The following is a 264,898-nucleotide window of genomic DNA, read 5'->3' on the forward strand; positions in this document are numbered from 1 at the left end:
AGCTAACACTGCAAATGGTCCTGAATAAAGATCTAATTTCATAGTTAACCCCCTTTCAGAGACCTGCTTCCATAAATAGTGGCTGCTGAAGATCATCCCGGCACCAAGCAATGAATTCCATTCTGTTCTTGACCTTCATGCTGAAACCTCCAGCTCAAAAAGAAGATGGCTATTTGAACACTAATCATGGGGCAATTATTTATCTCCCTCACATTTCCTAACTATTATGTCACCCATAGGAACAATATATAGAAAATCAGTGAAGAGTATTTGTGATCTTTTAAAAAAAATCTAAGTATGGGAGGCCTGTCAAAAGCATTCAGTGTCAGGCCAAGACCCACTTAATCCCCACAGAAAGGGTGTTAAGTGGGGTTTTTAAGTGGGGCAGAGGGCTGTATGTGGGTTCTTTTGCCATTGCATGAATTTCACCTAATAAGATAACATATTATGATAATGGGTCCTTGGAGGATTCTGAAATAGGCAATAAAGTGATCAGAGACACTCTTACATTCATTTTTTTATTCTTCTCTCACCCTACCCCAACCAAAAAACCCCACAGCTAATAAATCAAATTGGGAAAATGCAAGATTTTAATTTTAAATATTTTGCTGATGAAGCCTAGTATGCTATTGACGATCAGGCATCTCCAAGTTCCAGAAAATAACCTCCAAGCATTTTTCATTAAAGACTAAATTGTCCACTGATTTCAATGAACTAAATTCAGCTAATTTAGTTTGGATTAGGGGTGAAATTTAATTTAGTTCCCATTTAAAGACAAATCTACCTAATTCACACTTTGTGAAACAGTAAGCAAACGAAAATTGCCATCCTTAAAATTTGCCCTTCTCCAAATTTTGCAAAGCAGTTCTTTGGCCAAGTCATTGGCTATCACTATACCAGAATTATATGTTTGTGATCTAATATCATCTGACATACATGAGAAAATCAAAGCACACAGAGAAAATCAGCATGCAAATTTATGAATCTTTCATTAAAAGCAAAAGGTGTCTTTATGTATTTTGTTATCTAAGGTAAAGGTAAAGGGACCCCTGACCATTAGGTCCAGTTGTGTCCGACTCTGGGGTTGCGGCGCTCATCTCGCGTTACTGGCCGAGGGAGCCGGTGTACAGCTTCTGGGTCATGTGGCCAGCATGACTAAGCTGCTTCTGGTGAACCAGAGCAGTGCACAGAAACACCGTTTACCTTCCTGCTGGAGCACTTTGCACTTTGACGTGCTTTCAAACTGCTAGGTGGGCAGGAGCTGGGACCGAGCAACAGGAGCTCACCCCATCGCGGGGATTCGAACCGCCAACCTTCTGATCAGCAAGCCCTAGGCTCTGTGGTTTAACCCACAGTGCCACCCGTGTTGTTATCTACTGGCCCACAAAAGCTGTTGTTGACAAGTTTGGGTTTAGTAGTTGCTAGTGTTCCAAAATATGCAGAATCCCTTGTGCAAAGCTATTCAAAAGACTGCTTCTCATCACCATGAGCCACCTTGGAGGTTTTTGAAAGCAGAATGGTAGGGTACCAGATTTAATTAACAAACACCAGGAATAGGTATAGCTCAGCAGCTGCCTTGCATGCAGTAGGTCCCAGATCCAATCCCCAGCATCTCCAGGTAGGCATCTTCCAAAATCCTGGAGAGCTACTGCCACTTAGTATAGACAATACTGACAACTTCCTTTATACTGTAATCTTAACTGCTGCTCTTCTATCTTTTCAGAGGGTTAAAAAAAAATCCACACAGATTCCTAAGTAAGGTTGATCATTTTCTACACAGCAGCTCTTCCCCTTGTTACACTTCCTTGGCCACTGAGGAGCCTACCCCTACAGGCCATGCTCAGAAAATTAACCATTGCATGAGCAAAGTCATCACCACCTCCTATGTTTAGCCACCCTTTCATTTAGATTGCTACCCCTTGCTGCCATTAGCACGATGCCAATCTTAACAGTAGGCTCAGAGCTTTTGGAGTAGGTATGGAGTTATATCTCCACTGACAACCGTGAAGCCTATAAGGCTTGGCTTGGGAGAATAGCTGACAACCATGAAGTTCATCCAGCCAGTGAATTGTTACAGTGGAAATTTTATGAAGCATCAGCAGGCTGTGAAAAATCTTGGCTGATATGGTCAACAACTGCACAACAAAAGGGGGACGCTTGGGGGCGGGGATAGAATAAAAAAGCCCACAGGGGAGCAAATCCAGCAGTTGATAACCTTATAATAAAACATTTTTGCCATGCATCTTTCAAAACTTGTGAAAGGGGCATTGGTTCCCCTCAAGGAATTGCAACTATTTGATTGCCCCAAGCAATCCCTTGGATTATTGTATATGACTCTGTCCAGGTGCAACCTTCTTAAGAAGGTTTTAAGAAAAGAAGGAAAACAAGAACCAGATCATATACAGCATGTATATGCTTAAATCATGTCCCTTAAAACTGGTGATATTATTATATGCACTGCTAGCTGGGTTCCGAAATACTATTACTCCAGATATTAAGCTGCTTCTCTATAGGAAATATCATTTTAAAATGGCATTAACAAATAATAATAGAGATTTGTATCTGTAATCCTTGTAAGGTGGGACATTGCAGTCCCTCTAAAACAGATGAGAAGGAGGGTTTAAACTGGGGGTGGGAATGTGAGTGACCTAACTAGTCAGTTCATGGCTAAGTAATGATATAGTATGGGAATTCCTGATTTATGTTCCAGTCACTATAGTACATTACACAATCTCTGTCTAGTAAAGTTATTGGCTATTTCAAGATCTTTAGGGATAATAATTAACTCTACAATCCTATCAGTGCTCTGCAATCCCACCTGTTGTTGAACACAATAGGACTCTTCTGATTAAATGGACATAGAATTGGGCTATGTCTGTCCTGAAGACCACCACATTTTGGGCCCGGTCTACACGCTTTCTGCATTTATCAAAATTCACTGTAACATATATACCCCTGATTTTCCTCTTGACTTATGGTTCGTATGGCTAGTCATGCATTGCCAAAAAAGAGGATCTGCATCATGAAGAAAGAGGGCACAAATTTGCCTATTTTAATTTATATGTATGGACACAAATTTAGAAATGATTGTCATACTTTAAATAGAAATATAGTACATCTCACCAGAGTGGGGAAGACCTGTGTACTGTTCTGTCTGCTGATCAGGTGCTGAGAAATCCTGTTCCCCCAGCTCGTGGTTCCTTATCTTTAAACTGGATGGGTCTCAAATTGAGGACACCCCTCTAATTTGAAGGACAGTCAAAGGACACATGACCACCTTACTTATGGTTCGTTTGAGTTCTGTGCTTCAGAACTGAGCGTACATTGCTTATATTGCAAGGTTACCTATGAGATTATCTACTCTCAGCTTGTTGTGCATGAAGCTTATGTAAGGAAGAATATGTCGTTCGTTCTGAAAAATGTTTAAATATGGCGTCTTTTGAGGAAAGTACCACCTTGGAATATTTAAGGCAGCTTTACAACCCTAAAGTCTAACAATCATCTGTGCTACATGTCTGTAGGAAACCTATGTTAGACTTTCCCCTGTGGTTCAAATCTGCTGGGCTAACATATATACTTTGTAAAAAAAATAGGGAGAGCTTTTTTTTTACAGCCAGGGTAGAAAAGCCAGAGTATTAGACTTTATCTCATGTAACAAGATCATTAATTGGCAATGAAGGAGATGTATCTCAACAAGTACTCACAACCCTTTCTTTATTAGAGTTTGGATTGTTTTTAGTAGCAATCACAATGGAAGGGTTAGAAAGGAGGATGCTGGCAATTCTGTCCGCCTTCCCATCTGGGTTAGCTACATGCTTGCAAAAAGGGAGAAAGTGAGAAACAAGGGGAAGGGGGGTGGAAGGCTTCACCACACTAAATGAAAAGCAAACAATATGCATATCAGCATCCTAAGGAGATGTACCACTCTGCTGGGAAAAAACAAGACAAAAGAATTATCTGACACAACAGTTCAAAGCATATTGCACCTGTCAAAACGTCTGTCATCTTCTATAGAAATGTGCCATTCCAAAAGGGGAGGGGGTGGTGGAAAGGGAAACTCGACCAAAGTCACGCAGAAACAACAGACCACTTTGTCTCCTTCCTGCAGCCAACTCTTCCATCTGAAAGCCATTTGACTCAATGCTAAAGAGTGCCTGGAAGGACCAGACAATAGGAAGGTCTCTTTCATTGTCAAGGACAGTTACACTTTGAAGATGATGCTCAAAAGGGGTTAAAATGGGTCAACAAGCAATTGTTGGCCCCATCCAAGGAAATTTGAACAGAACATTGTTAAAGCCACACACACAAAATCCTTCTAAAAGGATGCATCTTTTAAGCAAAGGGCAGTGTGGGAAGGGGAAGATCAACACACCATACTGATTTAGTCACAAGGAATAAATTAAGGCCACCATTACAACCCCCACTGTAGATAGATTGATGAGGTGTTTTCAGTCTAGATGTGATTGCACTTAACAGTAGGCATTTGCACTGCAGGAGAAATAGGGTCACCATCCATTAAAAAGAGGAGACACACTTTCAGAATTTGGCCCAAGGTGGCCTTAACTTTTTCACTCCTTTTATTCTTTTAATTGCATGTTGGTGTTGCAATGGTCTGGTTCTTTTAAGACCTATGATGAACAATGAAAATGCACCATCCCTGTTTATAAATGCTAGTTCATTAAAAAGGATTTCCTGTCTGTAGCTAAGTTTAGAAAGGGTTCAATGTTAACAAAGCATTTATAAAAATAAAAAAAACAAAGATTTCCGTGCAATCAGGCAAACTATTTTGGTGACTTCTTTGGAGAACCCCATTAATTTTATCTCTGCTCAGTACTGAGAACAACAAAGGTGATCTGCTGAGTGGATAATATGCTGTAGTCATGCTCAGCTCTAATTCATTTCATAGGGGTTACACAGGAGAATGTCCCAGTGGACTGAGCCCTAATGTAAGGTGGTCATCAGCAGAAAAGAAAACACAGTTACAGATATTTAACCACAATGACATTAACATTTTCATGGTGTTTTTTTTATTAAATGCAAGATAAGATCTATAAATATATAAGTGGATAATTATAAGTGGCATCGACCACCCAGGGAGTCAGTATAGTGAGGGAGATTGAACATACATTGGACTAGATCTGGACAGGTATGGATTCAAATCCTCTCACACCGAGGCAGCTTTTGGATGTTTCACTCTCCATGAATTGAAATTAACACAAAGGGTTACTGTGAGGATAACTCAGTTAAGGGCCTGCTTTCCTCAGTTCCATAGACAAAGGGTGGAATAAACATACCCAAATCCCTTTTGTAATGTACAAATGTAATGGAATGGACATCTATTTTCATCTGGGATCATTATTAGTACTCCACATCCTTGTACATGTTTCTATGTATCTTTGGTTAGTTCATGACAACTTAAATATCCAAAAAGTAAAGGTAGCTGTGTTGGCCCTTGAGAAAATTCCAAAATCCATTTAACGGCAATGCCTTTGTTAGAACAACCAAAATAGCACAGAATTGCTTGCAAGTTCTTCAGAAAGCTTCAGAAAGCTAGATGGTAAATTGAGCAATTGTTTTTGGGAGGGAGGGATGCTGTGGAGTCTGTGCTGTACCCTGTCCTCTTTGCTTTATTTATTATCTAGCTAGCCTGATGAAGAATTCTGGACAATTCAAAAGTTTGTGCACTATATTGTGATACTTTGCTTCAAAAATGTTTTGCCCTAATGCCTATTTTTAATATCCAGTGCATCTTACATACACAGCCTTGACCCCATGTCGCCTCATAGCCTCTTAAGTATACCATCTATGCACTAACTTAATAAAAAAAAGAAAATACCTCTGTTTTCTGTAATGTTTTTTGGTTGCCCAAAGCACTTTACACCACACACAATCGCAACAAACCTCACAAAATAATAGAAGTCAGTAATATTACCCCCATATTGCAGATGGAAAACCAAGGCTGATGTTCAAGAGCTTGGGGGGGTTGTGTCAGAAACAGAAATTTCTCTTACCACAAGCTATACTATGTGCATTTTTGCACTCTTTAACTTGTCAATTCCCAGTGACTGATCTGTCATTTTTTTCACTGTGAGTAGTATTTTAGTGAAGTGCAATTTTCATCGCACTATGGGTCTATACACCATGCTGCGGTGGAGCTGTGCATTCTATTCTTTTCTTTTTAACATAAAGAAGGTATAGAAATGAGCGTAAGAAAATGCCAAATTGTCCAAAAATATTTATGACATTATGTCCAGGTGAATTAATTTCAGTGCCTAGACACTTACAAATCATGGATAATGTCTCACCTAGTGCTAAATTATCTGCTCCATTCAGGAACTTAATGTTTGCTTTAGTTTGTGTGTTTTTTGCTGATAACATAGAGAGTGGCCCCATGCCACAGCACATTAGAAAGCTCTTTTTTTCTGAGGTGGCCATAAAAGGCATTCATTTCCCTATCTTCAGTACAAAACAGGCACATGCTAATTTTCTGAGAGTGAAATGATGGTTTGAAAAGTAGCTAAAGACTTAAGCATCAAGTGACCTCAACCCATAACGCTGAAGTTATCTGGAGTCCAGTCCAGCCAGTGAGAAACCACTCTTAAGTCCCACCAATTTCAAGGGGGTGAACTGAGCAGGTGCTTAAATCCCTCCTATTGAAATTGCAGGAATTTAAAAGTCCTTAATTTAAGATGGATTGTGCCTGCAATGTTTTCCAGTTTGCCATGTTATCTGAAAACGCTAATACACCCAGAGAAACAAATCAAGGCTGGTTGCTTGGTGTGTTATTTATAGAATGCCATGTGCTGCAAGGCCTGAGAAAGCTAAGATGAGCTCACAGGAGCTAGAAGGCCTCAGAACATATAGGAAGCTGCCTTATGCAGAGTCAGACCACTGGTCCACGTAGCTCAGAACTGAACACAATGACTAGCACAACTCCCCAGCATTTCAGGCGCAGTGCTTTCACAGTCCTATGTGGATATGCCAATGGACCAAATAGGGAACGTCTGCATGTTCACTTAGTATTAGGAATTTTAACATACAATCATTTGACAATGTAACAGGGATCCTGCTTGCTGGGCTTTAAACCCAAATTATTAATCTGACTTCCTTAGAAATGAATTTAAGTTTGTAACTATTAAAAACAGTGGAAATATAAAATATGCAATGACTTGTGATATAGATGATATAGATATAGATAAGATATAGAAATATCCTTGTCCGGTTAGCTAGGATTTGTTTCATAATAAACTGCCATCAAATTCTCTCAATGTATAATGCCCAAGTTTAAATCTTACAACCACCACAATCACACTCTAATTAAAACAAAATAAAATAAAAAATTCCTTCCAGTAGCACCTTAGAGGCCAACTAAGTTTGTTCTTGGTATGAGCTCATACCAAGAACAAACTTAGTTGGTCTCTAAGGTGATGCTGGAAGGAATTTTTTATTTTATTTTGTTTTGACTATGGCAGACCAACACGGCTACCTACCTGTAACTGGAACTCTAATTAAAGTCATTTAAAAAAAAATCTATTTCTTCACTTCAGCTCTTGATTATATTTAATCCCATTTGAAACAGTTACACCCTGAAAGCACCTCTCAATTTGAGAACATGTTAAAGAAATAGGGATTTCCATCTAGTGACAACACTTCAGCATTTTTTTTAAAATCCATATTGCAACATGGCACGCGATACATCAAATTACCATTGTAAAGTGCAAATTCTTTGCAACACTGGAAGCCATCACTGAACAAAAATGCTACTAGAAGAGTTTTCAAAAGGAACATTTTTGGCTAGGAAAGAGACTTTTGACATTATTTATTAGGTTCAAAAATGCTTAACAAAAGCCCAACAATAGTCCTGTGGAAACCACTACATCTGAGGCACTTTCTCTTGTTAGAGGCCGGCATTGATTTGAGGATGGCCAGCATGAGTGGAACAATTCCCTCACACCAGTCAATGCAAGTGGGCATTCAGACACAAACAAGCACAAGCCTGTGAACAAGCCATATGGAAACATTGGGGGGAGGGGGGGCAAGGGGAGGGGGGCGAAGTAAACATTTATTAACCTCTTTGTGCCGAGATCGGCGGAAGGACAGGCCAGGAGTGAAGGAGACGGTCATGCCAAATTTCCACGAAAGACGGGGGTTTGCCCCGAGCATTTTTTTCATAGAATATGGTGAAGCATGGAGAATGTCCGCAGTGCCATGGTAACTGAAGCTGTCCGGATCGTGGTTTGGAAGACCGCTGGAGAAGCACCTTCCTTCCCAGAGAAAGGCTTTAGAGAAGGGTTGGTAGGAAGTTTGCTTCAAGCTTGGCTCTTGAAGAAATTCTTGCAGGCGTGGGAGATGAGCCCAAGTTGGAAAAAGAATAATTCCTCGTGACCAGTGCTTTTGTTCTAAAAAAATATTTAGCGGTACTCTCATTTTCCTACTCATATTGAAATACTGCCCCTCAATGAAGCCCAACTTAGATTCGCAAAATGTTTAGGGGTATGCGTACCCCTGCATCTCCCCAGAAAAAAAGCACTGCTTGTGACTGAGGAAAGCACTAGAGAAGCTTAAAAAAAAACACCCTAGAGATAATGTACTCTGCACATGAATTTCTATATCTGAAAGAACATACACATACTAATAACGAGGGAACATGTGGGATTTTTATGCACACAAGTCTGTTTAAAAATACTGTTAAGGAAATGATGTAGTTATGGAGCTGTGTATGACAAAATTAAGAAATGCTTGGAGCAGGTGTTAGGGGGTCGTCAGCTGGCAATCGTTAGTGGACCTTCAGCCTTAAATGTTTAGGTAGAGGCTACATCCTCCTGGCTCACAGAAAACCCCTTAAAGTGAGAGTTCCCATTCCTTGGACAAAAATTCTGATCTGAGTCTGAAGCAGAACTAGAATTTAGGAACATAGTAAGCTGCCATATGCAGTCAGATCATTGGTCCATCTAGCTGAATACTGCCTACATTGACTGGCAATGGCTATCTAGTGTTCTAGTTTTGTATTAAAAACCCATATAAAAGCAGCTCACCTTATATGGTATTTTAGCCTACACACTTTATGCTTGGTAGTGCAACCTTTTGTGATTATCTGCCCTCTGGCTCTTGCTATAAGGGGATATATTAGCCCCCTAGTCAGTGATGAACACAGAAGCACACTTGTATCTGCATTGATAGTGACCAATGGAGCACACTGGGATGACACTGTTTACCTGGCTTACCAAAACAGAGGTAGCTGCCAGTAACTGAGAGGGGTATGGCAGTGGGGAGGTCAGTACAGTTTCAGCACAGCATTAGGGGTGTCAGCTTGACTCTGCCACTACACCTGCACCATGCCAATCTCCTTGCCACCTTGACTCCCCATCTCAGTTATTGGCAGCGACTTCCACATTGGGAAACTGGGAAAGTAATGCCACCCCACCCCACCAGCAGGTGCTGATATGTGTGCCAATATGTGTACCTGTAGGATGGACAGTAAGCTGTGTGTCTATGTTGTACCAAAATTCATGGGGCTTCCTTCTACGTGACTGGACTTGGCAATGAGGCATAAGAACACAATACATCAATGTAAGTTATATACCTGGCCAATCAATGGTTTTGTATTTTAGCTGTTTCTGTTCTATCTGCAAGCTGCCTTGCTCCCCGATCTGGGAAAAAGGCTTGTTGTTGTTGTTGTTTAGTCGTTTAATATTCTTACAACAATCTGTTTCCCTCTCAAAGGTGACTGGCTAATTACAGTTGAGGATGGCCTACAGAAATTTTCTGAATGGCTTCAGCCTCTGAAAATAATGAAGTTGTACTGCTTTGTATCTTGGCTGAATCGAGACATTCTACATTTCTGTCTGTGTTTAGTCTATAGCAGTTTCATAGTCTTCTGCTTTCTCCTTAATGTGCACACAGGTGGTCTCCAGGTTGATAGGTAGGTGAGGATATGCCAGAGCTCCCATTCCAACCATATCTTCCCCACTGGAGACAGAACTTGGTGGTGGCATTTTTGGAACATCATATTCACAATGTGCAAGTAGATTGGTTCTCACTGGCTGCACCTATCCTCTTCTAAAATTGGCTGAAGAACACAAATAAACAGAAGCAAAATTAGAAGAACACCAGATGCTTTGCTAAGCCCTACCTGTTGCATCTGGACTTTTAAGTCTCCAATATATAATTCCAAACTTGAATGCACATACAAAATCAGACCTAAAGAAAGAAAGAGAGTTGCTAGAGCAATTAAAGCAAAGGCTGCCCATAGTATTTTTCACTGAGATATTCAGTGATACAAAAGTACATGTATGATAATTTGGTAAAGACTTAATAGAACTGGAGTGATCATTCCACTGTAAAATAATAAAACTTAATAAAATAATAATCTGCCTCCTTTTATTAATCTGTTTATTCAGAAAGTCCTTTGCTGCACTCTAGATCCAAGTAAAACATATCCTACAAGAAAGCAGAAAAGAAGAAAAAGCTTCAAAAGCCTTGTTGATCAGGAAGGCTACACAATTTTAATGAAAATTTGCACAATATAATTGAGGCCTACCTACAACTCTCAGCTGCTGTTTTATAATTTTCTGTATCATGATTTGGTGATTATTAATGTGCCTTAATGCACAGTATTGTGTTTTGACTATGTCCTAAAAGGCAATGCAAAATACCATAAATAAATCAATAAATATTGTGGACTTTCATAAAGATGTGTACCAAATGTATTCTGCCTTAATCTCAAATTTTGGCTAGGATTCAGACTTAGTCATGCTTACAGTACACCCAGTGAAATAAATAGGACTATGAGAAGGATGCCATACATCCGGAATTTATTGGCCATATCCAGAATACTGCAGTGGGAAGCAGTGTCCAAGGGGAAATTGCTAAAATATCCTGGGAAATCTGGAATTTGGCCAAAAAAACCTACCATTTTTCTGTCCGGATTTTCACTGTTTGAAGTTTGGCAACCCTAGACTATGACCAACTTCAGTAGGTCTACTTTAAGCAGGGCAAGCAAAGCAATCCTATTGGGAACTTGAAGTAGCAGGATGGAGTGGAATGGCAGAGCTACTGCCATATCCAAAGTCCTGCCATTCAGGCTGCCCAGGGTGAAAAGTGGTGGTAAGATTTCCCCTCTCTCCTTCTTCTGTGTTGCACCAGCTCAAGGAAGCACAGAAATCCTAAATGGGACTGGGGAGGAGTACTGTACATCCAAATCCCTGATATGCATGACAACCAGGAAAGAAAGTGGGCAGATTTTTCGTTGTTGTTGTTGTTGTTGTGCCAGGTCAAAGCTGGACTCCTCCCAGGGAAATGCAGCAGCTTTGTATCTGGTGGGACCATGCTGACTCTGATCCACTTCCACTTGTGTACTGATCCATTTCAGCACCCTGTGCTCCCTTACTGCCCAGAAGCTTCTCAAGAGCCTGTCACCATCAGGTGACATAGGGATGTCTGCAGAGGAGTCGCCTCCATTGGCAGCGCCCAGCAGAGGGACACCTCCGCCTTATGCTAACCCTCTCCAACAGATTGTGGTGTATATCTGGCTCCAGTTCATTAACAAAACAATTATACTAGTTCCTGCAATAAATAAATAAGAATATTTTCCCTATGAATTTTGCCAAATCCACGTAATGGTGATCCTATGCACATTTATGTGGAAGCAAATAGGCTGCACAGAGGACAGGGGGCTTTGAAAATGCTGTCATAGTTGAACTGTTATATTCAGAGAGTTTTTAAACAATATTTATTAATGCCACCGCATATATAATTCACATTATCACCACCAGAAGCTGTGGAGCATACTTTAGAAGCACTATAATACTTGCTAGATAGGACTGGCTTAAGCTGAAAATATTACCGTAGCTTATTTGCACTTAATGCTAACATAGATCTATAGTAGTGAACTAACTGTAGAACGCATTATCATTGTTAATAATTATGTCACTTATCTGATTACTCTGCGCAGATGGAGCTGCAATCTCAACTGCCCGTTAGAAGTAGTAGTTTGCCTAAACAGTAAAGCCTTTCAAAATACATCTGAGAGTGCTATTCTTGAAGTCAAATAATACACTGTGTAAAGAGAGACCAGGAGCATCTATGCTTGATTAATTAGGTTTGTAAGTATTGTTCAAGTACTAAACAATATTTCTAAAGATTTCAATAGTTCAAAGATTGCCCTATGGCAGTCTGGCCAATACATCTTCCAGCACAAACTGTTCACAAGCATTTTTCTTCCCAATATGTTGTCTTTGGTTGGTGCGACATTGTTTGAGTACACTTCTATTTGGGTCAAAGTGGTTTTCTTCATGTCACAGCAGTGGTGCTGCATACAGCACTTCGACCATACATCTTCCATGTCATTTCAGTCAAAGGCACTTGATGCTTCCTGGTGACCAATCTGGAATGGTCCAGCATTCTAACAGAGGGTCATATTGGCAAATCAAGCTTTTTTTAAAAAAAAAAGAAAGAAAGAAAGAAAAAAGACAGGCATTGTTCGAAACTAACAAAAGGACCATTCTGAATATTAACATGTGGCCTTGGGTAAAGGTCACCTGTATGGCACATTCATCATATCTCAGGCCCAGGGTGAGGAAAAGCATCTTACAAATTCTGTCAAAAACAACCATTGTCAAAATAAGTGCTGAAAGCTGACAGCTGACGAGAGCATAATACACTACTCTGAGTAATGATTTTCTTTCCTCTCTTTTAAAAATCCTCTCTGGCACCCTTTGAAACTGCAACGAATTGTTCCGAGGGTGAACTTTAAGACAAAGGAGCTATTCCTTGCTTTTTGCTGGTGGGGAATTCTTTTAATTACGGTATGCTGTCCAATTATCAAATTAATTTAATAATCTGCCATAATTAAGCCAAGCAGTTTTGCCCTATCCAGAGGGAAGGACTCCAGCAAATCTAACCTCAGCAATGCAGTCAACTATGTGCAAACACACACAGAGAATGTCATGCCAGTTTGAGTAGTAAATGAAAAGCGCAAAACAAGGGCATTCAACTAAGTTTTATTCAGAGTACACCCAGTTTAATGGACCTAACTTAGTCATTTCATTCATTTCAGTGGGTCTAGTCTGAGTAGAATTTAGTTGCATATCGCCCACAGAGTATGAGCATGAGTAACCATTCCTTGGTGTGAACAAGACAGCTGCCTCTGTTAAAGGTGCAGAAAGGACAAAATACATACAAAATAGATCCAGCTTTTAAGGAAAGCAATAATGTAGTTAAATCACCCTCACTTGCAACACATTTGTGTGTATCTGAAGAAGTGTGCATGCACACGAAAGCTCATACCATGAACAAACTTAGTTGGTCTCTAAGGTGCTACTGGAAGGATTTTTTATTTTTTATTTTGTTTTGCAACACATTTGTATAAAACTTAAATATCCCCACTCAGCGACAAAGACAGGAAGTATATTGGGCGACCTTGGTCTGATCATTAAATCTCAAACTAATAGACCCCGTAATGTTGTCGTGAGGACAAAATGGGGTTAGGAGCCGTGTCCTCAGTTCATCGGATGAAGAATGGGATAAATTAATAAATACAGTGGTGCCCTGCTAAACGAAAATAATTCGTTCTGCGAATATTTTCGTCTAGCGGTTTTTTCGTCTAGCGAAGCGGCAATGTAAACCGCGGTTTTCGCTAGATGGAAAAAAAAACGAAAAAAAATCATCTTGCGAGGCAGCCCCATAGACTTTTTCGTCTTGCGGGGCAGCCTCCCGCTAGACAAATGCCTTCGTCTAGCGAGTTTTTCGTCTAGCGAGGCATTCGTCTAGCGGGGCACCACTGTACAGAAATATGACAAGGACACTGATTGTTATTGCAAATCAATGTTGTTGTTTGTATTCCTGGGCATAGGAGATGGGATGTAAAGATATGGCTCAAACTGGCTATACAAAGACATTTCAATAGTCACATTATTTACAAGGGAAACAATTAATGCTATTGGAATGGAAAAGTCACTGTAAAGTTTACAAAAATGTACTCTTATCTGGCCTTTGGAACATGCCTCAGGCCACACCTCTCACTGGTTCTGCTTTGTACCATTCAAAGGTCATTCAAAGAAGGTTCAGCAGAGATTATGAGAGAGGAGGTATCAGTGAATCTAACAGCCCCTAGCAGAGATATTCCAGTGGGCCTCACAAAAGGGGTTTGCGAATTTTGATAGCATTAGCAACAGATTTATTTGTCAGAATCAGGTCATTGGCAGTTTCCTATAACAGGGAGATGGCATTGGCAATTTTTAAAAAAGTAGTTTGGGAACTAGAAGTTATGGCAGTATGATCTCCCCACACCCCGGAATGTAGTGGGGTGGGACTGCAGAGAAATCAAAATGCAGGTAGGTGCAAGACAGTTCCCCATCACACTTCTTCCTAGACATTTTTCCCTCAGTGTTGCTCCAATATCAGAAGTAACTCCCATGGTGAGGGAGCAGGCAATGGCTGAAATCTCAGAAGAATAAATGCAGGTGGAGGAACAGCTGAGCACCTACTGCTGTCAGGCTTCAGCCCCACCCATACCTGGAACCTGGGATCTCCTTGAAGGTCCAGAGAGAGCTGTCAGAAGAAGCAGACATTGCCCCCCCAGGACCAGATGTTTTTACCACTGGTCAGCTAGGTTCTGTATTCCTTCTTCATTACCTCCAGAGTCACAGGAATCAAGGATGGCCCAAAATCTTTTGGCACCTGAAGTGAACCACAAAATGGTGGGGCCCCCCACCAAGGAACAAGGGTGACATTGTCAAAGCACCACACTAGGTTTGGGACACAGGGAGTGTGAGTAAACGCCTGCTCAGATCAAGGCCTGGCTGCCAGCCAGGAACAGGCAGAGCCTCCAGCTCCTGTACAATTTCACTTTCTTCACTCTCAATCACAGCCTTCCCGAACTGGGGCAATGGACACCTGCTCATGGTGCATTTAAAATTGCACCACACACACCATTTTCCCAGTCCTTCCCTTATAGAAAATGTATGCAACCAGAATTCTGACCAGGGATGCTCAGACAACCCTGTGTTCACCTCAGAAAGTGTTTGTGTGTGCTCCACATGAGCTTACAGACTTCCTCAGGGCAGGAGAAGGAAAGACAGTAACAGCAGGGTGGTGGGTGCTTGCACCACCCATTCCTGCACGGGGAAGGGACTGGGAGCACATATCCTGTATCCCCTGGTGAGAAATGAATGTGAATAGTGTAAATAGCCACTTCCACTTTCTTCCAAGAGCACAAAAAGAACCCAGGAACCCCACAACCTGAACGCAACAGCACTCTCCCCACCTGTGATTCCCAGCAGCTGGTATTCAGAGGAATACTGCCTCTGACGGCGGAGGTAGAACACAGCCGTGCTGGTGACTAGTAGCCACTGATAGCTTCATGAGTTTGTCGTCCAATCCTCTTTTAAAGCCATCCACATTGGTGGCAGTCACTACTTTTGATGTGAATTCCATTGTCTAGCTTTTGTTTGTCTTGAATCTTCCAATGTTCGGTGTCACTGGATTTCCCAAAGTTCTAGTATTCTTAGTGAGGGAGAAAAAACTTTTCTATAGTTTCTTTCTCCAAACCATGTATAATTCTGTATACCTCTATCCTATTCCTTCTTACTCATCTTTTCTCCAAACTAAACTGCCCCAGGGAAAGTCTACAGGACCTGGAGTGGGCAGGTGAAAGGAATGGTGGTGGAGGAGGCAGGTGCTTGAAGACACAAACCTACTTGCAAGAAGTCAAATTGGGCATCTGTTGTTGCTTTTTTTTTTCAATTTCTCATGACATCTCTGATATTGACACACGGTTCATATCACCATATCTACTTGTCCTTCTTTCTTCTTCCTTGGAGATCACTCGTAGCCAAGTAAGATTGTCTTCCATAAACACGGTTTTAACAATGAGTCCGTAGGTGACTGTGGAGGCCAATTCTGGATCCACATGTCCTTCCACAGTGGGGACATTGGTTTCCGGGTGGGAGTTGATCACGGTGTGGATCATACTACACTTAACATGGAAAAAAGGATGCTTGTTTTCCTTTGATGAATATCTATATTTTTGCTCAAGATAGTCTGGAAAGGGTGGAACTTAAAATCTTTTCACCCATATTACCACTGTCAACCGTGCTTAATTAAAATTTCATTCGCTTTCCATGAATAGCCTGAATTAATCTGATTCACTTTTACAGAAACAAGAAGTCCAGAAAAAGATCTTCCTTGCAGTTTTCTCCTTCTTCCACACTTGTCAGTCTTGAGAACAACGTTAAATCCAGATAGCATACAAGTTGCAAGTGCAGATGATGTTCTGGTCCTATGATTGTTACCCTTCCTTCTTAAACTCTATTGTGAGTGGTGGGAGGGGAAAACAGGAAGAGGGGTACACTCCCCCCCCCAGCTTGAATATTCTGAATCTAAAACAGCTCTTATCTTAACTTGCCTATGTGCAATTTACAAACGGGAAGAGAACAAATAGCAAGTAATTTAAATTTAAATTTAAAACCTCCTCTGTTTTCTTATCCCTTATCAAACTGCCAGCATTTTCCCCTATAACAATGAGCTGAGTGTCACTGGTATAGCACAACCCCCCCCCCCACACACACATCCAACACACACACACACCAACCACAAACCAAGTAATCTCTTTCATCTAAAACCCCTGATCCCTTTAATAAACAAAATACGAAAAAGGCAGTCAAAATTACACCCTGCTTTATGAAAGAAGCAGGGAAATCCTGGGAGTACAATCCCCTGCTTGTTATTTTTCACAGGCCATGTGACCCAAAGTCATTCTGAAGGATAAAAAGGCAAGGGCAGCCACCAGATCCCTGCCATGATTTTTCCACAATTCCCAGCCTTAGTCCATCTGTTATTCAGAAGCCAAATGAATGGCATGTGTCAAGAGAGTCATCGCTGTGCAAACTGCTCAAAGAGCAGCCAGCCAACTTCCTTTTGCTTCCATGGCTTCAGCAATTGTTGCTGAGCCGGCCACCATATGGTGAATAATTAGTTTTTCGACCCCACTCTAGAAAAACGCTCATTCCATTGCCAGGCCTATGTGCATTAATGAACAGCAGATGACGAATGCCTGTACATTAACAAAAGTTTGTTTTTTTAAAAAAATCAGCAGCAGCTCGTAGCCTAATCAAGTGACTGAGAGTACCAAAATAATTGTATTTTTGAGATTGGGGGGGGGAGATACTAAAGCCACCCCTATTATATCTTTTTTTTAAAGCCTGGCTCTGTTGATGTGCCTGCATCATTCTCTAGCCTAGAAATGTTGAAACCAGTATCCACCAAAGGACTGACAACATAAAGTTCAGAAACCAATTATTTCTGGGTTTGAGGTTTGTTTAGCTGCACTGTGTAGACACGGTATGTAAGCATAAGGAGAGTCCTGCTGGTTCAGACCAAAGCTCCATGAATCCAGCGTCTTCATTCACACTTCCTCTGGGAAGTCCGCTAGCAAAGCATGGACAGCCCTTCCTCATTGTTGCTCACCAACAACAACCAACAACTGGCAATCAGTGGCACTGCTCAGCCAAAATCTTCAACGCTCCTCATCACAGCAGCACTACATCATCATATAATGTCGTTCTGTGAAACTGAGGATCCTGGAAAACGGCATAGGTGGTTGGCTGGCAGAGTGAACAGGAACACATTCTGCACTGCAATACTGTGCTGCAGGTCCCACTTGTCAATACTATTATCCTTCATCATTATTGTATGTTATACAGTCTAGCAAGTTCTAGAGGTTCTCCTGGCCCTCCAGAGCAGAACTGGGGGCACAACCCAATGAGTTTATATTTCAGACTGAAACCACTGTTGTGGAATCTACTAAATACAAATGACAGCATACAAAAATTAATGTATATGTCTTCAGAGGACACGTATTCTGTTGTCTTTGAAGAAAAATAGTGAAACTTGCTGTGTTTTGTGAACAGTGGGGTCTTTACATCATCAATGTCCCAGGCTCCACTTTATGAGCTTGTTACTGGTGGTTTGCACACCACATTTCCCAACATAGAGGCAATTCTTGAACATTTTTAAACATTGCTCATATCAAATAATTTTATTAACCACAAAATTTGGGATCCCCTCTGAACTCGTGCCAAGGTTTTGTATTGGTTTTGTACCATTTTGTACCACAAACCCCGTATTTTGTACCGCCCTAATAAAGCTATGATGCAACTGGTGAAAGTTCATTCAACAGCCTTAAAAGAATAAAAAATTAGTTGCATTCTACCATATGTGGTCAAGAGAATTTAGCGAGTTCAGCAACTTAGGGATTGAAGGTTTGCATTGCGAGATGTACATAAATTATGACACATTAATCAACAATTGTGTCTAAAGGAAATGCCAAAAATACAGGCCATTTTCAGACATACTAATGTTCTATATAGGTGAATGGTTAGGGGGGGAAGGGTTGTGGCCAATGCACCATAAATCCACCACTGGTTAGAAGACAGAGTTCTATATATATTTCACATAGTCTCTAGCCTGTGGCCCTAAACCAGTCAGCAGCTTCAGGTGCAATGAAGGATGCTATCCTGCCACTAGTGCTGAAATAAGATTCAACTGCCATTCCATTTAGCTTCTATGTGTGAAGCAGGGAGGAGCTGCATCTTGCCTTCCACTAGCAAATATAATTGGCCAGCCCTGGATGAGGCTACGCTGTATTATTCAGCCCTCCCACCACTCTACAAATTACTTTTCAACATTTGCTTCTGGAGAATATAAAAAACGGGGAGTTTTGAAATGAAATTAATTTTAGAAAACATGTGTCAGGAAAAACGTCTTCTAAATACCCACTGTGTGCTATCTAGTCAATACACAATGCCATTCAAATGTAAAAAAAAAATCTCATCAAGTAAATGTAGTAAACAAAAAAGATCTCTACAAAGCATGATATTAAGACATTCCTAAGGCCTTTCTTGAATAGCTATCGATATCTTTTTAAAAGATGCAAAAAGGTTTTTCATTTTCCATTTCAAAAAGAATATATTTCAAAGTCATTATGTAGTTGAGTGATTTTTAAAAGGCCTCATAGAGACAGGCATACAATAATTCATGACCTGCATGTTAATAGCATTTGTGAAGCCATAACGATACATTGAGAGCAACAGGAATATCTTACATTATTTTATTTGTAGTTTATTATAGCTTGGCTGAGTGCTTGCTGTAGGTACCCAAACTACCGGTATGATTTTGTTTATAAAATAAGTCTTTAAAAACACACACACACACACACACATCAAAGGGCCAAGTTCTGCCTTGGTTAAAGTCAATGCAAGTTTAGACCTGCCTCCAATACAAATCAAGATCTCATCTTTCTCTGTAAAATGCTGGACCCGTTTGATTAATGGAAAGGGGTCTTTGATGGAGAAAAGGGCTGAAGTGAAACTGTTGCCAGAGAAGGCAACCCTGGCATTCCGCCAGGGATTTTAGGACTGATGCTAATTTGCATGTAAGGGAGGAAATTGCAACTGCCATCCTCTTCTATATGAAGGTATTGTTGGCTCTAATCTAGACAGGACATCACATGTGAGATTTCAATAAACGATATGTCACATTTCCTTTTTAAAACTGAAGTCAAGTTACAGGAATGCATCCCATGCTGGCTATCACCAGAGAGTTTTAAAAAAGCTTTATAGACAATCACATCAAATCCTCTGCAATGCCAAGATTCTCATATCAAGCCATTATCAGCTGGCGGGGGGGGGGGGGTCATTTACCTCCTCCATTTGTTTTCATTCTTAAAAGTGTCGTTTATTTTGTTACTTATTCGTTTGCATTTCATTCATATTCATAAATGATTCCTAGCTAGTACATTCATTTTATTGATTGCCATCTGATTCTGTGATTCTCCTCCTTCTTTGTAACCCTTCGCCGATGTGTTCTAGCAGGGCTCTAACTAGACCAAATTGGGGGCGGGGGGAAGGATTCTCATTCAGAATCAGAAGTCATTCATTTGAATTCCCATCCGTTTCTATAACTAAAACAAAACAAGCAAAGTTTGCTTGTGTTGTTTTGTTTAATTTTTGTTTTCAAAATGAACACACCATCTCTAAAGGAGAAATCGGAAAAGCTTCAGTGGCAAGTTGATCTTTCCCCTATTATATACACCTGCAATTCATTCTTTCATGGATGTTAATAATTTGTCCCAATCTAGTTTATGTAGAGGCAGAAGAAAAATGGCAGAAAGCAGGCAGGGGGCTGTAGCTAATGATGATGATGCATTAAGTCACGCCAGGGTTTCCCCAACTTGGGTCTCCAGCTGTTGTTGAACTAAAATTCCCATCATCCCTGACCACTGGCCCTGCTAGCTAGGGATGATGGGCGTTGTAGTCCAACTACAGCTGGCAACCCAATTTGGGAAACCCTGAGTCAGGCTATACTACAGACTGCATATAGGACTGCATGACCCACTCCATCAGCTCCGCTGAAAGACCAGCTTCAACAGACACCTTTATGCTATGTCTATAGCAGATGGAAAGAGACCAGGTCTATTTTGCTCCTCCTCTCCCTGAACTGTTTCCTGTCAAGCTGGTCATTTATAAGAACTCTGCAACTTTAAGAGTAGGAGTTTGCTTATTTTCCTTTTTCCTTTGGTGTCCTACCTAAGTGCAGGCACTCCCTTCTTCATTACTGATCTTATGTAAGCTGCTCTGGAAACCTTTTGGCCTGAAGAGTGAGGCAAAGATGCTTTAAATGAATAAATACAGCTTCCATATTATAAATTTCAGCTAAATGTGTACTGCCCTTTAATGGCACCTCATAATGTCTTGCCACATCCTGTAAAATTCTTTGGCGATCACTCGTAACCGAGTAGGATTGTTTTCCATGAACACAGTATTAACAGTGAGTCCGTAAGTGACTGTGGAAGCCAATTCTGGATCCACATGTCCTTCCACAGTGGGTTTTTGGGCAGGAGTTGATCACGGTAAGGGTTTGCCAAGTGTGCCTTCCTGTTAGCACATTTCTCCGTATTGTCCAGAATTCGAGCGTCTTCAAAGTCCATGACACCTTTGGTAAAGGCTGTTCTGGAACTGGAGCACTCGCAGGCCAGTGTTTCCCAGTTGTCAGTGTTTATACTACATTTTAGATTTTCCTTGAGAGAGTTTTTAAACCTCTTTTGCTGACCACCAGCATTACGCTTTCAATTTTTAAGTTCGGAATAGTTGCTTTGGAAGACCTGCCATCCGCACAACATGACCAGTCCAACAAAGTTGATGTTGAAGAATAACTGCTTCAACACTGGTGACCTTTGCTTCTTTCAGTACACTGACATTAGTTCGTCTGTCTTGCCAAGTGATGTGTCAATTTTTTTGGAGGCACTGTTGATGGAATCTTTCGAGGAATTGGAGATGGCGTTTATAAGGGGTCCATGTTTCACAGGCATACAGTAAGGATCCTGTAAAATACTAGGAGGCCGACATGCACATTGCTGTCACTTATAATATGGATTGTGTTACTATACTGCTATAAGGAAAATTCCAAGAGAAGAAGGATGGACATAAGGAAATGCTGTAAAGAAAGAAAAACATTGCAAAGATAACAAAAGGTTCTAGATTGTATTTTATTTTAAACGAAGCACATGTCCACCTTGGGTATCCAGAGTGCTGCTATTGTCTATATGGACACCATCTCCTTGACCTCAGAATGAATTATATGGTCTGCACATGGTGTTGGGTCAAAGAGAAAGATCAGGGATGTTGCTGATCTACTGACCATCCCATTGCCTGGCAGCATCCCTTATCAGGCTGACCAAGGTGATCTCTGAAGCATTGTTAGAAGACCCTAAAATTATAATCCTTGGTGACTTCAATATCGATGCGGAGGCTGCTGACAGGCCAGCTCAAGACTTCATGGCCTTCATGACAACCACAGGCCTCTCTCAGATGGTCATTGGTCCAACATATCAGGCAGGGCACAGTCTTGATGTGCTCTTTGCCCCAGGTGATATGATGGATGGACTGAAGATAGGGGGATGGGTTGCACTTCCCTTTAAGGAGCAGAGTTTTAGTTTGGGGGTGCTTCTGGATCCAGCTCTGTTACTACAGCAATTCCTGGAGTGGGAAGGCCTTGCCACAGTAGTTCCTACATTGGTTACTTCAGTACTAGATTACTGCAATACACTCTATGTAGGGATTCCCTCGTGCTTGATCAGGAAGCTGCAGTTAGTGCATAATGCTGCAGCACAATTGCTGACAGGAAGTGGGGCCTTGTCAGCATATAACACCTGTGCTCAGAGATCTGCACTGCTTGCCGATTTGTTCAAAGTTTTACTATTAGTATATAAAGCCTTTACCAACTTGGGACCAGTTTACCTACAACATCACTTTACCCCTCATGTGCACAATCGACTGCTTCGATCAGTGGAATTGGCAGAACTACAGGTGTCACATAATACCTGTTTTGCATTTGTAAGAACTCAGTCATTTAGTGTGGCAGCGCCTACACTTTGGAACTCCCTGCCTATTGAGATCAAGCAAGGACCTTCACTGCACTCTTTATGGTGCCTGCTAAAAATATTCTTGTTTAAACAAATCTACCCAGATGCTTAGAAGTTTGATGTTTTAGTATTTAAACCTGTGTATGTTTTAAAGTATGGTTGTGATTTTTTCTTGATTTAACTTGTTTATCTTTTGTAAACCACTTGGAGGTTTCTTTTAACAATCAAGTGGTATATACATTTTATGAAACAAATAAATAATAAATCAGTAATGATGACTAGAATCCAAGTATATTCTTAGCTGTAGAATTCTGCGCAGTCTTTGAAGGAATCATTGCAAATACTTGAAACGACGTGAAACCTTTTACCACAGTCTAAATAAAAGTCTAACTGACTCGAAAATGCCGTAAAATGCAGGAAGCATAACTTACCGGAGGAGATTTCTAAGTCTCTGTGCCTACGATACTCATATAAATGCCCTCTCTTTTATTCAAGTACAGCTCCAAAGCATAACAATAAAAGAAAAATACAAAGCAGGGGAGCCACCAGGGAGTGAATGCAACAGTGTTTTATTAATCCATGTGATTAATCCAGCATGCTGAGGAAGATTCTTTACAGAATCAAAACGTTAATGTTTTTGATCCACATGGATTAAGGAAATACTGTTGCATTCACTCCTCGGTGCCTCCTCTGCTTTGTGCTTTGTGGCTTTTTTTTATTCTTTAGAAACTTGCAGGGACAAAAGAGGGACCATTTATAGGAATACAGCAGCGTGGGGACTTTGATAACCGCCCTACTTCCCTCCCCACATAGATACGATGCGTCCAGAATTTTATTTCAGAGGTTCAAGCCTGCCGTTTGAATTTTGCATCATTCACCGAGAACTAAACTATGAGAAAACAAAAGGATTAAGAGAAATGGCTGCACCTTCTCTGAGCATGCAGACTTCACAAATCAGATGCTGTGCAGTAATCAAGCAATAATTGTGTACAATAATTAGTTGCTGCTTTTAAATTTCAGAGAATTAGTACCTTCTAATAATTAAAGAGATAAAAACTGGGTTGTTCTAACAGGACAGTATTCACACATGTAATGCTAGCAGGTCCACTTCACTTAATCCAAAACTGGACCTCTTTTAATTCATTTTGAATTCAATTTTTGACCTAAATGTCTTGCATCACTCATCCTGGCCCAAAACCAGGATGCAATATTCCAGGGCAACACTCCTGTGCAAGTTATGTGACCCGTGTGAGATTAAGGCCCCCCCCCAAAAAAAACGCTTTTGGGTGGCATTGCATGGAAAATCACATGTTTTGCAGCACCACACAAGTTTGCTGCCCCAAAATTGTGTGAGATTGCAGAGGCTATTTTGGCCACTGTCCTCTCGTAAGAAAAAACGGGATGTTCCTTTTTCCTAGTGCAGTTGACAGGCATTATCACTGTGACTGAGCCTTGATCTCCACATTAAACTAAAGACCCTTCTAACTGTCCCTGAAAACCAAGTGGGCTTTTTAACTGAATGCTCATAAACCTAACTTGCTCTTTCCAATCCAGTTCACCTCCCCCAAGCAACAACAACAAAAAGTTTTAGCTTCGAGAAAGGTGAGGTGGGAACAGGCAGTGGAGAAAGGTGAGGTGGGGGAGGCCCCAAGATGAAAAGGCCTGGTGGGATTATCTATCATAATCACTCTGTTGGTGCTCATTGGCCATTCAAGAGCAGAATATAACTTTTAGAATACATTTATAAATAACCATGTCTTCCTTGCCTGGCCAACTCTGTTTAGCAAAAGGCTCCCATAATGATGTTGGAAAAAATATTGAATCTCACTTAACCCTGCATTGCAGCTGTACTGTAAAGTATAGCATCCTATTCAGGTAAAAATGCTATAGCATAAACTAGTTTTCAAAGCATGAACTGAGCATCAGAAGGGGACAATAGTATCTAAACCTACTGCTGAATAGTGCATAAGGATGCAATAGAAGTAAACTAATTAATGCTCAAGTAACCATGGAAGTAAGGACAAAGAAAGAAAAAGGTGCATATGAATGTACCCACGAAATGTGTCTTTGGCAGGAAAAAGTCAGGAGTCAGGCATAGCATTGTTTTCACTAGTCTATCACACAACAAAGCCCTTAAAGATGAATACCACTTTAAGAGCACAATTAAGTGATCCCTATTGGGGGGGGGGGAATGGGACAGGGGTAGCGCTGTGGTGTAAACCACTGAGCCTTGGGCTTGCCAGTCGGAAGGTCGGTGGTTCAAATTTCCGCAGCGGGGTGAGCTCCCGCTGTTCGGTCCCTGCTCCTGCCAACCTAGCAGTTCAAAAGCATGTCAAAGTGCAAGTAGATAAATAGGTACCGCTCTGACAGGAAGGTAAACAGCGTTTCCATGTGCTGCTCTGGTTTTGCCAGAAATGGCTTAGTCATGCTGGCCACATGACCCAGAAAAACTGTCTGCGGACAAACGTCGGCTCCCTTGGCCAGTAAAGCGAGATGAGCACCGCAACCCCAGAGTCGTTCGCGACTGGACTTAACTGTCAGGTCAGGGGTCCTTTACGATTTTTTAATGAGAAAAATGCAAAGTACCCACTTAGCTATAACACTGGAATGGTCAGTCTTCTTGATTTCAGCAGGAATAGAGAGCATATTACTACATATTATTCACAAAGTGGCTTCTAAACATCAAAAGACAGCCTGCCCACAAGGCACATACAATCTAATTTGCAATGCAGGATGAGTGCTGAGGAATCAGAGATGGAGAACCTGTAACCTTCCAGAAGTTGTTGGATCCCAGCTTCCATCGTTCCTGACCATTGGCCATGCTGACTAGAGCTGGAGCCCAGCCACACCTACAGGTTTCCCACCCAGCCCTTGTAAAGATGTTGCTAAGTTTTGAACATGAACAAATATGAGAAGTTGCCTTATTCAGAGTCAGGGCATTGGTCCATCTAGCCTAGCAGCCCTCTAAGTACTCACAAAGCTCTCCAAGCTCTACTACCCAATATCTTTTTCTAGGAGATGTGGGAACTGATCTTAGGTCTTTCTGCATGCAGAGCATACCCTCTACAACTGTGCTACAGCTTGTCCTCAAAGTGCAACTCACATGGTAAATGACCACTCAAGACCACTAATGTTTGATGTACTATTCTTATAACTGATTTCAGAAATCTAGCTCAATCATAATGACTAGATACATGATCTATCTACCCCTAATATACAGCACTACACACACAGGAAGATAGCTGTTCCCTACCACTACCACCATTAACACCAACACCACCATTCTTACACATTGTGCTAAGTATACTGAACATAAGAAGTTCCAGAGGCTCACCTAGTCCAGCATCCTGTTCTCTGGCCACCCAGATGCCTATGGGAAACGTGCGAGCAGGACCCAAGCACAAAATCACTAACCCCTCCTGAGTTTTCCAAAAACTGGTATTCAGAAGCACTACTTCCTCCAGCCATGGGAGCAGAGCATAGCCACCATGGTTAGTGTCTTAGCTGTTCCTGAAAATTTGGGGGGGGGGGTGTCCCAAACTCAAACAGTGTGGTATTCAACAATCCAGCTCTTCTCTGATTCTCATGGTGTACAGACCACATAAGTTTCTGATGCTTTACAGTTGTTACCGATAGCAGATTTTATTATGTTTAGGGTACACACCATATATTTTTTCAGTCACGTGTAAAGTTGCATTATTGTCACGGTGTGAAATATGTGTAAGCTTTCCTAAATGTAAGCCTCTTACACAGAAAGGGCTTCCCACTATGAACCAGAGCCTCTTCTCAGCAATCACTCTGAGATAAACTATAGCCCTTAGTATATAGAGAAAAATTCCCATTGTACTTTCCTTTTGGCCTGGCACTGATCCTCCTTTGAAGCTGAAGACAGCAGAGAAAATGTCTTACTCCTTGCTGAGTAAATATTTGACCCCATATTGGAAGCAATGAACAACTGGACCTTCTGCTTTTCAGAGACCGTTAATAGCTCAGTGGTAGAGCAAATGCTTTGCATGCGAAAGGTCCCAGGTTCAATCCTTGGCATCTCCAGGTAGGGCACAGAAAGAATCCTTCTGAAACCCTGCAGAGCTACTGCCAGTCAGTGTAGACAATACTGAGCATGATGGACCAACAGTCAGATTCCATTTAAGGCAGCTCACTATAACACCTCCTGCTGAGTTCTAACAACCCAAAGATATTGTCATGGCCCTGCATGTCAAGCTGCAGCATTCAGGAAGTTCTGCATAACTTGTTTGTTAGCCAAAGAAACATTTATGTATCAAATACACAAAGAAGAACAATCCCAATAATGCACATTAAACCAATCAGCACCGATTATTCCAAATATAATGCAAAATATTTTGAACAGTGTGTTAAGGCCTTGGAAAATGCTATATATATATGGGTGATATTATATTAAATGTGCTATTAAAAACATATATGGGAAAAACCTATTTGGGGCATAGCCCTAATATATTTTATCTGCCACCTAACTTAACTTGATTGAGTCTTGGAAGATCTGTTTCCTGCTTTGCAGACCTTTTTTCACCTGGCCTGAGAAGGTGGGGCTGACTGACTGACTCCTGCTACAAAAGCTATGGTTGCTGAACAGATGTTTGGGCTGGAGTATTGGGAGGTGGGGGGGTTCTTGGAGGGGAGTTGTTGTTGCTGTTATTGATATTAATATTTATCTTTATTTTAGATCTTATGATCTATGTGGAAATTGTTCAATTTGGGTTGTGTATTTTTTGATGTTTCATTTATTGTTTTTGACTACTTTTGTAATGTTGTAGAGTAACTATGTGTTAGCAATGTACAAAAATAAATAAAAAATGGGTGTGATTCAACTAATGAGTCCCAGCTGTGGAAGCCCATCCAAGGACTTTTGCTTGCACCATGGGACTTTCCCTCCTCTCCTCCCAAGCACCCCAGAACCCTCTGCAATTGGTACAGAAGTGTCCAAAGATCCCTCAAAACAGCATACAAGGGAAGGAGAAGGAAGATTCTTCTGTCTGACAAGCTGAAATGCTTGCCCTGTCAGAACAATGGACACAGTGCGACATTTAATTCCTCCCATTATATCTTAAAAGGTGAGTTTTTTATTTTAAAAAATCATTGTAATGAGAGGTGCCTTTAATTATTCTTTTTCCATTATAGATGAAATAAAAACAAGGCTTTACATGCTACTCATCAACCTCTTTCAACAAGGCAGACTTCCTCACCACCAGAACAGTAAATATTGATCTTCTTGGCCAACAGTATACTGTACCTCATACTGCATGGACAACTCAAGCATCTGCTTGTTACCACAAGCTACCTCCTTTTGTCAGAAAATAAAGCCAAGTGGCATTATATGCTATCAGTTTCACATAGCAAATATTGAAGAGAAATAAATTTCTCAGCATGAAAGATGCCATCTTTAGATTTCCTTTCTGAAGTAGTGTTTGCTTTGGGCCTACGCACACTCCAGGCACCTGTACTGTTCAGTTTTACATTTGCCAAGATCACTGTGGCTTCCTGGATTGTTTTTTTTTTTTTTTTGTACACACACACACACACACACACACACACACACACACACTCTATTAATTATCAATGTAGGTTGAAGAGGTAGAGTTTTTTCATTTTGTTTAAAGGAGACAATGGCATTCACCAGCCTACACACATATGTACACATGTGTAGCCACCTCCTGGAAGCTTCCAGGACTGCAAGGTTCCAGCAGCCAGAGATATCCTAACGAAGTGAGAGATGAAGTAGTTGTGACTTCTCCCTCACTCTCTTTCCCCTGTTCCTGTTCTTCCATCCCTCAGCTGTGTGATATGACAAGCAGAACACTGTGGGGAAGCCATGTCTGCCTCTACAGCTGGCGTAAGCAGGCAATGCATCACAGAATCATAGAACTGTAGAGTTGAAAATGGCCACAAGGATTAAATAGTTCAACCCCTTACAATGCAGGAATATTTCACTCAACATGGGACTCAAGCCCACAACCCTGAGATTAAGAGTAGCATGCTCTACCAACTGAGCTATTCCTCAGGATGCCATCGACCATGATATCCTTCTGGAGCGGCTGTCTGAGTTGCGGGTGAGTATCTTAGGAAACTGCGAAATTCCCACTACTGCCAATGCCAGTCATCTGGGCCTCCTTTACTCATGCTTCAGTGAACACCAAATGGTTGACAGAAGGCATCCCCAAACTTGGCCCTCCAGACGTTTTAGGACTACAATTCCCATCATCCCTGACCAATGGTCCTGTTAGCTAGGGATGATGGGAGCTGTAGTCCAAAAACAGCTGGAGGGCCGAGTTTGGGAATGCCTGGTTGACAGTGTAATTGAATATAATGCCCTGGAGGCATTGAATACAATTCCGCAAGGGATCATGGGGAATTGCAGTGCTAGTCACCCAGCACTCATAGGAGGAGTGCCACTTCCTCTACTACCACTGTCCTCCTCCCTGTATGTCCAGTTACCCAGACCACATTACTGGATGAATGGGCACTTAAATGGCAAATGCAATTCAATGTAAGAAGAAAGCAAATTTAACTTGTAAGCGAGTTAATGTGAGCAAGATTATCTTTCTTCTACTGAGTAACTTGTGAACCACTTCAAGACAATGGAAATTAAGCAGAATAGAAATTGATTTAATAAATAAATCTAGTGATGCACATTGGGGTAAAAAAATCTTAAGTTCGCATATATGCTTATTGGGTCTTAACTAGAGGTGACAAAGACCTTTAGGTTGTAGTGGTTGGCTTGCTGAAGATGTGCAGCAGCTGTGAAAATGGTGAATTCATTGGCAGGGCTCAATAGGCAAGGGATTGAAAATAAAACTGACAATATCATAATGCCATTTATACAAATCTGTGGTACGACCACACTCTGAATAGTGCACATATTTCTAACACATCTCAAAAATGGTATTGTACAACTGGGAAAGACTTTTAAAAAGCAACCAAATGATCAAGGGGCTGGAACAACGCCCCATAAGGAAAGGTTATAAGTAGGAACTTATGCACATCATGGAGAAAGTGGGCAGGGAAAACTTTTTTTTTTCATTTCTCATGAAATTAAGATTTAGGGACATCCAATGAAACTGAACGTTGGAAGATTCAGGATAGAAAGCAATAACTTCTATACCCAGTGCATAAACTGAATGAATGACCATCAACTTGGATGGCCTTAAAAAGAGGGTTAGGATATCAGTGGCTACTAGACATGGCGGCTATGTTTTACCTCTGCTTGTCAGAGGCTCTATGCCTCTGAACACCAATTGCTGGAAATTGTAGGTGGGGAGAGCACTGCTGCACTCAGGTCTACCATAGGCATATGACTGGTAACTGTAAAAAGCAGGATGTTGGACCAGATGGACCTTTGGCGTGATCCAGCAAGGCTTTTCTTATGGTGGAAGTATTAGAAAGGGAGGGGCTGGGGCTCCTCAAGACCCCATGCCGAGGGCTGGTGAGAGCCTCCACAAACCTGGAGCCAGCCCTGGCAACCTCATCTCATGCTGCCGTGTAGAATTTAAAAGTTCAGCACAGGACCTTCCACTTGCAACCTGGTAATACTCACTGTAAAAGAAAGAAGAAGAAGAGTTTGGATTTGATATCCCGCTTTATCACTACCCAAAGGAGTCTCAAAGCAGCTAAAATTCTCCTTACCCTTCCTCCCCCACAACAATCACTCTGTGAGGTGAGTGGGGCTGAGAGACTTCAAAGAAGTGTGACTAGCCCAAGGTCACCCAGCAGCTGCATGTGGAGGAGTGGAGACACGAACCCGGTTCACCAGATTACGAGTCTACTACTCTTAACCACTACACCACACTGGCTCTCAGGTCTTGCAAAGAAACAAAAAAGCTAGAACCAGATTCAAAAGGATGGGGGCCATTAAAAAATACATATCAATTGCCTTTATTGTTTTGGATGCCCCTGGCTCAAGCCATCTTTATCTAAAGAAAGTGAGAGGGAAACAAGAAAAACTGAGTAATCACGAAAGGTAACCACCCTGACTAAAGTAAAAATGAAAAGGTTATTATATACGCAAAATACTTTTAAAACAGTTGCATTAAGATGATCGCTCCTTGAGTACCCTCTGTGGTAAAACAGTGGCTGCTATCCCAGAGATCTTATTCCATACAAAAATCAATCTCAATTATATATGTATATATATAATTAAATTGCTTTATTACTCTCTCTCCCTTTCTCAAAAAGAGTACTTACAATTGAACTGAAAACTGCTAGTTAGCCAACGTCGACTGCACTCTCATTTAAGAGTTATTATGTTAACTCTATGTGAAGGGTGCACACAGAATTTCAATTTAGTTTTCATGAAACATCACGTGGCAAGGTAAGAAATCAATATGTACCTGGAAAATATCCTAGGTAATGTATTGGTTCATTAACAAGAATATCGGTTAGTGCTGAAGTCCTGAAATTAGAATCAGAGAACAATGGCCCTGGATGAAAGCAGAAGGCCAAGGCCCTAAGGCAGTGTTGCCATTCAGAAGCACATCAGCTCTCGTAGATTAACCAGCAATCTGGGCCAGACTGCAGCAAGTAGAACTTGGAAGTGAACAAGGTGCTTCAGAGTAGATAAGTAAGTTAACCCACAGGCTATTGGGGGGGGGGGCTGGACAACAGTCCACAGACAGTGTGGACGTCAATTCTGTTCAACTCCTGTGAGATCACTTGTGCTTCTGAGCGAAGAAGAAGAAGAAGAAGAAGAAGAAGAAGAAGAAGAAGAAGAAGAAGAAGAAGAAGAAGAAGAAGAAATGTAAGAGGCAGCTCCTGGATCTGGAAAAGATGGGAGAGGGACATACTTCCTGGGCCATAGGAAAAGGTGGGAGGTATTTTCTGTTCCTTGTTGCCAAACTGGCCCTACCTTCTTAAACAACATGGTCAGACTAATTTTTTTTTTTTGGGGGGGGGGGGAAACTACCTATCCTACAAGGATGTCTCAGGTCTTGCAAGGAAACAAGGACCTTATTTGTGCATTGCTTTAAACCGAGTTTAGCTTTACTATAATTTGAAGCAAAATAAAAATAAAATAAAAAAATTCCTTCCAGTAGCACCTTGGAGACCAACTAAGTTTGTTCTTGGTATGAGCTTGTTCTTGGTTTGCTCTTGGTATAAGAAGTGTGCAAGCACACAAAAGCTCATACCAAGAACAAACTTAGTTGGTCTCTAAGGTGCTACTGGAAGGATTTTTTTTATTTTTTATTTTTTTTTAACTTGACTTGTTTTGGAAACTGCTATGCCAGCATCACAAATGCATGTTGATGTTTTGGATAGAAGGCTTCTGCCTCCCTGGGATGGGATCCTAACCCCTGAGAGGACTCATTGGGGCATGCCACCTGGCAACAATAGGAGCAGGTGTGGAGGAAATCAGCCACAATTTAAGCAAGTCCTGTGCACCAGCATGCTGCACATTCACCTATAAACCATAGCTAAGCTTATGGTCCAGGGCTTTTTTAAAGCCAGAACTTACTGGAACTCAGTTCCAAACCTCTTAGGTGGGTACCATGACCATTATAGGAGAACAAGGGAGGCGTTCATGGTGAGTTCCAGCACCTCTTTTGCCTAGAAAAACAGCACCAAGCTTACCTAAGGTTTAAAATGATATGTAAACTAGCTGTTACTGACTTTAAGCCTGCTAGGACTTCCAGAAGGTTTCTTCTGCCCTGATTCAGAATTGGCCCTTTTGTGATTTGCCAGGCAGAAGAACCAGCTTGCTGGTATAACCAGTAAAAATTAAAAACATCTGAAATCAGACACATCAAAACATTTAACAATGGGGAAAGTGGCTATCATAGAAGCACCATGGATATATGCAAGACACTTGACCCTGTGATAGTACCTTAAAATGAATGAAAAACCTTGTAATCGTGATAACAATGCTGATAATATCCTATTACATTTAAAGTTTAACCTAAAGTATGGTAGCCTAGTTTTACAGTTTCTGATCATTCTTGTATCCTTCTGTTTATATGGGGCTTGGGGTAAGCAATCATAAATCAATTACTTATTTATTGCAAAACACTTTGCCCATACTAGATAGTTTACTGGGTAAACGCGATTCTGGTACTGTAGCATCTATATTTTCTCTAGCATTTCAGATTTCATTAGTCTATAAAACCAGGTTTATTTGTAATAAAGTTAAACCCATCAAACCATGGACCATGGAAACCAGATTTTGAAATAATTCAGATTTGTGTTTCTGTTCTTTCTAATTAAGGGTAATATCGGGAAGGACAGACAGTGGGTAGCATTGTTCAAGCACCGTGGATTTAAGCAAGAAAATCTGATTATCAGCTCATGTCAGAAGCCAAACGATAATGCAGTTTAGCATTTGTTTGGGCTTTCTCTTTCGCCAAAAGATAATTACTGTTCGTTAAGTCTTACGTAAGTATATCTAGTATCTATGGCCCTCAACACTATGAATAGCAAAAGAAGAACACAATGGCCAAAGAAGAATTACAGGATTTTCTTATTTACACGGGGTTGTTCCCTCCTGGTAATTTCATTAGCCACAAAAAGTAAAACTTAATGTCAGAGTATAATTTCAAGAAAGGCCAAGAAGTTAAACATGTCAAGTTCACATGCAAAGTTGCATTTTTTGTCAGTGCACAAAAGCTACACTCTGAATCCCATATTGTCATATGGACTGGAACAACACAACTCTTATTGGACTAGAACGATAGCTGTAGCTGAGTGGAAACTGCCTTTCAGAAAGAAAATTCTGTATGATGCTGAACTCCTTCTCAGTTCCTGTTGACTTCATCATGGTTAGAATTTAATAGCAATTTTGGTACTAGGTCAGAAAAATATAATAAATCATCTACTTGTTCATTTCCATGGTTCATACAGAATAGTAAGTCTATCAACCACTCCTAACCACAACAGCTGAATGAATCTTCCTTGTTCAGAGATAGTATACCCCTGGATGCCAATATGAAGGACATGCTAAAAGAGATGAGTCTAGTCTTTTTGTCCTGCTTTTAAGCTTCTCATGAGCATCAAGCCAATTAATATGGAGGGGAGTGTTCTTTGGCTCCAGAATTTGGAGAATAGTGATGGCATTATTGCTGCTCTACCAACTGAGCTATCTAAGTTTCTGGCCATCCAGAAAACATCAGGTAAATCTATTTCCAGAGCGTATGGAGACGCAGTTCCACCCATTCCTGCTAGAAGGTACTCCTGCCACATTATGAGACACACTGGCCCACCCAGTTCAGACATAACACAAGCCTTGTGCCCATCTACATTGGTGTGCCATGATAAAAACCTTCAATAGTTATGTGCCATGATGACTATGTTCTGTCATAGGCTGAATGCCTCTGAATAGCAATTCCTGAGAATTACCAGTGCAAAGAGAGCTGTGTCACTTAGGTCTGACTTTCAGGCTTACCAAGGGCATCTAGTTGGCCACTGGAAGAGCAGGATGATGGACTAGATGGGCCTTTTGCCTAACCAATCAGGGCTCTTCTCAGGTTCTTATCTTAATTCCCTGTTACATCAGAACCAGGAAACCTTAGCTACCACATTCAGAACAAATCAGGTTCTGACATAATGATCAGAAGTTTGTTTCGGATCCTGATAGCCATAGTTACCTGAATCAAATGTAATGGGCAACTATGTTTGATTAAACCAGCTGTAGCATGTGAAACAAGGAAGGAAGGGGCAACAAACAAACACAAAGCATGTGCATATCTCTATTGAGTTGATAGATGCTCTATCTGAACTAGGCCATTTTTATATATCTCGAACACCATGTTTTTCTCTCTGTGTTTGTGCGTGTGTGGAAAGGTGAAAAGGTGGCAATGTTATTTCCCCTACCCCAGATCAACTTTAAAGATGTCTAGCAAAAAAAATCAAATCACTGTATTCCTCTGTCTAAAATGTGGCAGGGGGGATGGAGTCTAATACAGTGGTACCTCGGGTTAAGAACTTAATTCGTTCTGGAGGTCCATTCTTAACCTGAAAATGTTCTTAACCTGAAGTACCACTTTAGCTAATGGGGCCTCCCACTGCTGCTGCGCCACCAGAGCACGATTTCTGTTCTTATCCTGAAGCAAAGTTCTTAACCTGAAGCATTATTTCTGGGTTAGCGGAGTATGTAACCTGAAGCGTATGTAACCTGAGGTACCACTGTATTCTGGGTTTGTTTTTTTAATTTGTTAAGATAAAATGAGGAGTGGGGAGAGGACCATTTACAACAGGAACAGTGGGATATAAATGTAATAATAACAATGTGTTCATACATTGGTGCTTCACATGAGTGTAGCCCCTGTTAGGTCAGGAATACCACTGGCATGGAGCCCCTGTGTGTGCACAGCTCTGCGTAAGTAGGTGCCAGGTTGCAGATGTTGTGCTGAACATGCATACATTCAGTCCACTCTCCTGGATCTCCATGCATTTAGTGCACCCATGGAGAAGTCTGCTTCAAATGCATAAGTACTATACTTCTGGGGTGCTTTGCAGCAGTAGAAACAAAGTTCACTTCTTTAAGCAAATATTACAATATTGTTGAAACAAAGAACCAAAGAAAGATCAAACATGTTTTCTTATCTAAGAAATCTACCGTTTAGCATAAACTTTGTAATCTCCCTCATACCGCAATGATTTTATACATTTCAGTTGCCCTTTTAAACAAAAGAGAAGGTTTTTTTTAAGTGGAAGGATCTAACCCTAGATGAAAGAGGCAATGCTGGGCACTGGCATGTTTGAAGACAGAAGCTTTTGGCACAATTATCATCAATAGTTTTCTGAGTAAAACCAGCTTCCTTAGTAATTCAACAATAAACCATGATCTAAAAATGCATTAATGTTCCCATATGTTTTTATCAAACACATCCTATTGTTGTAGGGTTTATTGTTTGCACTTCTTCAACTGTGGTCTTTAAAAAGTACAAATAAAGGGAATTAAATGCTGTGTCAAGGATACTTTCCCTGCATGTTTGAACACCTGCTCCTTTTCATCAGTAATTATGCTTACTGATGAGTAATGCATCAAAAATACTGTAATCTGTCTCAGAAAGTATTTGTGCTAATGTCACAAGTGAGCTGCAGGAGATGTGGCCTTCCCTTTTGAGAGAGAATATAAATTTCACGGAAATGTTTCAAGTAATATATCATGGCATGAATGAGTACCAGGCAACCTAAGAACTTTGGCACAGATCTCTCTCTCTCAAACATACACATACACACAGAAAGTATTCCTGGCCTATACCTTGGCACTGCCATGCTTGTACAACTATGACAGGCTCTAACTTCAAAGCCACTACAGCAGGGTTCAGCAAACCTTTTCAGCAGGGGGCCGCTCCACTGTCCCTCAGACCTTGTGGGGGGCCGGACTATATTTTGGAGAGAAAAAAAGAATGAATTCCTATGCCCCACAAATAACCCAGAGGTGCATTTTAAATAAAAGGACACATTCTACTCATGTAAAAACACGCTGATACCCAGACCGTCCACAAGCCAGAATGAGAAGGCGATTGAGCCGGATCTGGCCCCCGGGCCTTAGTTTGCCTACTCATGCACTACAGCCTACGGAAAGGATGGTAACAGGAGCAATATTAGAATGAGCAAAGGCCCCTTCTCTACATTCTCATACCAGGCTTGGAAATATTAATTTGCCTACTTGACTTTGATGAGTCGTAAGAACATAAGAAGAGAAAGTACTTCTTCATACAATCAAACTATGGAACGCACTTCCACAGAAAGGAGTGATGGCCATTAACCAAATGGTTTTTTAAAAGGACTAGAACATTCATAGAGGAGAAGGTTATCATGGCTACTACTGCCTCCATAGTCAGAAGTAGTAATGCTTCTGAATACAGTGGTACCTCGGGTTACAAACTTAATTCATTCCAGAGTTCCGTTCTTAACCTGAGGCGCGCTTTCGCTAATGGGGCCTCCTACTGCTGCCAGTGCGCGATTTTCGTTCTCATCCCGGGGCAAAGTTCTCAACCCGAGGTACTACTTCCAGGTTAGTGGAGTTTGTAACCTGAAGTGTTTGTAACCTGAAGCGTTTGTAACCTCAGGTACCACTGTACTACTTGCTGGGAACCACAGGAGGGTAGAGTGTTCTTGTGCTTGGTTCCTGCTTGCGGCATCTGGATAAGATGGGCCACTGGCCTGATCATTGCAGGGGGGGAGAAGCTGCTCTCCTCTCCCCACTCTTTATATCACTTATATCACTGCTATTAGATTGTGAGCCCATCTAATAGAGATGCCAAAGATTGAACCTGGGGCCATGCAACTCTCACACTGAGCTATTTGACACAATAAAACTTCCTCATGGGAACAACAGTTCTTCATGATAAGTACAGTACAGCTGTAGATATCAACTACCGGGTAGGTGCTTGATATCAATATAAACTCAAAGTGATTTAAGTTTGCTTTGGGGTTTGTAAAAGAGCATTTTGGTTCCTGTGATTTTTGTACAAAAGTTCAAATTGTTCAAATTGTTGGTCGGTTAAATGGTGCTTGAAACAGTGCAGCATATTGCAAAACTGATCAGCTAATTTTGCAGGTGAGGCTGAAGGCTGTGGAACTACAAGTGAGTGACATCTGCTGGCTGGCTGCAGAGCACATTTAGATGCACTGTAAATAATCCACTAAGTATCATGAACTGGATATACTAGGTCACAAAGCCTTAAGAATCTGAAGAAGTGTGCGTGCACATGAAAGCTTATACCCAGAACAAACTTAGTTGGTCTCTAAGGTGCTACTGGACAATTTTAAAATTAATTTTCTGCGCAATAAAAACAAAATTGATTGAGGGGGAAAATATGTATGTACAATGTGTATGATGGCATATAAGAAGTTATGTAAAATTACAAAGCTGGGTGTATTGTTTTGCTTTTAAAGTGATCCATTAAAAGTAACTGACTAATGCATTTACTGTATAGGAAATCATCTCCCATCATTAGAACATTAATACCATAGATTGATGCTGACTGTTAGCCAGTATATGAGTAGGTGGCCCATCTAGTTTAGTGTCAGGAACTTCTTGTGATCTGAGATTACTGGACAAACTGGATAGTCTTGGTGTCATTCCTTCAGAATGGTTTAATCATGACCTGGTCCAATACAGCTCTTCTCTTTTCTATTTATGTATCTTGAACATGTTAAGCTTTACCAGCTAACACTCAAATACTTTGTTCATTAGTTTAGGACCATTCACTTTCACATCTACACCATGCATTTAAAGTGTATGGCTTCCCACAAAGCATCATGGGAACGGTAGTTTAAAGGTGCTGGGAACTGTACCTTTGTGAAAGGTAAACTAAAGTTCTTAGGATTCTTTGGGGAAAACAATGTGAATGGAATGTATGAAATCAAATGTTAAGGTGTGAGCCAGTTCTAAGGCAATTTGTGAATCAAGCAACTGTAGTTTCACTAAGGTAAAGGTAAAGGACCAGAACCCCTGGACGGTTAACTCCAGTCACTAAACATATAGCCATCCCTTGTGGCAAGCCCAAACCAGGATTAACTGATACTTTTGAGACTATGGTAACATAAAACAGAACAGTGATAGCCTTTTTTCCACAAAGGTACAATTCAGTGCTCCTGTGATGCCAACCACACCAATCATTGTATCAAGTACACATGGCTTGAATTAAAAACCCAGTCTAGACTTTTCTTCCTGGCATTGTAGTTTTCATGTGCAGGATGGGGATAGGAGAGAAATTTCATAGAATCTTTCCTAGAATTGTAGAGTTAGAAGGGGTCACAAGGGTCATCTAGTCCAACCCCCTGCAATGCGGTAATCTTTTGCCCAAAGTGAAGCTGGAACCTATGACCCTGATATTAAGAGTCTCATGCTCTGCCTTGCTGAGCTATTTAGGCTGTTTGGCTCAGTTCGCATTTAAAGGAAAGCCTACCTAATTTGTACTTTCCTAAACAACTTGAAAACCAAAAAGCAGCAATCCTTCCAAATGTGCATGCTTTCAAATTTTGCAGTGAAGTTCTCCAGTAATGTGTATAAAAATGCATATACTGGGTTAAAGTGTGCGTAAGAAATTCATACATTAATGAAAATGCAGGGGAGAAATTGTTTCTCAAGCATGTGAGTATTAGGCAAAAGTATGAGGCAGGAATTCACACTAAAATGCTGATGAATTTTCATGAGAACAGTAAGAGCAGTTTGACAATAGAATCAATTATCTAGATGAGTGTTGCAAAGGCTGGACAGCCATCCGTTAGGGGTACTCTTAACTATAATTTCTTACATTATGCAGGGGTTGAACAAGATGGCCTACAAAGTATGCATAGAGTGGTGGGGAGATGCATATGGGGATATTGTAATTATCTCTTTTAGAAATATTTTCATAGAATCATAGAATTTTAGAGTTGGAAGGGACCCTGAGGATCATCTAGTCCCCTGCAATGCAGACATATGCAGCTGTTCCATACAGGGATCAAACTTGCATTATCAGCACCATGCTCCAACCGAGCTTTTTTGAGTGTATATATTACATATTTTAGCCTGTTATGTAGTGTGCTAGATAGGGTGTAAACTTAATTGAACACAGCATTGCACTGCTAAATATCATTATAACCCATTTTTTTCCAGCTAGCATAAAGTGGGAAAGGAGGGAGGGGAAAGCCTACTCTCTTCTTCTTTGAATTGTATTGGGTAGGAAACCCCATAAGGATCCACAGGTCTAAATGGCTTAGTTGTAGGGGCTGAAGTCTAAGGAATCTGACTGAGCAGTACTGGATGTTCATATTGCATCCAGCCCTGTAAAAAAAATGGCCATAAACTGCTCATTCTCCCGAACCTGGGCTGCCTGGCTGAGATGAAAATGCTTTACATGAGAATGAACCGTGTAGGAAGCACCGCTCCTTACCTTCTTGTTACATAAATGAATTTGATCCACTTATACCTGGAGGGAAGATTATGCTCTATTTTGCCTTGTATCTTATTCCCTGTTGTCAATTTTGCTTGAATCATATGATATGAAGTAACCTTATTTAACCTGATACTATAATTTTCTCTCTCTCTCTCTCTTTTTCAGTATGTATGTATTTTGTGCCTTGGAGAACATCATTTCCTAAACAATGAACAAATGGTTGGTAGAGTTTCTTCCCCATTCCACCCCAGTAATTTCCCTTTCATCCTTTACAGTGTATATATAATATATAATCCTAGTTCTCAAATCACAGCTTGGTGGGTGGATGAAAGTGACAAGAAAAGAGTGGCCAGATTGTTTGTACTGTATTTCAGTTTTGATTATAGTTTGGTCGAGAGTTCTCAGAATTTGTCACACTGTGTCTCCTGAACCCAAGGGAATAATACATTCATACACATATAAAGCAAACAAGAGGATTCAGCTCTGGGAGCTATTTGAGATTTCAGTAAGCAATGGGCAGAAAATTTAGCACCACAAGGCTGTACTTTTTCCATAGTACAATCCTATACATGTCTAACTGGAAGTAAGCCCTATTGAGATCAACAGAACTTGTATTCAGACAAATGTGTATAAGAGGACTATCTGCACACAAAGGTTGAATTCCTGATCACACAGAAAGAACCCTCTGCATTTCAAATCACACGTTATGTTATGATTTATATACTGTTTTTTGACCCAAATGACCTCAAAGCAGTGAATAGCATATGAATACAAAAATGATCAAAGCAATTTAAAATAGCAAAATGACACTGGATAGGCAATCCTGGGCTGCATTCATGCTCTCACCACAGAAACAGCTTATCAGCACTCCGACTCTCACTTGGAAGCCAAGTTAACTCCCTCCTGCCTCCCCAGGTTGCTCCAAACTCTCACCTAGGAGCAAGCCCATCTACAATATCAGTCACTGAGGAGCACAAGTGGAAGAGTGCTGTTGCACTCAGCTTATGGGCTTCCCATGGTTATCTTGTTGGCTGCTGTGGGAACAGAACACTTTTCTTAATGGCAAAAATGATAGACTAGAAGTGCTCCAGGCCCGTATTTCCACTGAGCTAGCCACCACCTTCAGATCTTTTTCCTGGTCAGTCAGTCACCATGTACCCTGCAAAGGGGGAGACAGATGGAGCTAGACCCATGCTAAGATTGGCCTGGGATGATCAGGCAAAAAAGAGAACTGCTAGCACAGTTATACTTTGAGCAAGCATGATATTGAATATGATAGCCAATAAAGTTATTATTTGACATCCTGACCATCTTGAAACACACACACCCCAATACACACACCACAACACACTTCTGGGTTTCCTGGATACTACTGGCTCAGACTTTATCTATGAATACATGATGTTAGGTTAAGAGATTTTTTGTCCAAATGTGAATCACTTTTCAATTACCATACCACATGCTGCTGCCAATTCATCCTGTTTGAAGAGATCCTTTAAGCGTTCTATGCAATCTGATTTGCTTCATGTTGCCTTAAAGAATTTGGTGCCATCAGCAGACTTGGCTACCTCACTGCTCACACCTAAGTCAAGATCATTTACACTGGGTTTGCCTTTGTGTAGTGTGCAAAATACCCTTTAGACATCCCTGCAATCTTCATACGTGAGCATTTACACCAGTGTATGCCTGCTACTGCCTACACTAATGTGAAGTTACACCTGTGTAATTCTTCATGCTTTAGCAGAATCTGGACTTCATTCTCATCTGTCACCAAAAGGTGACACCAGAGAAAGTAGGAAAGCACATCTAGCATATTTAACAGTCTTTGTCAGGTTTTTGAGTCCTTACATAAAAATATTTTCTAAAAAAAGGACTCTGAACATTAACCACCCTCTTATTCTGCAAAGTATTTGCTAATCATAAATTACTGCTGCTGGTGCATGTCTTCTTTTTCTTCTTCTTAAGCACCTGCAGCAGGGAAGCATTTGTAGGGTTTGGAACAAAGGCTTCACTCCCAATTTTTTAAAGTTAGGCTGCATGAGAATAAGAGACAGGTAAATCATCAGAAAGAAAATAAGGCATTGTACCCAGCAAAGGGAGAAAACATACTTGAAGCTACCAAGGACTTCAGATATTCATTGCTAACCATTAACCCAATTTTCTAATGAATATGGCATTAGGCATTCATTAACAATCATTTGTGTTTATATAGAACTGTGGCTGTACAATAGGGACTGATAAATGAAAGCAATGAAATGAGGGAATTTTGGACACTTATAAAGCAATTTAACTAGTTTGCCAGTAATTATATATTGTCACCTCATCAAGCACATTTGGGAAAAGCATGAGGAGTGAGGCAGAAAACTAAAGGTACACCGGTTCTAAAAAGAACACAAGGAGTTTTGTGTCCTCTTTGAATACAGAGAATAGCAGACACAACTCACACAAGTATGGTATTAATGGCAGAGCGAGAGGGAGAGAGAGAGAGTACGTTTCTGGTTTGGTTTTGTGTGTGTATGTTTTTTAAAAGGGAACACAGTTCCAGCCTGTGTCTTCATAAAGAATGAAGTCAATGAAAAAATAGCTAAACAACTTTGGATATAAAAAGAGAGACCTTTGAGTTAACAATGGAGTGCAAACAGGTGGTGTACTAGAGGGTTAATGTTTTTGTTTCATGAAGAAGGCCCAGTACCAGGGCCTGCCTGCTTGAATCTAGTAATAAATGAAACCACATAGCAAATTAAATGTGCAAAATGGGAGGGGGGCAGAATGAAATGGGTGAGGTTCGTTTTACAGTTATCAGGACACATTCACTCTAATGAGCTGGTAACATGATCTATTTTGGTTTAGTGGTGTGTGTGCATGTGTGTGTGTGTGTGTGTGTGTGTGTGTGTTTTACAAATTGCTTCCACCAAACATGGGCATCAAATCCCCTGCAGGGCACAGAATGAACATGTGTTTTTTAAGACCCGATACAGCCACACAGGTTTTCCTCCAGTACATCCGATTGATTGATAAGGAACACTGTGTAGAATCATATAACCTTAGAAGAAGTAAAAAAAACCTTTATCTGTAAAGTAGAATCACACATATGTCTGTGCCCTCCCAGTGGCAGACCTTGGGGTGACCTTAAATTTCAGTGGCGCCCTTTGTAACACCAAAATTCTTTGTGTGCCTCCAAGCCTATTTCTCACGTTCCATTCTAAATAATAGTTGTGGCATTCCCTGTGGCACACAGTGCAAATGAACTGGTTGCACGCCCCTAAATATATCTCTGGCCCTCTCTACCTTCCATGCACAAAATCTACACAGTCCAAGATTGGGTGACAAGGGCAGGGATAAGCCTAAAGAAAACAGTCAGATAATATAAGCCCTGCTGAATCAGGCCAAAGTGCCATCCAGTTGAATATTCAGGTTGCAAGCCCTAGCCAACCAGAAGCTTCTGGGAAGCACACAGCAGAACAGCCCTCTTCTGCTGTTGTCCTCCTAAGTAGTCTTCAGTGGCATATTCAGATCCTTACTGGAGGTTTAGCCTTGAGAAGACTGAAGGGCACACAGTAAGCGCTCTTCAAATACCTGAAGGGCTGTCACACAAGTTCATTGCATACCATCATACAAACTCATGTTGTGCATGTGCGCACTATACCCAATCTATATATACTATGCTTTCCAGGAGTTCTTTCCCAGGCTGGCTTTCTACTTTCAGAGAACTGTCATGTCCATTTATTCCTACTTTCTGCTTCCAGTGACTTACCCAATTCCTGATCCACAATAGGACCCCTTCTCTTATTCCATGGCTGCTAAATTTACTCAGGAGTCTTTGGTGAAGACCTTGTCAAAAGCTTTTTGAGAGTAGTCAACTTAACGTCTATCTATATGCTTGTTACAAAAATGGTAGATTCCTGCTGAAGAAGAAGAAGAGTTTGGATTTGATATCCCGCTTTTCACTACCTGAAGGAGTCTCAAAGCGGCTAACATTCTCCTTTCCCTTCCTCCCCCACAACAAACACTCTGTGAGGTGAGTGGGGCTGAGAGACTTCAAAGAAGTGTGACTAGCCCAAGATCACCCAGCAGCTGCATGTGGAGGAGTGGAGACACGAACCCGGTTCCCCAGATTACGAGTCTACCGCTCTTAACCACTACACCACATTAAGAGAAATTTTTTGATGTTAAGAGCGGTTTGGCAAGGGCACCAATTACAGAAGGAGGGAAGTGGTGGGAGATCCCCAAGCAGAACCCAGGAAGCCATCTGTTGGGGATGCTCCACCTCTGGATTTTCTACCTCCATTAGTGGGTTGGACAAGAGGGCCTGTGATTTTAGCTTCCATTTAGCTCTATGACTTTAGCTTCCATTTAGCTAGCATCAACAGATAAACCTGTCCTCCGTAAATCTGTCCCATTTCAAAGCCATCTAATGCAATGGCTATAATCACATCTTGCAGCAGTGATTTCCATAAATTTATTAGGCATTGTATGAAGTATTTTCTTTTGTACATACTAATTCTTCTGAGTAAATGTGTCTAGTCTTGGACTGAACACTTGCCATCCTATGCCTAGCCCCTTTGAACTCGGTGGGACTTGCTTCTGGATAGCTGCACTAGTTGCATGACAGTCACACATTGGTATGGGGTGTTCTTCTAAACTGTGGGTCTGCTGTTTAAAAGGCTGAGAAGTCCGCTTACTTTAAATGCTCAGTCGGTATTGTGGCCTGGCCACAGATTGGCTAGTTGGGGAAGAGTGCCTGCCTGCAGATTGGCCAATAGCAGCCAGGCCTGGGTCTGGGGATTCTCAACCAGCCAATGGGCTTTGCTAGGGTCTGCCCCTGGGGAATAATTGACACTGACCCAGGAAGCAACTGGGTCATGGGGCCTTGGCACACAACTGATGAGATAGTCAGAAATGTGTTACTACAAGTAAGTGTTTGCATATGTGCTATGTCTGAGTTGGGGCCACCATGCAAATAGGAATTAACCCAAAACACACATGCAAAATCACCCTTTTAAAAAGCCTCACTCCATGTAGGTTTATTTGTCAGCTACATTTTAAGGTATTTTAAAGTTATGTTTTTAGCAGTTAGCATAGGGCAGCCTGTCCAAATAGATTGACCCAATTATTTAGGCAATTGTGGAGAAAGAAAAAAGAAACAAAACAAGCCACACACTATCTCCAAGTATAAGAATTCATCTTTCGTTTTCTAGTTAATACAACAATAAATCGTTATTTCCCCCCTTTTCTTATCCTGCAATATTTTCCTCTGCCTGCAGTGTTTGAGAACCAGTGAGAAATGTAAAGAAAACCATGAATCCTGAACTAACATATGCTAACTTTTCTTTTGGGAACAAAAGCAGCATCTTGGTTTTCTTCTAACCAGCAAACACCAAGCAATCAAAGAGCAAGCTTTTCAGCTACAAATGTTAGCAAGGAAATTCAATTGTGTTTAATTAAGTTCTTCCAGGGAGAAGCTGCATGCTGTTCCAGCAAAGGGGGTTATCGGAGGTCAGATCCCTGCAATGACTTTGTGACCTCCAAAAGGCCAAATAAAAGGTAGTGGCACTCCTGCTGGTAAGATGGGCTTTCCCATTTGTTTCTCACTCTTTCTGCTTTAATTTAATAGCAATCAGCACAATATGGCTGCTTTTCTTTTAACAATGGGATGGGCAGAAGTTAGATTTACAGCACCGCAAGAGGGAAGTCAGAAAACAAGAGAGGCTTCCCATGACTTTCCATCTACAATGGGGACATCACTTTGATAACCATAAATAACTCGCAAATCTACTTAAGATTCATTGTTGTCAAAAGCTGACAGATGTGCACAATTTAAAATTTAGGAGGTACCTTCTAGATTGTCTCATGTGTATGACTTGGTCTTTACAATTCAAAAAAGAAAACATCTCTACATCCAGGTAGCACAAATAATGTTTTGAACATAATATTTAAACAGCTTTGCATTTACTAATGAAAATGAATATATGCTCTAAAAGTACCATTAGTCATCACCTTCAACTCAAAGAATGTGTAGCACAAAAGTTGCCACCCCCCCCTCCCAAATCACACATTTAGGACAGTTGATAAAAGTGCCGTAGCAAATGATGGCTCAGCAACCACATTCAAAACTATTTCTAAATGAAGATCAAGGTTGGCAAGATTTCTTGCAGCAAAATCAGCAAGGAGCCCAATGCTGCCTTTAATACTAGCACATTTGTTGTGGCACCTGTTTATGAGCACTAGAGTCCACTTTCCTCGATGCTTCTTTACTACCTAATTCATTACAGTGGTACCTCGGGTTAAGTACTTAATTCGTTCTGGAGGTCCGTTCTTAACCTGAAACTGTTCTTAACCTGAAGCACCACTTTAGCTAATGGGGCCTCCCGCTGCCGCCGCACGATTTCTGTTCTTATCCTGAAGCAAAGTTCTTAACCTGAAGCGTATGTAACCCAAGGTACCACTGTACATGCATTTGGTAAAGTGTGTTCTGCCAGCACATGCCAGATTAAATGTTTCCATCTTTAAGATGCCACAACAGTCCTTGCTATATAAAACAGTATTTTAATAATCTATGTATATGTTCACCTATACATTAATGCAGTACTAATATAACCCCATTCTTAACCTTGATTTAAATTCCAGAGAAATTCAAAGCAGTTTGCAGTGTTGATGTTAGGGGAAAGACCTTCAGGTAGAGGCCTCCCTGTGTGTGACAGGAGTTCCTAAACCATGGTCTATATTTGCTGTCCATCTCTATTAACTTATATATATAGCATTTGTTTCAGCAACACATTGGAACTATATTACTGTATTATTATTATTATTATTATTAAGACTTGTTAGTTGCTTGCCACCTGAAGGTCTCTAAGTGACTTGCAACACATTAAAAACTTAAATATAAACACATTACACCATAAAAAGAAAGCAAAGGAAACAACCCTCCATAACAGCAACATGATGCTTTGGCAGAATACTAACAGCATAATAGTATCATCTTAGTCTATCAAAAGCCTGGGGAAAAGGTAAGTTATAAAGATAACTACATGGGATCCCACAATAGGTAGCAAATATGCATTTACTTCTGACGATCACTTTAGTGCAAACCCAGTTCTGTGGAAAGTTGTTCATATTTGTGATGGTTACCCTTTGTTAAGAGTTTCATCCAGGATTATCATCAGATTCTGAAGCTTACCTAACTTTACAAAGATGGAATATGAAGAGAAGAAGTCTTTAATTTTGCTTAGATACTCCAACAGTGTAATCCTGTGCAGACCTAATCAGAAGAAAATCGTCCAATTGAGTTCAGTGACTTACTAGCAGGGACGTATAAATAGGATTGCAGCCACAGCCCACAGGTATCTAAAATTATGTAGCCACAAACTCCCCACCCTACCCTATTCATCCATTTGTTTCCCTTACCCTTCCTTCTCACCCACACATTGCGAAAAACAGAGTAAAAGGCACATCACTATTGGGACAGTACCCAGAGGCAACTGACACCAGCCGTTCACCAGCCCCATGTTTGACATAGCAACCCCATGCCACCACTGTGTCCATGTAGTGTCCACCTCTCCCTCAGTCACCCACTCAATGACAGAAGCATTTTTCTTCCACCGCATCACCTCACAAGCTGCAATGGAACTCTGACTCTTATGCATGCAAAGCATTACATTCCAATTCTACAGGCAATATAGTGATAAAACGCCAGGTCCTTGCGGGCAAAAGTGGGATTCCTCTCAATCTTTTCATGATGGATTATTAATGTATGCCAACTGTTTTTGCTGATTTGCATACAGCACTGGAGATACTATTGAAGCACCCTTCTCTAACCTGGTCTGCTCTACAGCTTCCATTGGCTCCAGCCAGCACACCCATGTGAAGGGTACCAGGTTAGGGAAGGCTGTATTAAAGAATAAGACCTGTGTGCAGTTGCAAAAACTCCCTAGTATATTAACATAAGCTTTAAATGAATGTAAGAGAATGATAGTCTGATTTATAGCCAACTGTATATTTTATTTTATTCAATTTCTGAGTCGCCTCATTACAAAAAATATCCCCTACTTCAGCTTCTTCTTTCCTCCTATGATAAAATCCTTAAGATAAAATCAATACAAAGAGCACTTGCTTTCCACAGCTGGACAATCTTAGGTCAACTAAGAAGAAAGATAATTATACAGTATAGCCTCTCCATAAATATCCAAAGGTCATGCTTCTGGCTTCACTTCCAGCCAAACTAACCGGCATGAAGGAGCGCATTATTTTCTCCCCGTTAACATGCTGGGACACAGGCAGCATTTGACTGCGTTTACTCTAATCTAGTTCCATGATATTCAGGAAAGTGCATGAACACACATCCTCAATCTGCACAGGTTACATCGTCAGCAGCAATCAATGTAGCCTCCAGAGCCACAATGCACAGTTTGAAAGTTTAGTTGAAGGGATATACTATTGACTCCTTGCCTGTGACCTGGAATACCTGAGAAGGATTTGTCTTCATTTTAATTAATAGCAAGAGATCACCGAACTGCAATGGCTGTCAGACATATGCAAGCCTGTCACCTGTCATCACATTCATTAAATAGTAAATGTGCATGTGTGAGCTGTTTATTCCCATATCTGAACAACTGAAGATTTCCTAGTATGTCCAACTTGAAATTATTTAGTCGCCTTACTCATGGAATCAAACCAACTTACAGACGCAACGGAAATACTAAAAGACAGATCTTACAGATCCTGTCCCAAGAAGCCACAAATACTTTAAATATTTTCAAATTAAGGAACAAAAGCCTGGGTAAAAAGGAGTTTTTGCATGTAAAAATGAATAAAGATGTTGCCAGATGAGCCTCCTTGAGAGAGCATTCCACAAATGTTAAGCCACTTGTGTCCATCACTTAGAGCTACATGTGGCCCTCACCCTAAATGGCCATTCAGCCTGATTTCATTATTTTTAAGGGAATTCAGCATAACTGTCTTATTTCATAGGAAATCATAGGATCATCAAGTTGGAAGGGACCACAAGGGTCATCTACTCCAATCCCCTGCAATGAAGGAGTCTTTTGTCCAAAGTGGGGGTCAAACCCACGACCCTGAGATTAAGAGAGTCATGTGCTACCAAAGGTTGCCTTTCGGGGTAAATAGTAAATAGCTTCACAAGGTAATACCTAAGAATAGACAACATAAAGTAAAATTATTTAGATTTGGGTCAATATATGGTATGGAAGTGTATATATAACTGATCATATGATATACACACACACACACACACATAAATCTTGAAAGCATAAATCATTAATGGCTAGTCGGGAATCAAAAAGAACATTCAACAAATCAGTGTAATATGTGTGATTAGAATTCTAAATATTTACTTGTACTTATATTCATAATGTTTATTTACTTATAATCTATGCCACATTGTTTTTCCAGAAAGACTAAAGCAGACATTAAATAAAGCACCTAGAAGCTTTACCCCACCCGTCTTCATTTCTGAATGCATGAACTTTTCAAGACAATCATAGATTATACTTCCCTTATCCAAAGTTAATTTCTTTAGCTTTATTGGCATCATAACATCTTCCTGAGCAAGAAGCAGCTAAGTCTCCCAGTCACCCACCCTACTATATATTTTTTTTGTTTTCTTTAGGAGAATATATTTGATTTCAACAGCTCTTTGCAGTAGGTTGACTGATCAAGTTCCTGAAGAAAAAGATGGAAAGTGCCTTTGCCTTTGCTTCTTTCGCATCTCAGTTAGGATGTGCTACATTTATCACACATGCCTTTTTAAAAAAAAAAAATGACGGGATAGCAGAATTGCAAATCTTGGAACAAAAGCACTGAATTCAAGGGAAGTGCTGGTCTCAATATTTGTTCACACAGTGTCTATGGTAGCCAAGAGTTATTCCGAAGGAATTTCCAACAAGTGTATGAGGTCATGACAAAACTACAGCAGGAATGCACAGCTTTGAGGCTTGAGTCAAGGAAAGAAGTGAAATGCATGAGAACAAATAGTATGATGGCTAACTAACATTCCAAAAGGAGCATAACTACAAGTTCCAGTTGCTGCACAAAATAACATTATACCACAGCAAAGACATGAAGTGCAAATGTCACACATACCGGTACATGTGCACATAGCTTCGGGCATCTGTGTAGATGCAAATGGGGACCGTGGCCTAATCAGGGTTCTCAGATGCATGGAAAGGGATGGATGACTGCTATGGGAAAGCTGCAGTTGTGGAATGACTGCCCAACAGAAGAACAAAATAATAGCATGCTGAATCAGGCGAATGAGCCATCTAGTCCAGCATCCTGTTCTCACAGTGGCCAACCAGCCGCCTGTGTGAAACCAGGGAGCACAACATAAGCACAAGAGCACAGTGTCCCTTCCCCTGGTTTCCTGCAAATGGTATTCAATTGTCATGCACAAATGAGCCATGCACCCAAGATCAGAACTCAGCCTGCATACATGTAGACCAGGCATGGCCAAACTTGGCCCTCCAGCTGTTTTGGGACTACAATTCCCATCATCCCTGCCCACTGGTCCTGTTAGCTTGGGGTGATGGGAGTTGTAGTCCCAAAACAGCTGGAGGGCCACGTTTGGCCATGCCTGATGTAGACAAACTTCCCCCAAAGAGCAAATCAGGTGGTTTGTGTGTTTCTGGAATACACCATCGTCAGACAGCAGGTGGAGGGCTACATGAATGGATACCCCTCCACAGAAAGAATTCCAGGCACATAGAAAACTAGATTTGAGAAAGAGCTCTAGCCTAGCTTCCCCTCCGATATGCTAGTTTTTATGTGGTGGATTTTATTTTATGTATGGAGGATATATAATTCAATCACCTGCAGTCTGAGGTGGTGCAGCCCAGAAATAGGTTTGGCTTCTTACCTGATGTTTGTGAGAACTGGGCCTCAGTTGCAGCAGCTTTCTGTGGGGCAAATGGGTGGATCATGGAGCAATCATATAATGCAGTCTTGGCCAACCTGGAGCCCTTCAGGTGTTTTGGACGACATCCCCATCAGCTGGTCGGGCCTGATGGGAGTTGCAGTCCAAAACACCATCCAACAGCAACCACTTCCACTTCTGCCTAAATTCTACTCAGACTTGTTCAGGACACATCCTCAGAGTACCACTTCAGCCGTATAAACCAGCTCACAAAACCTTACAAAAAGACTGATATGGGAACAGCTCTACCAGCAATTACTGAAGGACTTAAAAATAAATAAACAGAAGAAATCAAATCATATTTAGCAGAACTCAACAAGACTATTTAATGAGGGCATATGGCAGACAAGTAACATTTGCATCTCCTGAGCTGTAAGAAGATGGTGGAGGCAATATTTTTGAGAAACACAGTATGTTCATGTTCTGTTAGCATTTTTAATTGAAGACAGGCACACAACAAGCTGTATTTCTTTTTCTGTAAATGTAATCTACTTTTTTAAGCCAATATTTTTAACAAGAGGGATCCTTAGTCTGTGTTTAGCAGGTGTGGGGGCGATGGGAAACAGAAACTAATAGCACAAATATTGCACTCTTTATTCTTACACAAATTCATGGCTGGAGAATTAAAATTTTATACTCTGAGTTGTAACAAAGAAAAGAGACTATGTTATAATATTCCAAACTGATTTACAGATTCTGGGAACATGGGATAGGGGAACCTTCTAAAGAAAAATAAAACAATGTTGCTAAAATAGGCCCAATTATCTGGGTCACTAAGTACTGTGTATTTCCCCTGTAGCATTTCATAGCAGTTACTGTTGCCAAGGGAGGGTTGATCTTCTCATTATGTATGTTTGTCTTTCACATCAGAGCTAGGCTAGCTGCTTTCTTTCTGTATCCTAGAACTGTAACAGAATTTAAATTTTTTTAAAAAAGAATGAAGCCCCCCCCCTCACCATTATTACACAAATACCTACAAAGCAGAGGGAGGGACTCTGGCAGGTCATGGGGTCAGTCCTCTAATCATTGATGCACTTGCTCCAGCAGACCCCTGTCTTTTGTAACTGGGTCAAAGCCAAGACCTCTGCTGAGTATCCTCAGTGAAGAATTAACAAGTGTGACAATTTGCGATCCCTCCCCCCTAAGGCCCCTGGTCCCGTCTGTTTGAATGCTGTAAATAGAGACATCTGGATGGAGGCCTTTCAGTGCAGTAATTGAAAATGAACATGGATCAAGTTCTGGCCTCTTGTATTCATAAATCTTGAGGCTTAATTACATTAAAGGGGAATCTAGGGCCTGGCTCTATGGAGACGGCAGATTCTATCGGGCGCTCCAATCATGAATCTTTAAAATAAGCCGTTTTGCCAGCTCCCCACTCGGCATAGCTGGATGAGGCATTTTTCAGGCAGCGTTGGAAAGCTAGATAAAACTTTTTATTCTCTTTGTGTGTGTGCATTCGCTTAACATATCTATTAGCTGAAAGTCACAGGCATAAGAAATGAAGCTGGTTAGTTACTTTATGATTCGTTCTAAAAGGCCACACAGAAGTTGAAAATTATTAGATAAATAGCCACATTTGCCTTTCTATTAAGAAATTAACTAGGATGCTGCTTATCTTCCAACTACCCTCATCCTCAAAACAAACACACCTACATGTAATATGGTTGGCTCCCTCCATTTTTTGTTTGTTTGCCTATAGCACCTAAAATGAAACTGGAACACAGACATTATACATTTAACATCTAGCAAGCTGGTGTATGTAATAGTCTGTACTTTGGATACTTGGGCTGCATACATGCCATTCATTTAAAGCACACACATACCCCAAGAATCCTTGGAACTTTAGTTTACGCCTCACAGAGCTATAATTCCTAACACTCTTAACTACACTTCCCAATATTATTGGGGTTGGAAAAGGTACTTCCAATGTATGCTGTGCAAGTACACAGCCCAAGTTTAGGTTATGCAGATAGAAAGGGGTAAAATATACTTCTCGCATAATTCGTAGTTCTGTGATCTGAGGCAAAAAAAGCTGGTGCAATATAGTATTCTAAATGCACTCACTGATACCCCCCCCAAAAAAAACCATTCCATGTAAAAGCCTTTGAGTTTCATGCAAATTATATCTATTTACTATTAGCTGCTTCCCTCTTCGTTCAATCCCAATGGCTGGGAACTGCAACTAAAGTTTGAAAAGAGGAGTGGGGAAGAAAGGCAGGAAGATCTCCCTATATTAGGGGGGGAGGGAACTTCCACAGCCTTCTACACCCACATGCTAATGCATTAATAAGCATCAAGATGTATATTATAAAAACAACTACTACTACCCGCTGCTAGTAAGTTAATCAGTCATCCATCCATTTGGCTGCCAGAATATAAATAGTGGAGGGAGGGAGAAGAGAAAACCAGGTGTCTATTCATTTATTACATGCATGCATAGGTGTCTATTTATTTATTACATTTTAATACTGCCAATATAACTGAGTTCCCTGGATGCATGCTTATTAAAAACATAAAACAAAATGCAAACAATTGAAAACCATTGAAACATATGATAAATAAATCCAAACAGTGAACACCAACACAAACACAGCAACTAAAAACAATCTAAAGCCAGCAAAGGTTTGTGAAAAGTGCTAAAATAGAAGCAGCCATTATACTTTAAAGATCTGAGAGAATAAAAAGACATTCACCTGGGATCTAAAAGACCATAGTGCAGGCACCCAGCAAGCATCTCAGGGAAGGCTACTGGTCTCTTCATCATGCCATGGTGATGAAGATGGTTACCTTTCCCCACCTCTTGAAATGTACATAGAGCTGAAAGAGGAAGTTGGAACAGCAACACACTTTCACAATTCTTCCTCAATTCCATGTGCTTTTCAAGGCTCAGATTGGAACCTGAGCAGCTGAAGGTGGAGTAACTGAAAAAATGAGAAGGAAATGGGAGACAAGGTGGGTGAAAATGAAGAAACCCGAGTGAGGCAAGGGAGGGAAAGTGGACTGCTGCTGGGGTCAGAGAGAGAGAAATTGGAGTACCACCTTTAAGCCTGGACTATTTTGACCCACCACCAGTGCCTTTTTTCCCTGGAAAAATAGGTGCCAGTACTCACCATGAAGTTGTTACAGTAAGTGTCACACTTTTTAACAACAAACAAGAGGAGTGCCGGTACTGCATACCCTTGAGTACTCCCTGGAAAAAAGGACTGTCCACCACCATCACCCAGGCCATGGCACTGGGCTGCTAGGTTCTGAGTGTCCCTTTTTTCAATTGTGTAACGCATGATGGAATTTGTAACAAAGTTATGGTCCTAACCAGAGTCAATAGTGAAGGAAGAGCAGAAACAAGGTCACAGGTAAGTGCCCTTCAGATTAGCAGCAGACCTTGGGGTCTCAAATTTAAGCGCCACCCTATGGGACACCAAAATTCAGCACCCCGCCCATCTCTCTCGCTCCAATCTAAATAATACTTGTGGCATCCTCTGCAGCACCCATGAGGCTCTGTGCCCAGTGCAGCCAAACCACTTGCACTCTCCTAAACCCGCCTCTGTTCAGACGTTGCTAGACTTCCACTGCCATCAGCCCCAGTTAACATAGTCAATGATCAGAGATGTCAACTGCAGGAGTGCATCATGTTGGCTAACACTGTGCCTCAGATATGAAAGCCTTGGAAAGGATGGAGCTACGGGCAACAGCAGCTGAACCAAAGCAAAGCAAAAGAAATGTAAGCCAAGGCTACATCTCATGTTTCTGTTCTGCACTGCCTAAGACTGTTGAAGTATCTGTTAGCAGAAGCAAAGGAATCGCAGGAAGTAGTCAACCAATGAAAGAGACAATCTCTTTCTAGCCACTTACTATGCAAAGCACACAATATCCAGGGGAACCTCACTGTTTTTTGCAAAAGTGCTTGACAAGTGGCCTCTAGACCAGGCTTAAGTCGATGGGGCCAGGGCAAAGAGTCCTCTGCTGGTCCCATTCCTCTGCCAGGGGACTCTGCTGGGCTTACTTTGCTGGAGTGACAGTAGTCCAAGCTGTGTTGGGCAGCTGAGTCCTGGACTCCTAGCTACGACTTTATGCCTTGGAAGATTCAGGAGAGATAAAAGAAGTACTTCTTCACACACTCTAGAACTCACTCTCATAGGAGGCAGTGATGGTCATCAACCTGGATGACCTTAATTAGATGGATTAGACCAGGGGTCCCCAAACTAAGGCCCGGGGGCCGGATGCGGCCCAATCGCCTTCTAAATCCGGCCCGCGGACGGTCCGGGCATCAGCATGTTTTTACATGAATAGAATGTGTCCTTTTATTTAAAATGCATCTCTGGGTTATTTGTTGGGCCTTCCTGGTGTTTTTACATGAGTAGAATGTGTCCTTTTATTTAAAATGCATCTCTGGGTTATTTGTGGGGCATAGGAATTCATTCTTTCCCCAAAAAATATAGTCCAGCCCCCCACAAGGTCTGAGGGGCAGTGGACTGGGCCCCAGCTGAAAAAGTTTGCTGACCCCTGGATTAGACAAATTCATGAAGGAGAAGGTTATCAATGGCTACTAGCCATGATAGCTATACATAATGCTTCTGAATACCAGTTGCTGGACACCACAGGAGGGGAGAGTGCTCTTGTGCTTAGGTCTCAGTTACCCAGGAGAAAGCCCTATCCCGCATATTTCTCTTTTTTTCTTCCTGTTTTTTTAAAAGACACAGGTAGGCACTGTTCATAGGTTTGGATGAACATATGGAGGACAGCATCCAGAAAGTGCAGGCACAGTTCCACTATACAAACACACATCCATGCTATACAAACAAATGTGTGAAAATAAGTTATGTGTTTAAAACTTAACGTGATTTGGTTTAAAAGCTTAATTTTGCTAATGACATTAACCAGGAAGATAGTCACTACAGTAGTACTTCTTACACTAAGTTCCTATGGGGAAACATGCTTTTAGACTGCTTTAGAAAGGTGTATGGAACGAAGAAAGTTTATACCATGACACAAATAGGCATGAAAAGAAACAGCCGCCACCACCAAGGATGTCCAGAGTAAGGAAGAAGACAATTTTCAGAAGTCCTACAGGGAAAGTCCTATAGCAATAATCATTAGATTATCTGATGCTTCAAGTAGAAAAATTTGTAAAAATAATTTTCCAGATACACCACCCCCCAAATTTTGCATGGCATTCAGTAGTTTCTAAAGCTTTCTAAAGCTTTTGTGTACATCCATGTCTTTATACTCCTGTGGAAGCAAACTTGCTTCCTCTCCTGTGGAACCACATCATTTCGGAAAGCCGTCTTCCATTGAGGGGACAATTGTTTTCTATAGAGATGAGAAACAAATACCAATGACCTGGGTCACTTTGCCCCAGCAGGCTTTTGCTGCAGCTTCCTCTGTGCTGCTACAACAAAGTCTGGCAGCAGTCAGCCTTGCCAGCCCACACTGAGCCACCACGGAGAGGCCTGCTATTTACCCTTCCTATTAATCTGTCAGGGTCCTAGTCAAACACGTAAAACAATATGGTGTGTGCATATCTTGATTAGCCATTGCTAAGTAACTGAGGGGAAACATCAGAGAGCGGAGAACCATCCCACATTCTACAACACAGCTTTCTGAGGTATGAAATGTTTGTTCACTTACTTGTCAAATTAGGGTTGGAAGACACCAGTGGGTTTGCTCTCATGGAACCAGCAGCCCAAAATGTCAGCTGCTGTGTCCATGATAGGATATCATTGCATACCCTCCAACATTTCATATGGGGAGATAGAGACAGGCTTGTAACACCCCCAAATCTTTTACCAGCACATGCCCCTCACTATCACACACTGCTGGAGGCTCTTCTTTTCTGCCTGCTGCAAGTTTTATTCATTTACTCTACAGCAGCCTGGGCTCCACTGATTTCAGAGCATGTTGGTTCTGCTGGTTAATGACATATTTGGAAAAACTTAATTCAGAATATACCTCGGCAGATGCAATATAGAACTTTAGGAAGCTACATTATGCTTCAGTTCACCTAGCTAACTGACAGTGTCTCTCCAGGGTTTCAAGCAAGGGTGATTCCCAGCCCTATAACCTAGCTTCAGTTGTCTATCCTCTGATAACCTATAGGTTAGATTACTGTAAGGCGTTACACACGGGGCTGCTTTTGAAGATAGTTAAAAAAAAACTACAACTAGTGCAGAATTCAGCAGCCAGATTGTTGACTGGGATGAGAAGGTCTGAACACAGCACACTGATTTTATCACAACCACTGATTAACTTCACGGCTCAATTCAAAGAGCTGGTATTGACCTCTGAAGCCCTATGATGCTCAAAACTATAATACCTCAAGGACTGCCTCTCCCCATATGAACCAGCCGAAACCTTGTGAATAGTGTGATAGAAGACGGCTTCCTATGAGCTGTGTCTCAGATTAAGCTCTCATTTCTGTACAGACTTCACAAGCCATAGCTTGAACAAAAGAGCTAGTAATCTGGTACCCTACTCCCTAATATCTTACTCAACTCAACATTTAAAGACTAAGGGATACTATTTTATCCTTCATTCATAAAGATGAGGAATGGTCAAAATCTGCACTTCAATGCTTTTGGACTAAAGCTTCCAACACCCCTGACCACTGCTGATGCTAGCTGGGGCTGAAGGGGAGTGTTATAGTTCAATTTCTGGAGGGCACCACATTGCCCATCTCAAGCACACTCTCCCAAATCTGCATGTAATTTCTTATTACTAAGTTTCCTCTTCCACCTTCTGTAGATTTGTCACCCTGGCAACATTTATCCTACTCTCCTTAAGAATTCAGGGTGGTATGCAATACACCTCTCCTTTTATGCTCATAGTAACCATGTAAAGTAGAATGCCTAGACCAAGATCACCAAGTATGCTTTGTGGGGATTTGAACCCAGGGCTCTTTAGCTTATGTCCCACACACTAACCACTTCCCCACAAGGTCTCTCACTTAGGCTTTGCTTCAATTTATTTTATTATTATTGATTGCATTTAGTTGGGATTGTGGCAGATATATGCTGTATATAATAAGTATATTTCCATCTCTTGTTTGGACATCATTGAATTCTACTTCAGCTTCTCAAGTAAACATATTTTATGTTTCCTGCAATCTTGAAAGAGCTTGAGATGCCCCCTGGTTAAAACATCTGATTTGCTAACAGTCTGATTCAGAACAGTATACTTTAATATAAATAATGCATTGGGGGTTCAATTCATTATTTGTTTAAAGCTGGAGTTAAAAACTCCTGCTGATATTTTGTGAAAACCTATCTGTATAATCCCTTCCTTTATGACCTTCATAAATTGAGGATTCTCCTTCAAGACAATTCTAAACAGCATGATTTTACTCTGGGAACTAGTGCCCTGAATCACAGCTTTTAAAACCCATATAATAATCCAAACTGGACCCCATACCATGCTAAATTACAACACCTGTTTCCATGCTAAATTTCCCTTTATTTTCCCTTTATTTCTAATGCTACCAACCTCAATGACATGATATAAAACCTTACCCTGCCCCAGAAGGGTGAAAAAAAAAACTGATCTCAATAGAAAGCATTCTAGCTGTGCAAATTGTAAAGAAGATTAGGTGTGCTTTCCTGAATAGTTATATATGAAGCAGGATCAAATCATATTTCTTTATTACAATTATTTAACCATTTCTCACAATCTAATAATATGTTTGAAATATATGAAATTATTACATTGAAACCTGATATTTATCCTTATGTATCTACCTTCTGAAACAATAGTAGTTCAACCCATTTTGGTCTAGATAGAGGTGGGAAAACTGTGACATTCAAAATGCTGCTGGCTGGACTGCAACTCCCATCACCCCTGACTTCTGAATCATAGAATTGTAGAGTTGGAAGGGACCCCAATGGTCTTCTAGTCCAACCCCCTGCAATGCAGGAATCTCAACCAAAGCATCCATGACAGATGGCCACCCAACCTCTGCTTTAAAACCTCCAGTGAAGGGAGTCTGTTCCACTGTCGAACAGTTCTTGCTATCAGAAAGTTCTTCCTGGTGTTTATTTGGACTCTCCTTTCTTGTAACTTGCAGCCATTGGTTCAAGTCCTACCCTCCAGAGCAGGAGAAAACAAGCTTGCTCCATCTTCCATGTGACAGACTTTAAGATATTTGAAGATGCCTATATCTCCTCTCAGTCTTCTCTTTTTCCAGGCTAAACATACCTGTCAGGAAACCCCACGACAGGTAGCATCCCGGGAGCGCTTGGAGTACAGGGAACCACCCCCTCTGTTCACCAGTTCGTCGTCCCCCTCCTCAGGAGACAGCAACCATTCCTCCAGTGGGGAGGGGGAGTCAGGGGCAGGAAGTCAGCGCAGGGGCTGTGAGGAGATCGCAGAGCCTGAGCACCAAGGGGGAAGCGGGGAACAGGGACAGTTTCCTGCGCCCCGAGTTCGCAGACAGGAAAGACGTGGAAGGGGGAGACGGGGGTTCAGGATCCCGTGCCTCTTTTGCTGGACCAAGAACCGGAAGGGTTCATTCCCGGACTCTGCAGAGGGATGAGATGGACGTTTGAAGTTTTGCTCCACTGTAAATATCTGCTCAATAAAGAACTTAGTTTTTAGAAGTGCTACGTTCGACTGCTTTCTCATGAGCAACCACTGAACGTCCTTACAATACCCATAAAGCTTGGTTGCTAGTACTAGTCATACTGGCTGGGGCTGATGGGAGCTGGAGTCCAACAATATGTGGAGGGTCATAGTTTTCCCACCCTGGCATTAGAACAAAGGAAATCCCTTGCAGATTACTGCAGTGAGTGGAGACCAACTATCAGGTCATGCACCCATGGAAGTGACCAGAGGAGGAATGACTGCTGTGAGGAGCGCAGAGAGAAGAAACACCATGGTGCACCTGCAGCAGCACAACCGGACACATTCCTCTGACCCAGCTGCAGCAAAACATCTCTCTCCTATGTGTTTCTCCCCTTTATTCCCCACCAGCAGCAGCACTGGGCAGGGAAGTGGGTAGCAGTACAGATTCGGCACTGGGTGGACACCAGAATTAAGTTGGTGATACTTTACAAAACTAAAGATGTGATACTGCTCTAACTTTGCATATTAGTTGTGCAACTACACTACATCTATCTGAATCTGGATTTTCTGTATTCCTAACTTTATCTGTCCAAAAAGAACTTATTATAGCAATATGTTCTTTTTAAAAAATTACAGAAATATATTTATGCTCTGTTCTCCATGCTTACTTTGAGGTGTGCCTCACTCATTTTTTCAAGTGAATATACTTCTAGATATACATACATAGAAGTAAGCACCACTGAGTACACTTATTGACAGATATGTTTATTACACCCAAACATGCTACGCATGTTTATTCAGAAGCACCACTGAGATCAATGAAGTTTCCTTCCTTTCTTTTACAAACCAGTCTTTTCCATGCAATAGTCTAGTGTTTGTGGTTTATGCTGCAAAATTCTTCAGTCTACAAATACTGCTAGGCACTTGTGGCTAGGCCTGGTTGTAAATAATAAAACAAAGAACAACACAGAGAAAATGTTTTCAAATGGCATGAAAGCATCCTATCTTTTGAAATACCTTTGCAGAACAAAACTTTTGCCATCACTTTAAATTACCCTCTGCTTCTTGTGCTGCTGTCCATTACTGAAGTTCATAAAAGACTAACTTAAGGAGCATTTTAAAGCTAAAAGCTCTGTTGTGCTCAGAAGTGAGGGGCTGCATACACCGAAACAATCTCTTGTTCCCTCTATTTATTTATTTACGTTTGTCTCACCCAGCTCCTTCTTTGTCAACCACAGGTGTTTGGGAGCACATAATGCTCCAAATGCATCAGAAAAGAGGTTATTGTGAAAGACCTTTTCTTTTCCACTTGTCCTAAAACTACTCGCAAAGTGTTACATGCGTTATACCGATCACCATAAACATCAAGAAACAAGCAGTCCTCTGTAAGCTGGCCCAGCAGCTTCACTATGACATTAGTTGAGACAGCTTTGTGACCCTGCATTGTCTGGCCTTTATTCACAGAACCTGTTTCTTTTCATTTCTTTCTTGCATGTGTGTATGGGGAGGGGGTGCGCACGCACACACACATTTCACCCTTTTAGGGGAATAAAAGGCCTTTGGGGCATTTTTATTTACTGTAAAATGGACTGGGGGAGAGTAAATTTATCTTAAAAGCTATACAGCAACTACTTGTGAAAACACTAAAAGCAGCTACTGTAGTTATGGTTTCCAGAACCACCTGCAAACAAGTGCAGACACCGTAGCAAACTGTGCCCTTGGGTTTTGTCACTGTTGTTTTCAGACTATTTCTTTTTTTAAAAAAAATTCTTCTCTCTTGTCTTAGCGCAAGGCTTGCGGTGAATTTATGTGACAGCTATGAAAGTAGGACGCAAAATTGTGAATAAGAGCTAACCATTTTTCAAGCTTTCCTTGTTGGTATCATCACAATTTGCTACACGGCAGTGAATACTGAGTCAGTCCTGATAAATGGTTGAAAAGGAGGGAAAGATTGTACAGTTGGAGAGCCTCCAAATATCCCTCATCCAGACTTGAATAAAGTTATTGGGGGCAGGAAGATAATCTATAGGGCCATTTTCCTTTCCTTTCTTCTATCTCAAGGAGGGCATGTTTTAACAAAGAAATATTTGGTTCAATGGATTGGGTCTGAGGGCCAAAACAGATGAGACAGATCTGTGTGAATGCATCTCGCTCTTTAGCTTTTTGCAAACTGAAGCAATGTGGGGTTCCCATATGGATTGGGACTATGGTGCACATAGAGAGGGCTTAACACATTCCCCTGTGCCATTTTCCCAATGAAAATCCCAAACATACACACTATCTAGTGTTATGAAAACCCAATAACAGGGCAAATAACAAGAAAATGCAACAGAGGAAAAGGAATAGCCCTCCTTCCATCATGCCCCCACCAGAGGCTGCAATTTGCAGCAGTTTGAAGACTTGCAATTTGCCGACACACAGGCACACAGCCTCCCATTGGAATCAAACTACCTGGAATAACTCAGGAATGTCTACACAGGAAGTTGCCTTGAATATTTGTCTTAACAATAGAATATCAATTTGCATAATAAATGAAATACACAGAGCTATGCCAGTTTTGCTCCCGATCTTGTGTCCCTAAGAACCCTGTGCCACACTCTGTGATGCTGCAAAGGATCCTGGGACACTGTACTCAAATTCTGCCATGATGCCACTCATGGTGGCAAAATGTCTTGAGTCAGTCATGAGAAAGAGGGTTTCATAGAATGCCAAAGCAGCAGCATTAAAGAGTAATATGGGGTGAAAGAAAAGCTAACACCAGATGAGGAAAAAGCTGGGTCAACACTATTATTAGACACAGACCTGTTAAGTCAGACAATGGTTCATCAGAAACAAACAGGCATGTGGGTTCCTAGAGAAATGTGGCTGCTTTGCACCCCTCCTAGTCCTCTTACTGTTGTGCTGCTATGAGCTTAGCGCTTAAAGATTAGAAGACCCGAACTGTGCTCTAAGAGTGTTTCATTCAGGTGGTCCATGGCCTGTCTGTAAAAATACAATTTAAAATTGTATAGCACCTTTCGCAGCACATTATAGTTGGTACAAAAGGCAGAAAAATCATTAAGAGCCAAAGCCATCAGCAATTTTCAAGCGGTCTATGGCAAAAAAAAAGTTGGGGGACTTAGGGCTTGTACACACTTCTGCTTGTCCTGTGTCTATAGAAAGCATGGATCCTAGTGGTTTTCTGTTTGTCCCATTCTTTCTAGGCATGTGTCTGAGCAGTTTTGCCTTTGCTCCATTTCCCCCTGGAAAACATGCTCTTTAGCACTAAACTGGAACAAATGGCAATCCGCAGAAAATGTGATGTACATTTCCAAAATATAAGATAAAAAATAAATAAAACAAAACCTACACACCGCAACAGTGTTTTGTGTTGTGTAGACTCCTGTGATGTAAGTAATGGGCCCCGCCTGCTAGTCTGCTCCCTAAAATATCACTGGTTTGCTCATTTCTATACTGTATAAGGTGCCTACATTCTGCATGGACTGGTTGCATGGCAACATGTGCAAATGGCTTTAGATACCTATTAGGTCCATAAATTACCATATAGCATATATTCAACACAAAAAAACAGTGACAATTTGTTGCTGACAAAGGACAGCTGGACATGTAAAGAGGCCCATTACCTTCAGTAGCTTAGGGCCTCATCAAACCTAAATCCGGCCATCACTGATGGTGTGTCGACAGTTGGTTTTGGGGTGCTATGCAAGGACAGCGCCTTGCCATTGAACCGTTATAGCGTTTTCCCCCTGTCAGGATGGGGAATAAGTATTTTGTGGGGCGTTTTGCCTCAGGAGCCTAAAGTACTTGGCCGGCTTCAGGCTGTAGGCGCCCTAGGCAAAGAGGAGGGAAGGAAAGATGCGCGCCATTTGCAGCTCCGCTTGAGGTAGCCCTTCAAGGCCTTGCTTGGTTCTCCGCTGCCCAAAGGGGAGGCGGAGCAGCGTCGCCCTGTGTGTGAGAGGGAGATGCAGGCAGGCCCGGCAGCAGTGCGGCGGGAAGGACATAGCTGTCAAGTCTCCCTTTTTTGTGGGAAACTCCCTTATTCCAAGCCGTTTCCCGCTGCTATCCCTGATTTTTTATATCCTTTAAATTTCCTTTATTTCAAAGGGAATATTGCTCTCCCCGGGCACATCTCTACCCTATGGCGCCAGTGGCACGGGGAACCAGGGCCAGGCGGCAATCTGAGTGTCCGGGAAGGAGAGTTGGAGTCCAGGGAAAGCAGAGTTGCTCCCCTTCTGCAATCCTAGAGCGCCGCTGAGGGAGGAGGAGGAGCCAGAGGAGGAGGAGAGTCCACCACCCACCCACCTCCCCGCCCGCGCAGCTGGAGGACCATGCTAGGGAAAGAGGCTACGCTTCCCAAACTTCCTGCCCCACGTTCCTCAACATCCGGCTGCCGAGCGCGCGCGAAGTGTGAGGAGCGAGGAGAGAGCCGCATCAGAGACCCTTAAAAGTTCTCCGGGATCTGAAAGCGAGCTATCGTGCAGTGCAGGAGAAAAACACCGAGAGGTGGGCTCTGTGGGTTGCCCGTGAAGCCGCCTGGACCTTTAACTCCCACCCCACCCCACCCGAGTGCACCTCTTTCTCGCTCCATCACCCCCCATCATCTTCGCAGGGACAGCAAGAGCCGCGTGGCTCATCCGGGGAAGGAGGGGGGGGCAAAGCAGGCAGAGACAGGAGGAGACGGTGAGGGAGGCCTTTTTTGATGGGGTGACGTAGAGAGCTTTCTCTCCTTCCTCTGGTGGGTCTCTAACCCCCACCCCCAACCCTAGATTTGTTCCTGGTGAGTTCTGGCACCTCTTTCTCTAGGAAAATAGCACTGGGAGGACATTAAGCATCATATTGTTTGGTCTACGTAGTAGGCAGAAGACCAGAGGCCTGCCTTAAAAGGAGTGGTGAGGGACTTTGTTGTCCCAGAGTGGTTGCAACTCAATGTTCTTCTCTGAGGGGTTGTCCACACTGGAGTTTAGTGGGAATTTAAAGTTGCTTATGTCTCTGTTTATTTAGCAATGCCCTCATGATGCTCTTCCCCACTCAGCCCTCTCACACATTCAGGCCCAGCAACTATTAGACTCAGGGCTACTCAGTGGGACCCAATTTGAAGCAGTGGGGCGTAACTTGATTTTTTCTTCTTCTAGCACCTCAGTTCACACCCAAAGTCTGCAAAATCTTATAGATATAAAATCCATCTAGATTGCCTTGGTGCAGGGGGCCCCTTAGGAGGGGCCCGCGGGGCCCAAGTTGGCCCAATTGCTCCAATTGCCTTAAGGTCAGCCCTGATGAGACTGTGTAGGGGTTGGACTGACAAGCCCTACACCTTCTAGGTCCCTGATGTCACCATTCAGAGTACAGACTCAAGGACGTGTTATGGAAATAAAGGGAGGCACTTATTGGAAATCAGTTCTGTCACCTCTTCCCGTCAAACCCTGGGACAATGAGCCCAGCCACCTTTTATTCACAGTCGCATAAGCACTACACTACAGCATGGCCTGCATCCAATGTTGTTTTTGTACAATCTTGTTTGTCCTCAGTAACCAAAATTACATTATCAATGTATACAAGCAGAAAAGTTGTTTTCCTTCATTTGCAAGGAATCATACAAAACAAAGTGGCACTAATAAAGAAACGTTCCAGCGTGGCAACAGAAAGCAAACTAAAAATGCTTTTGCAGTTGATCAAAACTATCCAGCAATATCAAGTTATAGGAAAACTGGTGCTATTAACAGTAATCCTTCTGGTTGGTTAATTGGTTTGGCAACTTCCAGGCACATGATGTGTGATGCTAATTATTTTCCCCAAGAGTTAAATGATAATTGATCAGAGGCAGCTACCGGAGAGCTATGAGATTCAGGTGAGGGTGAGGATCAGATGACTTGTCAATCCCAGCAGGTATATAAGAGGACGAGCTATGAGATTCAGGTGAGGGTCAGATGACTTGTCAATCCCAGTAGGTATGTAAGAGGACGACCAGGCCTGCCCAGGCCTAGCCCATCTCTTTCTATTCCCGTACGTTGTCGCCCACGGAGCACAACTATGCTCAAATTGACAAAGAGGCATGCAGATCTGAATATATATATATATATATATAGTGGAGGGTGGGGGGTGGGGGGGGTTGCACATGTGCCCATCAAGCTGTGTGGGGGAATTATCCCTCTGTGTGTGGTGCTGTCAGGAGGAGGTCGTGCAAATGCTGCGCATTGTGCAGAATGGAAATATTTAGGTGCGATGTTCTATCCATGGATGCAGCTTGCAGAGGGGAAATTCGAGAGGGCGAGGGAGCATGGGTCCGCTGTGGGGAGCGGAGTGCATTTCTTGCGCACGGGTGCCTGCCTGCAGAAGGGATTTGTGCTGCGTAGCTGTTGTGGAAAATGCCTATGTGTGGTTGTGTTGACAGGTGTTCAAAGGAGGGGTGCAGAAGCTAAAGGTATCTAAAGGTTGTGCAGTCAGCTGGGGCCTGTAAAAAGCCAGGCCGGGAGCCACCTTAAGTTGAGGCTGCATAGGCCTTGTGGTGCATGTGATTCAGATTCTATTCAGTTGAACCTCTGGTTAAAAAGTTGATTTTTTTTTTTTTAGCAATGCCCCCCCCCTTGTGAGCCTTCTTTTGTTCACTTCTTTTTATTTTGAGGCATCGCACACCTATGTTTGTGGAATTGCAAACCTTTCCAGTCATGTGTTACTCCATGTGATCCCTTATTTTCAAATCCGAAACTTGACAGCTATGCGGGAAGGAGGGAACTCGAGTGAGAAAACGTCCCGAGCCCTGACGCTGCATCCGAAGAATAGGAAAGGAGCAATATGATCAATATGGTTTTCTTTGTTGGGCCTCGCTTACCTCGACGGGAGACCATCTGCTCCCTGTCAATGGATCACCTGCTTGTCTGGCTTGTTGGCCGGGCAACCGGTGGGTGGAGGGAGATTAAGCAGGAGCGGCCGGGGAAGGGCCTGGGGTTGGTTTTTTTTTGTTCCCTCTCGCGCTGTGAGGAGAGCAGGGAGGGGAAACATGGAGCGGGCGGAGAGAAGGCCGGCCTCGGCTGGAAGCAGAAGCCGGCTGCGTTCGCCTTGCTCCTGCCTCGCCGTCAAAGGCCGCGAGGCTCGCAGGGGCGCGCGAGGGATCCTTTTGCACATTTCTCAGGGTGAAGATGCCGAGGGTCAGCCCCGCACACCCCTCGCCTCGCGGCGGAGCTTCTTCTGCTGAAATGCTGAAAGGAGAGGAGGGGGGCGGTCGAAGAAAGGGCCTACTATATTGCACCACCGCACAATAAACCGATAGTCCAAAAAACTGTAGTTGCTCCTCCAGGGGTCTCGCTTGGAGGGGTGGCGTGGTGAGGAAGGGGTTTGACAAAGGGGATCGCATCTCTCCTGCCTTCAGAGATGTGTGTGTGTGTCGTTTTACATACCAAGGCACTTTAAAAAATGTTTAAGGGGGTGGGGGAGGAAGGAGACAACAGCCTCAGTGAACCGTGCAATTGGAAAACATGCATCAAAACAGATTCTGAGATGTAAGCATGCTTAAGCAAATGTAGACACACTGGTCGTCGTCCCCCCACTCAGAACTGAGCCCCACTGATTTCAAGAGGGTTTACTACCAAGTGCAATAGTTACCCAGTTATAATAAATAAGTACCTCTGCATAGGATTGTGCCTGAGCTTGTAAAGTACTTGCCAGGATATGAGCCCAATGAATTCACAATGCCACCCCTTTATTTCTTTTTTCGACATAAAAATGTAAGATGGAAGAAATGCTAGCTATAGTTTGGGAGATATTGGATAAGGATATGTTTACTTTGCTTTTTTGGGTAAATTTGTTTATTTAAAAAGCAATGCATATAAGCAAACTTTTCGGATCCAACCCTTAAGAAACTGAGCCATTGCAATCCTGACTATATCTACTCAGAAGTAAGGCCTATTGAATTCAGCTGGGCTTACTCCCAAGTAAGTGGAGTTAGGGTTGCAGTCTTAACTCTGGATAATATCAACATGGAAAGTGTAATATTTAAACTGTGAAGAACCAAATCCTATCCCAGCGCTAAATCATATTCAACACTAGCCTTATGCTGTATTAAGAAAACATTGCAGCCATTTCTGTAGATGCTGGTGTTGAATTTAGGGACATAGAGATGCAAATCTTGTGCTCTATTACTGAGCTGCTCAAGAACAACTAACTTTAGTTGGTTGGTGTGTGTGTGTGTGTGTTCTGCTCTTCATCTATGAACAATCCCAGAGCAGGCACAATTTATGGAAGTGATGCTCAGTGCAGCTCCGTTGTGTCTTGTAAATTTATTATTATTACTCATCAATAAACCACCCCTTTCTGACACATGCATCCTATTCATCCCATTGAATGAAACACAGGTGCTGTAATCTAGCCCTACAGTTAGTCACTGCATCATTCATTTTATGCATATTTTCATGGTAGATATATTTCAAATGGTAAAAAAATGAAAAGTAATTAGGCATCAGTTTAGATTGTTACAAGGATTGCATCTTTAAACCAGAGGCGTGTGACAAGATGGCTTGGCACACTCTCCTGTTTGCTCTGAATCAAATCATATCCTGTTCTAGTTGAAGGTATATACAGACTACAATGTCCTCGTTACTTTCATTTGAGCTACAACACTTAAGCCCAGCAGTGAATACTCAGGCTAGGCAAGGACCTACGGTATGTCAAAAGTAGGCAGCACCAGAAAAGCATTTCACCCCAAATTTGAAGGGGCCTTTAATGAGTCTTCAAATGAGATCTGTGGTTATGAAGGTAAGAGCAGGAATTTGCATACACGTCAATCTTGCTCCTTCCCTCTAATTCCAGAGTTTTCATATTGACAATACAGTACATGACTGAATGTGCTCACTGGCCACAAGTCGAATGTTTCACTTCCAACTTGGGGGGCCTCAGTTCTGCAGTCCCTGCAATGGGCAACATCCCCAGCAACTCACCACCAGGGGCTGTAGGGCAAAACAGAGTTGTAGTATTTGCTGGAGATAATGGGGAGAACAGTGGGAGCTGATAGAGTCAGATCGCCTGAAGGCATCCTGAGTTTTGAACAGGGGCATTCTTGCTTAGCTCTTTCCAATCCAAAACTAAATTTGAGCATGTGTGACTGCCATTGCATATATCCACCCTTATTACTCTGGTCTTTTCTTTTCCTCCCACCCTTTCATCCGTTACATCCTATTCTGTCAACATTTGGACTGTAGGCTTCTAGGGAAAGAGTATTGTTTTGTTGCTTATATTATCCCCCATAAAGCAGCATGTACATTGACGGTACATCGATGTCCATCTCCCTGTTCCCTTCGTTGTGTTAGCTCATGTCCTGAAGGGCAGATAATTGTCCTCTTATACCGGTCAAATTGATGGTGCTATGTAAATGATTACAGTAATAAACGGTAACAGTGCTGTGGAAATGGTAAACAACAAGCTAAAACTGCATCAAAAAGTAGATGAAAACGATGGGTTGTTATTTATTTATTTGTTTGTTTGTTATTGTTGTGAAGGCATTTCTGCTTCAGAACCCAGTAGCTTGGCTTGTTTTCCATGCATGATATGTCTTGTAAGCTAAAACAATGTCCACGAATCAAGCAAAGAGTTTGCAGAATTATTTGTTTCAGACAGGAAAATCTGTCAACACAGGTAAATAGAATTATCTGGCTCAAACCTGGAGATGGAGAAAAGGGCCTTCTGAATGCACTTTCAAGGATAATTAAGTGGCAGCGCTGAATGTTGTTATCCTTTCCAGCACACTGGAGCTCCGTTTAAGGATGATGATGTGAAGCTCCGAACTTTATGTGGCGTCTGCCATGCATCACTGAAAAGACAAAGCATGGCTTCCAGTTAATGGTTGCTTATTTCCCAAGAGGCTGTCAGAACATGTAAAGTGCCAGGAGGAGATATCATTTTAATATGAGAAACCTCATTTTTAAGTGGTACTTTTATACATTAAAAAGGCATGCTTCGGAACGGTTCTTTTCGCATGAGTAGCAGAAGGCACGGAACGAATATTCAGGGCTCGCAACTGCTAAGGGCCCACATCCCAGCAAGCAGAGGGGCCACTGACAAGAGCCCCCCTGGACCTGCACTTACTCTTTACCATTGCAGCCTGCTTTTGCTTGATCACCCATGTGGAGAGTTGTGGAGAGAAGGAGATGCCAGCCTGCTTGTTGGCTTTCTGCCTGGCAAGCAAATAGGTGGTAGCAGTGATGGGAAAGAGGAAGAGCAATTGGTGGTAGAATCATAGAATCGTGGAGTTGGAAGGAACCACGGGGGTCATCCCTTCTGACACCCTGCAATGCAAGAATCTTGAACCCACAACCCTGAGATTAAGAGTCTCATGCTCTACTGACTGAGCTACAGAAATGGAGGTAGACTCACTGAGAGAAGTGTGTTGCCCAAAAGCTTTTCCGAAGCAAGAGCTCATGCAGCAAGGCCTCTTTAAAATATGGCCCCATCTGCACTGTACATATAAAGCAGTATCATATCACTTTAAATATGGATGGCTTAACCCAAAGGATCCTGGAAACTGTAGTTGGTTAAATATGCTGAGTGTTGTTAGAAAACCCCTATTCTCCTTAGAAAACTACAGTTTCCAGAGTTCCCTGGGGGAGACGGGCCGGTTGTTTAACCACTCTGGAAATTGTGGCTCTGTGAGGGGGCCTCCTAACAACTCCCTACATCCTTAAACTAATCCTGAGGATTCTTTGCCTTGTCTGCTCTAAAAGGATAGTGCAGACATGGCCTCTGTATATCCGTGGATGAACACTCCTTGGAATCTCTCACTTCGTTCTCAGTTAAGCAAAATCGCCCATAAAGCAGGCCTGCCAAGGGTTTGGAATCGTGAAATGTCCTCATGCCACAGGCAGATGTACAATATCAAAACGTTCAACTAGGGACTCCTTTGTTCCGTCGAGGAAAGACACCGTTTGTCTGTGCTGAGGAGTTCGGAATCCTGCGAGCCTTTTATTCCATTGAAATGTCTCCTCTGTCCCACCCCAGTCGCTGCTTGAGTCCCAGGAGAGGTTAACGTGCACAGCAGCCATTGCTTGCAAGGAGTGGGAAAATGCCACGTGCAGCCACAGCTTCTTTTCACTGCACTCAAGGCTTTTTAAACACTCTGTAAGCGTCAGGGTTCCCCTAAGAATGCTGGCACCTCCCTCTTGAGAATGGATGGTGCCTCTCTGGCTACGTAAGCAATTGTCCTCCTGTCCAGAAAGTAAGAAATAAAGGGAAAGATAATACTGTACATACAGGCTCAGATTCAGCTAAAGTTCAGTTGCACAGCTTTAAAGCACATGGCTTCTACCAAAGCATCCTGAGAACTGTGGTTTGCTAAGAGTGCTGGGAATTGTAGCTCTGTGAGGGGTAAACTACAATTCTATGGGTTCTTTGAGGAAAGAATACGTTGTGGAGTCTGGTACACCTGAAAAAAATTTCTCTTAAAAAAAAAATCGGTCTCAAGTTTAATCTAATTTTCTTTGTAGCTTCCTGTCACTGAATAAGTTGGTTCTTTTCTATATAATAAGTTCCATAGCTCTTCCAATATACAGTACATTTTTTATCCCTCATAATCTGAAAGCTAGTTTCCACACACACACACAGCACAGCCTCTCTGCTTTCAGAAATCAGCATTGCAAAGACTTGCTTTTATTCAAATGGAGATGATGAAGGCATCTGAGCAGTCAAAGAAAGGAAGGGAAAGGGGGGGGCGCTACGCTGGGGATCTGTTAATTAATTATTGTAGAGATGGGCAACAGAAATGTGTCAGCAGAAACAACATATGTGTTCCTCCTCTCATTCCTCCCAGGAACAATTTGGGTTTCCCCTCTTCCTGTCACTAGGCTTCCATAAGCTTCCGAATTATCATCTGAAATAATAAAAGTTTCCCACACACACAAATACACCTTAAAGTTTTGCCATTGCTCCATGTAAAGTTGATAGCAACGGCAGCAACTCAGTTTGCCTGCTCCTTGCAACAAGCTGAAGGCTATGCTTTGGGAATTGCTTACATTGGACCTAAAATGCATATCATAAGGACAAAGGGCTAGGAAGGGTTGTCAAGAACAGGGACCTGCACTGTATGAGCTGAGATGACACATGATATCATGAGTAGCTCTTTACAAGTCTGCTGGGTAAGAAACGCCTGCCCCTTTTCAGACCCTCAGCACTTAACAAAAGATTTGCAGGAGCGGGTGGATGGGGTAACAAAAAATTGTGCAGGCCAGAATTTTTTGTGGGCTTCTTTGAATGCTCTGATCACATATGTCCAAAGGTGTAACTAGAGATGGGCAAGATTCAGTGGGTTCAATTTGGAATGGACTCACTCAAAATGAGCTTGATATGGAACCAGTCTGAATTAACAACAACAAAAAAGGGGGGAAAGAAGAAGAGATACCCACGAAGGAAATTTGACAGAACAAATTAATAGAATAGAACTAGTAACCATAACCGCAAAACTAAGGAATAAGGATGAATTAAAGATAAGTGCAGAGTGGAGGTGTTTTGGAGATTATTTTACAGCAGGCATAGGCAAACTTGGCCCTCCAGATGTTTGGGGACTACAACTCCCACCATCCCTAGCTAACAGGACCAGTGGTCAGGGATGATGGGAATTGTAGTCTCAAAACATCTGGAAGGCCGAGTTTGCCTATGCCTGTCTTAGAGGGTACAATTTGCAATTTAACCTACAAGTAGGAGTTAACATATAAGCAGCAGATCACATAAAAAAAGGAAGATGTGAAATGATAATGGATGAAATATCAGGATATGCAGCAGATCAAGAATTCCCTAGAATGCCACAGAGAGCTGGATTGGGAGGTCTTAGGAAAATAATGAGTGATGGATACTGTACTATGTGTGTATAAAAGCTGTTAAAATTTCATAAATAAAAGTTGTTTTTTAAAAAAAATAGCTTGGTTTCAACTGAGGCCCATTCTGAGCTCTATGTCTCATGGGGCATCTGATGATATAATCAGGAACATGGCAATGCCTCAAACCCTTCAGTGTCCCTATTTTCCAGGGACAGTCCTGGATTTACAGCTTCTGGGTTGATTCTGGAATGTCCCACTTTTCTTAAGACATCCCTATTTTCATTGGAGAAATGTTGGAGGGTGTGATGCCTTGTTATGAACCAAGAAGCCCTGGGAGGATACACGTAAAACTTATTCAGGTTTACGTTGCCACCAGCTGGGGAGCTGGTCCATGCTGCCAGCCCTGAACATGATGCAGGTGATCTGGGGAACGTTAAACTGGAGACTGGCAGACAAGGGCCATCTGACCCGAATCTCACAGCCCCAGGGCCTCCTAGGGTCCTTCCTCTCGCCCCAAGGAATTGAGTATCTTTCATACCTCCTTCACCTTACAATGGTAGATGAAGCACACGAAGAAGGAGTCAATGGAAATCAGGAGAGAAAGCTCTCCCACCTGCAGTTGTTCAAAAGGATGGATTAGAGGCAGAGGCTGATAAGTTTACCTCCAGCCTTTGAGCAGTTCTGCTCACTAGGAGCTATCCTTAATCGTGTGACAAGAGACCAGCCTTCCTTGTTTTCTCTTTGAAAACAAAACATTTGGTGGCATATAGTGTGGTCCAGTGGTTAGAGTGTTACACAAGGACCTGGGAGAGCAGGGATTCAAATCCCCACTCAGGCACAAAGGTCAGTCACTATCCCTTGGCCTAACTTACCTCACAGAGTTATTTTGAGGTTAAAATGTGTGGGAGAAGAACCATATGCCACCCCCTTCAGCTTTGTGGAGGAAAGGTGAGGTGCTATATACATATATATATACACACACACATACATACACATATATAGTAATAACAGTAACAATAATAATAAATAGCAGAATATGTTGACCAGGTTTTTCAGTTCACTTTTTTTTATCACCATGGTGTCACATTAAGCCCAACCTGTGTATCAGTCTTGGTGAGCTTTGCACAGTGCACTAATTATATTACTCTTAAAATCTTCTGACCTGCTAGCTATGAGCCAGAAATAGAGAGGAAATCAGGATAACTGTGGCAGTCATTCAAGTTGCCAGAATTTCCCGGCTTCCTATTATGACAGGGTGTGTATCTAGGGGCATAGAGACATATACTTTGGCCTTCAAAGAGGTCACATAAAAACCTCTTTTCAGCCCACAGGGAAGGTGAAAATGCAGCATGCATACAAAGGGGAACTGTGTTTCAGCTGCCAGGACCGGAACTAATGACAGTCAAACAAAAGTTCATAGCTCAGTTCAATCAACGAGCTTGACAGGCAATGGTTCCTCTCAGTACATTTGTGTTGGCAAAGTGCAAGCAGTTCCTTAGAAAGATTGTCTTCTATGGGCTTCAATGAGCAGCTAAGAGTTGTGTCGTGTGATTCTCCACCTCCCATTTTATCCTCACAACAACCCTGTGAAGTAGTGAGAAAGTGACAGCGCAAGGTCACCCAGTGAATTTCTTGGCAGACTGGAGATTTGAACATAGGTCTCCCCGTTCCTAGTGTGACATCTTGAAAATTACACCCTGCTGGATTATGCAGGACTGGAATACAGTTTTCTGATTGAGCAGAGAATGTTCAGTTGTTACTGCAAACAATTCAATTCAAAAGCAGTAACAGCGGGTACCCATTGGGTGGAGGGCAAGGAGACCGACAGTAGGTGGCGCCAGAGCCAAAGACAGGCAGAGCTAACTACAACTCCTGCATCCACTGTGTTCCTGCTGCTACAGCAATAAAATGGCAGTTCGCTCCTGCTATCCTGACGCTGAATATATTTCCTTGGGCACATAAGCACCATTTTGCTGTAGAAATGGATTTGTAATGTGCAAATAATAAAATGAGCATCAGTAACCATGTTCATGCCCAGTCAGCCACACGCTGACTATAAAACATTTTTAAAAATAAGAAAGGAAGGATGCTGTGGTGATCTGATTCATCACTGGGGGGCTCATGCTGGCCAAGGTGCTGGTGCAGAGCCTGTTAGCTCCTTCCACTGTCATCTATTGCAGGAGGCAGACATTATATACTAGAATCTTAGAATTCTAGTAGAGTTGTAGAGTTGGAAGGGACCACGAAGGCCATGTAGACCAACCTCCTGCTATGAAGGAATGTTTTGTCCCATGTAGGGCTCGAACCCACGACCCTGAGATCAAGAGTCTCATGCTCTACCAACTGAGCTATCTCAGGCCCTTTAAGTAGTGGTACAGAAATTGTAAGAGAAAGTCGCCCCAAACTTTCCTGTCTTTTTAGGCCATGGTGGCAGGAGGTACCCTGCAAAGATTTCCCATACTGAATTTTTTTGTTGAGATCCTACACAAAGGATTGTCCGAAGCAATAAAAATAAAATGAAGATGTTAACATTTTGAGTAACACAGACACATGCAATATGTCTCTGAATACTAGTTGCTGGGAAAAGAGACAGGAATTGTGAGTTTCTCATAGGCATCTGAAAGGCTGCTGTGTGAACAAGGCTGCTGGACTAGATGTATTTTTGGCCTGATCCAGCAGGCCTCTTCATAACGTGCATTTTTAACTAACGTAACGTCAGTATGTAACCTTGGAAGCAAAAGTCTACACCTCTACAAGGAAACATGATATGAATGTGTTCAGGAGCCACCAATTCCAGAACGGTAGCTGTTAGATTTCTAAAAGCTGGGGGGGGGGGGGGATAAAGGTAGTTGAAATGGCAGCTATTTCAACCGGCTACAATCTACTGCAATTGCTTTTATTCTGCTGCCACCTGGTGGAAATAACATTATTTTTGCTTTGAGCAATAGCACATGCAACCGATACTTGGAATCCAGGGATTCTGGGTCACATAGGTCACAAGTTGTTCTCCTGAAACTGATCTTAGGTCTTGCAGTGCTCTTAAAGCTGGTCTCTCCCATACAGAAGTTTATAACCATTGCACTTCATGATGATGATGATGATTTATTAAATTTGTATACTGTATTAAAAAAATAAAATACGTAATAAAAATAGGAACAAAACAAAAATCCTTCCTCCCACAATACTTTTAAAAGGGCATGGGGTGTCAATCAGCCAAAGGCCTGGTTGAAGTGGAACGTTTTCACCTAGTGCCTAAAGCTGCTGTTAGAGGTGGCCCAGAGGCTCCTAAATTTTCATAGTGGGTCCTGATCTCCTCCCCACCCTTTCTTAAAACCCTCCCCCCTTCAAAAAACACTTTGCTTATATGGATGAGGCCCCTTGATGTTGTTGGGCTCTGACTCCCCAAATCCCTGACCATTAGCCAGGCTGCCTGAGGCTGAAGGCATTAGTGTAGTTCAACAGCATCTGGATGGCCACATGTTCCCCACTACTGGCTTACAAGGTAGTTGGATTCGCTGCAAAGTGCACTGCTAGTAGAACTCAACAGGAAGTAGGAGAGAGGAGAAATTCTGCCTGCTATTGTCTGTGGCGCCATCTACAGTTGGGCTCCAAACTTTCCACCCTACCAGTCCCTATACGCACCAGCTGCCACTGCTTTTAAATACCTAGCAGCACCTTAGTTGAGAAAAAAGCCTCTTATTGGCAACAGCAGGCCTGGCCAACTTTGCTTCTGGTTACCTCACAAATGACTTCTCTATCATCCATCTGTGATGGGCTGGTTGGATGCAGAAGAACGGTGGGAGGAACCAGCTGAGGAACCACCAAGGGAAGAAGGTGCAGAGCCTGGGGAGCGGTGGTGGGACAATGATGAGTGGTCACAGGGAGAAGACGGGGAAGAGGTGGGGTCAGCAGCTGAAGAGGTAGCAGGGCTTAGTGAGCTGGGAGAGCGTGTGGCAGAAAGAAGTCCAGAATCAGAGGCAGAAGTTGAAACAGGAGGGAGGCCAAGAGGCAGAGATGAGTCAGGCTGGTGAAGAGTCCTGGGCATCTCACCCTCCTGCTATGACAAGCTCCACACTCCACTGACTGCCAGAACCAGAAGAGGCATAAAACAGGAGGAGCAAAGAGAGGCACACAGGCACAGTCTCTGAATGCTTGGGAAAAGCCCTCAAGATGGCTTGGGGCGGGGGGGGGGAGGAACCTTTAGTCTTGGCAACTGATTTCATGGAGTAGGACCTACCGGGGATGAGCTGCTGTGCTCCACTAGGCCTGCACTCACTCAAGTCTGTGAAGATCAACTTTTTGCTAATAATGAGTTAACTCCAACTTTTAACTGTGTGATTCACTGACCAGTTTGCTCTCTGACACCGTAGGTGGTGGTGGTGGAGAGAATCACTTAATCTCACATCATTTTATAATAGTTTGATAGTGTGATAGTTCAGGTCTTGGTCCATTTAAAATTGTTGTGTAAATAAAAATGGGGTGGCTGTGGTGGGGACTTGTATGCTATCCTGTACTCCTTCTAGAAATGGGTGGGACAGCAATGTGACTAATCATGGCACTGAGAAGTATGATGTGTCGTTGGGGATATGCAACATTGGGTGTTGCAGTCTTTAAGCAACGGGTGAGAATGCGCGAACAGGGCCTTTTTTCTCTACAGCCTTTTATGTGGAAGGAAAGTGACGGGGCCTCTAAGAGTAATTACCAGACTCCCTCGAGGTCTCATGCAATGCCGTCGGTGGTCCCCTGCATTGTCCGAGCGCCGCTTGTCTCGCTGATACGGCTTCCCTTAATGTTCCTCCTCAGTGAAGGCTTCTGCACTGTTGCTTCGGATAGAGCTGCCTTTTGTTTGCAATTTCACCAGCTGAGAGAGTCTTTTAAGAACAAAGGGAGCGAGCAAGCTGCAGAGGCCACTGGAAAGATCTAATCTGTGGCTAAGACCACCCCTTGACTGACAGCGTGCACCACCATCAGCTGTATGCCCCATGAACACTTTCTCATTTCAGTCAGCTGTCTTTGCCTTCTCCCTCATTAGCCCTGATGAAAAGCGACAGGCTGCAGCAGACACAGAGCATTCCTCAGCATACCATCTGCAGCTCAGGCCGAAGGCTTCCAATGGGATTTCTCATAATTTATTAGTTCTGTCAGTCTCTGCCCCTCAGACACCCATACAAAGATGGCCGCCATCATGACAGAAACCAAGATTTGTAATGACACAACTCCTGCAAGGAGTTTCAGAGCAGTGCCCTGACGCTGAAGTATTCCATAATTTGCTGTGCTCAACTATACTTTAGCTTTCTCATTCTTAATGCCAAATGAAATTATTTCCCCTTTGCTGCAATCCAGGGAGGGGAGCCGTAGGAAATGTTACAGGCTCCCAGAAGCAATGTTTATGGTACCGAATACGAAACGGAAGCCAATAACCTATATCAATTTCACAAGAAATATTCCATGCTTTTATTGAAAGATTGACATTTCAGGTTTTCCTCCTCTCAAATCCACTTTCTCCCATAACAAAACAAACCAACAAACCACTTTCTCACTACCCACTAACCAGGGGTGTAGCAAGGGGGGCGGGGGGCGGGCTGCCCCGGGTTCCATAATGGAGGGGGTGACAAATTATCAAGAAACAACATTTTTTGATATTTTTTTTAATGCCTGCTCCGAAGGTCTTATCTTACTATACTAGGGATTATATAGCTATATATGAAATTTCATGCATATCGGTTAATATCTTGACCCTCCTCCACCAAAATAGCTGTTCACTTGGCTGTTTTCCTATGTCATGAAGGCTGAAATTTCAGTTCAGAGAACACTTACTGTTCCCAACCCTAACCCTGTGGAAAGCCATCTAATTAGACTTTAATTTGATTTTGAGATGTTTTTAGGAGATAATTTATTTATTGTTTGATTTTATACCAATGTTATGTATCTGATGTCAGCCACCCTGAGCCCGACTTTGGCCGGGGAGGGTGGGATATAAATAAAAGTTTATTATTATTATTATTACTTGTTATTATTCCTTTGTAAGAAAATATGAAATAACGCAAAACCATTTTTGCGGGGGGGATCAATGGGGGGGGGTTGACAAGAAATTTTTCGCACCGGGTACCACCTGACCTTCTCATGCCTGGGGGGGGGGCGACAAAAAATTTTTGCCCCCGGGTACCAATTTACCTTGCTACGCCCCTGCCACTAACAATATGAAAACTTTTGAAAATTGAAGGGATGACTGCTTCTCTGAATGATGGGAGGTTGTATAGCCCACTTTTCCCCATCTCAGAACTCCTCCAACGTGCCCTTGCCCCTTCCTACACTCCCCACCTGCATCCATCCTAGATTTGATCTGCCTCATTTCTTTTTCTTTGTTGCTCATATCCGTTGCCAAGAAGAGACCTCTTGAAGCACTTCATGGCTTTATGGGCCGTTACTGTTTCCCTTCACGTGTTGGTGTGTTGCTGGTTTCTGCCGCTTGTTTCGCCTAGCTCCGTAACTCTGTAGATCTGTTATTATAATTTTATTTTTTAGCGTAGACGTGAACAACTGTAAATATTATGTATTTAAGTTCTCACCCTAGGCCACTAGGGGTGTTGTGTATATAGTTTCACTCTGCCTACTGTGGCTGCAATTCTCACTCAGGTCCACACATGCAAATGAAGGATTGAGAGTGCCGCTCACGGATTGAGTAGCTAGAGAGAGAGTCGTTACTGTTGCATGTTACTGAATACTATATAAGCAGGCTGGCTCGGCCCTTCAGTCCAGTTCTGTTCCAGCCTGAGAATCACTGTGCCATCTGCTATGTCCACCCACTATTTAATAGTAAATATAGGTGCTGGGTTCCATCATACCATTGTGTTCCACAGCCTCTTTTCCCCAGCTGCTGATGTGGCTGCCAGACATAGGAGCCAACTCCTAGGGGCTGTGGGGGATTCAGCCCCCACAATAAAAATTTTTTGATGGGACCGGGCCCCCACAAAGTTGATGGGCATCATGTGATCAATTATGCAGGGCGGGGCTTACCTGGACCCCCCACAGTATTTTATTTAAGTTGGCACCCCTACTGCCATAGAAACATTTTTACTACCTATGCCATGCAATAACTACCAGCCCTTGCCATGATAACCCCTTCCTTCTTCCCAGGGCCTGTAAAGAAAGGAAAAAGCCTATGCAGAACCAAAATGTATTCTGGTTTTCTGGAAATGCAGCACTGGAGTGTTGTTGAGGGAAGGATTGAAGGAAATGTGGTGCCTGCTCTGTCTTCCTCTCTTCCACTAATGCACATGCACCGGAAAATATGCAAGGGAAGGTGGATTCAGGGGCCGTCTACAGGCGGACCATGGGAGGGCTAAGCAAAATGTAGCACATGAAACAAAATGCACTATATAAAACAAAGGAAGCGTGGACCTGGTTAATTGACAAACACAGAGTTATGTGAATCATTAACGAATCAGATAGGCATGGGAGTACAGAGGTTTGGGAAATGGATTTTCCGTTGTGGTGTGGGTGAGCCACAGAATGCTCTCAGTAAGTCTGTGAGATACGCAGAACTCTTCTGTCTTCTTCAGTGAACTCTTATTAGTAGTGTTCAGTAGAGGAACTAAAACACTAGATATAAGAAAAAAGAGACAGGTTCTCAAAGTGCCCAGTGAAAGTTTACTGTGGTTAATTGCACAGTGCATTTGTGACTCCTCTTGCAAGATGCCACAAGACATATAAGTAAGGTATACATTTCCATAATATGCACAAACATATACACAAGCAGTCTGGGAATATTTGTACATAACACATAATAAGCAATGCACTAGCAGAAGCATCCTGGTAGTACAACCGACTCCATACCCCAGGACAACACAGAGAGGGGAGATTGTTCTGTCTGAAAGCAGAAATGCTGGCACTGATGAAACGATCTCCTTAGCGTGACATTGAATTCCACCCCAAAAGTCTAATATGTTCTGATGCACATATTGCACTAAGCTTTACTCAGAGTCAGCCCATTGAAATTAATGGACCTAACTTGTGTTCATTAATTTCAGTGGGTCTGCTATGACTAATGCTCCATTGAATACCACCCATAATCTGGGAAAAGCATGTTGGGTTGCAGAAATCTAATTCTGAAAACATCCCTAGTGAGACCTTAAAAAAAATCCACACAGGAGCATATTTTTGTGCTCTGGTATTTGCAGGCAGTGGGGAAGAAGCAAGTCTCATGGGAATGAAAGGGTGCCCCACCCCCATCCTGGTGATGGATAAAGAATGTTTGGCTTTGTCTTGATCATAGCACAGGAAAGGGAAATGTCTGATTTCTAGCCTTTCTGAAAGCTGTTCTGGACCCCTGGTTGACACAGGATAACAGGAAAGAAGCCACATTGACCCCCCCAGTTGCTGCAGGACCCTTTGAGTTGCAAAACAGGAACATAGATATAAGAAAAACAAACAAATTATGCTTAATGTGAGTTACTAGGTTTTTGTTCTCTGGGTGCTTAATTTGAGTTACAGATAGGTAGCCGTGTTGGTCTGCCATAGTTGAAACAAAATTTAAAAAAATTCCTTCCAGTAGCACCTTAGAGACCAACTAAGTTTGTTATTGGTATGAGCTAAGAAGTGTGCATGCACACGAAAGCTCATACCAATAACAAACTTAGTTGGTCTCTAAGGTGCTACTGGAAGGAATTTTTTTAAAATTTTGCTTAATTTGAGTTCTTCTCTTTCCTTCTTTGTAGTGCAACTCGGGAACTACTAGGAATCACAGTCATACAAATCTTCCAATCTCTCAAATGTTAATGGATCTATGCAGCTCCCCTGGCCCTCATCCTGCTAACCTCCTATCCTGCTTTCTCTCCACTTGTGGCATGGTGGAAAAACATCGTCAGAGGCAACATGGTGCTCCTTCCAGTGCATTTGCACTGTGCTGACCTCCATGCACCCCTCCCACTAAACAACAGCCAACCACCTGCTAGGATGCTAGCATAGCAGTTCTGCCTCACCTGGGAAGCCACTTTTGTTTATGTCCAAAGAGAAACATTTTGACAAAGCTACTAAGTGACACGAAGGAAGAGAGAACATCCGGCTTCTTCTCTGCTCCTGCTGCTCTGTGTTCCAATGACCAGTCTCTGCAGCCTTACACCAGGGTAACATTCCCACTAATAGCAGGCTCAGGTTGTATAGGCTGAGAAGAACGGAACCCCAACAGGACCACTGAAAAACAAGAGGGAGGTATCAGCATGTTCAGGGAAGTCGCGCCCCCCCCCTCGAAAAACCCTTTTCAAATAAACTTAAGAGAACAACCCTAGAATAAATATAAAAGCATAGCCCCTTGAAGAATGAGCATGCTCAGTAGCCACAAAATGCCAAGTGTCAATCAAGGAGGAGAATGGAGAACCAGAAAGGGGTGCAAAAATGGAATGGGCAGCTAGAGAAAGACATGATGGCTGGATGGCTGGTTACTTTAAGGTGAGGACTCCTGCTAGGAGGAGAGACTATACTGCACCATTTTGTTGCAGGGCCATCTTGGAATCTTGGATCTGCATTGGAATTGTTATGAACACCAGTTTGTATCTGAGGATCCCAGAAGCTGCACCAGAACCAGCAGTGATTTCTGCAAGCTGGCACACATGGAGCGGGGGGCACATGTGCACCTCCATACAGTAATGAAGCCTTCTTGAGTGGATCAGGCTGCCCATGAATCACATACAGTCAACAAAAGTCAAAGTGCATAGATAGACCTGTTGAAATAAAGGTCAAAACAAAACAATGGCCCACAAGATGACTTGGCTGTATAGGCTTTCAGTATACACAGTCAACTGTAATGTATACATTGTAAACCCTGGAGAAACGATTGACTTCCCCTGTACATAATAGATCTGATGAGTGTGCAGGAAATCTCTCCGCCTTGTCCTTTCCTATGTTACAATTTTTAGAATTTTAATCTTTTTTTCTTTTCTTTTTTAGCAGAACATTCTCAAAAAGAACAATACATGGCCACAGTGACAGGTTGGAGGTTTATTCGTTTGGTGCTTATGATTAATGTTTTCCAATGAGATAAAAGTCTATTCAGAGAGGCTGTGATTGAACTTATCTAGTAGTGGCATGGGAATATTTAAATGAATAGCACTGGTCAGTCTTGTACACAGACGAAACCTTCTGGGCTCTATGCAAAGGAAACAAGAAGAATTTGCACGTGGGAAAGAAAATATTCTAGTTTAACCACATGCAATTTAAGAAGATTCATTTCCTGGTAACTAATTAGGAACATGCACAGCTGCATCATATCAACTCAGACTATTTCCCTGTCTTGAACAGCATTGTCACATCCAACACACACACACACACATGCACACAAACAAACAAACACAAACACGTTTTTACCTGGCTAGACTGACTGTCTACACATGGAGGACATGCCTACTGTACCCCTCCCATCCGTCAGTATTCCATGGAAACTGAGCATGCTCAGACTACATTGTGCTGGGGTTTTTTAGGAGGAACCTCTTAGGATATATGTATGATCCCTCCCTCGTTTACCTCTGTACTAGATTATAAGATGTAATACACACACGTGGCCAGTAGAGGGAACCTGATCAGTAGCGGATGCTTCACTGCATTCAACGGAGATTTGAGTATAAACTGAAATTAGAGAACCTGAAAGGGCCAATTGTGCCTGGGGCAAGGAAGAATTTCAACATCCATTTTCCCCGGAGGATATCCCAGGGCATACCGGAAACAGCTGGTTCAGTCCATATCTGGCCTTTGGTGGTATTCCTGATTAGAACATCTCTGGTTTTGCCCTGGAAAAGTCAGTAGTACAGAAGGCCTGCAACTTATTGTGGGGGTTACGTTCCAGGGAATCACACCTAAAGCCAAAATCGCATCTTGTCAAGACTATATGTGATTTTAAAACTATATGTGATTTTAAATGGTGGGTGAGATTATCAAAGTCATTTCCCCCAGAACCTTGACCCTTTCCCACCCGCTTCTAATTTTTTGTTTGAAACTTCCATGTGTGTAAAGCTAATGTGCACAAGTTGTGGACTTGCTGTATCTCATCACCAATATCATTTGGGTCTCAAAACTCTTGCAAAGCCAGTTTACACAAAATTAATTAATTACGTGCAACCATCCACAATAAAGAAAAAGTACAAATCTGTCATTCCAAAAAAGCTAAAAAACTAAAACAAAACCTTAGCTTTCCCATAAATAATCCATTCAGCATTTTGCATCCCTCTGATTCCTAAAAAAAAGGTTATCATGGATATAACAGCAATGTGCCATATCTTCAAATACTATTCTGAAACTGGGGACTTGATGCCATTGGAATTCTTTTTTTTATAGAAATCTTCCTTTGATACTACTTGAGCATATCTGAAGAAGTGTGCATGCACACGAAAGCTCATACCAAGAACAAACTTAGTTGGTCTCTAAGGTGCTACTGGAAGGATTTTTTTATTTTTTATTTTTTATTTTGTTTTGATACTACTGACAACAATTGGGAGAGGACACTCCTTCAGATCCAAGCCCAGTCCTCCTCTAGGACAGATCGACCAATTTAATTGCCCAATTTCTCTAGAAAATGAAAGTTTTCTTCTGGATTTGTTCAGCCAGAGCAACAGAGCACTTCAATCCACTTTAATTGTGCAAACTTATATGTCTGGTATACAAATGAATCCCTCCTGCAAAATACAGACAGTCTGGAGGCACCCTCAAATGTTTGTTTGCACTGTGGGGCATGCAGGTAGGTAATTAGGACTGCTTTACAAAAACATGTGTCCCCCATCCTAGCCTTCTTAAAACAATCGATAAGATATTGCAACATGAAGTAAGCACTTGCTACAGCTAACTGGAAGCTTAGAGATGCTCTTTTGCCCACCTCTGATAAGCCTTTTATTGAGCTCTGTTACGCTCACATCTTTGCAAAAACATAAAATAAAACCAAGTTCTGTCTCATTTCATTTAAGACAGGTTAGTGGATGACATATTGACTCACGGCCAGAGCTTTATCTTCTGTCACCAGTGCTCAGTGTCCTTGGAAATCTGCTGTCAACAACTCTAGAAATTGGGGAGGGGGCCGGGGAAGGAGAATTTGCACAGTAAAGTCTGGCAGGATGCCAGTTAGGAAGTGTTAAACGAGTTTGCTGTGAGCACTTTCTGCAACCACATGCATTTGGGTAGCCTTTGCTATCTAAGGTCAGGTTTCACATGCTCTCCATTCATTGCCTGCTTTGGGAGAAGGTAAAAAGGATATATTTTGAATGGCACCCGCTTTTGTCTAATAATGTGGATGAACTGAGCACAGCAGAATTTTGTAAAATTGTGTTGCTACAACATCAGCATTTATGAGCAACTATTTTTCATCATGGTGAAACACTTGGCATTTTTATTTCTCATATCGTCTTTAATTACAAATACCACCACTTTAATGAAAACAGCTGAACAGGTAAGTAGTGTGCTTTGTTTTTAGATGATGATACCAGAGATTCGCATAAGGATCCATACTGAATTCCTATAGAGGAGGGAAGAGAAGCTATGGATAAATCTATTGGCTGGTATTCAACTAACTTTTACTCACAGTAGGCTCTCTGAAATTAATGAAAATGATGAAGTTAGGTCCATTAATTTCAATAGGTTTTCTCTGCTCAGTTGACTATCTCCCATAAACACACCTACAGGTGAGAAACTGAGTTTTAACACAGCAGAGCAAAACAGGCAGAGGACTTGAGCCTGATCTCTGAGATAGATTTTAGAGTTAATCTTGGAATCTCTTGGCTATCAAGCTCTGAAATGTTGGTGTATCCTTGTTGTCTCCATGAAAGAGATTTGGGTAACTAAGGCTACACACTTATTTTGAAGTAAGTGCTGTTGTACATAATGGGGATTACCTCTGCGTGGACATGCATAGGATTTACTGAGAAGCAGTGCTTTTGGGGGTGGGGGTACACAGATTTTGTGAATCTGTTTGGTCTCATTGAGGGGGAATATGAGTAGGAAAATGAGAGTATCCCTAAACATTTTTTTTTTTTAAGAAAAAAAAGCACTGCTGAGAAATAAGGTGTCCCAAGGAGCTGGGGTGGAAGGCACTATGTCAATTTGGGTTCTTTCGGCTTCTTCTTTTTCCAGTCTTAAATCCAGCTCTCCACATTTCTGCAGCAATTTGCCATTTTAAAAAAATAAATCATCATGAAAATTCCTTTGCAGATTTCTCCTAACGGACACATTTTTGCATGCAGTTTTGACTAAAGTACACATTTTGCAAGTTTCACAGTCTTCCCATGAGCATCTGGTTGGCCACTGTGAGGAAAAGATGCTGGACTAAGTGGGCCTGTGGCCTCATCCAGCACAGGGCTCTTTCTCAGGTTCTTAGTTTTCCTTCTGGACCCAGTGGCTTCATGGGCACATTTTTTTTATTTATTTAGTCAGGAAAGCAGCACAGAAAGATTGTTAGAACCTCTCCTCCCCTGCACCACATTCCCAGTCCAAGGTCTATTCTTTAGCCAATGCTATTCTTTTTGTGAAAAAATTAAAAGGCACAGAAATGTAACCATGCATTTAACATGCCATTTAGTTTGGCTCTCAGAGGCCTTAGGGCACAATGGGAGGGTAAAGGGCTGCTGTTCTATTAAGCTCAGCATTTAAGGCATTGTTATTACTCTACCTCCTCCACTTACTGTAAACTTCTATGACTTCATACATATTGTTTGACTCTCTCCACTAACCCTGCGCCACTACTAAATGATTGCCTGGAATAGGCCAGGACCACTGTTAAGGTCAACACACCCAACTGCTGCTAAAAGCTCTATTATGACAATAGGTGCGAATGTGGGCAGCTCTAATTGCATTAATTCTGTTTTCCCTCACTTCCACTCTCAGGCAAAGAACAGATGTGACGAGAAGGCACTTGTTACCACAAAAACCAAATGCAGGTCTTGTTCCCTCAACTATGAAATCAGTTGTCCTGAAGGTTATACCAAAATCACCAATAGCTCTGGGATACGTGACTGCAGGTAATTCTTTTGTTAACTACCTATTGATATTGCCAATCAGTGTAAGCCCCATTTGCACAGTAGATCTATGGATACTATATGTATGGGATGTAAAAGGCGCTGTATTCTAAACCACTGAGCTTCTTGGGCTTGCCAGTCAGAAGGTCGGCGGTTCGAATCCCCACAACGGGGTGACCTCCTGTTGCTCTGTCCCAGCCTCTGCCTACCTAGCAGTTTGAAAGCACGTCAGTGCAAGTAGATAAATAGGTACCGCTGAGGTGGGAAGGTAAACGGCGTTTCCGTGCGCTGCTCTGGTTTCCGTCACGGTGTTCTGTTGTGCCAGAAGTGGTTTAGTCATGCTGGCCACATGACCCGGAAAGCTGTCTGTGGGCAAACGCCGGCTCCCTTGGCTTGAAAGCAAGATGAGCGCCGCAGCCCCATAGTCACCCTTGACTGGACTTAGCAGTCCAGGGGTTCTTTACCTTTTACCTTTACTATATGGGATGGCATCTGCTCTCCCTGCTCCTCAGCTTCAAATCTGGAGAGGCCCTAAAGCTGTTTCTCTTTAGGTGTTTTCTGCATATACAACAAAGGCATGTGTCACAGACTGGGGCACCACAATGGCAGGATCTGCCTGTGTTGGTTGCACAGATTGAAAGATCCTCATGCATACAACTTCATTCACAGACCAGGTCTCCAATATGCAATAGGGAACATTCGTATGTGCTTTTCAAGGCTTTGGAAGGTGTAGAGAAGAGGCCCTGCTACACCGGTGCAGCTGAGTGCAGGAAGTTTTGTGTGTGTGTGTGTGTGTGTGTGTGCGTGCATTCAAACATCATAATGAAAAAACCTATGTTGATGGCTGAGACAGTCATGATGCCCTCCTGCATGGTCGTTGCATAAATGCAAAACATTAAAAGAGCCCCTGAAAATGTAGTTAGCTAAAGTATGGAATGTCTCAAGGATGGTTAAGCTATTAAGAGATGTTAAGGAAAAGACAGGATGTTTCTATAAGAATTGCAGGCCCTTTATTAAATTATTGGGAGCAGGGTCTGCCTGTGTGGCATTGTGAGGCAGTCATCTCAGGGTAGCAGGTTCTGGACAGGACTGCTGCCCATTTACTGTGTTTCCACTGCCCGCCCCTGCCGCCTGCCCCCGTTCACGCCTTCAAGGCTTCTTTTACTTCCCGGGCCCCTTCCAGATAGTGCCTGCTAAGTAGGTGGAGGAGGAGGCAAGGCAAGGGGCGACATTTTCAGTTTCATCTGGAGCAACACCCTGGCTTTATTTTTTTTCTTTGCCATTAGCGCTTTGAGGGGGATGACCACAAGTTCCATGGTTGCAATTTCTCCCATCAACGTGATGGGGAAAAGTGCACCTGCCAAATATTGCACTAAAATCTCACGGTCACAGATTTTAAATGGCCAAAAGGCCAGGCATCTTACACAACACCAATGGCCGCCTTGTATAGGAGTGAGAACCTATACAGCGAGAAAGAAAGGCTGAAAGGGGGTTAAGACAAGACTCAAGACAAGCCCTAAACGGCCTTGGCCCAGCACTGTATACCTGAAGGAGCATCTCCAGGCTCATTCAGCCTGGACACTAAAGTCCAGCTCCGAGGGCCTTCTTGCGGTTCACTCACTGTGAGAAATGAGGTTACAAGGAACCAGGCAGAGGGCCTTCTCGGTAGTGGCGCCCGCCCTGTGGAACGCCCTCCCACCAGATGTCAAGGAAATAAACAACTATCTGACTTTTAGAAGATATCTGAAGGCAGCCCTGTTTAGGGAAGTTTTTAATGTTTGATGTTTTATTGTGTTTTTAATATCCTGTTGGAAGCTGCCCAGAGTGACTGGGGAGGCCCAGCCAGATGGGCGGGGGTATAAGTATTAATAATAATAATAATAATAATAGACTTTGAAAATAAGGGCAGAGAGTTTGTGTAAAGAGGCCAGTGAAGGGATTTGAGTGGCAGCTTAATAGTGGCATGTAGGCAACTAACTTTTACCCAGAGTAGGCGTTTGAAAGAAGGCAGGGGTGAGTCCTGCCAAACCTGTACAGACAGGGAGTTCCACAGGGCAGGGCTGCCATGCTAAAGGCTCGGTCTCTAGTGAAGGCTGACAAAACCTCAGGAATGTGGGAAACCAGCAGAAGCAGCCCATGAGAGGCACTTTTAAAAGGCGGAAGCCTTTTTAGGGATTCAGCTGTTAACTGTGTAACTTTAACAAAACCCCAAATCCTTTTCTTCCAGGTACTACCTTGAAATCAGGAGTTTTACTCTCTCCCTCCCTGGATGCCGGCACTTATGCATGAGGGAATTCCAGCAGCCTCAATGTTGCCAAGGATATTGGGGGCCCGAATGCCTAGGTAAAAACATCTTATCGGCATACATCTGCCTTCTCCAACCTGTAGTCCTCCAGATGTTCTTGGGCTGCAGTTCCCATCAGCCCCAGTCAGACTGGCTACTGGTCAGGTCCACATTCCTGTTGTTAGTGGTAGATGATAATAGCACTTTAATGGAACGTAAATAAAAAGAGGAAGTCCTTTTCTTGCCAAGGTCCAGCTGTAGAAAAAATAATGATAATAATGGTAGTTCTGTGAACTGATACAGAGGACTGGCTACCCCTCTGTTGTAGCTTCAAAACAGGAGGCAGCCAGGAAATGGAATAAAGTTGTCAGCAGTTTTCAGGTGACTGCTTCACGTGCACACACACTTCCTTCATTGAGAACAGTCCCAGTGCATGATGAGCCTAAGCACTTTTCTAGTTCTTGCTCTCAGAGTCTGAATGCCATTTGGTTAGCCTATTGCAGGCATAGGCAAACTCGGCCCTCCAGATGCTTTGGGACTACAACTCCCATCATCCCTAGCTAACAGGACCAGTGGTCAGGGATGATGGGAATTGTAGTCTCAAAACATCTGGATGTTTGGGGTTTGGGGATGCCTGGCCTATCGCTTCAGGCCAACCTGAAACATTTTGCTGTTTTAGGGAGATCATCACCTGCTATCCGATCCTTTTAACTACAGACACCAGGAGTTGAATCTGGTGCATTCTTCTTACAGAGTTCTTGGACTAATGTCAATGGTCTTCTGTAGCCCATTCTGCAGTATGGCACTCCATATTGTCTCTCCAGCAGCGAAAGGTTATTTATTACTATTGCATTATTTTTTTAATTTCCTGGATTGCTTCCCATGAGTCACCCCAAACCAGTGTACAATGACATATATAAAACACAGACACACATAAAAGTATTTTTTTATAAAAAAATATTTTAAAAATAGCAGCAGCACATACACAAAATCTGTTCAAAATCAGAGACAGGTACCAAGGGGAATAAAGATTTTAGAAGGCTTGTTGAAAGGTGACTATACTGTATTCAACAGGCACCCAAACGATGAAGAGATAAGCAGTGAGTAGGTGCCTCCACACTAAAGGCCCAATTCCGACAGTGTGGAGTAGACCTCCCAAGGGGATGATCTTCCAAGAGGCCATATTTTGGGTGTCCTGGTCCCAAGCACTGTACTAAAACCAGCCTCTTGAACTTCGCCCATTGGCTAATTGGCAAGCAATGCAATTCTTGCAGCAGCAGAGTAATATGATGGCAGTGAGCCACCCCAGTGAGCAGTCAAGCCACTGCATTTTGCATTAGCTTCAGATTCCAGATCAGTCTCAAGGGCAGCACTACATGGAGCGCATCACAGCAGTCCAATCTTCAGGTTTCTAGCACGGGTTATGAACTATTGTCCTTTTCCACCTTTTTGTGATTTCCTTTCCATTTTCACTTCTGGTGGCCCTCCAGATGTTGCCTGACTGCAGCTGCTATGATTCCTGACCACTGGCTATGGTGGATGGGAGTTGGAGTTGAACAACACCTGGAGGGACACAGGTTCTCCACCCCATATCTAGGGTGTGCAGCGGTGGTGATGGGGGTGGAGAATTAACCTTGACACTTGCTCTCCCTTTTTGCCAACTGGAAAAAAACACCTGTCTGGGTATAGTGTTTTATATGGTCAGCTGGCAAGCACAACTCCCGTACTGACCCAAAATGCCTATCTGAACAGATTTTAACAAGCTCACTGCTCTACTGTAAAACTCGTCACCATTAAACTGAGTTTTGTTGATGGCTTGTTTTCAGAATGTCCTGGTGGGGCGACATTGCCCTGTAATAACAAGGGGCGTTGTTTTCAAGGTGTTATCGGAAACGGGACCTGCACCTGCAAGGTATGTGCTTTTTGTTATTACAGCTGAGAAATGGCACAGAATTAATGACTACAGTGTGGCTTCTTAATAATTTTTAGGAAAACCCTGAGTTATGAACTCTGAAGTCTCTGTTTAAATCTCACTTCTGATGACTTCCAATCATCATGGGAAAAAGAGACTTTAAACGAAGTGCAGACCTGCAGACTGTCACATCTCTTCCTGCAGTCTATGACATTCAGTCAAGCTAAAGTTGTGATCTCTCAAAGACTGAGGGACATTGCTAGGCAAGAGGATATTGCCCTTGTGAAACCTGGGATGTTTTTGGGGATCAGATATTCCAGATTTCACCAGCCCCTTATCTGGCGGAAATCCACTATGTGGAATACTGCAGACTCCTCACAGCTGCTAGGTTAAATGTTCTGGATTCCGCGGTTATGTGGGGAAGATACAGGGGAGTTCCATATGCCCAGAGATCCTGTCCCTGTGCCCAGGGAGCGGCTGAGTCAACTGAAGATATCCTTTTGACCTGCCCATTTTATACAGATCTTAAACAAAAACTTATAGCTCCACTCCTAGGCCAATTTAGCCTAGTAGACAGAGAAAGACAAGTTTTGTATTTGTTGAATAATTTCACTGGTACCACAACTTTCTTGGTGGCCAAATTTCTTTTTTTGGCCCTTAAACGCCATAAGGTTAAAATCGACAGTATTGACATGGGTCTAAATGTATAATCTACTTCTCATTGTATGTTTTAGTGTTAAGCTCCTTGAGATGTTTAGACGTTTAAATCTTTGTATGGATAATGATTGTGTACTGACTGACGGTCGAATAAATTTTATTGATTGATTTAAAAAAAATCTCACTTCTGCCATATGCTTGCCCTGCCCAGTTACACTATGGTCACATTTGCACATCACAATAAACCACACAGCTGGGAGGTGGGTTAGGAAACAGCTGCTTTTGATTATTCAGAGCTTGCTATATCAGCTTGGACCCAGCTTGGAAAAGCAAAGAAGAAGAAGAAGAAGAAGAAGAAGAAGAAGAAGAAGAAGAAGAAGAAGAAGAAGAAGAAGGCTCTTAAGTAAACACACACACATATGAGAATGGTAGCAAACAAATGAGATGGTTCGCTTTATCAGTTTACCAGTGATTAATCTTAGCTGTGGTTTGTTTAAACAAGCCAGCTTCATCAGTTATAGAAGTTGGCTCGTTTGGTGCTAATCATAATTAACGTTCTCCACACTTTGTTGGACTGTGGTTAAGTAAAAGCAGGAGAACAAGGTTCTGAACATGTGGGAGGAGGAGGAGAAAGGGGGGAGAGTGCAAAGCTGGAGACTTGCTGTGCCTTGTTCCTGCATGTTCACATCACACTAAACCATAGTTTAGCATGGCTTGCAAACGCAGTCATAATTTAGTTATGTTATGAGTTTGCAGCCTGAGTCTTGTATCAGCTGTTATACTTTTGTAACCACCCTTATTTTTAAATGCTGCTTCTTGTAGAAAGGCTTTGGTGGAACCGCCTGTGAAAAATGTGCAGAAGACAATCTCTATGGACCTAATTGTACCTCAGGTATGTCTAGTTTGGGTAGGGTGTTAGGCTCCTTTAAAAATAGAATGTACAATTTTTCATGAAAGTTCCATTACCACACAATAGGTTGCAGAGATAATGTCCTGTTTTGGCATTAGGAAAATGTAATCCTTCACTCAAAGCAAATGTTTTGTTCCTATCAAAGTATGCTTCTTAAATGCCACTGGCAAATCCTCTGTGCTATCCAAAGGGTTTATCTTGGTATGTAAGGCAGGCCACCATGCTGTTCCTGGGTTGTTGTTTTTTGCAAGAAGATATACCTGAGAAATATATCTATGCAACCAGATTATCCCCAAATTCATGTTCATCTGCAGGTACATGTGTGAAATTGCAGTCATGTAGCCATGTTATTCCCCATGTTCCCAGGTTTTTTATTTGTGTCACCAAGCAGTTGCCATGCTTAAAGCAGTTGCATGTGATTATAGATTCTCTCTGCACAATTAGATTGTTCAAATTACTATTTTGTGCAGCAAAATTGTTATCGTGGAGCAGCCAGGATCTTCCTTGTTGAGTGAGGATGAAGATGTTGTTACTTGGTTAATGTTGTAACCAGCCCTGGGACCCTTCTTAAGAACAAGAATGGAAAATAATTCTCAGGCACTAACCACTCTATGCAGAAACAATAAATTGCAGGTGTCTGCACTCCGTCACCCCACCTAACCCCACTGCCAATGCCCCCTAAGCCTTTGTGCAACTCTGCGGAAGCCCAAACTCCATCTTCCTTCTGTGAGAGATTGCAACACTTCAATAATTAGCATCCAGGGAGTTTTTACTGAACTTTGAGTGAGGGATTTTAAGCTGGTTCTCCTCAATTCCAGCCCAGTGCTTTATCCCCTATTGCACACTGGCTCGCTACTGGCTACCTGGAGAGGCCAAGGAGTGTACTGTACCTGACACCTTCTGCATGCAAAGCATGTGCTCGACCACTGAGGTGCAGCTCCATCTAACCAAACGAGAAGGTTTTGCAGGAATTGAGCTACTGCAGTCTTGTACACTAGCCTTTTCTCAGACAGGAATGTTTCCTGTAGATAGCTTCTGTTGTAAGTATAGAGGGAAACTGCAGCAATCAGGATATAGGTTAGTAGGTGCTGACATGCTGAGAATGTATTGAAGACATTTCCTATGGATATTTCCTATGCAGCACAGCTGAGTTGTTCTGCAAGGCACTTCTAACTAGAAAACAAGTATATGGAACACACTGAAGGTCAGGGGACGAAATGAAATGGGGGAGGGGGATCCACTTTTGCCCAGAGGTCTTGGACAAATGGCTATCTCTTAATTCTTCAATGTCTTCACCTGTGTAAAAGTAACCTACCTCCCAGAGTTGCTCTGAGGATAAATTATATAAGCATTCTGGGAAAGCAATGATGTCAAAATTATTCATAACAATGATCTAGGAGTGTTGCTGACACCGCTGAAAAGTATATAATGAACAGTAGAACGTTCAGGATATGCCTTTGTGCTCCTTTCTGGCAGCCTCTGCTTCCTGCCATGGGGCGTGAAGGTTTCTAGGGACATTGCCAAAGAATTTTAACAATGGGCAAGCAGTTGCGTATTTAACCACTATCTGGACAATGGCGGGCCTTCACACAACCTGTGTACCATGAGCAAATCATAGTGAGGCTGAGGTGGGAAGTAGCGAGCCGTATTCTGTGGTCATGCAAATTGGGTCCTCCACACGGAGCCCCATGATCCTATTAACTTTTGCGTTTAAATATCTGTAGTCCTAACTGTGTAGCTAAAATGTTGCTGGCTGCTCTAAAGACTTCATTCCTGCTCCTAGTATGCAGCTGCATTCACGGAATATGCAACAGTGGGATAACTGGAGATGGAAAATGCACGTGTTTGTCTGGATACAAAGGTCCTAGCTGTGACCAACGTAAGTGACACACTTCTGTTCCTGAGCATATGAGATGTGCATACGTAGATGGCAGTCTAATTACGGCAGCGGGGGTGGCCCAAATTAATGAACAGTTCGATTTGTATAGCATCAGGCTTCGGGGAATCGGATCCCTCCCCCAGTGGGCAGCCAAGAAGTACACATAGATAACAAGAAGAGTTCTTACCAAGTCTTGTAATGAATATTCACAGAGAGAGGCTTTGAAAAGTGCCTCTCCGTTCCAATAATGGTGTTGCTCCAAGTAAAGTCCCACCCCCTCCATCTCTCCTATCATACACCATCCCTGTGTTGGCTGTCCTTTCTGCCTCTGAGCCTTCTGTTCTCCTACTCCCTGGGGGGGGGGTGGGTCTGGTATGCTTTCCAAAGACACTGAGTCTTCCAGCTGTCTCTCTCCTGGTGCTTCTTCTTCCTCCTGCTCCTCTCCCTATATTTCCCAGCTTCTCCCCTCTGTAGCCGCTGAACTGTTACCTTCTGCAAACCACTGTTCTAAATCTATACTGTCTCCCTCTTCTCTGGGAAGTGCAGGAGGAAGAGGGGCGGCCCCCACCATTCCTCCTCAGTCTAGCCCCTGACATATAGTGGCATCGACTGGTAAGCCATCCAAAGGATCAGATTACAACAAGTGCATCATGAGCTTTTGTGGCAAGTGGGCTGTGCTTCTCGAAGGTCTGTACATGCCAGCAGTTTTTTGCCACTAGTGCCACTAGTATGACAATTTTAGCAGCAGCATATGGCAGGTGAGAAAGTTACGGAGTAGGTAGAGATGTTACACAGGGCAGAGCGCACTATATCAGTTGTGCGTTGTCTCGCTTCCTGGCTTTTGCCACAGCGTAATTAACACTTCTGTATATAACTTGAGAAGATGTTTGGACCCATATAATTAACGGGCCTCTTTCTGTCCTAGCAATCCCTGAATGCCAAGCCTTGCGCTGCCCAGAAAACTCCAGGTGCTCCGTCTCTAGTCCAGATGAAAGCCAAATGGAATGCAAATGCCTTCCCAACTATGAAGGAGAGGGCAAACAGTGTGAACGTAAGTAACTGAGCAGGTTTGAAACATGGCAAACGCAGGCAGGTGAGGTCATTTTAATTTCGGCGCATATGAAGCTGCGTTTTCATACATTTTAGTAATGCATGTTGTTTCATGGCGTTGGTGAATCAGCCAACTCCTGCGTAATTTTAAGAGGAAAGAGAATGAATATGGATGACGGCCAGTTACCAAATGATAACTCCTTGTGTTGTGAGTGTAGCCTGCAGTGGCTGATGGGGAGGTGTATCATCCAGTTTGTCTTGTCAGACAATCAAGGGGGGAAAGAGAAACTTCTTTCCCCCCTTACTGGTAATGGTTAAGAGAGAGTGGTAGAGTATGGTGCATCTCAGTCAAAACTGAGTAAGTAATTGGGTATTGACTGCTTACATCACTTGGGGCAGGCTTCCTCAAACTCGGCCCTCCAGATGTTTTGAGACTACAATTCCCATCATCCCTGACCACTGGTCCTGCTAGCTAGGGATCGTGGGATTTGTAGGCCAAAAACCTTTGGAGGGCCGAGTTTGAGGAAGCCTGACTTTGGGTTTCTAGCCAGTCAGCAACAGTGCTGAATGAGATGGCTCCGTGGCCAACCTCTGTTGTTCTGTGGCAAGGGGGGAGCCTTTGCTCTCCACCCTCAATTGCCCCCCACCCAAAACTGAGATCATCCATCCTTTTTGGTAGGTCATTGCCGGTATCTTCCAATCAAGTGGCAAAGAAACTCCTATCGTTCACTTCCTTTCCAGGTCTTTTGTTGAGGGGGGGAAATGAAAACAATCCGTGTTTGTTTCTTATTCATTTCTGGTCTTTATTTACTTCACTGTTTCCCCCACCCACCAAGCCATCAACCCATGCTCAAAGCAGGTTTGTGATCCTCATGCCGATTGCCTCTACCTTGGACCCAATCGTCACAGATGTACATGCCAATATGGTTACACGGGAGATGGTGAAGTTTGCATACCAATAGATCCTTGCCAGACAAACTTTGGGGATTGCCCTACCAAGTCTACTATCTGCAAATATGATGGCCCTGGAAAGGTAAGTGCAACTCTGAAATAAATGTTGACCAAATTGTAGGGGAAAGGGTTAAGTATAGACACACTTCACTGAGCTGGTTCTCAAAATACTGGTAGTCTCTTATGGCTGCTTTTCATTTTTTATAAATGTGATTTCTCTCCACTGAGGTTCCGTTCTACCACTACAGTATTCTACCACCTCATGCCCACATCATTCTGCTTTATTTATTCCATATATTTATATACTGCTTATAAGACAGTCTCTAGGCGGTTTACAGAATAATTCAATATGTGTACATATATACTGATGAAAATGAAAAACTGCAATGAAATATAAAACAATAAGATCCCAGAAAAATGGCAAACATAGCAGCACATTATGAAAAGACTTTAAGCACCATGAAAGGACTTTAAGCATTCTGTTTCAGTCTCCCTCTCGCAAAGACTTATTTCCACAAAATTTTCATAGGGTCAGGTTTTTTGACTGGACCACAACCTTCACAGTTCATTGCAGCAATGCCATTTAGGTTTTGCACACATAACATTTTACTCTCAAATCAATGGAGAACAAGTACTTGTTTTTCCTATGTAGTCTAAATATATTGTATAATTTTTTTGCCCCTGAAAAGTGCATCTTGAGAAACTCGTTTAACCCAAAATCATTGTGATATTGCCTGAAATTGGCACTGGTGTTGGCGCTGCTTCTCTGGCAGCAGCAGCAAGTAGGGTGCTGGCAGGAAAGGCAAGGTGCAAGTTCACATTTTGCCTCAGGTGTCGAAATTGGATGCACTGCCCCTGTGAAGCTGAGTCCTCAGAATCTGGTGGTAACAGTAACTTCCATCAGTTCAGGTCAGCGGAGAGGCTGCAGGTTCCAGGGCAGGGGCCTGTTCTTCAGAAGTACTGAGGAGCAAGAATGAATCCTCCTTGGAATAGTTGCTGCCTGAGAACTTTTCTCCAAAGCCTCCCAGTCCAGACAGTGAGAAGCTTGCCGTTTGCAATTCAATACGGGCAGCACCATGGATGTAGGAGAGGAAATAGCAACAAAGAACAAAAGAGGAGGGATGGGAAAGGCAGTGGTAACAAGAGAGATAATGAAAAAGAAATGCTTTTTAAAAAGAAAAGACTGGTAAAACATTCTTTGTTTCTCCCAATTTAGTCCCACTGCGAATGCAAAGAACATTTCAGAAAGTTCGTACCTGGTCTTGGGTGCAGTATAACGGATATCTGTGCAACTCGCAACCCCTGCCATAAATATGCTGAATGCACAATGGCTGCACCAGGACAAACTCAGTAAGTCGTTTATCTTCTGGTGTCTTCCTGAGATACATCTGCTGTTCTCTCATTGGGCTGTTTATCAAGATTGAAACTGCAAAAGTGAGGTTTTATGCAAAAATAAATTCCAGGTGGAATGGATGGGAGAGCAAGATGTTTATACCCTTCGTGTGGCAAAGTGTTCTGTGTCTGCATTTCCCCTGTATTATTTACATACCAAACAACAATCTAGCCAAAGCTCGGTATTTATTTTTATTAGTAGTAGTAGTAGCAGTAGTAGCACATTACTTGGATTGTCCTACCTCTTAGCAGGGCTGTCACCTGCTCAGGGCAGACACTGATCTGATCCTGATACGTTAGTTGGTAAACCACCTTTAAGTTCCTTGTTCATTCCATATACTATGGTTAACAGAGCTAGAAATGTTACATGCAAACTGACTCACTGCTTTTTGGTGTTGATGTGCCTTTTATTTCAAAGACTGTTGAGACCCATCTGTTGAACCGCATTGTGTGTCTGCTGCTTTGTGTTGCCAGATTCAACTTAGAATGATTTTCTGTGCCTTTTAGACTTTCTGAAGCAGGTAGATTGCTGACAAGAGTTTCTCTTCCAATGAAAGTCTCGTGCTGCATGACAAAAGACCTTTGAAACCGAAGAGAGGAGCAAAACCAGTTTGTGATTGCGTACGCACCATACATTTAAAGCACATTACTTCACCCACAGAATTCTGGGAACTATTGTTTAGCTCTCATAGACCTACAACTTCCAGCATCCATAACAAACTACAGTTCCCAGAATTATTTGGGGGAAGTCATTTGCTTTCAATATGCTTTACATGTATGGTGCATATGCAACCTGTGATGTTTTATGGGTCTGTTAGAAAAATCAGCAACCCCCCTGTGTTTGCACAATCCATTACACTGGCCCCAAACAGCTCTTTTTGCATCAGGACCTATGTAAACAATAATAATAATTCAGTATGATATTGTTTAGTTAAAAACACTGTTACTCATAACAAAACAAAAAATAAAGAAATTCCTTCCAGTAGCACCTTAGAGACCAACTAAGTTTGTTCTTGGTATGAGCTTTCATGTGCACAAACTTAGTTGGTCTCTAAGGTGCCACTGGAAGGAATTTCTTTATTTTTTATTTTGTTTGGACTATGGCAGACCAACACAGCTACCTACCTGTAACTGTTAGTCATGTTTGTTTCTTCTTCTGCTAAACGGCAATACCTGTTGCTTCTTTTGCTCAGATGTACATGCCGAAAGGGTTATGAAGGTGATGGATATATTTGCCACGGAAACATCATGGACCAGATTAGAGACATGAACACCAAACCTGGAGGGCAGTGGCAAGGAAAACTAATATCTGCTATAGAACTCTTTGGTATGTAGATACATTCAACCAAGAAGGTTGGATTTCAAAACTTAGCTAGTAGGGGTGTGTTGCAACTGTCCGAAGACTCACAAATGAGAAATATTTGAGACCCAGATAGGCTCAAGTGATCTTGAAGAGTTCTCCCTAGCTATTCCCTCCTGGTCTTTTGAAAGAACACCAGTTCTAAATCAAGATACATGTGATACAAGGATCTTATCCTTATATTTGTCTCCAGATCCATAAAATTGGGGTGGATCCTTCAACACCCATCTACTCTGTGGGCCTATCCATCAGCCCCTCAACCTATGAAATCCAGAGATACAACCACACCATCTATTTAAAGCACACCCAGTGCACATTTAAAACATATTACTTCTCCCAAAGAGTCCTGAGAATTGTAGTTTCCCTCCCCATGCCAGGGAATGCAAGACATACATACATTCTACCACTGAGTAGCTGAACAGAAAGTACCTGAATGGGATGCTTAGAGTTTGCATCATCATGCCACTGCTGGGAAGTACATGCATTATCTTAGCATAAAGGACTGTTAACTTCACACACACACACACACACACACACACACGGAATGGGAGGAAGAAGATTGTAAACTTGTGGAGGAAACAGGATGGATAAGGACAGTAGAGGAAACTGCTGATGGGAGATAGCAAGGAATCCATCCCCTATAATTACCTGTTGTGTTTACACAGTCTCCAAAGCTGTAGTATCAGCTCCTCCAAAATTCAGATGGTCAAAAATGAACATTTTAACTGTTTCAGAATAAACACAATTAGCTCTTTGGAGGCCCATGAGCAAATTTTGCCTCAGGTGGCAAAACAGGATGAGCCGACCCTGGCTATAGGTCTCTGTTTTTTTAATGTTAATAATTGGTTGTACTCTTCTGATGCATTACTTAAAGTTGTCTCTGTTTATTCTGTGCAATTTTTTAAAATTCATAAAAAATACTTACACAGCATTCGTTTTACAGTATTCATTCTTTTGTTCCATTTTTTTTATGTCCCTCTTAAGAAAATGCCTATGAATGGCCACTAAATACTTTGGGACCATTTACAGTTCTTGTTCCAACAAACAAGGGATTCAAAGGAGTAAACGTAAGTGCCATGCTCAAAAATTGCATATTTTAAAAATGATAAATATTTGTTTAGTTATACAGCACCTTTCATCAGCCTCAGCCACTGTTGCCATGTCAGCTGGACTTGATGGAAGGTGTAATCCAAAATGCCTGGAGGGCACCAGGTTGGTGAATAAATGATATGGCATAATATTTTAAGTTCTGTGCATATCCACAATAAAATACAATTTGTTCTTGGCCCTATTGGGTAGCAATTATATGCAGCCTTATACTTATTCACTGTGTTACTTAATAGTTGTAGTCAAGCCAAAGGGTTGTGCTCAACTTAGTTATATTTGGAATAGGCCTGCTGAAATTAATGTACCTAAATTAGTCATGTCCTTTAATTTTCATGGGTCTTCTCTGAGTATGATTAATATTATGGCTGCAATCCAAAATCTGTTGCTCAGCTTGCATATCCTTTTGGGTGAAGCACATCGTTTTGTGGTTGGGCAGCACAATTTTCTAGCTAGCTTGAACTATAGTTCTTGTTATTGTGGTCTGTATTATACTCACCGAATGGTTAGTGCCAATGACATCCCTGCTAACCTGTCAGCTTTGTTCATTTAACATTCTGAAAGCTTTTAGATTTTATTTTTTTACTACTGTAGAACAGAATGCTTTTCTGTTTTGTACAAAAACCGAGGAATAGAAGAATGCTTCCTTGGGCCTCTGTCATTAGGAAAAAGATATTACCTTTTAATTTTTTTCTGTTTTCACTGCTTTGGGCCCAGACTAAGACTGCAAGCCTAATCATTCAATGGGGCTTACTCCCAGGCAAGCTATGATTGCAGCCTAAATTCATTACTTTTGGTCCTGTTGAAATCAGTAGGACTTGGAAATCCTGTCAACATGACTAACTTTTCACACTGATTTCAATTGGCCTATGTGTTACTAACCCCATAGTTTGGTCTCTCCAACACTTGGAAAACACATGTTCTCTAGATGCAGTCTTTTACCTCCCTTTCAATTTTTTAGGGTGTCTTTCCCACATTATTGAGAATTCTTTGTATTAGAAGCCTATATAATATCATTTCCCTTCATTTTGCTAATCTTCCAGATTAAAGACATTCTTTCTAATAAAGAGAGTGCCCAGTATTTTGTGAAGCTCCACATACTTGCTGGTCAGCTGGATCTGAATGGGTTGAATAGTACAAGTACAGTTTATACTCTCACTGGAAAACCAGGGGTCATATTAAATGATGAAAAGGTAAGGCATGGTTTTCCCTTTATTACCGCTATTTCACTAGCAAGTGCAAAATTGACATTGGGTTTGTTTGGCAGAGTTTTAACTGTTTTGTGTGCGACCTACTTTGGCTCATTGCTGTTGTTTTTTAAAAATTGTGCTTTAATCTTTTATTTTAGTTTCACTGTGTTCTTACTAGAAGATACTTTGTGAACATTGCAGTGGAAAACAGGATCTACAACTGATACATATAAATTTTATACCCCGTTTTTCTGCTACTATTGCCCCCAAAATGGTTTGCAGCAAGCCCTTAATACAGCAACAGCAAAACCAGTATCGAATGCAAATAAAAATCCATTTAAAAGGGTGAAACAACAGATTTAGAATACAGCAATGTTTTATAAGACAGTTAAAGCTAGTTATTCAGCTCCCAGAGGTGCTAGCTTTTCTGCATTAATACATGGCCTATCAAAAAGAGGTTTCTTGTATTATTATTATTATTTATTTCATTTCTATACCACCCCATACCCGAAGGTCTCAGGGCAGTTCTTTTGCTCATTGTGTAAGTTTATTAAATGTTCTCAAAGGTCTGGGTGTTGTTGGGGTTTTTTTAAGGATCAAAAAGAGAGGGCATACCACGCCAACCCCGACCTCTCTCACTACCAAAGGAGCACAAGCGAACAACAGAGAACCTGCACAGACAACGCTGATACCAAACCCTACACATATTAAGTAAAACAGAAACATCACCACCCTACCCCACCCATCTCCCCATCCCACCCACCTCTCTCCCCCTTCTCTCCCTAATGTCTCAACAACAACAACCGACTTGTAAAAAGGTTATATGGAAAAATACGAGAGAGACATTGCATTACCTATGCAAATCAAGAAAATCTTTAATAAAAGAATTTTTTTAAGAAAAAAGAGGGCATAGAACCATGGCAACAATCCAAAGTCATGTCATGTTGAACTGATGCTATAACACAGTATGAGGCAAATGCAGGGTAGGTTTCAGGTATAATATAGGAAGCTGCCTTATACCAAGTCAGACCAATGGTCTAGCTAGCTCAGTATTGTCTACCCCAACCGACAGTAGCCTCTCCAGTGTTTCAGAAGTTTTACATGCAAAGCAGATGCTCTACTGCTGAGCCACAGTCCTTGCCATAAAGGGGCCTTGGGCAAAGTGTCCTCTGGTGGGCTTTCCTGGCTGCAGTGACAGTGACGCATGCAGTGCTGGGGAGCTGAGTCCATCTGCCCTTCTAATTTCTCACAATTTCTAGTCCACTGGCAGCTGCCCAAGGATGTCTAGTGCTGACACCAGCCCTGCACAAATACAGTAGTCCAAAGTCATCTGAAGCCCAGTTCCTATGGGTCGTACAACTAGTATATTGACTGTACCTCTTCTTGAACACTGTGTGCTTGGACCTGGTAAGCCAATGTGGTGCTCTCCTGATGTTGGCAGACTACAGCTTCCATCATTGTTGACCACCGGCCATATTGGCTGGGGCTGATGGGGCTTGCAGTCCACCAGCATGTTGGCTACCCTATTCTAGATTTTATGTCAGATGCCTGCCTGATGTCGAATGAGATTTGAGTGCTGAATATCATACAATTTATACAGCAGCTCATGTTTTTTTATTACTACTACTACTACTACTACTACTACTACTACTATTACATAAACAGTGTGTGCATTGTTAGATAAAATAATCCTATATTTATTTCCTGGGCCTTTCTAGGACAATCTACTTAGAATAAGATTACAGGGAGGGAAGAAGAAAGTGAAAATCTTACAAGCAGATATTGTCGCTTCCAATGGAATTGTGCACATTGTTGATAGAGCCCTGGACAATACGGAACCGAGTTTTGAAAGTGATGAAGAGGTGAGGTCAAATACAGGCACTTATAAGAGTTTAGAACCATGATTTTACATGTGAGTTTAAACATTTCTTGCGACAGTTGCCTACCGTGCAATAAAGCTGGAGAATAATGGTAGTATTTATATAGTACTTTAAATGCTCTGAGAGATTTTTTTTCATGCATAAAACTTTGAAACAACCCTATAAAACTAGGCCTCTGGTGAGGTCAGACTGAAGGGTTTCTTGTCCAGCTTGAACTTTTTGGTGCCAACATCCACCACTAGCCTTGCAAAGGTCTCCACGTTTCTTTTAATACAAATAATAATTTGTATTATATACAATAATAATTGATACACTCAATTACCGTTGGTATTCAAAGTAGGATGAATCTTTTTCTGTCTTCTTAGAGATCTATAATGGCATTGCTTCAGGGCAAAGTGAGATACAGCAGATTTAGATCCATACTAGAGGTAATACTTAAACAAATCCTCCCCATCCCACAAATTTACAGATTTTCTTTTTGCAAAAAAAAAAAAAAAATGCATATAAACTGCTGTTCCCTTCTGCTCACTCTTTCTAAATTAGAACAGCATTGTGGGACCAATGTTAGATATACACCCAGGACCTAATACAATTTTCATTCCAACCAACGATGCTTGGAAGAGCTTGGAAGATGGAGAACTGGACTACCTGTTGTCAAGTAAGGTATAAGTCTTTAAATAACACATATGGGCATTCGTTCTTGTGTAGTAACAGTATCCAGTAGGACACAACCAATGGTCAGCTTGAATATAGAAAATGTATACATCCCCCACCCAGAATGACGCACAGCATTACTGGCTATTTGCATGCCATTGTTCATTCAGCTGCTGGATCTTTCCTTACCACTAGCATAACTTGTCTGCCACAAGTTGATTTAATCAGGAAAAGGATAGCCAATGTGGTACTCTCCAGATGTTGTTGGACACCAACTCACAGCAGCTCCAGATTGCATAGTAAGGGGTGGTGGGAACTGGTGGGAAGTTCAACAACTTATGGGGGGGGTGCCACAATAGCTGTATAGAACACCTTATATTTAGTTGTAATAACTACATCTGTAAGGATGTGACTAGGACTCAAGAGGCCATGAAAAACCTATTGAATATCTTGATTAAAAGCAAACATCCAGGTTGTCTTAATAAAAGCTAATTTTCAGAAGAATCCTAAGCATATTTACTTAGAGGGATATTTACTCTCTGGTCAGTTGCTTTTTTTTGCCACAAAATATCAGACAAAAATGTACTTTTTTCTCCTTTTTTTCATAATTACCCTTTTACTTATTTGAATGGTCTTGGCCTAATATACTTACTGGTTTGGATTTCTGTGGTGGATCCCATGCCAGGCTTTGTGGGGTCACCAGGCAAGTGTACCTACCCCAGCACCAAACCGGTGGTGGGCTTTGGGCTCTCAAATTTCAGTGGCACCCTGTGTGACGTTAAAATTTGGTGCCCTCCTCGACCTCTTGGGCTCCGTTTTTTAATATTGTTTCGGCTCCCCCTGCAGCCTTGTGCGACCTTAAGGGTCACACCACCCTAAAGCCGCCTCTGACCAAACTGAGCCAGTGAAGAGTGGCTGCTCTTTCTCTTCTCTGGAAGCTGCGGCGCCTCCACTGGGGTCAGAGGGGGGGAGAGCAAAGGAGCAAAGAAGCCCAGTGGCTTGAGAATGCCATTGTGCTTTGCATCTTCTCACAGCTCAAATTAGATTTCGCTTCTTTGGTCCGCATGAAAAAGAAAATCTTGCATGATGCCATGGGTGTAGCCAAGGGGGGCAGGGGACAGCTGCTCCCTCCCCTTCATCAAGTAAAACAATAGAAATACTTAACTAACTGACCAATCATGTTGCTTACCCCCCCCCCCTGCAACAAATGTCCTGACCCCACCAACAAAAGTCCTGGCTATGCCCATGCAGGATGCTTATTCAGATAAATGTGGCTCATTCTTTATTTGTACAGGGTTCACGAAAGCTTCGCGAGCTAGTTCAGTATCACATTGTTCCTCACACCCAGGTTAGTGCAATTGAAGTCTGTGCTAGATTTGATATTACCTTATTATAGTACACTTATTACTTCTCACTACTGAAATCTATGATGCCTCTCATAACTTACTGAAATCCCTATGCCCCAGTACCCACAAAAGAAGGGTGTGGGGGGTTGTTCTTTTAATGATTTGGAGCAGGGCTGGCCCACTCATGAGGCAAGGTGAGGTGACTGCCTCGGGTAGCAGAATCCACAGGGGTGGCAGATCCCGATGTAGATCTTTATTTCCCACCTAGTTCCTGGTGTAGAGCTTCACTCACCCCTTCTTCCTCATTGGGGAGGGGAGGCACCATTTTGTGGTTCACTTCAGGCACCAAAATGTCTTGTGCTAGTGAGTGCACCCCTTTAAGTGTCATTATACTTTCATGGACTCCTTTTTGAACACTATTCGCTAATTATTTTCTATTCAATTAAAAAAAAGACTCCTATTGTAATATTTGGCTTTGAAAAAATACCGAATTATTTATTCTTTCCTATAGCTGGAGGTAGCCAGCCTTATCTCAATAGGGCACATCAAGACTATGGCTCAACAGTTCATCTATTTTAACGTCACCAATAGTGTAAGTACAAGAAAGGCCAATTCTTATTTATTCATTTTGCTTTCCTGTTTAATCCAGTCAAATTTTATTTTCTGAATTCTGAAAGGTGTGGACTTTTAAACACACAGTTAACAACAGCTAACTCCTGCTTTCCAGAGTAAAGCCTCCAATTGTCAAATTTCACGCCTCCAACTGTCAAATCTCTACTGTCTTCCTCACTGACAACTAACTCCCAGCTGACTAAAACCTCAGAGTCTGCTGCCATTCAAACCAATAACAGAAGTAACCTCTCAAGTCACTTGCTGAATGATCTCTGCTGTTGTACTTCTAGCAACAAGACCTGTTCGCTCATCCTTTCACATTGCTTCTTCAGCTCACGAGTTGAACCCATTTGCCTGATTCTGTTGAAAATGGTTGTGTTTAAGAGGATGTGAGATGATATTAAAATTCTGTCTGTGGTGTTTGATGTCAGATGGTTTATTTACACATGCAATTAATCACTTGATAACTGCAGCCATCAAGTGTACAAGCCAAAACAGATTTTACAGTCTTTACATAAAACTGAAACATCAAAGAATATTGCTCTAGTATAGGTAATAGGGCCTTTTCTGTTGACCTTGCAATGCTATTAAACCAGAGGAGGAGTCTACTTGGCCGCTCGTTATCTGAACATGAAGTTGTATCCTTGGCCATAAATACATTGTTCTTTGGTGTGGCTTTGGCTAAGGAAACTCACTTTGTCTGCACATGAAATGCTCACTCAGAAGCACACTCTCTATAGACATACTGCAAGGATAATTAAATATATATGAAAAATAAATTCCCACTTAAAAAAAACGATTCTGGACTGGAGCACTGCCGAGTTCTGGCTCAGATTAAACCTTTACACAGATTTGCAAATTAAGCCTTTTTATTCTACTTATTCATGTAACTGCTTTGAAATACCAAGAAACTGTGTAGTTGGATTAAAAAAACAACAGCTGTAAGAGGTCCTGATTATGAAGAATGCAAACAAATACAGAAGCAGGGATGCAAGATATTGTCAAATAATACAATGAAAACATTTTTTAAGTACTGGCATCTAATTTCAAAATAAATAACTCTTATTTATGCAGGGACAAATCCTGGCGAATGGCAAACCTATAGAAGAAGCAGACATTACTGCAAAAAATGGCCGAATTTACACACTTTCTGGCGTTCTTATACCACCTTCCATAATCCCAATTCTGCCACACAGATGTGATGAAGAGAGAATTGAGATTAAGATGGTAAGGCTCTTCATAACAAAACAGTAAATGGCAGTATCCAATAACTGCTCTAGCAGAGCTAGTCAACAGATGTTGTTGCACTCCATCTCCCATCAGCCCCAGCCAGCATAACCAACGGAGAGGGATGATGGGAGTTATAGTCCAGCAATATATGGAGGGCACCATGTTGACTACCCCTGATTTATAGAATTCCTTTGCACCTAATTCCCAGTCCATGCCAGCCCAACAGAGGGAGCTAATTGGCCTACACATTCCTTTCTGCAAACAACAGGAGCCCTTTGTGATCATTAGAACTCGCATAAAAACCTAATTGTGCTTGACACTATGTATGTGAGGCAAAGCTGTACCTTCATAAACTATAATTGTTCGGTTTGTTTCAGGGTACCTGTGGAAAATGCCCAGCACTACACAGGAATAGTTGTCCAGAAAATTCAAAACCTGTTGTAAGTAAACTTATTATCTGTCCAATCACCAAATAAATTGATAAACGACAAGAGATATCCTTCTACATGCATTTCGGTAAAATGTATTAACAGCATTTGTGTTACAATAAAATCAAGCAGCATTGTTTGCTTTCCATAGAGCACAGTGTTGGTTATGAGTGGTTTGTTTTAATGTGTGGATTTTTTTTTTTTAATACTCAAGGCTTTCACAAGGAATCGATGCATTTACCACGAACAGACCTTTCTCAGATATGGGTGTGCTAAATACTGCAATGTAACCAAAAAGGTGAGAGATGCAAATTACATTTCTGTTGTTAAAAAGGTAAAGGTACCCCTGATTGTAAGGTCCAGTCGTGGACGACTCTGGGGTTGCGGCGCTCATCTCGCTCTATAGGCCGAGGGAGCTGGCATTTGTCCGCAGACAGCTTCCACGTCATGTGGCCAGCATGACTAAGCCATTTCTGGCGAACCAGAGCAGTGCATGAAAACGCTGTTTACCTTCCCGCCGGAGCGGTACCTATTTATCTACTTGCACTTTGACGTGCTTTCGAACTGCTAGGTGGGCAGGAGCTGGGACCGAGCAACGGGAGCTCACCCCATTGCGGGGATTCGAACCACTAACCTTCTGATAGGCTGAGTGATTTAGACCACAGCGCCACCCGCATCCCATTTCTGCTCCCCACCCCCACCCCCAATCTGCATGGGCCTGCTCTTAACAAATTTGTGTGCTGCTCCTTTTTCTTTTGTCATGAGGAAATGTTTGCTTATTTTGCAGGAGCCAAAGTGTTGCAAAGGATTCTTTGGCCCAGATTGCAATCAGTGCCCTGGTGGCTTTTCCAATCCCTGCTCAGGAAATGGACAGGTAAAAGAAACAAATATTTTCAGTGTCAATCGGTCTCCATTTCCTTTGCTGAAGTCTAGTAAATAGGCATATGAAACCTTTTGCTTTTGTTGAGATGCCATTTGACTTTGGCATTTTTCAGCATACCTGCTTGATTCATGACCGGGTCAGTTTTCCTGTAGGGCATGAGGTGTAATTTGCTGCCAAGGAGTATGGTGGAGTCTCCTTCTTTGGAGATCTTTAAGCAAAGGCTTGACAGCCATGTGTCAGGAATGCTTTGATGGTGTTTCCTGCTTGGCAGGGGGTTGGACTGGATGACCCTTGTGGTCTCTTCCAACTCTATGATTCTATGAAAAAAAATGTCCACACCTCCTTGAACACCAAAAGGAAAACTGAATGCGTAGTAGAGATGCTTCACCATCTGCATCATGCACCAAAGTAAATTTATATCACTTCATGTATCACAAGCCGAGGACTGTAAATAAGCTCACATTCTTAGCATCATAGAGTAGGCTATGTTGTGGACCCTGGACCACTGTTCAAAATGTCTAGCTTTTAAACCTCAGGTTAATGGGGTGAGAGGTTGGATCACCCAGTGAGAGCTAATGGGGCACTGCCCCACCAACCTCAGTCTGCCCCTAGTCAGACCCCATCTGTCTGATTCTTACTAACAAATAGTCAGAGGCATTGAAAGTAAAACATCAGGGATCATTCAGTTTGTAACTTAAGCAATAATTCTGTTAGTGGTATATTAAAAACCAAGTGGGAGATGGGTAGAGGTGTTGCTTACTAACCAGGAAGAATGGCATGATGTTTGCTGAGGTGGCAAGTATTCTGATTGGCTGTGTAATCCTGAGAGAGTTTCTCCTCTGTATGTTTGGTTGACTGTCTCCCTGCTATGTGCAAGGCATGAACTGAGAAATAAAAAGCATCTCTGTTCCTTTCTTCTCAAATGATACACTATTTTGTTTTGTTTTTATCAGTAAAGATTGCTTTTCTCTTTGGACTCCATCTGGGTGTTTAAGGTTGCTCTGGAAATGACAGAGGGAACTGGTGTCTTGTAGGAAGGTGTAAGACGCATTTTCCCAGCAGAAATACCATTCTGATATATTTACATGTGAATTTCAATGTATAATTTCAAGTATGTTTGTTCCACTTTGCAGTGTATGGATGGCATGAAAGGGAATGGAACTTGTGTTTGTGATAGGAAATTTGAAGGATCACATTGCCAGTTCTGTTCAAACCCAGACAAATTTGGACCACACTGTGACAAAAGTAAGCACCACAGTTTCTCTCTTCCCTGGATATTTTAAGCCTTAGTCAAATTTCATGGCAAAGAAAGCCTCTGACATGAAGACGAGCACTTCTCCTGAGTTCCATAAACTGTTGCCTGATGTGCTCCCTGTGCAGCTGAACTGGGAGGTCCTTAGTTCTTTGTGCCTAGGGGAAAGCATCAGTGAGAGTCCTGGCTCAGTTTCTATGGGTCTGGTGCTGTGGGATCTTGTTCAGTGGGCTCTTGCCTGCCAGCCTCTAGTTCACAGATAGGGATGAATGGATCAGTCATTTTCATTTCTCTCAGTTTCTCATTTTTCCAATCTTAGATTCAGTTGTCCATTAAAAAAAAGATTCTCATGACAGTTCATCAGCATTTTAGTGTGATTTTCTGCTGTTAAACAATTTTTTGTATGCAGTTTTCCCTAATGTACACATTTTTTGCAAACCAATTTTCCTTAATACAGTGGTACCTCAGGTTATGTACTTAATTAGTTCCGGGTCGCTGTACGTAACCCGAAAAGTACGTAACCTGAAAAATTCTTCTGCGCATGTGCAGACAGCAAAAACACTTCTGCGCATGCATGAATTGTGCGCGCTTCGGGTTGCGCTTCCGGGTTAGTGGAGTCTGTAACCCGAAAAGTACGCAACCCAAAGCGTACGTAACCCGAGGTACAACTGTATAATACATTTTTGTCTGCTATCTTCATTAATATATGCATTTCATGCACGCTTTAGTATGTGCATTTTTGTGCACATTACTTGGCTGGAAAACGGCATCACAAAGTTCAAAGAAGTGTGAGTTTTGAAGGACACCTGAGTTTCAGTTTGCATGTGGTTTTAGAAAGTGTGTATTTGTAGATTCACCTTTAAATGTTAACAATCTAATTTTTGCTCCATCACTGCCCACGATCACCAGCGTCAGAGCCAGGTCCAGGTACCCAGTCCAGCTTCTTAACTGATAACACAGTAGCCTCTGACTTGGTGTCCTGGTCACTCCTGGCATCTGGGGTTGTGACAATTACTGGTAGAATATTCTAACAGTCTCTTATAATTTGTATTTCATTGTTTATTGCTAAAAAAAGAGAAAGAAAAATGAAAAAATGAAAGAGCAGCAGAGATTTTATTTGCAACAAAAACACATATATTACCTTTTTTTAATGTGCACGATCTCTCTCTCTCGATCTCTCTCTCTCTCTCTCTCTCTCTCTCTATATATATATATATATATATATATTCCTCTCATTGACATTTATTTTCCCCATCCTTCCACAGAATGTCTGTGTGTTTATGGTAAGTGTGACAACCAAATAGACAGTGATGGGATCTGCCTTGCTGGTTCATGCAAAAGTGGATATGCTGGGAAATTATGTGACACACAGGTGTTTCCATGCGGGACTTTTCTTCAGTTCTGCCATGCACATGCCGATTGCCAGTTTACCAATGGTGCTATGAGGTAGGCCCATTATACTGATCATTTTTATACCACTTGGGGAACTACAGGTGAAACTCGAAAAATTAGAATATCATGGAAAGGTTCATTTCTTTCAGTAATTCAACTTAAAAGGTGAAACTAATATATGAGATAGACTCATGACATGCAAAGCGAGATATGTCAAGCCTTTGTTTGTTATAATTGTGATGATTATGGCATACAGCTGACGAGAACCCTAAATTAACAATTTCAACTTTGGGGTTTTCATCAGCTGCACGCCATAATCATCACAATTATAACAAACAAAGGCTTGACATATCTCGCTTTGCATGTAATGAGTCTATCTCATATATTAAACTCCAGTAGCTAATGAAAACAATTGCTTACATAAATGGACTTTTCCACAATATTCTAATTTTTCGAGTTTCACCTGTTTAAGGAGTATGTGTCGGCACACATCTCCCCACCTCTCATCCTCTGTGTGAGTGAATGTGGTGCATTCTGCATCCTCTTGACCTCAACTGTGCCAATTGTTTTGCCCATTCATTTTTATAAATGCTCCGAGTAAAACGAATTTGAATACCACCTGCCCCTTCCCAGTTGTGCTACTTAAGATTTTTAGCTGGAGAATCGAGCAAGGGCCGTCGTTGGTGACAGAGCATGTGTTTCACGCATACAGACAGGTCAGGATTAAACTGGAACCTGCAGTTAAAGAATCTTCGGCAGCAGTGGCAAAGCATTTGCCTTGCATGCAGAAGGTACCAGGTTCAATCCCTGGCATATCCAGTCTGCAACTTTAGAGATACCTGAAGAAGCATCTCCACCCCCATCATTCAGCCCAGACACTGATGTCCAGCTCCGAGGGCCTTCTGGTGGTTCCCTCCCTGCAAGAAGTGAGGTTACAGGGAGCCAGGCAGAGGGCCTTCTCAGTAGTGGCACCCACCCTGTGGAACGCCCTCCCATCAGATGTCAAGGAAATAAACAATTATCTGACTTTTAGAAGACATCTGAAGTCAACCTTGTTTAGGGAAGTTTTTAATGTTTGATGTTTTATCATGTTTTTAATATTCTGTTGGGAGCCACCCAGAGTGGCTGGGGAAACCCAACCATATGGACGGGGTATAAATAAATATTTGTTGTTGTTGTTGTTGTTGTTGTTGTTGTTGTTAGAGAGCCACTGCCTGTCAGTGTAGGCAAGATGGACCACTGCTCTGACTCGATATAAGGCAGCTTCCAGTGTTTCTAGGGTTAGGAAAGATCTCTGCCCGTGGTCATACAGATCTGCTGTCCGTTGTGATAGAAACATAATTTTGGCTTCGTTTTACAACTGTCATGACTATTAATTTCACGTGCTTTGACGCAAATTTTAGCTGCATTTGTAAGCCGGGATATGAAGGAGATGGAATAATTTGCAGCGAAGTCGATCCTTGTGCTAATTTAATTCCACACAGCTGCAATGCTAATGTAAGTACAAAATTCCTTGGCATATCTTGATAGACACATATTTAAATTCTGAGTTTAATTATCCAAATTAAGGACACCTCTGATAAGTAAATATCTTTCCCAGTTAAAATGGTTGGTCCATTGTTCCATTGGCCAAACACGTTTCATATTATGTTCTAAAAATAATTGTGCTAAATCGTAAGTGAAATGTTGATGAAGTCTTTGCATTTATCACTGCAGAAATAATTAGATTTAGGCCACAGAAATTGTGGGTGAAATATTCAGCTGTCCACATTGGTCTACATTACTAAAATAAGCATGCAGAATCTTCCCCTGACTCTGTCCTTCCCACATTACAATGCACAGGCTGTAACTCTGGTATGTCCTTTCCATATGCCTGCAGGCAGAATGTGTTAAGACTGGCCCTGGGACCCATGAGTGTGTGTGCCAGCCAGGATGGACAGGAAATGGCAAAGACTGTTCAGAAATCAACAATTGCCTGTTGCCAAATTTTGGGGGGTGTCATAGTAATGCTACTTGCCTATATATAGGTCCTGGTCAGGTGAGTTAAAACTGCCTCTTCCTTAACTTCTGCACTATACGAATCTTCTGTAATCTTTCTCTATGTGGTAGCAGCAGCAATGGCAGCCAATGAGCTCAATAGTTAATAAACTGGTTCTTGAGTTTTGTGATAATAATGCAATTCATTGACATGCAGTTATTAGCTCATTCATTAGCGCATATATTCAATGCCGTCCTGCCACTGTGGCCAGCGCTGCCGCCACCACCCCACCTGCCACTGCTGTCACCACTGCTGCCTCCACTACTCACTCTGCTGCTGCTGCCATGCCCCCTGCTACATCTGGTGCTGACGGAGAAGCAGTGACGCTATCGGCACCAGTTTCAGGCAAGATTGCACCAATTTGGAGGGAGATCTTGCACAGACCTCGCCCCAAATCGGGGCGAATGTTAGTGCCACTTCTCCAGCACTAGAGGAAGTGGTGGGGCAGGTGGGGCACCCGCAGGGTGCTGCCTATGGGGCTTCTGCTACCTAAGGCAGAGGCCTCACCCTGCCTAATGGCTAGGTTGGCCCTGATATTTTTATTACAGTGGAATCTTGGTTTTCAAATGTAATCCATTTTGGAAGTCCATTTGACTTCCAAAATGTTCAAAAACCAATGATCAAAGGGCTGTCAGCAAGTTTGATGAGGGAAATTGAGAAACGCGCCTTGGAAGCCGTTTGACTTCTGAGGCATGTTCGAAAACATAAACACTTCTGGGTTTTCAGTGTTCGGCTTCCAAAATGTTCTGCAGCCGAGACATTCGAAAACCAAGGTTTGACCGAATAGGGGACTCGTGGCTATTATACTTCATTCTGATTCCCCAAGCTTCCAGTTGTCAAATTGTTTACTGAGCCTGTCTTTAACATCAGATTTGTTAAGTTGTTAAAAACAATCTTAAACCACCAAGAGTTTTTTAGACACACAATCCAGAAATCAACCAAGGCCATAGATTCATTGACAGTAAATAATTTGAAAACACCATAATCAAGAGGAATCAATTGGGGAAGGATGTTCCAGAATTGGTGAGTTACTATGCCCTGATTCTCACATACCCACCAACCTGGCATCTGACAGTGGCCAAACAGAGACAAGGAGCTGCCCTGGTGGCCTGAGTGCACAGAAGGTTCACGGGGGATGTGGTGGTTGTTTAGGTACCCTCGTTCTAAACTGTCTAGGGTTTTAAAGATGATGCCCAGAGTTGACTCCCAGCATCATCCATTGAACAGGCGCTATTGCACTTTATGTTAGGTTAGGTTAATTATTAAATTTATATCCCACCCTTCCACCCAAAGGAGCCTAGCATGGCTTCATTTTAAACTTTTATTGGCAGAGGTTGCAACCCATAGGAGTGAACAGTTCAGGTGAATAATTTTATTTCATGTTCCCCCTACAATACAGAATGATTGTGAATGTAAGGAAGGATTTCGAGGAAATGGATATGAATGTGAACTGATAAACTCTTGTTCAGAACAAAATGGGAAGTGCCATCCACTGGTGAGTTACTCACTTTACAAAATATTGCAAGCTCTGCAAATGTTTTTTATAATAAAGATATGCTGTATCATATTACCGGTATGTTTCAGAGAATCACTAACATTTTACTCTCAATGGGTCTAACTTGGAGGCTCTCTAGTCCTTACAACTTAAGTAAATTTTCTGTTTTAGCATCAGTATAATAGATTTTGGGGTGCTAATTATTGCCAAGCAATTCACTCTCAGCTCCAGCCGATTAGTAATATGGTGCTGTATCCTCAAGAACACGCTTACTTTGTCCTGTGGGATCACAGTGATGAGGTCCCCATCCTGAAAGGCTGCCAGTGGCTGTCACTTTACCCCCTGGAGAGCTTACATTGGTAAAATTTACACCTTAATTGAAATTATGCATGTTTGTAATTGTGGGAGGTTGTTTACAGCCAGAATGGGGACCCTGTATGCCTTCAGATGTTGTTGGACTCCAGCTTCCAGCAGCACAGTCAGCATGGCTACCAGCCAGGGATGATGGGAGTTGTAGTCCAGCAACTTACGTAGGGCCACAGATTCCCCACCACTGGTTTAGAGTAAAAATTTAAGGACCAACAATGCACTCTGTTGAAGACCTCATTGCTTCTAATTCTTTTTAGAGTGGCATACTTTTTCAAGCATTCTACACCTGCCATTTAACATGATAGATTCATATCTCAGTCTCACATGACTGACAAAGAAGCCTGTTCAGATGCTGCTTGAGAATAAGCCTCGTGTGATACAACGGAGCTGAACAGGGAAAGGGGAGAAATTCAAGTCAGTTTGCATTTAAAGTCAAACCTATCACATTTGCATGTTCTGGAGAACTGAAACAAGAAACCCTTCAACATTTACAAAATTCAGATATTTTACAATGCCTATGTTTACAAAAGTGCACACACATATATAGGGGTAAAATGTGCATTAAATGTGAATTAAAACGTGCATATTAATGAAGATATGATACAAGAATGCATTGTATTAGGAAAAATGCTTACAAAAATGTAACATTAGTCAAAACTACATACAAACATATGTTTATTAGGAGAAATTTGCATTAAAATGCTGAAGGATGAGGAGTTAAAGAAAATGAGCGTTCCCCACATCAAACGGGGTGCGCATGTTGCGAGGAGGCCCATTGAATCACGGTGGCAGCTCCTGGCAGTTGGTCTGGCTTCACCTTCCCAGGTTGGGATACCTGTGGACTCCACCTACACTAGCAGCCGCCCAATCCTGGCTGGGGAGGTGTTCCCAAGGGGATTGGCCAGGTAGAGGGAGGGATTAGGCAGTACACACAATAGAACTTGAGTCATACCTGGGAAGCGGCCGCTGGATAACCCTGAAGGTACCCAGAACCCCGGCTGGGGGGCTGGGAAGGATAAACGCCCAATGCCTGAGCCAAGGTCTTCCTACATCTGAAATATTAATAAAGCTGTGGCCAATTTAATCCCATAGAACGTTGTCATGAGTCTTTATTTCCCTCAGGGGCTGTCCCGGGGTACGGGGGGACTTCACCTGGCCACGCAACTAAATTTCAAATTGCTGCAAAAATGTGGAGAACTAGATAAATAAGCAACGGAGAGAACAGAAACTGACAGATCTTTCCACCTTTAAAGCTGCACTTGCACTGGAGAGACGTGGCATCGATTTAGGACTAACAAATTCTCCATGGTTTAATATCAAATTGGGCTTGGTCAAAGCAAGCTGTATTCTAAACAAAAACATTCAGGAGCAGGATGTGGTCTAGATGCCTCCCGCCAACTCTGCAAACCACACAAGTCCTTGAACTCAACCTCACCACCTTCCCTTCTTGTTTATCAAGTGGCAATAGAAAAGTCTCACTTAAAATTTATCTGACAGGTCACCTCCCTCTCTGGCACTTTGTACAGAGGTATTACCAATATATGATGAATGCCACATTTGCAGTAGCCCTAAATTAACAACTGTTATCCAAAGAGCAGGCCAAACAAATAATAATTCACTGAGTACTTCTGTGCAGACTCTGTTGAGACAAAACGGAACAGTGGCTTTCACAACAGAGGCTGATTATTCCTCCCCTCCCAATCTTATAATAGAGCTCTAAGCGTTAGCTGAATAATTCTTGCAACTAAAACCTTAATTAGTGTATTTGAATTAAAAGGATTTACTTTACAGTGGCTTTGCTTCCCATGTGGATAACTGTACACTAGATGTTAATTAGTTGATTTCACTGGCACTTAAAAAAAAAACGTAACCAGCTGATAAATTAGTCTCAATATTGCATAATTTTTACATATAAAACACACCAAACATGTACATAACTACAACAGAATATACAATATAATATATGAATGGAATACAAATATACAAGGATACACAAACATTCTACCGAAAATCTTTAACGTCAAGAGTCAGCAAGTCCCGTGCAACCTGCATAATTCAGATGAAGGTCCCAAAGAACGAAAAAATGAGACGTGGAAATCATTAATGTCGTCTTGCCAGTCTGCAATGTAAGAGTGTAGTAGCCACAAGGAGTATGATAGATATTGTGGGGTCTGGCAATGGTACTGTAGTCTCGCCCATCACAGAGATAAAGGTAATGTTGCCACGAAGAAGCAAAACAAACCAAAGGAGGACAAGGTTATCCAGATTATATTCCTTGTTTCGCCAATTGGCTTCATCAGCAAAGCATATACTATATGTTATAAAAAAAATGTGAAATCAGTTTTATAACCCATATACATATATTCAACCAGCAAGAGAAAAATATGTTTTTGTGTGTGGTTGGTATATCACTGTACGTGCCTGGTTTTTTGGGTGTTATTCACTAGCACTTAAGCAAAGGTCACCTCCAATTTTTTTTAATTTTTTTTAGTATTCATCTTGCTTTTCTTGCACAAAGCTTATGCAGAGGTTATAATGTTTACTGAACATTTGTTCCAACTTGTTTGTGGGCAGTTGCACAACAATGAATATTAGTTTGCATTTATTCTGATTTGTTTGTTGGGTGTTGGTCTTCCTGGTATTAGTTTGTCACACACTTTTCAATGCATTTCCTCGTCACTTTCCAAACTGCAAAATGCCAGGTTCTTCTTTAAAGTGAATCTGTTGCATTAGGGTGACAGAATCGTTTTAGCCCACTGTAACAATGCAAAACTAAGGTTCCAGTATGCACTTGAATCCTTACTGCAAAACAGTCAACTGTCTGGAAGCACCCAAAAGTGGACTTGAAGTATTCGTTCAGAAGAAATATGTTCAGCGATTAGGGCCCCACCTGTATGTAAGTGCACAAGCCTTTTATGCTACAAAACCATGTTGCATTGGGAGGAATGCATAGGTGGCTAGGTGTCTGATTATTTTTTTCCTGTTCTAACAGGCGGTTTGTCAGTTCACATCTTCTGGAGTCTGGGAATGTGTGTGTTCGAAGGGCTATGAGGGAGATGGCAGCATGTGCTATGGAAATGCAGCAGAGGTGCGTAGGAACCTCACACTTGCCTTAATGATTGTGACCAATATCTCAGCTTCTACATTACAAATGCCACCATGTAACAGAGGCACCTGGCACAAATACCCCTTCTTAGAGGAAGTTTATACTCACTGTTTTTATGCTTTATTTGGCAGGAAACAGTATCATGTCAATTAAGAGCAAGGTGATAATTTATCAGACCTAAAATACATGCAGTGTAAAATACATGCAATGTAAAAATGAATACAACCAACACCACAATATGTATAGCTATTTTCAACAACTACCATGTTACTCACATATACATAAAATATGGGGGGAAGAACTAAAAAATGAATTACAGTACTAATAGGGTTCTAACTACATCACAATATGTTTGTATGCATGAAACTTGAGGGTATGGCTCAGGTTAGTTCACAGCAACTATTAACTATAGAAAAGCATATTGCCGATGAAGCATTATCACTATACCAGCTGTCATCTTACATCTTCATACAAATGAGATTCAAAAGTATTCCATTGTTGCAAAACAAGAGATGCCAGGGACTTGAAACTGAGACTATGTGCTTGGAAAGCATGGGCTCATCCACTAAAACTGTGGGCCATCTGTACGTGTCATTTATCTTTCTTTCTCTCTCTGCTCAGGAATTGTCTTCTCTGTCGGAAGCAGCTGGATTTAATGAGTGGGTTGGTGTGAGTACCTCTTCTAAAAATATATCAAAAGACATGACCAGTGCAATTCCTGTGGAGGGTGGGCGGGGGGGGGGAGAATCTGTGGCACAGCTGCTGCCACTTCCTATACCCTTCTGGCATGTGATGCAGTCAGGACAGGAGGGGGTCGCTTCACCCCCCCCCTCCCCCGGGCAAACATTCATTTATCCATTTGGCCCCTATTAACACCAGTGGGAGGGAAATTGACTATGCCAGCTGCAGGGCCATGTCAGGGAAACAAGGAGACTTCGCATCTTAGAGATACAAATGTTGTCCTCCCATTACGTGTAGTACATCTGCATCAGCAGAGCTTACCTCAATGCTGTCCCACCGACGGGACAGCAATTATGCACATTTCAAAGGCCATCTCAGCCAGCTTCTGGGTTGCAACATGTTTGTTTGCTCATGAACAAAGGAAGAGCCTTATGGATCAGGCCAAAAGCCCATCTAGTTCAGCATCCTGTTCTCAGAGTGTCCAAGCAGATGCCTATGGGAAGCCTGAAATCTTGACCTGAGCACAACCAGGGCCGGCGCGTCCATTTAGGCGAACTAGGCAATTGCCTAGGGCGCAAAAATGGAGGGGGCGCTGGCCAGGCTTGGGCGGGACCGGCTAGCAGCAGCGTCTCCGCTGTAGCAGAGAGGTGCTGCTTGCCCCCTACACTACCCCCCGGCTCCCGCTAAAGCAGGGTTTGGCGGGGCGGGCAGCGGGACGGACGAGCAGCAGCTCTCCACTACAGCGGAGAAACTGCTGCTTGCCTCTCCACCCCCCCACCTCCCACTAAAGCAGGCTTTGGTGGGGGGTGGGCGGCGCCAGAAGGTGGTTCGCCTAGGGCGCAAGAAGCCCTAGCACCGGTCCTGAGCACAACAGCCCTCTCCCCACTTGTGGTTCCCAGCAACTGGCTTTCAGAGGCCTACTGCCTCAGACAGGGCAGTAGATCATTGCCCGGTAGCAACTGATAGCCTTATTTTCCATGAATCTTGTTTAATCCTCTTTAGAAGCCGTCCAAGTTGGTGGCCATCACTACTTTTTGTGGGAGTGAAGGAGCTCTTACTTTTGCTTGTCCTCTTGATTCTTCCAACATTCAGCTTAGCTGGATGTCCATGAGTTCTAGTTTCATAAAAGAGGAAGAAAAATGTATTTCTGCTTTCTCCACGCACCATGCATAATTTTATACACCTCGATCATGTCCCCTCTTACCTTTTTACAGAATTAAAACAAAAAAAACCAACATTCCTCATAGAGAAGTTACTCCATCCCACAGATGATTTTGCTTGCCCTTTTCTGAACCTGATAACTAGACTACTTTTCAGAAGATGAAGTCCTTCCACTGTTGGCAACTGCCAAAGACTGATGCTGGTCTAAAGAAGAGCTTACAATATTAACAAATTAATGGCAATGTGTTTTGTCTTGTGATTTAGGCAGCTGCAGTGAAGACATTACTGGCAGATACGGCAAATCTAACCCTCCTTGTGCCTTCTCAGCAAGCAATTCAAAACATGGACCAAGAGGAGAGAAATTTCTGGATGTCAAAAAACAACATCCAAACTCTAATAAAGTATGTCAAACATTTTTCATCCTTGCCATTCCATTTAAATGCTTTTATAAAGTACTTTATCCTTTACCAGAATCGTCTCCTTAATTATTGTGATAGCCTTTTGTACCAAGGGGCATGATCAGAGCTGAGGTTTACACGTTAAGAGCGAGTGCTAAAAAATATTAACTCACCTAAGAAAACTAGCCAAGATACCCACAACCCCTTCTGCACCAGCCTTCCAGCCCCTAATACTTGCCCTGCATCCTGTGGTTTTTTTTGTGGCTGGGGCAGGGGCCTCCTTCATCAAATGAGTTTTCCCTGGTGTCTTGATTTGAATCTAGGACACAACTTCTACATCCATAATGACAATGCAACTGCCATATATCCACTGGTTATGCAATAGCTGCTCCATCTATTCCACAATCAGAGAATTGATTCTGGTTTCCAATGCTGAAATAAACATAGCAACTATCTTCTACACAACTATGAAAGCTGGAGGAGTATTGTTCAGCTTTGCATGTTAGCCACCTGACTGAAAAGCAATCAATATATTGAAAGCAATGGCAAGGAAGCCACTCACCTGCATTGTTTATACCAGGGATGAGGCCCTGCTGATGGAGTTGGACTCCATTTCCCATCAGCCCCAGCCAATGTAGCCAATAGGCAGGTGAGAGTTACTGAACTCCCAACGGCATGTGGAGGACCAGCAGATTCTCCACCACTCAGGTGTCATGGAGGAAGATTAGGAACTATGTAATTGGCCCCTCCCAAATAGTTCCAGGAAACAACTTGCCCAGCAGCTGTGTAGGGAAGGGAAGCACCTCCTAACCTATTAACATATTATTTGCTCCTGGCTCAAATGGTGTTTGAAAGAGAATCGTGTTTCTGTTGTAAGAAAATCTGAACAGCCATAACTTTCACGTCATTTGAACCTAACTTGCATTTCTGTTAGGCACCACGTATTACAGGGAGCATACACAGTTTCTGACCTCCAGACCTTGTCGTCATCCGATGGACTGGCAACATCTCTGCTTGGAAACTTCCTGGCTTTGTCCAAAGAAAGTGGAGTAAGTTCACCAGTACTCTCATCACAGGCCAAGAGAAATATGCTAATCAGATATCATCTTGTGTTTAAATATGCCCCTGTTTTGAGCAAGGGAATAAGAACTCGCTAGTATGGGCCTCAAACACTATGAGTGTACAGTGGTACCTCGGGTTACATACGCTTCAGGTTACATACTCCGCTAACCCAGAAATAACGCCTCAGGTTAAGAACTTTGCTTCAGGATAAGAACAGAAACCATGCTCTGGCGGCGCAGAGGCAGCGGGAGGCCCCATTAGCTAAAGTGGTGCTTCAGGTTAAGAACAGTTTCAGGTTAGGAGCAGACCTCCAGAACGAATTAAGTACGTAACCAGAGGTACCACTGTAATTTTTATCTAGTAGTAGGTATGGAAGGGGCTGTCAGTTCCTGTTCTCTGTTTCTCATTTTTCCAATCTGAATTTCAGTTCTCCACATGTCTGCAGCAATCTGTTGTTTTTTTAAAAAAAGAAAAAAGAATCTTCATTGAAGAATTTCAATGTGAATTTTTCCCCAATAAACACATTTTTGTATGTAATTCTGACTAGTCACACATTTTTGCAGGCAGTTTCTCCTAGTACAATGCATTTCTGCACGTTATTTTCACTATGTCTATTCATCTGAGTGCACACTTTCCCCTAATATGTGAATGTAAACACTGATTGGAGAACTACATCACAAAATCTGGAGACGTGTGAATTTCAAATGTGTTTCAGCTCTCATGTTGTTTTGGAAAATGCTTGGCAAAGGCTCTGGGGGCGGGGGGGGGTGTAAATCCGGGGAGTCTTCCAAGAGCCACACAGAGAGACCTTGAAGGCTGCATTTGGCTTTTGGGCCTGCGAGATCACAGGTCCTAAGCCAGCTGTGATCTGAAAGCTGGCTTCTGTTTCAGTGTATCTGAAGAAGTGTGCATGCACACGAAAGCTCATACCAAGAACAAACTCAGTTGGTCTCTAAGGTGCTACTGGAAAGAATTTTCTATTTTGTTTTGAAAGCTGGTAGTTTTGTTTAAATGGTTCCACCCCCCTTTGCTTTCCAGAATTTTTCTGTTGATGGAGCCAACATCGTAGCAGGTGATATTGCAGCAACAAATGGGATTATACATGTAATTGATAAGGTATTTGCTTCCTTATTATTAATAGTTAGGAAACGGAGGTAAAATACTGAGTTGGTGTTTCTCTCCCTCTCTCCCACCCTCCCTCTAGACTGGCCACTTAACATCACGTAAAACAGGGAAAAAAATAGTTTCTCAAAATTATTTTGTTTTTATATTGTTGATATTGTTTTAAATGCTTTGCATTCCTGTGCCTGCTGTTTAAAATTGTCCTCGTGTTTTTGTTTGCAGGTTCTGACACCCCTTCGGGGAGTCAGTGGCACATTGCCCAAACTGCTTACCCGCTTAGAACAGATGCCAGATTACTCCATTTTCAGGGGTTACATTATTGTAAGTATTCATGCCTTTTTGGGAAGTGCCATGCATTGCTGTATGTATCCATGCTTTTATTTGAACTGCCATGCAGATAATAATAGGTAACAGCCCATTTTAAAACAACAACAACAATGCATTTCTCTCTTTACAACAGCAATATAATCTGGCAAGTGAAATAGAAGCTGCTACCTCTTATACCATTTTTGCCCCAAGCAACAGTGCCATTGAAACCTACCTCAAGAATAAACAGTTAACCTCCCTGGTATGTATTGGTTTCCAAACTTTTTATGGGGGCGTATCTGCAACCTTTTCTCTTGCTGCGTGGTTGGTGCTTTTAAGAAAAAACTGAAAATGCAAAAAGGCTGCTCGCTTAAAGGAAGTGCTGTGGTGTGATATACAACATTCTTCTATGATGTGAACCTTTGCTGATTCTTTGACACTTTTATCTCTGCATAGCAAGGGCTGTGAGCAGAGCCTGCATTATGCCATTATTAGTTTTTATTTACTTATTTACTTATTTATTATCCATTGTGTGCACACTCATTCCCCTAGTGCATTCCCCTAAGAAGCAGAATGAAGCCCTACAACTTTAATTTACCATACAGTGATGGGATGCACATTCATTACCATGCAAAATGATACCTGTTTCATGCCACTGTTAATAATTTTAATAATAATAGCATTTTTTTTATTTATACCCCGCCCATCTGGCTGGGTTTCCCCAGCCACTCTGGGCAGCTTACAACATACCTAAAAACATAATAAAAACATCAAGCATTAAAAACCTCCCGATACAGGGCTGACTTCTTCTAAAAGTCAGATAGTTGTTTATTTCCTTGACATCTAAAGGGAGGGCGCCACTACCGAGAAAGCTCTCTGCCTGATTCACTGTAACTTCGCTTCCCTCACTGAGGGAACCAGCAGAAGACTCTCGGAGGAGGACCTCAGTGAACGATGGGGGTGGAGATGCTCCTTCAGGTATACGGGACTGGGGACGTCTAGGGCTTTAAAGGTCAGCACAAACACTTTGAATTGTGCTCGGAAACGTACCGGGAGCTAGAGAAGATCCTTTAGGACCAGAGTTATATGGTCCCGGCAGCCACTCTCTAAAATATATGTTGTCTGGCTCCAACCTACAGCTAATTGATAATAAAGTCCTTTGTCTACTGGTTGCTTCTCGCATCTGTTTTTGTCACAGAAAGCTTGGAACTCCACACCTTGCTCAAGTATGTAACATAAATTATCAATTTAATCTGCAGGATGAAAACCAGATCCGATACCATGTTATTTTAGAGGAGAAGCTGCTGAAGAATGAAATGCATAATGGGATGTTCAAGGAAACCATGCTTGGGTTGTCCTATAAAGTGGGATTCATCATTCATGATAGCCAGGTACTTTGTATAAACCCTGTTTATAATTATGATGGCTTTTGGTACTGCCTGCTTATCTGAATACCTCATCTGGAAAAAGATTTACATCTGGGTAACTGAATGTAGAAGCTCCATTGCTTTCAATGATCTGGATCATAAATTTACATTAGTGAGGCTTACACATTGGTATAATGGTATTTACATTCCTAGCTAATGAGGCCATTCACCATATGTAAACATTAATCATATGCATTAAGTGCTGAACTAAGAACTTAAGTTAAAGTTCAGAAATTGGGATTAAGAGCAAATGAATCAACATTAACTTCCACCGTTGACTAGAGTCAACTGTTTTAAGGTCCCTGTTGTTGCAAGCAGGACCGGTGCTAGGGCTTCTTGCGCCCTAGGCGAGACCACCTTTTTATTCATTTTATAAGATATAAAACATATACCAAAAAAAAAAACACAACACGAACAACTCTTTTATCAACATCACATTGTTCCTTTAACATCTTGGGGTGACTTCCTCCGACCTCTCCTTTCTGGGTTTCAATTTCATTCTTCTTTTAGCAGTTCCATAAATTAAATCTTAAATTCATTATCATATTTAAATACATAATAATTTACTATCTAATCATAATTTAAATCATTTATACCCAACTTTATGCCAGAAACCTCTAGTTGCTTTCCTAGGATTTCAAGAGATTTAAACATTACAATATTTTTTCATATAAATTTTAAATTTCTTCCAATCTTCCTGCACCGTCTCCAGCAGCAGCTCTCCAGATTTCTGACATGGGTCTCTTCCTGCCCCATTTGGAGATGTTGCGGACTGGTCCTGGGGCCCTCTGCATGCTCTCGCTGAGCTGCAGCCCTTAATGTAAAACATGAGACCTTTTTCAACTGCACACTTCAAGTTCAATTCTTTACTCTGCAGTGCCTTTTATTACAGTTACTGGAATAGCAAGATAATATTTGCTGTGTAAAAGTTAATGCAACAAATGATCCTTTAAGTATGTCCGCCTGGTGTGTACTAAACTGGTAACCTATTGTGTGCAGCTCTACATAAATGAGGCGCCCTTAATTTATCCAAATGTTGCAACTGATAAAGGAATAATTCATGGACTGGAAAGGGTAATGGAAATCCAGAAGAACAGATGTGATACCAACAATACTGTGCTAGTACTTGTAAGTGTCTTTCTGTGTATATATTATGTGTTTGTGTACATTAGACATTAGATACGTTTATATACATTAAATGTGTTTGCATTTTTTTAAAAAGAAAAATAATTAATATATAGAACATAGCTTTATTCAACGAGTCCTCCGGGAAAATAAGTCTTCATTTTGCCGTTTGATAGAATGCAATACAATCCATTAACATACATTGGCTAATTTAACCCTACAACCTTTGATCTGGTTTTATACATCTTTAGTGATCTGACAAGTAGAAATATCTATATGGTACGATGTGAAGCTGGCTTTTGCTAAATCAGGCCATTGATCAATCCATCCCAGTGTTGTCCAGGGTCTTGGACAAAGATCTTCCCTAAAAAGGTAAAGGTAAAGGACCCCTGACAGTTAAGTCCAGTCGCAGACGACTGGGGTTGCAGCGCTCATCTCACTTTACAGGCTGAGGGAGCCAGTGTTTGTCCGCAGACAGTTTTTCCTGGTCATGTGGCCAGGATGACTAAGCCGCTTCTGGCACAACAGAACACCGAAACCAGAGCCGTGCACAAAAATGCCGTTTACCTTCCCACCAGAGCTGTACCTATTTATCTACCGGTACTTGCACTTTTTGGTGTGCTTTCTAACAGCTAGGTTGGGACCGAGCAATGGGAGCTCACCCCGTCACAGGGATTCAAACCACTGACCTTTTGATCAGCAAGCCCAAGAGGCTCAGTGGCTCCACAGTGCCACCTGCGTCTCTAAGATCTTCCCTACTTTCTCCCTATTTCTACTGGATGTAGGAGATGGTGCCTAGGCATAGATACTTGCTTTTACTAGTAGTTGTGGCTGCTGCAGCAGGGTTTGAACATAGAAGGCTGCTTCCAACATAAACTCAAGATGGCATACAAAAGATATGTTTTGCCCCCTTCAAGTTTGCAAGTTAAAAGTCAAGCTAGTATAGTTACTTGCAAGTATGGTCTCTAGTTTGCCATTTCAAACTACTTGCAAGTGAATCAATCAATGAGTCAATTTAATTGCAAGTAAACTCCCAAGCTTGCATATTTGCTATGACACTTTTATTCCACCCTTTTTTGCAAGGTGCTCAGGGCAGCTTATATGACTCCTGCCTCCCTAGCTAATCCTCAGAACAACCCTGTGAGGAATGTTAGGTTTATAGGCAGTGCACCAGGTGAGTTTCATGGCCGATCAAGGATTGAAATGGCACATTTGTTCTCTCAATCTCCTTCATTTTCCCTCTTCTGGTTTTTGCACAAATGATCGATGAGCAGAGATGAATAAATTAAATGGTGTCAGGCTACTGTTGTTAAAACATGTAACATGTAACTGCAGGGAACAAATGTGGGAAGCACTAATGAAACGGGGGGGCCACTTAAGGCATTTGTGACACAATTATATATCATGGCCCCTTCCTCTGAGAAAAAAAATGTGTTTGCTTTGTTTTGAAGGGAAAGTGTTTGTCGTGCTTGGCCATACCTAGCTGTCCTAGTGGAACTACACCACTGGTAAATATTTTAGAATTAAATTGCTATAAATACCGGTAAGTAGTAAGGAACTTATTGTCCTCCAGATGTTGGTAGATTACAATCAGCAATGGATGACGGCACTTGCCTGATGTCCCATCACTGTTGCCACTACGGCTTCCCAGGAGGGAGAGATGAGTGGAGGTGAGATTAGCACAGCACAAATGCAGTGGCAAAGCCAATCTGGCACTTGACCTTGCTGCCACCTCACCCCTCTCCCTCACAGTAAGCCACAATCAGTGACAGGACGTCGGCTGAGTGCCCCCACCCCACGAACTGTTACTGACTACAACACTTGTGGCCTTGTCAATTCGTTCATGCTAAGACTAACAGGAATCTGGCAGCATATAGAGGGTACACATTTCCTACCCCTGCTGTGTGTGGGGGTCCTACTCCTGAGTATGACTAGGATAGGATATAACCCGTAGAACACAATCCACCCCCTCCTGCGGTTGCAGAATCCATAGGACATAATAAACTTCACTGTGACCTCTGAATTTACAGGAGGAGCTGGATTTTCTCCCAAGTTTCTAAACTTAGTATATTTATTCAGTTCAAGAGAAATAACTCCAACATTCATTTGTTAGTGCCTTATTGTGAGTCAGGTTATTTTGCCCATTTGTGCTAATTGACCGTTAATTTTGAATAGGATTTGGGCACTTTCAATTAGCGTTTTCCATTGAAAAATATTTCAGGGGATCTTCACTAGCTGAATTTGATGCAATGTTTTAAGTGTAAAACTGTCCACTTCTTTTGTACAGGAACACCAGAAAGTGAGCTGCTTGTATCTCCATTCCACTAGATTGTCCCTTCGCTACGGATGCCAGCCAAAATGCAGTAAAACCACAATTGTGGGTATTCTTTACCATCCAAAGTATATCTGTCATACTATCACGACACTGATAGAATGTAAGGGGGTTGGGGTGTGGCAGAGAAATACAACATTGAGAACCGACTATCGTATCTATAGGGAGAAATTGTTTTATTAAAGTGATTTCTTAGGAGCATGGTCCTTTCAAAGAAGCTTGGTATGAAAAAACGAAACAAAGACAAAGTGCCAATGTGAAACCCTCCAAGGGTTGTTGAAAAAATAATACCCAACAATATCTGCAGGGCATTGTATTGGCTGCTTGTTTCATAAAGCAACAACATCACCAATCCAATTATTAAAACCACATACAAATTAGACATTTTACAAATCTAAAAGCCACCAGAGCTGCAAAAAACAAACAAAACAAATATGTATCATCATCAAAACTAGCTTGCATCATCAGATTAACAATAAGAATGCAGGTTGTTTGGTTGCCCTAACCAAAGGGGGAGGGGAGTTGTTAGGTTTGGTCCATTTTCTATTTTCTTCTAGGCAGGACCTATCTCCTTGGGGAGGGAGTTCCATACGCAAGGGGCCACCACTGAAAAAGCCCTGTCTCATATTACCACCTGTCTCATATTACCATACTTTTCCGTCTGCACACCCCCATGTATAAGATGACACACACACACCCAAATTTTTTGGAACACAATTTTAAGAAAATGAGTGGAGATGGCCCAAAGTTGTTGAGGCTCTCCCCCCACGCAGCTGCAGAAGGAAACACTCCCTAGATTGTTTCCCGCATGCAGCTGCATCATGGGAAGTTGCGCTCCCACCAGCCATCCAGTGGGTGGGAGTGCAACCTCCCCTGATGCTGGTGGGTGCGGGGAACGACCCAGGGAGTGCCCCCTGCATGCAGCGACATCGGGGGAAGTTGCGCTCCCGCCAACGAGCTGGCTGGCAGCATGCAGCTGTCTCCCCCCCCCATGCAGCTGCAGGCAGGAAACAGCACCCAGATCGCTCCCCGCTCACTGTGGCATCAAGGGAAGCCGCGCTCCCGCCAAACGGCTGGCTGGCAGTGCCCCGCTTCTCCCCCTGCCCCCATGGCACTATGTGTGTATTGGACAACCCCAGTTTTTTGACGTGATTTTTGAGTCAAAAAACATCCAGTACACAGAAAAAATATGGCACCCACTTGTGGGTATGTGAGGAGGGCCTCTGTGGCTGACTGTAGCACACTATAAATAAGGCAGCTCAAGAGTTCCAGCCTTAATTCATAGTCCTTTTATGGCACCTCTTCTCTTTTATTCTGCTATACGCAATTGCATTTGCCTTACCTTGTTTGTTCCTTTTCCAGTTCAGGGAGTGTTGTGCGGGCTTCTATGGCCCTCAGTGCGAGCCTTGTCCAGGACTGGCTGGAAACACTTGCTTTGGAAATGGGATTTGCTTAGATGGCCTCAATGGCAATGGCACTTGTGAGTGTGAAGCAGGATTCGAGGGAGTAGCCTGTGAAAAGTGTATCAAGGGCAAATATGGCACCGCCTGTGATCAAGGTACTTCAGGTTTCAGACCACTGAGACAACTAGTTAAGTTGCTTGGCTCTCTTTGACTTGGAAGAGACAGATTTAGGTCCGTTTAGTTGTTGTTCCAAGAACCATGTCCCAAAATTCAAGAGTAGTATGAAACCCGAGTGATCATTACATTCCAAGCTGCATGTTACCCTGGGGACTTCAGATCAGGTCACTTTGCATCAGAGTCCACTGAAATTCAAATAGTGGACCTGTGTAACTGGCCATAATGCAAACTTCTGTGGTTCTTCAAAGCTTACTGTGGCTTTGAAGAAAAGGGGCAGCCCTTGCTTACACAAATCTTAATGTGGTACACTTGAGATGCTATATTGCTACAGTAGTGTTTTCTGCTTTATGGGAAAGACTCTTGCATCTGCAAAATATAATATATGAGCCACGCTTTAAGTCAAATAAGCCTGTTTGAGTATGTTAAGGCAAGGAAGGAAGTCAGAATAATACGTTAAGGCAGACCTCCCTTCATAGTCCAGTTGTTGTTACTGCTGGAGCAGTCCTTACAACATCACCTCTCTGCACTTAGAGTGTCCTTGCATCCATGGAAAATGCAACGATGATATTAAAGGCGATGGCTCTTGCGAATGCGATGTTGGCTGGAGAGGTGTGAAATGCGACGAAGGTAAGAGTGATTGCTTCTCCATCGCTCTGAGCTAGCATTTGGGGCTGCAAATTTAAAACTCAGAGCTCAAGGCAGTGAAGGCACCATCACTGAAGCTGCACAGGTCCACTTTTCTTTCAGACCAGCTGAATGTGACCCTGAAATTAGGCCTTCGCTCTTTCTGGTCCCATTGTCTGCAGTTCATCAAAATTCCTTCCAAGACACTGTCTACAAGTTTAGACCTTCAGCCCTCCAAGTGCTTTAGTTCTCTAGTTGGGTAGATAATTTTTGATTGTGGTTTTTTTTTAAATGAAATATACACTGTCCTCAAGAAAACAGTGCAGTTCTGAGAAAGAGCACGGCATGTGTTCTGAATTGATCTGCGCATCAGGCCACTGCTGTGGTCTGTGCATCAGCCATTCTGCAAGCATAGATCAACTCTTTGATGAGCAGGGTAAATTGGGATCGTATACTGTTGACTAACAAAGTCGTTTTCCTCCTGCAGAAATCAAAGGTGATAAATGCAACAGGACGTGCCACACCAGTGCCAAGTATGTATGACAGCAATTTATCTAATAATATTTAGGCTGCATTCAGACAACACCTTTCTCCAGCAACTATAGCACGAACATTGAAACAGAGGGTGAGGGCTTGGCAAAAATAGGCACCAACCAGCATGGGAGTTTTGCAGTAGTCATTCACAGGAACAGTATCCAAATTTATGCTGTTAATGCATATGGGCTAGCAACAATTGGCATAGAAATTGTCATAATTGCCCTGCAACGGTTTCAGGCAATCTAATTTGACATACGCAACACTTTAAAAAACTCAACTAGAAATTGATTGTCCTAGTTCTCTAAGAGGTTAGATTACATAAAATTTCAAGCTACTGGCCTGCTTATAATTTAACTCACCACTTAGAGATTTTTGAAATATTAAGCAGTATATAAATGCTTTTAAACAAAACAAAACAAATAAAATGATATGCTTGGTATGTGTTGGAGAATATTGTACCAAAAATGGTGTAAAACATCCTACAATGTGTATGAAGTTGGGATTGGATTTTTGGCCCCACGTACTACGTTTTTATAAAAATACAGCTTTCTAAAGATTGACGTAGAGATTTTAGATCTGCTTTCATGGGTCTGTCAACCTTTTGGGGGGAAAATATTGTATGAAATAAGCAGTGGTGATGCTGCAAAATAAGTGCTTTTGTTTTACTTTCCTTTTTCCATCTTAGCTGCCTTCTCAATTCCTATGGCAGAGCATACTGCAAGTGTGCAGCAGGGTTTAAAGGGAACGGGACATATTGTACAGGCAAGTGGACTTTGTCCTTTTCCATTGGACATACCATATTCACTGTGCCTCCCATTCACAAGAAACTGGTGGGGCAGGAGGCTGGGAAAATACCAGAACCTCTGGATCCCACCACCATTTGTTTCAATGAACAGGACTGTTCTGCTCACAAGTGGTCATGTGTGGTGTCTGCTCCTCCCCACTCCCTTGAGGAGTGAGGAGTTTCTGAAGCAGCATGGCATGACTCATGATACTCCCTTCAGAGGGGAGAGCGCTGAAGGTTACAGGTTTTTTTTAAAGTATATTCTTTATTAGCAAATATGCAAATAGTTTTGATATATAAGGGTCTATGCATGCAGAGGAAAAAAGACAGGAAAGGGTTAAGTTGGGTGTGCTGGCTAATTTGTCTTGCACCTGAAACTAGTTAAGCATGTGGGAGAAACTCAGCACAATCTAAAGTATAAATCCACTTGTGTTGGAAGCAAGTTTGCTCTTGGCCAGAGCCTAGTCTGTGCTGGAACACTGGAAGGAGGCTGTATGCTGCTGGAAGGACTGTATACTACAACTGTACGTAACCTTAAAGCTGTGGGAACTGCGTTATACTGTCAGTAAAGGGACTGACCCTACCTAAAACTGGTGCTTTTTGGTTCCATTTACACACTCTGCTGGTGTGTTGAATGAGCACTCTGCACACTCCCCGACAAACAGTAGGACATCAGTAGAGGCAAACAGCAAGGCAGCTAATGTTCTATCCAACATCAGGTTCCCACAGAGAGGGCCTGCACCCAACGGTGCTTCTCTCTTTCTCAGTATCTGGCCCAAACTGCAATCACAGCATACATCAACCCTCTGCCCCCATTGTATGGTTGTATTTTTCTGGCAAACCCGTGTGTGCTACTGCATGCTATTTGAAATCACCCAAAGTGTCTTGAGGATCGCAGCCATACCTTATATTCTTTGTTCTTTTACAGCTATCAATGCATGTGAAGCCAGCAATGGAGGTTGTTCTCTCAAAGCAGAATGCAGACGCACCACTCCAGGAAACAGAGTGTGCATTTGCAATGCAGGTTATACTGGAGATGGGATAGTCTGCTTTGGTAAGTGCTTGTTTTATGGCATATAGCTCTTAAGAGATTGATAAATAGGCAGCATGACTACATAATGTATGTATTGATACAATCTCATGTAAATCAGTTAGCTGCATGGAGATTAGGGCAATGGCTGATTTTCTGAGCCGGGCCTAGGAGTCACGAGTCACAACCTTACCTCTTGGGGATATTTTTTGTATATTCATGATTTCACATGTTCAGAGAGTGAAGGTGTTAACAGGGCAGAACCATTTCATAATTCACATGCAGGGTGGTTTGATTCAAAGTAGCCCCAGGTAAAAATAAAAATAGAATCTCCATGCATAAGAAAATCTTTACACATTTGACAAAACTTGTAGACTTTTGATTTTACTGCAAGTTGTTTAGCACTTTCAAGGAAAGGCATATAGCTGCATTGCCATCACAAACTGCTACAAATACCATAATTTTATTTTACACTTGTAGCCAAACCAAAGGGGGGTCCCAGTGGGCAACAGCAAGCAAGAATTATTGGAAAGTAGTAACTTTCATTTGGCAGTGCCCCTCGTAATCAGAACAGTACTCACTTTTTTCCTCTGTTGTGTTTGTCACATAAAGAAATCAATCCCTGCGTGGAGAATAATGGTGGGTGTGATAAAAATGCAGAGTGCACTCACACTGGACCCAATCAGGTAAGTAATGCTCCTATCTCATTTTGATGCACATTGCAGGCATTAATTTGTTGCTGCTGCTGTTATACAGATTGATTACTAGCATTTACAATGCACCTAAAATTTCCTGAGCACTAAGTGCATGTATTAGAAAATAAGCCAATTCCTGCTCATAGGCTCGCAATCTAATACATGTGATACAAAAGAAATGGGAATGATGAAGAAAGTATAAAGCAAGTACTGGAATAGTTGGGTGAGGGGATGGGGCCAAGCTGATCTCTACCCATGCCAATATGTTCTTCCTGGAAGGCAAAAGGTAGCATCTGGCTGTGGCCCTCCGGAGTCTCTTGGCCAGTGTTGGAGGCCGGAGAACACTTCCCTTCAGCTCTTCAGTCCAACTGGCAGCTGGAGATATTTGTGGCATGGAAGCAAGAAGGAAGCTCTCTGCACCCGGCTTCTTCTCCTACCAATGGATGGGGTCAGGCTCACCTCCCATGAAATGGCAACATATGATCCTATGAAGGTGCCTTAAACTGAGACAGGTCATTGATCCATTTACAGTGGTTCTTTGGCATCTTGGGCAGGGTGAGGAACCTCAGGCCCAGAGGTCAAATTTGGCCCCCCGGGCCCCTCTGGCCAAACCTAAGACTCCCCTCAGGCCACACACCCTTCTCCCCAGGTAACACCCCTTACAGGCCTTCCTTGAGTGCTTTTGCCTGACTAGAATATGTCCTTGAAGTGTGTAGAAACTTCAGATTTTTGGTTGTGACTGTAATGTAGCCTACTGAACAATGGTAAGATCACCTTTGTTCATCACCTTTTGGCTCCCCCTCAGCGCTCCCACTGGCACGTGGTCCCAGAATGTGGTCCTCTGGCTGAAAAAGATTCCCACCAGTATTTCCCACCATGTGCTGCCTGAGATAATTTTTAACTAAAAATGCCAGGGATTGAAACTTAAGATCTCTTTGTACCCAAAGTTCTCGTTCTGTTGCTGACTGTGGTGTGGGAATGGGAGGGGGGGCTGTCCTTTCCCATATCCTGTTTTAACTGCAACAGTTTAGTGGAGTAGATGTCAGTTCACACCTTGGCTCAGCAACCAATTAACTCAGTGCCCTTAAGGAAGTCTGAACCTCACTTCATATCTGTAATATGGGGATAATAATAATGCGGTCCTCCCTTGCAAGGATTATTGAAATAATGGGCTCAGCTACATTAGTAAAGAAAAAGCTTTTTGTATGTCAGCTCCCCCTTTTGGGAGGGGCGGCTTTGCGGGTGGGAATCCAGGTCCTTGCAGCGACCCGGGAGTGGGCGGAGGATCAGCAGGATCCCCAGTCGCGTCACACCCCCGGCCAGCCATTCGGGTTTGCCTAGGAGCGTGGCTATGCCTGTTTAAATTGTTGCGCGGCCAGGGAAGCAGCTTCCATTTGCTTCCATTTGTGGGATCTTTTTATATGCGTTATAACACTAGATGGCGCTGTGGAGTCCCGTAATGAAGTTTACAACGTGTTTTCCTGAAATGTCTTTTTGATGTATCTAGATCCAGCAAATGTGTGTGCTGAGTGCCGTACTTTGAGCACAGAATTATGAAGTCCAAAATATTAGGTTTTGGTGTTTTTTTGTTTTGTTTTGTTTTAAAAAAACCCTCATATTTTGAGGATTCTAGCAAACAACTTTACGGACTAAATAAAAGTAAGTTGCCTAGGTAACGAGGTCTCTGGCTATTTTTATTCCATTGAGCTATGTAAGATAAATTGGAGTGACAAAGACCTAACTTGTTATACACCAATTGCAACATTTCCCCCACCCCTTTTCTTCTAAAAAATATTAAGGCTCAAATAGCTTATCATATTGGGCTCTTTCAACTGATGAAATGCATTGGCAGAAATGAGAAAACGTACCTTAGGCTATATGCTTTGCCTATGAAAAAAGGAATGTTAGAAAAGAGATGTGAGCCCAGAACAGGATATATTATTCTGTGCCTTATTTATTTTCCATGCACATAAGCAGAGCCAATTATATTCTCCTTGCAGAACTTGACATGGTTTCCTCCCCACCCCCCTTTCTTCTGGCAGGCAGCGTGTAATTGTTTAAAGGGATATTCTGGCAATGGCAAATCATGCAGCTACATCAGTCTCTGTTCAGTTGTGAGTACATTTCATATCAGCCTGGTTTTTCATTGACATTGTGCTTTGAGGTGTGTCTCTTACCAAACAGACAAAGGTCCATTCAAAGCAGGAATCCCAAACAAGAACTTTTTAACATCTCCTGCAGATTGATGAGAAACTGGCATCTACTGGCCCTGCACATGGCTGCCATTTGCTTGCATTTCAGCTACACATGAAAGTGCAACCAGCCTGCTTTGTTTGCTCTGAACTTAAACCTGAGACAGGAGTGAACTCACCAGGATCAGCCTGGTGCATTTCTTCTGCCACTGGGTCGCTACGGCCCGTGCAAGATAGGACAAGGGAGGAAAACTTTCAAGGAAGACTTGAGACTCAGCGCTTCCTTTTAAAAGTCAGTCCACAGGATTCACATTCCAGACTTGCTTCACCATCTCAGGATGCTTAGTTACTGTAAGGTCCATGTGATGGTTGCTCGCAAGTTACGAGGCAAAAGTCCAGCCTGTCTTTTAACAGGTTTATTGTGCATACTATGTACAGTGCAGAGCTACAATTCCATGTCTGTATTAGTCGCTTGCAGAATCCGGGAGTGGCCCCTTCCGGTTGCAAACCCAACATAAGAATTTTGGCACCCCCAGTCTCCACCTCCCCTCCTTGCGTTTCACCCCTCTGTGCGGTTCGGGCGACGGAAATGGCATGCCTCCCTCCTCGCCTTTTGGGCAAGGGGAGTGCAGGGTCTCTACAGCAGTGTTTTTCAACCACTGTTCCGCGGCACACTAGTGTGACGCGAGATGTTGCCTGGTGTGCCGTGGGAAAAATTGAAAAATTACTTTATATATAGTCAATATAGGCACAGAGTTAAATTTTTTAACATTTTCTAATGGTGGTGTGCCTCGTGATTTTTTTCATGAAACAAGTGTGCCTTTGCCCAAAAAAGGTTGAAAAACACTGCTCTACAGCATCCCCAGAGCCCCTTCACTCATGGCCCCTGGTCTCCTGCCCTTCCCCACTGAAGACTTCGCTGTTTGCTGCTTCTTAAATCCTTATGATCATGAATCTCTATGCCACTGAGTGGGCAGTGTTGACTATGGAAGGGCCATGTCCCATTGAAACGAGCGAAATGTAAAAGCCATTCACTTTATTCATAGATTTATTCTTTTTCTTAAACTAGAACTGAGATGTATCTTCACGGGGGAGATTTTGTTTAATGTTGGGTTCCCTTCCTAACAGAATAATGGTGGCTGTTCGCAAAATGCCGTCTGCAATGATACTGAATACTCAGAAAGGACCTGCGTCTGTCGACCCAGTTACGTTGGAGATGGATTTACTTGCAGAGGCAGTATATTTGTGGTAAAACTTCCTTTTTTATTGTAGAATGTTCTGCTACAGCTTTCATTATCCCTGGCCATAGGGCATTCTTGCTGGGCCTGATGGGAGTTGTAGCTCATCAACATCTGAAAGGCCAAAGGTTCCCCACACCTGGCCTACATAGTTTCTATTTTGTCATTGCTGCCTTCTGTAATCTATTTATTTATTTATTTATTTTTATAGGAACTTGCAGCAGATTACAACACTACTCGGTTTAAGGGATATCTAACGGTAAGATAGACTTGCCCTCCCAAGTCCTGATCTCTATCAGTGATCATTTTCACTCACACATTTTGAAAGCTTTGCCAAAGTTGTTATTTATAGGCAAAGCACACATGATAAACATGGCCAGCCATATTGTGGATGAGCCCTCAGTTACTTGTTTTTCCAGACTTAAGTTCAGCTTGCTACGTTTCTGCATTGGTTTGTGATCTTTTTTTTTTAATGTCCTCATGTAAATTCATCAGCACTTTAGCGCACATTTTTCCTGACGAACACCTTTGTATGCACTTTTTCTAATACACGTATTTTGCAAGCTATTTTGTTGTTGTTGTTGTTGTTATTTGCACCTATAAGGAGAAGGGGACGACAGAGGATGAGATGGTTGGACAGTGTTCTCGAAACGACTAGCATGAGTTTGGCCAAACTGTGGGAGGCAGTGAAAGATAGGCATGCCTGGCGTGCTCTGGTCCATGGGGTCACGAAGAGTCGGACACGACTGAACGACTGAACAACAAAATGCATTTTATAACACTTTACCCCAATATACATTTTTAGCCTAAAATGTTTAACATTTTCCTTCCTTTCTTGTAGGACTCTGACATCAATGACATTGTCGGAGCAGGCCCATTCACTGTTTTTGCACCAATCAACCAAGCATATCTAAACTTACCAAAAGTAAGCAAATCAATCTTAATAATGCAAATCGGCCTTATACTTAAGCACTAGCCTGGTAGACATAGCCAACAATGAACTATATGCCAGGGAGCATCTGACATTCCTTACAGGTGGGTGAGACGGGTGGAGATGGAGGGATAAAGAGTTCTGTTCTTTCTCTGTGCCGAGCATAGAAATGCAGGAAGTCCACCTCTGCCAGCCCCCAGTAAACATTTATTCAGTCTAGTAACTTACATGCATGGTGGCAAGAAGTTCTAGGGACAGGGCTGCTGAGCTTAATTTCATTTAGATAACAGAGCCCTAGAGCCTTATGTTATCTCGGCGGCTTGTGCTTTATTTGGGAATATACAACAGAGCATCAGTGGAAGCAAACAGACTCTCCTAACAAGGCAGCAGATCCATTACCCTGGATTAGATCCCCTAGAGTGAGGTGACTCCTCCCTCCCAAAGTAGTGCTGTAGGAAAGCATTGTTACACCAACCCAAACTCAGAGCGGTGCCAGATTCCAGCGGTGCCAGGCACTCACCCAGGGGTTTGTGTTACCTTTGGAATGCAGTACAGCAGATACACTGCCGTCTTTATGATATATGGTTTACTTACACAAATATACAACCTGAGCCTACAATGGACAGGTTCACAGCATTGACGCCCCAAAAGGGTCTTGCTTCTCCAATAGCCATAGTCTTGGATTCCAGCAGAAATAAGGCATGGCTTTGACTCTCTGCCTTGTTTCCAGCTCACATAACTCCAGTTTCCCCTCTGGCCTTTGTCTAACTACCAGCAAGTTGAGGAAGGCAGCCCCCCAGCCATTTTCTCCCTGGCGCAGAACCACTTCCTTTGTTACCTTAACTCATATTTAGGGCCATTACCTCACCGGGAAACCAGTCTGGCTATTCCAGGAATTGGATCCGTGCAGGATCCATGAATTCGAAGGGTATCGGCATACAGCCCTCCCCACCCTCAACTCATAACAGTATATTAATATTTCCAGCCCTTGGCACACTGTGGAGTAAACCCCACTGAACACAGTTGACTTGCTTCCAAGTAAACGTGTACCAGAGTAGGCTGCACCAATTATGTGCCTCCGATCCCAGACTCCCACCTAGACAGGCCTGTTCATGGTAATGAGGCAGCAAAATCAACAGCAGTATTTTGGGTGCATTTGCAGCAGTACCATTTGCTCCCCCTCCTTAACTATTACGTTTTCTGACTCTTACCTAAGGTTCATGACTGGAATCTCAAAGGCTGGATGCCCCAGGTGCTTCGCTATCATATAGTAGGCTGTGCAGGGCTGCTCTATAGTGATATGACATCTGATAAAACTGTCACCACTCTCCACGGAGATCAGCTTAAGATCACATTCTCACAGGTAACTAAGCCTTAGGCAGCACATGTGTAATGTCACCTCCTTAGAAATCAGAGATGCAGTCTTCTTAAGGTGTTGGGATGGATCAGCATTAGCAGTGAGGCTCAAAGGAATGCTAATCTAATGGGTCGATGGTTGCAACCCACCAGATGAGCTCTTCTGCAGCATTGCATTAACAAGTTGCTGGGTCACCACAGGTGACAGGGAATGCTTTGCAGGTGAGTAGGTGAACCAATGGGCAGATCCCACTACACTTGGCTTCCATGCCAGCTATGGATGAAAAAAAGCCCATTCCTCCTCTCCCAACCCACTTGGTGTGGGATAAATAAGCCTCATATAACCAACATGCTTAACTCTAATTGATGCATGAAGGGGTTAAGACCATAGAGTAAGCTGTCCTGCCAGGCTTAGCTAGGTCACATCCCCTCACATTGGGAGGAAGGGATACCAAACTCTTCATTCTCTCTCTCTTCCACCATGTAACCCTACCAGGAAAGACATCTGGTCTGGTTGTTCCCAGCTCAGAACATGTGGCTTTAGCAAGCCATCTCTGTGTTTCTATACAAATACCGTAATTTAGAAACTCTTATCAATTTATAGCCTAAGTTTAACTGGCTGTGTTTTGTTGCTACTATATGGAAAAACACTTGAATCTGACCTTTGAAGAGTTTGTAAATAAACAATTTTTAATTTACCAAACTATGCTAAGTGGAAGTGGGAAACTTTGGAAAGGACTTGGAAGGGAATGTTTTAAAGGTGTAGCAGCCTATATTTCCATGCTTTACTGCATGTTTTTTAATTTTAAATCTCTATGGCCATGGGGATTCAATGGCCTCTCATAGGAACATAGGAGTCTGCATTATACTGAGTCAGATCAACACAGTATTGTCTGCATTGACAGTTAACTCTCCAGGGTTTTAAGCAGGGAGTAACTTCCAGATTACCACCTGGAAATGCCAGAGTTTGAAGATGGAGCCTTCTGCATGTAATGTAGTTTGCTCTCCCACTGAGCTATGGCCAGTCTGGTTGGGCAGAGTCATTCCAGTTTGGAGGTACTTCATTCAGAAACTTCCACCTGAGATTTGATGGCTCAACGGAGAGGGAAGCTGTATGCAGATCCAGCTACTGCTGACATGCATTTAAGTCCCTGGAGCTTTATCCCATTGCCTAATTTCCTGGTACATTTATTCTATTTTAAAACATATGTGAGACCACGCACTTGTAGAATCCATACCTTGTTTTTTTGTGTTTGTTTTCAGAATTCAGTTTTTTTGAATGGAGACGCTAAGATTTTAACCAGTGATTTAATCAGCACAAATGGGGTAATACATCTCATAGACAAGGCCTTGTTTCCACAGAGGATTCAAGATTTCCCTCCTACCCAACCAAAAACTCTGAGGGTGTGTAAAATTTATATTGGTATTTTCAACTAATTAAAAGTTGTTCAGTCACATTTTACTACTTCGCTTTCAGCTGATTAGTTGCTTAATTAGTTGAAATAAATATTACTGTGTGTCACTTAGGTGATATGTTTACCATAATTAATTGTCATAGTTATTTGTTCTTACCATAATTAATTGTCATAGTTATTTGTTCTTACTAAAACATGGATAAATCACAATTGTTGCAAAAAAAAAGACCGCATTGTTTTGTTAAGTAATTCAATTAGATCATTTGCATCAATACTTTCAACAGTAACTACACTTTGCTAACCTGTACTTCTGGCATGATTTTATTGATTTAATTAATTTGCTACATTTCTATCCCACCTTTCCGCCAAGGAAAGCACACTTGGTTCTCCTCCCCATTTTTATCCTCAGAACCCTGTGAGGTTGGTCATGCTGGGAGGCTGTGGCCGGCTCAAGGTCACTCCGTGAGCTTGATAGCTGAGTGAGGATTTGCACCCTGCTCTCCCAAGTCCTAGTCCAGCTCTCTAACCACTAGATGTCACTGTCTCTTGCTTTTCTTATGTTTAAAAAGCACGTTGAAGAAGTCTTTTTAAAAAGAGGCTGAAAAGTAGAAGGGAGAGCCTGTAACTCTTCTAGCTGCTGTCACTATAGAGCAGGGGTAGGCAAACTAAGGCCCGTGGGCCGGATGTGGCCCAATCGCCTTCTCAATCCAGCCCACGGATGGTCCGGGAATCAGTGTGTTTTTACATGAGTAGAATGTGTCCTTTTATTTAAAATGCATCTCTGGGTTATTTGTGGGGCATAGGAATTCGTTCATTATTTTTTCCAACATATAGTCCGGCCCACCACAAGGTCTGAGGGACGGTGGACCAGCCCATGGCTGAAAAAGGTTGCTGACCCCTGCTATAGAGCAGCCTTGGAAAACCTGGGGCCCTCCCAATGTTTTGCACCAGAACTCCCATCAGCTGACTGGGTGTAGTCCATGTTGTGTGTCTTCTCCTCCGAGAGAGAACAAGAAAAGCAAAAGCCATACAGAGCGGAAACAGCGTATCTCCCTTTCCACTCACAAGTCTTCAACAATCAGTGCTGGAATGTAAACAGACATGCGACATGCAACAATCCCACACACATCTGCAGCACGGGAGGAATGGAATTCTCAACAGTCCAAAACACCTGGAGGGTTCCAGGTTGGTGAAGGCTGCCCTACAGAGCAACGTGGGGCTTAGCCCAGTGCTTCTCTTCTCTTAGGACCAAACTAGATCATGGTGCTAAATGTGCCACTTGGGTCCTAGGGTTCTATTTTCGATTGTTAATAGCCACCAAAGGTGAGGGAGAGACAATTTTCATCAGAACCGTGGGGAGGCATGGTTAACCCTTCCTCTTTTAATATTTCCCAGACAAAAATGGGGGCAAAGCAGTTTTTAAAAACGGAACCACAGCACTGGACATGTTTCGTGTCATGCCTAGTTTGGTTGTAATTTGTGAATTAGACTACAGCTAATTGGAACTAGCAAAGCACTTGTGAAATGAAAGGGCTGCAAAGACCATAGGCAGGTATTCAGTGCTAGTCCTACTCAGAGTAGAGCCTCTATCTCTTGTTTTGCTGCCCTGGACTGCTTTGGGAGGAATGGCAGGATGCACATTTAATAAATAAAGGACATTACTAACTTAGGTTCATTTATTTCAATGGGTTTACTCTGAGTAGGACTTAGTTGACTTAAATTCATATTTCCACCACCACCACCAGTGTCACGTGGATGCTATGCCGGCACTGAAAATACTTAGTAAACAGACTATTGATTCATTAGCAGCAGTAGTTGGGTATTAGCACCTTTTGTGGTCACACTTACCATAGTTACAAGGATTAGGGTAAATAGGCTTCTGCTATGCAGAAACTTCTGTTAAGAGAATTCGCAGAAAGCAGCAACCACTTTCATATATTGTATGTAAAAATAACAAACAGTATGTTATTGCTTTTTTAAAAACACCCTGATGTTACATTTACTAAATGAGCAAATAAGATGGCAAATAATTTATCTTCCTAGGAAAACCTCAAAGTGGTTGCAGCAAAAAATGGGTACATCATGTTCTACAATTTGCTAGAGGTAAGAGTACTTGATTTTGTAACCCATTTTGTAAGGCCTTTTGGATGCAGGGTTTTTTAGCATTTTTTTGTGCACTCCTGTGTCAGAGGAAATCCCATTTACTTGGAGACCTCTTGCATCTTACAGGTGAAGGAAGACATCTGAAGGCAGCCCTGTTTAGGGAAGCTTTTAATATTTAATATATTATTGCATTTAATATTTAATATTCTGTTGGAAGCCGCCCAGAGTGGCTGGGGAAACCCAGCCAGATGGGTGGGGTATTTATTAATAATAATAATAATAATAATAATAATAATTTATTTACCGTGAATGGTATTTCACTGTGGCTCCAAGACCCACCCTGCTAGTTTCCTATGATGATTAAATTTGCATCAAGGGGCATGGGACAATAATACATACTCAGTGTTTTTTTTTCCTTATTCCTTGTGGGTTTTGCTTATTTCCAGGATGGTTTTCCTTCCACTCCTTGTGGTGGTTTTCCTATTTTGTCTATATTTTATGTATAACTTTTTGCCCTGTTGAATTCCAGTTTCTCCTAAGCCGTTCCAAGAAATGGGATTGAGACTCAACAGGAAGAGAGCCGAAAAGTCTTCTGTATAAGTTTTGGGCATTTCTTGTCTCTGAGCTGCAGAGTAGGCAACAGAACCTGCCTGGAGCCCTCTTTACATCCACAGTGAAATATCATTTATAGTTAAATAAATAAATAAATGTGTCTTTTTTCCCTTTTACTTTATTTCAGAGTTCAGGACTGATGGGTCTCATTAACGATCCTCTTCATCAACCAGTCACCTTGTTTTGGCCCTCTGACAAAGTAATCAGGGATCTGCCAAAGGACCAGCAGGATTCATTGTTTAAAATGTCAAACAAGGAGAAACTGCTTCAGTATTTGAAATTTCACATTATTGGAAGTGCTAAGGTAGGAGCGTACAACATTTCTAGATGATTTATATATATATATTTTTTTAAAAAACCAGCACCAATGCAGTCTCTTCCTTTTTCTCTTGTTTTCCCTAATCTCTTCCACAGATTTTAGCCTATGCCCTCCCTAGCTCTACTTCACTGAAGACTCTTCAAGGTTCTGATCTCAGTGTGATATGTGGCAATGATGACAGCAATACTGTGAGTGTTTGGCTAATCCATGGTGTTTTGACCATTCCAGCCCTATAATCCCACCATCATACTTTGGGGGAAGGGACATAGCTCTGTGGCAGAACATATGGCTTCACATACAATAAGTCCTAGGTTCAATCCCTGGCATCTCTAGGTGGAGCTGGGAAAGACTCCACTCTGAAACTTAGAAGGCAGCTTGCCAAACAGTGGGGAAGAGCCCTGCAGAATACTGTAGGGCAACTTCCATAGGGAGGGAACGATAGTCTTCAATCTTCAAACTGTGGAAAAGTGAAGCTTTCCACAGGAATGGAATGGTGAAAGGAATGGAACCACTGTACAGCCCCCAGAAGGCAGACCAGAAGAACAACCAAGATCAATCAATCAATCTCTTTGAAATCCACTGAGAGGTTCAGAGAATCAACAGAGTTACATTGCCCCTATCTCTTCATCAGCACAGACTGTCAAATCAGGTGACCAAGAGGATGCCCAAACTCCCATCAGAAATCAGATTGAGATGGATCAGGGGTATCTAATGTGGTGCCTTCCAGATGTTGTTGGGTTCCATCCCCCATCAGCCCTGGTCAGCGTTCAGTGATGAGCAACATCTCATCACTGACTCCAGCAACACCTGCATTGCCTACCCCAGATCTAGATCATACTAGACTTTCTCCAAAAGCACCCATAGTTGTTTTGCATTAATGAAACAACTAATTCCATAAAAATAGTGCCTTTTAAGGATTTTATGCTGCTCAATATCAGTGTTCTCTGGGCAGCTTAAAGCAACAAAACATTAAAATACAATGTCCATAAAACAATAAAAAAGCAAAATTAAAATGTCAGTGGCAGCAAACGAAACGGTATAATAAGATACATAGCATCTCTGAAAGCATTGGTATTGAACCATGTTGTCATATAAATAGATAAGCAGATATTACACAAGAGGTGTTGGCTTTAGGATTCTTTGTAAATATGTTTGGTATGCTCTTACTTTAAAAAACAAACCGACAATCATGACTCCAATTTATATTTATTCTTCCTGTTTTCACTACCAAACAGGCCTCTTGCTGAAGCAGTGATAACTTTATTATAACTGTCTCCTTCAGGGTGACCTGTTCCTCAATGAAAGAAGGTGTAAGATTGTACAAAGGAATATTGAGTTTGACGGTGGCATCGCTTATGGTATTGACTGCATGTTAACAGATCCTATCCTTGGAGGTCGATGTGACACCTTTATCTCTTCTGATATTCCGGTCAGTCCTCCTATGGATTTTTGTTGCCTTCTGAATTTCAGAACTAATCCAGTGCCCTTACATCTGTGAGTGCTCCAATATGTATACACATCTCCTGCATGTACAAGGGAATCCTGCATATGCAGGACCTTTTGCTGTACACTGGAGCTCTAGATCAGAGCCTAAATAATGCAGCTTGGTATGTGCATACTCAGAAGTCTTATTCAGTTCAAGTGGATTTAGTTCAATTAAACTCAGTGGATTTAATCTGCTTCTTACTGCCTACTTTTGAATGTTGCTTAATTTAGATAGTGAAATGCATTTGCTGTTTTGCCGTTTTGAATATCTTTAGTTATTGTCCTTGACTAGGAATAATAATAGAGAGATGTTTAAGAATTTTCTCTGCCTACTTCTCCATTTTATTGCCCAGTTCTACTGGGCTAGATTTCATTTCTCAGTTATTCCCTGTTCTATATTTCCAGGATTTTATAAATGTTTAGGTATTTGGGGGAAACCAATATGGTGCATATGGGATTTTTTTCTCTGTTCTGTCATTTAAGGTGTTCTCAAGGAATGTCTGTGCCTGGGAGGAAAGTGGCAATACACTGATACTTATTTATTAAATTTCTATACCATTCCAGCTGAGGATCACAGAGTAGTTTACCACACACGCACACACTCCAAAGTAACAAATAAAACAAGACTCGCATCCCACAGTTTAAAAGTCCATAGATTGTTTAATAATGTTTTTGCCTGGCACCCCCATCCCAGTGACCTATACACAGGCCCTACCCTTAGGCAGAATGATACAGCCACCGCAAGCCAGAATGCCTGTGAGTGGACAGCAAAGAGGTACTAGTGGGATTCTCTGCCTGTGGTGCCAAAATACCTTGACTGGCTTTGAGTACTATGCACATTGACTTGGTCCATCTGGTCTATTTGCTGGTCCACCTCAGACTGCAAAAAGTCTTGAACCATCTTATTCATTGAGTTGCCTGAAGACAGACGCAAACATGCATACAACTGTACATGCACAGGCTCTGTGCATTTCAGTGGGAGCATGAATGCCACGCCAAAAGGAAACATGCAGGAACTTGGACAGTTCTATGGAGCTGTACCAAAGGTGGACTCCCTGCAGCTTTGTGTAGATTGACCAGGCTTAGAATGTAGCATGCTCCTCTAACCTGAAGAAGCTGGTTAAAGTGTCTTCACCTTGTTTTGTAGTCTTTGGCTTCTGTGAGGCTTAGGAGACAGACGTACCCCTCTGAGTCTCTAAGAATGGTGGCAGGATTGTGTCCTTTTGCAGAGAAGGCTCTGTATGAGGTACTGGCAGTTCTACCACCAAGGAAGAAGCCTGAACCTCATCAGAGTACTCAGTTGCACACTGCAAAGTCCTCAGGTTGTGGGCCACAACACTGGCATTCAAATTAATGTGTGCAGCTTGTGGGCAACGTCTTACCACTGCAATGACAATCTTCTCTCCCTCCACTCCCATGCACTACTGAACAGGACTTGAATCAGAAATGTATTTTCTTTTACCGAAGTGACTGAAAAAATGTTAATTGAGAAGCTGTGTTTTAGGCCTCTAAAACACTATTGTACAAATAGGGGCGCGGGTGGTGCTGTGGTCTAAACCACTGAGCCTCTTGGACTTTCCAATCAGGTCAGTGGTTCAAATCCCCACAATGGGGTAAGCTCCTGTTGCTCTGTCCCAGCTCCTACCAACCTAGCAGTTTGAAAGCACGGCAGTGCAAGTACATAAATAAGTAACGCTGCGGTGGGAAGGTAAACGGCATTTATGTGTGCTCTGGTTTCCATCATGGTATTCCATTGCGCCAGAAGCAGTTTAATCATGCTGGCCACATGACCCAGAAAGATCTCTTTAGACAAACACCGGCTCCCTTGGCCTGAAAAGCTAGATGAGCGCTGCACCCCATAGTCGCCTTTGACTGGACTTAACCATCCAGGGGTCCTTTACCTTTTTTTTTTTTACCTATTCACTAATGCTTGATTTATTGGGCTTGCTTTTTGCTTGGTTCTGATTGTGCACATATAAACTTTGTGCATATAAGCTCTGTGAGCATAGGCTCTGCATAGAGGCTCAACTGAATTCATGGGGACCCTTCAGCTGTGTAACCTACTGATTCACTCACTCATTCACTCAGGTATATATTAGTAAATACAGTGGTACCTCAGGTTACAAATGCTTCAGCTTACAGACGCTTCAGGTTACAGACTCCGCTAACCCAGAAATAGTACCGTGGGTTAAGAACTTTGCTTCAGGATGAGAACAGAAATTGTGCTCTGGTGGCGCAGCAGCAGCGGGAGGCCCCATTAGCTAAAGTGGTGCCTCAGGTTAAGAACGGTTTCAGGTTAAGAACGGACCTCCAGAACAAATTAAGTTCTTAACCTGAGGTGCCACTGTATTACCTTTGGTAAGAGACCTGTTTTTTAAAAATGTAGGAAACGGTGTTTACAATGTCAGGTCATAGTGCTAGTTTTATTATATATTGCATTTGCATAAATATTTTAATAATTAAGTGTGATTTTTTTTTTAATCCTAGCAAGCTTTGGGGGTTTTCAGACTTCTGGTAGAAAAAGTGCATTTCTCTTTCTTTTCAGGGAGACTGCACTGCTTGTTACATTGTTCCTCGGTGCCCTGCTGGAGCTAAAGTGACGGTAATTGCAGTTCTGCACTTATGAGTGAACATCTGACCGACAAGTTGTAATAAAATATTTTGGAAAATACTTAAACAAACCAGCTTATACAGCAAAGGAAGTATCAAAAGGACTTGGAAGCTCTGTAGCCTGCATATGAATTATAAAGTAGTTTGGTGGTTCCTTTCTCACTCCCTCAATCATAAGATTTCAAAGCTACTTACACACCATACATTTGAAGCACATTTGCCCACAGCACAGAATCCTGGGAACTGTAGTTTGTTATGAGTGCTGGTAACTATAGTTTATGGGGTCACGAAGAGTCGGACATGACTGAACGACTGAACAACAACAACAACAATAACTATAGTTCTGTAAGGGGTAAACTACAGTTAGCAGGATTCCTTTCGGAAGGCAAAATGTGCTTTCACATTTCAGGGAGTTGGATTTAGATGCATAGCTGTCAACGTTTCACCCTTTTTAAGGGAAATTCCCTTATTCCGAATAGGATTCCTCGCAAGAAAAGGGAAAAGTTGACAGCTATGTTTAGATGACCTTTGAGATTCCTTTCAACACTATGATTCTAAGCCATTCTGAACATGGGGGCTGGTGGGGGCATTATGAATACCTTGTCCTATGGTGCATTTGTTGAATTTCCTGATTCCTTTGTTTTGTCCATTCTCTTTCCCCACCCCCACCCCCATTTCTAAATATGAAACCGTAAGGGAGAGGTGAAGAGATGTTCTTACACTCTCAACCACAGGATCTTGAAAGGCTGTCAGAAGGATTGCTCTATGATGATCAGGATACCACAGTGCTGCAAGGGCTACTTTGGGAATGAATGCCAAGGTAATATTTCCTAGCATCAAACACTTGAGAAGCTTCTGAGAAGGGCTGTTGGAGGTCCCTGTGCTTATATATCTTTCTCAGTGATGCTATTAGCAGTGTGGGAAGGGGGAGCAATTTAGGTCTAGATAACAACACGAGGGGGGGAGATTAAACATCCCCTTTCCCAGCAGAACTTTTACAGTCAACATTGGATCCCTTTTTGGCAGGGGTAGGCAACCTAAGGCCTGTGGGCCGGATGAGGCCCAATCGCCTTCTCAATCCGGCCCACTGATGGTCTGGGAATCAGCATGTTTTTACATGAGTAGAATGTGTCCTTTTACTTAAAATGCATCTCTGGGTTTTTTGTGGGGCATAGGAATTCATTCATTCCCCCCCCAAAAAAAATATAGTCTGGCCCACCACATGGTCTGAGGGATGGTGGACCGGCCCACAGCTGAAAAAGGTTGCTGACCTCTGCTTTACGGCTGCCTAAAAAAGAAAACGGGGGCAAGCTTCCTACATATCGTCTGTTCTGACTCTTGAACAGGAGAGTTGGCTTAGCAACCACCAGGCAGCATGTGGCAGAAACAGATGGCAGGGGGGGCGGTCCAGAGTGTTTAAAGTGATATGGAAAAGTTTTTCACAGAATCATAGAATTACAGAGTGGGAAGGTATCCTGAGGGTCTTGTTGTCCAACCAACTGCAATGCAGGAATCTCACTTAAAGCATCCATGACGGATGGCCCTCCAAACTCTGCTTAAACACCTGCAATGAAGGAAAGTCAACCACCTTCTGAGGGAGTCTGTTCTACTGTTGAACAGCTCTTACGGTCCGAAAGTTTTTCCTGGTGTTTAGTTGCAATGGCCTTTCTTGTAACTTTGAATCCATTGGTTTGGGTCTTCCCCTCCAGAGCAGGAGAAAACAAGTTTGCTCCGTCTTCCATATGACAGCCCTTAAGATATTTAAAGATGACTATCATATCAGTCTCCTCTTCCTATTCAAGCTAAGCATACCCAACTCCCTCAACCGCTCCTCATAAGGCTTAGTTTCCAGACCCTTGATCATTTTGGTTGCCCTCCTCTGCACATGTTCCAGCTTGCCCATATTCTTCTTAAACGGTGGTGCCCAGAGCTGGACACAATATTCCGAGTGTGGTCTGACCAAGGCAGACCTTGAACGGGGCATTAAACCTCTTCTGATGCAACCTAGAATAACTGCTACTGGTGGTATACTTTTCTCATTATTGCCTCTTGTAAATAGATTTTAAAGGGTTTTGTTACCAAAACCCTTCTGTACAGTTAAATTACAGGTCTATTACAATATCTGAAGAAGTGTGCATTAAATTACAGTATCTGAAGAAGTGTGCATGCACACGAAAGCTCATACCAGGAACAAACTCAGTTGGTCTCTAAGGTGCTACTAGAAAGAATTTTCGATTTTGTTAGGTCTATTAAAATCACCACAACCATCAAACAGTACTGATGCAAAGGTGCATAGGAGACAAAACTTCAGACAAAAGCCTGGGGGGGTGAAATAAGTTTTAAGTTGGTGTCATAAACTATAAAGAGGAAGGACAATTTCCATAACTTTAGTGCTTACATTGAGAATGCTCTCTCGTGGCTTGCCGAAATAAATGCAACACTACCAAGAGGACGTGCCCATGTATTCTTAACACCCACCCTATTATTTTGAATGTAAATTGTTATAATTTATTTTAATTTTGCATTGTTGCATGAGGAAGGGTAGTAAGAGATTGAATAATAATGATGAATTAATTAATATATTTGGAACCTAAGCCATAATATTCTTTCAGGGAAGATACGGGCAAGCTGGAACACACCTTAGCTCTGTGTGCCTAAATAGATCTTTCTCTTTGAGCTGTGGGGTCCTAACCCAATAAGTAATAAAATAGTCGCCTTGGGGAAAGTTCTTACAAGGACTGACTTGTTGCCATTTTCTGCTTCCCAGCCTGCCCAGGAGGGTCAGAAACTCCATGTAATAACCGTGGTTCATGTGATGATGAATATGCTGGCACGGGAGAATGTAAATGCAATGCTGGCTTCAATGGGACTTCGTGTGAGCTCTGTATGCCGGGAAGATACGGCTTGGATTGCAAATGTAGGTTTCACATGGTTGTCGTTCTATTAAGTTCTTTACTTGTGTAACCTTTTGTCAGGCTATAAGGGATAATGTGGCTTAGTTTCAGGGGTGGAGAACCTGCCACCCTCCAGAAACTGTTGGACTACAACTCCCATCATCCTTCACTGTTGGCCATGCTGGCTGGAGCTGATAGAAGATGGAGTGCAACAACATCTGCAGGGTCAGAGGTCCCCATCCTCTGTTAGTGGTTGCAGAGTATGTCTTAGCTGAACTTGGGAGACCTGACTTCAAACCTTCTAGGCTCAGCCTAACCTAGGCTGCTTATTTGTGCAGGAGTGAAAAATGCAGTATGGACCCCTTTCACATGCCCCATCTTCAAGGGCTGCAACTTCTCTAATTATAAGGGACAGTGGGAAAACACTTTTGCTAGGGCCAGCTAGTGTTAATAACATAGGTTTTTGGGTTGCATCAAGCTCCTCCTTATGATCAGTCTCCTAATCATCCAACAACTTTCTGTTTACAGCCTGTGAGTGCACATCACACGGACAGTGCGATGAAGGAATTTATGGATCAGGACAGTGCTTCTGTGAAACTGGATGGACCGGGCAGCTCTGTGAAACCAAAATCGGTCTGACTCTTTAACAGTAGGAGAACGTTGTAGCCTGCAGAGTAGATTTTCATCTCGCCATTACTTTTTAGAGCTGTCGGCTAATTAAAATAGTCTTCACCATATTTTCCATATGAATAATTGATAAACTTAAAGAAATCAATATTCTTTGCATACTCTCATTCATGATGTGGTTCTATAAGAGAGGTAGCCCAGTCAGAATTAATTCCCTCATTTCAGTGGCTCTTGGTTTCTGGTAAATATGCTTGAGATGTTATAACCAACATTTAATGGAGTAAAATAATTACTCCTCATCAACCATTTAGGGTACCTTTACCCTGTGAATGGTTATTAGTTGAAGGACCTGCCTCATAGGCCTGTTGTGAAGGCAAGGGAAATGCAACAAAAGTTATAAAACAAATAGAACAACTAAAGCTGATATATACCGGTAAATATAAACAATGTTAGCAACACATTTGCTATCATCACTCCTCTATCATCACCCTCAAAACAATTGTAGATTTGTTTAAGAGGGATAACTGTAATGTTGACATCTGAAATAGTCAGTCTTTTTTATTATTTAACCATAACATTCATTGCAATGCATTAATCAAGGATTAAAATGGGAGTGAAAGAGAAAATAGAAGTGGGGAACCTGTGCCAGATATTGCTGGATAATGGCTCCCATCACCCCTGACCAATAGGTTATGCCAGCTGGGGCTGATGCCCCTCCAGATATTGTTGGCCTCCATGGATTTCCCTGTCCCTGAACTAAAACAGTTTACTGCAAGCGTATCTGAGGTATTTACAGTACATTGATTCAGCGCACAGGGATGCAATTCAGGCCACACCTCCAGTTTCTTTATTTAGGATTTTTCTTCAGTCTTGAGACAATAAGAAAAGTTTTAATATGGGTAATGGTTCTAATTTTCTTCACAGCCTTAGCTCCCGTATGTTCACCCAACTGTTCCATTAATGCTGTTTGCCAAGAGCAAAACACCTGCCAGTGCAAACCATACTATAATGGAGATGGAATCACGTGTACAGGTAAAATCACATTGAGAGTCAACTAGAAAGATCAGCCGCTAATAAAATTGAAGGAATGTGTTTTAATTGAAATCTTCCACCATGTTTTCTTACGCACCCCTATTTTCCAGCCCTCATGCAGTTCCTATGTAATGTAATAAAATATGAAAGTATCCGTGAACTCCACAAATACATGTATTGTAGTGTGGCATTAAGGGGGCCTGGATCCACTCTGCACAAAGCAAGCCAATATTTTGTGCTTACAACAAATTATTCATAATGACAGCCTACTTAAAGGTAAAGGTAAAGGGACCCCTGTCCGACTCTGGGGTTGCGGCGCTCATCTCGCATTACTGGCCCAAGGGAGCCAGTGTACAGCTTCTGGGTCATGTGGCCAGCATGACTAAGCCGCTTCTGGTGAACCAGAGCAGTGCATGGAAACGCCGTTTACCTTGCTGCTGGAGCGGTACCTATTTATCTACTTGCACTTTTATGTGCTTTCGAACTGCTAGGTGGGCAGGAGCTGGGACCAAGCAATGGGAGCTCGCCCCGTCACAGGGATTCAAACCGCCAACCTTCTGATCAGCAAGCCCTAGGCTCTGTGGTTTAACCCACAGCGCCACCCGCCTACTTACTTTATCCTAATTGTCCATGATATTCTGAGGCTGGTCTCCACAGCCAAAACGTCATGTTATACTTATAGATCCCCTGTTCTTGGAATATTAAAGGGGAGGTGGACCCACTTCTGTGCTTCTGGGTGTTCCAGTTAGGTGATTATTAGCTCTGAGGCACTGATCACCTGTTAGGGAAGAGTGTTTAGTCTCTCTCGCACACCTACCTGATGATCATGACTGTCAGATCTGGCAGCCCAGGTCATCTGTTTGGGAGTGGAAGGGAAAGGAAAGGGAGAGAATCTTCGAGCACAAACTTCAAGCACAAACTGGCAGACTTCTCTAGCATTTGAAGGGATTTCCCTCTTTTTAAGTTTGTTTCTGGCTGCAAGCTTTGATGTGGTATTTAACTCAACAAATTCAGCCAAGTTCAGCGGTTTCTTTTAGCTCTGTCCTTTCCTTCCTAGCCTTTAACTTTTAGAGAGGCACCTGACCACTAAAGTTCTTCCCATTCCAAAGCTGGTCCAATAAGAGCAGGAGAAGAGCACACCAAGGGCATAGATCCACCCCATTGTAGAGGACAGACTGAACACTTGCTTCTCCCTAGGGTAAATCCAGGCATTTGGTGTCACGATTGTAGGCACGAGGTATCATAACATTCGGATACTGCCAGAAATACTCTGTATTTTCTCATTCTTTGGGGGGGGCCAAAAAATCTCACTTCATCAATATAAAGGAATAGAATAATGCCTGGAGGACTGCTCTATCAGTAAATTGCAATAATAGCTAACACATAGAACTTCCATTTTCAATAGCTATATATATGTGTGTGTGTGTGTTTTGCTTTGCTTTGCAGCTGAGGACCTTTGTAAGAAAACCAACGGTGGCTGTCATAAGAATGCAAAATGTGTACAAACTGATGTGAAAGTCAATTGCACATGTCAGAGAGGATACAAAGGGGATGGCTACACCTGCATGGCTATCAACCCTTGCACCGATGGGTTTAATGGTGGTTGCCATGAACATGCAACTTGCACCAAGACAGGACCTGTAAGTGTTACGAGTCTTTCACCTTGTCCTAGGCAATATATGACCTTCCAAACGTTGCTGGACTCCCATCACTGTTGACCATGCTGTCTTGGGGATGATGGGAGTGAAACAACACCTGGAAGGCCACAGATTCCAAACCCCTGTCCGAGAGGCTGTTTCTCTCATTGGTATTCAGGGAACTGTTCAGATAGCATCATTTGCCCACATTTGCAATTGTGCACTCTTAGCCCCTAACAAAACTCTGGAAGTGTCCCAGGAAAAGCTAAATGTATCCCCCACCCTCCTAGCTATTCTGGTCAGTCATACATACTGCAGATTGTAAACCACATTTTAGCCCATCAGGTCTGCAAAGTAGCTTACAGAATGTAATCATAAAATAATCATAACATGCAATAAACCACAGCCAGCATTTCCCTGTGCTCTAGATTGGGGCAAGGGGAGATAGAAGCAGTGTGTGCATGAAATGAAAACTCTGCGGATGTGCCTTTAAGTCTGCAGTAGTGCAATTAGGTAGTTTTAGATCTGGACTGAATGGTCTTATGGAGCGAGTGCTTTTTAGATGGCAGTGTGTGAGCCTGCCCTCTTGTGTCTGAGGACCCTCCTGCCTATTCTGCAGAGTGGGGCACTAGACCTCTGCTCCAAAGGTCTATAGTGGCAGCAGCACTATGAGTATTTTTACCCTGAAAGAGAACTGCATGGTTGGTCTGAAAATATCATGTTCAGTTCCAGCTGCTGAGGGGACCTAATACAGTCTGCAAAACATTAGTCCGTTTCCCTCCTGTACTGTTATATTGGAACTTTGGTTTTCAACGCAATCCGTTCTGGAAGACTGTTCGACTTTCAAAACGTTCGAAAACTGAGGCACAAAGGGTGGTCTGCAAATTTCATTGAGAAAATTGAGAAATATGCAGCGGAAGCTGTTCTACTTCCGAGGCGCATTTGAAAACAGAAGCAATTACTTCTGGGTTTTCAGCATTCGAAAACCGAAATGTTCAGCTTCCGAGATGCTCAAAAACAGTGGTAGGTACAAAGGATCTTACACACACATTTCCCCATTCTTCTTGAATAGACAGTATGCCATAATATCTGTGCTGAAGTGTTTACAATCTAGGGGGAAAGGCTATAGCTCAGTGGTAGAGCATCCGCCTTGCATGCAGTCCTAAGTTCAGTCCCCAGCGGCATCTCCAAGTAGGGCTGGGAATGTCCTCTGCCGGAAACCCTGGAGAGCTGATGTCAGTCAATGTAGGCAATACTGATTTAGATGGACCCAGTGGTCTGACTCTTGTAAGGCATCTTCCAATGTTTATGCAGTTTCATTGCAAATTTCTCTCCCAGGATAAGCGCAAGTGTGAATGCAAAGATAATTACATTGGTGATGGAATTGATTGTGAGGTGAAACAGCTACCGGTAGACAGATGTTTGCAAGATAATGGGCAATGCCATGCTGATGCTAACTGTGCCGATCTCCATTTCCAAGGTCAGTACACCACAAGCAGGCACACAATTATAGTGATTGTGATTTTTTTTTAAAAAAAAACAAGACTGTTCCATGACTCTCATGGGCCTAGACTTATCAGAATTACATAGTCCTATAATTCTTTTAAATCCTGTCATAGCTACCCAAAGCAACTTAAATGGGAAATTTGCTACATTATAGATGGTCAGTTTCTGTAGTCTTGGTGAATGTGCTTTTCTCTAGATCAGAGGAAAGGAACTATGGTCCTTCATGCAACTGTTAGTCTGCAACTCCTATCAGGCAGCAAGACCAAATGGTGAGAGTTTCAGTCCAATAACAGCTGGAAGGTACCAGCTAAGAGAAGACATCTCTAGACCAGCTTTGGTTCCACAGATGTTATTGGACTACATTGTCCTATTTTAGATATAAAAAGCTAGAAGTTATGTTCTTGTTTGGATTATGTATTGACTGATTTATTGCATACAATCAATATTGTATCAGTATTAAATGTATTTTAATATTTGATGGAAGCTGCCCAGAGTGGCTGGGGAGACCCAGCCAGATGGGCGGGGTACAAATAAATTATTATTATTATTATTATTATTATTATTATTATTATTATTATTATTATTATTCCTTGCCTAACTAACAATAAGATTGACTTGACAAAAGAGGGGTGCGTCTTTGGAGCACTGAATTTCCTTATTGCTACTTGAAAGCATTTTTGGTAGGACCATGAGGGGCCAGTTCATGATCCAAGATATAATTATCCACAAGACGTCTAGAAAACCAAACCCTACATATTCAGGATACACTGTGAAATGGAAACGTGGGATATAAAACTGTATAATGGAAAGGGTTGATTTTGAGGTTTGCTCCATTCTTCCTTCCAGATACTACTGTTGGAGTTTTTCATGTACGTTCTCCAAAGGGTCAGTATAAAATGACTTACGACACAGCAAATAAGACCTGTGCAGACGAAGGAGCAACAATAGCTACTTACACTCAGCTTGTCTATTCACAACAGGTAACAATGCTTATTTCCACTTGCAGGCAAAGCAGATAACTAACATATGCTTGAACTGAACAGTGAGACTTAGCTGCCAGGAGAATAAGTTGTAAAGGACAAGTGCCATCAGGAATACATGTAGTTTCTTTTAAAGAAAAAGAAGTACGTAGGAAAACTTTCAAATAAATACAATATTGACTGTTGCTGCAACCTGTTTCTTTAAAGCACCAGAGGCTGGTTCACACAAAAAACTCCCTTTCATATTTTGGTTTCTTTGTTCAAATAACAAACACGAGTCCTGTGCATACCCAAGTCAGTGCTATAATAAACACACTGCATTTTTACCAATCCAGATCAGAACTGGGTCAGTACAGTGGTACCTCTTTTCCCAAACGCCTCTGTTGTCGTACGTTTCCGTTCTTGAACACCGAAAAACCGAAAGTAAATGCTTCTGTTTTCGAACGTTTTTGGGAACCCGAACATGCGATGTGGCTTCCGCTGAGTGCAAGAAGCTGTTGCAACCAATGGGAAGCTGTGCCTCGGTTTTTGAACATTTCGGAAGCTGAACAGGCTTCCGGAACAGATTACGTTCAAGAACCGAGCTACCACTGTAGTATCCTGCGCAAGGGGAATGCATGAGCCTGTTTTGACAGAACTTGTACGTGAATAGGTCCTTGAGCCTTCCGGGATGTAGTAAGTCTTAGCTGGCTGTGTGCAAACACCTGTACTGATGCACAGAGACTGGTAGCGAGTATGTGCTATCCTAATTGCCATGGGACCATTTGCTTGGCAAACGAGGCATAGTATAGCAAGCCTGCCTCTCAGACTGCATGTGAAACTCTCCACGTTACCTCTCTCTCCCAACTCAGGCTGAAAGAACGTACATATGATTCTAGAAAGGCCAGAGATCTCTGTCCTAGGTGGCAAGTTTCCTTATGCAGCATCACAGTGCCAAATCTGGAGCGAGAGGCATCAACCAGCTCCGTGATACAATGCCAGCTACTTTGCTGGGATTGCCCTCCAGTTGCAGTTCTGTCCCAGCACGGAAATGTTTAAAGCCCACCCAGTCTTAAGCTTCTTGGCAATGGAATGCCCAGTCATGTGACTGGGCCATGAGAGATAGAACCAATGCTTAAGTCGCAGCCCTCAAAGCAAGGCTTCATTGTGCTTTGACAGTGGGTGGTGTCCGCTCCTACTAGCCACACATTGCATAAAGCCCGTCATAACATTACGTTAACATCATTTCCCATTTTTCCTTTGTTTCATGATTATTGCTAACGGCAGGCAAAGTATCACCTATGTGCTGCTGGCTGGCTGGCAAATGGAAGAGTAGCCTATCCGACTGCCTACTCTGCCCCCAAATGTGGTGGAGGAGTGGTTGGGATTATCGACTACGGGTACAGAGTCAACACGAGTGAAACATGGGATGTCTACTGTTACAGAGTCAAAGGTAAAAAAAAAAAAGTGTATTTGCCTAATGTCGTTTGCCAGAAATATAGTTCATTTCCAGAACTACTAACAAGTTTGAATTGTCATTGTATATTAACTTGGCAGCAGAAACAAAGCCATTTCTGAGGTACTGTGGAGAGTTTTTAACCATGGGTAGGCAACCTAAGGCCCAGGGGCTGGATGCGGCCCAATCGCCGCCTCAATCCGGCCCGGGAATCAGGGTGTTTTTACATGAGTAGAATGTGTCCTTTTATTTAAAATGCATCTCTGGGTTATTTGTGGGGCATAGGAATTCGTTCATTTCCCCCCTCAAAATATAGTCCAGCCCACCACATGGTCTGAAGGACGGTGGACCGGCCCACAGCTGAAAAAGGTTGCTGACCCCTGGTTTTTAACACTGCAGATAGTGTTCCAGGGTGGGGGGGGGGAGCGAGACCTCGTGGTTTTCTACAATTTGACACATTCATAATGTCTACAGACAATGAAGCAGCTGTTGAGGGTGAGGTATCATGAAGAAGGGCTCCCTAATTGTCTACATTGCCACTAGTAGCTGATTTGGGGGGGGGGGGGCGGAATTCGTTTGTTTTACATTTTAATGCAAATTTACCTAATCTGCACTTTCTGAAGCCATACAGGAACCAAAACGCACCTATCCAAATTTTGTGATGCAGCTCTCCAACCATAAAACGCATACTAAAATGTATATATTAGGGGAACATGCAAAGAAACATGCATGTATTAATCCGAATAATGTACAAATATATATAACAATTTTTTACCAACAACTGCTTGTAAAAATGAATGTATAAGGCAGAATTGCATGCAAATATTGTGTAGTGGGATGGATAGGGATCTCATTATCTATATAAATAAAAATGTAAATGTTCGTTTGTTCAATACCTCAAATCTCAGAAAGTCCTTGACCGATTGATTTGAAATTTTGACACAACATTGCGTTCCAATCCAGGAGTGTCTTTATGTAAAAATATTGCATAAATGTCACACCTGTGACAGGTAAAAACTTGATTTTTGGCAAAAACAGCACCATCTACTGGATGCAAAAGCAGCACACAGTAATTTCATTGGTCGTGTGCATGGGGGGCAGAGCCAGCAGTTTTGATCAAAGAGCCATTTATGAGGGAGGAAGACCATGGAGCCTCTCTGCTGGGAGAGGAGGCAGGCGGGAATTCAACGGGAGAAGCTGTGGGGAGGCAGGCGAAAATGCGAGGAAAGGCAGAAAGGAGGCAGGCAGGCAGGAGTTCAATGGGAGAAGCTGTGGGGAGGAAAGCGGGGTTGTGTTGCGGGGGCGGAGCCAGCATTTTTAATGGAGGCAGGCGGGTGTTCAACGGGAGAAGCTGTGGGGGAGACAGGTGAAAATGGGGTCTCCTTTCACTACAGCGGAGGAAAGAAGGAAAGGAGACAGGCAAGAGTTCAACGGGAGAAGCTGTGGGGAGGCAGGCAATATCTCCACAGAATTACAAACGTGCGCTTTCTCTTTTCTATCCTCCTTTTCCATTGAAGCAAATGAGCCACTGCAATGCATGGCCGGGTACAGCTAGTATATATATAAAATCCCCTTCCTTTCTTTTTGCAATTGTAGATAGTTCTCTAGATATGGAAGCCTCATTTCTGCTTGCTGTCTAAAATTGTGTTGTTTTGTGTTTTATAGATGTCAACTGCAGCTGTAAAATTGGTTATGTGGGTGATGGATTTACATGTAGTGGGAATCTGCTTCAAGTCCTCATTTCTTTGTCAAAATTTACAAACTTCGTCTCAGTAAGTAACAGAAACAGACCACTTCGCCCCAAAAAGTGAAATTAAATAAAATATGCCTCAAAATTTCAAAAATGAACCAACATCTTTATTCCTGTTTAGTAAATCACATTAGCTTAAAGGGGAACAATAAACAGGCTATAAGCAGACAATGAATAAATTTTAAAATGTTATGGCTATCAGATGTGATCATTTGGCAATTAAGGTCAAGAAGCAATTGTTTGCAATCCCAGGCTTCTTGTGTTTGTTTTTCTTTGTTCTCATAAGTATGAAAATTGTCTAAGAACATCTATAAGATGTCATCACATCAGAAATAACGCTTTCTCTTGAGAAGGCATAGCAAAGTTGTTTTACTTTGGTCAAATATTCACTATTGTTCAGCCTAATCTCTTAGACAGTTGTATGTATAAAGGAAATATTATATTGTAGGATCATTTGCATATGTTTGCCAGACTCATATTACAAAAGAAAATATGTTCCATTTGTTTTGTGAGTTACATTACTCGAATTATTACTTTTTCTTTCATCTCAATAAAATTATTCATAAAACTATATTCTATTTGAGGATTTCGTCTCACCAGAATAAATTCTGTCTCTTCACAGAAAATACTGACTTACTCAAACACATCAAAGCAAGGCCAAGAGTTCCTGAAATACATCACAAATTTATCCACTCATGCAACACTGTTTGTACCAGGCAATGACGGGTTGAAGGAAAATGAGGTAAATGACTTAATTCTACTGTTATTATATGCCAGCTCTGGGAGTTAAAATGCCAACATACGCTGATCCAAGAAAGTGCCTCTTTCAACTGACAGCAAGTCCTACAATCTAGAAGTGAATGGCTGCCATTCACTCCTATGGGGAAAACTTGTGCTGCACTTATGGATAGTTTTGTGTCCTCCATCCCTAAGTAGTCAGACCTCTTGCATAGGGGTGCAATACATCCCTCCTTGCTAACCCATAAGTCCTTATGTGTGCTCTCTCTTCAAGACCTGACCATTTCTAATGAGCAGGGGTAGTCAACATGATACCCTCCCCATGCTCTTGGGCAGGCTTCCTCAAACTCGGCCCTCCAGATGTTTTTGGCCTACAACTCCCATGATCCCTAGCTAGCAGGACCAGTGGTGAGGGATGGTGGGAACTATAGTCTCAAAACATCTGGAGGGGCCAAGTTTGAGGAAGCCTGCTCTTGGGCTACAGCTCCCATCATCCCTGATCATTGGCCATGCTAGCTGGGACTGATGGGAGTTGGAGTCCAGTAACCTCTGTAGGGAACTGCAGTGGCTACCCCTGCATTAGGTTGTTTTAGAGCTAAAGATTTTTAGATATAGATTGCCTACATACCATCTCCAAACTACAAATGCCATATTCTTCATTTCTCATTCCCAACACCTTATTTATTAAGTTGCATGGTGGTAAGGTTTAGGCAAGCCTTTTCACTTACCAGATTTAATGCCCTTCCACTAGATTAAAGGTAGAGGGACCCCTGACCATTAAGTCCAGTCATGGACGACTCTGGGGTTGCGGCGCTCATCTCGCTTTACTGCCAAGGGAGTCGGCGTACAGCTTCTGGGTCATGTGGCCAGCATGACTAAGCTGCTTCTGGCGAACCAGAGAAGTGCACGGAAACTGCATTTACCTTCCCGCCAGAGCGGTACCTATTTATCTACTTGCACTTTGACGTGCTTTTGAACTGCTAGGTGGGCAGGAGCTGGGACTGAACAACCGGAGCTCACCCCGTCGCGAGGATTCGAACCACTGACCTTCTGATCAGCAAGCCCTAGGCTCAATGGTTTAGACCACAGCGCCACCCGCGTCCCTTTTTCCACTAGATTAGGCATGTCCAACAACTAGATTCCACTAGATTAGGCATGAAGCTCAACAACTTCAATCCTAAAAAAAGCTCAGCAACTTTGGTTGGCCCTCACACATGTTCACTTCATCTGGCCCTCTTTGAAACAAGTTTGGACATCTCTGCACTAGATCTACTGATGGACCATAGGACAGAACATAAATACTTGTGTGGGTCTGAGGAAATAGAAAATCTGATTCATTTTTTAAATGCATTATTTACATTTTTACCCGTGCAAGTCTCTCGGTTTTTATGTTGGTTTTCTATTAACAGATAGCAGGTCTTACATCACAGAAAAAGCAACTACGTTTTTGGCTGCCATTGTTAAAACACATAGCAAACTGACAGAGTGCTATATCTGTATCTACATATATTATCCTGAGTCAATAGCAAATTATCTAAAGCATGAATGTCGCTCTGGTTAACTCTGAAGACTTTGTGTAATTGCTCTGCTATGTACTATATAAAAACAATGAAGTTGAATTGAAAATGTCTCTGTGAACAAAAAACCCATTCCTTGCTGCACACATCACCCATGAGAATGATGGGAATGGGTCAGGATTTTCCATGGTGGCCATTCTCCTAGTTTTAAGTAATAGGCATTCCAGGGTAGGCTTTTATTTTCTTTAGGCTAAGGCAGGGATGATAAACCTGTGGCCCTCCAGACACAGTTGGACTCCAAGCTCCCATCAGCCCCAGCCAGCATGATCAGTTGTTAAGGATGTCCCAACAACATCTAGAGGACGACAGCTTCTTCATTTGTGGACTAGGCGATGGTGGTTCTCGTTTAAGAATAGTAGCAATTTATTTTTGTTTTGTTTGCATTTTGATGCAATTGTATTCTATGGAACATCCTGGCATCAAACAACTCTTTAATGTTTAAAAGCTGGGTCATGTCGTGTGAATTAGGCAAGTTCTAGAAAATCCATTGAGTGTTTCTGTTCATTGATATTACTGTATGTTGGGTTGCTGCCTTCAGACACTTTCTGGAAGAGACATTGAATATCATTTATCCAACACTGGTGCATTTTATTATGAAGATTTGACCAATGGAAGTACCCTTCAAACCAGAATAGGGAAAAAACTGTTAATTACACACAATGGAGGCCAGATTTCTGCAGCTAAAAAGGTGGGTGCTTTGTACGTGTGTGTGTGTGTGTGTGTGTGTGTGTATGTTGTGTTCATAGGAGCATGTCTGGTTCATACTTTTCCTTTACCGTGTTTGTTTTAATGGAATTGTTCTGTGGGATGTTTTAATTATCCATGTTTATATTTTAATTTTTATACCCTGTAAACCTGCCTAGAAGCCTATTTTGGCTGTAAGCAATATATTTAATTACTCAATAAATTAATGTACTTAAATATTAATAAACTGCACTTTCATAAAAATTCAATGTTCCGGGAAAACATCAGAAAAAAATCCATAAATTCTGCTTGTTTGTGGGTTTTTCTTTTTTTTAAAACACATTTCAAAGCCTTGTCTAAATAATACTGTTTCTAGGCAATGTCTAAAACAGGTGTCCCCAGACTTACCGGACCTCGAGCCGCTTCCTCCAGCACCGATTGCGCGGAGGGCAGGGGAGCGCGTGCCCACACGCTATTTCCAGCGTACTTTCGGGTCAACGGAGCACCAGAAATAGCTTGTGCACGTGCGCCGGAAATTACACTTGCGCATGCACACAAGCTATTTCCATCGCTCTGCTGACCCAAAAGTGGGCAGCCGTGCCGGTAAGAGCTGGTGGCGGGGGGTCACCTAAATGAGCCCCTTGGGCCTTAGTCTGGGGACCCCTGGTCTAAAAGAAGGCAGGGGTGATTCCTGCCAAACTTAAAATTAATATTATTTTCCCCAGGGCTGGAACTCTGTGAGGTATAGAAGTGCTGCAGCCCTCTTCCTTCCACCTACATGAATATCTCAGCCTATTTTGATTTGAGTGGGGAGGATGATGTGAATAAAGCACTGTTGATTATCATAGACAGGGAACTACAAAGGCCAGGAATGGCTAATTGTTCACAAGTAGGTGGGTTGTAGGTCAGGGGTCATTTCCAGACCCTACTACTTTCAAATCTCCTTGTTATGTGTGAACCAGGTTACGGATGCACAACATGTAGGTTGAACAAAAGAATACACCCTTGGCTACTACGAAATCCATGTCATAGGGTGAAATGCCTCCAGGCCAGATTTTGGGAGAACGGTTTTGAAGAGTGGGATGACCCTGCCGTAAGCGCAGAAGCAGGTGCTGCTTGTGCATGGACTGTACGGTGGTACCTCTGGTTAAGTACTTAATTCATTCTGGAGGTCCGTTCTTAACCTGAAACTGTTCTTAACCTGAAGCACCACTTTAGCTAATGGGACCTCCCACTGCCGCTGTGCCGCCAGAGCACGATTTCTGTTCTTATCCTGAAGCAGTTATTAACCTGAAGCCAGGGGCGTCACTGGGGAGGGGCGGTAGGGGCGGTACGCCCCCAGTGACAGGGTGAGCAGCGGCGGGTGGGGGTGACAAGCGGCGGCCCCCCCGCCACTCCCACGCGCTGTCGCTTCCTCCGTCACCCTGGGAGCAGCAGCGCTGCATGGACAGGGTGCTCGCTCGGCCAAGCGAGCACCCCGTCCGTGCAGCGCTGCTCCTCCCCGGGTGACCGGTGGCGCGTGGCGAGTGGTGGGAGGGGCCGCCGCATGTCACCCCCACGCACCGCCGCTTGCTCCTTCGCCGAATCGGGAGTCTTGGCAGCCCGCCAAGACTCCTGAATCCGCCGCCCGGCACCCCTTCTTGCAGCGGCTGCTCACGCAGGCACGAGCAGCCGCAGCAAGAAGGGGTGCTGCTGCCGGGCGGAGGCTTCTTCGGGAGTCTTTGCGGGCTGCAAAGACTCCTGAATCCGCCGCCCAGCACCCCCGGGGGCGGGGCGTCGCGTGCGTCATGACGTAATGACGCACGCACGCACCGCGATGCCCCGCCCCCAGGGGTGCCTCTTGGCTTCCCGCCCCCGGCAGCCAAGGGGCTAAGAACGCCCCTGCCTGAAGCGTTATTTCTGGGTTATCGGAGTTTGTAACCTGAAGCGTATGTAACCCGAGGTACCACTGTACTGGATATCACCCATACTTTTAGCAATACATTGATTAGAATCAGAATATTATTTCAGAATTTTTTTTTTTTGCCTGGAAATATATATGAAATCAATCAAAAGGTGGTGGCTTCAGTCTTCGGTAGTATCTAGTGTTGGGTAGACATGAAGGGAGCCAAAGGTTAACACATTCCTAGGAAACTTGGTAATTACTATCTAGTAAGTACCATGGTTGTCATAATGTAATAATAAACATACCATATCAGGATTGAGCAAGTAAAGTTACCCAGTGAGATGGAAAGAATGTGACATTAGTTCAGCAAGAGATTATATCTGCGTAAAACTAAAATGTAGCTGAAGCAAATTCCCTGTTAAGAGAGGCTAGATTCCACCTCCTCCAGCCAGCTGCTTCCAGTAACTCCTGCCAGAGAAGAATTGAAGTTTCCTTGGGCTGATGTCCAATAACACACTAAAATAAGGGGCTGAGTTCTTCAACCATGAGCAGGATAATATGAGAAGGATCTAAGCACTAAGAAATAAGCTCCAGCTGTGTTTTGAAGAAACTTAGAAAGGTCAGTTAAGCATTTGTCAAGCTGCCGTTTGGTTTGCTTTTGCTTTTTAGGTGGAAAAAAGGTATGTGGCTGGGCAAGCTATCCTCGAATGGGACATCGTTGCTTCCAATGGGGTCATCCATGTCATCACAGCACCTCTGAAGGCTCCTCCTGCGCCCCATGTAAGTCTTGTGCAACTGGTCTCTTTTGATAACTCACTTGCTGGTCAACTGGAAAACTGAACAAATAGTTCCACGTCTTCTTTGGAAACAGATATGAGCTTTGATAAGTGCATACAGATGTCCGTAGCTTCAGCAGGGAGCCTGCTACGAAAGTGCACTCACTTTATTTGGTGCACGTAATGGTTTCTCTCCCAGACGCATCTCAGAGAAAATGGTCCCGCACCCTGCAAATCGCCTGGGTAAATTTGCAGCAGAATATGGATTTCCACGGCACTTTGGCTGGCCGTCGTATCATTCACAGAGCGATTCCTCATCCTTTTTGAATCAGGACAGCTTCTTATGGTCTTGACCCCTTCATGCATTCATTAGACTTAAGCATGTTGGCTGTACCCACTGATAATGCAGCCCCCCCAAGTACCTGCACATTGCCTCATGTGGCCTTGGGGGAGGAAGGAAGGTTGCCCACCTCAAAAAGCATAAATGCACCAATTGAGGATACTATTTATTGAATCTGGCAAAGTGGGCTCTAGCTTATAAAAGCTTATGCCACAATAAATTTGGGAAACTCTGAAGTACCGCAATACATGCTGTTGTGTTCTTTACAACTAACAGGATTATCCATATTCCAATACTTTTAAATGTAACAAGATTACTTAAACAACATGTAGCATCCAATAACAGGGAGTTTCACCTTAGTCCTAGAAGCAGCTTCTTATCAGGCTTCCAAGGGGAGGGTAGCTGGAAACCCCCTTCCTAAAGCATTGGTTTTCCTTTGCTGTCTTAATTTAGGCCTCTCTACATCCTGGAATTGGAATATTCTTTGCAGTCCTCCTGGTCATAGGAATCATTGCTCTAATCGGATATTCATACTTCAGATTTAAGCAGGGAACCATTAGTTTCCCATATTTCAAGGTAAGAAACCAATGCAAATGTAAGTTGACCTTCATAGCTACTGCCTTTTCCTGAATTTTGACACAAGTTTTTAATTAGTGGCAATTGAAAATGAAGAAATTGTCCCTTGCCCAAACATAATTGCTGTAAATGCTACACCTTTGATCATGAAAGAGAATCATGACTAGTTTGCTTCCCTTTAATGTAACTATTTTCAGAAAGGGAAGACACAAAAGCAGAGTTCTTCCGCTATTTCTCATTATGAACAGAACTTGAGTGTCTTCGTTTTGTTACCACCTTGGCCTGGTTCAGACATTATAGGCAAGCCATTGTTATGAACATTATGAGCAGGCTTTGGGGTTTACCTAATCTACTTCCCTTCACTAGTCCCGCTTCACCATATTTTGTCCAAACTGGGGAAAGAATGCTTAATGCCAAACTGCAATTTGCCTCAAAACCAGAACTGGAAATGGTATCAACTAGGTTTCCGGTTCTGATTTGGAGGAACGCTATGCTTTGTGATAAGCATGGCTAGCCAAATTTCAGAAGATATGGCAAAATAGTGTTATCAAGAAGAGAGAGGCTAGAAAAAAAGCAGATGAGCCAAACATCCATTAACGATGGCCAAACCATGTTTGGCCATAATGTTTGCTAGAAGCACTTGTAAAAAATATCTTATGACTTCTGAATTCATTAGTTTATCTGTGAAAAATAAACTTGTTTACTTACTTATTTAAAACAGCAAAAGGATGAGATTGATGTAACCACACTGGACAGAGCACCATCTTCTAACATCTCAAACCCTAACTATGAAAGCTCCACAACCTCAGCACCAGACTCTTCTTATGATCCATTTTCTGTAAGTTTTCATTTTGATTTTGATAAGATAATCAGCAGAACTATGTGCTTGAGCTTTTTCTGAAAAAGCGAGAGCATGTAATACGTTGCAGCACCAGTTTGGGTGACAAAGGGAGCTGTGTCAATTTACCATGATTTATTTTTAATGTCTCTTGCTGCATCAGTGTCTCTGTATGCATGCATGTAAGTCTTAGCTGAACGAAGGGCTTGTTCAGACCAGGGAGTATGTGAAGCAGGGATTCCACTTCCTCTCCGGGAACACAGACTTCCCCAATGTGATTCCCTCCAGGAGCAGGCCTTTTTTCAGCTGGAATTGATTTTGCATAAATGAGATACTACTGCACAGCCAGTCTCCACTCACTGGATAACCAAACACTATCTCTCTGCCTAATCCTACCTCACAAGATTGTTGTGAGCTGGAGAGCAATGTATGCCACCACAAGCTCTTTGGAGAAGTCACAAAATAAAAAAATGACATTCATAAACAAATGCTTTGTTGTACTTATTTTACAGGATGTCAGTAGGAAAGTTTATGCCAAAATGAACACTGTATTATATATAGTGAATTACTTTGTAAATTAATATTAAATTCGTATATAACTATAGCATATAAATTGTAGGTTGTTTTTTCAGGTTTCTGATGAACAACAACTGGTGAGCAGTGGTCCCCAGGATGAGATCTGATGCCTGAATGTGGAGATAAAATACGCAACTTTTCAGCTGAAGCAATGTGAGGAGACAAGGAAATGCCAAGAATTGTCTGGCTTTAGGGAGGGATATTTGAAGACTATGGTAAATTCTCAGGAAAGTTGCTGAAGGCAGTTCAGTTCCTTTAAATGCTGTTTTACTATTACATTGTACAGTTCCTGCTTTGTTCTTCAGGGTTTTCTACTGTTCTGCTTTCAACTCATAATTTTCATGGGGAAAGGAGTGCTCCTTATCATGTGCTGCAGATATACATTTAAAAAACAAAATAATGCATAATAAACTATAACTAAGAGTGAACATGGGATTGCTGACTTTGCTTGACTGAAATTTGCTCTTGTAGGGGGGGGGCCTTTCATAAGAATTTTCTCCTTTTAAAAAAGTTTATTCAGATACATTTCATTGCAAAAAGTGGCTTCTCATTTCAGCACCATTCTGTCTGGGCAAAGAGTTACTGAGGGCTTATGTACCTTTTATTTAACATAATTTGGGGGGGGGGGAGGCAGGTTTTGGTAATTTTAATATTTCCTGATGGATCAGTGAATTAATAGTCAGATTGCTCCACTGTCAGTTTCCCCCCCCCCCATGGAAGTGGGCTTTAATTAAGCTTCCTTTTCCCAAGAAGCACTATTTTGTTATAAAAGTAAATAATTAAGACCTCTACAGAAACAGATATTGTGGTAACAGAGATAGGACACTGGTGCCTTCTCCCTTTGCAACCCATGCTCAGGAGGCAGCAATACAGGCTAAACTTTTAATTAAGATTGTTGCAAAGGCTTCATGAATGGGAGGCCCATGTACATGAGAGATTTTCCCTACGGTTAAAGCAATTGCTGGATAATGTAGAGCAACAGCAAGTGCAGAACCTCTCTAACTGTAGAGAAGCAATACGAGGGTAGAAGTAACCACACTAACTATCCTAATAAGTTTGGAATGAAAGGATTGACTTACCTATGGTTGTTGAGAGTGGGACATTTATATGAACAGAATTCATTCTCTTTTGAAGTCACAAATGACTGAGGAAGGCTACTGAAAATGTGAACGCTAGCATTCTATTTGCAAGACTGCACAGTAAATCCAAAGCTCAGCAAGAGCAACACTACTTCCCCTTTTGTTCAGATCCCACCCAATTATGAAGCTTACTGAATGAGATTCTGTGACTCTGCTATCTCATAAGAGCTGTTGGGAAGCTTAAAAAGAGGAATGAAGAACCTTGTACTCCTTGAAAGAAGTTAGGGTATATAATTGCAATAAATAAATTGTAAAATACTGTACATTGTGTCTGCTATTAAGTGACTAATGCCTCTGATTTCGGGGGGAAAATTCAGGTGAAGCTTTCTGCTAGTGGAAAGCAGTGCCATAAAAAGAAGAATACAGGCATCTCCCCACTTAACATGCATTTGACTCATGTGCGGCACCAGGAAATAATTCGAACTAAACTTCAAAAACAGCCTGGAAAACAGTGGGTAAATGGCTAGTGGTCTACCTCTGAATTACAGCCACTTCAGGGTATGGGTCTACCCCATCTTTGTTTCCACATCGTCCTCCAGTGATGAAGAAAACCAAGAGCCACTGTTGCCACCATTCATGCCAGTCTGGTAAGTACTGCTGGTGTTTTAAAGGTTTTTTCAAGGGTTTCCAGAAGATGTTTACAGGCTTTTTAGATGGTGCTCCTCACTATGTGATTTCATGTATACATGTGACACCTGTACTGAGCAGGGTGGATAAGGATCTTAAGCAGGTTCCCTGTGGATGTAATATCACATCTTGTAGACTTCTAGTCTAAAATTCAGAGGGTTGTGTGTACACTCGTAATCTCTCCAAAAGTAACAATTGCCACCATTTCTCTTCAAATACAGTTTCATGCTGCTGGAGGCTTTTCTATTTCAGATAAATCTTTGAAACCAGCAATTACGACTTCCAGACTAATTATAATCTTAATGAATGTGACAAGACATTTATTGCATGATGTTGTACTAAAGACATTTTGGAATACAAAAAAGAAAAATTAGCTCACAATTTCTATTTTTGGGGAAGTCAGTTTGTCAAGAAGCAAACTACTGACTTCCTTTTTGGTACAGTATTCAGATACTGACAAAATTCCACATGGCTACAATAAGTGATTACAATGCTTTTAAATAACAGCAGTTAACAGAAATGAGCAAATGTTAGTTTGCAGCTGGTTAGGCCCCAATCACTTCACATGCAAGAACATTTTACAATATATGACATTATGTAGCAGCAAATCAGCACCAGTTAATATACTTTGTATACAAAGAAATAAAAGTAATCTGCAATAGTAGTTTTCTACAAAGTGATTTTGTACAAAAATTCTGTGTGGAGAAGGAGTATACAACACTGGATAGTGTTCTCATAAACCCTTAAAGGGCTTTACTTTATGCCATAATTTTCTAGAATACAAACTAATTCCATTCTTTAACATCTTATACAAATACAGTCTTTTAATGGGGCTTTGGAAGCCTAGAATATTAGATGCATTTCAAGTAACACCAAGTCTTGGTTATGCTTTAACAATCAAGTCCAATCCATTGGATTTTCCGTTTAAAGGGCTTTTCCCCTCTTTTTTTAAAAGCAATAAAACAGAGGTAACTGTTCTGATAAAGCTTGACCAATGACTCAGCAGTGTTTCATCCACTCTAGCACAGAGCATTAAGGTGGTCAGTGGCAGTTATGCATACCAAGTGTAAAATTTTATAGGCAGAAAAACATCCCCACCAGCATTCACCAAAGGACAAGCTCAAGCCCCTCCGCATAAGATGCCAATTGGGCTACATGGCCAGCACATCAGAGGAACACAGGAAATTGCCTAATACCAAGTCTGATCAGTGGTGTTGACAGTGGCTCTCCAGTGTCCCTTTCTCGAACCCCTAACTGGGATTGGCAGGGCTTCAACCTGGGGGCTGTACGCCTGCACACAAAGTAGATGCTCTGCCACCAAGCCACAGCCTCTCTACTCCTCAGAAAACTAAGTCAGTCTGTGTCGATGCAAAAACAATTATAAAAAGTAGGGGAAATACTTAATGCCAGAAAGGGAGTGGTTTGGTGGATCACTGCGAAGAGACACCAAAAACAAAGTTTGATACCTGAACACGTCTATAGGATCGTCCATGTGAACATAGTTCTCACACAAAATGGGCTTCATTTGCCCTTCAAGATATCATCCAATCCAATTGGTTAAATTTGCATTGCACTGCATTCACGTGATCCAGCCATTCAGGGATCATGTGAATGCAACTGAAAATGGGGAAATGGTGCCAAAGCAATAAAGGGAGGAGAAGAGACCCCCACCCCCAAACCACAGCTTTCAAGGCAAAGAGGGAAATTAAAAACTTCATCTCGGCATTGCTTAGAAGTTATTTCAATGAACTGAAATCCCGGACCATATTGAGTCATGCAAGCAGGCAGTTCTTAATCAACACACAGAATTAGAACAATGCAATTAAAAGCCTCTCACGTACATATAAAATGTATACAAACTAGTAACACACAAACTTTACCTGACCAGCACTGGGGGGACCAAATTATTTCCTAAAAATAAAGAGAACAATTCTATCTATATTTTGAAGAACATCAGCAAACAAAATACATGACTTCTACAAATAAAAAGGAAAATTGTTTCAAGGCACCCTTCCACCTGGCGCTCTAGAATCCAGATGGTGATGGACCTCAAACTCCTATCATCCTTGACCACCTGCTCTGCTAATGGAAGTTGGGAGTAAAACAATGTCTGGAGGGCACCAGGATGGGGAAGGCTGTTTTAAGCTGCCAGCATGGCCAATGGTCAAGGATTATTGGAGTTGCATTCCAATGATAGCACTTTGGAAGGGAACTGTACATTTGGACTCCAATCTAACTTGCACACAATTGGTTACATAGCAACTACTGGCTCCAGGTAGAGAGGGTTTGTCCTCTGTCTGAATCAACCCAGCCAAGTCCAGTAGGGCTCAGATGAGCATTCAGATGCACATCTGCATTCAGATGATCTCTACAAACACATTCTGAAAGTTGTAAATTAAATTTAGGTTTGTAAGTATGTCACACGTTAGTATGTCACTTCTCCCCTGCTTGGAAGCAGCTGTAGGGAGAACACAAGATTTCTTACCCCCACATAGAAATATAAAATTTCAGTAAGTTTTGAAGCTTTCTCCAACTAGAAGAAAACTAGCTACAATTTAAGATAAATCCAGATTCAAAACACGTCCAGAATCCAAGGTGATGCTCATCTGGTTAAAGTACACCAGAGTAATATATCAGGCTGCATGTCATACAACTAGAACTATCTTAAATTGTTGTTTTATGTGCAAATAATTTTCTTTTCCAGCAAATATTCAGCTGGGGAAAGGGATCTATTTTCTATCAGTGCAACATGACCTATCAGCTCTCACCAAAGTCAAGAAAGGAGGCCTAAATAGAAATATTTGCTCTATAACCATATACACGAATAGTTACTACAGCTATTAAAGATACATTCATGTTACGATAAATATACTTTGCTCTACTGAGACAGGGGAGGAGGGTGGTAAAGGTTTGTCATTATAAAAACCAAGGGAGAGAAAAGAAAACTTATTTGATTTGAATCATCTCTTGCAGAAATGGTATTCTGAATGTACCAGTGCACAGTTGGTCTGACCATGTCGGGAGTTCATGCTGCAAAGGAGTCCTCCTTGGATAAAATGTGTAGTCGTGGTCATAGTTCAAAAGGCAACTCAATGATGCCATGTAAATATCAGCAAAGCGAGACAAGCGTCTTAAAAAATAGGTTGGGTTCTGGTCAGTCCTGAACAAGCTTCCAAACTGAGAATTGAAGAAGTTCCTGGTTGTTTCTCTGGGAGTGGTAAAAAAAGATATGCATTCATAGAATTGTCAACCCCTTAAGGGAAACCAAGCCTTCCAAAGTGCTTAACAGTTAAACCAAAGATACTTTCTTTCCCCAGTTAAAACCAGTTTATTTATATATTTAAACAAGATACCATGCTATTTTGTTAATTGAAAGTCACCTTCAGAAAGCATCAGTTTCATCTTGCTTCACGTATACCAAAGAATCACAGAGTTGGAATGGATCCTGTGGGTCATCTTGTCCAACCCTTGCAATGCAGGAGGAATATGCAGCTGTCCCATATGGGGGTTGAACCTGCAACCTTGGCATTATCAGCACCATGCTCTAACCAACTGAGCTGACTTCTAAGACAGAAAATCCAGGGGAGGGAACTTTGTCAACTCTTCCCCCTCTGCTTTTTGCAATGTCTTTAAAATGTGCTCCTGACAAAGATTGCAGACAGCATGGATACATGTTGCATTTACAGTGGAACCTCTACTAACAGACATAATCCGTTCCGGAGGTCCGCCCACTGGTCAAAACAGTACGCTAGAAGAGGAGACTTGTGCACATGCGCATTCAGCAGTAGTGCACTTCTGCGCATGCACAGACAGCGGCAGCCGCTTCTGTGCATGCGCAAATCATGGCAAACCCAGTGTTTACTTCCGGGTTTGCTGCGGACGCAACTTGAAACATCCGCGAGACAAGGCATATGTAAGATGAGGTTCCACTGTATTTGTTAGTTTAACTTAAGTACTGCCCATTCAGTACAGCTCTCAAGATGGTTTGCAAACCCATTTCCAATAATAAAAGAACATTCAAATAATTAAGCCGACTATAAATAATGCAAAGAGCTAAAAAAAACAAAACCCTAAACCAACACAGTCATAGCTAATAAAACTATCTGAAACCAACAGGGAGATAATTTGGTGCAAGTATCTAAAAGCACCCATCATAATGAAAAGCAAAGTAAAATAGGAGGTGGGGAGATCAGGGAAAACTACAAATGGCTCAATGTCATATATAATTTGGCCCCTGGAATCATGGTCACAGGGATAAGAAGAAACATCAAAGGCTCAAGTTCATCAATTCACAGCAAGACCTCAAAGACATATGCAGTGTCCTGATATTGTACCTCTGACCCACATACTTCTCTTGTAACCCATATGAATTTGGTCATTCCTTCTGCTTCTCCCACTCCTAGTTACATCTCTGCTGACAGTGTCCGTCAATGCTGGGGGGTTTAAGTTAGTGCCAGTTTTAAGTGCTGCCAGATTATTATTATTTTTTTAAAAGGTCTTAAGTTTCAAGGTCCGTGTTCTGAGAAATAATTATTTCCATTATGCTTAAGTTCTGATGGCCTGAGATGACAAATAATCCTTTCATATAAAGAACATCCAAGGCAAAAGTTTAGATCAGTTTTCACCTCAAGTGGTTGGAGGAGAAAAAGGGAAGTATTTGGTGGAAATATTTTGTGAAAAGACAACAAAGAACTCAAAGTGTGTGCTACAATATTGCGTCAGGGCACCTGTGACTTCCCAGAGCAAGCATGTGATTGTTGTGGGGAGGAGAGAAGCAGCAATAGGTGCATTCTCTAGTTTTGTGTTATGCCACACCCCATGGCAGCCATTTTGTGATTGGTACCTACAGGTATAGCACTCTCTCAAAATTCGGTATGTGCCCACTGGTTCAAAATGGCTACCAATCACATCCTGCAGGGTTGCATTTGGACATATTCAGCTAATTAGAGGATTAAAGCCATCCATGAGTCCCATGTCACCTACTGCTTCATAACCTTGATCACAAAATAATGCTCCTGATTATATTTTGCAGTACAAAAAAGGAAACCCTCAGCCAATTAAATTGTTTCCCCAACAGCCAGATTTGGTATCCAATGGTGCTGAATACTCTGCTGTATCTATTACTATTAAGAAAGGTAATGGGAAAAGACAGCAAACTGGGCATTGTCGTACACTGCTAAAAGCTTGTATCTGGATTTGCATTTTCAAATCTTGAAACACATTCCCAATGTTAATGCTTACCTCATTTCCTTTCTTTCTTTTTTCCACTCGTGTAAAATCAGCTGAGAGTCTGGATCCTTGTGAACCTGAAATGATAACAGGCAACCTTGTATGTTCTTAACACAGCCTCCTTAACAGGAAAAGGACATGAGTATATTGTAGTGTAATGGTGTCTGCAAACCATTAAGAAATTTGACACAGAGGGAGAAACGTGAACAAGATAAGAGCTGTGGCTTTTTAACTTGTCAGCACAAAGCTAATGTACTATGAAGGAGCAGGGGATTGTATCCATCAGTGGAACAGGGAGGAAAGCAGTTTTCAACCAGCATCCCCTAAACCTGCTCTGCAAGGTCCCTCAACCCTGGGGGTCGGGGGGAAGAATTGTCAAAAATTGTTTCCCTCATCCGACTGTTGGAAGCCTTGCTGTAAGCTGTGTGACACCAATTGATGAAACCCATGACTTAATGCTTTTAACAATGCCACAGAATTTTTACAGGGGTGTAGAGGAAGAATACAATTGCTTTGAATGCAAGAATATTTGTATGAAGAGGTCCATGTGTCTATAAGAGATGGCAGGTGAAACAGACTTAAACACAAAAACAGCTTTTCATCAGATATATTTAAGTTCTGATGGCACATATTTCTGCCCATTTTTAAATTACATTGGCAATACCGGAAACCCTAGAGGAATTTGTAAGAAAGGGCCGAAGGCGGCTAGAATGAACACAACAAACCTGCATGTGTTCCAGTAATCCAGTGAGAGTCTGAAGCCAGGTCATGGTCTGAATGTATTGCTCTGTGTTCATGATCTTAATCTCCGTCCGTAACTCCGGAATAATTGCACCTGTTCGCCAGCCGTGCTTTAAGGTCAAATCCTATTTTGCCAGCCAGGATTACAAGACACAAAAGTGTTAGTGTTAAAATGATTCAATGTGTACTTTCTACTCTTTTCACCCATTTGTAAGATAATTCTTGCTTATACATAAGCAGCAATTACAAGCTAAGTGGGTCAGCTGGGCCACTGTACAAATAATTAAGAGGAACAAACTAAGAGGGAAACCATCTGATACCAGGTAGCCAGGCTGGAGAGCCCATGGGGTAAACAACACAAAGCTGACCAGGAAGAACATTTGTGTCAGGAGAACAGGGAGGCAAACCAATTAGGGGGGGGGGGAGTATTGTAACATGTGGAAATGGTAAAATATTAACAGAACCTGCATTAAGCTGCTTAAACAGGATAGGAAAACTTCTCTTCCTGTTGTAATAAGGAGCCTGGGGCCAAAAGAAGAAAAAAGACCGGCTGCAAACTTGGAATTAATCCCCATAGAGCAAGCATGCAAAGGATCTAGCTCAGTATTGCCAACAATGACTGGAAGTGGTTCTCCAGGGTTAATCTCAGTTCTAATGTTGATGTTTTATCCTATATATTATGCACAACACACCCTGGTGTCTGCTAGTGCTGCATGGCAGGATAAAAGTGAGATGAGCAGCACTCAGTCATTGCATTTTTACACACATGATATCCAAGGGACCATACAGACTCTCTCACTGTCACTGCAGAGGAATAAGCCTGTCTTAAAAAATAAACCCAGTGAGAGACTGGCATTTTTATACTTCGCTATTACAGAACAATCTGCTTTATTTTAAAGTTACTCTGAAATACATTTAATTATCCCAGCCCTCTGTATACAGTGTCAATTTTGGGTTAGCCCTGATGTGATAAGCATCCTTCCCAGACAGAAAAAGGGAGGCTTCGGTAATTAAAAATTCAGTGCTAAAACAGCACTTGCAACAGCAAGTCCCTTACTAGCATCTGTGCAGCTTCTTCCATCATTAGAATGAAGTACTCAGATCACTGGGCTCCGGTTCTACTATCAATGGATGTAAAAGCTTCAATGCGTACCGGTAGTTTAGCTGTAGCCTGATGAAACACATTGCATGGGTCCTCCAGACAAGTCATTGGTCACATTCCTGGGAACTGCTGGGGCTGGCAGGGAGATTTCCTATGCAACCAGGCCCTTCTGGGCATTACAGCAGATTTCATAAGTTACAACTACCAAGAAAAGTGGTTTTTCTTTCCCCTTCTGCACCTTCCATGTGATTGGCAGGTGGAAGGATAACTTAACTGCTGGATGTCAGCCCAACGACTGTGATGAAGTAGTCACAAGGTGTTTCAATTAATCCCTGTTTTAGCACAAACCATGACGGGTCTCTTTGCAACAGGCACAGTCCTCCATCCATGTGTCAATAACAGGCACACTCAAGGACTTTACCAATTGCAGCTGCAAAGCTACCACTCTGTATATCACCTTGACTACCTTGTGGATAAGTGAGTTAAAATGAACTCACATAAAAATATCAAACAGTCTGGTGCTGAGGTTCTTATAGAGGCCCACCACACATGGTCAGCTGCTAAAATGTGGAGTTCTCAAAGCTGGGAACATCCCCAAACCTAAATCCAATTTCTATTGCACAAACTGCTTTGTAATTCCTAACCCATCATCTTATTTATTGCTATTTTTGGCCTGAGCATTAATCTGCAAAGCTGTCCTTATCTCTTCCTCAGCCTCATTATTGAGATACATTAAGTAATATTTTACCCAGCTTACATCTATACACATGCAAAAGATGTTGTCCTGTTAAGTTTTGAAGTTAAGAGCGAGCGAGCACATAAGAGTCCACTGCAAAGTGTAAGAGATTTGAGGTACTCAAAAGGTGAAGTAAAATTCTCCACTTAAATATAACAGTAACTCATTTGAACTGCAATTATTCCTGTTTTAGGCCACTGTGCAGAGCCAAACGGTATGAATGTCCCAGAAGACCTGTAAACGCCATCTTGGTAGTCATGATAACCCCAGGACTAATTGGTATTTACTGTGAGAATGAACTCATATGTGCTTATCTGCTTGCACTGAAGCTTGGAAGCCTTAGCTTTTTTGTTAAGCTAGTTGGGAAAGGCTGCCTGTCAGCTGCCCCCTTATCCGAGCGATGGATGGGAGTGGGGAATGGACTTCTATCCAGGGGTGGCTATAACTGGGTTACTGCTGCCAGCTTACGTAGCTTGCTTTTTGTTGAAGTAACCCATACACGATTAGCCCCTCACAGACAAAACCATTATGCTTGCCACTTCGGCATGTGTCCCGAGGTGTAGCGGCAAGGAATCCTGCATTGCACTGCTGTATCTAAGTCTCTTGATAAATCTCTATGATAAGGCACTAGAACCGATCACTCTGGATTTTTTTACATCTTCCTTTGGGATCCCTGCAACTGGGTCCTTCAGAACATCAGTCACTCCTTCGCCCCGGTCTGTATTTGGACCCACAGGAAATGACAGCCATCCTTATCTAGCCTTTCCATACAGCCCAAAAAATGAGCCAAGTGCCCTGCAGCCTTGCTCCCAACCGTTAAATAAAACTCAGAACTACGTGGAAGGTGCAATAAGAAGCTTATGTTTCCCCGAACAGAAACAAGTAATCCCATCAGTGCTTTACTCACTTTTATGGCAGAAACTTGGCGCATTGGTCTACCTTTTTCCTAAGTCTCCCTGTTTTACAAAATTATTTTCACAGTACGCAGGTCGTTTCTGTAGACATGACCAGCTTTTATCAAACAAACAAGTAGGGGAGCAAGTTACTTACTGCTAAATCGCTATAAATGTGATCGCCGAAATACAAGACTTTGGAGCCTCTCCAGCCAGTCAGCTTTAGAAACTCATATAAGTTGCCCTACGAGAGAAGGAAGGAAAAGACAAAGTTATGAGTCATAAACAGAACCTGGTGAATGTCATGCTGGCAGCTTGCCCTCTCTGAGGAAGAGTAAAATCTTTGCTTTTCACATGAAAAACAGACGCTAATATTGTCAAGAAGAAACACAAATGGCCTGATACCGAGTTAGATGGAGCAATGGTCTGAATCTGTATTGTTTACAATGACTGGCAGAAGTTCTGTCAGCCTTCCTTGGAAGATGCCAGGGATGGAACCCGGAATGTTCTATATGCAAAGCAAGCATCTTCCCACCAGGCTATGGTCGTTTCCCTAGAATAAAATGCATTTTTGCTCTCACATAGCAGCCCCGTGACAAGCTAGGAGGTTTATGCTCACAACCGTTGCCTATGCTGAAGACTGTCTTGCTCACCTCTTTCTAAAGAAATTACCGAAATCTACAGGGGAAAAATGGCTGCCCACTAGGGAGCTCCCTAGTGGGGTCAGTCCCCACAGGGCTGACGATCAGTTGATACAGACAGTGAGTACACACACACACTTTTCAATGCTGCTGACTAAGGTTGCTCTGGATTTTGTGTATGTTCACCATGATTGTCAGGAAGGTCCAGTTTGATGCGAAAAGGTGAGGGGTATAAATATTTAAACCTAACAAAAAACATACCTGTTTGTATATCTGGCCTTTCTGCAGTTGATGGATTTTGTCCCAAAGCAAAACACCTCTCTCATTCACCTTACGGAAAGGTCTGTTTAAAAAAAAGAGAGAGGGAGGGCACAAAGATCAATGACCCAATAGTACCACTTCCGTCACCACTCAATGGAAACAGATACGACCAGAATATTAGAAGAAATTATACTCTCCTGCAGAGTATCCCTGCCCCTCCCCCCCCCCCAAAAGCAGCTTCAGAAGAGTAGGAATAGTCCTCATTCAGTAAATCCTGTTGAGGCACAACAACTTACATGTGAATGATCCTGGAAGTCCCTTCCAGTTTTAAATACTGATCATCACTGAGGGAACTGGGTGACCAACCCTTTCGGTAAAAACCAGCTGTAGCCCTGGTGAAGGACTTCAGAAATCCTAGTTCACTGAATCCCTGGGCTGCTCGCACAGTGTGACCATAGTAAATTATAAAGCAGCCTAATTTGCAAAGAGGTCAGCTCTTAATCAGATGCCATCAGCCTTTATTACCTGAGTCTTTAAGATAAACTCTCAACCTTTTTTGGATATTAACCACCCATTACATTTTTGGATATTAACCACCTGGCCTCCTGCATCAGCACAGTTCTGTTTGTTTTTATCTACTACTACTTCTTTTTTAAAAGTAGACCAGAAGTCCAAAGCATGAGATTAATGCACATTCTAGTGCAACTTTTCTCAAATGGTGGGAAAGTAACCAGCCATGGACCTCCACCCACTTTTAGGTGGGCCTCAGTGCTACAGCCCACCCGGGACCTTCTCACTTGCTTACCCTGCCCTTTGGCCCTTCCATGGCCTTTGGGTTTGACCAATGTCACCAACCACTGCTCCTTGCAATGCATATTGTGTAGGAACATGCAGGAGATGGTTAGAGAGAAGTTCACAGGGTTGGAAGGTGAGGGAGGAGAAAGACAGGAAAACATGATGGGTAGACATAGGGACTGGCTGACTGTGAGAAAGAGAAAAGGGGAAGGGGAGGAGGCGAAAGTGGTGGTCTGAGGGAGAGGAAAAGGAGAAGAAGTGTCCAAGACCACTCTTGCATCCTCTGTCACCTTTGCTACACACATGCATGTACACACATATCCCCACTCCACCCGAATTCCTGTCAAGCCAGAAAGCCTCTCTTGGCTAATTCTACAATGATGCCCACCTGGCTCTGCCTCAGAACCACAAATCTGGCCTCAGGCATCAGGAACTGAAGAGCCAGCTATGTGTCTGCAGGGGGTTGAAGGGGCGAAGAAAGGGCTCCCTCCGCTGAGGGGGGAAAAGCCAGCAAAGGTATTAGGAAACCGTGAGAAAGAGGTTAAAAGGTTAACGGTTTTAATCATCATAATCATCATCATCATCATAACTGAGGAAGATGAGGGCGAGGGATTTGTTAAAGAAGTGAATGTAAAAGGAGAGGATGCACTCACCTTCTCTTGTCATTGAAAAAGTTTGGCTTGTCAGCCTGGACAATGACAACATCGAAAAGTTCCCTCCAGTCTTTCCCAACAATGTACTTCATGCCCCTGTCCCTGCGAGGAGCAAACCAACTTTTACTGACACAAATATTACTAGCCTGCTTTAAAAAAAGATAAAAAAGCAACTACCGACACCCATTGTTTTAGATAAACACTTTTGGTTTTGTACGTATGAAGAAATCACCTACACGAAACTGCTAGGGCTGTTTGTGATGAGGAACATCTTCTTGCCTTGATCTGCCAGCTTTGCAAGCACTGCACGCGTTTGCTCTGCGTAACAAATGTATTTCTCTACAGAGAGAAAGGGGTGGGGAGAGAAGGGGGAGAAGTTACAAAACCCCAGATTGCATTATGTATATATCAAAGGAATGTCTTCAATCTTGTGTAAATTCTAAGCCTACTCATGTTCCCTCCGTTAACACTGTTTTTTGGTTCAGTACAAGCCACCTGAGAAACACAACATAAAAAGATTTGCAATGTAAAGAGCAACAAGAATCCACAGGGTAAATCGGGGATGTGGAACCTTTGGCCATACACACATGCCCCATATGAAGGTGCCCCCATTTCACAAAGAAGGCAACATGATTTGTGTCTCTACTCCTGTGAATGTCCTGTTCTGTTTTTTAAAAAGAGCAAAGGTTAAAATTCTTAAGAAGAGAAACTGCAGCTTGAGCTAATCATCTGGAATCCATGCCCTGTAATTTGAATGCACTTCCCACAATTCCAGTGTATATGCTATGGCCAACGGTTGCTGGAAAATGTTGTTGACATAAAAGTGTTTCTAGGGACCCGCCAAAAGTTCCAAGGATTTGACCTGGCATGAAAAGCTACTTCCAAGAAAAAGCCCTCACTCAAACCCTAAGCTCCTAAATTTGTGAAGAAGTGTTATCCCTAGAAACCAAAGGTTTATAGCTACACCAGACTGGAAATCCAGACTCCCAAACAACCTGGCATTTTGAAGCCTTTAAAAGGCGCATAACATTTCTGAATTGTCTAAACATTTTTAGGAACATCTCGTGCACCAAGACTTTAAAACTCTAAAGCATCTAAAAGAATATTCCTCATTAAATAAATCTAGCTACTGTGCAAGCCTGATGAATTGTCCTGGTTTGCCACATTTGCATCTTGAGGGGTGGCAATTTGTTCTGGCTCCTGCCTACATCATGAGGAAAATACGGAGTCTTGCAGAAATCAAGTGCAACTCACGACTCTGGGTGCAAGAGGTCTTACAGCCAGCATGCTCTGGAGAAACAGCACAATCTAGCTTGCTTAGAACAGCAGTAGGCACAGAATCCCTACAAAATTCAAGGAGTCCAGACAACCAGTTTTACTGAACCCTGTTTCTCCTCTTAGATTTGGAGAGGGAAGAGGTAGAAAATGACAGAAGTAGCAAAAAGCTGGTGCAAGGGCAAGTTGTGTGTCCTTATTTTATACTTCCAATTCAAAATCTCAGTGCAATATCCAAAGTGGCAACATCTGTACTTTAACCCCATTTTCTTGTCACTCAAGAACACTGTTCTCTGGTGGCTTACAGGATCTGTAAAATAAATAAATAAAAGACAACTGCAGCCAGAGATTCACATCTCTTGCTGGGGCAACTTCGAGGAAAGATGCACGAGGCCTTCAGAAACTTGCACTTTTCCTCGTGAGGCAGGTGTAAATTACAAAAAGGCAAGCTCTGCAGCAAAAGTGTGAAAAGATATACAAGTGACTGAAATAACTTCTTTGAGGCTTTCTGGAACATCCAAACAAGCTCTTAGAAGCCACACACCATTACAATGCCCACATCCTTGCACACACAGCCACCTTGCCTCACTGAAGTTATGGTTCCCAGAACACCTGTTGCAGTTCATGTCCAGATAAAGGTAGTTGCCATTACCCCTGCCTAATACAGGAATGAGCAGTGTGTGTTTGGGAAGAATGTCCTTACATGATGGATGTGGAACCTGTAGCCCTCCAGATCATAGCTGTCAACCTTCCTTTTTTTTGCATTGGGAAACGGCCATAGCTGTCAACCTTCCCTTTTTTGCAGTGGGAAACGGCGCTGGAATAAGTGAATTTCCCGCAAAAAAAGGGAAAGTTGACATGTATGCTCCAGATGTTGCTGGACCTCCCTGACCACACACCATGTTGGCCAGAGCTGATGGAACTTGCATCCCAACAACACCTGGAAGGGACCATGGCTTTGCCACCGCTGCTCTACATTACTTCAACAATTCACACACCAGGTGTTCGCAAAAGCACGAAGAACACCATCTGTTAGAACAAAGAACTGTAAAACATTGACAGTAAGAGGAAAACATGTTGTTCCTTCATAAAAGCTCTCTTAATACTTACCAATATCTGCTTCAATTGCACTGTACATTATTCCTTTGATGTGGACATCTCTGATTGAGTCCTGTCAAGGAAATTAATGTAAATGAACAGTGAGATCTTTCTCCAAATGGAAGATGAAAATGGAATATTAGTGATTGGGATACCTTTCACCCCCAACTTATCGAGCACAGCCTTTATTAAGTATTTTGGCTGACTGCTAGACTACCAAAAGCAGGTGTCAGGAAGTAAGATATCCAGACACTAGGAATGGGGGTATCAGGAAAAACAAGGAAATATTTGTTTATTGAATTTATATACCGCCCTATATACCACCCTATATCTCAGGATAGTTCACAGAATAAAATCAAAATATAAAACCACAAAATACATAATCAAAATAAAACAACAATCCAGTAGCCCCCCCAAAAAAACCCACTTGATATAGGATCCCACTTGAAAATTTCCTCAAATAGTAAAGCTACACACTTTGACACTGGTGTCATCAGGTAGAACTCCTAACTTTGTCTAAGACAAGCCAAATTTTGTATAGAGGGAAGCTGGATTATGTAGTATAAGGTTTTGCAAACTGTATAAATCGCGCAATTTATTTAATTCCATTTGTGAATCGCTTCTCATAAAATATCTCAAAGTAATTTCACAACAGCATATAGCTGTATAGCTGGCTCTCTATCCAGAATCACTCTCCTAATCACAGGGAACAGTCAAAGCGTGGAATGTGGGAAGGCTGGGTGGACCCCGGCACTGATACTAAGAAATCCTACTTGCTACCTTTCCACCGCTCCTCAGTTTTTAAGATTTCAGGTGTTTGCAACAGGAAAAAGAAAAGTTGAATTTGGCACTTCAATCCACACTTTTAAAAAAAAAAGAGAGAGAGAGAGAGCTTCTCATATATATTGGGCCTGCTTTTTTCAATGAGTCTACGTGGAGTATGACCTCATCGCCAATTAAATCCAATATCAATCAATCAATAGCCGGAGAACATTTATAGAAGACTATAAATTGTTTTGTGGCCTGTATAGTTTAGCATAGTGTGCAATACCCTCCTCATTTAGCCTGGAGAAGAGAAGGTTAAGGGAAGATATGATAGCCATGTTCAAATATATAAAAGGATGTCATATAGAGGAGGGTGAAAGGTTGTTTTCTGCTGCTCCAGAGAAGCGGACACGGGGCAATGGATTCAAACTACAAGAAAGAAGATTCCACCTAAACATTAGGAAGAACTTCCTCACAGTGAGAGCTGTTCGGCAGTGGAATTTGCTACCAAGGAGTGTGGTGGAGTCTCCTTCTTTGGAGGTCTTTAAGCAGAGGCTTGACAGCCATCTGTCAGGAATGCTTTGATGGTGTTTCCTGCTTGGCAGGGGGTTGGACTGGATGGCCCTTGTGGTCTCTTCCAACTCTATGATTCTATGAATTTACTGTTTTGGAACTGAAGGAATTTGGTAGTTGGCAAAGAAGGAAATCGGCATATGCATCTGGCGGCATGAGGAAATACTCTAAAACAGAAGTGCAAAAGTCACACGGGTGGCTGTTAAAATGGGACAACGCAATACCTTTACATCTTTGTAGAGATGAACTGGCTCATAGTCTATATTGTTTTTCAAAAAATACTCATTCACATAAGACAGGAGCGTCATTTCTGGCAAGGAGAAGATATCCATGAACTGCTTCATGGCGTTACCTTGTGAACTCTGCAAACAAGCATACATGTTAGAAACCAGTTACAGGTAGGTAGCCATGTTGGTCTGCCATAGTCAAAACAAAATTAAAAATTAAAAAAAAATCCTTCCAGGAAAGTTCATACCAAGAACAAACTTAGTTGGTCTCTAAGGTGCTACTGGAAGGATTTTTTATTTTTTATTTTGTTTTGTTATAAACCAGTTTTGTAAAGCTTTAGTTTTTGCTACTTGCATAAAGTCTACAGGAAACAGAGGACAGACACAACAAGACTGCCTCTTAGCTTGGAACGAGTCACATGAGAACATCAGAGAATGGTTTTGCAACATGCCATGTGTGCGTTTTCAGTGTCTTGTGAAAACAGGTTCTGTGCTAGAAAATAAACAATTCTTAAACAATTTCAGCTTAGTGACAGAACGCTGGTGAGGATACAATAAAATATCCTTTTTCGTATCAATTTATAGACAGCACAAACTAACCTGTTCACCATCCGGCACTACATTAGCGAACAAAATCCTTATACATACATGGAATCTAGATATCCACAAGCATTAAAGTTCAGTACAAAAATAAACTTTGGAAGTCTTGAAATGCATTGCAATTTTTGGAATTTCTGGGCCTGTCAGAATATGTATCTCCACTACCATTTAGTTACCGCCTTATTAGCTTGGAGATACTCCACTGAACTACCCTCTAAAGATGTAGCCAGAAAAAATGGAAGGGTGTGTGTGTCCTAATCGCAGGTTACCTACCCATGACATAGTGAGTGATGAGCCCTAAACAAACAAACAAAAAGCCATCCTAAATTGGCTACATTTCAAGTAATCTTCTATGTTTCTATTTTACATTGGCATTCCCACGAACCATCTATATGTTAAGGAGGATGTGGCTCGCACCATAAGATTGTATTTTGAAAGCAGCATCCAATTTCATAAACAACACATTTCAGAATGAGCATTTGACTACATGCAATGGGTTTTAAAAATATTGTTTCTCCACTCTTGATTTCTGCATGAAAAATAATAAAAAGCAGCAGCCATCTCAATAGAGGAAAACACCAGTTCAAAAGAGGCAGGCCACTCTTTCCATCGGTTTCCATAACTTCATGACGTAAGTTATGAACTCTCGGCTGACAAGAAATGATCTGTTAGTTATAATAAAGCTACTGAGACATCGTTATATATGTCATGGTAATAAGAAGACGTGATTCTATTATGCCATCATATGGAATTTTTAGTTAAGAGATGTAGTGGCTTGTACTTTTACCTTTCCATAGAAGTCGCTCATTTGTTCCAAGGGGACATGGGACCCATCGTACATGGCAATGACTTCCTCATCCGGGACAACGCTCATTCCTCTGGCAACAGCAAGAATAGCTTTAGTGCCAAAGCCAACCGGGTTTCATATGGCAGTACAGTGGTACCTTGGCTTACGAACTTAAATCTGTTCCGGAAGTCCGTTCTTAAACCAAAGCGTTCTTAAACCAAGGCATGCTTTCCCACAGTAGTGGGGGACTCCATTTACAAATGGAACACACTCAACAGGAAGCAGAACATGTTCTGCTTCCAAGGCAAAGCTCACAAACCAAAACACATAGTTCTGGATTTGCAGCATTCTTAATCCAAGTTGTTCATAAACTAAGCTGTTCTTAAACCAAGGTACCACTATATCGATATTCTACACAGAAAACCCACATCTTCTCTAGTCTCACATAAGCAATGGGTCAGCCTTAACCATTATGAATACTTCTTGCCTTATGTGATGTCACAGATTCTGCAAGGAACACCATGCACTGCCAACTGAGACAGACCGACAGTCTTGTTAAATCAACAAAGGAAGCCAAGTTTTACCATACTGACACATTGTGGATATTAAGCTCTCATTTCTTTCCTAAAAGTTAATTAGACTCTAATTCTTTAAGGCCCTAAGGACAACGTTAAAAGAAGGCATTGCCCCCCCTCCTTTTAAACATTATTACATGAAGCACAGATTAGAAGATGGTATTTTTAAAAAAGGATTATAGTCAATTCATTTCTAATCTTAACGCAGCTCAGCCTCCATGACTTTCAAAGTACAGCAGAAGTGCGTGTTACAATTAAAGGCTGCCATGTTTCAAGCAAAGCAGGTACTATCTGTGCAGCTTTTCCCAGATGAGTTCAGTTAGAAAGGATGGGTTTCAATTAGTATCACAATAGACAAAATGAACTTTCCCAAGAATATTGCAACCTGCAGGGTGCAAAGCAAAGGGTGGTTACACCCACACTCTCCTCTGCATTCTGTTTTAATGATTCCTTATATTCGAATCCTTGCTAGAGTAGATGAGTCATTAGCAGAAGCCTAAATACCATGCAATCCTGCACAGTCTTCTAGTACCATTTGGCAGCTGAAAACAAGGACATTAGTCAGCGGCACGTGGTCGGCCAACCCTCCCCAGACCACACAAGCTAAAGAACAGACTATTTCACTCAGCCATTTCTTCAAGCAGAGAACACCACAACACAGGGGCTCATTTCATTCTGTATAGTAGGGACATCCAACTCCCAAGAGACTGCGATCTACTCACAGAACAAAAAAACTGGCAGTGATCTACCCCTGGGGGAGGGGTTTCAGGTCAAAGTTGTTGAGCTTTTTTTAGGCAGGAAAGTCAAATCTGTTGACCATTTTGGGGGTTCAGGTAAAAAATGTTGACCTTTCTCTAGGGGAAAAAGGAAAATGTCGCTCACCAAAGATCGCTCAGGAAACAATCAGCCTCATAGCGAAAATTTCGCCTTCCATTCTTGCGATCATGCATGAATGGAGGATGGGGCGAGGCCAGGTGCTCTTTTTTTCTCCCACAAAGGAAAAAGAGCCCTCAATCAACCGAAACCTCCCAGGGATTGACCACTTGATTGCAGTTGACTGCTGGACATCCCTGCTATATAGTAATAGCGAACGCATTCTTCACAAGACAATTCTTAAGTAGCCAAAACAACGCTAATGAGGAACAGGAGGGAGATCTCAGCCAGATTGTGGGGGGGCCCAAATATCTGAAGAAATAATGATTTTTAAAACCTTCTTTTTTAAGCCAGGGAGGGGGGAGAATGTGAAGGGAGTTTGGTCCACAAAACAGCCCAATGAGGACTGAGTACCGTATGCTCCCTGGCCATGAAATTCCGAATGGATTGGGCAGAAACAGGATGGAGTATCCTGAAAGCTGTCATGGTTGGCTGGCTGACTAAACAGAACCACCACCTGCTGCAATGCATCACTACATGTCCCGCTTGCTGTATTTGAATGTTTAGACTTTTAGAGTCCCCTGGGGAAAAACAACAACAACCTCACAACAACATTTTGCTGTGAACTATTCAGGTTAAGACTTACCTGTACACTGTTCCCAACTGAATATAATGAAAAGCATCGATCTTCATCAATAATGCCTTTTAAAAAAAGAGAAAGGTTTTACATGAAACCTATCAAGTCTGCACAGCAGTATTTTGATGAAGTTACAGGCAAATACAGTTGTCCATGATTACTACAAGATTTAGAGCAGGCTTCCTCAAACTCGGCCCTCCAGATGTTTTGAGACTACAATTCCCATCATCCCTGACCACTGGTCCTGCTAGCTAGGGATCATGGGAGTTGTAGGACAAAAACATCTGGAGGGCCGAGTTTGGGAAAGCCTGATTTAGAGTTATATTAGAACTTAAGAAGAATCCTGTTGGTTCTAGCCAAAGGCCCATCTAGTCCAGAACTCTGTTCTAATGATGGCTAGCCCACAAGCAGAAACATAGCACATTTCCCAATGAATGAGCATCTCCAGTTATTTATCCTAAACAAAGGTTTTATTAGAAGAGCAACAAAGCGGGACCTACATAGATGGGCAAGATACAGCCACTGTGGCCAAAACTTCATTTACTTCCAGCTGAGTCCAAAAGGTGCGTTGCACAAGTTACAGAGAAGCAGAACTCAAGTTTCCCCAATAATACAAGATCTGACAACATTCGATCAAGTGCTAGGGAATAGATCTCACAGAACGATGATATCAATGGAATAATGTATACCTACCCGATGTACATCATAATGAAGACCTCTTATTGCAAAATTTGGATCGTAGTCATACTTCCGGATTTCTGCAGGATACTAGCAGGATAAGGAAGGGGAAAAAACTATTTTAACACAACCCATTTAAGCAACGTGATCTATCCCCTTTATTCAGAGAAGACAACCAGCTCTCTTTTATTTCCTAGTTTACAGCAGCTTGCCCACTAAGGCTATGCAAGTGGAGAAATTCTTTTCAGAAATTCCCTGTTAAAATCCCCCTTTCTGATAAGACCTCTCAGAGCCCATTTAGCATTTCTGCGATCCCTCCGTGAAAAAGCTGCCACAGATGCCAAAGCTTTCATTATGTCCACTCCCTAGCTCAGTGAAATCTGCGTTATAACTCTGTAGTGTCCCCCACTCCTTGGGAAACACAGGTATTTGTCACTCCATGGAGTTCTGCTCTTCGCTGCTTCCCCCCCCCCCCGCTCTTGAGTCCTACATTGGTTATCAAGCGCCTGCTGTGGATTAGGCAAACTGCTCATCCCTGGTGCCTTGCCAACACCCATTTCCAGAATGCAGGGATTATGTTCCAATGAAACAACATCAGGACCAAGCCCTCCCCAGACTCCAGCCTTGCAACATCCCTTCCAGGGCCAAATAAATGCCAGTATTGGTAAGCGTCTAGCTAAGGATCCATGATTCACACTCTAGAGCAGTGTTTTTCAACCACTGTTCCGCGGCACACTAGTGTGCCGCGAGATGTTGCCTGGTGTGCCGTGGGAAAAATTGAAAAATTCAAGAGAATTACTTTATATATAGTCAATATAGGCACAGAGTTAATTTTTTTAACATTTTCTAATGGTGGTGTGCCTCGTGATTTTTTTCATGAAACAAGTGTGCCTTTGCCCAAAAAAGGTTGAAAAACACTGCTCTAGAGCAACTGGATATTCCCAAGGATGGCAACAGACAAACTCCCCACTTGTTTATCATTTGCCTTTAGAGATAAAATAGTAATCTCTGGGCGTATTACTGTGACTCCTGAAAGTGGAATATAAGCAGCTAAAAGGTTGGCTCCAGTTAGATCATGTGCATGAGTGTAATGACTTCCACTCACTACAACCCCCGAGCACTGCACCAATATCTGCTCTGGAGGGCTTGGGGGAACCCCAGATATCTGGGAGGGGGTGCAAGAAGAAGTTCCATTGAGCTCATGGGAGGTGTTCCACTTACACAATGATTCAAACCCGATGGCTCTGCAGTAACCTCATAAATTTGCATGACTCGTATCCAAAAGAAAATCTCAAGGCTCCTCCCCTCCTCAACATTGGCAACTCTTATTTAGGAAGGTGCAAGGACAGTGCCACAAACTCTATAGTTCTAGGCTTCTCCTTCTCACTTTAGTGTCAAGGGATGTGGGTCCCAAGCTGATCCCTCTACTGAAATCATGGATGAAGTCCTTGTATGGATACAATAATTCGGTGTACATGGACTCGCAAAGATCATGGCCAATGGAAGGTTCAACACTGATAAGGGCAAACAGTATGAGTATGTGTTCAGAAAACAGAGCTTCTGTCCTCAGCCTGGCTACCTCTTCAATGTCTAGCTTTGTTTCCCTACAACTGAAAATTGTACATGTTAATTAAAAACAACACTTCTATATAGTCTGTATAATTTAATACAAAAAGGTGTTCTCTGAGCAGAGAATGAACCCTGCAAATATCTTTTCCACACTTTTTTCAAAACACTACAACAGTGGCAGAACTCTCAGGGAAATTGATCTGCTTATTATTTTGCTAGGGAAGTTTAATTTACAGTGCTCAAACATTTCTCATGTATTTGGAGAGGTGTGTGTGCGTCATTTTACTTGAATGTACTTCTGAGTCAGGATCATCTGTTGCCAAATTATAGCCTCCAACTGAAAACAACCATGACATTTTTACAGAAAACTATGGCTTAAACCAGCCTTTCTCAACCTTGGGTCCCCTGCTGAAATTAATGGGCCTAACTTTGTCACGTTCATCCATTTCAATTGATCATTTCAATTGATCAACTCCACGTAAAATTTAGCTGAATACCACCTTTCAAGCTCGAGAATAGGACTAGCTTTGTTCTACACCTGAGCTAAACATTGCCACCAATACTTTGCAGAATTGCAATACTGTATATACGATAGATTTAGATATATAGTGATCAAATTTCTTATTTACTTCTACAGGGATATTTATAGATGTATATATTTAGCCACTGACCTTTGGACTGAAATGCAGAATTGGAAGTGTCTAATGCATTCATTTGGGAGCTCAATTCAGACAGTGGAAATGAATAATCCAGATGCAGCAGCACAGAGAGGGTTAAACGTGGGCATTTCTACCAGTGCAGTAAAGCAACTCTGACTCAGAGGACATTATAAACAGCAGGGCTCCTACCTTCAAAGATAATTTTGTGCTTTGCCGCAAGCAGTATGTTAACTGAGATAGTGTTAAAAGCCAATTTCCCCTTCTCGTCTTCTTTCAACCAGATAAGGAACAAGACAGGACTTTCATAATTCCACAGAGGCCTAAGCACCTTTTCAAGAAGCTGCAAATTTTAATTTTACTCATAATTTTACTCCTTTAGTTAATTGTAATTCCCCTTCATTGTATTATTTATTGCTACAATGAAAAATCTTAATAAACCAACTGAAAAAAGAAGCTGCTTTCGTTTGTGAGCCACAAGTGAAAAAACTCGGTTTCTGAGCCAAGTGCCACTGTAATGTATTCATTTCTGTGAGCTCCCTACTAGATCCAGGATAAATCACAAAGGTGCCAGAACCCAGGAGCTACTCTTATATACCATAGAAGCACAGAAAGCTCCCTTAGCCTTATATTGAGTCAGACCATTGAACCATCACTAAGTATTGTGCCAAGGTTTCCCAAACTTGGGTCTCCAGCTGTTTGGACCAAAATTCCCACCATCACTTACCACTGGTCCTGCTAGATAGGGATGATGGGAGTTGTAGTCCAAAAACAGTCAGAGACATTTGTCTGGCAGTGGTGGCTCCAGGATTTCAGGCAGGTGCTTTCGCAACCCTGCACATGCAGGAGCATGAAACTGGGAGCTTCTGTGCGCAAAGCACATGCCCTACCACATCAGCATCACCAACAGAGACCATGTGTAAGATCTTATTTATTGCAAAAGACACACCCCACCTTTCAGAAAGGTGTTTGTCTTTCTGTTTTATGCCTTCCAACTACCTGAGCTCTATAATGTCTTCAATTCCTGAATTATTTTTTATTTTTTATTTTTTTAGTAACCAATAGCATAAAATTTCCCTCTCAAGGAGAAACATTGTTTTGCCCCACAATGACTAGCTTTTTTGCTTGTGGAAAGTTCTGGACCCTGACAGCCCAATCCTACGCATGTTTACTCAAAAGCAAACCCCACTTGGCTCAATGAGATTTACTTCCAAATTAGTGCGTCTGAGATTGCAGCATTTGCATTCAAGTAGATTAGGGTGGGGAACTTCTTCCAGGCAAAGGCCACATTCCCTCCAGGGGGCAAAAGTGGGTGGAGCGAGTGTAAATTTGGCCTTCGTGCTATAGGGCTAGTTTCTACACACATACACTCCTCTCTATCCTCCATCTAGGCAAAGAATACATTCAACAATACATTCTAGTCAGGCAAAAACCCTCAAGGAGGCAGAACCAGCGAGGAGTGCAGTTCGAGAGGGTGTACGGACTGAGGTGAGTCCTGAGGGCCAGATACAATGAGTCATTTGGCCCAGAGGCTTAGGTTCCCCACTCCTGAAGCAGAGGATTACACACATGAACTGATACTGATACTGTATACATAATTCAGTAGTGTTGAAAGACAAGGGAGTTGTATTACCAAACATTTCAGACTGAGTTGCAAGGGTTGCATCAAGACTCTATTTTAGCTGTAAATGGATATTGTTTTAATTGCTATAGCTACCAACTGATATGCAAGCTTGTTCATGAAATATATGCATTTCAGAAATGGGCAACCTGATTTACAACTGGATCTCATGCCCACAGACAAACTTTGGGCATGTGGGAAGCCCCATTAACAGGCGAGGTTTGGAAGCAAACCACACACGTAACTTACAAAGTGGGGGTTGCCAACAGCACCAATCAGCTTCAACAACAAGCCCCCTTGCCTGCACTCGGGGGTTCCTGTTGGGGAGTGCCACCTTGCAGCCAACCCCAGCAGGGTTCACTCTCAGCAAGTCCTGCTTGCGAAGAAGCAATTACAACCAAGAGTTCACTTTAAACTTCTGGTGCTCTTCCTTTGTAGTCACATTCTTCCCTGGCCCACACCTGGGTGAGGGATAGCTCAGTTGGTAGAGCATGAGACTCTTAATCCCAGGGTGGTGTGTTTGAGCCCTGTGTTGGACAAAGGATTCTTGTACTGCAGGGGACTGGACTAGATAACCCTCTTGGTCCCTTCCAACTCTACAATTCTATGATTCTATGATTTTGAGTCAATCCGCACTGAAAAATAAGCACTAGGAAAGGAAGACAGCAGAAGATCAAGCCCCTAGGGTAACATTACTGCATACTACTTTTACAGGTATTCGTAATGCATACATTTAAAACATGTACTTCCACACCCCCAAATATCTTACCCGGTGTTCATTTATCAAAAGATCCCGAGCAGCATTGAAGATCAATGTGTGCAAATGCTTGGAATAGAAGACGAGTGTGTAATCATAATCAAAGCCATAGATTTCTATGTCCGAGAAACTCATTTCATTGTTTGAAAAGATAGCATCTGGATTCAGCAAGTTACTCATAATGGAAGGAACCAGGTCTGTGGAAGAGAGACACAAACACAGAGAGAGATTTTCTAGATTTTACAGAAATAAGACGTCCCAGCAAAATGACAACAAAAATGTATTCCAAAAAGGGATGGATCTTGCAAGATACACACATTACTGCAATAACAATGCACTATAAATATAATAATAATAATAACAATAATAATTTATTTATACCCCACCCATCTGGCTGGGTTTCCCCAACAACTCTGGGCAGCTCCCAACCGAATATTAAAAACTTCCCTAAATAGGGCTGCCTTTGGATGTCTTCTAAAAGTAAGATAGTTGCCTATTTCCTTGACATGTAATGGGAGGGCGTTCCACAGGGTGGGCGCCACTACCGAGAAGGCCCTCTGCCTGGTTCCCTGTAACCTCACTTTTCACAGTAAGGGAACTGCCAGAAGGCCCTCAGTGCTGGACCTCAGTGGGGCTGAACAGTGGGGCTGGAGACGCTCCTTCAGGTATACAGTACAGGTCTGAGGTCGTTTAGGGCTTTAAAGGTCAGCACCAACACTTTGAATTGTGCTCGGAAACATACTGGGAGCCAATGTAGGTCTTTCAGGACCAGTGTTATGTGGTCTCAGCAGCCACTCCCAGTCACCAGTCTAGCTGCCGCATTCTGGGTTAGTTGCATTTTCCGGGTCACCTTCAAAGGTAGCCCCACGTAAAGCGCATTGCAGTAGTCTAAGCGGGAGAAAACCAGAGCATGCACCACTCTGGTGAGACAGTCTGCGGGTAGATAGGGTCTCAGCCTGCCTACCAGATGGAGCTGGTAGACAGCTGCCCTGGTATCACCCAGGGACTGCTACAGAACCAGTCGTGTGTGAATTAGAGGCACACTACGCCCCACACAGCAGCGGATCACAGCACATGCAGACCCTAAAACAATGCAGTAAGATGGCAATTCTTACAGGTAAGAATCAAAGCTGTCTTAGATGAACTTCACAAAGTATTCCCTTTATGCTAACCCATTGGTTATTTTCACTTACCTGTATGTAAGAATTTGGTCTGTTTCCTTTCTCACTTCTCATCCTCATTTTTGTTCAACTACTTTTTTAAAAGAAAAATTCCCTAGTACTAACTCTGAGGATAACAAAGGCAGCATCACACGCTTACCTGAGAGTAAATCCTATTAAACTCATCTATATTTATCTATTTCTTAGCCCTCTGCCCTTCACAAAGAAATCCCAGGGTGGGTCAACATCACAATAAAGCTATAAATAAAATACAGATACTGAACAGAGCAGCAATTAATGAATTTAGGCTAGCGCTCCATTCTACTTTCAGAATAATTTAAACTGGTGTTTATTAGTAAGATAGTAAGTTTGTGTGTGTGTGTGTGTGTGTGTGTGTGTGTGTGTGTGTGAAATGCTTGCTTGCTATATAAACACCAAAAATTGTTTAGAAAAGAATCTACAGTGGCTTTGAAACAATTAACGCAACAGAAAATATTCTGATCCAATCTCAGACACAAACCAGGGAGGTTCAATGAAACTGAATTTCAGTTAAAAGGATCCTTCTACTGTCACCTAGAACTGGGACAGGGAACACTGACCCTTAAGATGTTGTTGGAATAAAACTCACATAGCTGGTGGACTGACATGATGGGAGTTGATATATTTTTATTTTTTAAAAAGCACATCCGGAGGGCTACTCATCCCCCATCCCTGAGTTAGAACCATCGCCATGTGGGACTTGTAAAAAGGAAAGCAAAAAATGTTGCAGCCATTTTCCATTTTCTCTCTTCCATTGCATTCCCCCTCTGGCCTGCCAGGTTTTCTTCTGTTCTCCCTCTAATCACTCAGCATTCTGTGGCTTTTGAGTCCACCAAGTCCTCCCTGGTCTGTTTTTGGGGTGCTCGCCTCTCTGAGTTCGCCCCCCCAGCCCTCCCCCCCCCCCACATATTTTGTACTTCTGCAAATGTTTTGGTTCATCCAAACCTGCTGAACATCTCCCACTAGTGTGCTGATGGTGCCATAGATCCTCACTCAAGAGGCAGAATTTGCTATTTGTGCATAGAGTAGTTAATATTTGCAGAATGCCTTCCAAATGCTTTGGCATGCAATCCTTACAACAAAGCAAAATCAGAATTGTTATCTTCCACATTGCAAAAAAAAGGGGGAGAATGATGTTGAGGTTGAGAAAGAAAGGCTTGCCCTAAGACAACCTTGCATGTTGTGTTTTAATAGGATGCTTTTTGGTTTATAGCTCAATCTTAACCGCTATGTCAGCCCTCAGATCCTTTTCTTCAAACTGTTTGAGAGAGACTAGCAACTATCTAGGTCAAACAAAATAATTGCTTGGAAATCCTTACCGAATTAGGCAGATGGTAGAATATATTTTAAAGTAGCACCCAGAACCTGGAACTGCATGACGCAAACAGCATTTTTTTAAAAAAAAATGCATACCAGAAAAGCAGCGTTTTGAAACAGCCATAACTTCGCCAAGGAACATTATGCATCCACCTCACTTAGACAAAGCAAGAACAATTTGTGTACTTCTCGCTGCAAATGAAGCACAGAGCCAAGTTTCCACCCATCCCAATTCATATGGGACTGTATGTTGAACAGGCACGTTACGTTACTGCATGTATTCACAGTGATTACACACGTTCAGGAAGATCACGTTTTTGGGTCTTGTGGTGCACTAAGACTCATGGCACAAGAACTTCGGGACCTTTGTAGCATAGGGCAAGGGAAGAGCAAGGGAAGCCCTTTCAGGTCCTTTTAACCTTGTGCTTTATATGGATTTCTTGGATAAAGGCTTGGAATGACAAGCAGATGGGGAGCCAATACTGGAATAATCAAACAGATGTTTTATTACACAGATAGGTGACAACAAGGCAGCATTCAGACCAGACCAGCAACTATTTGGTTAAATGTATGGAAGATTAGTTATAAAGTACCATAAATAATGTATGTATTTCCAAAAGAAAGGCCTGTGAGAAGTTCAATTGGGTTAGGAGGAGATTCCTGGTGGTAAACAACACTTTGCTAGGGGTGCAGCATGGGTAACTTACTTGAAAGTTGGGGGGGCAGAGAGAGGGGGGTTCTGAATTACAGAATCTTTAATTAAAACAATTAAAAAAAATTAGAAAAAGAAGAGAACCCCAAATGCAGAATGTTACCTACCCAATGCAGGAAAGAAAAATGGTTTCTTCTTCAGAAAAAAAAGTGCCAAGAAAGATGTGGTTCAGGAGGCTATTCTCTGGGACCAGTCCATTGGACTTGCTTTCTCAAGTCTGCAGAAGTGGGAACTCAGGAGCAAGGGAAGCCCTTTCAGGTCCTTTTAACCTTGTGCTTTATATGGATTTCTTGGATAAAGGCTTGGAATGACAACATAAGGCTGTGCATTCCCCAGAGCCCTGACTCAACTCAAGTACAAAATAAAGTTAGCAGTGGTGAACAAAACAAGGAGTAGCATAGAAGGATGTGTGAAGCTAACTGAATGTGGGCAACTTCAAACAAAATGGACCAAATTGGAACAGTGATTTGTGGGTGCCTTTAAAACAAAAAAAAAACAGATTAAGCTATATGAGGGAGGGGAGATTCTGCTCCCCATTGTAATAGAGAGACTTGTCCCAAGTTGCAGGAAGTTTTCTTAAAATAAAAATAAAAATCACAGAGCATGTTGTTCATTGCATTAAATTGAAAGAGCAGCTGTATTCGTCTTAGCTCAACTCTGTGCTGATGAATGATCTAACTTGTGGGAGGGGGACCTCTCTCCCTTTGTCATCTGTATAGCAAAAATAGGCAAAGAGACCTAAGGGGACTAATACACAACTGTTGTTTCAGGCCAGGCATCTGCAGTGTTACATGAAATGCCTTTGTGATAGTAGAATAATTTTCCCACAAGTCATGTCGCTGAAAAAATAAAAACAGTAGTTGCCAGTCACAAGCTATACTATAAAATCAATTGCAGTAGAATAACCTTCAGACTCTCGGTTGCTTTAATGTTTCAGTTGTTATGCAATAATAAAGTTACTGAATGCACCTTTAGTTCTCTTACTCAAGTACCCCAAGGCTATTATGTATGCTAGGAGGAAGGAAAAACTCTGGCAACATATTCTCAAGGTTACAGAGTAGAAATTTGTCTAACTCTTAAAGATGCATTTATAGCTACAGCACACATACAAAGCATGGGGGTGGGGGATGCAGCAGGAGAAAGCAACTGTTAAAATTTTCTGTGAAGGCGACACACCAAAACAATAAAACAAGAACATTTTATTTCCTGAGTGAACAGCACTGCTTTAAGATAATATCCTTCAAATGTTGTTTTAATTAACACTGTGTTCTACTTAAACCAGAGGCATTCATTAGAGTGATTAAATCACCTGAACGCAAATTAAAGGGCTGATGGCTAGGAAATTGGTTTCCAATAGTCCTGCTCTATTTTAGGAGTCTATTAGGGGGTTTTTTTTTTACATGTAAATGAATAACAGCTTCAAAGGAAATGATATTAAAAGCAGAATGCTGATGTTTGCCTGAAGATGAAATAATCCATATCAAAAGTTATTCAAATTAAGAACCACTACTTGAGATAAGCCTGTTTGAAGCTATTGGCCTCATCTGCACTGTACAATTAAAGCAGTATTGTACCACTTTCAACAGTTATGGCTTCCCCCAAAGAATCCTGGGAACTTCAGTTGGTTAAGGGTGCTGAAAATTGTTAGAGAGATCTCTTTTCTGCTCCCAGAACGCTTTAAGAATCATTCATCCCAGGGTACTCTGGAAAGTATAGTTCTGTGTGGGGAGTAAAAATTTCAGACATCTTCAAAATAAGACAATGAAAATGAAAGTTGCACTCTGGTTAGAACTCAATGGGAGTGGGAAATCGAAACATTTTGCTGATCACAGCATCTTGTAAAAGTGAATGCCACAGATCCCCCCCCCCCGCATCAAAGTACAGTGGTATCTTGAGTTACGAACTTAATTCGTTCCGGAAGTCCGTTCTTAACCCAAGGCATGCGTTCCCTACATACCAGTAGGTCTCCCGGGGCCCTGGAAGCGGATTGCGTTTGTATCCTGGGGCAAAGTTTGCAACCAGAGACAGCTAATTCTGGGTTTGTGGAGTTCGTAACCCGAAGCGTTCATAAGCAGGACTGTTCGTAACCCGAGGTACCACTGTACACATTCCTTCACTTTGTGCCTCCCCAATGCCTTCAATGATCTCACTGCTATAGATGCTTGAATCATTTCCCTCCTAGCTGGTCTACTGCTGCAAGCTGAGCTTTCCCAGCATTAAGCCAGAATATTTGGCTTCCCCAAACTTCTCCCCAGCAGCCTGCATAGCCATTTAGTTTATAATTACATTATAAGAGGAGACTGCATGTAGCAGGAACCCACTGGGGAAAGTGTTTTGTTATGATTTACACAAATCTTTGGAGCCTGGGTTCTCTCTTGCAGCACTCTCATATGTCAACACACCAACGAATCTCTTACCCTCTCAGCAGGGCCCTCGTTATGTCTTCTTTTTTAAAAAGAAAATGCATAACCAAAATAAAAAGTACCATAAAGTACACATCCCACAAAGTGAAAATCCAACCAACAGCCTTGCCAGCCTGACTTCCATGCTTCAGACAAAGGAAATGCCAAGAAACTTACAGGAGAACTTAGTTGAGTTTGACAAAGGGGACAAAAATGCAGCTCACTTATGACCGGCTTTTGAGAGCATCATGTAAAGAAGTGTGATTGCCTGCAATTTTTGGAGCCGCAGAATCAGAGAATTGTAGAGTTGGAAATTGGAATGGACACTTAGGGTCATCTAGTCCAACCCCCTGCAATCCAGCAATCTCCACACATGGTCCCCCATCCAATTTGAAACAACACTGGACACTGCTTAGCTTTGCAAATGTGCTAGCGGTTTTATGGCTGCACCATTAGGAAGCAACCCCTTGTGCTGTATATCACAGAGAGGCATTTGTGTGAAGGCACCCTTGCACTCAAGCTTGACTTTGTTATCTCTGTAAGACCACCCAAAACTGCCCACTCTGAAGAGACTCATTGCTAACCTTCCTGAAGAATGCTATGCTTTATAGATCAAAAGAAGCTCCCACCTTCATCTCTAAAAAAGAAAAATAAGAATCTGGTATCATAGCCCTGATACTGCATTCTAGAACACCAGAAGGAATTGTGTGACCTAAAGCTGGTAAAGAATCAATATACACTTCACTTAATTTACACAAGAATTTCTAAGGATTAAGCATCCATTTATCACTGTGGGTCTTGTGTTCACAGCTGAACAGAGGGGATGATGGAATCACAGAATTGTAGAATTGGGACCACAAAGGGGCAACTAGTCCATCCCCCTTTATGCAGGGTCCATCAGTACTGTCCACACTGACTAGCAGCAATTCTTCAAGGTTTCTGACTGGGAACATTCCCAGCACTACCTGGAGGTGCCAGTACAGTGGTACCCCCGCTAGACGAAAATAATTCGTTCTGCGAAAATTTTCGTCTAGCGGGTTTTTCGTCTAGCGAAGCAGCAATGACAGCCGTGCTTTCGCTAGACAAAAAAAAAAAAAGACGAAAAATTTTCATCTTGCGAGGCAGCCCCATAGACAAATTCGTCTTGCGGGGCAGCCTTCCGCTAGACGAATGCCTTCGTCTAGCGAGTTTTTCGTCTTGCGAGGCATTCGTCTAGCGAGGCACCACTGTATTTGAACCTAGGACCTTGTGCATGCCAAGCAGCTGCTTCGCCACAGAGCTACCACCCTTTCTAGAGGAGATAGCAGACTAGCTGCTTAAGAGCATCCAAGAAGAATGAACAAGAACTGCATCTGCTTATTGGTTTCTATTTCCTAGTAAACAGTAAACCCTGAAAAAGCCAAGATTGCTAGAAACAACATCTTAAATTAGCTTGGTTTTCCCTAGTCAAAACAGCATGGCAGCAACCCTATGACTGGTTCCCCAACTAAAATTAAAATTAAGCAGACCAGTCCAATGTCAATAAACCACTCCTGGCAAATACCATTTCAACAACCACTAATAACTCACTGTAGAAGTTCTCCATTTGAAAGTTATCCCGTGGAAGCCAAGTACCCATTGCTTTGATAACTAGGTAAAATTGCAACAAGTAATTCACGGAAGTTCCCTGCCACCACTATATGCACGGCTACATGCAGTATCAGCTTACTGTATTTTACTTTCTATAATAAGGGTTGATCTGTCTTGCTGGCATGTTTAAAGCAACCCACACTTCATATGTCTGTGAAAGCCAGCTTGATCCAAACCGAGAAACCACTGCTCCTCCTAGAAATTGTTGTGAGTTCGCCTCAAGAGCTAGCCTTGGTTTTGAGCTCAGAAGCAATGTACTTGACACATTTCAATTTTGTATTACTGTACTCTGGCCATGGCGCCCCACTGAAGTGATGCTTTCACTTTTCACCTTGTATATTTGCCACTAGATAAATTCACAAAGACACCACAAAGACGTAACTGGCTGTATCAAAATAATAATCATGTAATGTATTTCTCTCTGTATCAAAAGTTCTTCACAGACATAGTCGACATGTAGAGATCAACAAAGTTCAGCAAAGTAACGTAATAGCAGGATGAATAAAAGTCCCAATGAACGATATCGATCACAAAGTCCCAGATATGAACTTATCCACATACTGTATGTCTCTGTGTTTGTGTAGCCTAGGTTTAATGTTGTTTTGCGGTTACTAGATAAATTCATGCATAGCGTTTTTTGAATAGATTCATTACAGATCTGTTGGGAAGTACTCCATGTACCATTGAACAATTTGCAGCATGGAGGAAAACCGATTCAACTGCAGGACTATCCTTTCCATTTCATTAGTTTGGCCAAACTGCGGGAGGCAGTGAAAGACAGGCGTACCTGGCATGCTCTGGTCCATGGGGTCACGAAGAGTCGGACACGACTGAACAACTGAACAACAACAACAGTTTTAATGACTGGTGCTAAATAAGCTGAAACCAACTCTTTCTATTTCACACCTTCAAACCACCAACCGGTTCCAATTACATAAAAATAAATGTTTAGTCAAAATTAGGAAGAACTCTCTGGTGGTAGGAGCTGTTCTAACAGTGAAACAGTATCTTGGAAGGTGGATAACCACCTATCAAGGATGCTGTAGAAGCAGATTTCCTGTACCAGCAGGCAACTACAACAGAGGACTTTTCAGGTGCCTTCCAATTCTGATTCTATGAAAGCACAAAATTCAGTATCTTTTTGAATAGTTACTAAACTATACCTTAAACATTTTAGGGGTATATAGATGGGTGTTTTAAAAGAAGCCTAAAAGCAGTTAAAGAAAATCAAGGATGTCTGGGGAGGGGAAACAGCGAGAATGGAGACAGAGGTTTGGTTCAGACATAAACAATCTCAGTTTACCAGTCTGAGAATAAGCACTGTGTGTACATTCCTCCTCCCTTCTCTTATGCACTTTAATGCAATTAAACCGCAGTTTTCCATTACACCCAGGAAACTGTGATTTAAGCTGTGACTATAATCCTGACTTGCCAACTACAAACAAAGTATTGCATTAAGTCCCAAAGGGAAGTGTGTATGCACATGACTTATCAGCCCAATAAACCATTGCCCATGGTTTATTGGATTAGGATTTTTATATATGAACCAGCAAGACTGAAAAATAACCAGGGTTTTTTTCAGCCGGAACTCACTGGAACTCAGTTCCAGCACCTCTCAGGTAGGTGCCATTGCCAAATTTGTAAGATAACAAGGGAGGCATGCATGGTAAATTCCGGCACCTGTTTCTGGGAAAACAAAAAACGTTCAATCCGCCATGTTCCGCCCCTGGAAATCCATGCATGAAAACTGTGTGACTGCTGCATCACTTAGCTTTTTATATAATTTCTACATAACCATAAGAAGAGCCCTGCTGGATCAGACCTAAGGGATATATAGCCCAGTGCCCTGTTTTGCACTGTGGCCAACCAGTTGCACATGGAAAGCCCAGAAGCAGCGCATGATCATAGCAGCACTCTGTCCACAGGGACCAATATAAAGAAGTACAGTGCCTCTCATCCTGGAGACAGCGTATTGTCATCATGACCAGTAGCAACTGACAAGTTTATTTTCCATGAATTTGCCTAGTGACCTTTTAAGTTGGTCAGTGCAACCAACTATTTGCAGCAAATTCCAAGGTATGTGTTGTTCCTTTTCCCTGCCCTGACTCTCCCCTCATTCAGTTTCATTGGATGATGCCAGGTTCTCGCATTATAAGATGGGGCAGAGGCAGCCAGTCTTGCGCCACTTTCTCCACACCATGAATTTTATAAACCTCTGCCATGTCTCCCTTACTCACTACAATGCTTCTCAAAAGGAATCAATTCACACATTCAGAAGAAAAATCAAGTGTCAAGCATTCTCAAGTGTTGTACATTGATGTGTGAAATGGCCAATGGGAGACTATATCTATTTGACGGTTACTCAATAAGAAAGGAATAAGCACAGAGGCAAATTAATAAAGAGATGGAAATTCATCATTTCCCAATCCAATTTAGACTTATTTATACCTCTCGTAACGAAGTTTTTCAAAGCCTGTTAGTTTCTTAAATTGTGCTTCCCCTGAAAGGCCCATACAAGCACTTTTGCATACCTCAATGTGGAAGGGTGTATTATTCTACCCAGCAGCACCTGCAAACACTCCATATTTCAAAATCAGAGCTCACTGATTACCACACTGGCACAGAAACACTATTCATTTAATTTCATTTAACATTAAAAAGCCTCCAAGAAATCTGCCATTTGGACCACACAGTTCAGAGGACCAGCCCAAACAGAATGGTTTTTGCCTGTTTTATCCAGTGTCTAGGGCCCACGTCATTCAAGACAAGACATCTGGTTGGACACTGTGAGAACAGGATGCTGGCCTAGAATCCAGCAGGCTGTTATATTCTGATGACGTTGCACAACAGCTCCCATTGTATCTAACCACTAGTTATGCTGGCTGGATTGAGAGGAACCAGAGCCCAGCAACATGTGGAGGGCCACAGGTTCCTCATCCCTGCTCTAGAAGCATGTATGTAGAGGACTTTTTGTAACATTTGTAACCCACCATTCATTAGAAATTGAAGGGCTGTTTACAAAACTCAGTACAACCAAACCAGAAAATATACAATGTCACAGTAGATAACACAAATACTAAAAGCAAGGTAGCAATGTTTGAGTAAATAAATAGGCCTTCACCAAGTGCCAAAAACCAGTCAAGGTCTGAGTCTCTTTCTAACATCCAGAGAAAGCAGATTTGATAGAATGGATGCGCTACCACGGAAAACTTTCCTCCACTTGATCCAACCACTCAGAGCACCTTAAGACCATGGCACTCGACAAATACTGACCTCAACAGTCCACACAGCAGAGGTTGACAATAATTGTATCACTGCAAGCCATACAGTTTGCAAGTCCTTTCTCTTCGCCAAGTATCACACAGCAAAATGCCCTCTTTTGGGGAATGCTGCTTTCCAGCCTTCTGGTTTTGCACTAGTATACCAAACTAGTTGTGTGGAAATAGTGCCCTACAGATACACACATGTAACTACTCGTTATCTGATATTTTGCTGGCACCTCAACTCAGACCTGGAAGGGAAAAATAGTTACACTGCATATTCAAAAAGGAAATTGGTTGCCCATTTAATCTAAAGTAATACATTACTCATCACTGCCATACGTTTTATTTCATTAATTCTCTTACATTTATTTCTCACCTTTTTCCATCATGGAACCCAAGGCAGTGTACAGTGTATGTCTAAACCCAGACCTGCTTAGTTTCAGCAAAGTGGTGGTCTCATGTACCTAGTTTAGATGACACATAATGAGCACCATTTGACGGATGAAACTGCAACAAACCCAGGTTTGCCCCCAAGTGGACTTTCCACAGAAGTAAAAACAAATCCCACTACCCTGATGAGCTGGTTGATATTATTTGCTTAATTCAGCCCTTGTTTTCTTGAAGTGGAAACCACCCCACTTTCCTGGTCTCGACTGCATTTCTTACATTAAACAAAATAATTTTCATGTCTTGCAACTTTCTCTGAAATAAAAAGAAGAAATAAAAAGGACATCCCCATGTGTCATTTCTCTCCTGTTAATTATAGGACTCCAAACACTACTCACTCATGATCCCTCAAATTTGAGTCTGGAGTGGACCCTTCAACAGAGCCCCTATTTTATTGGGCTGGAAGTGACTGCAGCCATGCCTAATGCTTAACAGAAACCATTATGTTGTCCTCCCCCCCCCCCCGCCCCCAGCAACAAAACACCTTATGATATCTTCTGACAGGACTGGGGAAGCTTTAATCCTAGATGTTGCTGAACTGCTACTTCCATCTGCCGTACCGTAGTAACCATGGCCAATAACGGGGGGTGATGGGAGATGTAGTTCAGCAACATCTGGAGGGCCAAAGCTTCCCCACACCTGTCTTAGGAGTACCAAAACAAAAAGCAATTTGCATATACCAACTTTTTTAAAAAATGAAACTATAAAGCAGTCACTGGAGCCCTGACTCTTACCAGAACAGCAGCACATCACTCTCAAACCCAGTTTTCAGTGTCTAACACACAAAAAGCTAATAGCTCTACAAACGTCAAGGAGTGAGGCGATCTCATCACAGATCTCCCACATCACATCTGTTTTGGCTTTCAATCAGAGAACCTATTCAGCCAATCATGTTGTATGCAAATTTCCATATTGTGTTTTCAAGGGAGCAGGAAGAGAGAGATTAGTTGGCGCTCAGTACAGGAACTAGATTTTGGCAAACCACCTCATTCATCAGTGTCCAAGCACACACAGATAGAGATGCACTATATGCCCCACACTGGAAGCCACAATCTGGGCTGGCAAGCCGAAGCCACTTATCTTCCACTTCTGCACCCTACTGTCCCACCAGGAAGCTCCCACCTGCGTGGCTACTATCCCTATTTAGTTCTCCGAGCGGCCCTCCAGGCAGATCCGTTAGGATGATAAACTGCGTCTCGGCCAAGGTCACCTGCACGAACCCCGGCGATTCGAACCCAGAGCTTGCCAGCCGAAAACGCTTTCCACCAGTCCCAACGCGCTGGCTCTGGGTTCAAATCTCCGCGTAGCTGCGAAGCTCACGTTGGTGACCTTGGCCAAGGAGGGTTCCTGCCCCACGCTTAAAGTGGAAGTGTCCCCCTCCCCTCGCCACCCACCTCGTGCACTTTAAGGACACCTGGAGTCTGCTTGAGAAACACGGGGGGGAGGGAATACAAAAAACCCCAAAATGGGAAGAGAAAGGGCGGGAGGGGAGAGAGAGGAATGTCAGCAACGGCTTTCTGCAAGCCTAGAGGACCCGCGGGGCGAGGCTGTGGGTGGGGCGCCTTCTCCCTCCAGCCCCAAAGCTGCTGAGACACACGCACAACCCACAACCCCCCTACCCAATGCACCCCTCATTTTAAAAAACTGTCACCTTTCGTCACTTTCTTGGCTTCGTTATAGCGCTTCCACAGGTAGTTCTTCATGTCCGGGGACGGGGCGGAGGGCTGCTGCTGCTGCCCAGGGGCCAGCGTGCAATAGGGATTTGCCTTTAAGCCGCCGCCGCCGCAGGAGCAGCAGAGCCCGGCTAAGGAGGCAGGGGAGGCGGCGGCGGCAGCAGCAGTAGCAGCACTTGCCCGCCTCGCGCCGCCCTTCCCCGCTGACCCCAGCAAGACCCTCGCGGTAGAAGCAGCCGTGGCTGCCATGGCCGGCGTAGAAGCAGAAGCAGAAGCAGAAACAGCAGCTTCTGTTGGACTCCCCGGAATCCCTTCAGGAGAAGAAACGCGCGCCACCCGCAGCCTCTCCTGCCTCCGCTGGCTCTGCGCTCCACTGGCGCCCGCCGGCGGCTGAAGTCACTTCCTCAAGCCCCGCCTCTCCGTCTCCGGGAGGCGGCGAAGGGGCAGGCAGGCAGGCAGCCCGCGGCACGTGGCTTGGCGGGAAGACCCGCCCGCCTCCTTCTCCCTCGGGAGGGGGGCAGAGAGAGAGAGAGAGAGTGGCGGGGCAGGGGCAGGTTGGCAGAGCTCAAGAAAAATGCCAGAGGCGCTGAACACATTGGCTCCTTTTTCTCTCTCTGCCAAACCCATTGCAGGCTTCGCGCCCCTATTGCGAAATCGCCTTGGTCGGACCAGGGCGGGGCCAAGGCATTTTGGCACCTAGGGCAAACCACAAAATGGCACCTCCCTCCCCGCCAGGGGGAAAAGGGGTGAAGGAAGAGCTGCCTCGAGGACAAGGGAGGGAGGGTAAATATGTGCACTGGGACCTGTTGCCCCTGTGGATCTTGCAAAACATGTGCTCTGCCAATTTGGGGCCAGCCCATGCATGAGGCAAGGTGGGGGAACTGCCTCAGGTGGTAGGATCCGCAGGGGCAGCCTCCAAGGAATGCACCGCGCCCTCTGCTGCCACCACAGTGATCTTCTCCCACCTTTGTAGATCTTTATTATCCCCCCCTTGTTTCTGTTGGAGATTTTCACTTCCCACTTCTTCCCTGGTGTTGGTGGGGAGGGAGGGGACACCATTTTTTTGGTTCAAAATGTCTTGTCATTGAGTTGTGGTCCTTTCCCTGTTGAGACTTCTTTCATTCACTCCATTTCTTCTCCAACCCTTGGGGTCCTTACCATCCTCTTGCGCATGGACTGTTCCATTTTTGCAGCTTAGAGAATTCCCATCACTATAGGACAAAACCATCTAGCAATTTTCTTGTATAAAGCTTTTTAGCTTTTTGGTACAGGCGTTGACCATCAACACAAATGGGCGGCTTGGCAAAGGTCTCGCCCAGAGGGCTGCTCCATATATTGCAAAAGAAAACAGTTCCAGAAACGTTGTGTTATTTATTCATTTACTTCCATTTAGGAATCACTTCCTATAAAACATCACAAAGCAATTTCACAATGTGCGGGATAATCCATGCATGTCATAGAATAGTCCTCACCAGAAAAAAAAAAAAGTTTGCTCAACTTTGCTTTACAGTGTGACCCACATAATACTTAAACTCACCTCCTTTTAAGGCTAGCTAGTCCTATGGCGGGACGCAGGTGGCACTGTGGGTTAAACCCCAGAACCTAGGGCTTGTTGACCAGAAGGTCGGCGGTTCGAATGCCCACGATGGGGTGAGCTACCGTTGCTCGGTCCCAGCTCCTGCCCACCTAGCAGTTTGAAAGCACGTCAAAGTGCAAGTAGATAAATAGGTACCGCTCCGGCGGGAAGGTAAACGGCATTTTGGTGCGCTGCTCTGGTTCACCAGAAGCGGCTTAGTCATGCTGGCCACATAACCCAGAAGCTGTACGCCGTCGCCCTCAGTAAAGCCAGATGAACGCCGCAACCCCAGAGTCGGACATGACTGGACCTAATGGTTAGGGGTCCCTTTACCTTTACCTAGTTCTATGGCAGAAATGGGGAACCTGGTGCCCTCTAGGTGCTATTGGACTCCCGCCTCCCATCAGCCCCAGCCAGCATGGCCAAAGGTCAGGGATGGTGGAAGCTGTGGTCCAACAATATCTGGTGGACATCAGATATTTTTTCCATCCCTGCCTTATGAAATTAGATTGGCAGGGAGAGAGCTGTCTGATGCAGGCTCACTTAAAGGTGAAGTCCCACTGTGTTCAGGGGGTCTTCCAGGTAAATATGTGCAGGATTTCTGCTTTCAAATGAGCTGTTGGAGTCTTCATTCTTTGCTTAGAATCATTTATAAAAGCTCAGTGGAAAAGAGCGTGGGAAGTAGAGGGCCATAATATGAGACAATGTCTCACTTTCATTGCTTAAAGACCTCCTATGGAGCCATGTACTAGCTGGTCTATTTTAGTCACAAAAAGTGCCAGGCCAACAAATTTGCAGGTCTCCAAGCTTCTAAGAATACCTTACGCACATGAAATGATTAAACTCCACTGCAAGGCTAATAATGTACTTGGATCAATTTTACAAATACTCATTAATTACCCAGTAGGACCTTTATGCTCTATTTACAGGTGGGTAGCCGTGTTGGTCTGCCATAATTAATTTTTTTTTAAAAAAAAAAAATTTAATTTTGTTTTTCTTTATGCTCTATGTGCTTTTGGAAGTACAAAACCATTGCCTTGTATATAATGTGATCATAATATGATTTTTTGCTGGGCGACTATGCATTTGTCCTGCTGCTGGCTATTTCTATACTATTGTAGTTTTATTGTTCATTATCATAGAATCAAAACATTGCAGAGTTGGAAGAGACCACAAGGGTCATCTAGTCCAACTTCCTGTCCTGCAATGCAGGAATCCTGCTCATAGCCGTCCCTGGATGGGCTCAAACCACCAACCTTCTGGTTAACAGCAAGATGCACTGATCCATTGTGCCACTGCAATTCTTTATGTATTTTAATATAAACTAGACACCCCCAGGGAACTTCACACCCGGAGGCGCACTCCATTGTCTCTCAAAAGAGACAGATGCCAACAACAGAACTAATATTTAAGGGTCTCATGCCCAAACTACATATCACCTTATAGTTCTGTGCAGTTTTTCCTTAAGGATGCAGTCAGGAGTGGATGAAAGTTTTTAAAACTTCAGAAGAGAAGCAAATTTGTCTCTTGATCCTTTTTTAAAAGCTGGCTCGAGTTCTCTTTTAATGTCATTAGCATGTAAATTGTCCATTGTCTTTCCACTGCACAAAGTAAATGGTTCCGGGACATTGCGCAAGCTCTAAATAGATGCGCACATTCAGAACAACCTGTCCATGGTTATTCAATGTAGCTTCAGACAGCAAAGTGGAAGATACACAAAAGCCTATGTAAACCTACCTGCTCAGATCCATTCCTCAGAGAAAGGAGGATACAGATTAAGAAAGATAAGGCCTAAGGGCTCCTCCTACCCTCAGAGTATCATTAGCCACCATTTTGTGCCAGCGCATCAGAAAATGCAGGAACAGTACAAGTGCTAGTTACAGGTGGGTAGCCGTGTTGGTCTGCCATAGTCGAAACAAAATAGAAAATTCTTTCCAGTAGCACCTTAAAGACAAGTGCTATTTGTGCTGTACATTTGTTGCGCTAAAATGACAGAGCAGTTTTATCCTCTCTAACTAAGCAAACCTAAATTCCCAGTATGTTCTTGAATCCCTCCTACAAAATATTGACAGTCTAGAGGAATCTTGGAGGTACAGCAGATTTCTGGATACAATATGTCAAGAGGGGTGCAGTTTCCCACAACAGAAGGACAGAAAGGAGAAGGGATTGCACAGAAGGGGTGTGAGAACCAGTGTGGTGCAATACTTAAAGAGTATTGGACTATGACTTGGGAGCAGAGGCGTAGCTGGGGGGGGGCATTGGGTGTGCGCCACTGCTCAGGAGACAAGGATCCGAATCTCCACTCGGTCATGAAGTTTATTTGGTAACTTTGGGCTAGTTATTGTCTCTACCTCATCTATCTCACAGGATTGAGCTCCTTGAGAAAAGTTGGGAAATAAATTGTAATAAGTAAATAAATGTAAAGTAGAAAGGAAAGGGTAGTGGTCAACCTAGATACTCCAGCAAGTGTAGGTTGCACAATAGTCTTGCTTTGTCTTCTATTCCCCAAGTCCTTAATTAAATGGGGCAAATACATTTAGCAAGCTCCTGTTCCCCTAGTTCAGGGGTCAGCAATCTTTTTCAGCCGTGGGCCGGTCCACCGTCCCTCAGATCATGTGGTGGGCTGGACTATATTTAGAGGGGGAACATGAACGAATTCCTTCTGCCCCACAAATAACCCAGAGATGCATTTTAAATAAAAGGACACATTCTACTCATGTAAAAACACGCTGATTCCCAGACTGCCTGTGGGCCAGATTGAGAAGGCAATTGGGCCACATCTTACCCACGGGCCTTAGGTTGCCTACCCCTGCCCTAGTTCATTATTTTGCCTATAGCAGTGGAGTTCTGAAGGGTGAAGAGACCTAGGTGTCAAGACAGAGAAACAGTAGAGAGCAGAGAAGGGCCTTATTATTCCTAGCGACCTTCTCACAATCTACATATATTGCAAACTCTGAACCCCCTGCTTACACAGGCATTGCAGAGCCTAAACAGGATTTCTAGTTGCCACCTGCTGGATAAGGAACTAATGCAACAATCAGAATCTTCTATAAATGCTCTACACTACGGGTGTGTGTGTGTGTGTGTGTGTGTGTGTGTGTGTGTGTGTGTGTTCCACCATAAATCTGCCTCCATTGCTCCTGCTTTCCTTCAAGGAAAAGTATGTGGTGCCGGGCTCTTGAAGTTTCAGAACACAAATCTTCCTCTTTACTTTGTACTGAAAACAATATCAAAGTACATTATGTTATGGGGGTGGGGGGGTGGGGGGTTGGCTCAGGCCCAGGGGCCAAAGGCAACTCTCCAGACTTCTGAATCATACTTGAGAAAGCTCCCCAGAAGGTAATGCAGCCCTTAGGCTGCAAAACATTTCTTGCCCTGAAAAGCAACGAACCTTATCACACCCTTCATGATCAGTGATCCCAAAGGCTAATCCAAGGGTACAGTATACAGTGGTACCTCTGGTTACGTACTTAATTCATTCCGGAGGTCCGCTCTTAACCTGAAACTGTTCTTAACCTGAAGCACCACTTTAGCTAATGGGGCCTCCCGCTGCCGCTGTGCCACCAAAGCACGATTTCTGTTCTTATCCTGAGGCAAAGTTCTTAACCTGAAGCGTTATTTCTGGGTTAGCGGAGTATGTAACCTGAAGCGTATGTAACCTGAAGTGTATGTAACCCGAGGTACCACTGTATATATGAGAGTAATGTAGTCATGTAGCATGCCAAATGGAACTGTGGTTTGTTTGAAAGTGGAAACCTTCAATCTTTTTGCATGCACAAATGAAAAGCAAAAAGAAATGGGGCGTCTATGAGCCTTGGGCTCATGCAGACTTGCTGCAATAATGCTAAGCTATGATTTAGTGTAATGTCTGAAGTGAGTGTCTGTGATGGCACTTATTAAAATTGGCTCCACTCTGTTAATGGCAGCCAGAGACCCTTCTGTGACAAAATGGCGGTTCAGCTACTGGTTACCAGACTGGCAGTGCAATCCAATGCACATTTATTAAGTGTTCCTCCCAGCTTAGTGTATTTCTAGATTGCAGTCTTCACCACCTTAACAGCTTCTCATTTTTTTCTGATGATTCTGCTGTGGCTACTGTTCCAATCACTCTTCTTAATGCTGTGTGATTTATATTGTTTATTTCATTCTTGTGTTAAACAGCCATTGGTATTGTTTGTGGGGAAAGGTGGGGGTAAAAATGGGAATAATAAAATCTAATTATTTATGTCAAAAATCATGGGTGTGTTCCTAAAGTAAGTTTTCTTAACAATTGTGTAAGAGTGTTATGCAGTAAAAGCTACTTTAGCAACTATTATTTTGCATATTTTCCAAACAACTTTATAGCCATAAAGTAAAGGTAAAGGGACCCCTGACTGTTAGGTCCAGTCGCAGACGACTCTGGGGTAGTGGTGCTCATCTCGCTTTACTGGCCGAGGGAGCTGGTGTTTGTCCGCAGACAGCTTCTGGGTCATGTGGCCAGCATGACAAAGCCGCTTCTGGCGAACCAGAGCAGCGCACGGAAACACCATTTACCTTCCCGCCAGAGCGGTACCTATTTATTTACTTGCACTCTGATGTGCTTTCAAACTGCTAGGTGGGCAGGAGCTGGGACCAAGCAATGGTAGCTCACCCCATCACAGGAATTAGAACCGCCAACCTTCTGATCGGCAAGCCCTAGGCTCTGTGGTTTCACCCACAGCGCCATAGGTACTTAAAAATACCGGTACTTCATTTTTTCCCCAGGGAAAAACAAACGTGTATTCCACTAGGGGGTGCTGTGACCCAGTGAATGTTTTCAAGTTACAGGTGGGTAGCCGTGTTGGTCTGCCATAGTCAAAACAAAATCGAAAATTCTTTCTAGTAGCACCTTAGAGACCAACTGAGTTTGTTCCTGGTATGAGCTTTCGTGTGCATGCACACTTCTTCAGATACACTGAAACAGAAGTCACCAGATCCTTAAATATAGTGGGGGAGTGGGGAGGGGTATTACTCAGAAGGGTGGTGGGAATGGGTGATAGGCTGATAAGTGTGGAAAACTTGTTGACGACTCTAAACGGCTGCAATTAGTCTTGCAGGGAAGGCAAGGGGTGAGATGGCTAAAGATGGCTTTGTTATGTATAATGAGATAAGAATCCAATGTCTTTGTTCAAACCAGGTTTCTCCATGGTTTTAAGTTTGGTGATTAGTTGCAATTCAGCCACTTCTCTTTCCAGTCTATTTCTGAAATTTCTTTGTATTAAGACAGCTACTTTGAGATCTTTTATAGAATGTCCTGGGAGATTGAAGTGTTCTCCTACTGGTTTCTCTGTCTTGTGATTCCTGATATCAGATTTATGTCCATTTATCCTTTGGCGTAGGGTTTGGCCTGTTTGTCCAATATAGAGAGCTGAAGGGCACTGTTGGCATTTGATTGCATACACAATGTTGGAAGATGAGCAATTAAATAGTCCTGAGATGGTGTGTTTGATGGATCTGGTGACTTCTGTACCAGGAACAAACTCAGTTGGTCTCTAAGGTGCTACTAGAAAGAATTTTCGATTTTGTTTTGAATGTTTTCAAGTTAGTATAGTAAGTAAACTACAGTAAATATGCTGGAGTTTCTTTGGCAATATCAGCTATTATCTTTCCTAAAACAAACAAAGGTAACTTTAAATCTGCTTCTATATGGGCCCTCAAGTTAAAGAGGAGAAATTGTCACGGGAATGGCTTTACCATTAATTAGTTATATAGGGACTCTTTCCCTTTTGCATTTTCACATAACAAGAAATCTCCCTTTGAAACTGCTGTTTGTGGCAGGAGATAGAGAGGGGGAGGGGGTACTACAACTACCCTCTCTTTCCTGCTAGCCTGATAAGACAGAGAGAAAGGTTGAGCCCTGCCATGTCCCTGCAAAGGAAGAGGAGAACAGCAAAGAAAAGCTTGTTCCTGACCTGTGCAAGTCTTATATGTTTTTAATTTGGGGTGTGTGTGTGTTCTTTTGTTGTTTTAATGAGGGAAGGGTGATCTGTCTGGGAGGAGAGGAGCTGAGGAGAGCAGGGGTTCCCAATCACAGTGGTTCAAATAAACAGGAATGAACTTTGATGGGATAGATGAGTAGGACAACTCTAGGTTGCATACCTGCAACGTATGGGACTGCAACCTTAGCCCAATAATCTGATAATGTCAGGCTGCATACATACTATATCTTTAAAGCACATTCAAAGCACATTCCTTCCCTCAAAGAATTTTGGGCACTGTAGTTTGAGGGTTGCTGGGAATTGTAACCCTGTGAGGGGTAAACTGCAGTGGTCAGAATTATTTGAGGGAAATAATATATTTTGAATGTGTTTTAAATGTATAGTGTATACTGCACAGAGTATCAGTATTGTAATTGAAATAGTGAACTATTCCCACCTGCACATAATATTCATTTGCATAAAGCAAATGGCCCAAATATGCATTTGGGAATCCACTTCTTGTTTTGGTTTACTGTACTGTATCTGAAGAACCCGTAAGTGACTTGATTTTCACTTAAAAGCGTTAGTTTATAAAACATTATGGTATCCAGTGTTGTTGTTTTTTAGCTTCTGTCACTCCAGTAAATAATTAGTAAGCAGAGTAAAAGAGAGAGAATTTCTGTTTACAAATGTTCAATGGAGAAAAACAATAGAGAAGATATATAGCAGATAAGGAATGCCACCTTGAAAATGAATGAGACAAACAATGCTGTGTCAGTTTTTCTGGGTGACAAATTGTGTAATTTTCTGAACTTTCAAGTTACTTCCATGTATATGAAGCTAAAAGCAGGTGTTGTACCATTTATTCTAAGACTATGACATTAATATTTTGTAATCTATGAGTCACTTGCTGGTACAATATGTGAACTTCCTTTTTAAATGGGGCATCAAATGCTAATTTTAATAAACCATATCAGTACTTGGTATATATACCATTGTACAGGCACTTCATTAAATGGAACATCAAAAGGCATATATATATTCTTCGTGACCCCATGGACCAGAGCACATCAGGCACTCCTTTCTTCCACTGCCTCCCGCAGTTTGGTCAGACTCATGTTAGTAGCTTCGAGAACACTGTCCAACCATCTCATCCTCTGACGTCCCCTTCTCCTTGTGCCCTCAATCTTTCCCAACATCAGGGTCTTTTCCAGGGAGTCTTCTCTTCTCATGAGGTGGCCAAAGTATTGGAGCCTCAGCTTCAGGATCTGTCCTTCCAGTGAGCACTCAGGGCTGATTTCCTTAAGAAGAAATAGGTTTGATCTTCTTGCAGTCCATGGGACTCTCAAGAGTCTCCTCCAGCACCATAATTCAAAAGCATCAATTCTTCAGCGATCAGCCTTCTTTATGGTCCCCCACTCTCTCTCACTCTCTCTCTCTCTCTCTCTCTCTCACACACACACACACACACATATATATATATATGGATATGTATGTGTGTGTGTATGTACATATATATATATACATACATATACATACATACATACGCATTTACCAGGCCAACATATTCCGTGACAACTAAGGGTTGGTTCACATGTTGCAGTTCAGGGTCCAGTATTTGTATTCTACACACACACAAAATCAATTAATCATTTGCAATGAAACACTTAAGACAATTCCCACTTTTCAGATATCACTAGTGAAGGCAAATTGTAGGCTTTGAGGTTCAGTAGCCCAGACTTATAAACACGGGAGGCAAATCTGGACAGAAAGGCAGTATATATGGATGGTTTTTAAGTCACACTCAATATATTGCTTCAGTTCATTGATTTAAATGGGCCTACTCTGAGTTGTGAACATTGCATATCACACTTTTTAAGTGTCTTGTGGCAATAGTTATGTCCTATTTTATATGTTGCTGTAACAACCTTACTCTTGTCTGGTAGCTAAAACCTCAAGTGTCAGAATATAGGGCTGTAGCTTTGAGACTGTGGTTTACCAGTTGTGTGAAGAAGCAAGCAGGTGTTTTTGTTGTTGGAGGTTCCTCTGTTGGTTAACTGGAACATGTCTAAATAGTGCTCTGCAGTTGATAAAACACACTACATAATTTGGTGGTAGAACACATACTTGCATGCACAAGGTCCCAGGTTCAGTTCCTGGCATGTCTGGGTAAAATAATTTTGAGTAGCAAGACTGAAAATTCCAGAAGGAAAGGGAAGATCCCTGCCAAGGATCCTAGTGACCTGCTGGCCATCTTGAATAGACAACAGTGGCCTAGATAGAACTTTTGGCAGCTTCAAATGGCAGGAATGAAAGAAGCTTCTCAAACACTGTGTGCTATCAGTGGTGCTAATGAGCTTCGCTGCAGGTTAGGAGGACAATATGTGCATGCTGAAGGTGATTCTCCCAGAAACTATGGAATGGAATGAAATTTTGGTCAAGACTGAGACTCTGGCTCTTAATGGAAATAGCCCTGGATGCCTGTCTTAAGCTAGGGGTAGATACGTATTTTCTGGAGTGTACGAGAAGCAGAAATGCTGACAATGCCTTAGTCACACTAAGACAATGCACTAGTGTGAAAGAGGCAGAATACTTTTTGCTCCATGAGGTGACGACCTTGAGACTCTCTATACCCTGATAAGACTTGGATCACAATAACTCCTAAAACAATGGAAAACTGTTTGTGCAGGTCACCTTCCATTCACCAATAAAGAAACAAGTTTTGTTGTGAATGAGGGTAGAGTGGGGTAGGGTATTAAAACGGAATAAGGAAAAGGTTTCTAGGATGTAGGGGAACAGAGAGAAGTGACAGTTTCTTTTCTGAACTTCACCTTGACTTAATCTCTTTTATACTCAAGCAGCTTTTTCTAATGTCTTTTTGTGCTGTAACTTATCTCTTCTCTGGAACACAGAAACAAGAAGGAAAACTTTGCTTTTAGATTTAATTATTGCTACCTGTAATAATTTTACACTGGGCTGAGTTCTTCTCTTCTGAGTGTTCCACATACTTGCGAACATGATCTGTGCTGGAGGCATGTTCGCAACCTACAGCGTTCGCAACCCACAGAGTTGCGTCTGCGCACGCGCATGACGCAATTCGGTGCTTCTGCGCATGTGCGTGACATCATTTTGTGCTTCTGTGCATGTGCGAGCGCCGAAACCCGGAAGTAACCTGTTCCGGTACTTCCAGGTTCGGCGCGGCCCGCAACCCAAAAGTGTTCGCAACCCGAGGTATGACTGTACTTTTTGTATAGCTCTCATTATCTTAGGTTCAGACTTTTTATTTTTATATGTTTTTATTTCATTTTTACCTAGGCTCAGTTTCTGTTTGGATTTTTCCAGGATCCCAAATCCTGGATACCAGATAGATTCAATCAAAACAACATCTAACCATTCCTAAAACAAATATATTTATTTCATTATCTGAAGGAGAACAGTTAATGAATACTTTTAATACGTACCTGCAAATAGTACAAACCAGTTTGTAAATTAACAGAGTCAGCAAACCTGTCCTTGCCGTTCTTGGCCAGATCAGAAGTCAGCCCGACCAGAAATACTACATACTGAGCATGCTCCAACAAGTACCGGTAGCTCTAGGAAAAGAAGGGTAATTGCCAGATCTTCTACTGTTACAAGCGGATAAGCTTCTGCTCAGTGCTACTAAATTCAGGCAATTGCAACAAAACTTAAATGTTAATAAATAAAACAAATACTACAAAGCCACTGCAAACTTTAGCTCTCTCCTCCCACGGACACCAAGTCCAACAGTGTAGCCGATGCAACTTCTAATGGCTTAGACTAGCAGTGACTCTCTCCAGGGCTTCAGGCAGAAGGCTATTCCCAGCCCTCCCTGTAGATGCCAGGGAGTGAATCAGAAACCTTCAGTATTCTTCTTTTGGTGAGGTTCCCTCGCAGTACTGGTGATGAAGTTTATGAAACTTAAGGAAATCTTTACAGTGGTTTGTCCTAATGCGTGAATCAAATTAAAGCTGTTTAAAATTAAAAGTCAGCGGTCCGCCTACTGAGGTGTCCCATGCCTTTAAGAACCTCGAAAAGTCAAGTCAGACTATTCAATGTATTTTCTTTAAAGGACTACAACTTCCACCAGGCAATGTAAGAGGGCGGTCCCAGAATGCAAAGCAGCAATGACGTAAGCAAGAGTAGCACCAATCGTGGGCCTGAACCTACATAGCGACCTTTTGGACCATTCCATGATGGGACCATCCTTGCAGACTTTATTTTAGACCTTTTTTTTACAACAACTATTTACTTTTTTACAACTAGCTCTATAAATACATTTCTGAGAGGAAAACTGATGCTGAAGAACAGCCGTCCTGTTAACTCATTCCCGATTATCTACTTTAATCACATCTGTTTGACGTGAGGCGTAGGAAAGCGGAAGTGAAAGTTGTCATAGTAACGTGTAATTTTGTCCAACCTGCCCCGGAACTACATGGCCGGGTCCCTAAAACGTGCATCTGTACATTTTTTTAAAAGAAAAGAAGAATACGTCAGATCTCATGCTTAGTTGTCAGATATACAACCAGAGACAAAAAGCCGGCAAATAAACTTAAAAAAAAATAATTTGAAAAACCAGACAGTAACTAAGGCCTGCTGCTCCCGCCCTTGACACCCATTGGCTCATCAGCATAGCAACAGCCAATCGCACCCAGCCACGCTCCGGCGCCGGGAAACCTCACCTGGAAGGCTCCAATTGGCAGGGGGCAAACTCCGCCCCTCCCCTCCAACTTTCCTATTGGCTGCGTGTTTGGCGTGGTGCGCTGCCATTCGCCAGGGCGAGGGGCTCTTTCCCCCACCCGCGGCGTTTGCTGGTGATAAGCTTGAGGAGGAGGGAGGCGGGTTGACGTGATTAGTCGCTTTGGCCATCCAAGGGGCGCTAGTGGAAGGAAGCCTCTCGGAGAGGGGGCAGGGCTTTTAATTTCTTTCCCTCGACGGTTCCCGGTCCCTTTCCTTGTGAGAGCGCGTGGGAAGCAGGTGTGCCGCCGTAGCCGCACCAGGGTAGCACCGCTGCGATGAAGCCGCTTTGGGGTCTCGGCCTCCTCTGCGTTCTCCTCCTGGCCGGTGAGCGACGGTGGGGGATGGAGGCGTTTCTGGAAGGTTCGGCGGGTGGGCGAGCGGGACCGTTGAGGGAGCGACTTCCCCCCTTCCCCTCAGCCGCCCAGTCTTTGGGCTTAATTACTTGAGGACATAAGTTTGTGTGTGTTTTTGGGACGAACGTCCTCGTTTTATACTCTTCCCCCCCCCCCCCCCGTGAGGAGGAAGGTACTTAAATTGTGGGCGGCGGTTGAGAGAGTTCGTGTGTGGCAACGGTCCTCCCTCAGGGAGGCTTAACTTTCTGAGGATCCCCTGCTGAGTCTACGGCCTAAGGCCTTCAGCGCGCAGCCAGTCCCGAAGGGCGCTTAACTTCTGAGGAAACGGGGGTGCGAAAAGTGCGTGGCATGTACTTGGGTATTGGAAGATCCGTTGTTACCGAGTTTGTTAATTCAGTCTCTGTACATCAAACAGGGATTATTGGAGCGGGGGGTGTTGAAAGGATTTTTAATGACGATTAGGGGAGAGGCGAAGTCCCCTCCCCCCGTTAAGTATTCATTAAGAACACTTCGATATCTGCCCTAGCAGGAGACCTTGGTGGTGGGTTGTCATCATTGTGGGTAAAGAATGAAGTAAAAGTGGTCCGCAGGAGTGTAATTTAACTTAACATTGGGATGGGGATAGCAGCCATGTTTGGCGCTTCCAGCACGTTTGTCCTAAAGCTCCCTCTACTATGGTAACTAAGCAAGGAGGACTGAGCAGAGGTGACTTCACTGTTCTCTCTTGGGACCATCATTTGCTGCCTGCTTGTGCAGCAGCTTCTCTTTACCATCTGTCTGAAATTTGACAGAACTTTATAGCTGCCCCATGGTGCTGCCCCTTTCAGTTGGCTCTCTTGGCCAATCACCCTTAATGCTGGGGGTGGCTTTAAAGATTGCTTCATCAGCTTTGCTTTTTCATTCAAAACGGTTTTCACTTCCCATATACCCTCCTATGCATTTATTTAAGAGAGACTCCACATCGATGGTGCAAGCGGTGCAAGCCTGTATCATACAAGGAATAGAGGGCCCCACTTCCTATTTGAACCTAAGATGTTTCTCTGTTTCTGTTGTATGGATCAGCAAGTTTGCTTTGCGTGACTGATTTGATACTAATGTGTCCAAATTATTCATTTTGCAGCCTCAGTCCAAGCTGATGAGGTAGATGTAGATGGCACAGTGGAGGATGACCTTGGTAAAAGCAGGGAAGGATCTCGAACCGATGATGAAGTTGTTCAGAGGTTTGTTTTTAGAAATTTCTTTTAAAATTCATTCTTTCAACACTTTCCCCTCAAATTGCTTTAAATGAAACAAACCTTCAAATAGAGGTAGTTGGGATTGTGGTGCAAATTTAATACCTTGTTTAAAAATGATTGACTTCATTAGGTTGCACACTGACATACTTGTGGAATGTTTGCCAGTTTCTTAACTGGCAAACTGGAAAAATGCTACCTTATCAAACACAAAGTAACTTGCACAAAGTGTTCTAGGTCATAATCTAATTGTGAGTATTGGTGCTTTGTTAAATAAACTATTGTTGAAATGAAGTCTTAATCCAATAGGCATATTTACTTTTCCAAAAGAGGACTGGCGTGCCTAAGACATTGAATGCTTATTTAACACTGACTCGCTTGCAGTGAAAACTGCAGTTGCATAAAACAAGAAGTAACGGTTTCCATTGTGTAGGTATTTTGGGACTTTGCAACCTACAGATGTCATGAACATGCAAAATCAGAAAACAACCTTGGAAAATAGACAGCAACTAGAATAGAAACTGATTACACACGAGGGGCGGGGGGATAAACATGTCAAGTGCTGTTTCTGTAGCATTTGGCATGTGTATGGCCACAGGGAGAGTCATCTTTTGCAAGCTGTTTGGCTTTATGTTGTGAGACCAATTGATCATGTCCAGAAACTTGGTGACATTTAGTTATGTCCTTCTGCTTGCACAGAAGAAACACTGCTAGTGTAGTGGGCCATCTGGTTTCGCCTGTGTATTGGAGGCATTCTAATTGCAGCAAGGAACATACATTTATGTTTGCAGAAAAATCAGTTTACTGGTACTTGGAAAAATAAAGTTTTAATGGATAACCTTGTATTTCTGTCTACAGGGAAGAGGAGTCTATTCAGTTAGATGGTTTAAACGCATCCCAAATAAAGCAAATTAGAGAGAAGTCAGAAAAGTTTGCATTCCAGGCTGAAGTAAACAGAATGATGAAGCTTATTATCAACTCTCTTTACAAAAATAAAGAGGTAAGCTATATATACATATAATATGAGACAGTTAATATAAATGTTTGTATGTACATGTACCTGACTGCTTTGAAATTTTCACTCCAGATCTTCTTGAGGGAATTGATTTCAAATGCATCTGATGCTCTAGACAAAATACGACTGCTTTCACTAACTGATGAAAAAGCTCTTTTTGGTAATGAAGAACTCACAATAAAAATCAAGGTAAGATGCCACTTTGATTCCTTCAGCAGTTTTGGAGGATGTGTGTTACTATAAAAAATAATTTTAAGCTACTTTTTGAGAAGATATTTTAAAACGGGTGGGAGACATTTCTCCAGATACTGTTGGATTCCCCCTCCCACCAGCATGACCTGTGGTCAAGGATGGTGGGAGCTGTAGTCCAGCAACACCTGGTGGGGTATGAATCCATTAATTAGGAAGTGACATCATGCTATTGTCTTCCTTCATATAAAGGAAAAAACTGACTATAGGAAATAGAATGTCCTGCACTGTCTTGCAATGTAATCAGTTATAAAGTCATGTACATTGATGACCATTCAAACAGTGATATGTTAAACTGATAAATCACTCAGACTGGGTTTGTTTGTTTTACAGTGTGACAAAGAGAAGAATATGCTTCATGTTACAGACACTGGCATTGGCATGACTAAAGAAGAACTAATAAAAAACCTGGGTACCATTGCCAAGTCTGGTACAAGTGAATTTCTAAGTAAGATAACTGAGATGCAGGAAGAGAACCAGTCAACTTCTGAGTTGATTGGTCAGTTTGGTGTTGGCTTCTACTCTGCTTTCCTTGTGGCAGACAGGGTTATTGTCACATCAAAGCACAACAACGACACTCAACACATCTGGGAATCTGACTCAAATGAATTCTCTGTAATTGATGATCCTCGAGGAAACAGCTTAGGGCGAGGCACTACTATAACGTAAGTGTTGCAAGTACTTTCACTCATGGGTGGAAGAAAGTATAGATGTTAGACTTCTTTTGCACCAGATTCTCAAAAACAAAGGCTGAAGGCACAATTGTCCCTGTCCAGGCATTCTCTGCTTCAGGCTGCCTAGGATTAGGTTTGATGTCCCTTCACTGGGATGATCTCTAGTGGGATTTGTTTCTATAGGTCATTTGTGTTGGGGCTGTTCTGTGTTGAGAAAAGCAAAAACTTCAGATGACTACTTTTTGATCTTTTTGCTAATAAGTTGCAGGACTTTGTATTGTTACTACGTGTGGTGGCTTGTTTTGAAAGTAGTGCATAGTGTTTCCCAAGTATATGCTGTAGCATCTGCAGCATAAAGTTATTGGTCTAGTGAAATAATGTGCAGTGCTTAAATTTATTTTGTAATGTAAATTTATTTAAAAACTAGCTTGATTAATATTAATTTGAATAATGCAGATAGCCAGCAAGTTGTGTATTCTGTAAAAATCTTACGATCTGTTATTTATTACTTTAGGTATTTCTTTGTACAGTGAAAATAATGCAAACTTTAGTTGTAAAATAATGGTTTAGTTATTGGATTTTGCATCCTTTAGGATATATTTGAAGTTGCAGTGCAAAATTTGATTTTAATCAATTATGTGTGACTCCTATGTGACAGTGGGTAACAGTTGGCTTTGGGGCTAGATGCCTAGCATCTGTAATCAATTTTGCATATAAAGTTAAAACTTGGCGTAAGGTACAGACATTATACTCTTTTTTTCTAACTGTCTTTATCATTAAATCTTAAGATGAAGTCATTAGAATTGCCTAGAAATCATTAGAACTGCCTAGAAAGTAACTTTGTAGCTGATTGTATTTTATCAGATGTAGAGTCATATTAAAATTGAGTCTATATACAAAGCTGCAAGTTTTGCTGCTTAGAATTCTTGTTGGTCGCACAGTACCAAAAATAGGTCCATCTAAAACTTAATGTTAACAGTGTGGCTTCATACTTGCTTCAGTCTTGGTTAGCATCTCTAGTCCAAACTTAATTTAATAATGGCCCGTGTGGATTGGAGAGATTGAGATTAATGACAAAAACATCTTTTTGCACAAGTTTCTGCAAGGTCTGTGTAAGATCTAATCTGTTCCTTATGCAGCTTGGTGTATTTCTTGACTCTCCCAACAAAAAGCCACAGTTGCATCTTGTGATAAGGAAGGGAGTATTCTAGAGAAAAAGGGCCTCATTGTAATGAAAATATTGGTGCCAAAACCTGCTTGGTGATCTAAGGACATTCTATCCTCTCTCATCAAGAGGTGGCCAACTTTTTGCCTCTTTCACAGGGAAAGGGAGAATTTCTAATTTTTTATTGAGAGCAAAGATTTGCCATTTATCTTCAAAGTTCACAGCTGTCTCACAACTATAACATTTAATGTGCACACATATAACTGCTATGTCCTGAAATTTCTTATAAAATTATTCCCTTCACTCTTTCCTGCCCATGGCAAATGGCTGAAAATCGGGTTCTGCCAAATTATCAGAACAGCCTTATGAAAGATAAGTGATCAGATTTTAAAGTTGCTGAACTTCTCTAGCAATGGAATTCCTGGAAGCCTATTAGTTCTAGAACATGCTCATTGGCAAAAGCTAATGTAATTGTTGTATCTAGTGCAAATTAGCATTAGAGAGGTTGCTAATACTCAAATCAGGCAAAAATTGTTTTTGAAAAGAGAAGTGTATAGTAATTGAAATACCGAGGCTGTATTTATTTGGAGTATCCAGACAGAGCTGCCAACATGCTGGTAGCACGTACCAGTTGTATCTTGCATAGTAAAAGAGCTGGTCTGGTAATATTTTTATTGATTTTCCAGTTCAGATAACTTGCTTTAGAAGCTTGTAGGTAAAATTGTTCAGTTTTTAAATGAAAAGCAAATTGATGTAAAATATGTTGCTTTGAACTAAATGTAACAATGCATTTTCCCTTCTATTTCTCAGTCTTGTTCTAAAGGAAGAAGCTTCAGACTATCTTGAGCTGGATACAGTTAAAAACTTGGTCAGGAAATATTCACAGTTCATAAACTTCCCTATATATGTGTGGAGTAGCAAGGTAAACTTTTTAAAATATTGCTAACTTGTGTAAAATACTAAGAACATAAGTTGTATACAAGTTTAAAGATTGTTTGTGGAAACAAAGCTTTAAGTGTTGCTATTATCTGTGATAAACCAGTTTAACGTGAACGATAGATCCCAACTGAGCAAATGAGACTACCAAGCAAGATACAGTGGTGCCTCGCAAGACGAAATTAATTCGTTCTGCGAGTACTGTCGTACAGCGAAAATTTCGTCTTGCAAAGCACTAACGGGGGAAGAGCAGTTTGACGGGGGGGGGTCGGAATTTTTTCCGTCTTGTGAGGCAAGCACATTCAAAAATTCGTTTCTTGCGAGACAGCCTTCCGCTAGCGAATTGCCTTTCGTCTAGCTGGGCACCACTGTATAGAGTTTTTTCTGTCACATTGTAAATGAGGTTGAAACGTGCTTCCAGTAGCCAGAGGGCTTCTTATTGGATCAGTTTCATACAGTAGTATCTGCAAGGCACTTTTTTAACCTAAGCTGTTAAGATGCTCTGATTTACTGAAGCCTCAAAAAGCTGAAGCACCATTAACTTTCAATATTGTGGCTGCTAGACAATTGGAAACTTACAGACTTGGTTATAATCACAAAAGAATTACATGTAGTAGTGAATCGTATGATTCAGCATGTGGTTCTTCTGCTGGATATCTGTAGAATACTTACAGCCATACTTGCTAAAGTTCAGTTCTCATTTTCAGTGCTCATGGTGGACTTTACACCCTTAGCAAATAATCCCCTATTAAGCATTTCTCACCAATATATGAATGAACATTAACTATTTCTGCAGTACTGAAACTGTAGAAGAACCTCTTGAGGAAGAAGAAATGAAGGAGAAGGAGGAGGACAGATGAAGAAGCTGCAGTGGAGGAAGAAGAGGAAGACAAAAAGCCAAAAACTAAGATGGTAATATTTCTTCACATTATACATGCCTTTAATGTTAAAACAGCTGCCAACTGGAATTGGCTGAGTTAGTAAGGTTATCCAAACAAGATGTGTGTACATAGATTTAGGGTTGCATATCTCCAGATGAAAAATCTATTTGCTACAATTCTTTGGAGAGTGGTTTCAGAACATTTGAAATAAAATCAGATCCCTATTGGTTTTTTAACTCTCAAAGTGCCTTCCCTTTAGCCAAATGTCAGTAGCCTTCCACTAGAGGGAGGTACACAAAGGTTTGAAGAAGTAACCTTTTTTTCTTTTTTGGAAGAACAAGAGTTGCATGGGTGGTGACCCCAAACAGTCCCATGAAGCCTGGGCATCCTCAGTGGTTAGAGAACGTTGGGGATAGGGTAAAATGGAATCAGGTGTCTGGAATCCTGAACAGTAGCATTTTGTTTCAGGTCCCCCATATTTTTCTAATTATTTGGCCCAATAATACAAATAGCATTGACAGAAGCAAGACATCTATACGCGAGTGATACTTACTGATTGTTGCCAACAGTCTCAACACTTTGTCCTTTTTTTCTTTGTCATTTCCAAATTAATAAATTACTGACATGACAGGTAAAGCAACTATTATGTTTGTGTGATGCATATTTAGTTGAGTACCATGCCACCTAGAGTGTAGACAACTGCCACCATTTAACTTACATCACATGTAAAACTTGGGTTCTGCAATAATGTTAAAATACTTTACAGGTTGAAAAAAACTGTATGGGATTGGGAAGCTTATGAATGACATCACGCCCATTTGGCAGAGACCATCTAAAGAAGTTGAAGAAGATGAATACAAGGCTTTCTACAAATCATTTTCTAAGGTGTGCTTTGCTTTAGCATATTGGGATATAGAAAATTAAACTGCAGTGTTAAATGTCAAAACTTGCTTTAATGGGGTTGGGGGCATGAGACAAATGTGATTGGATGAAATTGGTAAGCTGATTTCAAGGCACATGCCTAGAGCTTAGTAAGATAACCATGAAAGTACTTACAATAGTTGCATGCTGTGATCCTCACTTACTGCCTGTATGAGGTACACTTTTAAAAAAACTACTAGATCCTGACTTAAATCAAGAAAGCACCAACTCTGTAACTTTCTTGCAGGGAGACTGATGAACCCATGGCTTACATTCACTTTACTGCTGAGGGAGAGGTGACCTTCAAGTCCATCTTGTTTGTTCCAACGACTGCTCCACGTGGCTTATTTGATGAATATGGATCCAAAAAGAGTGATTTTATAAAGGTAAAAATGTTGTAAATTTCTTCCTAGAATCATAGAATTGTAGAGTTGGAATGCAGGAATCTCAACATGCAGTCCCCTATCCAATTTGAAACCATATTGGACCCTGCTTAGCTTTCCAAATGTGCAAGCAGTTTTAATGCTTCTTGAAAAGTCAGTTGCAGAAATTGTCATTAATAACTTTGTTGTCTTATAGCTGTATGTCCGGAGAGTTTTCATCACAGATGACTTCCATGACATGATGCCTAAGTACCTTAACTTCGTCAAGGGTGTTGTAAGTATCTTCAGGAATAATGTGCAGTGACAACTTTCAACTCCAATTTTACTGCTAAGCCTCTATAAAATGTACTTTTTAACTGCAGGTAGATTCAGATGATCTTCCTCTAAATGTATCTCGTGAGACTCTACAGCAACACAAACTGCTAAAGGTATGTCAGTTACAGCAAGAGCTTTCTGTGGATGTCTTAATACAGCTTAAGAGCATGAGTTGTAGAACTTAAAAAGTACCTAAACAATTGTTTTGTCTAGAGGCAAAGCTGGAGTTTTCTCCTTTATTCAAGGGTTACCCATAATCAACATGCAGATGGGGTGTATCAGCAGAAAACAGGAGAGTTGGTTTTAATAGGAGTATTTAATAAGGGTGGATCATAATGCATATTGACCTAACAATTTGCAGAGTTTCAAAACTCTTGATGTTCTTGAAAGCTGTCATATGCAAGTGTCCTTTTTCAATCATTTGTTAGGTTATCAGGAAGAAACTTGTCCGCAAACACTTGATATGATTAAAAAGATTGCTGACGAAAAATACAATGAAACATTCTGGAAAGAATTTGGAACAAACATCAAACTTGGAGTTATTGAAGATCATTCAAATCGCACTCGTCTAGCAAAATTACTTCCGCTTCCAAACTTCTCACCATGAGACTGAATTGACTAGTCTAGACCAATATGTAGAAAGAATGAAGGAGAAACAGGATAAAATCTATTTCATGGCTGGATCAAGCAGAAAGGAGGTCAGTCATTTTTCATCACTGAATCCTACTGTGATTGTAACTTCCATTGCAGAAAGATGTTGCTATATCTCTATAAAAGTAAGACTAATGCCTTATTCAGGCTGGATAAATGTATGCTAGTAATGAAGAATGCCCCTTTCAGCATTTGGATCTTGAAGTACTGTGTGCTTATACTAGTATTTTATACACTCGCTTCGTAGGCTGAAATCTTCACCATTTGTAGAACGACTTTTGAAAAAAGGCTATGAAGTAATCTATCTGACTGAGCCTGTAGATGAATATTGCATTCAGGCTCTCCCAGATGTTGATAACAAAAGGTTCCAGAACGTAGCTAAAGAAGGAGTAAAGTTGAGGAGAGTGAAAAATCAAAGGAAGCCCGTGAAGCTTTAGAAAAGAATATGAAACCCCTTCTAACTTGGATGAAAGATAAAGCTCTGAAAGATAAGGTATGTACATACTAAGGAAACTCATATTCTTCTACTTGATGCCTTTCTGTGCTATGTTGAACTCACAACAATATTTCTTTTTCAGATTGAAAAAGCAGTGTTGTCTCAGCGATTAACTCAGTCTCCATGTGCTCTTGTGGCTAGTCAGTATGGATGGTCTGGCAATATGGAAAGAATTATGAAGGCTCAGGCTTACCAGACAGGCAAAGACATTTCTACAAAGTAAGTATTTAGAATTTTTAAAGTGCTTTCTAGTTAAAGAATTTATAAGTCAAACATAACATCTGCCAGCAGTCTTCTGGATGAAGGACTCCCATTTAGAACTTACAGGCTATATTACCTGGCTGATCATAAAGCTGTCTCATGGTTATCCCAGCTTCAAGGTCTCATAGGCCTTGTAGCATAGAACTCAAGTCACTTACTTGCTAACTAAGAGGGAGATCTTAGCATTGCAACTGGAAACTATCCCATAAGCAGTCTGAATACAGTTCGGAATTCAAGTTCAGCCACTCGTGGTCTTCAATCTGTTATGTTTAGTCTAGGGCTAACATGTCTTCCAGTACAAGGCCTTTCATTTCTACTCATAAATGCCTTACTCCTGCCTAAGAGTAAGATTACAGTCTCTCTTACACTGTATTGAACCTCTATGCTGGTTAAGAACTTTTATTGAGCCCAGGTTACCCTAGTTATATTGTGTGTTATATGTGAGAAAATAATAGGCAGGAGCTAGGTCATTCCTGTTTGCCCCCAAGACTGTGGAAGCAAAGGTCAGAATCGGCACCACTGTACTTGCCTTCCAAAAGGGCTGTAAGACTGATCTGAAATGCTGGCTGCTATTGAATTAATCTGTTATGTGTGGTTAAGATGTTATGTTACATTTTTATGTAAACTGCTTTGACCCTGGAAAAGGCTACATACAAAAACAAATACAAAGTACGCTTCTAAGTTATTCGTATGACAAATTGATTCATACTAAGATAAAAGAAAATAAATACCGTATTTTTTGCTCCATAAGACACACTTTTCCCCCTTTGCAAAAAAAAGCTGCAAAACCTTTAGCTGATCCTCAAAAAAGGCCTTTTGCCTTTGCAAAAACAGCAGCAAAACCTTTAGCTGATCCTCCAAAAAAAAAAAAAAACCCAAACCCCAGGGCTTTTCCCTTTGCAAAAAAAGCTGCAAAACTTTTAGCTGATTCTCAAAAAAAGGCCTTTTGCCTTTGCAAAAAACAGCAGCAAAACCTTTAGCTGATCCTCCAAAAAAAAAAACCCCAAACCCCAGGGCTTTTCCCTTTGCAAAAAAAGCTGCAAAACTTTTAGCTGATTCTCAAAAAAGGCCTTTTGCCTTTGCAAAAACAGCAGCAAAACCTTTAGCTGATCCTCCAAAAAAAAACACCCCAAACCCAGGGCTTTTCCCTTTGCAAAAAAGCTGCAAAACTTTTAGCTGATCCTCAAAAACAAAACAAAAACAAAACAAAACAGGGCTTTTAGAGGAGGAAAACCAGAAAAATATTTTTTTCTTGTTTCCTCCTCTAAAAATGAGGTGCGCCCTATGGTCCGGAGCGTCCTATGGAGCAAAAAATACGGTAAATAAACTGATCTTCAGTTTTCCAAAGTATATGGGATGGGGGAGATAGAAAGGAAGAATTTGCCACAAATGTTGACTTGATTGGATACGGAAAAGTTGTAGCTGCAACCAATTCTTTAAATCCTCCTCACTGTTTCAAAGATCTATGGGCTAGTCAATACATATCACTACATATTAAACTGTGTTGGGTGTAGTAAGAGTCAACTTTTGATTACAAATGTTCATGCCACAACAAAACCTTTCAAGTAAGATTCTAAAGCATTCTCAAATGTAGCATTGTAGTAGTCAGTTTTTAATCTGTTGAGAGCCGCTCAGCGTGGCTGGGAAAACCCAGCCAGATGTGCCGGGTATAAATAATAAATTATTATTTTATTTTATTATTATTATACATTTCCTCACCTGCTGCTTTGCAATCATGATTGTTACTACCTGAATAGCACCGATTCGTTTGTATGGGGCATTTTTTTTAAAGTCAAATGATGTAACTAATTTGGGGGTGTAGTTGGTAAATGCAAATAGTTCATCATTTCAAAAATGCCTTTTGGAACATTTCATATTAAACATTTTGCAGTTTGATAGAGAGGCTCTGAAGTGAATTTGGTATGCGTGCCACAACATTGTGGCAGTTTCTTACACTTAGGCTACAATCCTAGGCACAGTCATCTGTGAGTGAAACCATTGAAGATGGGACTTGCTTCTGAATAAACATACAGACAATTGCACTGCACAACACTTAAGTCTTCCTACAAATTGCAGTGTTGTCTTTTCCTAAGATTAAATTAACAACTCAAGGTCACCTATTTTAGTACAGTAACCTTGAAGTATCTTTACTGGTTAGCAAGTTTCTTTTTGAAAGTCTTGTACAAAAGTACTGTATTTAGTTAACCTTAAATATTCTTTCTTTACAGTTACTATGCAAGCCAAAAGAAGACATTTGAAATAAACCCTAGACATCCCCTCATAAAAGACATGCTCAGACGTATTCAGGTAAGAAAGTTCCTGGACACTGGGCATCTGTAGAGTCGGGTCCTGGTGGAGCTACTTGAATTCTACCTTTTGAAGCTGTATTAAAGTAACTTGTTACTTCTACCTGTAACAAAATACCAAATGCTGGGTAACTCATGCTGCAACCTATTTGGCTACATGTATGACAGCCCAGTGACCACAAGCTCATTTTGTTCTGCTAATTTTTTGCTTCTTAGGAAAATGAAGAAGATCAAACAGTTGCTGATCTTGCTGTGGTTTTATTTGAGACTGCTACCCTAAGATCAGGGTATCTACTACCCGATACAAAGGAATATGGAGAAAGGGTAGAAAGAATGCTTCGTCTGAGCCTGAACATTGACCCAGAAGAAAAGGTTGGTTAAAATGTCAAGGCAATTGGCATAAGCCTTCAATTCAGTTTAATTGGCTCTTCATTCAAGAAGCACGGTGGTATTCAGTACAGAATCAGAACATACTAATCTAATCAAATGCTAACAGAACTGTAACCAACTATTACTTAAAAGCAAGGCTGAAAATGTCCTATTAGCTAGCTATTTGGCCACTTACATAATTATAGAAATGTAAGAATTAGGAAAACAGTTGTCTGAGCAGAAAAGGAATATAATTGAAATTAAGCCTCAGCTGCTGTACATCACATGAAGTGCTTCTGTGGTATGGTTGCTTCATCTTATACCTAGTTTGGTGTGAATTTAACTAGAGAATATGCTTTTTTGAGGGGGGAATGCTAGGAACCAAACTGGAGCTTGTGCCCATGAGCCAGAGGTTCCCCGTGCCCAAATATCCAGTTGAACACACACTTAAATTTTATACTACTTCTCCAAAATGAAATCCCATGCACAATAATGTACCATGACTGCAAATGTTCCAATGGAAGTCTTGGGTGCTAATCCTGCATTGTCCACAGTGCCTCAACAACAACAAAAATCACACTTGGTATTGATTGAAAGTATTTTGGAGGATTTTTGGTTGGTTGGTTGGTTGGTTTTTTGTTCACTAAATAAAATGATTTCTAAAAGGTGGAAGAAGAACCAGAAGAACCAGAAGATGCTGCTGAAGAGGTAGAACAGGAAGAGGAAATAGAAGCTGATGAAGATGCTGAAGACAGTGAATCAAAGGTTAGTGCTATTGTGCGGGATGGTGCAAAACTTTACATAATTGAAAATGGAATTCTAATGCGTATTTTTCAAAAGGACATCATATTCCCTTTATCCAAATAATACAATATTGTGTTTCTGGTTGTTTAGAGCAAGCCTAATGTAGAGGCAAACTGTTTGAACTCATTTAAAGTTGCTAATAATTGGAGTGTTTTTGCTCTGGAGCAGTGTGGTGTCCTAGATGTTACTGGATTCTACTTCCTATCAGTCCCAACCAGTATGGCCAGTGGTCAGGAATGATGGAAGTTGGGAATCAATCAGTATCTGGAGTGCACCACATTGGTCATTCCTGCTCTAAAGTTGAGTAATTAAACCTTGCAAATAGGAATAAAAAATGGCTTATTGCCTAATAGCAGGCCTAGAAATAATGTTGAGATGCTTGTCCATTTTTTTTATAGGCAAGTGTTTGTGCCTTGAAACATTTGACTTAGTCTTTTCTTTGTCTCTCTTCCAGGAGCCCACAGATGTAAAGGATGAATTGTAAAGTGCACTCTCACAAATAGTATCCTGTGTCTGGGATGAAGCAGGAATGTGAACTAAATTTGTTTTGTTTTGGTTTTTTTTTTCACTGTAAAATGTTGGGGGGAGGCTTAGGGTTATGGGCAGGAGAGAATTTTTTAAGTTGCGTTTTTTAAACATTCCTCACAATGTAAATTTGTACTATTTAACTGACTACTTGGTGTAAAATCTTGTCATGTGTACAAAATTAAAATGTTCACACCATTTGCTGTATGGGGCAGCGGAGGTGCTTATTTACTTACCTTGAAATTAAGCAAAGTTAGTCTGTTAGCACAACAACCTTTTTGAAAGAGAAACAATGGAAGAAAAGTGGGAAAGGAAAACCCGTTAACTATTTTCCAGGAGATGCTTAATAATCAGAACTGATAAAGGTATGGGAGCACCATCTGTGTTTTAGAAAGTGTACACTATTCAGAAGCCTGAACATAATTACTTAAAAATATAGTGGATTGGAAATCGGAATCCATGCTATTCTGCTATTACAACAAAAATTGTTCACAGCTATAATAGGCAGGTTCTAAATTACTTGTGCTTCCTCAAACAAGTAGAATGCCCAATTTTCAAGTTCTGTATGTTTTTAAAAGAGGTTAAATTAAATTACTTCCCTGTTTTTTGTATGAAAATAGTGGACCTCATTTATTAACAAAACCTGACTAGTTGCTGTTTCAGAACAAAAAAAAACCTGAACACTCATTTCTTGCATAATTAAAATGTCTGTGAGTGATATGCAACAACGGAAACTTACAGATGGAAAATTGTGGTGCTGGAAGATGTAGCAAGGTGGAACTACAGCCTACATGATGCATTGTACAGTGGTGCCTCGCAAGACGAATGCCTCGCTAGACGAAAGGCATTCGCTAATGAAAGGGTGACTCGCAAGACGAATTTCCCTATGGGCGTGACTTGCAAGAAGAAAAACTTTCGCTTTTTTTGTCAAACCGTGCTTCCCCCGTCCGTGCTTCGCAAGACAAAATTTCCGCTAGACGGCAGCACTTGCAGAACGAATTAATTTCGTCTTGCGAGGCACCACTGTACCAAGGAGCTAGGCAGCAAAAAAATGAAAACTATAGCAGAGACATGTGGTCATGTGACAAGTTGAGCTTTGTATCAATTGTCAATTCTGAACTCATCCACAAGGTCTTCCTATATATATAGAACATATATGTCAATCTATAACAGTGGTCCCTAAACTAAGGCCCAGGAGCCGGATGTGGCCCAATCACCTTCTAAATGCAGCCCGGGAATCAGGGTGTTTTTTACATGGTAGAATGTGTGCTTTTATTTAAAATGCATCTCTGAGTTATTTGTGGGGCTTAGGAATTCGTTCATTTTTTTTTTCAAAATATAGTCCGACCCCCCACAAGGTCTGAGAGACTGTGGACCGGCCCCCTGCTGAAAAAGTTTGCTGGCCCCTGATCTATAAGGTGGTAAATTCTGAACAGCAGCAGTGATACCTTCCACTGCAGGAAAAAAGTCTAGTTGGTACAGCAGTTAACTATAGACACCTTATATTAAACTGGCTGCTCTTAACATAGATTTAAAGGACAATCATAACCATTTCTACTCAAGAAGTACTAGTGAACTCATTGAGGTAGATACATTAGGATTGTTGTTGTCGTTCAGTCGTGTCCGACTCTTCGTGACCCCATGGACCAGAGCACGCCAGGCACGCCTATCATTCACTGCCTCCCGCAGTTTGGCCAAACTCATGTTAGTAGCTTCGAGAATACTGTCCAACCATCTCATCCTTTGTCGTCCCCTTCTCCTTGTGCCCTCCATCTTTCCCAACATCAGGGTCTTTTCCAGGGAGTCTTCTCTTCTCATGAGGTGGCCAAAGTACTGGAGCCTCAACTTCAGGATCTGTCCTTCTAGTGAGCACTCAGGGCCGATTTCCTTGAGAATGGATAGGTTTGATCTTCTTGCAGTCCATGGGACTCTCAAGAGTCTCCTCCAGCACCATAATTCAAAAGCATCAATTCTTCGGCGATCAGCCTTCTTGATGGTCCAGCTCTCACTTCCGTACATTACTACTGGGAAAACCATAGCTTTAACTATACGGACCTTTGTTGGCAAGGTGATGTCTTTGCTTTTTAAGATGCTGTCTAGGTTTGTCATTGCTTTCCTCCCAAGAAGCAGGCGTCTTCTAATTTCGTGACTGCTGTCACCATCTGCAGTGATCATGGAACCCAAGAAAGTGAAATCTCTCACTGCCTCCATTTCTTCCCCTTCTATTTGCCAGGAGGTGATGGGACCAGTGGCCATGATCTTAGTTTTTTTGATGTTGAGCATCAGACCATATTTTGCGCTTTCCTCTTTCACCCTCATTAAAAGGTTCTTCAATTCCTCCTCACTTTCTGCCATCAAGGTTGTATCATCAGCATATCTGAGGTTGTTGATATTTTTTCCGGCAATCTTAATTCCGATTTGGGATTCATCCAGCCCAGCCTTTCGCATGATGAATTCTGCATATAAGTTAAATAAGCAGGGAGACAATATACAGCCTTGTTGTACTCCTTTCCCAATTTTGAACCAATCAGTTATTCCATATCCAGTTCTAACTGTAGCTTCTTGTCCCAAATAGAGATTTCTCAGGAGACAGATGAGGTGATCCGGCACTCCCATTTCTTTAAGAAGCCTTTCCTAAGGCTTACCTACAGAAAATACACTTCACACAGATTTATGAAACGTGATTTTATTGCACCACCACTTTTAGGGAGTGAAAACCCAAGGAGGCAACCATCCATCTCCAATCCCTGTTGTTTTCATCAACTGGGCTACCCTCCCACCACTGGAACTAGCTGTTCTTTAGTGGGTGTCATTTTGCTGCCTCTTACTACACAGGCTGCCATGCTAGAACCTATGAGGCCCCAACCTGCAAATCCACCTCCATTACAGCCACTTACGGTCAGCTGCTTATTTCTGCATTGTAGGGGATTGATGATGCTCAGTGTTCCTATTCTATGAGATACCTTTTGCTCTTGTTTCACATCTTAGTCCCTGCCCTTGGGCTGACAACCTGACTCATTGATCTCTGGAAGTCACTCTGCAGACCTTTTTCAACAGAAGGGTAGAAAAGCTTAACACCTCATCAAAAACCTACAGAAACCGTTTTAAGGAAAAGGGGGGAAATAGTACTGGCATATTGTGCCATATGTAGAGAGCAATGCTACAGATACATATTGAGGCAAACCAGACAGCTAAGTAAAAGACTGCCTTGTATTGCATGGGAGGAAAAACATTTTGACTCCAGAAAATGGGCATACACTAGATGACTTGTATAGCCCATGTTGCCAGAAAACTGAAATTGCACAGGTTCAGTTATAAATACTACAGAGCAGTTCATGGAGGAACATAATCCTTGCATCATCACTGTTGTGGAGGCTGAACTTCCCGATTTCTTTCTTTGAGCCCCAATAGTTCTGTTCTGAGTTCTCCAGGCTTGGGAGGAATTTCCGGTATTGTCTAAAAAAAGAAAAAAGGCAAGTCATACTGATATCAAGAACCACAAGTTCAGTTTTTAAATTTATAGCTTTGCACACTTAGTTGAAACTTCTAGGTAGATGAACCATGATAAGGTGCTAGCTCTAACCAAGGTGTGGGCTTCTGGGTATTGCTGAACTACAACTCCCATTAGCCCCAGCAAGCACAGCCAATGGGCAGGGATAATGGGTTCAGCAACATCTGAAGGGCCAAAAATCCCCCACGCTGCATTTCAAAATGCACATTAGGATAAAAGGCTAAAACAATAAAGGAATATTTTGAACTGCCTTTGGACACAGATCTGCAGGCTTGGGGAAAAGAGCAAGGTGTTCACAGCCATCCAGGCAACAGAAGATCCAACTAACGTGTTTCTCCTAAAATAAGACACCGTCTTATATTTTTTTTCCCTCAAGAAAACACACTATGGCTTATTTTCAGGGGATGTCTTATTTTAACCGCATCACATCGGTACGCTGCATAGCCACGCCTCTCCAGGCTGTTTTAATGGGAGGTGCTGCATCACTATGGCTTATTTTCGGGGTATGGCTTATTTTCGGGGAACGGCTTATATTTCGCAAATGCATAGAAATCCTGCTATGGCTTATTTTATGGCTATGTCTTATTTTAGGAGAAACGGTATTGCTCAGCAGCTCATCTAAGACCTAGGCTACTGAAGCTGCCTCCTGTCTCGTGGGATGGACAGTTTAAAAAAAAAAAAAACAACCTACAGTCTTGGGAGAGATATATTGCCTCTCAGAGCTGTGTTGACCAGTGTTACTGTGTTTTATGTAAGCTGTCCTGGGGGGTCCTTCTGAAGTTGAAAGGTGGAACTATTTCAAACAAACCCATACATAAATGGTGGGGGGAGGGGAGAAGCCACTTACAAGATCAGGCCTGTAATATCGATGGACAACTTCTGCACCAGCAAACATGGCCAACATACTTGCACTGAACATTTTCAGGTAGCGAGGCCAAGCTACTCCTGCAGGCATAGCCAAGAGCTACTAGCAGCAACTGGAATACAAGTAAAAGAGGAAGACAAAGACACTGACTAGTGAAGAAATGGCATGAACTGATGACATAAAAAGGAAAAGGATGAAGACCAGGATAGAAACACAGGTGCTGGACGTTCTGGCAGTGCCTATCGCTGGCTGTATCCAACTAATAATGCTCAAAATAAATCAATCCATAGACCTGACTAACTTAAGCTTGTTGATTACAATGGATCTACTACACTAGTATGACTTGCATACAACCCTCATTCCTGAAAAAGTGACATCTTATGCTTGAAAAGCATTTTTACTATCATCCTTCCTGTGCTTTTTCTTGCTCAAAGCCACACAGCAAATCCCCAACACAGAAATGGAAAAACAGTTTTAGGCTGCACTCCCATGCACAATTACTTGGAAGTATGTCTCATTGCACACAGTAGAACTTATAAGTAGATGTGCATGGGACTGCAATTTCAGTCCCATGCGCATTAAGAAATCGTTGGCATGCAGTGGGCTCCAATCCAGGAAAATTTCTGAAAGCAAAGAACACATTAGTTTGTCACGGCATAAATTTGTGTGCTAGCTGTGCCCATTCCTGGAGATGTCAGATCTGGCCACGGTGATACATTAAGGTTACCAGACGTCCCCGGATTTACAAATCAGTCCCCATACAAAACCCATTGATATTGAAAAGTGTCACCGGATTCATTGAAAAAAATCTGGTAACCTTATGATATGTACCTTAGGTACAATCCGTTTGGATTAATGAAACATACCCTAGATGGCAGAGTCTTTATTTCAGTAATCTAACCTTGAGGTTACCAGAGCATAGAGAGTGGTTGGGCTTTCCCTCTCCAGATAAGGGCCACCAGCCAAAGCTGATGGAAAGCACTCTGCGAATGATTGTATTGTAAATTGGTATTGTTATAATGAGGCTATTCTTGGAATCTAATTGAAAACAAAACAAAAAATTATCAAAAAGAAAGAAAAGAAAGCACTCTGTGACACAGGCCACCTCAAGTAACAGTTGCAAAGGATCCAGCAAAGGCTCAAGAACGACAGTCTCTACGGTGGGAGAAGTGGGTTGCCTGCGGGTCTCTTAAACGGTTCTCCCAGACCCAAGAAGCCAAGCAAATCCGCCATGTGACAAACACGCATCTTGCCCAACGGACACGCTTGTCCTTCCACAACGCCAAAAGGCAAGGCAGGGTCTTCCCCACGGAAAGGGGGATGGGGGGGGCTTTTCTTCCATGAAGCTCTCTGGTTGCTAGCACCGCCCTGAGGTTCCCGCTTACCTGCATCAGCCCTGATCGCTGGCGCGTCGGTGGCGGAGGTTGATCTCACGAAGGACGAGCCGAAAGAAGGTTCTCTTTGGCCGGACCAGGAGCCAATAGAGGACCCGGAAGGCAAGAGCAACGCGCAGGCCAAGAAGTCACGTGTACAACAAGCTGTTACGTCCCATCACTCCATCCCCCTCTCCTGGAACTTGACAGCACCCTAGAGATAGAAATGTGAAATAGCGTGTAGCCTTTTCATTCAAGGGAAGATTTGAACGATGCCCATGGCTGTAATTTTCGCTCTAGGTGCTCCACGCCTGCTCTAAAGTGTAACGTATATATGGGGGGAAAGCCCTAAATATTCCGCATCGAGAGATAAAGGAGGAGAGCCGTTCGCTTTTAGACCGGAAGTGCAATAATAAGGCTAATGAACTAAGCCATTCTTATTTTTGCTTTGTCTATGATGAACTAATAAAATAAAATAAAATAAAATAAAATAAAATAAAATAAATATATGCAATGAAGTAATAAAGTCAAATATTTCCGTAGCTCAGTGCATCAGCTCCGCCTGCATAAGGGTTCCACATTTGGCCCCACATCCCTCCGGCGCACCCAGGCAGGGCTGCGAGAGAGAACCCAGCTTGACACCCACGGTCCCGGAGCGCTACTATCCTTCAGACCAGGCAACGCTGAGCCACGTCGGCCAACGGCGGAAAGGCAAGCTTCCTTTGTCGCTGAAATCGTAGCCCCAGATTTCTCCATCCCGGATTTCTACGGTAGGCCGCGCCGCGTGTCAGTCTATATTATTCCTGTCTCTATCGGCCAGCCAGCCCACGCCGGCGCCGCGGAACCAGAGAGAGTCGACGGCAGAAGGTACAGCGCGCGAGCGGGGGGAGGGGGGAGGGGCCTTGACGGGGGTCGCGGGGTTTTGGAGGTTGGGCTTGGCTGGCGCTGACTAGGCCTCGAGTTCTAGCTGGGGAGGTGGGCGTCGGGGAGACGCCAGCGTTCGGGAATGGAAGCCGAGGAGCCCGGCCCCAGGTAGATGGGGCGGAAGGAGACCGAGGCCGGGCTGGGGGGTGGGCAGGGGGGCTTCCAAGTCCCTCTGGGGGCGGAGGGAGCCATGGTCGCCTCCCCTCCTGCCATGGAGGAGGCTGCGCCGGCCGAGTACAAAAGGCTTCCAGGCCAGGGTCTCTTGCCACAGGCAGGCCAAGGCCTGAGCCCGGAATGGGAAGATGGAGTGGGGAGTGAGCGAGACTCTGGGTCGCCTCTGTTATGTTATTTATAATGCTTGTTTATATTATTGATACATAGGTAGATGCACACAGGATGGAGGGCTGCATCACACACACAAAAACACAGTTATATATACTTACTAGCACATGTGTAATATTGGTTAGGTCTGCTCACTGTACACATTTTACTGTCATGACTCTGCTGTATGTGTGTTTTATTGTTGTTGGTTGCAATTTTTAAAAATGGTTCTCGTGCACCATGCCCTGAGATCCTTTGATTATAGGGTGGGTTATAAATTTTTACAAACACACATATATAGGCCTACATATTGATTGGTGTCCATCTGTCTCTGGAGACAATGGAGGAATGAAGGCAAACTGTGGGAAGGCAGAGACTGATACGAGAGAGGCATGTTTTGTGCATATACATGTACACATACATACAAAGCCGCTACCAGACTGGGTGGGTGGGCGGGTGGGCTTGGCATGATTCAGATTATCAAAAGGTGCCCATACAAAGAAAACTGGCGTGTCAGAAAGAGGCTTGAAGCCTCTGGTGTCTGTAATTTTTCTACAAGTAAGGGCATGGGACTGGTGTAATTGAAGAGTGCATAGTGAAGTGAGCTTCCACCTGCAGTGTGAAATGGTACAATCCAGAAACAGGCTTACCGACTTGCAGCAGTTCATGAGGAACTAGGCCTCCACGAAATGTCTATTCAGAACTGTTCCTTTTACCTTGGAAAGCAAGTATCCTTTCTACGGGTGTGTATTCAGGATCAAATAATGTGGATGAGTTGCTTCTTTACGCTAGTTAGTCTAGGTGAACTTGTAAAGAGTGGTGCAAGGATGGTTTTTCCTTGCCCGCTTTCAATTACACTTAAGGTGGAAACTAACTTGCCTTAATGAGGGTAGAGCTGAGGATGCTAGTTGTTCCTCCTTTTTATAGTACAACAGCAATGGTCCAGTTCACATTATCTTAAAATAAACTGCATATGGGGCATGTCTATGAACTCAACTGTGGATAGGAACTAGTACAGTCATACCTCGGGTTGCAAACATGATCCATGCAGGAGGCACGTTCGCAACCTGCAGCATTAATAGCCTGAAGCGCCGTGTCTGTGCACTCACGTGACATCATTTTGTGCTTCTGCGCATGCGCAAGCGCTGAAACCTGGAAGTAACCCGTTCCGGTACTTCCGGGTTTGGCGCTGTCCACAACCCAAAAACGCGCAACCCACAGTGTTCGTAACCCGAGGTATGACTGTATCTGACCCATGACAGCAAGTTTTCCCAGCAGTAGTTTGCATGAGCATATTGGTACCTTTTTATTATTATTCGCAGCATAGGAAGTCTCATGGGAAGCTGTGTTACTCTGAGTCAGCTGTGTTACTCCATTGATCCATCTGATGGTCTGTTTTGGCTGGCAGCAGCTTTCTTTGGTTGGGACTTCCCCAACCAAATCTGGAGGCGCTGGGGACTGAGCCCTGGGACTTTGTGCATGCAAGGAAAATGCCGTACCTCTGCTCTACAGTCATTCCTTCAGTGAATTGCTGTCAAGAAGTGGTGCCTTTCAGTGTGTGTTGTAACTTATTTTACTCTGCTTGTAGGGCTTTCCAGTGTTTGACCAAGGTTAGCGTGAGCCACTCTATGTTGTGTTGGGACTCATTGACCTGATTAGCAATTGACAGTATTTTGTGCTTTCCCAAATCATGCAAACAGGAAACATAACTCTCCAAATCATCTGTTTGTGTTAAAATTAGACTTTGAGAATCAACCCTATTACCACTCTGATCATACATTTAATAAACAAAAAGCAAGCACAACTATTCATGGGTAACTTGGGGTATTTCCAGAACGGAGGTTAATAGAATAGATCTCACAAATGGGCTGTTGGCAACATTTTTTTAAATTAATTGGATTTTTCTTGGAAAGGGTAAGTCTGAATTAAATGGGGAAGTATAGAATGGTATTTTTACACAAACAATGTCTTGGGAACACTGCAAAAGATGTGCATGCCTAAGGAGCACCCATTCCACACCAAGCACCTGTCTGGAAGTACCCTTATTATTGACCTTGGCTGTGATCCTGTGGGAGCAGAAGTATATAATATATAAGATGAGAATTGTGTGCTAGTGTTGGCAAATATGGAAGAAATCCACCAGACTAGACTTGAAAATGCATGTCAAATACTACTTGAAATTTTGTTCTGAATTTATAATTTGAAATGGTAGTAATTTTAACCTTTTAAAATTATTTTTTAAAGACATTATACTGCCCTTCAACCAGCATTTTATCCTTTTCCATTCCATCAAATGATGACTGGAGTTCCAAACATGGAGATGATGAATGAAGAGGAAGCTCTTCAGGGGCCTTTGGAATCAGACTTTGTTCCAGAACCTGTTCAAGGTGTCTCAATTTTTTCCTTTAAGTGTTTAAGCAAATATGCAGGAACATATTTCTTTTAGAATATCTGAAAACAGTTGGATAGCTTCATTCTTCAGAGTGGTGGTATTGCTGACCTGAACCCATGCTTATTGTGAAAATGTGCCTTTTTCTTTACAGTTTTAAAATAATGTAGTAAGAGGAAAGAGTGGACACTTCTAGCTTGAGCTTGCACATTTTTTTTTTCTAATAACTGATGAAGCAGCAGTTTACATGAACATACTTGACTTGCATTTCTGTTGTATACAGTAAATGGCAAATGTCAAAGTTACGGGAACAAGTTGCATAACCTGTCCATATCATGGTATTTATACAAGCATTACATTGATCTCAGATTGTCAATGCAACCCTTTTTATTCAGTTTTGTAGTTCAGAAAATGATCCCAGCATATTAAAGATTACAAATTTAGTCTCACTTGATTATTCTACATCAATATTTAAAATAGTAGATCACCAGTCCCCTTACAATTCTTGGATATTGTTACACATTTCTGGATAACATTTAATTATGCAACTTCTTAGTTTGCAGCATAACTATATGATTGCTTACTATGTAGTTACTAAGATATTTCTTAAGATAATGCACAAAATAAAGTTTTGATGCAATCAAACTTTCACTGCAGCCTTGTGATTTATATAGCAAATTGAGTTCATTTGTAAAAGCAGCCTCTAGAACTTAACTTGGATAACTTTAAGATTTCTCAAGTAATTTTTTATTGTGTACTTTCTCCAGAAATGGGCACTGGGGGTCAGTTTTGATGCTCAGAGTTCATTTGCAAGGCGTTTTTAAAAACCTCTTTCATGTACCAGCAGGTATATAGTAATATTTATCTATCCAAAGATAAATATTAACAGCAAGAGCGATCTGATGCTCTTTTCATGGCAGAGGTGGCGCTGTGGGTTAAACCACTGAGCCTAGGGCTCGCTGATCAGAAGGTCGGCAGTTCGAATCCCTGCCACGGGGTGAGCTCCCATTGCTCGGTCCTAGCTCCTGCCCACCTAGCAGTTCGAAAGCATGTCAAAGTGCAAGTAGATAAATAGGAACCGCTCCAGCAGGAAGGTAAACAGTGTTTCCATGCGCTGCCCTGGTTCGCCAGAAGCAGCTTTGTCATGCTGGCCACATGACCCGGAAGCTGTCTATGGACAAACGCCGGATCCCTCGGCCTATAGAGCGAGATGAGCGCCGCAACCCCAGAGTCGGACATGACTGGACCTGATGGTCAGGGGTCCCTTTACCTTTACCTTTACCTAACAGGATGGATAAGTTAGAAAGATGTGAAGTTCTTCCATCTTTTGTTGAGCATATTTGTTAGATGGCATGTTTAGCTGATAGATATTTTATAAGTTAGAAATTGGTTTTTTAAATGTAACATTTCACATCATCTCTGATTAAATAGTAGTATTTTGCCATCTCCAAAGCCATAATAAAAAGTTATTTCCTTTTGTACAGCAACTGTTAAAGGAAGAAAGAGAAAAAACAAAACTTCTGAACCCAAGAAACCTGCTGCTAAAGTTGCCAAATCAAAAGCCAAACAAGAAAAAATCACAGATACTTTTAAAGTCAAAAGGAAAGTAGATCGTTTTAATGGCGTATCTGAAGCTGAATTGTTAACCAAAACTCTTCCAGATATACTGACCTTCAATTTGGATATTGTAATTGTAAGTCAATTGTAAGAAAGTTATATATGTAGATAACTGTTTTGCAGGCAGTTCAGTTAGCAACTTTGTAGTAAATCCCAAAGGGATGTCTGTGTTAATCTGTTGCAACAATAGCATTCTGTTTTCCCCTTGTATAGATTTGGGCTCTGTATAGAAATGTTACAAACCTCCTCTTGCATGACCTTTTGGCTCTACGGTTTAATGTTTCTCCCTGGGAATTTCTCTATGAGGATAATTTATCATCCCCCCCCCTTTCTTTTTAAATGATAAGAAGAGGATCATTTGTTGTTTCAAGTAATCATTTTACTAGATTGGCTGGGAACAAAAAGTGATCACTTTCTGATATTTCCTCATTCCCAACAAATAATTGAGGTCTATTTCCACTTTTGCTTTTTCCTTAGCTGTTTTATAGTATTTTCTTCTGTTTTAGCACAGTGGTTTCCCATTGTCATAAACATTTCAAGTATTTACAACAGATCTGATGAGATAAGTGATTAACTTCATATTTTCTGGAACGTGAAAGTCGTCTCTGAGATATTTCACATTTTAGTTCCATACCCTGCTTTGCTGCAGCAATTTATAGTGGTAAACAGGTCTTTCTTTATTATTTGTATCTTGTCATTCCTCCAAAAAAAAAAAAAAAGCTTTAAAAAGCAGGGAAAAAATCACAACTTAACAATTTTAAAATGTCAGTTGCCAAAAATACGAAAACAGCCAAAACAGAAATAGAAAACAGCAACAATCCTTTCTTAAAAATATCATTAAAAGATATTAAAAGAAAATAGAGACATTTAAAACCAATGCATTAAAACCATGTTATAGAACCAAACACATAGGAGCATAATGTAAATAGGTGGGCAGGCTCATCCAGGAAAAGGCAGCCGTGTAGATGACCCAGTTCTAAACCATTCAGGGCATAAAAAGTATCCAAAGCACTTTGATTTATTCCAAGGAACAGATTAGAAGATTTAATTGTTCTTTTGTTTTCTAGATTGGTATAAATCCAGGTTTAATGGCAGCCTACAAAGGCCATCATTACCCAGGACCTGGAAACCACTTCTGTAAGTTCCTCCTTCTATGATCTCTTGAAACTTTTAAGAATGCAGGTTTAATTCTGCATTTTCCGATTGTAGTGGGGCTAGAGAAATGAGATTGTGGGCAAGATTTGGCTTTTGCTAGAAGAAGTGTAGTGAATGGCTGCATGGGTGAAATGGTGAGCATGTAAAATAGTGCATATTCAGCATTAATGCTAAAAGGGAAATGCCAAGTAGTGACATACTACAGGAGAAGATATCAGTTATCTCACTTCCTTCCAAGAACATGAGAGGCAAATTGTGTGGGAAGCACACAATAAGAGAGCCAAAAACGACATGGTGTTCAAATACTGGTTGCCTGAGCAGTGATAAGAACTTGATTGCATTGTAACACAAACTATAAGAATCATATATTTTCCGCCTCCACAGGGAAGTGTCTCTTTTTGTCTGGGTTAAGTGAAGAACAGTTGAATCATATGGATGACCACACTTTGCCACATAAATATGGTATTGGGTTTACAAACATGGTGGAAAGGACAACACCAGGGAGCAAGGACCTTTCCAGGTAGGGTCAAGTTGGAATTCTGTAAATAGATCATTGGTATTTCCAGACCGGTTATATAACTGAATATTTTCCTCCCACTTTTTAGCAAAGAGTTTCGGGAAGGAGGACGGATTCTGGTGCAAAAATTGCAGAAGTATCAACCTAAAATAGCAGTTTTTAATGGAAAATGTGAGCCTTTTATATACAAGATTTCTGTATATTGATTTCACTGGTATTGTATTGTGACTAACAGTCAATTTATATTTAATTTGACTGTAGGCATTTATGACATTTTCAGCAAAGAGGTTTTTGGAGTAAAAGTTAAAAAGTTGGAATTTGGACTCCAGCCACATAAGGTTCCAGACACAGAAACAGTAAGTTCCTGTCATGGTTATGAATAAAAACACAGAATCTTACCATTTGTGGAAGAATGAATTGATATAAACTTGCATGGATGAAGAAAAAAACCACTCCTATTCAAAACTATTATCTTAGAATTTAAGATTTCCCTACCTGTGAGTGAGATTATGGAAGTTTTTGAAACAAAGTTAGTGTTTTTAAAAAATGCTCTACCAGTTTGGAGGCTTCTGATTTAACATTGCCTTCTGTTTTGATATTTTTTTTCCTTTTTACAGCTTTGTTATGTTATGCCCTCATCCAGTGCAAGATGTGCTCAGTTTCCTCGTGCACAAGATAAAGTTCATTATTACATCAAGCTGAAAGACCTAAGGGATCAGCTGAAGGGTGTCGCCTCAAATACAGAGGTCCAGGAAGTGCAGTACACATTTGACTTGCAGCTAGCACAAGGTATAGCATATGAAGCGAGAATAACCAGGATTTGCTCTAAAGACCTAATCCACATAAGAAAAACAAAGTGGGCCGGGGCAGCTGCTCAGTGCTGTAACTGGAAGGCTGAAGTTGTGACCTATTTTAAACAAAAGTGTCATAAACTTATGCATGATATCTTCTGTGAAACTATTCCTTAAACAGTTTATCGAGAGAGCAAATAGAAAGTTTTTAATACATTTTGGAAGTCTTGTAACTTTTTATTATTATTATTATTATTATTATTATTATTATTATAATTCCTTAAAATTCTATTTTAGACTGGATATTATATAATCATACAGTGGTAACTCGGGTTACAAACGCTTCACGTTGCAAACACTTCGGGTTACAAACTCCGCTAAACCGGAAGTAGTACCTTGGGTTGAGAACTTTGCCCCAGGATGAGTTCGGAAATCGCGCGCCTTTCGCCCCATTAGTGAAATAATAATAATAATAATAATAATAATAATAATAATAATAATAATAATATCATCATTATTATTTATACCCCACCCATCTGGCTGAGTTTCCCCAGCCACTCTGGGCGGCTTCCAACAGAATGTTAAAATACAATAATCTATTAAACATTAAAAGCTTCCCTAAACAGGGCTGCTTTCAGATGTCTCCTAAAAGTCTGGTAGTTGTTTTTCTCTTTGACATCTGGTGGGAGGGTGTTCCACAGGGCGGGTGCCACTACTGAGAAGGCCCTCTGCCTGGTTCCCTGTAACTTGGCTTCTCGCAGCAAGGGAACCGCCAGAAGGCCCTTGGCACGGGACCTCAGTGTCTGGGCAGAACGATGGGGGTGGAGACGCTCCTTCAGGTGCCTCAGGTTAAGAACTGTTTCGGGTTAAGAATGGACCTCCTGAACAAATTAAGTTCGAAAACCAAGGCACAGCTTCCGATTGGTGCAGGCATCACAGAAACAATAACCAACAGCCGCATCAGACGTTCAGCTTCTGGGTTTTTGGCACTCAGGAGCCGATTTGTTCGTCGACTAAGCTGTTCGACAACCAAGGTTCCACTGTACTGGTCATGTACAAAAATAATATAAAATTATTTAAAACCATTGGTCAATATGAACTACTATCTACTTCACTGTCTGTTAAACAATATTTCCTCTAAGTTACAGTGTCTCATAGTCATCATTTCGTTTATTTCATGGAAAGTCCAAGATAGTTCCCCTAAATACTGTAATTATTTATAAGTGTTAACCATATTTCTTCTTTTTATTGATTCACACCAACATTACTCCATATTGTATCATACTATTTCTTTCCATGCATGTCCATATTAAGGTCTCTCCACTGTGATCATATACTGTATTATATTCCATTTTTGTTTCTCATATATCCACTTGTTCATGTCTGGTTAGAGATTTGATTTAAGCTTTCAATGTGTGTGTGTGTGTGTGTGTGTTTCTTCAGAGGATGCTAAGAAAATGGCTGTCAAAGAAGAAAAATATGATCCAGGTTATGAAGCAGCTTACGGGGGTGTTTATGGTGAGAAAACAGCCGAGGATGGTGAACCATGTAACTTCCCTTCAAATGGAACAGGTAGAGTATAGGGAATATTTTGTTTTCTCTTCATTTTAATCCATGTTCCCTGATGCAGAAGATAATTAGGATTGGTTCTATTAATTTCTTTTGTTTTAGACAAGTGCAACACTGCATTTGGAACTCAATGCAAAAGTATAAACTATTAAGGTGGTATAAAGTAGAAGTCACATTCTGCAGTCACATGTAACTTTTTATATCTATTTTTAAAATCAGACATAGAGAAGCATGTATAAATCTGTGGAAGCAAAATTCCATCTTTTCAGTTGCCATATATTTTCTCTGTCTTTCACTCTCTCAATTTATCACTTGTAAGATAGGTAATGATAATAATAATATTTCTTTTTAAAGATGGCCATATTTTAGCCAATTCTCCAATAAGAAAGTTTGTGTGCTTCAAGAATTCTATGCCTTCCTCCAAGAATTCTTGAAGCACACTTACTTTCTTATAGGAGAATTGGCTAAAATATGGCCATCTTTAGTTTTTTAAAAAATTGTTTTCTTAGTGAAATGGATTGAGTAAGTTAGTTGCTTTAAGTTGTACATGTTTAACTTCTTTTTTTAAATGGATAGCAGCTGGCTGGCTTTTGTAGCTGAAACTTTTATGGTGGGAAATGGGTTAGACTCACAGGGGTGCCCAATTTTTTTCCAAAGAGGGCCAGATGAAGTGAACATGCGTGAGGGCCGACCAAAGTTGCTGAGCTTTTTTTAGGATTGAAGTTGTTGAACTTTTTTTTTTTTTACAATTTTACCCCCAAGTTGTTGAGCTTTTCTTAGGATTTTACCCCAGGACATATACTGACACGGGGGCTGGATTAGGCCCCCGGAACAGACTTTGGACATGCCTGGGTTAGAGTTTCCAAGAGGTGGCTACCCTCAGCCACCAAACAGCTACAGTCAAACAGATGAATGGATGCCCCCTGGTGGGCAAAATCTGTAACCAGAACATTTGGGGAAATGCCTTTTCTTCCTTCAGCCAGAGCACCAACTAAACGATTAAGTCATTTTGGTTTGTTTTCCTGCAGCAACCAATGCAGAGTACAGCAGTGAATCTTCCTTTGGAGATGTCCCCAATGGTCAGTGGATGACACAATCTTTCACAGATCAGATTCCAGATTTCAGGAATTCTAGACCACAAGAGGAAGAAGGAAGCAATGCTTAAAGGCTGCCTTTTAAGCCAAGCGTAACTTCTGCAGGAGTTTTTTAAAATGCAAATGTCAAGAATGGTTACCTCAGTTCTCCAACTGAAGCATTTTTAAATAGCATTTTACCTCTTAGTTCTCTCTTATGATAACCATTTGTGTTTGTAGATTTAGACTTATGAATCAGGTCACTTAAAAGAACATGTTTTTAAAGAGATGAGGCTTCCCTGTTTCTTTCTCTCTCTTTGTTATTTTGTATGAGACTTTTGTATTTAAATTGTACCATAGTTGCAGTTTTAGAAAACTGACTTCTCATTGGTGAAAACCTTTTTTCTTTTCGGTTTTGTTTTAAATCTGTATTTTGTAATGTAGTTTGTGAACGTACATTTTTAACCTATCCCTTCATGTATTGGGATATTTCATATGTGTGTTAGTCCATCTAAGGAGAGGGAAAGCTGCTTGTAGATCTAACATTGTTACTGGAAGTGACATAGCACGTTATTGTCCAGCAAATCTGTTACACTCAGTTGTAGGCCTGCCTCTGGTGTGAAGGAGTCTTGCTTTATGGCAGAAAGTAGCATGCAGGCATGTATGTACATCATTTTGACTACTGCCACTTGAATGTGTGACCTGCCACCATTGAAAAGCATAAGGGTTGAACCAAATGATCACCAGGTCTCTCCTCTGTTAATTTATGGGGGCCAAGCACCTTCATCCTGCTTTAAAAAAAAAAAATATCTGCTGCTATTTCAGCTGGCATTTTCTCTCTCCATTTCATTCATCCTCAAGTGATCCCAGTCAATCAGGGATTATATACTGGATGTGGTGACATTACAGTGCTGTGCAGCCGGTCAGATTTGACTGCTTGCTGATGTCACTAAGAGCAAGTGGATTCCCCTTAGTGTAAGAGCAGCACTTCAGATTCAGATCTTGAGGATAATATTGGCCCATAAGGGATTCTAAAATCCAACATTTTAACAGCCTTCCACAGTGATCTTTGAAAAACAACTGAAAGTTGTGGCACTTCTTTCAGTTCTGAACTAAGATTATCCTAGCACATGCCTTGGTTCAGTCCACCCTTTACTGCTTTTGGCTCAGCCCTAAAAAGCTTTCCTTGTGAGAAATGGAAATCCTGCCTCCAGTGTATTGTCTTAGATGGCCCATGATAAACATGCACATGTGAACAATTTCTTATTGTGTGAGAGAAAGTGTGTGTGAGAGAGAGAGAGAAAGAAGAAGAGAGGTATGAGGAGACTGTGCACATGTTTCTGAGAGTTTAATACCTTTGTCTCATAGCCACTTATCTCAGGAAGATGGAGGGGAATGCTATAACCGCCACATTTTGTGTGTTCCCTTCTGCTTGCCCTCTGAAGGTTGAGCTGCTGGTGGGGAATGGCTTGTAGTGTAGCTCTTGGAAAGGAAAGATATAGTGGGGATTTAGGGCTGGGGAACATGTGGTCATCCAGATGTTTTTGGAATCCTAATCCCATCAGCCCCAGATAGCATGGCCAATGGTCCAGGATGATTGGATTTGTAGTCCAACAATATATTGAATGGCACATGATCCCCAACCCTGATTTAGTGTTTCAAGATAACTTTTGGCCAGAATAGAGAGCCATCTTGAGAAGGAAATATGTATGCTCTGTACAGTAGTACCTTGGTTCTTGGACTTAATCTGTTTCGGGAGTCCATTCAACTCTCGAAACCATTCGAAAACCAAGGCGTGGCTTCCGATTGGCTGTAGGAGCTTCCTGCACTCAAGCAGAAGCCGCGTCAGATGTTTGGCTTCCGAAAAACGTTCGCATACAAGAACACGGTTTGCGGCATTCAGGAGCCGATTTGTTTGACAACTAAGCCGTTCAAGAAGCAAGGTACCACTGTATAGGCTTTTTAAATACATACATGCCACAGGAGGAGGAAAACATTGGAAAAGAACTGGGGGCAAGAGAGGGTTGATCTGAAGAAGCTTCACCAGAATTCAGCATTTTTCATTTTTAGGAAACATCACATTCCACATCTTGCTGGCCATAACGATGATGGTGGCGGTGTGACATTCAGGCAGCTACAAGCCTACCCTAGAAAATGGACATAATTGCCCACCTACAAAACATTTCCTAATGGTTTGGGGCACAATGACATTGCATTGCAGACACAGCACCTGCATATGGAAGATTTCAGTAAGCTTGTCCTCCCCTCCCCTCCTACTCATGGGCACTCATACAGGCAGTGCTATGGCATGTTGGGAGAAATAGGAAGTCTCTGTGCATTTCCACAGACCTATTGAGCCCCTTCTCCATGCCTTGCAAAAGGTTGGGTATAAGTGAAGATTTGCCCCTTTCCCCTCTTAACATTCCTTCGCACTGCCTTGTATGCACAGGTGGAGGAGGGAGAAAACAGCCTCCGTTTTAGCTCTATTGGAATTCTTTGCTTGTAAGTTTTGAGCCCACAATGCAAGTGGATCGTGCTCATTGTCTTTGGATAAACTTAAATTGATGTTGGGAGTGTTTGTGCTGTCTGTGCCTAATATCTTGCTTCCTTCTCTCCTCTCCACACCTCCTTTTTGTCACAAGTGGGGAAGAGATGGCTTAAAAGTAAAAGCAATAAGAGGATCAAACTGAAGTTTTGATCCTCTGCTGATTAGGTGCTTCGGATACTTGAATTATGCGCAAGAACTGTGTCTCCATAATGTGTACATAGTCTAGATCACTATTTAAGTATACCACAAATAGCTGGATTTATTTAAAAAATGTATTGTGTGTGTTTGGATCAAGAACAATGGGTTGGGTGGATCAATTTAAAGTAGATCCATAGCTTGCTAGCAGCTTTGAACCTTACGTAGTGTTTTGACTTGCTGCTCATTGAGAGATAAGCATGTTTGTGATCTCCCTCCAAAATCATGTGCTTTAATCCACAAACACAACATTGTTGTTTTTTAAAAAATAATAAGATTGAGGTGTATATTCTGGTTCTGATCACATCGGTTAGTTGCTGTGGAAACTCTTCATTATCTGGTCAACAACCTATAAAATGATTCACTTGCAGCACAGTCCTATGCATGTTTACTCAGAATTAAGCCCTCCTGTGTTCAATGGGATTTACTCCCTAGTAAGTGTGTTCAGGATTACAGCCTTAGGTTTTTTAAGGTTTTTTTTAAATGTATCGCTGTTTACATGGACACTTTCTTGCAAGTGCTTGAAGTGCCTTGCATCAGGGATCTGAAACAATTTTTAGTTTTAACAAAGCTATATTGCCACAGGTGATGGACAGCTCAATAGTAACTTTAGTTAAGTGTGAAAAGGGAACATCTTACTTAAAAGAGCATCCATTAGATTACCAACAGGTTAATGAAATGTGAATGCACGTCTATTCTCAAACATGGTGCTTTTAAAAATTGTATTGAACACTTCTGATCTGCCAATTTCTGGCAAAAAACAAACCAGGAATTGTTGCAGTATCTTCTGGTGCTTAATTGTGGCATTGTTTAATAAAAAGTCTTAATGCTGAATTGTTTGTGCTGTTGAAAAGAAGAAATTGATAAATTATTTGAAATAAATAAAAGAACGGATGTTTAATTTTGGTTTTAGTTTGACTTCATAATGTATACTTAAAGTAAACCTTATTTTTATTCAAAAAGTGTTACAAAAAGTCTGCAAGAAACAGTATTTGGTCTCTCAGCAAGAAACAAACTTTATTTACAGAGTATGATTTAAAATGTAGTCCCTGTTTTTATAAAGTACTTTCCCTAAGCCTTGTAGCCCTTATGGCATGACTTGAAGCTTCCCAAACTGTGATTGTTTCATCAGGGCCTCAATGAACCTAGTTTTGAGCCATGCTTTTAGTTACAGACTTATGCAGCAGCTTTATATGCAACAAAGGAGGTGAACTCGAATCACAAAGTATTGCATAGAATGAAGTATCTTGTACATGCTGCAAATGACTGATCCTGATCCTTTAAAAATGTAAATGACAGCATCAGCTATTAGGACGAATCAATTTAAAAGTTCCTGAAGGGTCAGGAACAAACCACTTTTCCCATAGGTCAGTGTGAACACTAGGGTGATCCCAAGGCTTGTATCTTCCATTCCAGTGAAGTAACTTGGCTTCATGAAGAAAGTGCTCTGAGTACCTGGCATCTGGACTCCAGCCTATGGGGGGGGGGGGAATTAGATAGATTTTTATAGAGCCCTTACTGGAAAACTCTTCACTCTTTCAACAAAATAATGCGGCTTTCCTCCAGTTCATCATAAATATTTGCTTAACGCTCTGTCACTTGCAGCACCATCGCATCCATGTCTACTCAGAAGTAAGTCCCATTGAGTTCAGTAGGACTTGCTCCCAGATAAGTGGGCATAGGATTACAGTAAATACTTAACTATGGCTAGTTCACACTCCATAGCTATATTTAAATAATTCCAGAAAGCTTGACTGGGGATGCCCGGCCTGATAGGCAGGGTATAAGTAATAAACTGTTATCTTTATAGCATACTGGGGGGGCAGGGGGATTGGCTTTTACAGAACTGCAATTTTGAGACATTTTAAAACAAAAAAGATTGAGACGAAGTTGTCCTGTTAGTGTAAGGACCTTTACCTGTGCACCAGGATTTCATCTTCCTGCACATGCCCTGCTCCATTTGCACCACAGTCTTGGGAGAACAACAGATTTAATTTGCAAAGAAGAAATCTGATATATGTGCTGTCTCTTACAGTCTGCCCAGCTTCAAACCATACATGTGCAGTAGCAAGAAGCAAATACAATATCATTCTAAGGAACCCTTAAAGGCCTTTCGCATTTTTGTTTCAGCTTGCACAACTCAAGTCTCAAACTTACCTAGATGTCGGATATGCCATAAAGGATTAATATGTGAATATTTCTCATGGAATACAATGAGCATTGGGGAAGTGGCCACACCTCCAGCAAGAGTGCTGCTGTACAGATTTTCTCTGAAAAATATATCGACGGGAATTGAAATATCTGTTTAGAATACCTTTTCAATGAATAGCAAGGCACAGCACAATTCATTTAGATGAGAAGAGCTTTTGAAATAGCTGTGTAACTGAAGCTTAGGATTCTTTTTCATTTAAGATTGCAAGTCCAGAATATTACACGATAGTATAAATGCTATCATTGATAAGCTCTCTGAGCATATTCCTTCCTTCCAAAAGGATTTGCTGAAGTAAAGGAAGCTGATTTAATTTTCTTGCATTTATAACCTGCTTCTCCTCTATCTTGGAACCTGAGGTGTTGCTACAGCCAGCACTGGCCAGCCCCAGACCTGCTTAGCTTCAGGAAGTTGGTGGCCTCATGCACCTTTAGACCAGGCATGGCCAAACGTGGCCCTCTAGCTGTTTTGGGACTACAATTCCCATCATCTCTGACCACTGGTCCTGTTAGCTAGGGATGATGGGAGTTGTAGTCCCAAAGCAGCTGGAAGGCCAGAGAGAGAGAGAGAGAGAGAGAGAGAGAGAGAACTGTTTATACATACTCTACATTTTTCTGCATCCATTTTTCTAATTGCTTTGTGATTCGTTGGTGCTTCCATTCCGTCATATTTGCAACAATGACACCAGGATTAAAGGAACATGTGCTGGGACTTATGCCAAGATCTCGGATTGTTTGTTTTCGGTAGTCCAGAAACCCCATATAGGTATTCTAGGGGGAAGAACGAAACGTGATTACTATAAATTAACCTATACTCAAAAGTTTATATACGTGAGTGGTACTAGCTCATTCCATTCCAGATTTTCAGGGCAGGGGGCAGTAGTGGAGGAAGAGAGCAGAAGACATGTTTGTAGATGTAAAAGGACTTGGGGAGGCAAGTTTATTAGCTTGTATTTATTTTAATTTTATTCGGATTCATATCATGGTGGGTCACAACAGATTGAAAGACAACATTGTGAACATGGAAAATAAAATATAATTGCAGAATCCATTGCTTGATGCAAGTAATAAAGAGTCACACAGGCTATGCAGCCTGAAAGTCAATTAAATAGCTCATTCCCATTGTGCTGATAACACCAGTTCCTTGTGACAATCATCTCTGATTTTCTGCAGGCTTTTTATGGAGCTCTCCCAGAAGGTCTGCAGGTTTTTCAGCCTGCCTCCCTCATACCAGTGCAGCACCAGAAATCCCAGGTCCCAGAGATTGTGAAGAAGAAGTAGGAAGAAATATGAACTCAGAAAAATGAGTTGGGAAATACATGAGGTTTTTTTTGTGCTGCAAGGACTTCTTACCTGCATTCCGATGCTTCTCACAATTTCGTGAGTGGAAGGCAAATCACAGTCATCCGAAAAAGCTGCCGCATGCCCACGGGCTAGTTTGGTGTCATACAGATCTTGGATGTCACCTAAATAAAAGCCAGGCTTATTCAGAAGCCCCATAAGTTTGTACTCATTACCATGTTAGCTGTCTTTACTGCTCACCCATTTCTGAGGCAAAAACCTGCTACCCTCTAAGGATTTCGGTGTGTAGCATTACTACCTGTTTTCAAAAATTGGGGCACAGGGCAGAGCAAAGGAATCCATTCCAGATCTCATTTTGGGTGATGATAGACCTACAGAATATAGGGTTTGATTGGGATTTTCAACCTTCTAGGGCTTATTTTTCTGCACAAACAACTTACCTTGCACAATCACATCATCGTCGAGATATATCACTTTTTCATGTTCATGAATAAGCAGAGGGAGGTAAAACCGCACAAAGTTTAGCTGTTGAATTTAAAAAGGGAGTCAGCAAAGTAGAAGGCATAAGACATTCAACATTATATTTCCAGTTGAAAATATTAATCATTCAATCGATATCCTATTGGGGGGTAGAGTGCATTCTAACAACACATAATGCATAGGGGTGTGTCTGTGTGTTTTGCTAGTTTATGTTATAAAAAAAAAATGTTTCTTGGACTCAAACATGCCTGAAAAATCATGAACTCTCCAATCCTCAATGGTGGAGGGAAAGCAGATCTGGGTAACGACCAGCCTTTGTGTTTTCAGAAAGCAGGAATAGCCATTGTTTCTTTGTCCCAGCATCACTCACAGGTGTGTGATCTGATGAAGGCAGTATGCAGCAGATATTTAGGTCACTCCCAGACAATCTTTTTGATATTTCAGGCTGATTTGTTTGCAGGGAGATTGAAGGGGATTTTCTGGATGGGGTGAGAGTGTACTCAGTTATGCTCTCTGTGTGCACTTGGGCAGAGAGATGGGGTGGGGCGGGGAGAGAGAGAGAGAGAGAGAGAGAGAGAGAGAGAGAGAGAGAGAGAGGTATGCATGTGCAGTTTGTGTATAGGCAGAGAGTGAGATATGTATGTGTGGCTGTTTATATGTGAAGTGCTTGAGTTTATGAGGGAGACACAGAGATGCATGTGTGTCTGTGGCTTGTATGTGTCTAGGGAGTGCGTGTGCACACACACGCTCTATGTACAAGAGACCATGAATGTGTATATTTCCCCTGGCACTTCCTGCTGTTATTAGGCAGCAACAGCATTGTTATCTATGTGCAATCAATATTGCACGTTTTCCACTATCGGAACCAGAAGAGCACAGATAACTTCCCACCGCACACAATGAGCTTGTTGGGAAGGGAGCAGCAATGACTGTACTCCTCTCCTTTCGTGTTATGCTATGTGCCCCAGGGCAGACTTTTTGCGACCGGTGCCCACAGACCTTTATTGAAATTTGAAATGTGCCTGCTGGCCCAAAAGGTTTGGAGAACCCCATTCTATGGGCGTCTGTATACTCACAGGTTGAAGTAACTCGGGCCGTGCTGCATCTGGCCTCATTTTCCCTTTTAGCACCATGGGGTTGAATTCCACAATTTTAAATCTTATATCTTTCAGCTTGGAATTTTCAATCCACTTTCTAGATGCAAAAGAGGGGGGGGGAAAGGAATATATGACAGAACACCTTAAGCCAGGCTTCCTCAAACTCAGCCCTCCAGATGTTTTGAGACTACAATTCCCATCATCCCTTACCACTGGTCCTGCTAGCTAGGGATCATGGGAGTTGTAGGCCAAAAACATCTGGAGGGCTGAGTTTGAGGAAGCCTGCCTTAAGCAATGAGGGTCATTGTTGCATCCCTTGCCGCTCACTCTACCCCCTTATCCCTGGTCATATTGTCCACTCCATTTCTCTGCACGGTACTTTCCCTGCAATACGGTGAAATATGGAGTAGTGGGAGAAAATATGATGAGAAGTTTCTAAGCCCTCCCAAACTCTGCGCTCCAAATGGCATCCTTCAGTCACCTGAAGTGTCCAACGTTTCAGCTTACTGGTGTGACCTTCCATATGGAATTCAAACAGGTCCTAGGATGAAGATATTTGATCTTCTGCCCCTTGCTCAGCTGGCTCACCAGTATACTAAGCTTTAGGCCAGGGGTCAGCAACCTTTTTCAGCCATGGGCCAGTCCACTGTCCCTCGGACCATGTGGTGGGCCGGACTATTTTTTTTCGGGGGGGGGGGATGAACGAATTCCTATGCCCCACAAATAACCCGAGATGCATTTTAAATAAAAGGACACATTCTACTCATGTAAAAAACACGCTGATTCCCGGACTGTCCGTGGTCTGGATTTAGAAGGCGATCGGGCCGCATCTGGCCCCCGGGCCTTAGGTTGCCTACCCCTGCTTTGGACATAGTTCTGCCCTGCATTGTCACACACTGGCATGTGAGCTGAGGAAACAGCTCGTTGTCTTTTGACTGCTTAGACAGCATCCCAGCAGGACTCCTACTGCTCTGCTTCCTCAGCCATTCCCATGTGGGACATCCATCAAGTTACACAACTCTTCAGCTGCCGGATCCTAAGTATAGAATTGAGCCCTGTATTTCCCCATCACATTATTTTCATTTTCACCTGATATGTGGAATGCCATTCTTTAGTCCAACTACGTAGAACAAGACATTGGAATCGGTGTTGCTGTAAATGCTGTTGATTGCTGCTATTGCTGCACCCATTCTGCCTGCAGCAGCACATATCACCACAGGGATTTCTTCTTCCGTTTCCTCAGGGCTCTCCAAATCAACTGGTAATAATAACAATAAAAAAGAATAACAACCACCACCATATGTGTTATTACACACAATTTATATAGTTCTGCTACAACTAGCACTTTATGGAAGTCCATTAAAGTGTGGGGTAGAGTAGTGTTCACAGAATCACAGAATTTTAGGGCTGGCAGGGGCCCCAAGAGGCATCTAAACTTCCTGTCTGCAATGCGAGAATCTCAGCTAAAGAATCCCTGACAGTGTTGCTGAAAGTCAGTTCTCTCCGTGTATCTATGTTTGTGGAATTCACTGCCCTTGTATATTAGGCAGGTGTCTTCTGTGTTTAGTTTAAGATGCCGCTTTAAAACACTTTTATTTACACAAGGTTACCGTGCCACATGACCCGCCCCTGCTTTCTGTTGTTCTGTTCTTTGCTTCTTTATGCTTTTACCTTTAATTTCATATTGATTTTATGTACATCACTTTGAGAATATAATTTTATTGATGTAGTGGTATAGAATGTATGTATGCATAAATAGATCAACAAACAAACAATAAATAAGACAGCCTAAATGAAATTGGCATGTTTATCTCCTAATGTGCCACTTGGGTTTGTTACATTTCGTATACCTGGTGTTCCTGGCTGCTGTATTTCCTTCTGATATTGTACCTGCGCTCACACCTATGCAGAAGTCACTTTCATATCCCATGTAAGAACATCAGTATAAGGAAATATGGCAACTAGGCCTGAAATATTGTCAGCCACCAAGAGCTGAAAAAGGTACAGAAACAATATCAACAGAGGGAAAGCGACAGAAACATGGATTCTATTATCCTGTATTACAAACAGAAATTATTCAGTCTTGGCAATGTACAAAAAGAAACAGATGCTAAGTATGGGGGCCCACCTGGATCATTCTTGAGCATGGTGGATGGCATCTTGTGAACTTTATTATACAGAATGGCACAGAGAGTCAAAACAAGAAGGAACAGTAGGATCTGATTAACTGAAAGGAAAATAAACTGGTTAATCATATTATATTCACAATAACAATCCTAAGCATGTTTACTCACAATTTGATGGGACTTAAGTGTAATTCAGCCTGTAACTTGACAGTGCAATCTTATTTGCTCAGAAGTATGGTCTCGATGAGGTCTACTCCATTGAGTAAACCTCGAAAGATTTCTTACATATAGTAAAAACGTAAGATTATCATCACACTACAGTTTGCTTGGCCAAAGACAGTTGGCTCTGCAAACTACAATATGACAAGAGGCAGTGGATGAGTAGCCCAGGACATCAATAGAGTGACAGTCATAACAGGCCACAGCAGCACCCCAGCATGCACCTTGCTCTGCTGGCTTCTGGCTCCTCAACCTGCCAGTCCTGGGGCCCCTGCCCCTGAGTATCCAAAGCCCCAGACTTGCCAGCACTGCTACTGGCTACCTTCTTCCTCACCAGCCAGTTTCGACTGCCACCAATTTGGAGCATGGGAAGGCGGCCACAAATGGCGACTGGCCTGGTAATCTGATTAGCGTGAAGAGTCAGACAGGATGGGGTGGCAGCCTCTGATTCCCAGGTCAGCAGATGGTCACTTCTGGTCTCCTTCCCTTGCTTCTCCTGCTACTAGGCTGACTCATCATCCCACTTGGAAGCAGCAGCAGCATGAGGTGGAAAGTGGAAGGTCTTAGCTCCCTCAGTGTGCTGTCACAGGTCCTGATACTGAACACCAGATGCTGCTCACTATTGCCTCGCTGCCAGCCTCTGCAACCATCTACGGACAACACTGCAGATATTCAAAAACTTCTTACCCCCCTACCACTAGCAGGGACTCCTCTACAGACTTCAGTTCCAAACCAGGGATCTAATTATTTAAATCAACTCCCTGCCCCCCCGAAGGTGTCTTACTTTTTCGTAAGAGAGCCATATGGTCCTTTCTTTTGGTCTCAGTCTGTGGTCAAAAGAAGAAATAGGAGACAAAGATGAGAAGGCAAAAATAATCCACATCTAGTCTGTACTAAACATTACAGGATGAAACCCCGATAACATTAGGTTTGCCTTTGACTTGAATGGAAATTATCTTAAATCTACCCAGCAGAGGTAGAGGTGCATTCTAGGAGCAAACTCAATGCATTTAACCCTCTGCCATTTTAAAAAAAGAAAAGAACATAACTTAGTCTTATTCTTCAGTACAGAGCCACAAATGTGAAGTGGTCCTTTTTGAGAAGATGTAGGAAAGACATGAACATCTTTCTGAGCCCTCACTGTGATGCAATACCTACCACAGGGGTTAGCAAACTTTTTCAGCAGGGGGCTGGTCCACTAACCCTCATACCTTGTGGGGGGGCTGGACTATATATTTTTTTTGGGGGGGAATGATGCAAGAACACCACGAGCCCAAAAATATCTGGAATCCATTACAGACAATTGTGGTGATTCTGAGTTTTAACAGCATAAATTCATTCCAACATGTATCTCCCTACTTTTAATTTAATCAATAAAGCTTACTTTTTTCAGTTGTTTTAGAAAAAACAAAAACAAGATAGTGTTATCTGTAGAGTTTTAAACATATGTTAGTTTTATCTGGATTTTAAATCTTTTATTCCGTTCTATTTTAGTAAATTCTATTTTTTTCTGCCTCTGCCTCTCTGTGACACACACACACACACACACAGAGTAAAATTCCCATGGGGGTTGTCCAAAAAGAAAGGATAGAATTTGGGAGGGTTTGCTCACCAACAGAACAAACAATTAAATAAATCCCCTTGTGGAGAGATCCCCGTGTGGAACAGTGCTCTCAGAGCTGCATGTACAACCAGGTTTCAGTAAGACACACAAAGAACTAACTCATTTTGATCCGAGAAAATATCATATATCTGAAACCTCTTTTTTGACACACAAGAAACATGCATTTTCCATTTTCAGGCATGGAAATTCTACTCAATAATTACTGTAAGTAAATAAAACATTGCTGGTGCCACAAACCATCTGCAGTCATTGAAGCTACAAGTGTTTTCACACAAAACAACCGTAATCTGTGTAACTTGCACCAGATTCTAAAATTTAGGATCTGAACTTTAGGAGACCCATAGTAAAAAACACAGCACTATTTGTTTAATATGTGTAGGGTGGTGGTGGGAGGAGTTTTCATTTTTGGAAAATGAGATAATGTCAGCTCATTGCTTTTAATACATTTAATGGAACACTTGGGAAATGGTTACTGAATACTGACAATCTCCAGACACAATTGCAAGGTCATATGACAAAACTAGAGTGTACAGCAGGGGAGCAGAAACGGAAATTGTGACTGCTATAATTTCCTGCAGAATTACCGTAAATGTTTTACCTTTCAAAGGCAGCTCGGCAATAGGGAATTTTCTCCAGAAAGAAATAACTGCAAGGCAAGCTCCCTAGATAGCTGGATGGTCCAGTGCCGTCAACATTCACTTCAGAACTTCCCCTTTCATGGGATTGCTGTTGAAATCCTGCAGTCGAGAGTCTTGAAGGTCCTCTGCAGTTCCTGCAAAAGTCCTTTGATGGAGAAATGTCTTTCAAAATTATTTTGGGACTGCTTTTTCTTTCCTTTCTTTGCTGCTACGTAACTACCCAGAATCAAGACGTTGCCCTGCTGGAGTTTATGTGGAGAGAGCCACATAAACTGCTTCCAGATGTGCTGAACGATGCGGCTCCAGAAGTGGCGGACTTTCTCCTCCCACTCTGGTTGATCATCGGACAGAAAATTCCAGAGAGTGGAAAAGAAGAAACTTCAGCAACAGTCCTGAGCTCAGATTACAGTTGCGCTTAATACTGAGCTTTGGTCGTCATGAATAGGGCAGCATCTTACCAGTTGGAAGGAAGCTCAGCTGAAGGACAGGGAACTGTACTTATTGTTTATGAAATAATAATCTATATCTTTAAAGCATATCCAAAGCACATTCTTTCACTCAAAGAATTCTAGCCACTGTAGTTTACCCACTGTAGCTGCAATTCCCAGCAACCCTTAACAAACTACTGTGCCCAGAATTCTTTGAGGGAAAGAATGTGCTTTGAATGTGCACCCAGCCTGCATGCATGCTGTTCTTGGGGTGGTGGGGAACCACATATGGGGAGATGGGGTATTTCATTCAATGTACAGCATATATGTTCATAAATAGTTCAGACTAGATCAGGAGTCAGCAACCTAAGGCCCATGGGCCACAAGCGGCCCATGGGGGTCGTTTAACTGGCTCATGGAACCCTGCTCGGTCGGCTCCCCTGCGCCATGCTAAACCAGCACAGAGCAGAGCAGAGCAGGGACTGCTTTCCGCAACGCTGGCTGGCTTCCCATTGGCTGCAGGAAGCTCCTGCAGCCAATGCGAAGCTGCACACGCCTCCTCCGCGCCAGAAATAGCGTTTGCGCGTGCGTGCACTCCGGCCCACTGTGCCATCTGCAGGACCGTGAACCAGCCCAAGCCACAAAAACTTTGCCGACCCCTGAACTAGATCCTTAAGTGCAGTGGCGGCTGCCTTGTGGAACACACTCCCCACTGAAGTTAAGCAGACACCAGCAGCACTGTACACAATTTCTCAAAGGCTAACAGCATTATGGAAGTCCTTCCCACCTGAGATAAACAGGCACCCTCCTTGGTGAACTTCAGGTTCATGAAAAATACTTATTCTTATTTTCAGGTAGCGTTTGGGTTTTTGTTTGGTTTTATGATGATTTTCTGGGGGGGGGGGTGGTTTGTATACTGCTTAGAAATGTTAAAGATTAAGTGGTACACAAATGCCTTAGATAAGTAGTAGTAGTAGTAGTAAAATTTATTACAGCCATTGGCCCATATCAAGAACAAATCAGACAAGCAAACGAAACATAGAATTTAAAACAACTCGACATAAAACAATTTTTAAAAAAACACGAGGCAGCAGCTGCTGCAATTTAAACAATATCAAATTTAAACAACCCATCAAGAACAACATTTTACCTCAATTTAGTTAATACATATACAGCAAAGGGATTCAGCTGAAACTTAATTTAAGAGTTGATTAATAACTTAATTTCCTCTTAATGATGCTTAGTATTAGTTAAAGTATCGAAACTATGCAGTGACCCATTTATCTTTTTCTGGGATAGGACATTTATCAAAAATCTAGCGACTGTAAGAGATCTACTCGGTTCCTCATCATTCAATGAATGAATTAATTTAGCCTCCTGGGTTCCGTCAGCCTGTCCTATCAGAAGTGGGGACAGAATGGAAAGTGGGGACAGAATGGAAAACAGGGATGCTTGACAGGTCTGCCCAGATGAAGAAGTTCTTCCGCGACATCAAGTACTCCCAGGGCTCTGCAGCTGCCTCTGAAAAACTTCATCTCGCACAGGCTGCCCAACCTGCGCGAGATGAAAAAGTACTCCCAGGGCCCAGCTGCTGCCTCTGAAGAACTTCATCTCGCACAGGCTGCCTGACCTGCGCAAGTAGCAAATTTCCATGAGACGTGGGCGCTTTATAATAGAAGAAATATGGCCTCAATATGGCAGCCACCAATCCCACGTCCCCCTATTTTTTACATTAGTTTCTAAGAATAAAACCCCATCTTATACACGTATGTGAAGTACGTGACTCACCATTTTAAACATAATGTCTATTTTTTTCCCTTTTACTTCGAGAATGTTTTCCATGGTCACTATAGGGACATATGGGCACCTGGGTATTGTATCCCGAACTGTAGGAGGAGGGAAGGGGCTCAATTCTCACGCGTTCCTTTTCTGTCTTCTTTTCTTTCTTTTTCTTTTTGTCTTCTCTTCTATCTTCGGTAAAAATCTGAAAGGCAAGCATGGACATGACTCAGAATCACAAGAACTACAAGAAAAGGGTTAAATCCCATCTGATTAAAACACAAAACTTTGAATCACCATGCTCAATCAGAAAACCAAGATCTTTTACCCCTGTTACGGTATTGTATCCTAATCTTGGCTTTCTTCTGATAACTTCCCTCTTGGCTCATTTGTCTCCAGCGACTACATTCTCTGCTTTTAAAATTTATGGTAGCAGAAGAACAATCCAGCATTCAAGGCTGGGTGATGCCGGGAGTGGGGGGGACTTCTGAGCACCAGCTTTATAGTTACAGTGGTACCTCGGGTTAAGAACTTAATTCGTTCCGGAGGTCCGTTCTTAACCTGAAACTGTTCTTAACCTAAGGTACCACTTTAGCTAATGGGGCCTCCTGCCGCCGCCGCACCACCGCACGATTTCTGTTCTCATCCTGAAGTAAAATTCTTAACCCGAGTTACTACTTTTGTGTTAGCAGTGTGTAACCTAAAGCGTTTGTAACCCGAGGTACCACTGTATTTTGCAGGTAGTTGTGTAAGCCATATCCAGGGGCAATAAAATGAGAAACCCATGAATGCAAAGAAAGAAGAAAAAAAGAAGTGGGGACAGAAATCTAGACTGGACTGCCGAATAAGCTGGGCAGGAAAAAAGTATATGCTGTAATGTTTCTACGGAACCACTATTACAGTCACATAGCAATGAGATCTGGCCATTTGAGAGTCTGTTGCCCATGACATTAGAAGGAAAGGCATTGAATCTGGCCTTGATAAAGGCATACCTATGCGCCGCAACAGAAATAGAAGATAAGTAAGATGGTAATTTCATTATTGGTGCTAACCCCAGGTTTGTTGGTGAACAAGTGCCACCTCCTGTCAGAATGTTATGCTGGAGATCAACCTCCTTTAGCTTTATATTAACAGCTCTCTTGGCAGGGCCTAAATCCATTCCCAGTAGTTCAGATGGTGATAATCAAAGGGACACCAGTTTAGAATGTAGAATTTTCGCCCAAGGGCTGGGAAAGTTATCTCTCCAGAGACACTGCAGTAGATAAAGGTTAGGGAGTCTATGCCATAATGACAACCAATAACTAAACATGCGTTTCCATAGGGTGCTTTCAAGTGATGTTATATTCAATTCCAGACGTATCGCTGAATTGCTTACGCATCGGGGTAGTTTTAATAACCGTCTCAGGAACTGGTTTTGGATTGTCTCCAAAGGGTTAAGGTTTACAAAAGGCCCCCATAATGGGATCGCATAAGCCAATGTGGCGATCACCTTAGCGTTAAAGACTTTTAGTGCAGATGGGATATGAAAGGCTCCATCTGAAAAGAAGAAGCGCAAAAGCGCAAATGAAAATGCTTTAGCTCTATTTACTGTATAGGCGAGATGTGCCTTCCAGACCATGTTATATTGCAAATAAACTCCCAAATACTGGAATTTAAAAACTTGCTCAATGGGTATTCCATTTATTTTCTAGTTATAAGATCTCCGGCTTTTGGAGAAAATTAAAAGCAGATTTATACTCTAGATGGGGAATTTTGGATGACCACCTTACCTTCTGTTATACTAAATGCCTTAGATAAAAATTAATAAACTTTTTAAAAAAATGTTTCCTAAGATGAGCTTACACAGATTTTTTAAAAACTGTTTTATTCATTTGTTTTTACTTGTTTTGTTTTCTATTGTTGTATATTACTATGGTATTTTGTAATGTTTAGTGGTTTATAAATATTCCAAAATGAACAAACAGTTGTACATTATAGAATAAAGGAAGCTGTTAATTCTTTGGGTACAGTGAATAGTGCGCTGCAGACAAAAAAGCAAAACCTGTGAAGATTCAAGTAGGATGCACCAGTGGTTGGAGCCAGGGCCAGCTCCAGGCAGTTGCTAGCTCAGGCAAAGAACAAGATGGCACACCATCTACAGATAGGGATGGAAATATCTATCAATTTTAATTCTCACAGCTTCTAATTTTTACAGTCTTAAATTCTGTTCTCCACGTTTCTACAGTGAGTTGCAGATTTCCCTTTTTTTAAAAAAAAAACCTCATGAAAATTCTTCAGCATCTCAGTGTGGATTTCTCCTAATAAACACATTTTTGTATGCTGGTTTGACCAACGTACACATTTTTACAAGCTATTTCCCCAAATATAATACATTTTGCATGTTATTTTCATTTTTACACACTTTCACCTAATACTGTATACACATTTTTTTTTTAAAAAAAAAACATTGGTTGATTGGAGAACTGCAACATAAAATTGGGTAAGTGCAAATTTTGAAGGATAGTTATGATTTGGTTCTCATACTGGTTCAGAAAGTGCAAATTTGATAAATGTGGCTTTAAATGTGAATTGAATAAATCCCTCCCCCATTTCAACTGGTGGCATACAGGCCAGGCCATGGTTAACACAGATAGTGGGAACACAGAGGGCGAAAGCCAGGAAGATGTTGGCACTGTCTTCCAGCAACCAGACTCTGCCTAATGGTAGGGAGCTGGGTGGAAGTATCTCTCGTTCACTTTGGGTTATTATTCTCCTGGTAGAAAGAGCTCAGCTGAAAGGAAATGGGCATAGGCATGTTTTCCACATCTTCATTGAACCAACATGATCTAACATATTACCAGGCCACACAAAGCTCTCCTTGCTGCTGCCAGTGCCAGTGCAGGATCAATTAGCTTTAAACATAACAATGTATGCCTAACAAACAGCTGTTTATGTCCACCCTTCTGAAAGTGAACAGAGAATACCTGACAAATGCTTCTGGTGGGGAAAAGGATCAGCCCAAAGCATGAATTGGCTCCTGAAAGAGGACTGTGGTCAAAGACCAAAAATAAGTCAAGGCTGGCTGCCATTGAAGTCAGACAGAAAGGGAAGGAATTGTGATAAAGACTCTCCTCAATAAACCACTTGAATGGCTTTCTAGCTTCCATGATGGGTGTAGGTTTCCACTTGTGATTCTAACTCACCATATTGCTCTGAATTCCAGGAATAAATATATGTGGCTTGTTCACATCTAGATTAATTACAATTTTCTCTATACAGGCCTGCCCTTAAAAGTGTCCAAAGTGCATTAGCTAGGGTTTACAGTAACTCCGTTTGTTTTCAAGATCAATTCAAGGTACCATACTATACCTTTAAAGCCCCAGATGGCTTTGAGTCAGGATATAAAAGGACCTTCCCAATGTAAAAAACAACAACAGCACATTAATATCTTTGCACAAGGTCGTGGTCTTTGTTACCTGTCAGAGGTGCAGCGATGGGAGCACAAGGGAAGGCCTTTTCAGTGATAACACCCAGACCTTGGAACACACTGCCTTTGGAATCTTTCCTGTCCCCATCCCCATCTGTCCTTTTCAAAGTTTAAAGTTGAGATGCACTTGTTCCAGCATGTTATGCTGAAGGCAGGATTAAAAAATTTTAATGAATAAAAATTAATAAATGGTGGTTAACCCTCCCATGCAGTTTCCTAGTCACTTTGGTTCCCGCAGCAACGGAAAAACTGAATGCAAGACTGTTTGCCATTAAATGAAGGTGCTGTTTGAAATGTCATAGCACATGCATGTCCCCCTAAAGTAATATATGCAGTAGTGGCTGCATTATAGCATGGTGTGTGTACACACAAGCTGTGAGCATAGTGTGTTGTGAATGTGTGTTGACACTGTGCCACAACATGGATATCTGCCCCTTCATAAAAAGGCATATGGAAGTGATTGGCATAATTTTATATAATGCATTGGGCAAGAGTACACACATCTGATGCCAGCTGTTATTGTGCAGACAATGCAGGCAATCCAGAGCAAAGTCCCAAGTATCTCTTTCTCCATTGTATTACCGGTACTTCCTGCCAGTTCATCTGATGGATTGCCCTTTCTGTCAGTGCAGCACATGTGAGGCAGCTGTTGCCCTAGGCAAGCAGGCACTGAGGACAAGTTATCAGATTCTAGAGAGCACATCTTATTTGCAGACAAACAAGGCCACATTTTCTTCAATCTTTAATTCCTAGATAAAAAGACATACGTACTCTATCTGGAAACACCATTTCCCACAGCTCCTTGTGTGATAAGGAAAATTGCACTCTGCACTTGCTCAGGG

General features: G+C 42.1%; 6 protein-coding genes and 1 long non-coding RNA gene across 10 annotated transcripts; 4 read left to right on the forward strand and 3 right to left on the reverse strand.

Moving 5' to 3' along the window:
- The first annotated feature begins 66,197 nt into the window (after positions 1 to 66,197).
- LOC117053618 lies at positions 66,198 to 82,151 on the forward strand. The gene is made up of 3 exons (XR_004427421.1): positions 66,198 to 66,249; positions 81,493 to 81,534; positions 82,077 to 82,151. It is a non-coding gene; the product is annotated as an uncharacterized LOC117053618 (long non-coding RNA).
- A 1,500-nt stretch (positions 82,152 to 83,651) lies between these two features.
- Positions 83,652 to 166,495, forward strand: STAB2 (stabilin 2). Its single transcript, XM_033161812.1, has 69 exons — positions 83,652 to 83,974; positions 85,405 to 85,538; positions 87,763 to 87,878; positions 89,646 to 89,731; positions 91,211 to 91,280; positions 93,082 to 93,177; positions 94,103 to 94,228; positions 95,064 to 95,260; positions 96,395 to 96,528; positions 97,764 to 97,897; positions 98,915 to 98,997; positions 100,078 to 100,227; positions 101,943 to 102,086; positions 102,470 to 102,532; positions 102,648 to 102,767; positions 104,053 to 104,106; positions 104,616 to 104,696; positions 105,791 to 105,943; positions 106,324 to 106,386; positions 106,589 to 106,672; positions 107,162 to 107,248; positions 108,391 to 108,502; positions 109,775 to 109,955; positions 111,305 to 111,398; positions 111,781 to 111,939; positions 113,339 to 113,434; positions 116,796 to 116,891; positions 117,531 to 117,578; positions 119,016 to 119,152; positions 120,084 to 120,198; positions 121,250 to 121,327; positions 121,556 to 121,654; positions 121,794 to 121,901; positions 122,899 to 123,030; positions 124,066 to 124,194; positions 125,643 to 125,699; positions 126,479 to 126,568; positions 127,886 to 128,081; positions 128,635 to 128,730; positions 129,215 to 129,260; positions 129,950 to 130,026; positions 130,977 to 131,102; positions 131,691 to 131,764; positions 133,816 to 133,887; positions 135,094 to 135,213; positions 135,415 to 135,462; positions 136,045 to 136,128; positions 137,351 to 137,497; positions 138,754 to 138,894; positions 140,949 to 141,008; positions 141,748 to 141,924; positions 142,035 to 142,127; positions 143,222 to 143,368; positions 145,970 to 146,026; positions 146,731 to 146,854; positions 148,802 to 148,951; positions 149,457 to 149,561; positions 150,480 to 150,587; positions 152,034 to 152,227; positions 153,563 to 153,704; positions 154,577 to 154,710; positions 155,977 to 156,142; positions 157,811 to 157,917; positions 158,518 to 158,637; positions 160,749 to 160,898; positions 163,449 to 163,559; positions 164,349 to 164,471; positions 165,193 to 165,309; positions 165,942 to 166,495. The coding sequence occupies exons 1-69, from the start codon at positions 83,894 to 83,896 to the stop codon at positions 165,990 to 165,992; spliced, it is 7,650 nt and encodes a 2,549-aa protein (XP_033017703.1). The 5' UTR covers positions 83,652 to 83,893; the 3' UTR covers positions 165,993 to 166,495.
- A 1,598-nt stretch (positions 166,496 to 168,093) lies between these two features.
- On the reverse strand, positions 168,094 to 204,388 carry NT5DC3 (5'-nucleotidase domain containing 3). Of its 2 annotated transcripts, XM_033161908.1 has the most exons (15): positions 204,014 to 204,388; positions 191,406 to 191,590; positions 186,806 to 186,880; positions 186,122 to 186,177; positions 184,028 to 184,118; positions 182,638 to 182,775; positions 181,088 to 181,148; positions 178,939 to 179,041; positions 178,703 to 178,804; positions 177,255 to 177,336; positions 176,510 to 176,596; positions 173,606 to 173,746; positions 172,893 to 172,957; positions 170,645 to 170,859; positions 168,094 to 169,562 (listed from the first exon to the last, which is right to left on the reverse strand). In XM_033161908.1, exons 1-15 carry the CDS (start codon positions 204,282 to 204,284, stop codon positions 169,528 to 169,530), a joined length of 1,707 nt encoding a protein of 568 aa, XP_033017799.1. In that variant the 5' UTR covers positions 204,285 to 204,388; the 3' UTR covers positions 168,094 to 169,527. The 2 variants fall into 2 exon arrangements, with proteins under 2 accessions (XP_033017799.1, XP_033017798.1); XM_033161907.1 differs by lacking the exon at positions 168,094 to 169,562 and having other exon boundaries at positions 170,175 to 170,859.
- Positions 204,389 to 216,439: 12,051 nt separating this feature from the next.
- HSP90B1 (heat shock protein 90 beta family member 1) lies at positions 216,440 to 230,048 on the forward strand. The gene is given in 23 exon segments (XM_033161493.1): positions 216,440 to 216,629; positions 217,779 to 217,878; positions 218,749 to 218,890; positions 218,978 to 219,094; positions 219,488 to 219,819; positions 221,804 to 221,915; positions 222,727 to 222,780; positions 222,782 to 222,841; positions 223,577 to 223,603; positions 223,606 to 223,695; positions 223,980 to 224,117; positions 224,311 to 224,388; positions 224,477 to 224,542; positions 224,858 to 224,879; positions 224,882 to 225,012; positions 225,014 to 225,127; positions 225,305 to 225,473; positions 225,476 to 225,573; positions 225,659 to 225,795; positions 228,066 to 228,144; positions 228,360 to 228,515; positions 229,179 to 229,277; positions 229,771 to 230,048. Coding segments are annotated over 23 exon segments (2,400 nt in total). The 5' UTR covers positions 216,440 to 216,580; the 3' UTR covers positions 229,801 to 230,048.
- A 2,467-nt stretch (positions 230,049 to 232,515) lies between these two features.
- On the reverse strand, positions 232,516 to 235,742 carry C10H12orf73 (chromosome 10 C12orf73 homolog). Its single transcript, XM_033163100.1, has 3 exons — positions 235,603 to 235,742; positions 234,200 to 234,329; positions 232,516 to 233,297 (listed from the first exon to the last, which is right to left on the reverse strand). Exons 2-3 carry the CDS (start codon positions 234,305 to 234,307, stop codon positions 233,202 to 233,204), a joined length of 204 nt encoding a protein of 67 aa, XP_033018991.1. The 5' UTR covers positions 234,308 to 234,329; positions 235,603 to 235,742; the 3' UTR covers positions 232,516 to 233,201.
- Positions 235,743 to 236,436: 694 nt separating this feature from the next.
- On the forward strand, positions 236,437 to 246,727 carry TDG (thymine DNA glycosylase). Of its 2 annotated transcripts, none has more exons than XM_033162038.1 (10): positions 236,437 to 236,457; positions 239,080 to 239,222; positions 240,709 to 240,917; positions 241,909 to 241,978; positions 242,381 to 242,516; positions 242,602 to 242,684; positions 242,775 to 242,869; positions 243,131 to 243,302; positions 244,748 to 244,876; positions 245,902 to 246,727. In XM_033162038.1, exons 2-10 carry the CDS (start codon positions 239,129 to 239,131, stop codon positions 246,036 to 246,038), a joined length of 1,125 nt encoding a protein of 374 aa, XP_033017929.1. In that variant the 5' UTR covers positions 236,437 to 236,457; positions 239,080 to 239,128; the 3' UTR covers positions 246,039 to 246,727. The 2 variants fall into 2 exon arrangements, with proteins under 2 accessions (XP_033017929.1, XP_033017928.1); XM_033162037.1 differs by lacking the exon at positions 236,437 to 236,457 and adding an exon at positions 236,534 to 236,622.
- Positions 246,728 to 249,567: 2,840 nt separating this feature from the next.
- Positions 249,568 to 258,722, reverse strand: GLT8D2 (glycosyltransferase 8 domain containing 2). 2 transcript variants are annotated; one of them, XM_033161922.1, is made up of 10 exons: positions 258,344 to 258,722; positions 256,906 to 256,948; positions 255,905 to 256,003; positions 254,866 to 255,034; positions 253,756 to 253,873; positions 252,640 to 252,724; positions 252,251 to 252,363; positions 251,502 to 251,668; positions 250,847 to 250,959; positions 249,568 to 250,163 (listed from the first exon to the last, which is right to left on the reverse strand). In XM_033161922.1, exons 2-10 carry the CDS (start codon positions 256,922 to 256,924, stop codon positions 249,991 to 249,993), a joined length of 1,056 nt encoding a protein of 351 aa, XP_033017813.1. In that variant the 5' UTR covers positions 256,925 to 256,948; positions 258,344 to 258,722; the 3' UTR covers positions 249,568 to 249,990. The 2 variants fall into 2 exon arrangements, with proteins under 2 accessions (XP_033017813.1, XP_033017814.1); XM_033161923.1 differs by lacking the exon at positions 256,906 to 256,948.
- Between the last annotated feature and the right edge of the window lie 6,176 nt (positions 258,723 to 264,898).

The sequence above is a fragment of the Lacerta agilis genome, chromosome 10, assembly GCF_009819535.1.
Source record: "Lacerta agilis isolate rLacAgi1 chromosome 10, rLacAgi1.pri, whole genome shotgun sequence".
NCBI classification, from domain to species: Eukaryota; Metazoa; Chordata; class Lepidosauria; order Squamata; family Lacertidae; genus Lacerta; species Lacerta agilis.

What these genes read in the sequence shown, in the direction of transcription:
- STAB2 (XM_033161812.1), top strand. Translation starts at nt 83,894, where the DNA reads ATGGTGAAACACTTGGCATTTTTATTTCTCATATCGTCTTTAATTACA. An exon ending in AATATGATGGCCCTGGAAAG is followed by an intron (nt 95,261 to 96,394) that starts GTAAGTGCAACT and finishes CTCCCAATTTAG; the next exon opens with TCCCACTGCGAATGCAAAGA. An exon ending in CTCACACTGGACCCAATCAG is followed by an intron (nt 131,765 to 133,815) that starts GTAAGTAATGCT and finishes TTCTTCTGGCAG; the next exon opens with GCAGCGTGTAATTGTTTAAA.
- NT5DC3 (XM_033161907.1), bottom strand. Translation starts at nt 204,284, where the DNA reads ATGGCAGCCACGGCTGCTTCTACCGCGAGGGTCTTGCTGGGGTCAGCG. An exon ending in AACAGCCCTAGCAGTTTCGT is followed by an intron (nt 178,805 to 178,938) that starts GTAGGTGATTTC and finishes TGCTCCTCGCAG; the next exon opens with GGACAGGGGCATGAAGTACA. An exon ending in GATTACTGGAACACATGCAG is followed by an intron (nt 172,958 to 173,605) that starts GTTTGTTGTGTT and finishes TTATCATTTCAG; the next exon opens with GTTCACAAGGATCCAGACTC.
- C10H12orf73 (XM_033163100.1), bottom strand. Translation starts at nt 234,307, where the DNA reads ATGCCTGCAGGAGTAGCTTGGCCTCGCTACCTGAAAATGTTCAGTGCA. An exon ending in GATATTACAGGCCTGATCTT is followed by an intron (nt 233,298 to 234,199) that starts GTAAGTGGCTTC and finishes TTCTTTTTTTAG; the next exon opens with ACAATACCGGAAATTCCTCC.
- TDG (XM_033162037.1), top strand. Translation starts at nt 236,597, where the DNA reads ATGGAAGCCGAGGAGCCCGGCCCCAG. An exon ending in GGGAGCAAGGACCTTTCCAG is followed by an intron (nt 242,517 to 242,601) that starts GTAGGGTCAAGT and finishes CCCACTTTTTAG; the next exon opens with CAAAGAGTTTCGGGAAGGAG. An exon ending in TGACTTGCAGCTAGCACAAG is followed by an intron (nt 243,303 to 244,747) that starts GTATAGCATATG and finishes GTGTTTCTTCAG; the next exon opens with AGGATGCTAAGAAAATGGCT.
- GLT8D2 (XM_033161922.1), bottom strand. An exon ending in GGCCCGAGTTACTTCAACCT is followed by an intron (nt 252,725 to 253,755) that starts GTGAGTATACAG and finishes TAAATTCAACAG; the next exon opens with CTAAACTTTGTGCGGTTTTA. An exon ending in CGATGATGTGATTGTGCAAG is followed by an intron (nt 252,364 to 252,639) that starts GTAAGTTGTTTG and finishes GCTTTTATTTAG; the next exon opens with GTGACATCCAAGATCTGTAT.